Raw genomic sequence first — 275,391 nt, forward strand, 5'->3', positions numbered from 1 at the left:
CGGGGAGGGGGGGTTTACAATTCATGGGTGTTATTTACAGTATTCTTTCGGGGATTGGATGGTATTGAATGTTAGGGGGAGGGTTGGGGTGGACTCTATGGGTCAATGGTGACCATAGGCGATTCCTGATTCCTTTTTCTTTTTTTCCTTTGTTTTTCCCACCGTGGGAGCGTTTGTTTTATTTGATATTGTCAGGTGGGCCGTTGTTTGAGGTGGTGGTAGGATGGGATCGTTGTTGTTGATAAGGTGTTGACTTTGTATTTGTTACTGTTTACTGCTTGTTGGTGGGGTGTAAATTCTGAAGAAAATGTAAAAATGGAGAATAAAAATATTTTACAAAAAAAAAAAGAGGTGTGAATTGTCTCAAGCCAGGACAGTTGGTAGGATTTCGCAAGCACAGGCCAGATGGTGGGGGGTGAATGTAATGCGACATGAATCCAAGGTGCCGGTTGAGGCCGTACTCATGTGTACTATAAGTTTCTGCTCGGCGATGCTGTTGTACTTTAACCTGGTGTTGTAAGACTTCTTACTGTGCTCACCCCAGTCCAATGCCGGCATCGCCACATCATGGCTACCATCGTTGCTGTATCCTGTAAGTTTCAATAAGATCCCCCCTCATCCCTCTAAACTCCAATGAGTACAGACTCGGTGTCCTCAATCGTTCCTCCTACAACAAACTTTTCTTTCCGGGGATCATTATTGCGAACCTCCTCTGGACTCTTTTCAAGGCCAACACATCCTTCCTTAGATACGGGGCCCAAAATTGCTCACAATACTCCAAATAGGGTCTGACCAGAGCCTTATACAGCCTCAGAAATACATCCCTGGTCTTGTATTCTAGCCCTCTTGACATGAATGCTAACATTGCATTTGCCTCCCTAATTGCCGACTGAACTTCACATTAACCTTAAGAGAATCTTGAACAAGAACACCCAAGTCCCATTGTGCTTCTGATTTCCTAAGCATTTCCCCATTTAAAAAATAGACTATGCCTAGTGCATAACTTTTCCATATTGTATTCCATCTGCCGCTCTTCCAGCCTGCCCCCCTACTTCCCTGATATTACCTGTCCCTCTACAGATATTTGTATCATCTGCCTTCAGTTCCTTCTTCCAGATCATTAATGTATATTGTGAAAAGTTGTGATCCCAGCCTGAGGCTGCCATCCTGGAAAAGACCCCTTTATCCCCACTCTCTGCCTTCTGTCAGTCAGCCAATCCTCTATTCCTGGCAGGATCTTACCCTTAACACCATGGGCTTATTTAACAGTCTCCTATGCGCCACCTTGTCAAAGGCCTTCTGGAACTCTAAATAAATCACGTCCATTGGTTCTCCTTTGTTTAACTTCCTTGTTACCTCCTCAAAGAACTCTCAGATTTTTCTGACATGATCTCCGCTTGACAAAGCCGTGATGACTCAGTCCTGTTGCACTTCCAAGTACTCCGCGATCTCATCTTTAATAATACTCTAAAATCTTACCAATGACTGAAGTCAGGCTAACCAGCCTATAATTTCCCGTCTTCTTCTGCCTCCCTCCTTTCTTAAACAGTGGTATTACATTAGCCACCAATCCAGTCCTCTGGGACACTCCCTGCCTTCAGTGATTCCTGAAAGATCACCACCAATGCCTCCACAATCTCCTCAGCTATCTCCTTTAGAACCCTGCAGTGTAGTCCATCCAGTCCAGGTGATTTATCCACCTTCAGACCTTTTATTTCCCCCAAAACCTTCTCCTTTATGATGACCACTACACTCACCGATGCCTCCCCAATTCTCTTGGAGCTCTGGCATCCCATTGGTGTCTTCCACCGTGAAGACTTGCAAAGTAATTGTTAAGTTCCTCTGTCATTTCTTTGCTTCCAATTAGTACTTCTCCACAGTTTCCAGTGGTCCATGCTAGACACCACCTTCAAAAGATGGAGATGAGACGGGGTCACACTGACGGTCAGGGACTTTTACGTAGGGCACAGACTGGCGACACTGGACGAACTGGGAATGCCTCACTTTAGCTCAGGTTAAGTTTGTATCCCGAAAAGATTCCAAACTCTTTCAGGATCTGCAGTATTGCCTTCAGTCCCTCCTGTGGCTTTGAGACATAAAGGATCAGGTCATCCGCATAGAATGAAACTCTATGCTCTCTGTCTCCTCTCCGGATGCCCTTCCAGCTTTTCACTTCCCGCAGGGCTATCGCCAGGGGTTCGATCACTAGCGCGAACGAGAATGAGGACAGTGGACAGCCCTGCCTTTTTCCTCTCTGTAGCTGGAAGTATTCAGAGCTGGTGATTAGTTTGAATGCTCGCCTTGGGGGCGTTGTACAGGAGTCTCACCCAGGGGGTGAATCCCCCTCCGAGCCCAAACCATTCCAGTACCTCGAGTTCAATTCAATTCTGTCGAAGGCCTTTTTTTCATCCACGGAGACTCTCTCCCCGGGGGGGCGGCTCATTATTACATTCAGCAGCCGCCTGATGTTCGCAGTGAGCTGCCTACCCTTGACAAAGCCCATTTGGTCCTCTGCGACCACCTCCGGTACGCAGCCTTTTGGCCAGGACCTTTGCGAGTATTTTCGCAACATTCAGCAGCGAAATGGGTCTTTATGATCCGCATTCCGTCAGGTCTTTATCCCTTTTTGGGTATTAAGATTGTGGCCTGCGCTAGTGTAGGTGGCAGGGTGTCCCTTGCCAGCGAATCCGCAAACATGTCCCTTAGATGTGGGGCCAGGGTTGGCACAAATTTTTAATAGAAGTTCGCGGGGAACCCGTCGGATCCCGGTGCCTTCCCCGCCTGCATGGAGTTGATGCTCTCCATGATTTCTCCCAGATCTATTGGTGCTTCCAGCTCCCCCACATCTGGTCGTTCCAGTCCGTCGAGCAACTGTTTCAACCCCGCATCCCTGTTGGAGGGCTCGGAGGTATACAGTCCCCGGTAACAGGTCTCAAATGCCTGATTGACCTCTTTTGGTTCTGTTACCAGTCTGCCTCTTCTATTCTTTACCTAGGATATTTCCCTCGTGGCTGCCTGCTCTCTCAGCTGGTGAGCCAATAGGCGACCAGCCTTGTCTCCGTGTTCGTAGAAGGGTGGATAGCAGATTGAAGTCCATTTGCAGCTTTTTCCTCTCTGCCAGCAGCTCGACAGTCGGGGCCTCGGAGTATTTTCTTTCGACTTCCAGAATGGCGTCCACTTGCTGCTGCCTGGCCACCCTCTCTTCCCTGTCTCTGCTTGCCTTGTAGGCTATGATTTTTCCTCTAATCACGACCTTCGGTGTCTCCCAAAATGTGAGAACTCCTAGTTTTGGTTGTTACTCACGTATTCACCTATGGCTCGCGATGTTTTTTGGCAGAAGCCATTGTCGGCAGGTGGTCCGAGTCCAGCCTCCATGCGGGGCTATGGGCACGACCCGTCGCCAACCTCACATCCATGTAATGTGGAGCGTGGTCGGAGATAACGATTACGGAGTATTCCGCTCCCGTGATCCCGGGAAGCATTGATTTCCCCACTGCAAAGAAGTCGAACTGGGTGCACATCTTGTGCACTTGTGAGAAGTATGAAAATTCTTTTTCTCCTGGGTGTAGGCACCTCCATGGGTCCACCGCCCCTATCTGCTCCATAATTGCTCCCAGTTTTTGTCCCTGTTCTGGGGTTTGATCGGTCAGTCAGTGGGTCCCGTATACAGTTAAAGTCGCCCCCCATAATCAGACAGCGGCTGTCAATGTCGTGGATTTCCGCCATGGTCTTCTTTATGAATTCTGTGCCGCCCAGTTGGAAGCGTACACATTTACCAGTACTACCAGTGCCCCTTCCAGAACACTGATGATGTACATCATGATGTACCATCTCCCTGGGTCCATAACTGTCTTGGTTTCTGATCCCCTTGTTGATCATTATTACATTCAGCAGCCGCCTGATGTTCGCAGTGAGCTGCCTACCCTTGACAAAGCCCATTTGGTCCTCTGCGACCACCTCCGGTACGCAGCCTTTTGGCCAGGACCTTTGCGAGTATTTTCGCAACATTCAGCAGCGAAATGGGTCTTTATGATCCGCATTCCGTCAGGTCTTTATCCCTTTTTGGGTATTAAGATTGTGGCCTGCGCTAGTGTAGGTGGCAGGGTGTCCCTTGCCAGCGAATCCGCAAACATGTCCCTTAGATGTGGGGCCAGGGTTGGCACAAATTTTTAATAGAAGTTCGCGGGGAACCCGTCGGATCCCGGTGTAGGGGATTATTGTTACTCCCCTAGCCCTCGTCCCGTAACATGAATGGTACGTCTGTCCCACCCAGCCCTTCCTTACCAGTAGTCGGTCTTCTCCCTCAGTTACATCTCTTGCAGGTAGATTATGTTGGCCTTTAGACTTCTTAAGTGGGCGAAGACTCTGGATCTTTTCACCGGGCCGTTAAGTCCCCTATGGTCCAGGTAACAACAGGGGGTTCCTACCTGTTCGACGAGCCCCTGCTCCCTTTGTCCAGGGAGCAGCCAACATGGCCTCCAACTATGTGTACGCCACATGGATGCACCCTTGCACTCTGGGGTCTCCCTCTCTCGAGTGGCTACATCATGATTCCTCGCCCTGTTCCATGCCTACCGAGGCCTGCGCCTGTTCCGTTTCTTGTCCTGATCCTTCCCTTTGTTCCTTTTCTATCCTGCGATTCCCCCAGTCCCCAATCCCCCCTTAACCCCTGTCCCTCTTCCCCACCCCTGTATTCTCTCCCCCCCCTCCCCCCCCTTCTGCCCTGTCCCTCCCGCCTCTTTTCGCCAGACGCTCCCTCTCCCCTGAGAGGTGTGCCGTGGCCTCCTTTGCTTTCTGCCTTCCTGTGCCTCCTCGCTCATACGGTGGCTCCCCTCCCAGTGCTTGTCTAGCCCCTGCCCCGTTTTACCAATCCCCTTCCACCTCTTATTTTGCCCCTTGCCATATCATCACTCCCCTTGGCCTGTTCCCCCTCATCACATTGAGGGAAGAGACAAGCCCAAAAATGAGGCAGCACAGTGCTGTGTAAAAACATAGTTCGTATTCTTGTCCCTGTTTGCGGTCTGACCTCAGTTCTCAGTTTCTTTCCTCTTCTGTCCCTGTCGCTTTCATCGCTGCTGCGTTTGCTCTGCCTCGAGATTGTTCATTTTAAAAAACACATCAGCCTCCGCCGGGGTGCTGAAGTAAAGTTCATTGCCCTTGTATGTCACCCAGAGTCTGGCCGGGAATAGCTCTTTTTTTTGCCAGGTCTTGGCCCTTATTCTATGTACTTCCGACAAGCATGATTATGGCTGGCGGGCCCACCTTAAGATCTTTTCTTGGTCTTGGAACCGGTGTAGCTTCGCGATTTTCGCCCTTGGCTGCTCCCCGGCTTTGGGCCTGGGCCGAAGCGACCTATCCATTTCTGGGGGGTTTGGAAATTCCTCCCTCCCCACTAGCTTGCCCAGCATTTGGGCGAAGCAGCCCGTTGGATCTCTTCCTCCTATACCTTCTGGCAGACCCACTATTCAGACGTTTTGCCACCTGAACCCGTTTTCCTGGTCCTCCACCTCTTTTAGGCTACCCTGGGCTGCCACCAACCTTTTCACCTCGGTTTCCAGAGCTGCAATCCTGTTGCTCTGGTCCGTGGCTGCTTTCTCCAGGTCCAGGATTGTCCCAGGCCTTCTATAGTGGTGTTTGTCGCCTCCGAGATCACCTCCTTCATCACCATGTGGAGCTCCATCCTGATCGCTATTTTCATGCGGTTCAGTTCCTCTTTAATACATTCCTACATTCGTCCCCCTGTGCGGGGGAGAGGGATTGTCATGTCCTGCTCCTGCTCCGCAGTTCGGTTCACCGATCTTTCCCCCTCCTGGTTCGCCTGGGTCTCTGCCTCGCCTCGTGGGGCCACATATCTCTTTGTCCGCTGTTCCTGCCCCTTTCCTTCGCTGCTACTTTTGATTTCTCACCATTCCCTCAGTCTATTGTTGGCAGGCATCTTCTTCTCCAGTGTCCTTTGTATTCAGGTGGGTTTGGCTTTTTAGGCCGACAAAGTCTGAGATAAATTGACTGTTTTGGCCCCAATTGGGAGGAGAGCCAAGTGGATCTTCTTCCACTCAGCACATCGCCGCCACCGGAATGCTTTTCCTTTTGCTTTAATGCTGTCCTTGATTTCCCTCATCATCCATGGATGCCTTGTCTGCCCATTCGCATATTTTCTCCTCCTTGAGATTAATTTCTGTTGCGCCTCGTGAATAACCTCCCAAAACTCCTGCCATTGCTGTTCCACTGTCTTCCCTGCTGGGCTCCTTTTCCGATCAACTCATGTCTTTGTAGTTACCCATATTTGATTGTAATACAGTTACATCTGATTCCAGCTTCTCCCTCTCAAACTGCCGGGTAAATTCTACCATATTGCAGCACGGTAGTACAAGTGGCTAACACTGTGGCTTCACAGTGCCAGGGTCCCAGGTTCGATTCCCCGCTGGGTCACTGTCTGTGCGGAGTCTGCACATTCTCCCCGTTTCTGCGTGGGTTTCCTCCAGATGCTCCGATTTCCTCTCACAGTCCAAAGATGTGCAGGTTAGGTGTATTGGCCATGCTAAATTGCCCTTGGTGTCCAAAAAAGTTAGGAGGGGTTATTGGGTTACGGGGATAGGGTGGAAGTGAGGGCTTAAGTGGGTCGGTGCAGACCCGGTGGGCCGAATGGCCTCCTTCTGCACTGTATGTTCTATGTTGTCACTGCTCCCTAAGGGTTCCTTCACCTAATAATAATAATCTTTATTGTCACAAGTTGGCTTACATTAACGCTGCAATGAAGTTACTGTGAACAACCCCTCGTCACCACATTCTGGCGCCTGTTCGGGTACATGGAGGGAGAATTCAGAATGTCCAAAATACCTAACAGCACGTCTTTCGGGACCTTAAGTTCCCTAATTAAGTCTGCCTCATTACACATCACCAAATCCAGAATTGCCTGTTCCCTAGTAGGCTCTGTCGCAAGCTTCTCCAACAAACCATCTCTTAAACATTCCACAAATTCCTTTCTTGGGATCCACTACCAACCTGATTTTCCCAGTCCACTTGCATATTGAAGTCCCCCATGATTATTGTAATATTGCCTTTTTACATGCCTTATCTATCTCTTGATTTATTTTCTGCCCCACATCCTGACTACTGCTAGGGGGCCTGTACATAACTCCCATCAGGGTCTTTTTACCTTTGCGATTCCTCAACTCTACCCACAGAGTTTCTATGCCTTCTGATCCTATATCGCTCCTAGCTATCGATTTAACTTCATTCCTTACTAACAATGCAACCCCACCCCCTTTGCCCATCTGCCTGTCCTTTCGATAGGACACATATCCTTGGATATTTAGATCTCTGCCCTGATCCTCTTGCAGCCACATCTCTTTGATGCCCCCAACATCGTAGCGGCCAATTTCAACCCTCTCCATGAAGGTGATGTTGTTCTCTTATTTTAGTTCTCTCTTTCCCCTTCAGTTATTAGACCTTCTAAGCTAACGCTCTAGTTCCCACCTCCTTGCCATACTAGTTTAAATTCTCCCGAATGACTCTAGCAAACCTCCCAGCCAGGATATTGGTGCCCCTCGAGTTTAGATGCAACCCGCCCTTCTTGTACAGGTCACACCTGCCCCGGAAGAGATCCCAAAGGTCAGGAAATCTGAAACCCTCCCTCCTACACCACCAGTTTAGCCACGTGTTTTTAGCTTACTGCCTCGCTCCCTGAACTCCTTCTGCAGGAGCTCGTGTGTCTTCCTGCCTATGTTGTTAGTACCTATGTATGCCTATGTCGTTAGTACCTATGTCTACTTCCTCCCTTTCCCCCCACCCGCATGTTCGGCACGCACCCCATTCACACTCCCACAACACATGAATCCCTCAATGGAAGTTCCCCCTTGGCAGTGCCCAGCTTCAGGCCTCAATCCTGGGACCTTCAAGCACTTTCACAGTCCTGGTGTGTTGAGCATGACTGTTTTTGAAAGCAAGTAGTGATTTGCGTCAGCATGACAGTGCACTCCACGGGGCCGAATTCCACTGTGTGGAGCCTTTTAGTGATATTTAAATCAATGCAAATTCAGCAAAATCTGGTTCATACTCTTCACCGGCAAGGAGCAGGGAAGATCTGAAACCAAGATCTCCCTGGCGCAAATCCCATTATAGACCTCGTTTATTGGCCATAATGGGATTTATAATAATAATAATCTTTACTATTGTCAAAAGTAGGCTTACGTTAACACTGAAATGAAGTTACTGTGAAAATCCCCCAGTCGCTACACTCCGGTGCCTATTCGGGGATGCTGAGGGAGAATTCAGAATGTCTAATTACCTAATAGCACATCTTTCGGGACTTGTGGGAGGAATCGGGAGCACTCAAAGGAAACCCACGCAGACATGGGGTGAATGTGCAGACTCCACACAGACAGTGACCCAAGGCGGGAATTGAACCTGGAACCTGAACCACTGTGCTACCATTTATGCCTGAGGCGATCAGATCAGAAACATTGTGCCCGCGGTCTTGTTTGCATTTCCCATTTATTGCGCAGTATGGTGCGTTTGACCACTGCTTGCCTGTTACACATGTACCTCATTTATTCTGAATATTCGAGTATACACTACATATTGTAAATTGTTTCATCTCTCTGACCTTGTATTATAAATTTACTTTTTGCTTGTTTCAAAACTCATGGAATCTTCTCTGAGCTTTGAATCACAAACTTTGTCTACTTTAAATCCAATGTTATTTGTCGCTAACTGGACCTCACCAACGACTTGGGGGTCTGGCCAAGGATCATAACATAGGCTCATTCAGAAAGTTAGGGGGCATGGGATACAGGGAAATTTGGCTGTCTGGATACAGAATTGACTGGCCGAAAGAAGACAGTGAGTGGTAGTGGATGGAAAGTATTCCGCTTGAAGGTCGGTGACCAGTGGTGTCCCGCGGTTTTTATAAATGACTTGGATGAGGAAGTGGAAGGGTGGGTTAGTAAGTTTGCCGATGACACGAAAGTTGGTGGAGTTGTAGATGGTGTCGAGGGCTGTTGCAGGACATTGACAGGATGCAGAACTGGGCTGAGAAGTGGCAGATGAAGTTCAACCTAGATAAATGTGAAGTGATTCATTTTGGAAGGTCGAATTTGAATGCTGAATACAGGGTTAAAGGCAGGATTCTTGGAAGTGTGGAGGAACAGAGGGATCTTGGGATCCATGTACATTAGATCCCTCAAAGTTACCACCCAGGTTGATAGGGTTGTTAAGAAGGCGTATTGTGTGTTGGCTTTCATTAACAGGGGGATTGAGTTTAAGAGCCGTGGGGTTTTGCTGCAGCTTTATAAAACCCTGGTTAGACCACACTTGGAATATTGTGTCCAGGTCTGGTCACCTCATTATAGGAAGGATGTGGATGCTTTGGAGAGAGTGCAGAGGAGATTTACCAGGATGCTGCCTGGACTGAGGGCATGTCTTATGAAGAAAGGTTGAGGGAGCTTGGGCTTTTTTCACTGGAGCGAAGAAGGAAGAGAGGTGTACAAGGTGATGAGAGGCATGGATAGAGTGGATAGCCAGAGACCTTTCCCCAGGGCGGAAATGACTTGTCATGAGGGGACATAACTAAGGTGACTGGACGAAGGTATAGGGGAGATGTCAAAAGAACAAAGAAATGTACAGCACAGGAACAGGCCCTTCGGCCCTCCAAGCCCGTGCCGACCATGCTGCCTGACTAAATTACAATCTTCTACACCCGTATTCCCTCTATTCCCATCCTATTCATGTATTTGTCAAGATGCCCCTTAAATGTCACTATCGTCCCTGCTTCCACCACCTCCTCCGGTACCGAGTTCCAGGCACCCACTACCCTCTACGTAAAAAACTTGCCTCGTACATCTACTCTAAACCTTGCCCCTCTCACCTTAAACCTATGCCCCCTAGTAATTGACCCCTCTACCCCAGGGAAAAGCCTCTGACTATCCACTCTGTCTATGCCCCTCATAATTTTGTAGACCTCTACTAGGTCGCCCCTCAACCTCCTTCGTTCCAGTGAGAACAAACCGAGTTTATTCAACCGCTAATGCCCTCCATACCAGGCAACATTCTGGTAAATCTCTTCTGCACCCTCTCTAAAGCCTCCACATCCTTCTGGTAGTGTGGCAACCAGAATTGAACACTATACTCCAAGTGTGGCCTAACTAAGGTTCTATACAGCTGCAACATGACTTGCCAATTCTTATACTCAATGCCCCGGCCAATGAAGTCAAGCAGGTGGAGAAGGTAGCCTTCTTGACTACCTTCTCCACCTGTGTTGCCCCTTTCAGTGACCTGTGGACCTGTACTCCTAGATCTCTTTGACTTTCAATACTCTTGAGGGTTCTACCATTCACTGTATATTCCCTACCTGCATTAGACCTCCCAAAATGCATTACCTCACATTTGTCCGGATTAAACTCCATCTGCCATCTCTCCGCCCAAGTCTCCAAACAATCTAAATCCTGCTGTATCCTCTGACAGTCCTCATCGCTATCCGCAATTCCACCAACCTTTGTGTTGTCTACAAACTTACTAATCAGACCAGTTACATTTTCCTCCAAATCATTTATATATACTACAAACAGCAAAGGTCCCAGCACTGATCCCTGTGGAACACCACTGGTCACAGCCCTCCAATTAGAAAAGCATCCTTCCATTGCTACTCTCTGCCTTCTATGACCTAGCCAGTTCTGTATCCACCTTGCCAGCTCACCCCTGATCCCGTGTGACTTCACCTTTTGTACTAGTCTACCATGAGGGACCTTGTCAAAGGCCTTACTGAAGTCCATATAGACAACATCCACTGCCCTACCTGCATCAATCATCTTAGTGACCTCCTCGAAAAACTCTATCAAGTTAGTGAGACACGACCTCCCCTTCACAAAACCATGCTGCCTCTCTACGGCCATTTGCTTCCAAATGGGAGTAGATCCTGTCTCGAAGAATTCTCTCCAGTAATTTCCCTACCACTGAAGTAAGGCTCACCGGCCTGTAGTTCCCTGGATTACCCTTGCTACCCTTCTTAAACAGAGGAACAACATTGGCTATTCTCCAGTCCTCCGGGACATCACCTGAAGACAGTGAGGATCCAAAGATTTCTGTCAAGGCCTCAGCAATTTCCTCTCCAGCCTCCTTCAGTATTCTGGGGTAGATCCCATCAGGCCCTGGGGACTTATCTACCTTAATATTTTTTAAGACACCCAACACCTCGTCTTTTTGGATCTCAATGTGACCCAGGCTATCTACACACTCAACATCTACCAATTTCTTCTCTTTGGTGAATACTGATGCAAAGTATTCATTTAGTACCTCGCCCATTTCCTCTGGCTCCACACATAGATTCCCTTGCCTATCCTTCAGTGGGCCAACCCTTTCCCTGGCTACCCTCTTGCTTTTTATGTACGTGTAAAAAGCCTTGGGATTTTCCTTAACCCTATTTCCCAATGACTTTTCGTGACCCCTTCTAGCCCTCTTGACTCCCTGCGTAAGTTCCTTCCTACTTTCCTTATATTCCACACAGGCTTCGTCTGTTCTCAGCCTTTTAGCCCTGACAAATGCCTCCTTTTTCTTTTTGACGAGGCCTACAATATCTCTCGTTATCCAAGGTTCCCGAAAATTGCCGTATTTATCCTTCTTCCTCACAGGAACATGCCGGTCCTGAATTCCTTTCAACTGACACTTGAAAGCCTCCCACATGACAGATGTTGATTTGCTCTCAAACATCTGCCCCCAATCTATGTTCTTCATGTCCCGCCTAATATTGTTATAATTAGCCTGCCCCCAATTTAGCACATTTATCCTAGGACCACTCTTATCCTTGTCCACCAGCACTTTAAAACTTACTGAATTGTGGTCACTGTTCCCAAAATGCTCCCCTACTGAAACATCTACCACCTGGCCGGGCTCATTCCCCAATACCAGGTCCAGTACCGCCCCTTCCCTAGTTGGACTGTCTACATATTGTTTTCAGAAGCCCTCCTGGATGCTCCTTACAAACTGAAGTTGAAGTCTCCCATCACCAACTGTTGTTTTTACTCTTTTCCAAAATCTGTCTACCTATCTGCTCCTCTATCTCCCGCTGGCTGTTGGGAGGCCTGTAGTAAATCCCCAACATTGTGACTGCACCCTTCTTATTCCTGATCTCTACCCATATAGCCTCACTGCCCTCTGAGGTGTCCTCCGGCAGTACAGCTGTGATATTCTCCCTAACCAGTAGCGCAACTCCGCCACATCCCCCTCTATCCTGCCTGAAACATCTAAATCCTGGAACGTTTAGCTGCCAATCCTGCCCTTCCCTCAACCAGGTCTCTAATGGCAACAACATCATAGTTCAAAGTACTAATCCAAGCTCTAAGTTCATCTGCCTTACCCATAATACTTCTTGCATTAAAACATATGCACTTCAGGCCACCAGACCCGCTGTGTTCAGCAACTTCTCCCTGTCTGCTCTGCCTCAGAGCCCCACTGTCCCTATTCCCTAGTTCTCCCTCAATGCGCTCACCTTCTGACCTATTGCTCCCATGCCCACCCCCCTGCCATACTAGTTTAAACCCTCCCGTGTGACACTAGCACCTCGCGGCCAGGATATTTATGCCTCTCCCGTCCTTATATAGGTCGCACCTGCCCCGGAAGAACTCCCAGTGGTCCAAATAACGGAAACCCTCCCTCCTACACCAGCTGTTTAGCCACGTGTTTAGCTGCTCTATCTTCCTATTTCTAGCCTCACTGGCACGTGGCACAGGGAGTAATCCCGAGATTACAACCCTAGAGGTCCTGTCTTTTAATTTTCTGCCTAGCTCCCTGAACTCCTGCTGCAGGACCTCATGCCCCTTCCTGCCTATGTCGTTAGTACCAATATGTACAACGACCTCTGCCTGTTTGCCCTCCCCCTTCAGGATGCCCTCTACCCGTTCGGAGACATCCTGGACCCAGGGAGGCAGGGAGTCTCTTTCACGTCCACAGAAGCGCCTATCTGTGCCCCTGACTATAGAGTCCCCTATTACTATTGCTCTTCTACGCTTTGACCCTCCCTTCTGAACATCAGAGCCAGCCGTGGCGCCACTGCTCTGGCTGCTGCTGTTTTCCCCGGATAGGCTATCCCCCCCGACAGTATCCGGGGTATACCTGTTCGAGAGGGGGACAACCACAGGGGATTCCTGCACCGACTGCCTGCCCGCCCTTTCTGGTGGTCGCCCATTTCTCTGCCTGCACCTTGGGTGTGACCACATTTATATAACTGCGATCTATGACGCTTTCCGCCACCTGCATGCTCCTAAGTGCATCCAATTGCTGCTCCAACCGAACCATGCGGTCTGTGAGGCGCTCCAGTTGGGTGCACTTTCTGCAGATGAAGCCATCCGGGATGCTGCAAGCCTCCCGGACCTGCCACATCTCACAGTCAGAGCACTGCACCCCTCTAACTGACATTGCGTCAATTAATTAAAATTAAAAGTTTAAATTTTTTAAAATATATGTATATTTTTTTTAAAAGTTAACTCTCTGTTTCCTAGCACTAGATTTCTAATATAAATGCGAAAGCTAAATATAGTACTCTCCGATCTCTGGCTTAGATACCGCTCTAAATTATAATTAAATGTTTAATTAGTTACCAATGCTTAATTTTTTAAATTTAGTGTAGATTCCCAACCAGCCACTCAGGTCACAGCTTTTCTGTGATGTCACTTCAGTTTCCCCCCCAACACACACAGTTTGAAAAAGGTATAAAAGTAAAAATGAGTAAAAATCACTTACTTACCTTCTTACCTTCTGAGTGTCTTAGATGTTCTCTCCCTGACAGAGACTGCTCCTCCTCCTCCGAACGGCTCCCGAAACTAGGCCGCGATCTTTTAAAATCTTCGCTCTGACTCGCAGCTCCTGCTCTTTTAAATCTCCCGGCTCTCTCTCCTCTCCCGCGCTTTTTAAATCCCACGGCTCTCTCTCCTCCCGCGCTTTTTAAATCTCCCGGCTTTCTCTTCTCTCGCGCTGTTTTCAATGTCCCGGCTCTCTCTCTCCACTCGCGCTGTTTTCACTGTCCCGGCTTTCTCTATCCACTCGCGCTGTTTTCAATGTCCCGGCTTTCTCTCCTCTCGTGCTGTTTTCAATGTCCCGGCTTTCTGTCCTCCCGCGCTGTTTTCAATGTCCCGGCTTTCTCTCCTCTCGCGCTGTTTTCAATGTCCCGGCTCTCTTTCCTCTCGCGCTGTTTTCAATGTCCCGGCTCTCTCTCTCCTCCCGCGCTGTTTTCGCTCACCCGGCTTTCTCTCCACTCGCGCTGTTTTCAATGTCCCGGCTCACTTTCCACTCGCGCTGTTTTCAATGTCAGAGGTAGGTTCTTTACGTGGTGGGTATGTGGAATGCACTGCCAGCAGAGGTGGTGGAGTCAGAAGCATTAGGGACATTTAAGTGACTCTTGGACAGGCACATGGACAGCAGTAAATTGAAGAGGTGTAGGTTAGGTTGATCTTAGATTTAGGATAAATGGTCGGCACATCATCGTGGGCCGAAGGGCCTTATACTGTGCTGTACTGTTCTATGTTTTACTACACTTTAAAAATACTCAGTTGTCTGTAAAGTGGGCTAGGATGTCCAGAGGCGATGAAAGCTATTATAAATACAACAAACATGCTTCTGATTTTTTTCATAATTTATTGAGGATCATTTTAGCTGACAGTCTACAATTATTGCATACACCATTATCCAACACCTTGCTTTCTAATCTGTAGGATTCACACCCATTAGGAGTCACACCCAAAGCCTCACACTTAGAATCATAAAATGGTTACAGCATAGAGCCATTCAGCCCATTGTCTGTGCTAGCTCTTTGCAAGAGCAACTCACCATGTCCCTGGCCTTTTCCCCATAGCCCACAATTTAGCCACCTGGGGCTGGTTTAGCACAGGGCTAAAGAGGTGGCTTTTAAATCAGACCAAGTCCCTACCAGCCTCCCCGAACAGGCGCCGGAATGTGGCGACTAGGGGCTTTTCACAGTAACTTCATTTGAAGCCTACTTGTGACAATAAGCGATTTTCATTTCATTTTCATTATTTTCTTCAGATAATTAATTTTCTTTTGAAATCTCTTACTTTCCCTTACCCAGAATCTTTTATCAATAGAAGTACATCAGTAAACAAAATATTTATTGCATAGAATAATTTTTAACTACTCCCTCCCCAGCCTTTACAGAGAGGAGCAGAAATTTGTTCAGTGGCATTTGACATTCAAGTGATTTACATGCCAATTATTATAGGGAAATATAATGGTTCATTTTGCATAACTTCCATCTCTTTATACCCCAGCACCTTTATTAGTCTCTTTAATTACTTCTTCATACCTTCCCACTATTTTCAAGTGAGACAAATGCCATGCTTTAATTGAGATCACCCAAATAATTTCAAATTGGTAGCCGAACCTTTACGTGCTGTGTCCTCGGGCTGAGCTCTAAATGGTGGCTTCGCACCCTTTGAGCAGGGGCAATACCACCTCATTCTCCCCATTTTAGGGAGGCTCACTCAAGATTTCAGTACAAGGGTGTGAAACACTGTGCCTACAGATCCCAGGCTACCCGGAGCATCATTTTGTCTGATGAAACAATACAACCCCCACCCCCAACACAACCATTTCAGTAGTTTGTCATAGTAGGTCTGTGATTTTCCGCACTGTGCCCAATTAAAGTGTGAAAAAAGTACCAAATGGCGGGGGTGGGGTGGTGCTGATGAAGAAGGAAGAGATTTCTGGGCACTCCCACAACATGTTTCTCAGCGGCGGGAGATGGTCCACCATTGGCCAAATCTTCTGGTTCCACCGCCGTCACCGGAATTACCATTGAATCCACTCCATGCTGCCAGGAAACCTGTGGTGGGTGTGCACTGAACAGCTGGAAAATCCCCCCATATACTCTGTCCTTCTGAACTGATGTCCACTACTTTGAACACTAGGAGGCAGTATTGATTGGTACAGGTCTGTCACTGGTGGGCTGGCACATGGTAGTAAATTGAGACAAATTAAGAACATCACTTGACATCAGTACAAATACACTAAATAATCCTGCCAATAAGGGTGGAAACGGGAATAGTAAAAAGCTGCTTCCTGGCCAACCTCTGGAGGTAGAGAAAGAGAATAGTGCCCCAGTGGCTTCATGTCAACTCTAATACCTCTGCTCCACTGGATGCAAGAAACAATTCCGATCGCTTGGAAACCATTTTTCTGCTCCTCCATTAAAAATCCCCTTTATTATCCTGTCACATGAGCAGTGATGGCTCCATCATATTTATAAATGTATAGAAGTGCCCCTCTGCTCTTTTATCTCTGGTATTTACACATGCTGCAGGGTGATGGCTCCACCATGTCAGATGCATCCTTGGTTGTAGATGTTCGGTGGTGAATTTGAGGAGTCCACATCTTTCCACAGCACGTTTGGACATCTCTGCAGCATAAGTCAGATCAGATGAGGTAAGTGTACAACAAGGTGACAAAACCAGTTGGTCATCTCTGATATTCTGTCATACGAACCACTCGGTGTGTCGGAACCCTGCAGCTGAAAGATCAGAAAGACAAGGTTTCAACCAAGAATCAGGCCAGCTGCATCTTATTGACATGCAGGGAGGGTGATATTGAGAGCGAACCACAAGCTTACACAATTTATAGATAATCATTTCTGTGCAATTTACAAGCCAGTGAGTTTCAGAGATTGAAATTTCAGGCATGTTCAGGAGGTTACTTTACTGACCTCCTAACACTGGAAGCCATTGAGAAAAAAATTATTTTTTAATGATCTTCATGATTTTTAATTAACCCCCCCCCCCCCCCCACACTCAAATGTAGGCTGACTGGACTGCAGTCGGCGGGTTTACAACCTTTATTAGGTTGTAAACCTCCAGTCCTCTGACACCACCCCAAGGAGGATTGGAAGATTATGCTCACAGCATCCACAATTTCAACATTACTTTCCTCAGCAAACCAGGACCTTTCTGCTTTGAGGACTGCCAATGGGGAACACCACCACCCGGAGTAACCCTCCAAAACACACACATCTTGGGCGGGACTCTCCTTCGGCAGATGCCAAAATTGGGCGGAGAATCGGTCTGATGTCAAAATCGCGTCAGGCGCCAGTTTGACACCATGTTGCAATTCTCCGTCACCTCGACAGCGGTGCCAATGCGTTCTGGAACGCATGTAGACACCGTTTGCATGTCATTAGCGGGCCCGACCCGGTATTCTCCGGGTCTCTGCGATTCTCCGCCTCTGATGGGCCGAGTTCCCAATGGCGTGGTTCACGTGTACTTTTAAACATCGTGAAACCAGCGTAGTGGATGCTGAGGAAGAGAGAGAGGAGGGAACATATACGGTATACGGTAGAGACACCTAGCCACTGACCTGTAGCAGCCTTTTGAATCCCGCGGGCCAGATCTGATTGGACAAGCCATTCGTTTCCCTGACCTGGTGGGCTCTTCCTAAGTTAAGTATTGGCCAGTAGTGATAGGTTTATTATATAGAAAGTAGTATTAGGGTATTAATATTGCTTGTTGTATATAATAAATGACCGTTGTTTTAATCCTTACTAAGCGGTGTGCTGTATTATTAATCATAACCTGAACTTGAACCATGTGGCGGTATCATAAAGATACCTGGCGACTCGTGAGCAAAGGTGACGTAATCAGAGCCAATAGACTAAGGGTAAAAAGGAGGAAGCTGCAGCAGCGGGGTAGGTGGCAGCCGCCCAGGTTGGAGAGCCGGCAACTGAATATGCCAGGGAGGACGTGCTTCTTGTGTACCGGTACCTCCTGTCATTCGAGGACCTGATGGACCAGGCATGCCGTGGAAGACTCTGGCTGAGCAGAGAGACAGTACGGTATATCTGCCAGATGATAGAGCACCCAACATATGGGTATAGGGGAGGACACCTGCTCCCCGGTGGCTGTCAAGGTGACGGTCGCCCTGAACGTTTACGTGATGGGGTCCTTCCAAGCGCCGAGTGGGGACCTGTCCGGGATCTCACAGACGTCGGAGGCTCTATATGTCCAGGCACCTCAATACATCCACTTCAATGTGGACCGAGCCCACTAGGATGCCTGGGCAGTGGGGTTCGCCGCCATCAACGGGAATATCCCCCTACGGGCACCTGTGGATAATAGGCTGCTGTACACAAACCGAAAGGGGTTTCCTCGATGAATGTGCAGCTGATATATGACCATCATACACGTCTGTGCCGGTACCCGGGCAGTGTGCACGAAACCTTCATCCTGGCATACTCGACGATTCCTGACATGTTCGAGAACACCCCCCGCCCCCGGCTGGCTCCTGGATGACAGGGGTTATCCACTGCGGTCATGGCTGATGACGTCTATCTGGAGGCCACAGACCGACGCGAAGATCCGCTACAACAATGCCCATGCAGCGCACCAGCAGAGTGATCGAGCGGTGCATTGGCCTCCTGAGGATGCAGTTCAGGTGCCTGGACTGCTGTGGAGGGGCTCTCCAGTATGATGCTGAGAGGATGGTCTGCATTGTGACGGCCTGCTGCGTCCTGCGATGTGTCAGAGGAGGAGGAGGAACGCCAGGCCTCATCCGATGAAGAGGATGGGCAGGACATAGAGCCCAGGCAGGTACGGTAGGTCGCATGACATGCACGCCATGGGGCGTTGTTGTAGCGGGTCTCCGCGTCGATCTGTGGCCTCCAGATAGGCGTCATCAGCCACGACCGCAGGAGAAGACCCCTGTCACCCAGGAGCCAGCCGGGGGCGGGGGGGGTGTTCTCGAACATGTCAGGAACATGGGGGCCCTGGGTTGGCGGTAACATCGGATCTGGTCCATCGGATGATGACAACCCGCTTTGTGATGAGCTCTGGTGCTCCACATCGTATGCCAATGTCCACAGTAGCACCATCCACCTGAGCCTGGGCTACCCAGAGGGTCCGGCCATACCCCCCTAGCAAGGCCGGCCCCCACCCCCTCCCCGCCCTGCCCAGACCATCCCGCCCCTCACACCGATCTGAAAGAGCTCCGAGATAGGTTGTAACGGTGGCAGCAGGTGTTTAATGTGAACAAATATACACTGAATTATGTCCCAGCCACTATAACGGAACTGTGTCCTGCACCCGTGCCAACTTAACTAGTCTAACTTCTTGGCATTACGGGCCCTAATGCTATTTCTAGGTGGATCCCCAGATGGTACAGCAGGAGTAGAGGCGGCCTGCTGTGATTCCTGCCCTGCGACCTGGGTCCCCGTTGGCGTATGTCTTCTGGGGCGACTGGGCCTGAATGGTGCTCAGGTGGCGCGGTGCCACCCATTGCATACATGAAGATGTTTGGATGAGGGAACAAAATGTAACATCTCAAAGTTTGCAGATGATACCAAGTTAGGTGGAAGGGTGAATTGTGACGAGGATGCAGGGATCCTACATCATGATCTATGTAGAAGATAGGAGCAGGAGAAGACCTTTTGGCCCTTCGGGCCTGCTCTGCCATTCATCACGATCATGGCTGATCATCTAACTTAATCGCCTAATCCTGCTTTCTCCCCGCCTTTGATCCCATTCTCCCCAAGTGCTATATCTAGCTGCCACTTGAATATATTAAAAGTTTTAGCATCAACTACTTCCTGAATTCCACAGGCTCACCACTCGATGTGTGAAGAAATGTCTCCTTATATCTGTCCAAAATGGTTTACCCTGAATCCTCAGGCTGGGTTCCCCTGGTTCTGGGTCCCATCATTGGTAACATCTTCCCTGCATCTACCCTGTCCAGTCCCATTAAAAATTTTATAAGTCTCTATGAGATCCCCCCTCATTCTTCTGAACTCCAGCGAGAACAATCCCAACCTAGTCAATCTCTCCTCACATGACAGTCTCTCCAACCCTGGAATCAGTCTGGTGAACCTTCGCTGCACTCCCTCGAGAGCAAGAACATCTTTCCTCAGAGAAGGAGACCAAAACTGCACACAATATTCCAGGTGCAGCCTCTCCAAGGCCCCCTATAAATGCAGCAACACATCCCTATACTCAAAACCTCTCGCAATGAAGGCCATTAGCCTTCTTTACTGCCTGCTGCACCTGCATGCTTATCTTCAGCAACTGGTGCACAAGGACACCCAGGTCCCGCTGCACACTCCCCTCTCCCAATTTACAACCATTCAGGTAGTAATCTGCCTTCCTGTTTTTGCTTCCAAAGTGAATAACCTCACACTTATCCAAATTATACTGTATCTGCCATTGATTTGCCCACTCGCCCAACCTGTCCAGATCATGATGTAGGATCCCTGCATCCTCGTCACAATTCACCCTTCCACCTAACTTGGTATCATCTGCAAACTTTGAGATGTTACATTTTGTTCCCTCATCCAAATCATCTTTTTTTTTTAGAAAATATTTTATTGAAGCATTTGTAATTTTCACAATTTAACATTTCTAAAACAACCGGGCAGGGGGCATAAAATACCCCCTAAAATAACAAACAATAAACCACATACCCCACTTCTCCCACCCTATCCCCAATTACCCGTTTACTAAATTCCCTGTCCTTATTTAACATTACCATGCCTCCTATTTTCCTACCCCCCCACTTTTTCCCTTTCCCCCCTTACTGCTGACATTCAGTTTTTGTGAAAGAAATCGATGAACAGCTGCCAATTCCAGGCGAATCCCTGTATTGATCCTCTAAGAGCGAACTTGATTTTCTCCAGACTGAGAAACTCTACCATATCGCTGACCCACACTCCTGATTTCGGGGGCTCCGAGTCCCTCCATCTCAGCAAGATCCATCTCCGGGCCACCAGGGAGGAGAAGGCCAGGATATCGGCCTTCCTCCCCCTCTTTGCCCCCGGATCTTCCGACACCCCAAATATTGCAAACCTCCAACCCCTGTTTTTGACAGCACTTTATCCTGTAGTCCCCTCAGGCGAGGAAAGCTTGGGACCTGTCTCCGTACAAAGTCCCGCACTTGAAGATACCGAAACCCGTTCCACCTGGCAAATCAAACTCCTCCTCTAATGTCTCCAAGGTTAGAAAGCCCTCCTGGATGAATAGATCCCCAAACCTCTCAATCCCTGCCCGCTGTCATACCTTAAAGCCCCCATCCAGGAGTGTCCTCTTTACTCTTGGGGTTTTACCCGCCAATTATAAACCTCGACATCGCCACATTCATACTTCTGAAAAAAGCCTTTGGGACAAAAATCGGGAGACACTGAAAAAAGAAAAGCAGTCTCGGAAGGACAGTCACCTTCACCGTCTGAACCCTCCCCGCCAGCGTCAGTGGGAGCACGTCCCATCTACAAAAATCCCTTCTCATTTGATCCACTACTTTGCCCAAATTTAGCTTGTGAAGCTGCCCCCAAACCTGGCCACTTGAATCCCCAGATACCTAAAACTCTTCCTAACCACTTTAAAATATAGCTCCTTCAGCCTCCTTTCCTGCCCCCGTGCCTGAATCACGAATATCTTGCTCTTTCCCATATTTAACTTATACTCTGAAAATAGCCCAAATTCTCCATGATTTTGATCATCCCCCCCCCCCCCCCACCGGGTCCGTGATATAAAGCAATAAATAGAACATAGAACATTAAGCACAGTACAGGCCCTTGCGCCGACCTGTGAAACCACTCTAAAGCCCATCTACACTATTCCCTTATCGTCCATATGTCTATCCAATGACCATTTGAATGCCCTTAGTGTTGGCGAGTCCACTACTGTTGCAGGCAGGGCATTCCACGCCCTTACTACTCTCTGAGTAAAGAACCTACCTCTGTCTTATATCTATTAGGGCAGCACGGTAGCATTGTGGATAGCACAAATGCTTCACAGCTCCAGGGTCCCAGGTTCGATTCCGGCTTGGGTCACTGTCTGTGCGGAGTCTGCACATCCTCCGTGTGTGCGTTGGTTTCCTCCGGGTGCTCCGGTTTCTTCCCACAGTCCAAAGATGTGTGGGTTAGGTGGATTGGCCATGCTAAATTGCCCGTAGTGTCCAAAATTGTTGGGTGGGGTTACTGGGTTATGGGGATAGGGTGGAGGTGTGGACCTTGGGTGGGGTACTCTTTCCAAGAGCCGGTGCAGACTCGATGGGCCGAATGGCCTCCTTCTGCACTGTAAATTCTATGATCTATGATCTATCTCCCCTCAATTTAAAGCTATGTCCCCAAGGTTGGAAATTAGACATCACCATGCGAGGAAAAAGGCTCTCACTGTCCATCCTATCCAATCCTCTGATCATCTTGTATGCCTCAATTAAGTAACCTCTTAACCTTCTCTCTAACGAAAACAGCCTCAAGTCCCTCAGCCTTTCCTCATAAGATCTTCCCTCCATACCAGGCAACATTCTGGTAAATCTCCTCTACACCCTTTCCAATGCTTCCACATCCTTCCTATAATGTGGCGACCAGAATTGCACGCAATACTCCAAATGCGGCCGCAACAGAGTTTTGTACAGCTGCAACATGACCTCATGGCTCCGAAACTCAATCCCTCGACCAATAAAGGCCTTCTTAACAACCCTCTCATGGCAACTTTCAGGGATCTATGGACATGGACACCGAGATCTCTCTGCTCATCCACACTGCCAAGAATCTTACCATTAGCCCAGTACTCTGTCTACCTGTTATTCCTTCCAAAATGAATCACCTCACACTTTTCTGCATTAAATTCCATTTGCCACCTCTCCGCCCAGCGCTGCAACTTATCTATGTCCCTTTGTAACTTGTAACAGCCTTCCGCACTGTCCACAACTCTACCGACTTTAGTGTCATCTGCAAATTTACTCACCCATCCTTCTACCCCCTCCTCCAGGTCATTTATAAAAATGACAAACAGCAGTGGCCCCAAAACAGATCCTTGTGGTAACTGGACTCCAGTCTGAACATTTCCCATCAACCACCACCCTTTGTCTTCTTCCAGCTTGCCAATTTCTGATCCAAACTGAATCCCATGCCTCTGTATTTTCTACCGTGGGGAACCTTATCAAATGCTTTATATATATTCCATATTTACCACATCAACTGCATTACCCTCATCCACCTGTTTGGTCACCTTCTCAAAGATCTCAATAAGGTTTGTGAAGCACGACCTACCCTTCACAAAACCGTGTTGACTATCTCTAATCAAATTATTCCTTTTCAGATGATTATACATCCTATCTCTTGTAAACATTTCCAAGGTTTTTCCCACAACAGAAGTAAGGCTCACTGGTCTATAGTTACCGGGGTTGTTTCTACTCCCCTTCTTGAACAAGGGGACAACATTTTCTATCCTCCAGTCTTCTGGCACTATTCCTGTAGACAAAGATGACTTAAAGATCAAAGCGAAAGGCTCAGCAATCTCCTCCCTAGCATCCCAGAGAATCCTAGGATAAATCCCATACGGCCCAGGGGACGTATCTATTTTCACACTTTCCAGAATTGCGAACACCTCCTCCTTATGAACCTCAAGCCCTTCTAGTCTAGTAGCCTGAATCTCAGTATTCTCCTCGACAACATTGTCTTTTTCCTGTGTGAATACTGCGAAAAATATTCATTTAGCACCTCTCCTCTCTCCTCGGACTCCAAGCACAACTTCCCACTACTGTGCTTGACTGGCCCTACTCTTACCCTAGTCATTCATTTATTCCTGACATATCTATAGAAAGCCTTATCCTTGATCCTACCTGCTTCTCATGTCCCCTGCTGGCTCTTCTCAGCTCTCTCTTTAGGTCCTTCCTAGCTAACTTGTAACTCTCGAGCGCCCTATCTGAACCTTCATGTCTCATCTTTACATAGGCCTCCTTCTTCCTCTTGACAAGTGTTTCGACTGCTTTAGTAAACCACGGTTCCCTTGCTCGACCACTTCCTCCCTGCCTGACGGGTACATACTTATCAAGAACACACAGTAGCTGTTCCTTGAACAAGCTCCACATTTCCATTGTGCCCATCCCCTGCAGTTTTCCTCTCCACCCGATGCATCCTAAGTCTTGCCTCATCGCATCATAATTGCCTTTCCCCCAGATCTAACTCTTGCTCTGCGGTACATACCTATGCCTTTCCATCAGTGAAGTAAACGTAATCGAATTGTGGTCACTATCACCAAAGTGCTCACCTATCTCCAAATCTAACACCTGTCCTGGTTCATTACCCAGTACCAAATCCAATATGGCCTCGCCTCTCGTTGGCCTATCTACATACTGTGTCAGGAAACCCTCCTGCACACATTGGACAAAAACGGACCCATCTAAAGTACTCGAACTATAGCGTTTCCAGTCAATATTTGGAAAGTTAAAGTCCCCCATAACAACTACCCTGTTGCTTTCGCTCCTATCCAGAATCATGTTTGCAATCCTTTCCGCTATATTTCTGGAACTTTTCGGAGGCCTATAGAAAACCCCTAACAGGGTGACCTCTCCTTTCCTGTTTCTAACCTCAGCCCATACTACCTCAGTCGACGAGTCCTCATCAAACGTCCTTTCTGCCACCGTAATGGCACAACATGTGTCGCGACTCAAGAAAATAAACCGACGCACACATGAACATGGCCTCAAGCTAAACAGGTCCAAGTGCTGTTTTGGGACATCCACGCTGAAGTTCCTGGGCGATCAGATTTCGCGACACGGTGTGTGCCCGGACACAGACAAAATGAAAGCCATCGAGGCAATGAAAGTCCCCGAGGACAAGAAGGCAGTACTGCGCTTCCTGGGAATGGTCAATTTCCTTGCCAGGTTCATCCCGAATTTGGTCACACACACCACGGCCCTACGCAACCTGGTGAAAAAATCAACCGCCTTTGAGTGGAAGCAACCGAACAGAGTGGCTGGAGCTGAAAGCCAAGCTCCCACTGCAACCGTCCTTGCATTCTTTGACCCAGACCGAGAGACCACAGATGCAAGTCAGGATGGCATTGGGGCGGTGTTGCTTCAAAGATATGTCATCCTGGGTACCAGGAGGATACACGTCATGGGCAATGACACCCGCTGAGACCAGATATGCGCAGATTGAGAAGGAGTGTTTAGATCTCCTCACCAGCATCCTCAAATTTCATGATTATGCCATTTACTGTTGAGACGGATCATAGGCCTCTGGTCCACATCATCCAAAAGGACCTGAACGACATGACGCCTCGTTTGCAGAGAATTCTGCTCAAACTCCGGAGGTATGATTTCAATTTGGGGTACACACCTGGCAAGGAGCTCATCATCGCCGATTATCATCATAGAATTTACAGTGCAGAAGGAGGCCATTCGGCCCATCGAGTCTGCACCGGCTCTTGGAAAGAGCACCCTACCCAAGGTCAACACCTCCACCCTATCCCCATAACCCAGTAACCCCACCCAACTCTAAGGGCAACTTTGGACACTAAGGGGCAATTTATCATGGCCAATCCACCTAACCTGCACATCTTTGGACTGTGGGAGGAAACCGGAGCACCCGGAGGAAACCCATGCAGACACTGGGAGAACGTGCAGTCTCCGCACAGACAGTGACCCAAGCCGGGAATCAAACCTGGTACCCTGGAGCTGTGAAGCAATTGTGCTATCCACAATGCTACCGTGCTGCCCTATGCCGATGCATTGTCCCACTCCGTCAGCTCACCCAGTGAACCATTGGAGATCATCCAGCACATTGAATTGCAGGTACAACTGTGTGCAAGCACTCTCCCAGCAACAGATGAGAAGATCGTTCTCATCCGAGAAGAGACGGCCAAAGACCCCCTGTTGCAGTGAGTCTTCCACAACCTCTGCAATGGCTGGCAGAAAGGGCATTGCCCTCAATTCTACAACGTCAAGGACGACCTGACGCTAATCGACGGCATCCTGCTCAAGCTGGACAGGATAGTCATCCCGCTACGTCTCCAGACCATTGTGCTGCGGCAGATTCATGAGAGACACCTGGGTGTAGAAAAGTGCAGACGTAGAGCCCGGCAAGCTGTCTACTGGCCCGGCATCAACCAGGACATCACGGACATGGTCCTGAACCTGTCAGAGGTTCCAACCAGCGCAGAGCAAGGAGATGCTCCAACCACATGACCTAGAGACCTCTCCGTGGTTGGCACTGATCTATTCCACGCGAATGGTTGCGACTAAATCTTAATCATTGATTACGTTTCGAATATCCTGAGGTGCAGACCTCACCTCATGGACTGTCATCAAAGCGTGCAAAGAGACATTCTCACCGCATGGCATCCCGAACGACAATGAGCGACAATGGTCCGTACTTCCACAGTCGAGAATGGTCCACGTTTGCCAAGAGCTACAACTTCAGGCATGTCACCTCCAGTCCGCACTATCCGCAGTCCAATGGCGAAGTCGAAAAAGGGGTGCACATTGTCAAGCAGCTCATCCGCAAGGCCTCGGACTCCGCTTCCGACATACATCTTGCACTACTTGCGTACCGGGCGACTCCCTTGTCCACTGGCATGTCGCCAGCTCAACTGCTGATGAACAGGGACCTGCGGACGACGCTTCCAGCCATTCCTTGATCAGCTCCAGGTGCTGCAGAAGACGCAGCAGCTTCGCGACAGCCAGAAGCAGGGCTATGATGCACATGCCACCGACCTGAACGTGCTATCCCTGGCAGACACGGTCAGGATCAAGATTGGTGGCGGTCTGCTCCGGCTGTCGTTGTTCGTCAGGCCGCGCCCAGAACCTAAGTCATACGTATGGCTGATGGCTCCATTGTACGAAGGAATCGAAGGGCACTGCGAAAAGTTGCTTGCGCACAACCACTTTCCTCTATATTTCCACATGTCGAATTGCCACCTCCAGAGACCTTGAACCACGAGGCCACCAGTCGTACCTCCCACTCGTCTGTCGAGACACCGTCATCCCCTCCACCACCTCTCCGGCGGTCGACGAGGATCAGACGCAAGCCTCAGAGACTGCACTTATGAGCATTTGTTTTGTTTGTTCTGTTCTGTATTTCTCAGTCAGTCACATTAGACAGACACATTCACATGTATATAGATCTACAAAAAAGAAAGGGGGAGATGTCATGATATGCAAAGATGCAACCTATGAACACTCAGAATAGGACACAACCAATGGGCAGTCAGGACACTCAGAGGTGGCATCACCACAAGGGGGCATAACATAAACACTATAAAAGGGATGAGGCACTCACACCCTGCCTCTTTCCACAGACAGACATCTAGAGAGTTAGACAGGGTTGATCAGCAGCATCACACCCCAGCACGTGGCTTAGAGCAAGCTGGTACAGTTAGACTGAGTTACTACAGTTAGATTACAGAGAGTCGAACTAATTTGAGGACTGTGAGTTCAATAAACACATTTCAGAGTCTGGAGCATCCTTTAGTTAAGACTGCATCAAGTAGCAGCCTGTGTTATCCGAAGCAGCATAACACAACACTCTGTACGTTATTGATCTCATCTACCCTGTTCTAAACCAGTATCTCTCTACGAAGTGGGACTGAAGTCTGGAGCAACCTGTCCAGGTACTCCACCCCATCCCTGAGTGTCTCCAACTCATGCGCCAGCTCAATGACTTTCGAGCTGGAGGGATTCAAGACAGAAACCTCTACTACAGATGTGTTCACTCGGGACAGTCTCGATAGCCACAAGCTCTCACTTACTGCAGATCACACAACCTGCTCTTAGTCCAAGTTAATAATAGTATTTATAGCTTTAGTTGGTTATATTTTTTCTTTGTCTACAAACTATATTTCACTAAGCAGTAAACACAACATTTAAATATCTACTGTAAAAATTTGAGGTGAAAATAAAAAGCAGGTACTCCTTCCTCCTCTTCCGAATTCCCACTTGAACCAAATTCTCGACATCAGCACCGTTAACACTGCTCCATGTGCATCAAAGGCTGTTTTGCAGTATGTGAAGAATTAAAATTATTTCCTTTTGTTGCTTGCATACAGATCCTGAAAACACTTACCTATTCTCAGGATAATTTCATTTGCCTCCTCAACCAAGTTAGATTCGTACACAAAACAGTCAAAAGATGTTGTCTGTGGTGTTTCTGGGGAATTCCTGAAATAAAGCAACCTCCTCTTAGCACAAAAGCTGACACAAAGATTTCAAATACTGAATTGTAGTCAAGTTCAAGTACAACGTTAATACTGCAATATTAGTTTAATACATTTTGAAATTTTAAAATGTGCCTCGGTTCAATGCATAATATTTTTTGAAATTATTGAATTATATTTAAATTATTCTAGAGTTGTTGCTAAATTGTAAACCTGGATTAAGTGCTCAAGACTCTGGAATGGGGCATCAATGCACACATTTGAGCATCACCCACCTACTGGCTAGTTGCCAGTTGTAGAATCCGCTAAAACAGCACACATGGATCAGCCAGGTAAAAAACAAAGATTCTATTCGTTCACAAAATTACACTCTCCGAAGGGCGTCCTCTCTGACCTGCTCCCAGGCTGTGGTGATACACCACTGTACCTCCCTACCATTGTACATAGTATATAATAGTTGTGCGTAACGTGGCCCTGTAATACTGTGTATTGTACTGTAACTCTGCAGAGGTTCGGTCACTGGTAGGTAACCCGACCTGGCCACGGAGAGCTAGCGCGAACAAGAGTGGGGACAGCCCTGTCTTGTTCCTCTCTGCAGCTGAATGTATTCAGAGCTGGTGGTGTTAGTTCGGACCCTCGCTTTGGGAGTGTTGTACAGGAGCCTCACCCAGGCGGTGAACCCCGCTCCTAGCCCAAACCGGTCCAGTACCTCGAGTGGAAATATCCATTCGACTCTGTCGAAGGCCTTTTCTGCGTCCAAGGAGACAATCACCTCTGGTGTTCTCTCCCCAGAGGGGGTCATTATTCCATTCAGCAGCCACCTGATGTTCGCTGTGAGCTGCCTACCCTTGACAAAGCCCATTTTGTCCTCTGCGACCATCTCTGGTACACAGCCCTCCAGCCTTTTGGCCAGGACCTTTGCGAGTATTTTCGCATCCACATTAAGTCTGTATGATCCACATTTCGTCAGGTCTTTATCTTTTTTGGGTATCAGTGAAATTGTGGCCTGCTCCAGCGTGGGGGGCAGGGTGCCCTTTGCCAGTGAGTCCGCGAACATGTCTCTTAGGTGTGGGGCCAGGACTGGTGCAAATGTTTTGTAGAAGTTCGCGGGGAACCCGTCGGGTCCCGGTGCCTTCCCCACCTGCATGGAGCTGATGCCCTCCATGATTTCTCCCAGGTCTATTGGTGCTTCCAGCTCCCCCTGTCTGTCTTCCCCCACAACTGGTAGTTCGTGTCCGTCTAGGAACTGTTTCATCACCGTGCCCTGTTGTGGGGCTCGGAGGCGTACAGTCCCCGGCAGAAGGTCTCAAATGCCCGATTGACCACCTTTGGCTCTGTTACCAGTCTGCCTCTGCTATTCTTTACCTGCGCTATTTCCCTTGTGGCTGCCTGCTTTCTCAGCTGGTGAGCCAATAGGCGGCCAGCCTTGTCTCCATGTTCGTAGAAGATTCCCCGTGTCTGGCGGAGTTGGTACACTGCTTTCCTAGTGGACAGCAGGTTAAAGTCCATTTGCAGCTTTTTTCTCTCCGGCAGCAGCTCTACAGTCGGGGCTTCGGAGTATTTTCTGTCGACTTCCAGGATGGAGTCCACCAGTTGTTGCCTGGCCACCCTCTCTTCCCTATCTATGCTTGCCTTGTAGGCTATGATCTCTCCTCTAATCACGACCTTCAGTGCCTCCCAGAACGTGGAGGGTGAGGCCTCCCCATTTTGATTGTTACTAACGTAGTCGCCTATGGCCCGCGATGTTTTTTAACAGAAGGCCTTGTCGGTCAGGAGGTCCGTGTCCAGCCTCCACGTGGGGCGCTGGGCCCGGCCTGTCTTCAACCTCACATCCATATAGTGTGGAGTGTGGTCAGATATAACGATCGCGGAGTACTCCGTTCCCGTGATCCCTGGAAGCACCAATTTCCCCACTGCAAATAAATCAATACGGGTACCTTGTGTACTTGTCAGAATTATGAAAATGCACCTAGTTCCCTAGCCATGCCAGTCTTTTTCCCTGCTCTGGGGTTTGATCGGTCGGTCAGTGGGTCCAGCACGCAGTTGAAGTCGCCCCCCATGATCAGTCGGTGTGTGTCAAGGTCGGGGATTTCCGCCATGGTCTTCTTTATGAATTCTGTGTCGTCCCAGTTGGGAGCGTACACATTTACATGTACGACCGGTGCCCCTTCCAGGACACCGCTGACCATGACGTACCGTCCCCTGGGTCCATAACTGTCTTGGTTTCTGTAAACGTCGCCTCTTGCTAATTAATACTGCTACCCCCCTAGCCCTCGTCCCGTAGTATGAGTGGTATGTCTGTCCCACCCAGCCCTTTCTTAGCAGCAGTCGGTCCTTCTCCCTCAGGTGCGCGCAGATTATGTCTGCTTTTAGGCTTCTTAGGTGGGTGAATACGCTGGATCTTTTCACTGGGCCGTTGAGTCCCCTTACGTTCCAGGTAACAATCCTGGAGGGGGGTTTCCGACCCCCCGGTCCTGCGGGATCACCTATACTTACCTGGTGGACACGCCCCTGCACTCCGGGTTTCCCTTCGTTAGGGGGCTGTCCAAAATGACTGCGGTCGTCGCTCTCAACATGAGGTCGAGCCCCAGGGGTTTTGTCCAGGGGTACCCAACATGGGTACCGCCAGCTATGTGTACTCCAGGGTCTATCTTCGCCCTGAAGCCCTCCCGAGTGGCTGTTTGTGGCGCCATCTTGGTTCCTCGCCCTGCTCCATGCCCACCGAGGCCCGTGTTCGTGCTGCTCATCTACCTCACCCTTCTCTTTTGTTCTACGCTCTCCCTCCGACTCTCTCCCCCCCCCCCCATAGTCCCTGTCCCTCTGTCCCCCCCTGTGATCTTCCCCCCCCCCCCCCTTTGTGCCAGGTGCTCCCTCTCCCCTGAGAGGCACACCGCAGCCCTTCTTTCTTCCTGCCCTCCCGTGTTGGCCCTCCTCGCTAGCACGGTGGACCCCCTCCCAGTACTTGCTCTGCTCTGGTCCTGTTTTACCTTCCTTTTGCTAGCCCTTGTCTCGCCCTCCTGTCTGCCTTTCTCACCCTCATTTACCTTGCTTCGCTCCCCCCATTGCATTGAGAGATGGAACGAGCCCGGGAACGAGTCAGCACAGTCCCGCACAGTACACCAAACACGTGTGTACAGTTTGTGATCGTATTGTCTCTGTTTGCGGTCTGCCCGCTGCTCTTTGTTCCGATTCTTCCTTTCTTTTCCATCCCCGTCGCTTTCATGATGGCCGTTGCGGCTGTCCCTCCCCCAGTTTGTTCGCTCTAACGAACTCCTCCACTGCTGCTGGGGTGTTAAAAAACAGCTCCTTCCCCTCAAATGTTACCCAGAGTTTGTCCGGGAATAACATCCCAAATTTCACATTACTTTTGTAGAGTGCTGATTTGGTCCTGTTGAATTCAGCCCTTCTTTTGGCCAGGTCCGCCCCAATGTCCGAGTACACCCTTATGATCTTCCCTTCCCACGTGCCCGATTTTGTCTGCCGAGCCCACTTTAGGCGTTTTTCCCGGTCTTGGAACCTGTGCAGTTTCACGATAATCGCTCTGGGCTGCTCCCGGCTTTGGGCCTGGATCGAAGCGACCTGTGCGTCAATTTCGGGGGGGTTTGGAAATTTCTCCCTTCCCACTTGCTTGCCCAGCATTTGGGTGATGTAGCCTGCTGGGTCTCTGCCCTCCACTCCCTCTGGCAGAACCACTATTTTAACATTCTGCTGTCTGGACCTATTTTCCTGGTCCTCCACTTTCCCTCTTAGGCTCCCCTGGGTCTTTTCCCTTCGGTTTACTGAGTTACCATCCTGTCGCTCTGGTCCAAGGCGGCCCTCTCTAACTCCTGAATTGTTTTCTCCTGCGCCTCCACCTTCCTTTCCAGGCCATCGATGGTTCGCTGCATTTTGTCCATTGTCTCCGCCAGCATTTCCTTCTTTCATTGTGTGGAGCTCCATCCTGAGTGCCTCCCTCATGGCGTTTATCTCCGTTTTTATCTCCTCCTTTATGGCGTTTATTTCTGTTTTCAACACGCTTCTCCATTGCTCCCCGTGCGGAGGGGGGTGGGGGGGGGGGATAGTCGCCGCGTCCTGTTCCTGCTCAGCTGACCAGCTTTTCCGCTTCCTTGTTCGCCTGAACCTCCGTCTCGCCTCATGTGGCCGTCTGCCTGCGCGGCCGCAGATCCTGCTTTTTTCCTTCGCCTTCGCTGCTGCTCCTTCTTACATCTCGCCGTCCCCCCGATTTATTATTATTTGCAGGCATATTTTAGAAAGTATTAAAAAAAGTTTTAAAATTTTCAGGAGGAAAAAAAAAAGTTGAATAAAAAGATTATTCTTTTTTGTCAGTGCTCTGACTTTCAGGCTGTTTCTTGTTGTGATCCCCACTCCTCCTCCACGTGCAGCTGCTTCGCTGACCGGGACCAGTCTCTCCTCTTTTTTTTCTCTTCAGCTCCATGGAACTCTATCAGCGCCTGGGGGGTTGGGCCGATTTTGCGGGAGTTTAATTTTTTTTTTAAACCCGCCAGGAAAACCCCCGACAAAAGCTGCAATTTTGTGGACCTGCGGGAGCCTCTTTCAACTGGAGTTCTTAATGACACAAGCGCTCAGTTTGTGCCCAGATTCCTGGACCTCCTTCAACTTGCAGTGTGGGTCCTTCAGACAACATGCAGACTTCACACCTGATAACATAGGGAGCAGATGAACACCACTGGAGCAACCGTCCCAAAGCCCTGGTTCAAGGTTCAAATCTATCCGTCACCACATTTATACAATATGTTTTACTTACGCCACACAGTAAGCAAAGAGGGTTCGCCTGTTCAATCGGTGTCCCACTGAAGAGATTTCAGGGTAGTGATGATGAAAGAGGACCTGAAAAAGAGGAACATCAGAATTTCAGAAAGTGCCTTGCTAAAATCTTGCTGGAATAAAAGAAAGCAAGTCAAAAGGTGCTGCACACAACAGTTGGGACACAATTGAAATTAGAATAGCAGTCAGCTAGTCAGTATCCAGTGTGTGTGCCTGATGCGTGTGTGTGTGTATGCGCACATGGGTTGAAGTTCATTGTAACAATCTCCCTTCCGCTAATGTCCACATAATTTGGGCAGCACAGTGGTTAGCACTGTCACTTCACAGCTCCAGGGTCCCAGGTTTGATTCCTGGCTTGGGTCACTGCAGTCTGCACCTTCTCCTCGTGTCTGCGTGGGTTTCCTCTGGGAGCTCCGGTTTCCTCCCGGTCCAAAGACGTGCAGATTAGGTAGGTTGGCCATGCTAAACTGCCAGAGCTTGAGCTTGGGCACAAGATGGTGCCGGAGCGTTCTGCCCGACCCAGTTCCCAGAGCTCCCGTCCCGGCCCCCGAGACCTGGCCCAACTCGACCAACTTGGAGAGGCCTGCCCAGTGACCCGACCTGGAATGGCCCGCCCAGCATCCCGACCTACCTGGAGATGGAGGAAAGTGTAATGTCTAAGAGATGTATTTTTGGAGCAGCTTGTGACAGAGCCCACTAGGGAACAGGCAATTTTGGATTTGGTGATGTGTAATGAGGCAGACTTGATTAGGGAACTTAAGGTGAAGGAACCCTTAGGGAGCAGTGACCACTATATGATAGAATTTACCTTGCAGTTTGAGAGGGAGAGGCTGCAATCAGGTGTAACGGTATTACAATTAAATAAGGGTAACTACAAAAAGACATGAGGGAGGAGCTGGCCAGAGTTGATTGGAAAAGGAACCGAGCAGGGAACAGCAATGGCAGGAGTTTTTGGGGGTTATTCGGGAATCACAACAGAAATTCATCCCAAGGAGGAGGAAACATGCTAAGGGGAGGACAAGGCATCCATGGCTGATGAGGGAAGTCAAGGACAGCATAAAAGCTAAAGAAAAAGCAGACAAAGTGGGGAGGATTAGTGGGAAGCCAGAGGATTGGGAAACCTTTAAAAGCGAGCAGAGGACAACTAAAAAAAAGCAATAAGGGGCGAGAAGATGAAATATGAGTGCAAGCTAGCTGGTAATATAAAGTGTCATGTGAGAGTACCTTAAAGAAATGGGTGTTTATAAATGGGTGTGTATATAAATATCTATAGTGAGAGTACCTTTAAGAAATGGGTGCTTATTACTGCAGTGATGTCGGAGAGTGGGTGGAGCTGGGCTGTCAGCTTTTTACTTTCGTTTTTGAGCAGGCTGCAGGGTGTGGTTTAGTTTAGTTTTCAGTGTTGTTAGAGCTGAAGCCAGACCAAGCAGGTGTACTGCTATTCTCTCTGCCATCAAAAGACTATCTCTTGATCATTTGCTGAATTCAGAATTATAAATGTTCTCAGTAGTGAATGCAAACCGAATGTGCTTCTGTTGAAAGGTGTTTCTTCTGTCTTCTGGTTGTTGTTTGGGAAGTTGTTAAGCATTACTTAGTGCTGTATTCTTTGGGGGTTGTATTTGAATTAATAGTTGCTAAGATGTTCACTGTATGTTTCAAAAAGGTTAACTTGAGTTCATAGAATAAACATGGTTTTGCTTTAAAAAATACTTTTCCATTTCTGCTGTACCACACCTGTAGAGAGGGCCGTGTGCTCCCCATACCACAATCTATTAAAAGTTGTGGGTCAGGTGAACTCCATGATATACTTTGGGGTTCTCTAAACCCTGGCCCATAACAAATTGGGGGCTCGAGGGGGATAAAAGTCTATCTATTGGATTGGCTTTGTGAACTTAAAGACAGTGAGGGGTGAGCATATTGTGTGGTATTCAATTTAAGTAGGGAGTGTGTTGTGGACAATCGCACTTTCAGAGGCTGAATTTTTTTTGGGTGGAAACGGTCACACGCAGTACCTTACGGACAGAGACTAAAAGCAGACTGTTAGATTTGGCAAAAATATTGCAGTTAACATTACCTGATAAAATGCGAAAAGATGGTCATTATGGCGGTGGCTAAGCATTTAAAGTTGCCGGAGATACAGTTTGACTCATTGGAAATAGCAAAAATTCAGTTCCGAATTAAACAAATGGAACATGAGAAAGAATTAAAGCAGCTTGAATACGAAAGAGAGAGGAAAAATAAAGAGAGAGAGAGGAAAAAGAGAGAGAAGAAAGGAAAACAACAAGAATAGCCCTAGCAGAACAAAAAGAAAGAGAAAGGGAGATACAGATCAGGGAAAAAGATAAAGAGAGTTTGAACTTCAGAAAATGGCCATGAAACATGACAGTCAGTTAAAATTGGCAGACGTAAAAGGAAACGTACAGTTGGATGACAGTGATGAGGATAGTGAGAAAGAGCGTCACAGTCGAAGGCTTGGTGGGGATCTATTTAAATATGTCCAAGCATTGCCACGGTGTGACGAGAAGGAAGTGGAAGCCTTTTTCATTTCATTTGAGAAGATGGCTAAATAAATGAAATGGCCACAGGACATATTGCTGATTCAAACAAAGCTGGTAGGTAGGGCTAGTGAAGTGTTTGCATCACTACCAGAGGAGGTATCTGGGTCCTATGAGGAGGTGAAAAAATCCATCTTTGGTGCATATGAACTAGTGCCTGAAGCTTACAGACAAAGGTTTAGAAATTTAAGGAAAGAATTTGGTCAAACATACATGAAGTTCGAAAGGAACAAACAGAGTAATTTTGATAGGTGGATAAGGGCTTTGAAAGTAGACCAAACGTATGAAGCTCTCAGAGAAATTATACTTTTGAAGGAGTTTAAAAATTCAATTCCTGATGTAGTGAGAACATCACATCAACAAACTGCGAGATTAGCAGCAGAACTGGCAGATGATTATGAATTAGTTCAGAAAGCAAAGCTTGGTTTCCGACATCAGTTTCAGCCTGTGACGGATAGAAACTGGGGACATGAGAAATACTCAAGTGGTAAAGGTGATCTGATGGGAGATAATAAGGAGAGCGTACCTCAGATTTTAAAAAAATCCAGGAGGGTGGAAGAGGCATGAAAAGTTTCAAATGTTTTCACTGCAATAAACTAGGCCATTGTTATGGGCGAGGCGTTTTCAGAACCCCAAAATGTATCATGGGGTTCAACCAACCTCTCCCTTTAATGGATTTGTTGCTTTTCCAAGCACGCAGCTTGTTCCGCAGGTGTGGGATTGCAATTATGGACACGTGGGTTTTTAAACACAAAACACTGTTTATTCCATGAACTCAACTTAACATCTTAAATAAACATTGGATCTCTTAACACCCCTTACTTCAAAGATAACTCAGAAAATGTTGCAACAGTAAATAACTCCTTAAACTGTTCCTTCAAACTTCCAAGAGACTTAACACCTTTAAACAAAATCACATCAGGTTAAAGGCTTTACTTTAAATCACCCAAATGATCCAGAGATAGTCTTTCACAGCAGAGATCCAGCTCACTGCAAAAACACAGACGCACAAGTAGCTCTTTCCTTCCAAACTGCAAAACCAAACTGCGAAATGGCTGAACTGAGCTGAGCTCCACCCACTCTATGACATCACTGTTTTCTTAAAGGTACATTTCATTTGTAAACATCCAGTTCTTAAAGGCACTCTCGCATGACACCTCCCCCAAGAAAAAAAAAACCCCAACAACTTCAAGATGGTTTCATTTTTCACTTTTGCACCATCCACTAAGAAATACACACAGTAAAAATACTTTTGACATTTCACAAAAACCCCCACACACAAACAGGTATAATAATATCGTCCATTTTTCTTTGTTCTTCTTCCTCCAACCGAAATCCTTCTCGATTGACAATCTCTTTGAACAAAGTCTCTGCACGATCCATCCATTCCTCTGCTCCTTGGCATTTCTCTTTGGAATCAGATACTTTAGTTCAATCTGACCACAGAGTCCCTTGCAATTCTCCAATACAGGAGCATTGGCGATCACAGCTTTCAGGCAGTCAAATGCCTGTTGAAAGTCTGCTGCCCATTGAATTTTTTTATGTTTCTTCAGCAATTCCATCAGTGGAGTAATCACGCCACAAAACTTTTGCACATCAAATCCTCTCATGCTCAGAGATCGCATTATTTCCCTTCATCTTGAAGGTATCGGAAACTCCGCAAGGAAAGTGATTTGGGCTTCTCGAGGTTAACAAGGGCTGCCCCACCCACTCACATAACTGGTTGGCAGTTAAGTGTCAGTCACTTTAAATCTACCTTGATCTAAAAGCAAATGGGGGAGGGGAGTCAACTCAGGCCAATTTAAAAAGAGCAACTTGTAAACTCACTCCCAGTGAGTTCTCCCAGTGAGCCAGAGAAGACACAGCCAGAGTGAGACAGCAGAGTGAGTTTGGGAATTTGAATCTAGGTGGGAATTCAAAGCTGTGTGGGGAGGAAGTGCTTTTTATTCTTGGTAAGTGACGGGTAAGTAGTTTTTCTGTTTTCTGTTACTTTTCATTGGTATATTTATTTATTTTTTTTGGGGGGGGGGGGGAAATTGTAGTTGTTGAAGTTATCCGAGGGTTTAAGACATGGCAGGGGATCTCAGACCCTTGTCATGCTCCTTGTGTGCGATGTGGGAGCTCAGGGACACGTCAACTGACCCTGGCTCCTTCACCTGCAAGAAGTGTGTCCAGTTGCAGCTCCTGTTAGACCGCTTGACGATTCTGGAGCTGCGGATGGACTCACTTTGGGGCATGCGCGATGCTGAGGACGTCGTGGATAGCACGTTTAGCGAGTTGGTCACACCACAGGCGAAAGGTACTGAGGGAGATAGAAAATGGGTGACCAAAAGACAGAGCAAGAGTAAGAAGGCAGTGCAGGTGTCCCCTGCGGTCATCTCCCTGCAAAACAGATATACCGCTTTGGATACTGTTGAGGGAGATGGCTCACCAGGGGACACCTGCACTGCCTTCTTACTCTTGCTCTGTCTTTTGGTCACCGCAGGCGAAAGGTACTGAGGAAGATAGAAAATGGGTGACCAAAAGACAGAGCAAGAGTAAGAAGGCAGTGCAGGTGTCCGCTGCGGTCATCTCCCTGCAAAACAGATATACCGCTTTGGATACTGTTGAGGGAGATGGCTCACCAGGGGAAGGCAGCAACAGCCAGGTTCATGGCACCGTGGCTGGCTCTGCTGTGCAGAAGGGCAGGAAGAAGAATGGCAGGGCTATAGTGATAGGGGACTCAATCGTAAGGGGAATAGACAGGCGATTCTGCGGACGCAATCAAGACTCCAGGCTGAGAGTGGGCAAAGAAGTGGCAGATGGAATACAATGTGGAAAAGTGTGAGGTTATGCACTTTGGAAGGAGAAATGGAGGCACAGACTATTTTCTAAATGGGATCATGCTTTGGAAATCAGACGCACATAGAGCCTTGAAAGTCCTTGTTCACGATTATCTTAAGGTTCATGTGCAGGTTCAGTCGACAGTTAGGAAGGCAAATGCAATGTTAGCATTCATGTCGAGAGGGTTAGAATACAAGACCAGGGATGTACTTCTGAGGCTATACAAGGCTCTGGTCAGACCACATTTGGAGTATTGTGAGCAGTTTTGGGCCACGTATCTAAGGAAGGATGTGCTGGCCTTGGAAAGGGTGAAGAGGAGGTTCACAAGAATGCTCTCTGGAATGAAGAGCTTGTCATATGAGGAGCGGTTGAGGACTCTGGGTCTGTACTCGTTGGAGTTTAGAAGGATGATGGGGGATCTTATTGAAACTATCCAGGATACTGCGTGGCCTGGATAGAGTGGACGTGGATAGGATGTTTCCACTTGTAGGAAAAACAAGAAGCAGAGGACACAATCTCAGACTAAAGGGACGATCCTTTAAAACTGAGGTGAGGAGGAATTTATTCAGTAAGAGGGTGGTGAACCTGTGGAACTCTTTGCCGCAGAACAAAGACTTACCTCTCAGAGAGAAGTAAATGACTGCTGTGTGCTCTGTTTCACAGAGACATGGCGCACCCCGGCCTCACCAGACTGTGTGATACAACCTGAAGGCTTCTCAATTCATCAGGTGGCTAACACCGCGTCATCAGGCAAAGCGAGGTGGAGGGGTTTATCTACATCAACTCCTCCTGGTGCTTGGATGTGGCGACCTTGGCGATCTACTGCTCCCGAGACCTGGAATACCTGACCGTGGAGTGCCGCCCATACTATCGTCCATGTGAGTTCACTTCAGCCATTATCACAGCGGTCTACATCCCACCCCAGGCTGATGTGAACAAGGCGCTGGACGAACTGTACACAGTTATAAACAACTACGAAACAGAACACCCGGGAGGCCTTGTTCATCGTGGGCGGAGACTTCAATAAGGCCAACCTCAAGAGTGTACTGTCAAAATTCCACCAGTACATCTCCTGTCCCACTAGAGGTGACAACACTGTTGAACACTGCAACTCAAAATCAACTGTTCCATCCCCAGACCGCACTTTGGGAAATCTGACCATAAGACGGTGTTCCTTCTCCCGGCATACAAGCAGAAACTCAAGTGGGAGACCATGAAGGTCGTGCAGTGCTGGTCCCAGGAAACAGAAGCACTCCTACGTGACTGCTTAGACAGTGGACTGGTCCATATTTAAGAACTCAGCGACCAACTTAAATGAGTATGCCACCACTGTCACAGGCTCTACTGGGAACCTCTGTATCTCCTTTCCGGCAAAGTATCGAACCTGCATGTATCAAAATATTTCCCCCTGCTCCAGCCCATACTTTGCTCTTAGCTCCTTCAATCCTGCAAACTGACCTCCAAGAAACAAATCTTTTGGTGTCCTAATTCCTTTCTCCTCCCATCTCTGAAAATTTCCACTTCCTTACCAGCTAAGGTAAGCTAGTTGGTCCGAGGAAACTTCTTAGAGACAGTTGCCTGGTCCATATTTAAGAACTCAGCGACCAACTTAAATGAGCATGCCGCCACTGTCACAGACTTCATCAGCAAATGTGTGGACGCCTGCGTGTCCGTTCCCCAATCGGAAATCATGGCTCAATCGCAAGATTGACTCCCTACTGAAGGACAGGTCTGAGGCGTTCAAGTCAGGCGACCCCTACCTGTACAAGAAATCCAGTACGACCTCCGCACAGCCACCCGAGATGTTAAGAGAGAATATCAGACCAAGCTAGAGTCACAGACTAGCATTACAGACCCTTGGCGGTTGTGGCAAGGCCTAAACAACATAACGGGCTACAAAGCGAAGCCGAGCAGTATCTCCAGCAGCAGCGCACCCCTCCTCAATGAACTCAATGCATTCTCTGCTCGGTTCGAGCAGGAAACCAACGATCCGTTATCAAGTGCCCCAGCAGCCCATAACACACCCATACCCATCATCACAGCTTCCGAAATCAGATCGGCTTTCCTGAAAGTGAACCCTCGGAAGACGACAGGTCCGGACGGGATCCCTGGTTGCGCACTCAGAGCCTGAGCGGACCAGCTGGCAGATGTATTCACAGACATATTTAACCTGTCCCTACTCTTCTCCGAGGTCCCAACCTGCTTCAAGAAGACCATCATCATACTGGTGCCAAAGAAGAACCAGGCAACGTGCCTCAACGACTACCGTCTGGTCGCCCTGACTTTAGTCGTAATGAAGTGCTTCGAGAGGTTGGTCATGAAATGCATTACCTCCATACTCCCTGAAGACCTTGATTCACTGCAATTCACAGCAAACACCATCTCCCTGGCCCTACACTCATCCCGAGAGCATCTCGACAACAAGGACTCCTATATCAGACTCTATTTATTGACTACAGTTCCACCTTCAACATCATAATCCCAGCCAAGCTCATATCAAAGGTCCAAAACCCAGGACTTGGCTCCTCATTCTGCAACTGGATCCTCGACGTTCTGACCCACAGACCACAATCAGTACCACAACCAGTAAAAATAAACAACACCTCCTCCACAATAGTCCTAAATACAGGGGCCCCGTAAGGCTGCGTACGTAGCCCCCTACCATACTCCCTGTACACACATGACTGCGTGGCAAAATTTGGTTCCAACTCCATCTACAAGTTTGTTGATGATACGACCATAGGGGGCCGGATCTCGAATAACGACGAGTCAGAATACTGACTCGTCGTTATTCGAGATAGAGAACCTAGTGGAGTGGTGCAGCGACAACAATCTATCCCTCAATGCACGGGACCGAGGTGGAGATGCTTAGCAGTTTCAAATTCCTAGGGGTGCACATCTCCAAAAATCTGTCCTAGTCCACCCATGCCGGCGCTACCACCAGGAAAGTACAACAGCGCCTATACTTCCTCAGGAAACTAAGGAAATCCAGCATGTCCACATTAACTTTGTAACTCTTACCAACTTTTACTGATGTACAATAGAAAGCATCCTAGCTGCCTGCATCACAGCCTGGTATGGCAACTGCTCCTCCACAATCTATCCCTCAATGCACGGGACTGAGGTGGAGATGGTTAGCAGTTTCAAATTCCTCGGGGTGCACATCTCCAAAATTCTGTCCTAGTCCACCCATGCCGACGCTACCACCAGGACGCTGACCGCAAGAAACTTCAGAGAGTCGTGAACACAGCCCAGTCCATCACACGAACATCATTGACTACACCTCCCGCTTTCTGGGGAATCAAAGACCCCTCCCATCCGGCTGACTCACTCTTCCAACTTCTTCCATCGGGCAGGAGGTACAAAAGTCTGAGAACATGCACGAACAGACTCACAAACAGCTTCTTCCCCGTTGTTACCAGATTCCTAAACAACCCTCTTATGGACTGACCTCATGAGCACTCATCCGATGCCGGTGCTTACGCAGCTACATTGTGTACCTTGTGTTGCCTATTATGCATTTTCTTTTATTTCCTTTTCTTTTCATGTACTTAATGATCTGTTGAGCTTCTCGCAGAAAAATACTTTTCACTGTACCTCGGTACACATGATAATAAAAAAATCCAATCCTTAGTGTCCAAAGGGGTTGGGTTGCTTGGTTACGGATATGGGGCGGAGGTGTGGGCATAAGTGGAGTGCTCTTTCCAAGGGCTGGTGCAGACTCGATGGGCCGAATGGCCTCCTTCAGCACTGTTGCTTCTCAGCACCAGGGTCCCAGGTTCGAGTCCTGGCTTGGGTCACTGTCTGTGTGGAGTCTGCACGTTTTCCCCGTGTCTGCGTGAGTTTCCTCCGGGCGCTCCAGTTTCCCCCCCACAAGTCCTGAAAGACGTGCTTGTTGGATGAATTGGACATTCTGAATTCTCTCTGAGTGTACCCGAACAGGCGCTGGAATGTGGCGACTTGGGGATTTTCACAGTAACTTTGTTGCAGTGTGCTTGTGACACTAATAAATAAAGATTCTGTACTGTCTATTTCTACATTTTCTTTTCACAGTCGGGGATTTGAGGAAAGATTTTTTCGCCCAGAGGGAGAATCTGGAATGGACAGCCTGGGAGGGTAGTTGAGGCAGGAAACCTCACAATCTTTAAATATTATTTGGATGAGCATTTGAAATGTCATAACATTCAAGGCTATGGGCCAAGTGCTGCGATTAGTGTAGATTAGAGTAGGGTTTTTTGGTCCGTGCAGGCTTGATGGGTTGAAGGGCCTCATCTGTACTGCATGATTCTATGGATCGTTTTTTGACTCATCTATAGACAGAGCAGCAATTACCTGTGTTGAGTTGTTTTTTATACAGATCACTTCTGTTTCTTTTACATCGAATAACACCTCCTAACAGAGACAAACATGGTGAACAAAGATAAAATTAATAAGCATGAACACATGTTACAAGAAGATACTATTTCTTTGGAAGTTTTGATGATTTCCTAGATTTCTTGAGGTGAAAATTAAATTTGATAGGGAGTAGCTCTTGTTCAAAGGACACTTCTATTGCCTTCTCTAAGAATGTTTTGCTGGTGCAATTATCTGTGTAGACAAGTCTGATTCAATATACCCAAAGGCAGCTATAACCATACTATTTTGATTTGATGGACTGTTAATATAATAACCGATAAACAGAATGCTGTCCAGTCAATCTGTGGGGTTCTCTGTACTGCAGAGCTGAGTGAGATTGGGTTGGATTGAGTTATTTGTATTGGGTTGGATCAAGACACAAGTAGTTTGGATCGAGATGGATCAGTTGGGTTGGGCTGAGTAGCATCAGGTTGGTTGGGACAGGTTAAATTGGGTTGGATTTGGGTATGTTGGACAGGTAGTTGGAGGCTCCAATTACATTGTTGAGTATGGTTGCGGATGCTAAGTCAAGTTTAAGTGTGCGGGCCAAAACTTGGCAGATGGAATATAATGTAGGAAAATGTGAAGTTATGCACTTTGCTAGGAGGAATAAAGGAGATAAATATTATTTAAATGGTGAAAGACTGCAGAAAACAGCAGCACAGAGGGATTTGGGGGTCCTCATGCATAAATCACAAAAAGCTAGCATGCAAGGTAATTGGGAAGGCAAATGGAATGTTGGCCTTTATTTCAAAGGGAACTATATCGTCTTTGACATGGACCAAGCCCAGCAAGGCAGCATGTAGAGGAGGAAGACACCCGCTCCCGGTGGCTGTCAAGGTCACTGCAACCCTGAACCGTTAGATCTCGGGATCATTCCAGGACTCGAGCCAGGACGATATACCTGTATGGTATATCGTCTTTGACATGGACCAAGCCCAGCAAGGTGCCCGGGTGGCAACGCTGGGATACCCCAGGTCCAGATGGTCATAGATGCCACGCATGTTACCCTGCGCTTACCGGGCCATCTCGGGGTTCCCTATATTAACAGAAATGGGACACCCTGAACATACAGCTCGTGTGCGACCATCAGATGAAGATAATGCACGTGAGTGCCCGCTTCTCGGAGAGTGTCCAGGACAGCTACATCCTGGGACAGTTGGTCATCCCCGCCCTCTTTGAGGGCCACCCCAGGATGGGCGGCTGGCCACTGGAGAATAAGGAGGGCTTGGCCCGGAGGTTGGAGACCGAAACAGAGACGAGGTACAACGAGGCCCATGCAGCCATCTGATTGAGCGGTGCATCAGACTTCTCAAGATGCAAAAACGATGCCTCGACCGCTCCGGTGCAACACCTGGAGGGTCGCCCACTTTGTGGTGGTCTGATGTGCCCTCCACAACCTTGCACAGCAGCGGGGCGATGTGCTGGAGGTTGGTGATGTGGTCACCTCCGAGGTGGAGGCGGACGAGGATGAGGTGGGGACTGTGTCAGCACCATCAGCAGGTCACTGTTGAGGGCAGGATGACGATAACCTGCAGAGAGCTGAGCTCTGGTGCTCCCCAATCTATGCCAGAGCCTGACCCATGCCTGTCTGCTGAGTGCTCATTCACACCAATCGCCTGCACGCGTGACTAGTGACAGAGGCATCCTACTGGTTGTGCACAAGGATGTTTACAGGTCCCCACACTCCCGATGGTGCCATCCTCCCACCCTTCCAACCCCCACCCACCGGAGGGCCCCAGCTCATTTGTCGACGGAACATGCGCGCTGCCGTGTGCTGACTCCGAGACATTGCCTCATCAGAGGGGGTGGAGCTCAGGGGAGCCCAGCGCCCCCTCCTCCTGGTTAGTGCCCATAGGGCCCTGGGGTCCATCTTGTGACAGATCTGGTTTGCGCCTCGGCTGCCCCTGCATCATCTGGCTCTGCCAGCCCTAGTGGTTCCCTATGGTCTGCACCATCGTGTTGACGCCCTCGGCGATGCTCCTCAGTGACTGGGGCATGCTCTGCAGTGCCTCAGCAATGTCCATCTGCAACTCGGCCATTCCCATCTGAGAGCGGGACATGCCCCGCAGAACCTCATCAAGGTCAGCCTGGTACTGGGTGACATCCCCCAGCGAGTCAGAAATTCTGCCTAGATCCTCAGCCATGGCCGTCGCTGACTGCGCGATGCCTTGAACGCCTAGTGCCAACATCATGCACCAGGCTGCACTGCAGTCGCCAGCCTAGCAGTGTTGGCCTTGGTGCCACGCATTGCCAGTAGTATCTTGCGCCCGTAGCCTCTGGGACTCCTCCAATCGGCTATGGATCTGCTGGAGTGACACTGACATGTCCCCCAAAGTCCCGGCCGCTCCCCCTCATCTCCATCAGCTCCGGGTAACCATGTTCCACAGGCTCAGCATCAGGCTTATGCCCAGCTGGATCCTGGGATTCAGCAGCTCTCTCACCTGGGGGTTCCTGCTTCCACCTGATGTGCATCATCAGCAGTGCGGTGCTCACCAGATTGTGCCCCAGAACGCTGTCCACTAACATTTCCCACTGTGGTGTGTGTATCCGCGCTGGTGGAGAGTGGGGATGACAGCTGTGCTGCGACTGTAACAGTTGTATCCTCGGAGCTCTCCTCCGAGGTGTTCTCCATGCCGGCTCCGTCGGCTGGAGGACCTGCGGGAGAATGGACATGTGGTCAGTGGGAGTAATAGATCAGTCAATAACTTAGATTTGACAGGTCCTCTGGATGGAGCCAGGTGGTTCCTCACCTCTGCGGCGTCTGCGAGCCTCCATGTGCGTGACTGCTCTACCGTCGGCCACCCCAGTCACTTCCACGTCCTGCTCCTCGAAGGAGCTGAGGATTCTTCAGTACGGCACCCCACCGCCTGTCTGGGAGGTGGGACCTCTGAGAGGTCCCACCGACCGTGGAAGAGCTTTTCCTGCAGAGACACAGAGAGGGCACCGTTAACCACACGCATGGCTCACAGTGGTGGTGGTTTGGGGGGGGGGGAGGGAGTATTGAAGGAGGGGTGGAGGTAGGGTTGAAGGGGGAGAGTTGGGGTTCACCTGGGGCATTGGATGGGGGGTGAATGCTCCCTTGGGTGGGGGTGGTGAGAGCATTGGTGTCTACTCACACGTGCTGCTCGGTGTAGGCCGTTGACCCTTTTCTGGCACTGGAGGCCAGTCCTCCTGGTCATACTCCCCAAGCTGACAGCTGCCGCCACCTCGTCCCAGGCAGCACTGGCTGCTTTGTGGCTCACCCTCCGGGACCTTCGGGGGAACAGGACATCCTGGGTTTTTTGGTGCAGTATGTTGACAATCCAACCAGTGAGGGGGCATACGAGACTTAATATTGGGGGAATGAGCCAGGCCAGGTGATTGATGTTTCACTGGGGGGGGGGGGGGGGGGGACAATTTGGGCTGAGCGACCGTAATTCCTTAAGATTTCGAGTAGTCATGAATAAAGACAAGAGCGGCCAGCGGGCGAGGGTGCTTAATTGGGTGATGGCCAATTACATCCAAATTGGACAGGAATTGGGGAATGGGGATTGGGAGTGACTATTTGAGGGCAAATCCACACCTGACGGACATGTGGGGGCTTTTAAGGCCAGTTGATTGAAGTGCAGGACAGGCAAGTCCCCACAAAAATGAAGGATAGATATGACAGGATTCGGGAACAATGGGTGACAAGGGAAATTGTAAGCTTAGTCAAAAGGAAAAAGGAAGCATGAGATAGGTCTAGGCATCTAAGAACTGGTGAAGACCTTGAGGAGTGTAGTGAATGTAAGAAGGAACTTAAACGTGGAATTAGGAGGGCTAAAAGGGGCCAGGTCTTAAGCAAACATAGTACGAAGTCTTACAACACCAGGTTAAAGTCCAACAGGTTTGTTTCGATGTCACTAGCTTTCAGAGCGCTGCTCCTTCCTCAGGTGAATTCCTCAGGTTAAGCAAACATGGTCAAGGAGAATCCCAAGGCTTTTTGTGCATATATTAGAAGGAAAAGGGCAGCAAGAGAAAGAGTAGGCCCACTTAAGAACAATGGAGAGAAGTTATGCATGGAACCATAGGAAGGGGTGAAATTCTTAACGAGTATTTTGTATCGGTATTCACCAGGGAGAAGGACATGGCGGATGTTGAGGTCAGGGATATGTGTGTGAACTCTCTTAAGAACATCAATATATCAAAGGAGGAAGTGTTGAGTATCCTAAATTGCTTTAAGGTAGACAAGTCCTTGGGGCCAGATGGGCCCAGGTTACTGCAGGAGGCAAGGGTAGAAAAAGCTAGGGCTTTTCTTTGACCACAGACGAGGTTCCAGAGGACTCGAGAATAGCCAATGTTATTCCCTTGTTTAAGAAAGGAAGCAGGGACAATCCAGCAAATTATAGGCCGGTGAGCCTGACATCAGTGATGGGGAAGCTTTTGGAAAAGATACTGAGGGACAGGAGTGTGCACATTTGGAGGAAAATGGACTAGTTAGTGACAGGCAGCATGGTTTTGTACGGGGAAGGTCATGTCTCGTCAACTTAATTGAGTTTTTTGAGAGGTGACAAAGAAAATTGATGAGGGAAGGGCTGTGGATGTAGTTTATATGGCTTTAGTAAGGCCTTTGACAAGGTCCCACAAGGCAGACTGGCAGATAGTGGGTGCCTGGAAAGCGCTGCCGGAGGATGTGGTGGAAACAGGCTCATTAGCAACATTTGAGAGGCATCTGGATGGATACTTGAATAGGGGATACGGACCGAGTAAGGGCAGAAGGTTTTTTTTTTAGTTAGGGCATCATGATCGGCACAGGCTTGGAGGGTCGAAGGGTCTGTTCCTGTGCTGTACTTTTCTTTGTTCTATCCCTCCTGGCCTCCAGCATCCAGCAGCCTCCCCAGTCAGCATCCCCGAATTTTGGGGCTGGTCTCCTCAGTGCAATTGTTGCAAGCTGGTTGTGGTTGGCTGAACAAATACAGTGAGCGGGGGACTGGCGGGCGCGGTGTCGGTGAACCAGCTGAGAGCCTTCATTTGCAGCAAGAAGCCCATGAAGCCTTGTTAAGTGGACCAATTAACGTTGAATAATGCTGCCGGCCTCACTAGGCAGAACACCGGGAAGCTCCCGGCAATTCCCGCTCGCTTAGAAACTTCTCCGGAGAATCGTGCCCCTAGTTTCCCTTATCAGCTCTCTGGCCACAACTAACCTCTTACTGCATAGAAGCTGTACTGGATCATTTTACTTTTAGTATAAAGGATAATATGGTCGAGACTCCTAATTCATAGTATGTTTCATAATGCTTACTCTAGAAATATTACAATCTCAATTATGCCTAAGGTTATACAAAATTAAATCTTAATATAAGTGTGTAGCCATAATCACAAGTTATAAGGGTTATACAGAGCGAATACATGATATAAACGTATGGCATTGGTTACATTGGCACCATACTCTAGTCTTTATGTATTTAGATATATATTGTCAGTTAATAATAGTTGAATAATACTCATAAGCTAAAAACTTGTATCATTGCAAAATCAGTCATGCACTGTTACAAGGTCTCATACAGAGTTGAAAGATAGCCCATTCCTTATATATCTGTCGCCTGCTTCCCAGTGCCAGAGTTTCACTAATTATTACTCACGCTGATAAAAAATGCTGAATCAGTCCCATCACTTGATGAACTGACACTCTGGTGATACTTGTTGATCATTCATTAGCCTGGTCTCAGTGGTTACTTCAAGTAGTATTTTGGTTTCAATGAAGGCCTAATTCAGCATGGCAATTGAGATAACACGTCTCATGCAAACCTTACAAACTCTGTTTATTCTAAGCGGTGTCTCCCTGCCCATAGCCCCCGAGTTATATTGATAGTGATAGTGCCCTGATTAAAAGGGCAAATGTTGCTGAGGCAGAAGTTAATGAAGTTTCTGTTAGAAAGCCATGAATAATTCCTGGGAGTGACCACAGCAGATAAGGGGGGCAGTCTTGGTAATGTCTGGTTTGCTATCTTGCTTGTCCAAGATAGAGTTCAGCTGAATTAACAGTCTGTTCTATTCTGATTAATAATTCAAAATGGAGGAATCCCAAATTCCGAAACCTTCAGACCACACCTGGAATACTGTGAACAGTTTTGGTTCCCTTACCAATGAAAGATATACTGGCATTGGTGGCAGTCCAGAGAAGGTTCACTAGGTTGATCCCAGGTATGGAGGGATTTTCATATGTGAAGAGCTGAAGTAGGTTGGATCTGTACTCATTGGAATTTAGACGAATGAGAATTGACCTTACTGAGACATACAGAGTTCTCTGGGGGCTTGACAGGCTAGATGCTGAGAGGTTGTTTCCTCTTGTGGGAGAGTCTAGGACCAGCGGGCATAATCTCAGAGAAACATTTAAAACAGAAATGCAGAGGAATTTCTTCTCTCAGAGGGTTGTGAATCTGTAGAATTCTTTACTGCAGAAAGTTGTAGAGGCTGGATCATTAAGTATGTTCAAGGCTGAAATAGACAGATTATTAATCAGTAAGGGAATCAAAGGTTATGGAGTAAGGTAGAAAAGTGGAGTTGAGGATTATCATATCAGATCTGTCATGATCTCACTGAGTGGCGGAACAGACTGGATGGGCCAAATGGCCTACTTCTGCTCCTACGTCTTATGGTCTGTTTTCTAAAAACCTATGGCCCATCATTCATTGCCCATCACTTGTTGCCCTGAAAAGATGATGCAGACTTGAATAATAATAATAATAATAATAATAATAATAATAATAATCGCTTATTGTCACAAGTAGGCTTCAATGAAGTTACTGTGAAAAGCCCCGAGTCGCCATATTCCGGCGCCTGTTCGGGGAGGCAATGTTGTTGCAATGTTATGCTGAGAATGTTCCCAATGTGATATTTGAGAAATAAATTGAGGCTATTGACCCAGCAGTGATCAAAGGACATTGATATATATTCAGATTTTTAATGGTATATTAATTATATTGTTAAGATACACAGGTGAAGTGTGTTGTTAAAGTACTTAGAGCATTTACCAAGAAAGAATTCTGGGACACTGCTTTAGTAGGTAGGAGGCAGACATATGTACTGCTGCATTCTGTAAATAAACCAACGATCAAGAAAAATATTTGTGTCTAGTTTCATGCTTCACCATCTGGCTTGGGATCCAATTAATAGAGATCAGTGATTGTATTCCAATGACTGACTTTATGAAGACTGTTCAGTCTGTGATGGTGCCTAATCTCTTGAGTACGGTTGCAGTTGGATCACCTCGGAAAGTTTTCTATCATGCTTTTAATTTTAGCCTTATTGATAGTGAAGAAGCATTCAGAGGTCAGGTGACAACCTCTCACCTCTTTCATGACTACAAATGCAGATCTGCTTTGTCCTTCTAATCTGCTATGCTGAAGATGCTATATAAATTCAACTTATTACAGTTGGGTCTGATAGAGGAAGAATGTGACACGAGCCCCATATTTTGTATCATGGAAACATTAATCTTTGTGTAATTTTACCTGGGGAGACAGATTTTGATGCAGGACCTTTTCGATGCCCTCATCCAGCACTTCCTTTCCACCATACTGCAAGAACAAATTACATTCAGTTATTTCTGCCCCACACCCCTCAAGGTCTTTGATACATAAACAATGAAGGCCAAACCCATGGAGCACTCTCAGTTTTCAGTAATAACTGTGAAGTTAAACTGATACTGTTAGAGCTCAGACAAACTACCACACTTTACAGTAAGAAATACACTTAACACTTGTACTGTACTGCAAGTAGATTACACCGTTAACTCCAGCAGTAGTTAATGTACAGTAATATGCACAGAAGTAAGGCCATATGGGCTTAATTTCCTGTATGTCCTATTTTAGCAAATAGCTTAATGCTTTACGTTAATTTTCTGCCTGTGCATGTACCATCACCATGTAAAAACAAAACACTAAAATAATGCAGACTAAACACATGATACACAAAGGAAAGTGAGTCCTGGCAATAGGTGATATATGGATTATAATATTAACCCATTCAGCACTTAATGGGCATTATGGCACTGTTAACCAATTCCATACAGACTATGAGTTGCATCAAGCTACATTTTGTGAAATATTCTGGGTAAACACTGAATTTTGTCTGCTGCTCTTCTCCCTGTAACCTACATCAGCTATTGATGCCACTGGCAGAAAGAAGGACAAGATTTAGGATGCACCGTAATGATGCAGCTGTGATCTGTGAAAAGACAATCCCAATTTATTTGGTTCATAAAATCCAAGGTGAAAGCTCTCAAAATTTGTGGATCAAAGAAAATGAACAAAAGGAAGTTCAAGGGTACATCCTCTGTCCTTTGCTCAGCAGCATGACCATAATGTTTCCAGTGTGAAGTCTGGATAACTTATTGCTAACTGTGCTTACCATCCCGATGTTCATCTTGCCCAAGTATCGGACTGAATACAGCAATCTGCAGGGAAAAAAAATCCTCAAAACTTCTGCAGTTAATTGTGATCAGTTATGTCAATAATTAAAACACTGTTTCTGTAAAAGATGATTACTAAAATCTCTCTGTGCATCCATTATTCAGCCGCAAAAATAATAAGACAAAAATCAAACTAACAGAGGCAAAACTGTGCTTTTTTTCCAAAATATAGTTGTTTTACAGTTAAACCTAGGCTAGCGCTCATCCTAATTATTTTGAGGACATCCTATTCAATTGCAATCTTTAGCCACAAAACATGTGGTTGAGACAGCTAAGTGGATGATCTCAATCTTTGAGCGGAAACACATAAATCCCCACATTTGGGGCGGAATTCTCCCCCCCCCCACGCCGGGTGAGAGAATCGCGGGGGCGCTGCCCGAGTCCCGCCACGCCGCCCCGACACTCGCACGCGATTCTCCCCCCCCCCCCAACCGGCGTGGCAAGAATCACGGCTGGCCGCTGGGACAATCGCCGCTCGTCGTTTGTAACCGGCGAGCGGCGATTCTCCGGCCCGGATGGGCCGAGCGGCCTGCCCAACACGACAAGCTCCCTCTGGCACTGTCCACACCTGGTCGCTGCCGGCGAGAACAGCGCTGGGGGGGCAGCCTGTGGGGGGGTGGGGTTCCTGCACCGGGTTTGGGGGGGGGGCCTCAAAAGGGGTCTGGCCCGTGATCGGTGCCCACCGATCGGCGGGCCAGCCTCTCTGAAGGAGGACCTCCTTTCCTCCGCCGCCTCGCAAGATCCATCTGACATCTTGCGGGGAGGACAGCAACCGCTCATGGTTGGCGCCGGTCAACCCGCGCATGCGTTCCTAGCCCCCCGGGGGTGGGAGAATAGGGGGCTGGGAGCGGCCTCCGACGCCGGAGTGAAATACTCCGGTTTTCACTCCGGCGGCGGGACTTAGTCTCCCGATGGGAGATTTGCGCCCAAGATATTGGGGGTAAAAATGGGGAGATCTGCTGCTAAGCTAAGGAGATAGGTTTTGTGAGGGCCACGAAGAATCCAGTGTGACTTTGTAGAGTCAAAAAGAAAATAACTTTATTTACAATAATATATACACAGCAGCAGTAGTTCACCACTGCTTCCTACTCTAGCTGGTACCACACTGGGCAGCTCTATTTATACAGGTGAAACTGCTAATGATATCCCCGCCCCCCTCATTGGGGGAGCTCACAGTCCACCTGAGTAGCTCATGCTCTGAGGTGCAGGAGGGGAATCTGTCTCTGAGCTCCTGCTGCCTCTGTCTGTAACCCTTGTTATATTCTTTGTATTTTCCTCCAGAATGACCCGATGTAGTGTTGACAAAGAATATACCAATCAAAAGATTGAAACAAACTAATTTATTATTACACTACTAATTTCATGAAGTTTGCACACTCTAAGTTATAGATGATAAACAAATGATATTGAATCTGTACTACAATATTCAATATTCTATATAACACTATGACTTGACCCCGTGCTATATATCTCGAATCAACTTTCACTCTGCTCTCTCCATGTTCTCTTCAGCTTCTCCCAGAATTCCAAGAGAGACTGTCTTAAATACAGTGAATTACTAATGCTCTCTAGTGTTTGATTTACATATAAATGCAATTATTAACCCTTTACTCTCCTGACTATGTACAAATCATTACATCACTCCCTTTTTTTAGACATTTCTTTTCTATTATTAGAAGGAAAAAATGTATAATATTGATACATAATACATGATATGTATATGAGATTAACAGGTGAGGTAAAAATAATAATCATACAGTGATGATTCACAAACTGAGTCTGTCCGACTTCCTTCTAATTCTGGATGATCTTCTCAAACCAAGAAGAGGAGTGTCAGAAGTTTTGAACGATTTCTGTGAGTCTTCTATTAACTTGGAAGATGTCAAAGTGTTATGAAAGAGGCTTTCATGCATTTGAAGATCAGGAATATATTTTGTTAGATGATTGAATTTTCAAAAGTGCTCGTCGATTTCATCGAACAATTGAATCTTCATTCGTATGAATGATATATGACCGTGGTGCTGCTTGACAAGTTACTTTAGCAATAGCAGACCATCCTCCATCAGGAATGCGAATCCTGACTTGATCACCTGGATTCAGTGGTTTCAGTGTTGTTGCATGTTGATTGTAGTATTTCTCTTGAATGCTTTGTTGACGTTGCATCTTTGTTATGACTGGCTGATGATCTGGATCTGGAAGTCTGATGCATGGAAGAGTTGTTCTTAATTCTCTGTTCATCAATAGTTGAGCATGAGATAAACCGTTGCAAGAGGAGTTCTGTAGTTGAGTAAAGCTAGGTTCATGTCAGTATGGGATCAAAGGATTTATCTAAAAGTTGCTTCACTATATGAACCCCTTTATAACTTTTCCATTTGATTGTGGATAGTGAGGACTTGAAGTTACAGGAGCAAAATTATATGCTTTGGCAAATTCTGTCCATTCATAACTATCAAAACACGGTCCATTATTTGTCATGACTGTGCATGGTATTCCATGTCGAGCAAAAAATATCTTGTAGCCTTGATCATGGATTTAAAAGTTGTCAGACAACTTGATGATTTCAGGATCATTTGAAAAATAGTCAATGATTAATATGTAATCACGACCATAGCAATGAAACAAGTCAATTCCTACTTTTGACCATGAAGTTTTTCTTTGCATTGAGCATGTTTCACACTCAAGAATAATATGTGATGTCCTTGCTGATGCCTGGCCAATATGCTGCCTGTCTCGCTCCTCTTTAGCATTTCTCTGTGCCTAGATGACCTTCATGTATCTGTCGTAGAATCATGGGTCTAAGTGACATAGGAATCACTAAGGGATCGAGACAGAGTAAAAATCCATCAACAACCGTGAGTTCAGCTTGTATGTTTCTGTATTTGGAACAGTGTCCTTTAGGCCAACCATTGTTTATATGGTCTATGACACGTTGTAACATCGGATCTTTGGTGGTCTCATCATGGATGAGTTTCAATTTGTGGTCTGAGGCAGGTAAGGTTTCAGCTCGAAGCTGCACTTGAGCTTCTATATGCTGAATAAACTTTGGTGGTCGTTCTTCTGAATTGACATAACGAGTTAACACATCAGAAATTATCAAATCCTTGAATGCACTTTGCCAGAAAGGAGATACAGAGCTTCCCGGTAGAGTCGGCTTCCACATTGCTGGAGGGGGTGCTGACGACAGGGGGAGAAGGGGGTAGTGTCGGCAGTTTCCTGGGCTTTTGGAAGAGGAGAAGACACCGCTGGAAGGGATCAAGGCAAAGTGAGAGGAAGAGTTGGGAGAGGTTATGGAGGGGGGGGGTTCTGGTGTGATGTGCTCCGAAGGGTGAATGCCTCCATCTCGTGAGCGAGGTTGGGACCGATACAGCTGAAAGTGGTATATAGTGTGAACGTTGCGGATTCGCATTCCTGATGGAGGATGGTCTGCTATTGCTAAAGTAACTTGTCAAGCAGCACCACGGTCATATATCATTCATACGAATGAAGATGCAATTGTTCGATGGAATCGACGAGCACTTTCATATGAGCTGCGAGTCAGAGCGGAGATTTTAAAAGATCGCGGCCTAGTTTCGGGAGCCGTTCGGAGGAGGAGGAGCAGTCTCTGTCAGGGAGAGAACCTGAGAACATCTAAGACACTCAGAAGGTAAGAAGGTAAGTAAGTGATTTTTACTCATTTTTACTTTTATACCTTTTTCAAATTGTGTGTGTCGGGGGGAAACTGAAGTGACATCACAGAAAAGCTGTGACCTGAGTGGCTGGTTGGGAATCAACACCAAATTAAAAAAATTAAGCATTGGTAACTAATTAAACATAATTACTTAATTATAATTTAGAGGGGGATCTAAGCCAGAGATCGGAGAGTACTATATTTAGTTTTCGCATTTATATTAGAAATCTAGTGCTAGGAAACAGATAGTTAACAGTAACTTTAAAAAAATAAAAAAAATATATAAAATGTTTTTAAAAACTTTTAATTTTAATTAATTGATGCAATGTCAGTTAGAGGGGTGCAGTGCTCTGACTGTGAGATGTGGCACGTCCGGAAGGCTTCCAGCGTCCCGGATGGCTTCATCTGCAGAAAGCGCACCCAACTGGAGCTCCTCACAGACCGCATGGTTCGGTTGGAGCAGCAATTGGATGCACTTAGGAGCATGCAGGTGGCGGAAAGCATCATAGATCGCAGTTATATAAATGTGGTCACACCCAAGGTGCAGGCAGAGAAATGGGTGACCACCAGAAAGGGCAGGCAGTCAGTGCAGGAATCCCCTGTGGTTGTCCCCCTCTCGAACAGGTATACCCCTTTGGATACTGTCGGGGGGGATAGCCCATCAGGGGAAAACAGCAGCAGCCGGAGCAGTGGCACCATGGCTGGCTCTGATGTTCAGAAGGGAGGGTCAAAGCGCAGAAGAGCAATAGTAATAGGGGACTCTGTAGTAGTCAGGGGCACAGATAGGCGCTTCTGTGGACGTGAAAGAGACTCCAGGATGGTATGTTGCCTCCCTGGTGCCAGGGTCCAGGATGTCTCCGAATGGGTAGAGGGCATCCTGAAGGAGGAGGGCAAACAGGCAGAGGTCGTTGTACATATTGGTACTAATGACATAGGCAGGAAGGGGCATGAGGTCCTGCAGCAGGAGTTCAGGGAGCTAGGCAGAAAGTTAAAAGACAGGACCTCTAGGGTTGTAATCTCGGGATTACTCCCTGTGCCACGTGCCAGTGAGGCTAGAAATAGGAAGATAGAGCAGCTAAACACGTGGCTAAACAGCTGGTGTAGGAGGGAGGGAGGGTTTCCGTTATCTGGACCACTGGGAGCTCTTCCGGGGCAGGTGTGACCCATACAAGAAGGACGGGTTGCATCTAAACTGGAGAGGCATAAATATCCTGGCCGCGAGGTTTGCTATTGTCACAGGGAGGGTTTAAACTAGTATGGCAGGGGGGTGGGCACGGGAGCAATAGGTCAGAAGGTGAGAGCATTGAGGGAGAACTAGGGAATAGGGACAGTGGGGCTCTGAGGCAGAGCAGACAGGGAGAAGTTGCTGAACACAGCAGGTCTGGTGGCCTGAAGTGCATATGTTTTAATGCAAGAAGTATTACGGGTAAGGCAGATGAACTTAGAGCTTGGATTAGTACTTGGAACTATGATGTTGTTGCCATGACAGAGACAAGGTTGAGGGAAGGGCAGGATTGGCAGCTAAACGTTCCAGGATTTAGATGTTTCAGGCAGGATAGAGGGGGATGTAAAAGGGGTGGCGGAGTTGCGCTACTGGTTAGGGAGAATATCACAGCTGTACTGCGGGAGGACACCTCAGAGGGCAGTGAGGCTATATGGGTAGAGATCAGGAATAAGAAGGGTGCAGTCACGATGTTGGGGGTTTACTACAGGCCTCCCAACAGCCAGCGGGAGATAGAGGAGCAGATAGGTAGACAGATTTTGGAAAAGAGTAAAAACAACAGGGTTGTGATGATGGGAGACTTCAACTTCCCCAATATTGACTGGGACTCACTTAGTGCCAGGGGCTTAGACGGGGCGGAGTTTGTAAGGAGCATCCAGGAGGGCTTCTTAAAACAATATGTAGACAGTCCAATTAGGGAAGGGGCGGTACTGGACCTGGTATTGGGGAATGAGCCCGGCCAGGTGGTAGATGTTTCAGTAGGGGAGCATTTCGGGAACAGTGACCACAATTCAGTAAGTTTTAAAGTGCTGGTGGACAAGGATAAGAGTGGTCCTAGGATGAATGTGCTAAATTGGGGGAAGGCTAATTATAACAATATTAGGCGGGAACTGAAGAACATAGATTGGGGGCGGATGTTTGAGGACAAATCAACATCTGACATGTGGGAGGCTTTCAAGTGTCAGTTGAAAGGAATTCAGGACCGGCATGTTCCTGTGAGGAAGAAGGATAAATACGGCAATTTTCGGGAACCTTGGATATCGAGAGATATTGTAGGTCTCGTCAAAAAGAAAAAGGAGGCATTTGTCAGGGCTAAAAGGCTGGGAACAGACGAAGCCTGTGTGGAATATAAGGAAAGTAGGAAGGAACTTAAGCAAGGAGTCAGGAGGGCTAGAAGGGGTCACGAAAAGTCATTGGCAAATAGGGTTAAGGAAAATCCCAAGGCTTTTTACACGTACATAAAAAGCAAGAGGGTAGCCAGGGAAAGGGTTGGCCCACTGAAGGATAGGCAAGGGAATCTATGTGTGGAGCCAGAGGAAATGGGCGAGGTACTAAATGAATACTTTGCATCAGTATTCACCAAAGAGAAGAAATTGGTAGATGTTGAGTCTGGAGAAGGGTGTGTAGATAGCCTGGGTCACATTGAGATCCAAAAAGACGAGGTGTTGGGTGTCTTAAAAAATATTAAGGTAGATAAGTCCCCAGGGCCTGATGGGATCTACCCCAGAATACTGAAGGAGGCTGGAGAGGAAATTGCTGAGGCCTTGACAGAAATCTTTGGATCCTCACTGTCTTCAGGTGATGTCCCGGAGGACTGGAGAATAGCCAATGTTGTTCCTCTGTTTAAGAAGGGTAGCAAGGATAATCCAGGGAACTACAGGCCGGTACTTCAGTGGTAGGGAAATTACTGGAGAGAATTCTTCGAGACAGGATCTACTCCCATTTGGAAGCAAATGGACGTATTAGTGAGAGGCAGCATGGTTTTGTGAAGGGGAGGTCGTGTCTCACTAACTTGATAGAGTTTTTCGAGGAGGTCACTAAGATGATTGATGCAGGTAGGGCAGTGGATGTTGACTATATGGACTTTAGTAAGGCCTTTGACAAGGTCTTACACGGGATCAGGGGTGAGCTGGCAAGGTGGATACAGAACTGGCTAGGTCATAGAAGGCAGAGAGTAGCAATGGAAGGATGCGTTTCTAATTGGAGGGCTGTGACCAGTAGTTTTCCACAGGGATCAGTGCTGGGACCTTTGCTCTTTGTAGTATATATAAATGATTTGGAGGAAAATGTAACTGGTCTGATTAGTAAGTTTGCAGACGACACAAAGGTTGGTGGAATTGCGGATAGCGATGAAGACGGTCAGAGGATACAGCAGGATTTAGATTGTTTGGAGACTTGGGCGGAGAGATGGCAGATGGAGTTTAATCCAAACAAATGTGAGGTAATGCATTTTGGAAGGTCTAATGCAGGTAGGGAATATACAGTGAATGGTAGAACCCTCAAGAGTATTGAAAGTCAAAGAGATCTAGGAGTACAGGTCCACAGGTCACTGAAAGGGGCAACACAGGTGGAGAAGGTAGTCAAGAAGGCGTACGGCATGCTTGCCTTCATTGGCCGGGGCATTGAGTATAAGAATTGGCAAGTCATGTTGCAGCTGTATAGAACCTTAGTTAGGCCACACTTGGAATATAGTGTTCAATTCTGGTCGCCACACTACCAGAAGGTTGTGGAGGCTTTAGAGAGGGTGCAGAAGAGATTTACCAGAATGTTGCCTGGTATGGAGGGCATTAGCTATGAGGAGCGGTTGAATAAACTCGGTTTGTTCTCACTGGAACGAAGGAGGTTGAGGGGCGACCTGATAGAGGTCTCAAAATTATGAGGGGCATAGACAGAGTGGATAGTCAGAGGCTTTTCCCCGGGGTAGAGGGGTCAATTACTAGGGGGCATAGGTTTAAGGTGAGAGGGGCAAGGTATAGAGTAGATGTACGAGGCAAGTTTTTTACGCAGAGGGTAGTGGGTGCCTGGAACTCGGTACCGGAGGAGGTGGTGGATGCAGGGACGATAGTGACATTTAAGGGGCATCTTGACAAATACATGAATAGGATGGTAATAGAGGGATACGGACCCAGGAAGTGTAGAAGATTGTAGTTTAGTCGGGCAGCATGGGCTTGGAGGGCTGAAGGGCCTGTTCCTGTGCTGTACATTTCTTTGTTCTTTGTTTGTTTTGGTCCTGTCCAAAGTTGGAGGATTACTGGAAGGAGGTTTTTTCGGGTAATCTCGAGAGTGGTGCACATGAAACTGGATCTGTTCCCTCTGGAGGCCATATTCGTGGTGTCGGACCAGCCGGAGTTGGAAACGGGTGCAGAGGCAGGTGTTGTAGCTTTCGCCTCGTTGATCGCCCAAAGGCGGATCCTGTTGGGGTGGAGATCAATCTCTCCACCCTGTGCCCTGGCGTGGCGGCGGCACCTGCTGGAATTCTTGACTCTTGAGAATGTCAAATTTGAACTGAGGGGAAAGATGGAGGGGTTCTACAATTCATGGGCGTTATTCATCATGCACTTTCGAGAATTGGATTACATCGAACATTAGAGGGGAGGGGGACTGTGTGTGTTAATGGTGACTATAGGTGATTCCTGATTCCTTTGTTATTCGTTTATGTTAACATGCTGGCTAATGTTTGGGGGTTTGGTGGGAGGATGGGTTCTTGTTATTGATATGGGGATTGACATTACATTCGTTATTGATTATTGTTTATTGTTGGGTGTAAATTTGGGAGAAAATGTGAAAAAGGAGGAGAATAAAAATATTTTTAAAACAAATCAAATCCTTGCCTGGAGTATAGACAAGTCGAAAGTCGTATCTACATAACTTCATAAGAATACGCTGTAATAGAGGAGTCATGTCATTCAAATCCTTGTGAATGATGTGAACAAGTGGTCGGTGATCAGTCTCAATCGTGAGTGTAGGGAGGCCATGTACATAATCGTGAAACTTGAGAATTCCAGTTAGTAAGCCTAAACATTCCTTTTCTATCTGGGCATACCTTTGTCCAGTAAGTGTCATTGCTCTTGAAGCATTGGCAACTGGTGTCCACAAAGAATTGTCATCACTTTGTAGAACTGCTCCAATTCCACTTTGACTTGCATCCGGTTGAGATTTTTGTTTCTCTGTCGGGGTTAAAGAATGAAAGAACAGGTGCAATAGTCAATTGAGACTTCAGATCCATCCATTCTGTGTGATGAGCATCAGTCCATAAAAATGTAGTAGACTTCTTGAGATGTCGCAAAGCTGTAGTTCTGGAAGAGAGGTTCGGAATGAATTTTCAAAGAAAATTCACAATGCCTAGGAATCTCAACACTGCTTTCTTGTCCTCTGGGACTGTAATTTTCTGTATGGCAACAATCTTGCCGTCGTCAGGTCGCACCACACGATGAAATATCTCCGAGGCTGAAATAATACCAAATGGCATTCTTTTGGACCAATATCGACCAAATGGTATGTTAAACGTACACAATTTCTTGCTTGCGTCATCTAACTGCATTTGCCTAAATCCTCTGGAGGCATCCAGTTTGAAATTTTTTTAGCATTCGCCATCTCGCTGGTGATTTCTTCATCAAATTCTTAGTTCCCCAGACGGTTTCTTTACACACACCATTGCACTGACACAGTCAGTCGGTGCTGTTACCTTGGAAATTATGCCAAGTTTTTGCATACGTTCTTGCTTTAATCTTTCATGAAGCGGGGCTAGGAGGGTGTACCATTTGTTTGGCATCTGGCTTCAATTGAATTTTATATTGAAAGGGAAGAGTACCCATGCCTTCAAAGACGTGAGGAAAGCAATCAAGAATTCCTTGAATGTCTTCTTGAACAGGTGGAAGAGGTGAACTTGCGCTATAAATTCTTTGAATTAGGTGAAGATCCTGACAGGCTTGTGCACCTGAGAGAGAAGATCTGTTTGATTCAACAATCTCAAATCTTAATGATATGGCAGTGTCGTGATTTGTCACCAATAAATAGCACAATCCCAATGAGGTGATTGCGTTGCCATTATAATCACGCAATTGACAATCTGTCTTCTGGATTTTAGAAGGTTGCCTTTGTTGCAAAAGGTCATTTGTGTTGATTCAGTTCGCGGAAGCTCCTGTATCACGTTTAAAAATGATTTCAGAACCATTTACCTGAAGTGGTGTGTACATTTTGGATTCCGTATTAATAGATTGTACTTTTTGAGGAGGAGATAAAATATCTGTAGTAGCATCACACTTTTCAATAATGCCGACAAAGAAGGAACCTTCTAAGCATTACTGCTTCAAGATCATTGGCAAAATGATAATTCTGATAAGCTTCTTCCGTTGTGTCTACACTTCTTACATTCATATGTGCCTTAGGTAGATTTGCAGATTTATATTGTGTTGCTTTAAGTGAAGTTCTGCATTGCACAGCAAAGTGGTTGAGTTTGCAACATTTGTTTTTCCCAGTGCAGGGCATTTTCTGTGTGGGTGGGTGTCCACAGCGTACACACGTCATGATGTTTGTGTCGTCACGCGTACGGTGCCGTCTTCCGTCTTGTGTCTTTTTGCAAAATGTGCATGTGCAGGTCAGGAATGCGCGTGCGCAATATGGCTGCCGTCCGAAATGCGTATTTTTCTGAACTGCGCCACAGCTCCAACGCATACTGCCTCGAGGCTCGTTTACGCGTTTTTCTTTTTGCCGAATCTCAGAATACTGACAATTCATGCATTCAACACATTTCAATAGTGTTTTCAAGCTTGACATCTTTCTGTCTCAGCAAACGTTCCCTGAGCAATTCCAAAGACAATCTGGTCTCTGATCAAAGAATCCGATAAAATGGAGAAATTACATGTTTGAGCTTTGAGTTTTACATTGGTTATGAACCAATCAATCGATTCTCCAATTTTCTGCCTCCTCTTCTTTTTTAAAATAAATTTAGAGTACCCAATTATTTTTTTCCAATTAAGGGGCAATTTAGCATGGCCAATCCACCTACCCTGCACATCTTTGGGTTGCGTGGGTGAAACCCTGCCACGAGGAGAATGTGCAAACTCCACACGGACAGTGACCCAGGGCCGGGATTCAAACCCGGGTCCTCAGCATCACAGTCACAGTGCTAACCACTGCACCACATGCCGCCCTTTGCATCCTTTTCATTAAAGACAAATCTTTCATATGTTTCAATAATTTGTGTCTTGCAGCGCAGATCAAATTTTTCTATGACATCTTCATATTTAGTTTTATCTTCTTCTGTTGCAAATTGAAATGAGTTACACAGTTCTATGGCTTGTGGACCAGCCATCGTTAAGAATAATGCTATTTTCCGATTATCACTTGCATTATTTAAATCAGATGCAGACAGGTATAGCTGAAACTGTTGTTTGAAAACTCGTCAGTTAACATCTAGTTTACCAGATACCCTGACCTGTCGTAGAGATTGAACTTTCTCCATCAGTCCGGGATTCTTCGGTGTTTTGCAGTAACACGTCTGTAAGCAGTCTTTTCTTCGAAGTCTGAGTTGCGTGCTAGTTTTTTTGTTAGCTAGATTCTAACTATTCTATCTAAACAGCTTCAGTAGTAATCTGATACCATGTTATATTACCACGTCTGGTAATATGTTCTTTGTCTTTTCCTCCAGAATGACCCGATGTAGTGTTGACAAAGAATATACCAATCAAAAGGTTGAAACAAACTAGTTTATTACTACACCACTAATTAAATGAAGTTCGCACACTCTACTGAGTTATAGATGGCAAACAAATGATATTGAATCTGTACTACATTATTCAATATTTTATATAACTACTAACTACACTATGACTTGACCTCGTGCTATATATCTCTAATCAACTTTCACTCTGCTCTCTCTTCAGCTTTGATAGAATCTACCTTTTTAGTATATAACAAGTTTAAAGAATAAATTACCCAAGATTTAAAATGGCTTCTTAACATGGTTTGTTAAAAACCAACATTTGAAGCATGACAGTAAAAACTGCTGTATCCCATGAGGAACATCAAGATAACAGTTTTCATGACAACGGATAAGGCTTCATGAGAAAGACCATATTCAATCACCCCATATTAAAATTTGATGGACAGACGTCTCAATCAAATTGAATTAACTGTAATTACTTTAACCCAAGCACAGCCATAAAGGGGAAAGACATTGGTGATAACAATAACCTGAAAAAGTACGTCCCGGTTTTGAACAATTCATTCCGGAATTATCTTAATTTCTGAAGCTACTTTCTGCACTTTCGCTTTGAACCACCCATTTTGCTTATTTTCGACATTTCTGTATTGTGTATTCAATTAGAAGAAATTATCAAGAGCTGTAATTTGTATTGAATTCAACTCAGTACTCTGTATTTGCTTGGACAAAACAAACTTTAAAAAACTCTGTATTTGCAAGCAAACTGGCCTGATCAAGAGACATCTGAATCGAACTGAATAAAAGACGATTTACTTCACGCATGAAGCTCAGTTTCAAGATCTGTCGAGTAATATATGTGTGGTGACACATAAGATATATTAACCAAAGAACAGACCTATCAAGCTTCTCCCAGAATTCCTAAAGAGGCTACCTTAAATACAGTTAATTAGTAACGCCCTCTAATGTTTGATTTACACATGGATGCAATTATTAACCCTTTACTATCCTGACTATATGCATGTCATTACAACTCTGCTTCCGGACCTGGTGCTGTCTTTTCTGAACTATGAAGCCTGGACTACGACAAGGGGAAACGGTGTTACGACCGGTTGAATGGAGGGAAAGGAGAGCCTGTTGCTGTTGCCAGTTGCTTGCAGGGGAGAGAGAGGAGATTTATTTGTCTGCAATTGCCACGCCTGGGATTCATACTTGTCACTGGCTGCCTTTCTGCTTATCGGCTTGAAGTGGAGCAAGGAGCGGATTTCGGTTCGCCTGTTCCGGGCTGAAAGTGGAGTAGAATGGACTTGCTTTTGCAGTTTTAGACTGGATGGTGTCTGGAGACCACATGCCGGAACTGTGAGAGCAGAAGGGCGGTTGCCCAATTGACTATGTGTACTGTTTGTACTGATGTTGGTTGTGTTTTATTGTTGGGGGATTGTATGGTTATTATATTTTTATTGTGTATTGTTATTTTGGGCTTAGCGCTGGGTGCTTGACAGTTGCGGCCTTCCCACTTCTGTGCATTGGGGGTTGAGGGGTCAGTGAGGGGGAGGGGTGGCAGTGAGTTGGTGCTAGTGAGGGGGAGGGGTGGCAGGACGTCTGTGTGTCCGTTTCCAGTGGTCTGTGTTGCTCATTTGGGTGCCTTTCCACTGATAGGGGGCTGCCATTGGGGAGGGTTTGGGGTGAGGAGGAGGAGGAGAAATGGCCGTATGCTGTCTCTGTCTCTCGCTCTCTTTCCAGTGGTTGTGCTGCTCGTTGGAATCCTTTCCGCCGATGTGGGGCTACCGTTGGGGACAGGGGTGGTGCACAGTAGGTGGCTGTGTGTGTGTGCTGGCTTGAAAGCTGGTGGTTTTTGTATCTTGTAAAAGCTTTTGGCATATTACTGTTTTTCGTGACTTGTGTTTTCCTTGCATGTTGCTGACTCTTTTGTATTTTTGAGTTTTCAATAAACGTAAAATATTTATGGGATAACCAATAGTCTCCAGCCAATAGTATTCAGGCAGGTTATAACAATGGGCTTTTCCGTTTCTTCCAGGATGACCCTGGGAAAGTGGAGGATGTGGATGGGGAGAATGCAACATCCAGTGAGATGGTAATATTAATCTTTATTAGTGTCACAAGTAGGGTTACATTAACACTGCAATGAAGTTACTGTGAAAATCCCCTATTCGCCACACTCTGGCGCCTGTTCGGGTACACTGAGGAAGAATTCAGAATGTCCAATTCACCTAACAAGCACGTCTTTTGGGACTTGTGGGGGGAATCCGCGGAGGAAACCCTCGCAGACACAGGGAGAACATGCTGACTCCACACAGATAACGACCCAAGCTGGGAATTGAACCCGGTCCCTGGCGCTGTGAAGCAACAGTGCTAACCACTGTGCTACCGTTCACCCAATATTAAACCAGGTCTCAGTGGGGTTGGGGGTTGGAATTAACCGGCCAGGCTGTACAGTGTGTGTGCCACAACTTACAACCACACAGATTAAAATGTGGCAGGGGTCAAGGGCAGAGGTAAGGGTTTGGGGTTCACAATTTGTCAAGTTTCTTACCTGTCATCCCGCAAACTATCTTCTTTCATCACCTCATCTGATTTGTGATCATGTTGGAGCTGGAAGTTGGGAATCTCTTTTTGAATCAGTTGCAGATGAGGCAGCATGGGTCTATACACTGTTCCATCGTGCCATTTCCAGCGAATCATGTGAAAACTTAATGGTTTTCCTCGAAGTTTCTGTAAAACAGTATGAGCCTGAAGCCAATGACAGAAGAAAAAGCCTATGGTGAGAAAATCTGGATTCTTTCTCGTCACGTTCCAAATTTCCCTCAGAGTTCCTCTCTTTATCCTTCTTTTGTCATCATCTCTTTTGCTCCACAGAGTACCTCTGGTACCTCTCCAAAATTGACCCTTCTTCATAAGTGAACCTGAGCAGTGAGCTAGGAACAGCAGGAGGCCATTTAGTGTCTCAAGCTAATTCTGCCATTCAGTTAGAGCACTGATGATTTGTAATCTGAGTCTTTGCTCCACATCCTTTGATATATTTACCATCATTCTTAGTCTTGAAAGCCTGAATTAACCCACAGCCTTTCAAAGGAGTAGAGCCGTAGGGATGCTGCCTATGGGTATTGCCAGAGATGATGGGTGGGATTCTCCGGTCAGCCAGTCGTGTTTTCCAGCGCGGTGTGCCCCCGCCGACAATGGGATTCTCCATTCCAGCAGCCGGACAATGGGGTTTTCCATTGTGGCCACCCACACTGTTGGGAAATCCAAAGGCGTGGGTGCGCTGCCGGCGGACTGGAGGATCCTGCCAATGGAGAATTCTGCTGGCTGTGTTTTCCCAGCTTTCTCTGTTTTCCCAGGCATATGAATCCTGGGATATATAAATAAAGGCACAAAATACAAAATCTTTATAAAACATTGATTTGACCTCAATTGGACTATTGTCTGCAATTATGGGCAACACACTTCAAGAAGGATGTGAAGGCATTAGAAAAATGAATCATGAGAATTGGTCTGGGGATGAGAAACTTTAGCTACATGGTTAGTGTTGTGAGGACTCCACACCCAGCCAGATAGACAGGAGACAACTAAGTTTATTTTACTGTTATGGGCCAGGGTTTAGAGAACACCAAAGTATATCATGGAGTTCACCTGACCCACATCTTTTATTAAATTTTGGTTATGGGGAGCACAAGGGCCCATTTTACAGGTGTGATGCAACAGAGATCTAAAGTATTTTAAAAACATAACAATGTTTATTCTATGAATCCAGTTAACATGTTATAAACCCACAGTAAACATCTTACCAACTACTGTTGACTTCCTTATTTCTATGTGAACCACAAGCTGTTTCTTATATTGGCCAAATGACCACACAACCAGTATATTAGTTCAAAAGACAGTTTATTAATAAACACAAGACTTATATCTATATGCAAAGATGCATGCGGCTATGCTCTAAACTATACCTCATGACTAAGATGACCTTTACGTAACTTGGGGCGACTAGCTCTGTGCAGGAGATAAGGCCTTTATCTGTGTCCACGTGGGTCAGTTGGAAGTCGTCAGGTTCGTCTTGGCTGGGTTTGTCCTTCAGGTAGCGATCGTGGGTCCTGGAACTTGGTTGGTTGATATGCTGCAATCGGTCGGCACAGAGGCCGGTCCAAAAGAGGTTCATCTCTCGGTTTGCAGTTCTTCTTATTCCCCTGGGTTTTTGCGCCCTTTGGGGCAGTCCTAACTCCAGATCCAATGGATCGATAGGATTTTGATCACCCTCATTGATCCTGGCCAATTAGGGGGCAGATACCTCGATGGCTAGGCGGGTCCTAGCTGTCATTGTCCCAGGCACGTATGCCTTTCCAAATAAGGGGAAGTGGCGCCGGTTAGTCTGCTTGATAGTCTGCTCGAATCATTCCTTGATTCGAGTTCGATTGTCCTGGGGAAATGGTGATTGACCTTTAAAAGGTGCAAGTTTCTGTCAGGTCTGGCCTCTTTGCACAATACACAGAGGCTGTGTACTTGTCTATGTCCTAAGTTGACCACAATTCCCATGGTCCTTTGCAGGTGGCCATTTTAGATGGCTACATAGAACATTACAGCTCAGTACAGGCCCTTCGGCCCTCGATGTTGCCATGAAACCACTCTAAAGCCCATCTACACTATTCCCTTATTGTCCATATGTCTATCCAATGACCATTTGAATGTCCTTACTGTTGGCAAGTCCACTACTGTTGCAGGCAGGGCATTCCACGCCCTTACTACTCTCTGAGTAAAGAACCTACCTCTGACATCTGTCTTATATCTATCTCCCCTCAATTTAAAGGTATATCCCCTCGTGCTAGACATCAACCTCCGAGGAAAAAGGCTCTCACTGTCCACCCTATCCAATCCTCTGATCATCTTGTATGCCTCCATTAAGTCACCTCTTAACCTTCTTCTCTCTAACGAAAACAGCCTCAAGTCCCTCAGCCTTTCCTCATAAGATTTTCCCTCCATACCAGGCAACATTCTGGTAAATCTCCTCTGCACCCTTTCCAATGCTTCCACACCCTTCCTATAATGCGGCGACCAGAATTGCACGCAATACTCCAAATACGGCCGCACCAGAGTGTTGTATAGCTGCAACATGACCTCATGGCTCCTAAACTCAATCCCTCTACCAATAAAAGCTAACACACCGTACGCCTTCTTAACAACCCTCTCAACCTGGGTGGCAACTTTCAGGGATCTATGTACATGGACACCGAGATCTCTCTGCTCATCCACACTGCCAAGAATCTTACCATTAGCCCAGTACTCTGTCTTCCTGTTATTCCTTCCAAAATGAATCACCTCACACTTTTCTGCATTAAACTCCATTTGCCATCTCTCAGCCCAGCGCTGCAGCTTATCTATGTCCCTCTGTAACTTGTAACATCTGTCCGCACTGTCCACAACTCCACCGACTTTAGTGTCATCTGCAAATTTACTCACCCATCCTTCGACGCCCTCCTCCAGGTCATTTATAAAAATGACAAACAGCAGTGGCCCCAAAACAGATCCTTGTGGTACACCACTAGTAACTGGACTCCAGTCTGAACATTTCCCATCAACCACCACCTTTTGTCTTCTTCCAGCTCGCCAATTTGTGATCCAAACTGCTAAATCACCCTGAATCCCATGCCTCCGTATTTTCTGCAGTAGCCTACCTTATCAAACGCTTTACTGAAATCCATATACACCACATCAACTGCTTTACCCTCATCCACCTGTTTGGTCACCTTCTCAAAGAACTCAATAAGGTTCGTGAGGCACGACCTACCCTTCACAAAACCGTGTTGACTATCTCTAATCAAATTATTCCTTTCCAGATGACTAGACATCCTATCTCTTATAAACCTTTCCAAGATTTTTCCCACAACAGAAGTAAGGCTCACTGGCCTATAGTTACCAGGGTTATCTCTACTCCCCTTCTTGAACAAGGGGACATTATTATCTCCCATCAGATCTCCTTTACCTCTACCACGAGTATTTCTCTTTTCCCCAGTTTCTATCCCTCACAGGTTGAAACTAATGTCGGAAACCAAGCTTTGATTTATGAATGAATTCATAATCATCTGCCATTTCTGTTGTGTACCTCGCAGTTTTAACTCTCTGCTCTTCCACATGAGTTCTCACTACATCAGGAATTGAATTTTTAAACTCCTCCAAAAGTATAATTACTCTGAGAGCTTCATACGCCTGGTCTAGTTTCAAAGCCATTATCCACCTATCAAAATTACTCTGATCCTTTCAAACTTACTCCAATTTTAACTGGCTGTCATGTTTCATGGCCATTTTCTGAAGTTCAAACTCTCTCTTTTTCCCTTTCCTCTCTCCCCTTTTCTTTTTCTTCTCTATCTCTATTTCTGTTTTTCTTTTTCCATGGTCTGTACCTCCCTTTCTCTTTCTTTTTGTTCTGCCAGGGCTATTTTTTCTTTACTCCCTTCTTCTCTCTCATTTTCTCTCATTTCGTATTCAAGCTGCTTTAATTCTTTTCCATGTTCAAGTTGCTTGATTTGTAACTGAATTGTTGCCATTTCCAATGAGTCCAACTGTATCTCAGGCAATTTAAAATGCTCAGCTACCACCGTAAGTACCTCATCTTTTCATATTCTGTCAGGTAATGTTAACTGCAATGTTTTTGCCAAATCTAAAAGTCTGTTTTTAGTCTCTGTCCATAAGGTACGACGTGTGACCTTCTCCACCCCAAAAACTTCAGAGCCTCTGAAAGAGCCATTGTCTACAACACACTCCCTAATTAAACTGGAATACCACACCTGAAAAGCAAACACAAATATGCTCACACCTCACTGCCTTTAAGTTCACTAAGCCAACCCAATCACGAAAGATAGACTTATCCCAGGAGCCCCCAATTTGTCATGGGCCAGGGTTTAGAGAACACTAAAGTATATCATGGAGTTCACCTGACCCACAACTTTTAATAGATTTTGGTTATGGAGAGCACAAGGGCCCATTTTACAGGTGTGACGCAACAGAGGTCTAAAGATGTTTTAAAACAAAACCATGTTTATTCTACGAATCCAGTTAACATGTTATAGACCCATAGTAAACATCTTACCAACTACCAACACTGATAACCCCCCAAAAAGATACAGTACACAGTACGATACAGTACGGTAACGCTTAGTAACTTTTCTAACAACATCCATAAGCCAAAACACTTTTTTAACAAAGACAGGAGGTTTAAATTCTCTACAGAGAACAGTTATCACTTTTAAATTATCAAGAGACCTTTTTTAACATACAGAGAGACCAGTATACATCTGCTTGGTTTGAATGCAGCTCTCCAACTGAAAGTGAAACTAAAACACAGAGCCAAAAAGAGCTTACAGCTCAAAACGAAAGTAAACAGCAGAATCACATTCCAGCTCCACCCACACAATGACATCACTGTAGCCATTTGATAAAACACATTTTTCTTAAAGGGACTCTCGCATGACACTCCTCAATACAATGCACTTTCACTCTCTGCTCCCCCTGAGGGTCCTCTTCCCTCACCTGCTCCCAGGCCAGGGTTTATACCCTGCAGGGGATTCTCCAATTAGGAGGAAGCTCCGCCCCCCAGTCACCTGGGGAGTTCGCATTCCAAGCTGGAGGAGGTTCAAGCACCTTTGGGGGTTGTAACAGATTGCCGATGTTGGGGCTGTTCTCCTTAGAGAAGAGAGAGTTGAGAGGAAATCGAATTAAAGTGTTCAATATTATAAGGGGCCTGGACAGAGTTAATAGGGAGCAACACTGCCATTGACAGAATGGTCAGAAACCAGAGAATAAGGAGAATTGCCTCTACACAAAGCCTCTATACAAGAGCTGCCGATTCTTTGCCAATGAGCACACTGGTATTTTATGTAGCCAGTTAAAATGGCTAACTCCAGATTTAGAATGGCTAACTCCCGATTTAAAATGGCGAATGGCAAAGGCTGATGGGAAAGTCAGCCAACAGGACACAAACGAGCAGCTGCAGGTTAAGTGTGTATTTACCTCTGGAAAGGCCAGACAAGATCGATACCAGCAACCATCAGCATAACAAAACACCAGCCATCTGCATATTAATGAGCAATCCCCGGGAACAATGAGCAACATTTAGACATATAAAGCCAAACCAGACTCATTGGCGCCAGCAGAAGTCTACACAATGGGAGGTGAATGACCACCTGAGGACCACCCATCGATCAGGGAACCGCTCCAGCATTGGAGAAAATCGAACCAAGTGATTGGGACAAAGTCCAATCACTTGGAACCAGGTGCAGGGTCCGCCCCCAAAAGGCGGGAAGCCCCTGGGGACTATAAGAATCAAGCCCAAGTTCAAATCGTTCTTCTTGACCGGGTCACTCAGCAATGCGCACCAACCCTTGACAGTGTCCGGTCCAGCCGCCGCTGATATCCAGTAAGTCTTACTTCAACGCTCGCTACGAGATAGGCGCTCCTAGCTACCAATCTGTACCAACTTCGAATCCCGTAGGCTCAGAACCCGAACGAAAGGCCATTCGTTTCCCTGACCTGGTGGGCCAGTTCCAAGTTAAGTATTGGCCTGTTAGTCGTAGCAGTAGCTTAGGCGTAGAATTTGTACATGAGTAATGATTACTGTGTATAATAAATGTGCTTTGATTTAAATCTTACTAAACGGTGTATTGGATTATTGATCATTACTCGGACTTGAACCACGTGGCGGTATCATAAAGATACCTGCCGACTCAAGAGCAAAGGTGATAAAACAGAGCAATTAAACTAAGGCAAAAGTTAGCAACATTTACCTCTCCTCTCTGAGCATTTCTCAAGCAAATCCCATTAATTCCATCAATAATGTCTCCAGTATGAACACACTCATCTGCTTCAGCTTGACTTCCTGGAATCACCTCTGATATAAAAATACGCCTGTCAGTATATCTGAAAGAAAAACAAGCTGTCAGCAAGTTTATAAATTTACTGCTTAACATCTCATCGCACATTGCGGTTGGAATGATCCAGATCATTGGCATAAACTAGTAGTCTAACAGACCAGAATCACCAATCTGCATTTTCTAGCACTGGAACAGGTTGGATCCTGGTGATGACAAAGAGCAGACTGCTGAATTTATTAGCTATGGTAGCAATCCCATCAACTGTCAGAAAGCTGGAGGCATCTCCGCCACAGTGATTTTCCTGAGTCCTCACTGGTTTAACTGTCAATCAGGCAGCTGCCTGGGATCCCATGTCTTTAAATATTAAGATTCCACCCCCCACCCCCCCCACTCCAAGAGCTGCTGGCTGGCCGATCGGCAGCTCTTCAGTCCCAGTGGTGCTACGAGTAGCAGTGGCCACTGCCCACTGCTGGAACAGCAGCAGGTCTTGAAGTAGCGAAGGTGCAGAAGACTCCAAAAGTTAGGTGTGTGGGTAAAGATTGCTGGGGCCAATCAGGCAGACCTGGCAGACTAGGGTTGTGGAGGGGAGATTCATTGTAGAGGGCAAAGGAGGGCTCCTTCGCCGGATTGTCCCCAGAGATATATCTTGTAGCCTCCTCATGTGATGTATGGAGCATGCCCCCACCCTCTCCCTGCAATTCAGCATAAGGCCCTTAATTGGTCATTAATTGGCCACTTATGGGTCTGAATGGCCTCTGGGAAGGGAGGCCATCCTCAGCATTCCTGTTTCAGACTTAACTGCAGGGAGTCAGGAAGGAAGCTGTCCTTTGCCAGTTCCGATGGCAGGAGGTAGGGGCGGGGTGAATAAAATTCCACTCACTGTAAAGAATCATAAGAGAGAACATAAACTTAATTTGGCTGCCACAAGTTAAGTGACCTGCATTTCCTGTAACAGGGCAATGTCAACCCTGATGATGTCTAGCATAGCTACGGCTATCAACTTTTGAACTGCAGAGTGTTTCTCTGAGATACCAATGGAAAGCATTTTTTCAGCAGGTGAATGGGTGTTCATCGTGGGAATGGAACACTTTCCTTATCAGACCCCCTGTCCAATATCCATGTCCAACAAGGAGAGGTAGAATTTCCTGTAACTAAATATTGGGAAGACTGAAGGCACAGTCTTCAGTTCTCACCAAAAATCTGTTCCCATAACACCAAATCCATCCCTCTCCTTGGCATCCATCCAAATATGAAAGTGTTCATAGCCTAATTATCATACTGTCCCTGCCATCAGCTTCCAATTACAATCCACTTCATAACAAAGACCAGTTTTTCTTCCGTATTGTTGGTTGACTCAGTCCTTGCCTCTGCTCCTTTTATTATTCCCAGTCTCGATCATTCCAATACACTCCTGGCTGAACTCCCACATTCTACCCTCCGTAAATTTGAGCTCACCTAAAGCTCTGCTGCCCACGTCATAACTCACACCAATTTCCATTTACCCACTGTGCTTGATGGCTTCCCATTAAACAACGACTAATTTTAAAATGTTCAACCTTGTTTTCAAATCCTTCTGTGATTGCTATCTCTGTACTCCTCCAGCCCATCTGGCCTCTTGAGAATCCCTACACTATTGAAAGCCGTGCCTTCAGCTGCCAGACCCCCAGCTCTGGGATTTCCCCCGGCCCCAAACCTTTCTTTCTCTCTGGCATCCTTTAAGATGTTCCTCTTTGTCCAAGCTTTTGGTCATCGCCCCTAACATCTCCTTATGGAAATTGGTGTGACATTTTGTTTGATAATGCTTCCATGAAGCTTTACCATGTTAAAAGAGCTTTAAGAATATCAATATTTGACATTGGAGGAGGTACGGAAACACAGAACAGCTGGGGCTCTTTTATCTAGAAAAGATTCAGAGGGGTGACCTGAACAAAATCTTAAAATTATGAAGGGATTTAATAGGGTAGATGTAGACCAGATCTCTGGCACGAGGTCCGGCTCTGGGGGTCAGAAGGGAAGGGGGGAGATTAGGAGAGCACTAGTTATAGGGGACTCAATAGTTAGAGGTACAGACAGGCGGTTCTGTGGGCACGGGCGAGACTCTCGGATTGTTTGTTGCCTCGGGTGCCAGGGTCCATGACGTCTCGGATCGTGTCTTCAGGATCCTTAAGGGGAGGCGGAGCAGCCAGAAGTCGTGGTGCGCATTGGTACCAACTACGTAGGTAGGAAAAGGGGTGTGGAGGTAATAAACGTGTTTAGGAAGGTAGGCTGAAAGTTAAAAGCTAGGACAAACAGAGTTGTCATCTCTGGTTTGTTGCCGGTGCTACGTGATAGCGAGGCTAGGAATAGGGAGAGAGTACAGTTGAACACGTGGCTGCAGGTATGGTGTAGGAGGGAGGGCTTCAGGTATTTGGATAATTGGAGCGCATTCTGGGGAAGATAGGACCTGTACAAGCAGGACGGGTTGCATCTGAACCAGAGGGGCACCAATATCCTGGGAGGGAGGGTTTCTAGTACTCTTCGGGAGGGTTTAAACTAATTTGGCAGGGGAATGGGAACCGGATTTGTAGTCCAGCAACTAAGGTAGCCAATGTTCCGGACGCCAAAGCATGTAGTGAGGCAGTGGGGAAGGTAACATTGACAAAGGAGAGTACTTGCAGGCACAGAGATAGGTTGAAGTGTGTATACTTCAACGCAAGAAGCATCAGGAATAAGGTGGGTGAACTTAAGGCATGGATCAGTACTTGGGACTACGATGTGGTGGCCATCACAGAAACTTGGATAGAAGGGCAGAAATGGTTGTTGGAGGTCCCTGGTTATAGATGTTTCAATAAGATTAGGGAGGATGGTAAAAGAGGTGGGGGGGTGGCATTGTGAATTAGAGATAGGATAACAGCTGCAGAAAGGCAGTTCGAGGAGGATCTGCCTACTGAGAAGTCAGAAATAGGAAAGGAGCAGTCACCTTGTTGGGAGTTTTCTATAGGGCCCCCAATAGCAGCAGAGATATGGAGGAACAGATTGGGAAACAGATTTTGGAAAGGTCACAGGGTGGTAGCCATGGGTGACTTCAACTTCCCAAATATTGAGTGGAAACTCTTTAGATCAAATAGTTTGGATGGGGTGGTGTTACAAAGAACAAAGAAATGTACAGCACAGGAACAGGCCCTTCGGCCCTCCAAGCCCGTGCCGACCATGCTGCCCGACTAAACTACAATCTTCTTCACTTCCTGGGTCCGTATCCCTCTATTCCCATCCTATTCATGTATTTGTCAAGATGCCCCTTAAATGTCACTATCGTCCCTGCTTCCACCACCTCCTCCGGTAGCGAGTTCCAGGCACCCACTACCCTCTGCGTAAAAAACTTGCCTCGTACATCTACTCTAAACCTTGCCCCTCTCACCTTAAACCTATGCCCCCTAGTAATTGACCCCTCTACCCTGGGGAAAAGCCTCTGACTATCCACTCTGTCTATGCCCTTCATAATTTTGTAGACCTCTATCAGGTCTCCCCTCAACCTCCTTCGTTACAGTGAGAACAAACCGAGTTTATTCAACCGCTCCTCATAGCTAATGCCCTCCATACCAGGCAACATTCTGGTAAATCTCTTCTGCACTCTCTCTAAAGCCTCCACACCCTTCTGGTAGTGTGGCGACCAGAATTGAACACTATACTCCAAGTGTGGCCTAACTAAGGTTCTATACAGCTGCAACATGACTTGCCAATTCTATTACTCAATGCCCCGGCCAATGAAGGCAAGCATGCCGCATGCCTTCTTGACTACCTTCTCCACCTGTGTTGCCCCTTTCAATGACCTGTGGACCTGTACTCCTAGATCTCTTTGACTTTCAATACTCTTGAGGGTTCTACCATTCACTGTATATTCCCTACCTGCATTAGACCTTCCAAAATGCATTACCTCACATTTGTCCAGATTAAACTCCATCTGCCATCTCTCCTCCCAAGTCTCCAAACAATCTAAATCCTGCTGTATCCTCTGACAGTCCTCATCGCTATCCGCAATTCCACCAACCTTTGTGTCGTCTGCAAACTTACTAATCAGACCAGTTACATTTTCCTCCAAATCATTTATATATACTACAAACAGCAAAGGTCCCAACACTGATCCCTGTGGAAAACTACTGGTCACAGCCCTCCAATTAGAAAAGCATCCTTCCATTGCTACTCTCTGCCTTCTATGACCTAGCCAGTTCTGTATCCACCTTGCCAGCTCACCCCTGATCCCGTGTGACTTCACCTTTTGTACTAGTCTATCATGAGGGACCTTGTCAAAGGCCTCACTGAAGTCCATACAGACAACATCCACTGCCCTACCTGCATCAATCATCTTAGTGACCTCCTCGAAAAACTCTATCAAGTTAGTGAGACACTACCTCCCCTTCACAAAACCATGCTGCCTCTCACTAATACGTCCATTTGCTTCCAAATGGGATTAAATCCTGTCTAGAAGAATTCTCTCCAGTAATTTCCCTACCACTGAAGTAAGGCTCACCGGCCTGTAGTTCCCTGGATTACCCTTGCTACCCTTCTTAAACAGAGGAACAACATTGGCTATTCACCAGTCCTCCGGGACATCCCATGAAGACAGTGAGGATCCAAAGATTTCTGTCAAGGCCTCAGCAATTTCCTCTCCAGCCTCCTTCAGTATTCTGGGGTAGATCCCATCAGGCCCTGGGGACTTATCTACCTTAATATTTTTTAAGACACCCAACACCTCGTCTTTTTGGATCTCAATGTGACCCAGGCTATCTACACACCCTTCTCCAGACTCAACATCTACCAATTTCTTCTCTTTGGTGAATATTCATTTAGTACCTCACCCATTTCCTCTGGCTCCACACATAGATTCCCTTGCCTATCCTTCAGTGGGCCAAACCTTTCCCTGGCTACCCTCTTGCTTTTTATGTACGTGTAAAAAGCCTTGGGATTTTCCTTAACCCTATTTGCCAATGACTTTTCGTGACCCCTTCTAGCCCTCCTGACTCCTTGCTTAAGTTACGTCCTACTTTCCATATATTCCACGCAGGCTTTGTCTGTTCCCAGCCTTTTAGCCCTGACAAATGCCTCCTTTTTCTTTTTGACGAGGCCTACAATATCTCTCGTTATCCAAGGTTTCCGAAAATTGCTGTATTTATCCTTCTTCCTCAAAGGAACATGCCGGTCCTGAATTCCTTTCAACTGGCACTTGAAAGCCTCCCACATGTTAGATGTTGATTTGCCCTCAAACATCCGCCCCCAATATATGTTCTTCAGTTCCCGCCTAATATTGTTATAATTAGCCTTCCCCCAATTTAGCACATTCATCCTAGGACCACTCTTATCCTTGTCCACCAGTACTTTAAAACTTACTGAATTGTGGTCACTGTTACCGAAATGCTCCCCTACTGAAACATCTACCACCTGGCCGGGCTCATTCCCCAATACCAGGTCCAGTGCCAACCCTTCCCTAGTTGGACTGTCTACATATTGTTTTAAGAAGCCCTCCTGGATGCTCCTTACAAACTCCGCCCCGTCTAAACCCCTGGCACTAAGTGAGTCCCAGTCAACATTGGGGAAGTTGAAGTCTCCCATCACCACAACCCTGTTGTTTTTACTCTTTTCCAAAATTTGTCTACCTACCTGCTCCTCTATCTCCCGCTGGCTGTTAGGAGGCCTGTAGTAAACCCCCAACATTGTGACTGCACCCTTCGTATTCCTGATCTCTACCCATATAGCCTCACTGCCCTCTGAGGTGTCCTCCCGCAGTACAGCTGTGATATTCTCCCGAACCAGTAGCGCAACTCCGCCTCCCCTTTTACATCCCCCTCTATCCCGCCTGAAACATCTAAATCCTGAAACGTTTAGCTGCCAATCCTGCCCTTCCCTCAACCAGGTCTCTGTAATGGCAACAACATCATAGTTCCAAGTGCTAATCCAAGCTCTAAGTTCATCTGCCTTACCCGTAATACTTCTTGCATTAAAACATATGCACTTCAGGCCACCAGACCCGCTGTGTTCAGCAACTTCTCCCTGTCTGCTCTGCCTCTGAGCCCCACTGTCCCTATTCCCTAGTTCTCCCTCAATGCTCTCACCTTCTGACCTATTGCTCCCGTGCCCACCCCCCTGCCATACTAGTTTAAACCCTCCCGTGTGACACTAGCAAACCTCGCGGCCAGGATATTTATGCTTCTCCGGTTTAGATGCAACCCGACCTTCTTATATAGGTCACACCTGCCCCGGAAGAGCTCCCAGTGGTCCAGATAACGGAAACCCTCCCTCCTACACCAGCTGTTTAGCCACGTGTTTAGCTGCTCTATCTTCCTATTTCTAGCCTCACTGGCACGTGGCACAGGGAGTAATCCCGAGATTACAACCCTAGAGGTCCTGTCTTTTAACTTTCTGCCTAGCTCCCTGAACTCCTGCTGCAGGACCTCATGCCCCTTCCTGCCTATGTCATTAGTACCAATATGTACAACGACCTCTGCCTGTTTGCCCTCCCCCTTCAGGATGCCCTCTACCCGTTCGGAGACATCCTGGACCCTGGCACCAGGGAGGCAACATACCATCCTGGAGTCTCTTTCACGTCCACAGAAGCGCCTATCTGTGCCCCTGACTATAGAGTCCCCTATTACTATTGCTCTTCTGCGCTTTGACCCTCCCTTCTGAACATCAGAGCCAGCCGTGGTGCCACTGCTGTTTTCCCCTGATAGGCTATCCCCCCCGACAGTATCCAAAGGGGTATACCTGTTCGAGAGGGGGACAACCACAGGGGATTCCTGCACTGACTGCCTTCCCTTTCTGGTGGTCACCCATTTCTCTGCCTACACCTGGTGTGTGACCACATTTACATAACTGCGATCTATGATGCTTTCCGCCACCTGCATGCTCCTAAGTGCATCCAATTGCTGCTCCAACCGAACCATGCGGTCTGTGAGGAGCTCCAGTTGGGTGCACTTTCTGCAGATGAAGCCATCCAGGACGCTGGAAGCCTCCCGGACCTTAGTGTATGTTTGTGCAGTGTGTCCAGGAAGCTTTTCTAATGATTCTCCGCTCCCGCGACTAGGTGCCCACGCCGTCGTGAACGCCGTCGAGGTTCACGACGGCGCGAAATGGGCCCGTTCTAGACCGATTCAGGGCCCGAATATGGGCTAGGATCGGAGCCGCGAGAATATCGGGGGGCGTGTCGCGAAAGCAGCGTCGTCAGCGCGCCGGGCATTGGCGCCGCATAAAAGCGGTGCTGCGTCATCCGCCACTTAACTGACGTCACCTACGCATGTGCAGGTTGGCCGGCGCCAACCCGCGCATGCGTGGTTGCCTTCCTCCCCGAGGCCGCCCCGCAAGAAGATGTCGGATGGATCTTGCGGGGCACGGAGGAAAGGAGGTCCTCCTTCAGAGAGGCCGGCCTGCCGATCGGTGGGCACCGATTGCGGGCCAGACCCCTTTTGAGTCCTACCCCAGTGAAAGAACCCCCTAGCCCTCCCACAGGCCGCCCACCCAGCGTTCCCGCGCTGTTCCCACCGGCAGCGACCAGGTGTGGATGGCGCCGGTGGGAAGCCGTCGTATTGGGAAGGCCGCTCGGCCCATCTGGGAAGGAAATAGCGGGTGTAGCGAAGAATCACTATTCTGGGTGTCCCGGGCGATTCTCCGGCCTGCGCCGCGCAGAAATCGACGGGGCCGTTCTCGCCGCTTGGGTGAATCGCTGGAGGGCGTTGGACCGACGTCGCGGGGAAAAATGGCGCGCTGGGCGATTATCCCAACCAGCGCGGAAGCGGAGAATTGCGCCGAGTATGTATATTGTCCGACCAGAGGGGAGGCCATATTGGATTTGGGACTTGGTAATGAACCAGGGCAAGCGATAGATTTGTTAGTGGGGAGCATTCTGGAGATAGTGACCACAATTCTGTGACTTTCACTTTAGTAATGGAGAGGGATAGGTGCATGCAACAGGGCAAGGTTTACAATTGGGGGAAGGGTAAATACGATGCTGTCAGACAAGAACTGAAGTGCCTAAGTTGGGAACATAGCCTGTCAGGGGAGGACACAATTGAAATGTGGAACTTGTTCAAGGAACAGATACTACGTGTCCTTGATATGTCTGTCCCTGTCAGGCAGGGAAGAGATGGTCGGGTGAGGGAACCATGGTTGACAAGAGGTTGAATGTCGTGTTAAGAGGAAGAAGGATACTTATGTAAGGCTGAGGAAACAAGGTTCAGACAGGGCGCTGGAGGGATACAAGGAGGGAACTGAAGAAAGGGATTAGGAGAGCTAAGAGAGGGCATGAAAAATCTTTGGCGGGTAGGATCAAGGAAAACCCCAAGGCCTTTTACACATATGTGAGAAATATGAGAATGACTAGAGCGAGGGTAGGTCCAATCAAGGACAGTAGCGGGAGATTGTGTATTGAGTCTGAAGAGATAGGAGAGGTCTTGAACGAGTACTTTTCTTCAGTATTAGACATAGAACATTGCAGCGCAGTACAGGCCCTTCGGCCCTCCATGTTGCGCTGACCTGTGAAACGACTCTAAAGGCCCTTATCGTCCATATGTCTATCCAATGACCATTTGAATGTCCTTAGTGTTGGCGAGTCCACTACTGTTGTTGGCAGGGCATTCCACGCCCATACTACTCTCTGAGTAAAGAACCTACCTCTGACATCTGTCCTATATCTATCTCCCCTCAATTTAAAGCTATGTCCCCTCGTGCTAGACATCATCATCCGAGGAAAAAGGCTCACACTGTCCACCCTATCCAATCCTCTGATCTTCTTGTATGTCTCAATTAAGTCACCTCTTAACCTTCTTCTCTCTAACGAAAACAGCCTCAATTCCCTCAGCCTTTCCTCACAAGATCTTCCCTCCAGACCAGGCAACATTCTGGTAAATCTCCTCTGGAAACAATGCGTCCACATCCTTCCTATAATGCGGCGACCAGAATTGCACGCAATACTCCAAATGCGGCCGCACCAGAGTTTTGTACAGCTGCAACATGACCTCATGGTTCCGAAACTCAATCCCTCGACCAATAAAAGCTAACACACCGTACGCCTTCTTAACAACCCTCTCAACCTGGGTGGCAACTTTCAGGGATCTATGTACATGGACACCGAGATCCCTTTGCTCATCCACACTGCCAAGAATCGTACAATTAGCCCAGTACTCTGTCTTCCTGTTATTCCTTCCAAAATGAATCAGCTTGACACATTTCTGCATTAAACTCCATTTGCCACCTCTCAGCCTAGCACTGCAGCTTATCTATATCCCTCTGTAACTTGTAACCTCCTTCCGCACTGTCCACAACTCCACCGACTTTAGTGTCATCTGCAAATTTACTCACCCATCCTTCTACGCCCTCCTCCAGGTCATTTATAAAAATGACAAACAGCAGTGGCCCCAAAATAGATCCTTGTGGTACACCACTAGTAACTGGACTCCAGTCTGAACATTTCCCATCAACCACCACCCTTTGTCTTCTTCCAGCTAGCCAATTTCTGATCCAAACTGCTAAATCACCCTGAATCCCATGCCTCCGTATTTTCTGCAGTAGCCTACCGTGGGGAACTTTATCAAACGCTTTAGTGAAATCCATATACACCACATCAACTGCTTTACCCTCATCCACGTGTTTGGTCACCTTCTCAAAGAACTCAATAAGGTTTGTGAGGCACGACCTACCCTTCACAAAACCGTGTTGACTATCTCCAATCAAATTATTCATTTCCAGATGATTTATACATCCTATCTCTTATAAACCTTGCCAAGATTTTGCCCACAACAGAAGTAAGTCTCACTGGTCTATAGTTACCGGCGTTGTCTCTACTCCCCTTCTTGAACAAGGGGACAACATTTGCTATCCTCCAGTCTTCTGACACTATTCCTGTAGACAAAGATGACTTAAAGATCAAAAACAAAGGCTCAGTAATCTCCTCCCTAGCTTCCCAGAGAATGCTAGGATAAATCCCATCCGGCCCAGGGGACTTTTCTATTTTCACACTTTCCAGAATTGCTAACACCTCCTCCTTATAAACCTCAAGCCCTTCTAGTCTAGTAGCCTGAATCTCTGTATGCTCCTCGACAACATTGTCTTTTTCCTGTGTGAATACTGACGAAAAATATTCATTTAGCACCTCTCCTATCTCCTCGGACTCCAAGCACAACTTCCCACTACTGTCCTTGACTGGCCCTACTCTTACCCTAGTCATTCTTTTATTTCTGACATATCTATAGAAAGCTTTAGGGCTATTCTTGATCCTACCTGCCAAAGACTTCCCATGTCCCCTCCTGGCTCTTCTTAGCTCTCTCTTTAGGTCCTTCCTAGCTAACTTGTAACTCTCGAGCGCCCTAACTGAACCTTCATGTCTCATGATCCAGCAGAGGGCAGTAGAGCGGAGCTGCTGATGGGCTGTTGCGGGAAAAATTTGCATACGTCTGGTGCGGTCACTCTAACGTGAAGGTGTACCTGTGCAAGAGACCCTAGCTGTTCAAGTGAAGACAAGCATCCAGCAGAGGGCAGTAGAGCGGGGATGCTGATTGGCTGTTGCGGGGAAAATGTGCATACGTCCGGTGCGGTCACTCTAATTTGAAGGTGGTTTGTGGAGGAGCTGTTATCAAGTGACACTTAAACCCGAAACACTTCTTCAGTGTTTCCCTCCCTACCTCCTCCTCTAACCAAAAAAAAAAACAACCGCTGTAAAGATCAAGAGGAAGGCTCGAGGGCAGGTAGAAGTAGAAAGAAGTTGAACCGTGACGTCACAGCCTGCAGGTAAGGGATTGGCTGGTGACTGGTAAGTAATTTTTCTTTTATTTTCCCTCAGGTGTTATCGGGCGGGGCGCAGAGGTTGCTGAGTGAGTGCTTGCTGAGAAGGGGAGTGAATAACAGGTAAGCTCTTTCTTTCTTTATCTTTTTTTTATCCAGAGGGGTTGGCAGGGAAGGTAGTGCACTGTTCCTCCTGCAGAATGTTTGATGCGAGGGTCCCTGCTGAATTGCACCCATCTCCAGCTCCTCAGAAACCGCATTAGGGAACTGGAGCTGGAGCTGGTTGAACTTCGGATCATTCGGGAGGCAGAGGTGGTCATAGATAGAAGCTTCAGGGATGTGGTTACTCCGAAGAATAAAGATAGATGGGACACGGTGAGAGGGGCTGGGAGGAAGCAGTCAGTACAGGAATCCCCTGTGGTCGTTCCCCTTAGTAACACGTATACCGCTTTGGATACTGTTGGGGGGGGGGGGGGGGAGGCTTACCAGGGGTAAGCCATGGGGTACAGGTCTCTGGCATAGAGTCTGTCCCTGTTGCTCAGAAGTGGAGGAGGGAGAGGAGCAGAGCATTAGTCATTGGAGACTCCATACTTAGGGGGATAGATAGGAGATTCTGTGCAAACGAGAGAGACTCGCGGTTGGTGTGTTGCCTCCCAGGTGCCAGGGTCCGTGATGTCTCGGATCGTGTTTTCGGGATCCTTAAGGGGGAGGGGGAGCAGCCCCAAGTTGTGGTCCACATAGGTACCAACGACATAGGTAGGAAAAGGGATAAGAATGTAAGGCAGGAATTCAGGGAGCTAGGGTGGAAACTTAGATCTAGGACAAACAGAGTTATTATCTCTGGGTTGTTACCCGTGCCACGTGCTAGCGAGACGAGGAATAGGGAGAGAGAGGAGTTGAACACGTGGCTACAGGGATGGTGCAGGAGGGAGGGTTTCAGATTTCTGGATAATTGGGGCTCATTCTGGGGTCGGTGGGACCTCTACAAACAGGATGGTCTACACCTGGACCAGAGGGGTACCAATATCCTGGGGGGGAAATTTGCTAATGCTCTTCGGGAGTGTTTAAACTAGTTCAGCAGGGGCTTGGGAACCTGAGTTGTAGCTCCAGTATACAGGAGGTTGAGAGTAGTGAGGTCATGAGTAAGGTTTCAAAGTTGCAGGAGTGTACCAGGCAGGAAGGTGGTTTAAAGTGTGTCTTTTTCAATGCCAGGAGCATCCGGAATAAGGTGGGTTGGTACATGGGACTTCGATGTTGTGGCCATTTCGGAGACATGGACAGAGCAGGGACAGGAATGGTTGTTGCAGGTGCCGGGGTTTAGATATTTCAGTAAGCTCAGAGAAGATGGTAAAAGAGGGGGAGGGGTGGCATTGTTAGTCAAGGACAGTATTACGGTGGCACAGAGCTAACTCCATTTGCCACCTCTCAGCTTATCTATGTCCCTCTGTAACTTGTAACATCCTTCCGCACTGTCCGCAACTCCACCGACTTTAGTGTCATCTGCAAACTTACTCACCCATCCTTCGACGCCCTCATACAGGTCATTTATAAAAATGACAAACAGCAGTGGCCCCAGTACACCACTCGTAACTGGACTCCAGTCTGAACATTTCCCATCAACCACCACCCTTTGTCTTCTTCCAGCTAGCCAATTTCTGATCCAAATTGCTAAATCACCCTGAATCCCATGCCTCCGTATTTTCTGCAGTAGCCTACCGTGGGGAACCTTATCAAACTCTTTTCTGAAATCCATATACACCACATCAACTGCTTTACCCTCATCCACCTGTTTGGTCACCTTCTCAAAGAACTCAATAAGGTTTGTGAGGCACGACCTACCCTTCACAAAACCGTGTTGACTATCTCTAATCAAATTATTCCTTTCCAGATGATTATACATCCTATCTCTTGTAAATCTTACCAAGATTTTGCCTACAACAGAAGTAAGGCTCACTGTTCTATAGTTAGCGGGGTTGTCTCTACTTCCCTTCTTGAACAAGGGGACAGCATTTGCGATCCTCCAGTCTTCTGGCACTATTCCTGTAGACAAAGATGACTTAAAGATCAAAGCTCAGCAATCTCCTCCCTAGCTTCCCAGAGAATCCTAGGATAAATCCCATCCGGCTCAGGGGACTTATCTATTTTTACACTTTCCAGAATTGCTAACAAGTACATGGGTATGAAAATAATAGGATATGTTGAAAGCGTCAGATGAAGAGGAGTGAGGGGAGGCACATGTAGGGTATAAACACTGGCACAGACCAGTTGGGCTTAATGGCCGTGGTCTATGCTGTAAATTCTGTTGCACAGAATCTAATTTTTTGGGTAGAATGAGTATACATGGATCTGTATACCTTGCAAAGTGGGTTCGGTGAGTACGCAGGACCCCAAACTTCCCACCCACGCTCACAATAACCAGCGATGTGAGGTACCAAAGGCTGACAGAGCCCATGGAAAAGTATGCCAGCAAAAATTAAAATCTGTACCCCTGCAGCAGAAATGGGAGCGAGGGGGGCAAACATCAATATCATGACAACTCAAACTCAAAGAACAAAGAATACAGCACAGGAACAAAGAACATTTACAGCACAGGAACAGGTCCTTCGGCCCTCCAAGCCTGTACCGGTCATGTTACCAACGTTTGCCAAAACCCTCAGCACTTCCTTGTGCCGTATCCCCTCTATACCCATCCTATCCATGTGTTTGTAAAGATGCCTTTTGAATGCTGTTAATGTATCTGCTTCCACGCCTTCCCTGGCAACACATTCCAGTCACTCACCACCCTCTGCATAAAATAACTGCCTCGCACATCTCCTCTAAACTTTGCCCCACGGATCTTAAACCTCTGGTGACTGTCCCCTCCACCCTGGGAAAGAGTGCCTGTCCATCCACTCTGTCCATGCCCCTCATAATCATAGACCTCGATCACGTCACTCCCCCTCAAACTCAGTCTTTATCATGAAAACAGCCCGAGTCTATTCAGCCTCTCCACATAGCTAACAGGCCCTTTGGCCCTTCAAGGCTGCGCCAACCATTATACCTGCCTAAACTAAAACTGTCTGCACTTACGTAGTCCATATCCTTCCATTCCCACTATATTTGTCCAGCCGATTTAGAGATGTGGATCAGAAATTGGCTAGCTGAAAGAAGACAGAGGGTGGTGGTTGATGCGAAATGTTCAGAATGGAGTTCAGTTACAAGTGGCGTACCACAAGGATCTGTTCTGGGGCCGTTGCTGTTTTGTCATTTTTATAAATGACCTAGAGGAGGGCGCAGAAGGGTGGGTGAGTAAATTTGCAGACGACACTAAAGTCGGTGGTGTTGTCAACAGTGCGGAAGGGTGTTACAGGTTACAGAGAGACATAGATAAGCTGCAGAGCTGGGCTGAGAGGTGGCAGATGGAGTTTAATGTAGAGAAGTGTGAGGTGATTCACTTTGGAAGGAATAACAGGAATGCGGAATATTTGGCTAATGGTAAAATTCTTGGAAGTGTGGATGAGCAGAGGGATCTCAGTGTCCATGTACATAGATCCCTGAAAGTTGCCACCCAGGTTGATAGGGTTGTGAAGAAGGCCTTTATTGGTAGAGGGATTGAGTTCCGGAGTCATGAGGTCATGTTGCAACTGTACAAAACTCTGGTACGGCCGCATTTGGAGTATTGCGTACAGTTCTGGTCACCTCATTATAGGAAGGACGTGGAAGCTTTGGAGCGCGTGCAGAGGAGATTTACCAGGATGTTGCCTGGTATGGAGGGAAAATCTTATGAGGAAAGGCTGATGGACTTGAGGTTGTTTTCGTTAGAGAGAAGAAGGTTAAGAGGAGACTTAATAGAGGCATACAAAATGATCAGGGGGTTAGATAGGGTGGACAGTGGTAGGGTAGCGCCTTCTCCCGCGGATGGAAATGGCTAGCACGAGGAGACATAGCCTTAAACTGAGGGGTAATAGATATAGGACAGAGGTCAGAGGTAGGTTCTTTACGCAAAGAGTGGTGAGGCCGTGGAATGCCCTACCTGCAACAGTAGTGAACTCGCCAACATGGAAGGCATTTAAAAGTTTATTGGATAAGCATATGGATGATAATGGCATAGTGTCGGTTAGATGGCTTTTGTTTTTTGACTTCCCATGTCGGTGCAACATCGTGGGCCGAATGGCCTGTACTGCACTGTATCGTTCTATGTTCTATGTCACTTAAATGCCACTATCGTACTTGCTCCCACCATCTCCCCAGGCAGCATGTTCCAAATATTTACCACCCTCTGTGTAAAAGACCTACCTCACACATCTGTTCTAAACTTTTCCCCATGCACTTTAAACCTATGTCCCCATGTACTTGATTCTCTTACCCCAGGAAAGAGCATCTGACTATCCACGCTGTCCATGCCACTCATAATCTTGTAGACCTCTTGATGCACAATCAATACGCTTGAGTCCACGTGGAGTCATATCGATTCAGCTTTAATCAGATAGAACTGTACCCAGCAGCGAAGTTACAGAAGTGAAGGCTGCTGGGGACAGCACTGGTTCTTATACCCCGCCTCTCAGGGCGGGGCTATGTACATTGCCCAATGGTAGACCCCGCGGTCTAGCCAATGGTTATTCCTCTCTCTGGTACCGCAATACCTGGTATTATCACATTCACCCCCTGTTAAAAAAGATGGCCAGTATTGCTGTCGCCTTTTTCCGGTAGGACCAGGTAATGCAGGTACCATGCTATCGAGGGTTGCGGAGAAAGTTCTTGCGTTGTTAATTCTTCTTCATGGTGCTGCAATCAGACGATCGGGCAGCCTGGTCGTCCTACTGGAGTGTCTAAGTTTCGGCGGCGATCCTGGTGAGGGCCCCGGCAGTAGTGACTCCGGGAACGTGGTGTCTTCCTCCCAGGCAGTTTCGTCACCCCTAGTCGGCGCTGTAAGGTCGAAAGATGGGCAGAAGGAAGGGGTGCCTGAAGGGGGCGTCGGTGCCTGCTCGGCTCCGGGTCGGGGTTCTGGCGGCAGTACGGGGGGGGGGTGTGTGGCAGTGGCTTGGTCCGCATGGTGCTCCGGCGGGCGCCAGGTCCCGGAGGGAGACCGTATCTTGGCGTCCGTCGGGGAATACTATGTAGGCGTACTGGGGGTTGGCATGCAGCAGGTGGACCCTTTCGACCAGCGGGTCCGACTTGTGCGCCCTCGCATGTTTCCGCAGCAGAACAGTTCCAGGTGTTGCTAGCCAGGTTGGGAGCGAGGTCCCCGAGGAGGAACTTCCTGGGGAAATCAAGGAGCCGTTCATGAGGTGTCTGGTTCGTGGTAGTACATAGCAGTGACCGAATGGAGTGCAGGGCCACTGGGAGGACTTCTTGCCAGTGGGAGACTGGGAGGTTCCTGGACCGAAGGTCCAGACCGTTCCGTTCTCCCTTTCTACCTGCCCGTTTCCCCGGGGGTTGTAGCTGGTCGTCCTGCTCAAGGCGATGCCTTTGCTAAGCAGGAACTGGCGCAGCTCGTCGCTCATAATCCCTATCACTGTGGATGGATGCGGGGAAACCGAACAGTGTAAAAATAGTTTGGAGTGCCTTGATGACGGTGGTTGTGGTCATATCCGGGCAGGGGATGGCGAATGGGAACCGGGAGTACTCATCAATCACGTTAAGGAAGTACGTGTTGCGGTTGGTGGAGGGGAGGGGGCCTTTGAAGTCCATGCTGAGGCGTTCAAAGGGACGGGAAGCCTTGATCAGATGCGCCCTCTCTGGTCGGTAGAAGTGCGGTTTGCACTCCGCGCAGATTTGGCAGTCCCTGGTGACAGTCCTGACCTCCTCGATGGAGTAAGGCAGGTTCCGGGACTGAACGAAATGGAAGAATGGACTCCCGGGTGGCAGAGGTCCTCGTGGAGGGCTCAGAGGCAGTCTACTTGCGCGGTGGCACAAGTGCCGCGGGATAGGGCATCAGGAGGCTCGTTCAGCTTCCCGGGACGATACAAGATCTCATAATTGAAGGGGGAGAGTTCGATCCTGCACCGCAAGATCTTGTCGTTCTTGATCTTGCCCCGCTGTGCATTATCGAACATGAAGGCCACCGACTGTTGGTCCGTGAGGAGAGTGAATCTCCTGCCGGCCAGGTAATGCCTCCAGTGACGCACAGCTTCCACTATGGCCTGGGCCTCCTTTTCGACCGAGGAGTGGCGAATTTCGGAAGCATGGAGAGTGCGGGAGAAGAAAGCCACGGGCCTGCCTGCTTGGTTGAGGGTGGCAGCCAGAGCTACGTCAGACGTGTCGCTCTCGACCTGGAAGGGGAGGGACTCGTCGATGGCGCGCATCATGGCATTTGCGATGTCAGCTTTGATGTGGCAGAAGGCATGGCGGGCCTCCGTCGACAGGGGGAAGGTCGTGGATTGGATTGGGGTCGGGCCTTGTCGGCGTAATTAGGGACCCATTGTGCATAGTAGCTAAAAAAGCCGAGGCAGCGCTTTAGGGCCTTGGGGCAGTGAGGGAGTGGGAACTCCATAAGGGGGCGGATGCGTTCGGGGTCGGGGCCTATGACTCCATTTCGCACTACGTAGCCTAGGATGGCTAGACGGTCGGTGCTAAACACGCACTTCTCCTTATTGTAGGTCAGATTCAGGAGGTGAGCGGTCTGGAGAAATTTACGGAGGTTGGTGTCGTGGTCCTGCTGGTCATGGCCGCAGATGGTGATGTTGTCAAGATACGGGAACGTTGCGTGTAAGCCGTACCGGTCAACCATTCGGTCCATCTCACGCTGGAAGACCGAGACCCCGTTTGTGACACCGAAGGGAACTCTTAAAAAGTGGTAGAGCCCATCTGCTTCGAAGGCAGTGTACTGGCAGTCACTAGTACGGAGGGGTAGCTGGTGGTAGGCAGGCTTGAGATCCACCGTGGAGAAGACTTTGTATTGCGCGATCCTGTTCACCAGGTCGGCTATACGGGGGAGGGGGTACGCGTCCAGTTGCGTAAACTGGTTGATGGTCTGGCTATAGTCTATGACCATCCTATGCTTCTCCCCGGTCTTTACCACCACTACTTGAGCCCTCCAGGGGCTGTTGCTCGCTTCGATGACCCCTTCCTTCAGCAGCCTTTGGACCTCGGACCTGATGAAGGTCCGGTCCTGGGCGCTGTACCGTCTGCTCCTGGTGGCGACGGGTTTGCAATCCGGGATGAGGTTCGCAAACAGGGAAGGCGGGGCGACCTTAAGGGTCGCGAGGCCGCAAACAGTAAGGGGGGGTATAGGGCCGCCGAATTTAAAAGTAAGGCTTTGTAGGTGGCACTGGAAATCCAGTCCCAGAAGGGTGGCTGCGCAGAGGTGCGGCAGCACGTATAGGCGGAAATTGCGGAATTCCCTGCCTTGGACGGTGAGGTTCGCGAGGCAGAACCCTTTTATCTGCACCGGGTGTGACCCGGAGGCCAAGGAGATTCTTTGTTGGGTGGGGTAGGTGACCAGAGCCTTACCGTGTTGGGGTGGACAAAACTCTCCGTGCTCCCAGAGTCGATGAGGCATGACGTCACGTGGCCGTTGATGCAGATTGTCGTGGTGGCCTTTGCTAGCATTCGGGGCCGACTCTGGTCCAGGGTGACGGAGGCCAGCTGCAGCAAGGAGTGAAGATCGGGCAGCGCATCGTCAGCCGTGTTGGGGGCTTGAGGCCCCATCCAAGATGATGCCGTCCATGGCTCACACATGGAGTCCGGGGACTCCGAGAATGGCAGCGGGGAGAAACAAAATGGCGGCGGGGAGAAACAAAATGGCGGCGGGGGGGGGACAAAATGGCGGCACATTCTGCTTCCATGAGGCGGAGGCCAGCTGCAACACAGGGTTTTGGTCGGGCGGCGCGTAGCCAGCCGCGCTGGGGGCTTGAGGCCCCATCCAAGATGGCGCCGGCCATGGATCGCACGTGGAGTCCGGGGACTCGGAAGATGGCGGCGGGGTGGAGCAAACTGGCAGAGGTGGGCCTTGGATGGCCGGGACCCGCCAGAAAGACTGCGCCCGTGGGTCGGCCCTGGCCTTAGGGCAGGGGGGTGGAGGTGAGCGCTGGAGCGGGGCGTGCCGCGGCGTTTTGGGCGGTGAGCGCTGGCCGGTCGGGGCCCGGAGCGGGGCGTGCTGCATCGTTCCAGGTGCACAGAAGACCGCGGCCACGGCGCGGGGCGGGGAGAGGTGGGCGGTCGGGGCCTGGAGCTGCGGCGTTTTGGGCGGGGAGGAGTAAACTAGCGCCGCATGCTGCTCCAATGTGACGGAGGCCAGGTGCAGCGAGGGGTTTTGGCCCGGCAGCGCGTAGCCAGCTGCGCTGGGGGCTTGAGGCCCCATCCAGGATGGCGCCGGCCAGGGGTCGCCCATGGAGTTCGGGGACGGAGACCCCGACGATTGGGTCGGCGAGGGACCAAATGGCTGCGCGTACTCCTCCAGCGTGGTTGCCGTGGAGAAGAAAGGCTGTGGCAGCGACGCTGCCTGGCGGGGCAAAAACTGCGGTGCGCGTTGGGCCAGCGGGGCTGGGAAAAGGGAGTGCGGCGGTGGGCCTGGAACGGTCGGGGCGTGGAGGAACGGCTGTGGTTGCGCGGCGGGCGGCTGGAGGAATGGCTGAGGGTAGTCGCTGGACACCGCGTTCACCACGCGGGCGAGGCAGACCACGGCATAGTGGCCTTTCTTGCCGCATCCTTTGCAGGTGACGGTGCGGGCCGGGCAGCGCGCGCGCGGTGATTCGCCTGGCCGCAGAAGCAGCGTTGGCCGGCGGCGCAGGCCTGCGGAGTTTGCGGGTAAGTCTGGGGGTTAGGGGGGTTAAGTCGGGGGGGGCTGCTGCGGCGGGGTGCCACGCAGCCAGGGCGTTTCTGTACGCCACGTCCATAGACCCTGCCGAGGCCCAGCGTCTCCATTTTGAGCAGCCTTCGGCGAATATCGGGGGATATCATACCTGCCACGAAGGCGTCTCGAATTAAAAGTTCGGAGTGCTCGTTCGCCGTCACCGCTGGGCAGCCGCAGTTTTGGCCCAGCACGATCAGCGCCCTGTAGAAATCTTCTAGCGTCTCATCTGGGCTCTGCCGTCTCGTTGCCAGCAGGTGACGGGCGTAGACCTGATTAAGTGGACGAATGTAGTGTCCTTCCAGCAGTTCCATGGCTTTATCATAGTTCGCCGCCCCTTCGATCAGGGGGTAGATTGCCGGGCCGACCCGCGAGCATAGGAGGTGCATTTTCTGCCTTTCCGTGGGGGTGTCGGCAGCCGTCTCGAGGTAGCTCTGGAAGCATGCCAGCAAATGCTTAAAAATCTCGATGGAGTTTTCTGCGTGCGGGCTGAGCTGAAGGCACGCCGGCTTGATGTGGAGATCCATCCTTCAAAAGTACTTATCTGATTAAATTGATGCACAATCAATACGCTTGAGTCCACGTGGAGTCATATCGATTCAGCTTTAATCAGATAGAACTGTACCCAGCAGCGAAGTTACAGAAGTGAAGGCTGCTGGGGACGGCACTGGTTCTTATACCCCGCCTCTCAGGGCGGGGCTATGTACATTGCCCAATGGTAGACCCCGCGGTCTAGCCAATGGTTATTCCTCTCTCTGGTACCTCAATACCTGGTATTACCACATCTCTTTCAGGTCTCCTCTCAACCTCCGTCATTCCAGTGAGAACAGACTGAGTTTTATTTGACCTCTCCTCATAGCTAATGCCCTCCATACCAGGCAACATTCGCTTCTGTACCCTCTCCAAAGGATCCACATCCTTCTGATGTGGCGACCAGAATTGTACACAATAGTCCAAATGAGGCCTAACTAAGGTCCTGTTCAGCTGCAACATGACTTGCCAATTTTTATGTTTAATGCCCCGACTAATGAAGACCAGCATGACGTATGCCTTCTTGACTACCATGAGGTAGATGACCACTTGCGTTGCCACTTTCAGTGATCGATGGACATGCACGCCCAGACCCCTCTGCCTGTCAGTACTCGCAAGAGTTCTACCATTTATTGTGTAATTCCTACATACATTGGACCTTCCAAAGTGCATCACCTCACACTTGTCCGGATTAAACTCCATCTGCCATTTCTCCGCCCAAGACTCCAACCAGTTCATATCTTGCTGTATCCTCTGCTCTATCTGCAACTCCACCAATTTTTGTGTCGTCTGCGAAGTACTAATCAGACCAGCTACATTTTCTTCCAAATCATTTGTATACATCACGAACAACAAAGGCCCCAGAATTGATCCTTGTGGAACGTCCCTAGTCATAGCCTTCAATTCAGGAAAGCATCCTTCTACTGCTACCCTCTGTCTTCTGTGCCCAAACCAGTTCTGTATCCAATTTGCCAGCTCTCCTCTGATCGCATGTGACTTCACCTTTTGTACCAATCTGCCATGAGGTACCTTGTCAAAGGCTTTACTGAAGTCCATGTATACAACATCTACTGCCTTTCCCTCATCGATCACCTTTGTTGAGGGGCTGGTTTATCACACTGGGCTAAATCACTAAGCAGACCACGGCAGGCCAGCCGCACGGTTCAATTCCTGTACCAGCCTCCCCAAACAGGCGCCGGAATGTGGCGACTAGGGGCTTTTCACAGTAACTTCATTTGAAGCCTACTTGTGACAATAAGTGATTTTTTTTTCCCCTCAAAAAACTTGGTCAAATTAGTTAGGCACGACCTCCCCTTCACAAAACCATGCAGTCCATCACTAATAAGTCCATTTGTTTCCAAATGTGAGTAAATCCTATCTCTAAGAATCTTTTCCAATAGTTTCCCTGAACGTAAGGTTCACCGGCCTATAATTTCCTAGATTATCCCTGCTGCCCTTCTTAAACAATGGAACAACAGTAGTTCCTTGGAAAATCTCTCAGCCAAATAATTTAAATTTGTTGTTGATGTTTTTAATGCAAGACAGCTGGACCTTACCTGAGCACCATCCCCAGCTCCCGACAGGGGACTGTATCGTACATCTCACACACCTGTGTAAAAACAAGTATGTGTTAGCAATTTCACTGTGGGAGGTGGACATCAGTGCAGGGCACATTCACTGTTCCCAGCCATGGATCAGAAAGTTATTGCAGTGTAAAGGGGAAACTGATCTGAAGATTTTGAAGTTTTTGTGCATTAGGTCCATTTTGATGAACTACTAAGGATGACAATGAGTTGCCCAATATGATGCTAGGACATCATATAAGAGTCAGTAAAAATGTCTTTTTCAGGACATCATGAATATAAAGAGAAGCATATGGTCCAATCAAACTACATTAAAGTTATAGGAAAAAATAACCTTAAAAGAGTAAGAAAAGAGAAGTTTGTTCCACAAACCTGTTCCCACCTCGTCCTAACCCTCAATCTCTTTACCTAATGACCTAACCCTCAATCTCTTGACCTAATGACCTCCCATACTATCTAATATGTTAATGGTAAAATAAGGTATAGTTTTAAAAAATATTTTTCTTCTTCTCATTTTCCACATTTTCATCAAATATACACCCAACAAAAGATAACTAAGAATAAATACAATAGCAATCCCCCAACCAACATACAAACAACATACATCATCATACAAACCTCCCCCCTTCATCCCAAATACAAAATAATAAAAAGAGAATCCATGGGCATTCCATACATGGTAAACAATAAACCATACACTCAACGACCCCCTCCCCCACCCCGCACCCCCAATGTTTGATGGCACCCAATTCTTAAAAGTGCAGGATAAACAATGCCCTTGAATTGTAGAACCCTTCCATCCTCCCCCTCAGCTCAAACTTCACCTTCTCGAGCTTCAGAAATTCCAGCAGGTGCCCCCGCCACACTGAGGCGCAGGGCGGAGAAACTGACCTCCGCCCCTCCAATCTTCAGGTAATCAGTGAGGCGAAGATGCCTGCCCCCGCTCCCGCCTGCAGCCCAGGCTGCTCCGACACCCTAAATATGGCTTCGAGGGGCCCTGGTTCGAACCTCACATGCACCACCCCAAGACGACCTTAAAGACCTCCCTCCAATACCCCTTCAGTTTCAGACAGGACCAAAACATGCGAGGAGCTCCTCCCATAGCACTCACAAACATACACCACCCCCTCAAAGAGTTGGCTCATCCTCACCCTTGTGAGGTGCGCCCCATATACCACCTTCAACTGTATCAGCCCCAGCCTTGCACACAAGGTTGAAGCATTCAACCTCCGAAGCACCTCACACCACAGCCCTTCCTCCATACCCTCCCCCAAGTCTTCCTCCCACTTCGCTTTAATCCCCTCCAATGATACATTGTCCTCCCCCAGAATCGTCCCATAAATCTCCGACACCCCCATTTCCATTTCCCTTGCTGTCAATACCTCCTTCAACAATCATAGAATTTACAGTGCAGAAGGAGGCCATTCGTCCCATCGAGTCTGCACTGGCCCTTACAAAGAGCACCCTACTGAAGCCCACGTATCTACCCTATCCCCGTAACCCAGTAACCCCCACTTAACATCTTTTGGACACTAAAGGGCAATTTAGCATGGCCAATTCACCTAACCCGCACATCTTTGGACTGTGGGAGGAAACCGGAGCACCCGGAGGAAACCCACGCAGACACGGGTAGAACGTGCAGACTCCGCACAGTGACCCAGCCATGAATCGAACCTGGGACCCTGGAGCAGTGAAGCAACTGTGCTAACCACTATGCTACCGTGCTGCCCATGATGTAGAGGCTGGTGCTATCGGGAAGCTCTGAACCTCCCTCCTGGCAAAATGTCGGACCTGCAGATATCTAAACACCTCCCTCTGCCCCAGCCCAACTCCTCCAGCCTCGCAAATCACCCCCCGCCCCGAAACAAATCCTTTAATACCCTAACTCCCCTCTCCACCCTTCTCCGAAATCTCCCATCCCACTTCTCTGGCTCAAACCTATGGTTCCCCCTAATCGGCATCTATTTTGACCCCGCCCACAACTTAAAGTGCTGCCTCAAACTGCCCCCAGATCTTCAATGTTGCCGCCACCACCGGACTCCCCAAATATTTACCAGGGCCATCGGGAGCAGCGGCGTTGGCAGCGCCCTCAGTCACGAACCCCTGCACAGACTTTCCTCCATTCTAACCCACTGGGACTCTCCACCTCTGACCCAGCTCCTCACCTTTTCAGCATTCGCCACCCAGTAATAATATAACAGATTTGGGAGGCCCAACCCCCTGCTTGCCTTCCTCTCTGCAGAAGCACCTTCCTAATCCTAGTCACCTTCTCCCCCATCCCCCGCCCCCTAAATAAACAAGGTAATGATTTTTTCCACCTCCTTAAAAAATGCCTTTGGTAAAAAGGTTGGCAGGCACTGAAATATAAACAAAAACTGCGGCAACACATTCATTTTAATCGCCTGTACCTGACCGCCAGCGACAGAGGAAGACCATCCCACCTTGCCAAGTCCGCCTTCAACCTTCCCACCAAACTAGTAAGATTGTACCTATGGAGGCCCCCCTCAATCCCGTACCACCTGCACCCCCAGATATCTAAAGTGGGTTGCCGCTCTACACCCCTTGCCCCGCCCCTACCCCCGGCTGGGACACCACAAAGTATTCACATTTGTCCAAATTTAGCTTATACCCCGAAAAGGAGCCAAACACTCGGAGCAGTTCCAGTATACCTCCCATCGATGCACTCGGCTCTGACATGTGCAATAACAAATCATCCACGTATAAAGATATGATGTTCCACCCATCCCCCCCCACCCCGGCACTATTCCCCTCTACACCCCCAAACTCCTCAACGCGATGGCCAAAGGCTCGATCGCTAGCATAAATAACAGAGGACAACCCTGTTTGGTCCCCAAAATACCCCAAACTCATACTGTTTTGTGCGGAACTTGCCCTCGGCTCCCTATACAATACCCGCTCCATAAATCCCGGCCCAATCCCAAGCTGCTCGAACACCGCCATCAAATATCCCCACTCTACCCGATTAAATGCCTGTTCTGCGTCCAGCGCAACCACCACCTCTGTGTCCCTCCCCTGCGTCGGTGCCATAACAATACCCTCCTAATATTCGAAAACAGCTGCCTCCCTTTCACAAACCCAGTCTGGTCCTCCCCTATCACCTTCGGGAGGCACTCCTCCAACCTAACCACCAACACCTTCAGCAATATCTTCGCATCCACATTCAATAGCGATATAGACCTGTACGACCCACACTCTGTCAGATCCTTATCCTTCTTTTACAGCAAGGAGATCGAGGCTTGCCCCAAAGTCTATGACAGCACCCCCTTCCCTATCGCATCCTCAAACATCCCACCATCAGCGGCACCATCGTATCCCTAAATTTCTTATAGCACTCCACCAGGAACCCATCCGGCCCTGCTACCTTCCCCGACTGCATCCTCTCAATTGCCTCCTTTATCTCCTGCTTCCCTACTGCCCCCTCCAATATGGCCCTATCCTCCTCCCCCACCCTCGGGTATTCCAAACCATCCAAGAATTCCTGCATCCCCCGATCCTCCCCCGGTGGCTCCGATGTATACAACTTCTCGTAAAACTCCTCGAACACCCTATTAATCTGGTCCGGGGCCAGCACCAATTTCCCAGTCCTATCCCGCAACAGAACAATTTCCCTCACCTATTAGGTGTTGTATACATGGTATATTTACAGATGTACACATAGAGAAACCCAGAAGAGATAACAAAAAACACTACATGAATTTTAAAAAAACCAAGGGGAAATAAAATAAAAACTGGGGAAGTGTAGAGACATAGAGGCAGTGGAGAAACAGTTAGGTTAAATATGTAATTTTCATTGTTCCACCTCCCCCTTCTTTTCTGTTTTAAAAAAATATATACAGATCAAAGAGCAAAGAACAAAGAAATGTACAGCACAGGAACAGGCCCTTCGGCCCTCCAAGCCCGTGCCGACCATGCTGCCCGTCTAAACTAAAATCTTCTAGACTTCCGGGGTCCATATCCCTCTATTCCCATCCTATTCATGTATTTGTCAAGATGCCCCTTAAATGTCACTATCGTCCCTGCTTCCACCACCTCCTCCGGCAGCGAGTTCCAGGCACCCACTACCCTCTGTGTAAAAAAACTTGTCTCGTACATCTCCTCTAAACCTTGCCCCTCGCACCTTAAACCTATGCCCCCTAGTAATTGACCCCTTTACCCTGGGGAAAAGCCTCTGACTATCCACTCTGTCTATGCCCCTCATAATTTTGTAGACCACTATCAGGTCGCCCCTCAACCTCCGTTGTTCCAGTGAGAACAAACCGAGTTTATTCAACCGCGCCTCATAGCTAATGCCCTCCATACCAGGCAACATCCTGGTAAATCTCTTCTGCGCCCTCTCTAAAGCCTCCACATCCTTCTGGTAGTGTGGCGACCAGAATTAAAAACTATACTCCAAGTGTGGCCTCACTAAGGTTCTATACAGCTGCAACATGACTTGCCAATTCTTATACTCAATGTCCCGGCCAATGAAGGCAAGCATGCCGTATGCCTTCTTGACTACCTTCTCCACCTGTGTTGCCCCTTTCAGTGACCTGTGGACCTCTACACCTAGATCTCTCTGACTTTCAATACTCTTGAGGGTTCTACCATTCACTGTATATTCCCTACCTGCATTAGACCTTCCAAAATGCATTACCTCACATTTGTCCGGATTAAACTCCACCTGCCATCTCTCCGCCCAAGTCTCCAAACGATCTAAATCCTGCTGTATCCTCTGACAGTCCTCTTCGCTATCCGCAATTCCACCAACCTTTGTGTCGTCTGCAAATTTACTAATCAGACCAGTTACATTTTCCTCCAAATCATTTATATATACTACAAACAGCAAAGGTGCCATCACTGATCCCTGCGGAACACCACTAGTCACAGCCCTCCAATTAGAAAAGCACCCTTCCATTGCTACTCTCTGCCTTCTATGGCCTAGCCAGTTCTGTATCCACCTTGCCAGCTCACCCCTGATCCCGTGTGACTTCACCTTTTGTACCAGTCTACCATGAAGGAACTTGTCAAAGGCCTTACTGAAGTCCATATAGACAACATCCACTGCCCTACCTGCATCAATCATCTTTGTGATCTCTTCGAAAAACTCTATCAAGTTAGTGAGACACGACCTCCCGTTCACAAAACTATGCTGCCTCTCACTAATTTGCTTCCAAATGGGAGTAGATCCTGTCTCGAAGAATTCTCTCCAGTAATTTCCCTACCACTGACGTAAGGCTCACCGGCCTGTAGTTCCCTGGATTATCCTTGCTACCCTTCTTAAACAAAGGAACAACATTGGCTATTCTCCAGTCCTCCGGGACATCACCTGAAGACAGTGGGGATCCAAAGAATTCTGTCAAGGCCTCAGCAATTTTCTCTCCAGCCTCCTTCAGTATTCTAGGGTAGATCCCATCAGGCCCTGGGGACTTATCCACCTTAATATTTTTTAAGACACCCAACACCTCGTCTTTTTGGATCTCAATGTGACCCAGGCTATCTACACATCCTTCTCCAGACTCAACATCCACCAATTTCTTCTCTTTGGTGAATACTGATGCAAAGTATTCATTTAGTACGTCGCCCATTTCCTCTGGCTTCACACATAGATTCCCTTGCCTATCTTTCAGTGGGCCAACCCTTTCCCTGGCTACCCTCGTGCTTTTTATGTATGTGTAAGAAGCCTTGGGATTTTCCTTAACCCTATTTGCCAATGACTTTTCGTGACCCCTTCTAGCCCTCCTGACTCCTTGCTTAAGTTCCTTCCTACTTTCCTTATATTTCACACAGGCTTTGTCTGTTCCCAGCCTTCTAGCCCTGACAAATACCTCCTTTTTCTTTTTGACAAGGCCTACAATATCTCTCGTTATCCAAGATTCCCGAAATTTGCCGTATTTAACCTTCTTCCGCACAGAACAAGCAAAACAAAACAAACTGGGTGGGCAGTGCCCCTTGTGTTACTTGCTTCTCCCGGTTGGTTTACGCTGTTGTTGTGTGTTTGCCTCTGCCTCAGTCATCTGTCGTTCCTTTCTCTTGTACTTTCTTACTCTCTGTTGCCCTGTTTTCATTGCAGTCTTTGTTGTTTCCCGTGTTCTCCTTCCAGCTTGTGTTCCCTCCCCTCTGGTCCCCACTATTAATCTTTGCCCCCTGTCCTTCCTTCCTTCTCTGCCCCCCACTTCTCCTCTCTGCAGCTCCCCTTTCTTTTCAGCTGTGTTTGGCTACCCCCTCTTGCACTGTTTCCCTGCCGCCAGCACCCCCCCCCCCCCCCCCTCGGTCTTCTCTTCCATCCCTCTCTTTTCTCATGTCTTGGCTATTTTCCCCTGGCTCTTGGCTACTTGATTATTTATTTGTTTGTTCGTTGGCCACAACCAGGTCCCGGAACAGTTGGGTGAATGGCTCCCATATTCTGAGGAAGCCCCCCGGATGGCGAATTTAATTTTCTTCATTTTGAGAAATTCCAACAGGTCGGACAGCCAGTCTGCAGCTTTAGATGGTGCTGCTGACTGCCAGCCGAGCAGGATTCTACGGCGGGCGATCAGGGAGGCAAAGGCAAAAACAATGGCCCGCATAACAATATAAGCCTCGAATAAAAAACCTCCCTAGGAGAAAAAAAGAAAAAGGAATCAGGAATCGCCTATGGTCACCATTGACATATATAGTCCAACCCCCCGAATATTCAATGCCATCCAATCCCCGAAAGAGTACCGTAAATGACACCCCTGAATTGTAGAACCCCACCACCATACACAAATTCCTCCCCTCTACTTCCTCTCAGTGCTCCCCCAGGAGTTCTCCCAGTGAGCCAGAGAAGACACAGCCAGAGTGAGACAGAACCAAGAGTGAGTTTGGGAATTTGAATCTAGGTGGGAATTGAATCAAATCAGTGAGGCAGCTCCTTTTAAATTTCAGGAGTTTAAATTAATTTAAATTAGGCTAGAATTGTGCAGTGTAGGTTAACAAGGGCTGCCACCCACTCACATAACTGGTTGGCAGTTAAGGGTCAGTCACTTAAATCTACCTTGATCTAAAAGCAGGTGGGGGAGGGGAGTCAATTCAGGATCTTTTAAAGAGAGCAACTTGTAAACTCACTCCCAGTGAGTTCTCCCAGTGAGCCAGAGAAGACACAGCCAGAGTGAGACAGAACCAAGAGTGAGTTTGGGAATTTGAATCTAGGTGGGAATTCAAAGCTTGGGGGGGAGGAGGCGCTTTTTATCCCTGGTAAGTGACTGGTAAGTAGTGTTTCTGTTTTTCTGTTTCTTTTCATTGGTACATTTATTTATTTTTTTCTTCGTTGTTTATTTATTTATTTAAAGTTGGGGGGGGGAATTGGAATTGTTGAAGTTAACCGAAGGTTTAAGACATGGCAGGAGATCTCAGACCCGTCTCCTGTTAGACCGCTTGACGGCTCTGGAGCTGCGGATGGACTCACTGAGGACATCGTGGATAGCACGTTTTGCGAGTTTGTCACACCGCAGGTGAAAGGTACTGAGGGAGATAGAAAATGGGTGACCAAAAGACAGAGCAAGAGTAGGAAGGCAGTGCAGGTGTCCTCTGCGGTCATCTCCCTGCAAAACAGATATACCGCTTTGGATACTGTTGAGGGAGATGGCTCACCAGGGGAAGGCAGCAGCAGCCAGGTTCATGGCACGGTGGTTAGCTCTGCTGCGCAGCTGGGCAGGAAGAAGAATGGCAGGGCTATAGTGACAGGGGACTCAATTGTAAGGGGAATAGACAGGCGGTTCTGCGGACGCAATCGAGACTCCAGGATGGTATGTTGCCTCCCTGGTGCAAGGGTCAAGGATGTCTCGGAGCGGCTGCAGGACATTCTGTGGGGGGAGGGTGAACAGCCAGCTGTCGTGGTGCACATAGGCACCAACGATATAGGTAAAAAACGGGACGAGGTCCTACAAGCTGAATTTAGGGAGTTAGGAGTTAAACTAAAAAGTAGGACCTCAAAGGTAGTAATCTCAGGATTGCTACCAGTGCCACGAGCTAGTCAGAGTAGGAATGTCAGGATAGAGAGGATGAATGCGTGGCTCGAGAGATGGTGCAAGAGGGAGGGATTCAAATTCCTGGGACATTGGAACCGGTTCTGGGGGATGTGGGACCAGTACAAACCGGATGGTCTGCACCTGGGCAGGACTGGAACTGATGTGTTTGCTCGAGCTGTTGGGGACAGTTTAAACTAATGTGGCAGGGGGATAGGAACTGATGCAGGAAGTTGGAAGGTAGTAAAACAGGGACAGAAACAAAAGGCAGTGAGGGGGAAAGTGTAAGGCAGAGAAGCCAGAGTCACAAATCGAAAAGGGCGACAGTACAAGGTACAGTGACTGAGGGGAGCTCAGTGAATAGGACCGGGAATACTAAAAGGAATAAAACGGGAAGTGAAAACATTAATGGTAAGCGACGTGGCAGGTTGTTACATGAAGATATGGGTTCAACGACAAGGAAAATTAGGAGAAAGGTTAAGAGGAAATATAACTTAGGAGAGGTTACAGATCGAGGTGTTAAGATTCAGAACAGAACAAAGAACAAAGAAATGTACAGCACAGGAACAGGCCCTTCGGCCCTCCAAGCCAGTGCCGACCATGACCCCGACTAAACTACAATCTTCTACACTTCCTGGGTCCGTATCCCTCTATTCCCATCCTATTCATGTATTTGTCAAGATGCCCCTTAAATGTCACTATCGTCCCTGCTTCCACCACCTCCTCCGGTAGCGTGTTCTAGGCACCCACTACCCTCTGTGTAAAAAAACTTGCCTCGTACATCTACTCTAAACCTTGCCCCTCTCACCTTAAACCTATGCCCCCTAGTAATTGACACCTCTACCCCGGGAAAAAGCCTCTGACTATCCACTCTGTCTATGCCCCTCATAATTTTGTAGACCTCTATCAGGTCGCCCCTCAACCTCCTTCGTTCCAGTGAGAACAAACCAAGTTTATTCAACCGCTCCTCATAGCTAATGCCCTCCATACCAGGCAACATTCTGGTAAATCTCTTCTGCACCCTCTCTAAAGCCTCCACATCCTTCTGGTAGTGTGGCGACCAGAATTGAACACTATACTCCAAGTGTGGCCTAACTAAGGTTCTGTACAGCTGCAACATGACTTGCCAATTCTTATACTCAGTGCCCCGGCCAATGAAGGCAAGCATGCCGTATGCCTTCTTGACTACCTTCTCCATCTGTGTTGCCCCTTTCAGTGACCTGTGGACCTGTACTCCTAGATCTCTTTGACTTTCAATACTCTTGAGGGTTCTACCATTCACTGTATATTCCCTACCTTCATTAGATCTTCCCAAATGCTTCCTCGCATTTGTCCGGATTAAACTCCATCTGCCATCTCTCCGCCCAAGTCTCCAAACAATCTAAATCCTGCTGTATCCTCTGACAGTCCTCATCGCTATCCGCAATTCCACCAACCTTTGTGTCGTCTGCAAACTTACTAATCAGACCAGTTACATTTTCCTCCAAATCATTTATATATACTACAAAGAGCAAAGGTCCCAGCACTGATCCCTGTGGAACACCACTGGTCACAGCCCTCCAATTAGAAAAGCATCCTTCCATTGCTACTTTCTGCCTTCTATGACCTAGTCAGTTCTGTCTCCACCTTGCCAGCTTACCCCTGATCCCGTGTGACTTCACCTTTTGTACTAGTCTACCATGAGGGACCTTGTCAAAGGCCTTACTGAAGTCCATATAGACAACATCCACTGCCCTACCTGCATCAATCATCTTTGTGACCTCCTCGAAAAACTCTATCAAATTATGACATGACTTCCCCTTCACAAAACCATGCTGCCTCTCACTAATACGTCCATTTGCTTACAAATAGGAGTAGATTCTGTCTCGAAGAATTCTCTCCAGTAATTTCCCTACCACGGCTCACCGGCCTGTAGTTCCCTGGATTATCCTTGCTACCCTTCTTAAACAGAGGAACAACATTGGCTATTCTCCAGTCCTCCGGGACATCACCTGAAGACAGTGAGGATCCAAAGATTTCTGTCAAGGCCTCAGCAACTTCCTCGCCAGCCTCCTTCAGTATTCTGGGGTAGATCCCATCAGGCCCTGGGGACTTATCTACCTTAATATTTTTTAAGACACCCAACACCTCGTCTTTTTGGATCTCAATGTGACCCAGGCTATCTACACACCCTTCTCCAGACTCAACATCTACCAATTTCTTCTCTTTGGTGAATACTGATGCAAAGTATTCATTTAGTACCTCGCCCATTTCCTCTGGCTCCACACATCGATTCCCTTGCCTATCCTTCAGTGGGCCAACCCTTTCCCTGGCTACCCTCTTGCTTTTTATGTACGTGTAAAAAGCCTTGGGATTTTCCTTAACCCTATTTGCCAATGACTTTTCGTGACACCTTCTAGATAAGTCCCCAGGGCCGGATGGGATCTACCCCAGAATACTGAAGGAGGCTGGAGAGGAAATTGCTGAGGCCTTGACAGAAATCTTTGGATCCTCGCTGTCTTCAGGGGATGTCCCGGAGGACTGGAGAATAGCCAATGTTGTACCTCTGTTTAAGAAGGGTGGCAGGGATAATCCCGGGAACTACAGGCCGGTGAGCCTTACTTCAGTGGTAGGGAAATTACTGGAGAGAATTCTTAGAGACAGGATCTACTCCCATTTGGAAGCAAATGGACGTATTAGTGAGAGGCAGCACGGTTTTGTGAAGGGGAGGTCGTGTCTCACTAACTTGATAGAGTTTTTCGAGGAGGTCACTAAGATGATTGATGCAGGTAGGGCAGTAGATGTCTATATGGACTTCAGTAAGGCCTTTGACAAGGTCCCTCATGGTAGACTAGTACAAAAGGTGAAGTCACACGGGATCAGGGGTGAACTGGCAAGGTGGATACAGAACTGGCTAGGCCATAGAAGGCAGAGGGTAGCAATGGAGGGATGCTTTTCTAATTGGAGGGCTGTGACCAGTGGTGTTCCACAGGGATCAGTGCTGGGACCTTTGCTCTTTGTAGTATATATAAATGATTTGGAGGAAAATGTAACTGGTCTGATTAGTAAGTTTGCAGACGACACAAAGGTTGGTGGAATTGCGGATAGCGATGAGGACTGTCTGAGGATACAGCAGGATTTAGATTGTCTGGAGACTTGGGCGGAGAGATGGCAGATGGAGTTTAACCTGGACAAATGTGAGGTAATGCATTTTGGAAGGGCTAATGCAGGTAGGGAATATACAGTGAATGGTAGAACCCTCAAGAGTATTGAAAGTCAAAGAGATCTAGGAGTACAGGTCCACAGGTCATTGAAAGGGGCAACACAGGTGGAGAAGGTAGTCAAGAAGGCATAAGGCATGCTTGCCTTCATTGGCCGGGGCATTGAGTATAAGAATTGGCAAGTCATGTTGCAGCTGTATAGAACCTTAGTTAGGCCACACTTGGAGTATAGTGTTCAATTCTGGTCGCCACACTACCAGAAGGATGTGGAGGCTTTAGAGAGGGTGCAGAAGAGATTTACCAGAATGTTGCCTGGTATGGAGGGCATAAGCTATGAGGAGCGATTGAATAAACTCGGTTTGTTCTCACTGGAACGAAGGAGGTTGAGGGGCGACCTGATAGAGGTATACAAAATTATGAGGGGCATAGACAGAGTGGATAGTCAGAGGCTTTTCCCCAGGGTAGAGGGGTCAATTACTAGGGGGCATAGGTTCAAGGTGAGAGGGGCAAAGTTTAGAGTAGATGTACGAGGCAAGTTTTTTACGCAGAGGGTAGTGGGTGCCTGGAACTCACTACCGGAGGAGGTAGTGGAGGCAGGGACGATAGGGACATTTAAGGGGCATCTTGACAAATATATGAATAGGATGGGAATAGAAGGATACGGACCCAGGAAGTGTAGAAGATTGTAGTTTAGTCGGGCAGTATGGTCGGCACGGGCTTGGAGGGCCGAAGGGCCTGTTCCTGTGCTGTACATTTCTTTGTTCTTTGTTCTTTGTTGACAGGTAGGATCAAGGAAAACCCAAAAGCTTTCTATAGGTATGTCAGGAATAAAAGAATGGCTAGGGTAAGAGTAGGGCCAGTCAAGGACAGGGATGGGAAGTTGTGTGTGGAGTCTGAAGAGATAGGCGAGATACTAAATGAATATTTTTCGTCAGTATTCACTCAGGAAAAAGAGAATGTTGTGGAGGAGAATGCTGAGACCCAGGCTATTAGAATAGATGGCATTGAGGTACGTAGGGAAGAGTTGTTGGCAATTCTGGACAGGCTGAAAATAGATAAGTCCCCGGGGCCTGATGGGATTTATCCTAGGATTCTCTGGGAAGCCAGGGAAGAGATTGCTGAGCCTTTGGCTTTCATTTTTATGTCATCATTGGCTACAGGAATAGTGCCAGAGGACTGGAGGATAGCAAATGTGGTCCCTTTGTTCAAGAAGGGGAGTAGAGACAACCCCGGCAACTATAGACCGGTGAGCCTCACGTCTGTTGTGGGTAAAGTTTTGGAGGGGATTATAAGAGACAAGATTTATAATCATCTAGATAGGAATAATATGATTAGGGATAGTCAGCATGGCTTTGTGAAGGGGAGGTCATACCTCACAAACCTTATCGAGTTCTTTGAGAAGGTGACTGAACAGGTAGACGAGGGTAGAGCAGTTGATGTGGTGTATATGGATTTCAGTAAAGCGTTTGATAAGGTTCCCCACGGTAGGCTATTGCAGAAAATACGGAGGCTGGGGATTGATGGTGATTTAGAGATGTGGATCAGAAATTGGCTAGCTGAAAGAAGACAGAGGGTGGTGGCTGATGGGAAATGTTCAGAATGGAGTTCAGTTACAAGTGGCGTACCACAAGGATCTGTTCTGGGGCCGTTGCTGTTTGTAATTTTTATAAATGACCTAGAAGAGGGCGCAGAAGGATGGGTGAGTAAATTTGCAGACGACACTAAAGTCGGTGGTGTTGTCGACAGTGCGGAAGAATGTTGCAGGTTACAGAGGGATATAGATAAGTTGCAGAGCTGGGCTGAGAGGTGGCAAATGGAGTTTAATGTAGAGAAGTGTGAGGTGATTCACTTCGGAAGGAATAACAGGAATGCGGAATATTTGGCTAATGGTAAAATTCTTGGAAGTGTGGATGAGCAGAGGGATCTCGGTGTCCATGTATATAGATCCCTGAAAGTTGCCACCCAGGTTGATAGGGTTGTGAAGAAGGCCTATGGAGTGTTGGCCTTTATTGGTAGAGGGATTGAGTTCCGGAGTCATGAGGTCATGTTGCAGCTGTACAAAACTCTGGTACGGCCGCATTTGGAGTATTGCGTACAGTTCTGGTCACCTCAATATAGGAAGGACGTGGAAGCTTTGGAACGGGTGCAGAGGAGATTTACCAGGATGTTGCCTGGTATGGAGGGAAAATCTTATGAGGAAAGGCTGATGGACTTGAGGTTGTTTTCGTTAGAGAGAAGAAGGTTAAGAGGAGACTTAATAGAGGCATACAAAATGATCAGAGGGTTAGATAGGGTGGACAGCGAGAGCCTTCTCCCGTGGATGGAAATGGCTAGCACGAGGGGACATAGCCTTAAACTGAGGGGTAATAGATATAGGACAGAGGTCAGAGGTAGGTTCTTTACGCAAAGAGTGGTGAGGCCGTGGAATGCCCTACCTGCAATAGTAGTGAACTCGCAAACATTGAGGGCATTTAAAAGTTTATTGGATAAGCATATGGATGATAATGGCATAGTGTAGGTTAGATGGCTTTTGTTTTTTGACTTCCCATGTCGGTGCAACATCGTGGGCCGAAAGGGCTTGTACTGCGCTGTATCGTTCTATGGTCTATGTTCTATGTAATTACGGACTTGTGCAGCGGGGAGTTAAAATCTCAGTGACAGACGGTTTTTGACTTTACAGTGGGTTTTTTTTCACCTCCCTATCATCATCAGATTCTGCCTCAGCTCATCTGCTGCTGAAAGCCACATTCAGTCCTTTCCGACCTCTCGACTTAACTATTTCAAAGACTGTTTCACAAGGCTTCCCATCTTCCCTTACGTGAACCTGAGGTTATCCAAAACTCTACAGCCAATGTTCTAACTTGCACCAAGTTTCATGAAATGAATTAAAATCGCTTATTGTCACAAGTAGGCTTCAAATGAAGTTACTGTGAAAAGCCCCTAGTCACCACATTCCGGCGCCTGTTCGGGGAGGCTGGTACGGGAATTGAACTGCCTTGGTCTGCTTTCAAAGCCAGCGATTTAGCTCTGTGCTAAACCAGCCCCTATCATTCATTCACCTATCACCCCTGTAATTGCTGACCGACGACAGGAGGAGGTGGTGGAAGCAGGCATGATAGTGATGTTTAAGGGGCGTCTTGACAAATACATGAATAGGATGGGAATAGAGGGATACGGACCCCGGAAGTGTAGAAGGTTTTAGGTTAGATGGACAGCATGGTCGGCGCAGGCTTGGAGGGCCGAAGGGCCTGTTCCTATGCTGTACTTTCCTTTGCTCTTTGTTGACATTAGTTTCTGGTTAAGAAATGACTTGATTTTAGAATCCTCACACTTTTTTCAAATTCTTCCATGACTTGAGCTCCCTCCCAATCTCAATAATCTCCTCCAACTCTATAACCTTCCAAAACACCTGCACCGCTCCAATTCTCGCCCCTTGCACAACATCAATTTTAATAATCATTCCACCACAGGCAGAACTGCTTCCAGCTATCTAGGTCCTATACATCTTGGATTTCCCCCCTTTCTTTTTTTCTTGAAGACACTTCTTAAAATCTACCTCTTTGACCAATCAACGACCTTAGTGTCTCCTTCTATTGTTTGGTGCCAAATTTTGTTTGCTATCTCTGTGAAGAGCCATTGGGCGCTCAAAGGCACTGCATACAGAGTAAATAAAAGTTATTATTCAGCATCACAGTGCAGATGTAGGCAAGAATTGGAAAATGGTCAGCCTCGAGTCAAGACCTATCCACAACATGCTGACACTCAGAGTTAATGTACAACACAGCAATTGAGATTGTTCAGGGAGTTACTGCACATGTGCAAACTAGAAGCACACAGGCTTAATATCTGCTCAATGCAATTAGCTGATCTTTGTTGTGGGGGCAATTGGCCTAGGTCAATCAGCGATGTATCGCGCTCCTACCATTACACAGCAACATTAACTGGAAAGTACATGCGTTAAGACAGTGTCTTAAGACACAATCCAAGTTTGGCTGTGATGCCCTCCATGGTTAAATAGCCTGCCGATACTCACTATCTAAGCTTCTCGATGAAAAATAGCGGCTTGGACTGCACTAGTGATTATGGACAAAGACCAGGCTGTGAACAAGCTGCCGCTCTTTTTTCTAGAAAAGGGAAGATAAGGAGTCTTTAAACTTATGAAGGGATGTAATAGGATAGATGTGAAGAAGACGTTTCCACTTCCAGGTCAGACCAGAACCAGGGGTCACAAATAAAAGGTCGACACTACAAAATCCAATTCAGGAGAAAGTATTTTTTTAACCCAGAGAGTATGTAGTAGAGGTGAATAGCACAGATTTGAGAGAAAGTTAGATAAACACATGAAGGAGAACGGAAAGAAGGATACGTTGATCGGGTTGGGAGGAAGCTCATGCAGAGTATAAATGCAATGATAAACCTATTGGGCTGAATGACCTGTTTCTGTGTTGTACATTCTTTGTAATTCTAAGTAAATAGTCTCTCCTGCAGTGAATGATAGAAGCAAGTATAGAGTTGTTGCCACTCTCTCCAATTACATACCGAAGGCAGAAAATATCAGTACTTACTGGAAGCAGCCAGCTTTCATCCAGAAAACTACTGTTCTGAAAAGTAACCGAGACAGAAACATCATTATATGATTATTACATATACTGTAGCAAAATGCATTAGGCTCCCACATAAAACAAGTTGGTCAGTCGCAATTTGGTTCTTGGTTGACACCATTTAGCAATAAGCCTGCAGTTTTGCTCAGGAAGAACCCCACATGCCTGAATTTGGAAACAAGAGTGGGTGATTTTGAGATTGTCATGTGAGAGTGCCTTTAAGAAATGGATGTGTGAGCAATGTACCTTGAAGAAAACAGTGATGTCAGAGAGTGGGTGGAGCTCAGCTCAGTTCAGCCATTTTGAAGTTTCAATTTTGAAAAGTGCCTGGCTGGTTTTGCTGAGAGCAGTTTAAAAGTGCCTGGCTGTTTTGCTGTGAGCTGATTGAAAGGAGGAAGCCATTTCGCAGTTTAGTTTTGCAGTTGGAAAAAGCAGTTTGTGTGTGTGTGTGTGTGTCCAGAGAGCTGCAGGAAGAAAGCAAGGTGCTGGAGCTGAAGTCAACCAAGCTAATATATCTCTGCCATTCTACAGAAAATATATATATCCTTTAACCTGATGTGATACTGTTTAAAGGTGTTAAATCTCTTGGAAGTTTGAAGGAAAAGTTTAAGGAGCTATTTACTGTTGCAATATTTTCTGAGTTATCTTTGAAGTAAGGGGTGTCAAGAGATCCAATGTTTATTTAAGATGTTAAGTTGAGATCATGGAATAAACAGTGTTTTGTGTTCAAAAACCCACGTGTCCATAATTGTAATCCCACACCTAGGGAAAAGGCCGTGTGCTAGGAAAAGCAACAAATACATTAAAGGGGGAGGTTGGTTGAACTCCATGATACATTTTGGGGTTCTGAAAATGCCTCCCCATAACAATTGGGGGCTCGAGGGGGATACAAGTCTATCTATTGGATTGGCTTTTGTGAACTTAAAGACAGTGAAGGATTGTTGCTTTTCTGGTGTGGTATTTTAGTTTAAGTGTGTAGAGTGTTGTGAACAATGGCTCTTTCAGAGGCTCAGAAGTTTTTGGGGTTGGAGAATGTCACACATAGTACCTTACGGACAGAAATGAAAAGCAGACTGTTAGATTTGGCAAGAAAATTGCAGTTAACATTACCTGACAAAATGCGAAAAGATGAGGTAATTATGGCAGTGGTTAAGCATTTAAAGTTGCCTGAGATAGAGTTTGACTCATTGGAAATGGCAAAAATTCAGTTGCAAATTAAACAAATGGAACATCAGAAAGAATTAAAGCGGCTGGAATACGAGAGTGAGAGAGAGAGGAAAAAGAAAGAGAAAGAGAGAGGAAAAAGAAAGGAGAGAGAAGAAAGGAGAAAAGAAAGAATAGCCCTAGCAGAACAAAAAAGAAAAGAAAGGGAGATACAGATCAGGGAAAAAGATAAAGAGAGGGAGTTTGAACTTCAAAAAATGGCCATGAAACATGACAATCAGTTAAAATTGGCAGACGTAAAGGGACACGTACAGTTGGCGGAGGTGGATGAGGATAATGAGACAGAGCGTCATAGTCAAAGACGTGGTGAGGATCTACTTAAATATGTCCAAGCATTGCCAAGGTTTGACGAGAAGCAAGTGGAAGCCTTTTTCATTTCATTTGAGAAGGTAGCTAAACAAATGAAATGGCCACAGGACATGTGGGTATTACTGATTCAAACAAAGCTGGTAGGTAGAGTTAGTGAAGTGTTCACTACCGGAGGAGGTATCTGGAACGTATGAGGAGGTGAAAAATCCATCTTTAGTGCATATGAGCTAGTGCCTGAAGCTTACAGACAAAGGTTTAGAAATTTAAGGAAAGAATTTGGTCAAACATACATGGAGTTTGAAAGGCTCAAACAGAGTAATTTTGATAGGTGGATAAGGGCTTTGAAAATAGACCAAACGTATGAAGCTCTCAGAGAAATTATACTTTTGGAGGAGTTTAAAAATTCAATTCCTGATGTAGTGAGAAGTCATGTGGAAGAACAGAGGGTTAAAACTGCGAGATTAGCAGCGGAAATGGCAGATGATTATGAATTAGTTCATAAATCAAAGATTGGTTTCCGACATCAGTTTCAGCCAGTGAGGGATAGAAACTGGGGACATGAGAAATACTCAAGCGGTAAAGGTAAAGGTGATCTGATGGGAGATGTGTACCTCAGATAAAGAGAGTGTACCTCAGATTAAAAAAGAAATCCAGGAGGGTGGAAAAGAAATGAAAAGTTTCAGATGTTTTCACTGTAATAAACTAGGCCATGTAAAGTCACAGTGTTGGTGGTTGAAGAAAAGCACTGGGAAGGCTGATGTGGTGAAACAGGATAAGACAGTGGGGTTTGTTAGAGCGGTAAAGGAAAGCCGTCTACTAGATTTCCAGAGGCCATTCCAGTAGGTAATATTACAGCTAAAAGGATTGTGGAGGAGTTACTTAAATTCTTTACTAGATATGGACTAACCACAGAAATTCAATCGGATCAAGGAACGAATTTTACTTCAAAGTTATTCAAAGAAGTTATGGATAGCTTAGGAATAAAACAATTTAAATCAACTGCGTACCATCCAGAATCGCAGGGAGCATTAGAAAGGCAGCATCAGACATTAAAGACAATGTTGAGGAATTGGGAGAAGCCCAAATCACTTTCCTTGCGGAATTTCCGATACCCTCAAGACTATGGGAAATAATGCGATTTCTTAGCATGAATGAATTTGATCGAACAGTTGTGCAAAAGTTTTGTGGCGTGATTACTCCACTGATGGAATTGCTAAAGAAACCAAAAAAAATGTCAATGGACAGCGGACTTTCAACTGCCTGAAAGCTGTGATCACCAATGATCCTGTATCACCAATTGCGAGGGACTCTGTGGTCAGATTGAACTAAATTATCTGATTCTAAAGAAAAATGCCGAAGAGTAAAGGATTCGATGGATCGTGCACAGACTTTGTTCAAAGAGGCTGTCAATCGAGAAGGATTTTGGTTGGAGGAAGAGCAAAGAAAAATGGACTATATTATTATGCCTGTTTGCGTGTGTTTTTTTTTGTGAAACGTAAAAGTATTTTTACTGTGTGTATTTCTTAGTGGATGGTGCAAAAGTGAAAAATGAAACCATCTGGAGTTGATGGTTTTTTTTTTCTTGGGCGGCGGTGTCATGTGAGAGTGCCTTTAGGAAATGGATGTGTCAGCAATGTATCTTTAAGAAAACAGTGATGTCAGAGAGTGGGTGGAGCTCAGCTCAGTTCAGCCATTTTGAAGTTTCAGTTTTGAAAAGTGCCTGGCTGGTTTTGCTGAGAGCAGTTTAAAAGTGCCTGGCTGTTTTGCTGGGAACTGATTAAAAGGAGATAGCCATTTCGCAGTTTAGTTTTGCAGTTGGAAAAAACAGTTTGTGTGTGTGTGTGTGTGTGTCCAGAGAGCTGCAGGAAGAAAGCAAGGTGCTGGAGCTGAAGTCAACCAAGCTAATATATCTCTGCCATTCTACAGAAAATATATATATCCTTTAACCTGATGTGATACTGTTTAAAGGTGTTAAGTCTCTTGGAAGTTTGAAGGAACAGTTTAAGGATTTATTTACTGTTGCAATATTTTTTGAGTTATCTTTGAAGTACGGGGTGTCAAGAGATCCAATGTTTATTTAAGATGTTAAGTTGAGTTCATGGAATAAACAGTGTTTTGTGTTTAAAAACCCACGTGTCCATAATTGTAATCCCACACCTAGGGAAAAAGCCGTGTGCTAGGAAAAGCAACAAATACATTAAAGGGGGAGGTTGGTTGAACTCCATGATACATTTTGGGGTTCTGAAAACGCCTCGCCCATAACAAGACTGACGTACAATATTGGAGTAAAAAACACTTACTTGATCCAGGACACAAATCAGATGCCAGAAATGTTGGAGAATGAAAGGTTTAGTAAGAGGGAAGAATTGAGGGAGATCAACAGTAGTAGAGAAATGGTGCTGGGCAAATTGATGGGATTGAAGGCGGATAAATCTCCAGGGCCTGAGAATCCAGGTGGCTCTGGAAATATATGGTCATCTTCCGGGATTCTATAGACTCTGGAACTGTCTCTGTAGATTGGAGGATAGTTCAAGTCACTCCAATATGTATATAAAAGGGAGGTAGAGAGAAGGCAGGGAATTATAGACCAGTAAGCTTAACATTGGGAGTGGGGAAAATGCTTGAATCCATTATCAAGGACTTTATGGCGGAACATTTAAAAAGCAGTGGTAGGATCAGTCAGTCAGCATGGATTTATGAAGGGAAAATCATGCTTGACAAATCTGTTGGAATTCTTTGAAGATATAACCAGTGCAGTTGACAAGAGGGAGCTAGTCGATGTGGTATATTTGGACTTTCAGAAGGCATTCGACAAAGTCCCGCATAAGAGATTATTGTGCAAAATTAAAGAGCATGGGATTGGGGGAATTGTATTGAGGTGGATAGAAAACTGGTTGGCAGAGAGGAAACAAAGAGTAGGGATTAATGGGTCCTTTTCAAATTGGCAGGCAGTAACTAGTGGGGTACCACAGGGTTAATGATTTGGATGAGGGGACAAAATGTAACATCTCAAAGTTTGCAGATGATACCAAGTTAGGTGGGAGGGTGAATTGTGACGAGGATGCAGGGATCCTACAGCATTTGGCCAGGTTGGGTGAGTGGCTTAATTCATAGAAGATGCAGTATAATTTGGATAAGTGTGAGGTTATTCACTTTGGAAGCAAAAACAGGAAGGCAGATTACCACCTGAATGGTTATAAATTAGTGGAGGGGAGTGTGCAGCAGGACCTGGGTGTCCTTGTGCACCAGTCGCTGAAGGTAATGAAATGAAAATCACTTATTGGCACAAGTAGGCTTCAAGTGAAGTTACTGTGAAAATCCCCTAGTTGCCACATTCCGGCGCCTGTTCGGGGAGGCTGGTACGGGAATTGAACTCGTGCTGCTGGCCTGCCTGGGTCTGCTTTAAAAGCCAGCTATTTAGCCCTGTGCTAAACCATGCCCAAGTACGCATGCAGGTGCAGCAGGCAATAAAGAAGGTTAATGGTATGTTGGCGTTCATTGCGAGAGTTTTGAGTCTAGAAGCAGGGATGTGTTGCTGCAATTATACAGGGCCTTGGTGAGGCCACACCTGGAGTATCGTGTGTAATTTTGGTCTCTTCTCTGAGGAAGGATGTTCTTGCTCTCGAGGGAGTGGAGCGAAGGTTTACCAGACTGATTCCAGGGATGGCGGACTGTCATATGAGGAGAGATTGACTAGGTTGGGATTCTCGCTGGAGTTCAGAAGAATGAGGGGGGGATCTGAGAGAGACATATAACATTTTAACAGGACTAGACAGGGTAGATGCAGGGAAGATGTTACCAATGATAGGTGTGTCCAGAATCAGGGGTCACAGTCTGAGGATTCAGGGTAAATCATTTCGGACAGGTATAAGGAGCCATTTCTTCACCCAACGAGTGGTGAGCCTGTGGAATTCATTACCGCAGGAAGTAGTTGATGCTAAAACATTGAATATATTCAAGAGGTGGCTAGATATAGCACTTGGAGAGAATGGGATCAAAGACTATAGGGAGTAAGCGGGATTAGGCTATTGAGTTGGATGATCAGCCATGATCGTGATGAATGGCGGAGCAGGCTCGAAGGGCCAAAAAGCCTCCTCCTGCTCCTATCTTCTATGTATCTATGTATGTAAGAGCGCTCGATTATGACAGTTGGGGCTGAATTTTCACCATCTAAGTGAGAAGCTTGAGTCAGGAAATCTGACTTGGAAGACCCCTGCACAAATGAATTGTGCTCTGGATGGGTGGGGGGCAGAGTGTGATCAAGTTTGCCTGCAACTATGGAGGTGAGTGAGTACTGGGGGATGCAGAGTTAAAAGTTCACCATGGTTCGATGGGACTTTGTGGCTTCTCGGCCCATTTGTAAAAAAGGCTGTTTGGCCCTCATTTCTAACCCCCGCCCCCCCCCCCCCCGCCCACTCAAACCCCATACATAAGAACAAAAGAACTAGGAGCAGGAGTAGGCCATCTGGCCCCTCGAGCTTGCTCCGCCATTCAATGAGGTCAAGGCTGATCTTTTGTGGACTCAGCTCCACTTTCCCATCTGAACACCATAGCCCTTAATCCCTTTATTCTTCAAAAAACTATCTATCTTTATCTGTAAAACATTTAATGAAGGAGTCTCTACTGCTTCACTGGGCAAGGAATTCCATAGATTCACAACCCTTTGGGTGAAGAAGTTCCTCCTAAACTCAGTCCTAAATATACTTCCCCTTACTTTGAGGCTATGCCCCCTCGTTCTGCTTTCATCCGCCAATGGAAACAACCTGCCCGCATCTATCCTTTCTATTCCCTTCATAATTTTATGTTTCTATAAGATCCCCCGCATCCTTCTAAATTCCAACGAGTACAGTCCCAGTCTACTCAACCTCTCCTCGTAGTCCAACCCCTTCAGCTCTGGGATTAACCGAGTGAATCTCCTCTGCACACCCTCCAGTGCCAGTACGTCCTTTCTCAAGTAAGGAGACCAAAACTGAACACAATACTCCAGGTGTGGCCTCACTAACACCTTATACAATTGCAGCATAACCTCCCTAGTCTTAAATTCCATCCCTCTAGCAATGAAGGACAAAACTCCATTTGCCTTCTTAATCAACCTGTTGCACCTGTAAACCAATTTTTCGCTACTCATGCACGAGCACACCGAGGTCTCTCTGCACTGCAGCATGTTTTAATATTTTAGCCTTTAAATAATAATCCACTTCGCTGTTATTCCTACCAAAATGGATAACCTCACATTTGTCAACATTACATTCCATCTGCCAGACCCGAGCTCATTCACTTAACCTATCCAAATCCCTCTGCAGACTTCCGGTAACCTCTGCACTTTTTGCTTTACCACTCATCTTAGTGTCGTCTGCAAACTTGGACACAATGCACTTGGTCCCCAACTCCAAATCATCTATGTAAATTGTGAACAATTGTGGGCCCAACGCTGATCCCTGAAGGAAACCACTAGCTACTGATTGCCAACCAGAGAAACACCCATTAATTCCCACTCTTTGTTTTCTATTAATTAACCAAGCCTCTATCCATGCTACTACTTTACCCTTAATGCCATGCATCTTTATCTTATGCAGCAACCTTTTGTGTGGCACCTTGTCAAAAGGTTTCTGGAAAGCCAGATATACCACATCCATTGTCTCCCCGTCATCTACCGCACTAGTGATGTCCTCAAAAAATTCCATTAAATTAGTTAGGCACGACCTGCCCTTTATGAACCCATGCTGTGTCTGCCCAAAGGGACAATTTCCATCTAGGTGCCTCGCTATTTCTTCCTCTATTTCTTCCTTGATGATAGATTCCAGCATCTTCCCTACTACCGAAGTTAAGCTAACTGGCCTGAAGCTAACTACTACCAACATGCCCCCATGCTACCTCCAAAGCCACTCACCCAGTATCCACTTTGAAGATCTCAGGAGCCATGTGGAGATGAAATAAAATGACTTCTAACAACCTAAGTGAAATGAAATGAAAATCGCTCGTCACAAGTAGGCTTCAAATGAAGTAATTGTGAAAAGCCCCTAGTCGCCACATTCCGGCACCTGTTCGGGGAGGCTGGTACATGAATTGAACTGTGCTGCTGGCCTGCCTTGGTCTGCTTTAAGCCAGCGATTTATCCCTGTGCTAAACAGCCCATACACACTTGATACTGAGAAAACTCCCATTCAAAAATTTTAAGTTTCTTTAAGTGATCGATCAGTTGTACAAACAAACACATTTTTATTCATTAACCACAGCAAAGACAGCTAACTCTTTAAAGCCTCTTAAAACTGTCAATCCAATTGTGAACTTGGCTCCCTGCTGTGATAAGTGGTTTTAGAGCATTTGAAACTCTGGCAAGCGTTCGTAATGGGTTTACATATAATGAAAATATAATGAAAAGGTTTGCAGACGACACTAAGATGAGTAGTAAAGCAAAAGGTGCAGAGGATACTGGAAGTCTGCAGAGGGATTTGGATAGGTTAAGTGAATGGGCTCGGGTTTGGCAGATGGAATACAATGTTGACAAATGTGAGGTTATCCATCTTGGTAGGAATAACAGCAAAAGGGATTATTATTTAAATGATAAAATATTAAAACATGCTGCTGTGCAGAGGGACCTGGGTGTCCTAGCGCATGAGTCGCAAAAAGTTGGTTTATAGGTGCAACAGGTGATTAAGAATCTGAATGGAGTTTTGTCCTTCATTGCGAGAAGAATGGAGTTTAAGACTAAGGAGGTTATGCTGCAGCTGTATAAGGTGTTAGTGAGACCACCTGGAGTATTGTGTTCAGTTTTGGTCTCCTCACCTGAGAAAGGACGTACTGGCGCTGGAGGGTGTGCAGAGGAAATTCACTAGATTAATCCCAGAGTTGAGGGGGTTGGACGACGAGAGGAGGTTGAGTAAACTGCGACTGTACTTGTTGGAATTTAGAAGGATGCGGCGGGATCTTCTAGAAACATATAAAATTATGAATAGATGCGGGGAGGTTGTTTCCACTGGTGGGTGAAAGCAGAACTAGGGAGCATAGCCTCAAAATAAAGGGAAGGAGATTTAAGACAGAGTTTAGGAGGAACTTCTTCACCCAAAGGGTTGTTAATCTATGGAATTCCTCGCCCAGTGAAGCTCCTTCATTAAATGTTCTCAAGATAAAGATAGATAGTTTTTTAGAACATAAAACATAGAAAAATACAGCACAGAACAGGCCCTTCGGCCAACGATGTTGTGCCGAATCTTTGTCCAAGATTAAACATAGCTTATCATAGAATTTACAGTGCAGAAGGAGGCCACTCGGCCCATCGAGTCTGCACTGGTTCTTGGAAAGAGCACCCTACCCAAGGTCAACACCGCCACCCTATCCCTATAAACCAGTAACCCCACCCAACACTAAGGGCAATTTTGGACACTAATGGCAATTTATCTGAGAGAGGAAACCGGAGCACCCAGAGGAAACCCACGCACACACGGGGAGGATGTGCAGACTCCGCACAGACAGTGACCCATGCGGGAATCGAACCTGGGACCCTGGAGCTGTGAAGCAATTGTCCCTGCCCTGAAGAACAAATGAGTACTGAAATTTTAAAGTAACTTACCTTTACAGGAGCAGATCTTGGGAGTTTCAGCAGGAGCGGAGCGCAGAGGCAGCTGGTGGGTGAGTATTTAAGTAAACACTTACCTGCTCCCGTTTTTCGGTCCCTCTTTGCTGTTTTTTAAAAATTTTAGTGTTTAAGGCGGGAACAGGAAGTTCGACCCACAGACTTCTGGGAAGTGGAGTGCAGGGGTTGCCGGTAAGTATTTAGATTTAAAAGAACTTACCTTGCAGGGGAAATCAGTTGGAGTTTCAGTGGGAGCGGAGTGCAGAGGCTGCTGGTGGGTGAGTACTGACATTTTAAAGTAACTTACCTTTACAGGAGCAGATCTTGGAGTTTCAGCGGGAGCGGAGCGCAGAGGCAGCTGGTGGGTGAGTATTTAAGTAAACACTTACCTGCTCCCGTTTTCGGTCCCTCTTTGCTGTTTTTTTTAAATTTTAGTGTTTAAGGCGGGAACAGGAAGTTCTTCTGGGAAGTACCTCACCAATAAATTCTGGTGGAGAGGAAACCCGAGACACTACACGTGTAGTGTCTCCCACCCGCCCTCCTCCTCTAACCTAATAATAAAACCCATTGGTGTGAGGTAAGTACCATATTTTATTATTATTATTTTTTATTTTTTTTAAATTTAATTTAGTTGTTAGCCAGATCTTGGTAGAAAGTTAGAGGGATGGCAGGGAAGGGAGTGCAATGTTCCTCCTGCAGGATGTTTGAGGTGAGGGATGCCGTTAGTGTCCCTGCTGATTTTACCTGCAGGAAGTGCAGCCATCTCCAGCTCCTCCAAGACCGAGTTAGGGAACTCGAGCTGGAGTTGGATGAACTTCGGATCATTCGGGAGGCAGAGGGGGTCATAGATAGCAGCTTCAGGGAATTAGTTACACCAAAGATTGGAGATAGATGGGTAACTGTAAGAGGGACTGGGAAGAAGCAGTCAGTGCAGGGATCCCCTGCGGTCGTTCCCCTGAGAAACAAGTATACCGCTTTGGATACTTGTGTGGGGGGGGGACTTACCAGGGGTAAGCCATGGGGTACGGGCCTCTGGCACGGAGTCTGTCCCTGTTGCTCAGAAGGGAAGGGGGGAAAGGAGCAGAGCATTAGTAATTGGGGACTCAATAGTCAGGGGCACAGATAGGAGATTTTGTGGGAGCGCGAGAGACTCACGTTTGGTATGTTGCCTCCCAGGTGCAAGGGTACGTGATGTCTCGGATCGTGTTTTCCGGGTCCTTAAGGGGGAGGGGGAGCAGCCCCAAGTCGTGGTCCACATTGGCACTAACGACATAGGTAGGAAAGGGGATAAGGATGTCAGGCAGGCTTTCAGGGAGCTAGGATGGAAGCTCAGAACTAGAACAAACAGAGTTGTTATCTCTGGGTTGTTGCCCGTGCCACGTGATAGTGAGATGAGGAATAGGGAGAGAGAGCAATTAAACACGTGGCTACAGGGATGGTGCAGGCGGGAGGGATTCAGATTTCTGGATAACTGGGGCTCTTTCTGGGGAAGGTGGGACCTCTACAGACAGGATGGTCTACATCTGAACCTGAGGGGCACAAATATCCTGGGGGGGAGATTTGTCAGTGCTCTTTGGGAGGGTTTAAACTAATGCAGCAGGGGCATGGGAACCTGGATTGTAGTTTTAGGGTAAGGGAGAATGAGAGAATAGAGGTCAGGAGCACAGATTTGACGTCGCAGGAGGGGGCCAGTGTTGAGGTAGGTGGTTTGAAATGTGTCTACTTCAATGCCAGGAGTATACGAAATAAGGTAGGGGAACTGGCAGCATGGGTTGGTACCTGGGACTTCGATGTTGTGGCCATTTCGGAGACATGGATAGAGCAGGGACAGGAATGGATGTTGCAGGTTCCGGGGTTTAGGTGTTTTAGTAAGCTCAGAGAAGGAGGCAAAAGAGGGGGAGGTGTGGCGCTGCTAGTCAAGAGCAGTATTACGGTGGCGAAGGTTGCTAGATGGGGACTCATCTTCCGAGGTAGTATGGGCTGAGGTTAGAAACAGGAAAGGAGAGGTCACCCTGTTGGGAGTTTTCTATAGGCCTCCAAATAGTTCTAGGGATGTAGAGGAAAGGATGGCGAGGATGATCCTGGATAAGACCGAAAGTAACAGGGTAGTTATTATGGGAGACTTTAACTTTCCAAATATTGACTGGAAAAGATATAGTTCGAGTACATTAGATGGGTCGTTTTTTGTACAGTGTGTGCAGGAGGATTTCCTGACACAATATGTTGACAGGCCAACAAGAGGCGAGGCCACGTTGGATTTGGTTTTGGGTAATGAACCAGGCCAAGTGTTGGATTTGGAGGTCGGAGAGCACTTTGAGGACAGTGACCACAATTCGGTGACGTTTACGTTAATGATGGAAAGGGATAAGTATACACCGCAGGGCAAGAGTTATAGCTGGGGGAAGGGCAATTATGATGCCATTAGACGTGACTTGGGGGGGGATAAGGTGGAGGGGTAGGCTGCAAGTGTTGGGCACACTGGATAAACATACATAGAACATAGAAAATACAGCACAGAACAGGCCCTTCGGCCCACGATGTTGTGCCGAACCTTTGTCCTAGATTAATCATAGATTATCATTGAATTTACAGTGCAGAAGGAGGCCATTCGGCCCTTTGAGTCTGCACCAGCTCTTGGAAAGAGCACCCTACCCAAACTCAACACCTCCACCCAACACCAAGGGCAATTTGGACATTAAGGGCAATTTATCATTGGCCAATTCACCTAACCCGCACATCTTTGGACTGTGGGAGGAAACCGGAGCACCCGGAGGAAACCCACGCAGACACGGGGAGGACGTGCAGACTCCGCACAGACAATGACCCAAGCCGGAATCGAACCTGGGACCATGGATCTGTGAAGCAATTGTGCTATCCACAATGCTACCGTGCTGCCCTTAAGAACAAATAAATCTACACTATATCATTTTCCCGTAATCCATGTGCCTATCCAACAGCTGCTTGAAGGTCCCTAATGTTTCCGACTCAACTACTTCCACAGGCAGTGCATTCCATGCCCCCACTACTCTCTGGGGAAAGAACCTACCTCTGATATCCCTCCTATATCTTCCACCTTTCACCTTAAATTTATGTCCCCTTGTAATGGTGTGTTCCACCTGGGGAAAAAGTCTCTGACTGTCTACTCTATCTATTCCCCTGATCATCTTATAAACCTCTATCAAGTTGCCCCTCATCCTTCTCCGCTCTAATGAGAAAAGGCCTAGCACCCTCAACCTTTCCTCGTAAGACCTACTCTCCATTCCAGGCAACATCCTGGTAAATCTTCTTTGCACCTTTTCCAGAGCTTCCACATCCTTCCTAAAATGAGGCGACCAGAACTGTACACAGTACTCCAAATGTGGCCTTACCAAAGTTTTGTACAGCTGCATCATCACCTCACGGCTCTTAAATTCAATCCCTCTGTTAATGAACGCGAGCACACCATAGGCCTTCTTCACAGCTCTATCCACTTGAGTGGCAACTTTCAAAGATCTCTCTGCTCCTCCACAATGCCAAGAACTCTACCGTTAACCCTATATTCCGCATTCATATTTGTCCTTCCAAAATGGACAACCTCACACTTTTTTCAGGGTTAAACTCCATCTGCCACTTCTCAGCCCAGCTCTGCATCCTATCTATGTCTCTTTGCAGCCGACAACAGCCCTCCTTACTATCCACAACTCCACCAATCTTCGTATCGTCTGCAAATTTACTGACCCACCCTTCAACTCCCTCATCCAAGTCATTAATGAAAATCACAAACAGCAGAGGACCCAGAACTGATCCCTGCGGTACACCACTGGTAACGGGGATCCAGGCTGAATATTTTCCATCCACCACCACTCTCTGACTTCTATCGGTTAGCCAGTTCGTTATCCAACTGGCCAAATTTCCCACTATCCCATGACTCCTTACTTTCTGCAGAAGCCTACCATGGGGAACTTTATCAAATGCCTTACTAAAATCCATGTACACTACATCCACTGCTTTACCTTCATCCACATGCTTGGTCACCTCCTCAAAGAATTCAATAAGATTTGTAAGGCAAGACCTACCCCTCACAAATCCGTGCTGACTATCCCGAATCAAGCAGTGTCTTTCCAGATGCTCAGAAATCCTATCCTTCAGTACCCTTTCCATTACTTTGCCTACCACCGAAGTAAGACTAACTGGCCTGTAATTCCCAGGGTTATCCCTAGTTCCTTTTTTGAACAGGGGCACGACATTCGCCACTCTCCAATCCCCTGGTACCACCCCTGTTGACAGTGAGGACGAAAAGATAATTGCCAACGGCTCTGCAATTTCATCTCTTGCTTCCCATAGAATCCTTGGATATATCCCGTCAGGCCCGGGGGACTTGTCTATCCTCAAGTTTTTCAAAATGCCCAACACATCTTCCTTCCTAACAAGTATTTCCTCGAGCTTACCAATCTGTTTCACACTGTCCTCTCCAACAATATCGCCCCTCTCATTTGTAAATACAGAAGAAAAGTACTCATTCAAGACCTCTCCTATCTCTTCAGACTCAATACACAATCTCCCGCTACTGTCCTTGATCGGACCTACCCTCGCTCTAGTCATTCTCATATTTCTCACATATGTGTAAAAGGCCTTGGGGTTTTCCTTGATCCTACCCGCCAAAGATTGTTCATGCCCTCTCTTAGCTCTCCTAATCCCTTTCTTCAGTTCCCTCCTGGCTATCTTGTATCCCTCCAATGCCCTGTCTGAACCTTGTTTCTTCAGCCTTACATAAGTCACCTTTTTTCTCTTAACAAGACATTCAACCTCTCTTGTCAACCATGGTTCCCTCACTCGACCATCTCTTCCCTGCCTGACAGGGACATACATATCAAGGACACGTAGCACCTGTTCCTTGAACAAGTTCCACATTTCACTTGTGTCCTTCCCTGCCAGCCTATGTTCCCAACTTATGCACTTCAATTCTTGTCTGACAACATCGTATTTACCCTTCCCCCAATTGTAAACCTTGCCCTGTTGCACGTACCTATCCCTCTCCATTACTAAAGTGAAAGTCACAGAATTGTGGTCACTATCTCCAAAATGCTCCCCCACTAACAAATCTATCACTTGCCCTGGCTCATTACCAAGTACTAAATCCAATATTGCCCCTCCTCTGGTCGGACAATCTACATACTGTGTTAGAAATGCTTCCTGGACACACTGCACAAACACCACCCCATCCAAACTATTTGATCTAAAGAGTTTCCACTCAATATTTGGGAAGTTAAAGTCGCCCATGACTACTACCCTATGACTTCTGCACCTTTCCAAAATCTGTTTCCCAATCTGTTCCTCCACATCTCTGCTACTATTGGGGGGCCTATAGAAAACTCCTAACAAGGTGACTGCTCCTTTCCTATTTCTGACTTCAACCCATACTACCTCAATAGGGTGATACTCCTCGAACTGCTTTCTGCAGCTGTTATACTATCTCTAATTAATAATGCCACCCCCCCACCTCTTTTACCACCCTCCCTAATCTTATTGAAACATCTATAACCAGGGACCTCCAACAACCATTTCTGCCCCTCTTCTATCCAGGTTTCCGTGATGGCCACCACATCGTAGTCCCAAGTACCGATCCATGCCTTAAGTTCACCCACCTTATTCCTGATGCTTCTTGCGTTGAAGTATACACACTTCAACCCATCTCCGTGCCTGCAAATACTCTCCTTTGTCAGTGTTCCCTTCCCCACTGCCTCATTACATGCTTTGGCGTCCTGAATATCGGCTACCTTAGTTGCTGGACTACAAATCCGGTTCCCATTCCCCTGCCAAATTAGTTTAAAGCTGCTTAACCACTTCCTTACCTTGCAGGTCAGCTGTTCGGGAGAGAGAGGGAGCCGGGACCTTGGAAACAGCGCGGGAGTTTCACAAAGCGCGGGAGCTGCGAGGCCAAGGGGACAGTTTAAAAGGGCGCGCCGTGGGTGAGGTAAGTACTGATTAACCACTTCCTTACCTTGCAGGTCAGCTGTTCGGGAGAGAGAGGGAGCCGGGACCTTGGAAACAGCGCGGGAGTTTCAAAAAGCGCGGGAGCTGCGAGGCAGAGGGGACAGTTTAAAAGGGCGCGCCGTGGGTGAGGTAAGTACTGCTTAACCACTTCCTTACCTTGCAGGTCAGCTGTTCAGGAGAGAGAGGGAGCCGGGACCTTGGAAACAGCGCGGGAGTTTCAAAAAGCGCGGGAGCTGCGAGGCAGAGGGGACAGTTTAAAAGGGCGCGCCGTGGGTGAGGTAAGTACTGCTTAACCACTTCCTTACCTTGCAGGTCAGCTGTTCGGGAGAGAGAGGGAGCCGGGACCTTGGAAACAGCGCGGAGTTTCAAAAAGCGCGGGAGCTGCGAGGCAGAGGGGACAGTTTAAAAGGCCGCGCCGTGGGTGAGGTAAGTACTGCTTAACCACTTCCTTACCTTGCAGGTCAGCTGTTCGGGAGAGAGAGGGAGCCGGGACCTTGGAAACAGCGCGGGAGTTTCAAAAAGCGCGGGAGCTGCGAGGCAGAGGGGACAGTTTAAAAGGGCGCGCCGTGGGTGAGGTAAGTACTGATTAACCACTTCCTTACCTTGCAGGTCAGCTGTTCGGGAGAGAGATCAGTTTTGGGAGCAGGCCTATTGGCTGACTGTAAATCAGGAAGGATACAAAAGGTGTGGCTGAAGTGCCTATAGAAACCGAGTGCTGGAGGCAAACAGAGTGTATCTGAGTTTGGGTAAGGCTGAGTTCGGGTAAGAGGGGAGTGACAAAAAAAAAAAAAAAAAAAAAAAAATTAATTAAGTAAATTAATTAACTAGTTAAGGGAATTTGGTGCTCACCTGAAGGAGGTGCAGAGAAGCAGAGCTGTGAGGGAGTCTCTGGAGCAATTACATCACAGCCAGCAGGTAAGTGATTGGCTTGTAACTGGTAAGTGATTTCTCTCTCTTTGACTTTCTCTTAGCTGTGTAGTGTAGTTCAAATTTAACTTCAGGTTTAAGTCATGGCAGGAGAGCTCAGACCCGTGTCATGCTCCTCTTGTGAGATGTGGCAAGTCAGGGACCCTTCTGGTGTCCCTGACTCCTTCATCTGCAAGAAGTGTGTCCAACTGCAGCTCCTGTTAGACCGCTTGACGGCTCTGGAGCTGCGGATGGACTCACTTTGGAGCATCCGCGATGCTGAGGAAGTTGTGGATAGCACATTCAGTGAGTTGGTCACACCGCAGATTAAAATTACTGAGGCAGATAGGGAAAGGGTGACCAACAGACAGAGGAAGAGTAGGAAGGCAGTGCAGGGATCCCCTGCGGTCATCTCCCTCCAAAACAGATTTACCGTTTTGGAAACTGTTGGGGGAGATGGCTCACCAGGGGAAGGTGGCAGCAGCCAGGTTCATGGCACCGTGGCTGGCTCTGCTGCACAGAAGGGCGGGAAAAAGAGTGGCAGAGCTATAGTGATAGGGGATTCAATTGTAAGGTGAATAGACAGGCGTTTCTGCGGACGCAAACGAGAATCCAGGTTGGTATGTTGCCTCCCTGGTGCAAGGGTCAAGGATGTCTCGGAGCGGCTGCAGGGCATTCTGGAGGGGGAGGGTGAACAGCCAGCTGTCGTGGTGCATATAGGCACCAACGATATAGGTAAAAAACGGGATGAGGTCCTACAAGCTGAATTTAGGGAGTTAGGAGTTAAACTAAAAAGTAGGTCCTCAAAGGTAGTAATCTCAGGATTGCTACCAGTGCCACGTGATAGTCAGAGTAGGAATGACAGGATAGCTAGGATGAATACGTGGCTTGAGAGATGGTGCAAGAGGGAGGGTTTCAAATTCCTGGGACATTGGGACCGATTCTGGGGGAGGTGGGACCTGTACAAATCGGACGGTCTGCATCTGGGTGGGACCGGAACCAATGTTCTCGGGGGGGTGTTTGCTAGTGCAGTTGGGGAGGGTTTAAACTAATGTGCCGGGGGATGGGAACCGATGTAGGAAGTCAGTGGGGACAGAAACAAAAGGCAGGGAGAGTGTGTAAAGCATGACCAGAGAAAGCAGGGCAGAGAGCAAGGAAGGTCTACATTAAACTGCATTTATTTCAATGCAAGGGGCCTGACGGGCAAAGCGGATGAACTCAGGGCCTGGATGGGCACATGGGACTGGGATATTATAGCTATGACTGAAACATGGCTAAGGGAGGGGCAGGACTGGCAGCTCAATGTTCCGGGGTACAGATGCTATAGAAAGGATAGAACAGGAGGTAAGAGAGGAGGGGGAGTGGCGTTTTTGATTAGGGAGAACATCACGGCAGTACTTAGAGGGGATATATCCGAGGGTTCGCCCACTGAGTCTATATGGGTGGAACTGAAAAATAAGAAGGGAGAGATCACCTTGGTAGGACTGTACTACAGGCCCCCAAATAGTCAGCGGGAAATTGAGGAGCAAATATGTAAGGAGATTACAGATAGCTGCAAGAATAATAGGGTGGTAGTAGTAAGACTTTAACTTTCCCAACATTGACTGGGACAGCCATAGCATTAGGGGCTTGGATGGAGGGAAATTTGTTGAGTGTATTCAGGAGGAATTTCTCATTCAGTATGTGGATGGACCGACTAGAGAGGGGGCAAAACTTGACCTCGTCTTGGGAAATAAGGAAGGGCAAGTGACAGAAGTGCTAGTGAGGGATCACTTTGGGACAAGTGACCATAATTCCATTAGTTTTAAGATAGCTATGGAGAATGATAGGTCTGTCCAAGAGTTAAAATTCTTAATTGGGGCAAGGCCAATTTTGATGGTATCAGACAGGAACTTGCAGAGGTAGATTGGGGAGACTATTGGCAGGCAAAGGGACGGCTGGTAAATGGGAGGCTTTTAAAAATGTGTTAACCAGGGTGCAGGATAAGCACATTCCCTTTAGAGTGAAGGGCAAGGCTGGTAGAAGTAGGGAACCCTGGATGACTCGAGATATTGAGACTCTGGTCAAAAAGAAGAAGGAGGCATATGACGTACATAAGCAACTGGGATCAAGTAGATCCCTTGAAGAGTATAGAGATTGTCGTAATAGAGTTAAGAGGGAAATCAGGAGGGCAAAAAGGGGACATGAAATTGCTTTGGCAAATAATGCAAGGGAGAATCCAAAGAGATTCTACAAATACATAAAGGGGAAAAGAGTAACTCGGGACAGAGTCGGGCCTCTTAAGGATCAACAAGGACATCTATGTGCAGAGCCACAAGAGTTGGGTGAGATCCTGAATGAATATTTCTCATCGGTATTCACAGTGGAGAAAGGCATGGATGTTAGGAAACTAAGGGAAATAAATAGTGATGTCTTGAGAAGTGTGCATATTACAGAGGAGGAGGTGCTGGAAGTCTTAAAGCGCATCAAGGTAGATAAATCCCCGGGACCTGATGAAATGTATCCCAGGATGTTGTGGGAGGCTAGGGAGGAAATTGCGGGTCCCCTAACCGAGATATTTGAATCATCGGTAGCCACAGATGAGGTGCCTGAAGATTGGAGAGTGGCGAATGTTGTGCCCTTGTTTAAGAAGGGCAGCAGGGAAAAGCCTGGGAACTACAGACCGGTGAGCCTAACGTCTGTAGTAGGTAAGTTGCTAGAAGGTATTCTGAGAGACAGGATCTACAAGCATTTAGAGAGGCAAGGACTGATTCGGGGCAGTCAGCATGGCTTTGTGCGTGGAAAATCATGTCTCACAAATTTGATTGAGTTTTTTGAGGGAGTGACCAAGAAGGTAGATGAGGGCAGTGCAGTAGACGTTGTCTACATGGACTTTAGCAAAGCCTTTGACAAGGTACCGCATGGTAGGTTGTTGCAGAAGGTTAAAGCTCACGGGATCCAGGGTGAGGTTGCCAATTGGATTCAAAATTGGCTGGACGACAGAAGGCAGAGGGTGGTTGTAGAGGGTTGTTTTTCAAACTGGAGGCCTGTGACCAGTGGTGTGCCTCAGGGATCGGTGCTGGGTCCACTGTTATTTGTGATTTATATTAATGATTTGGATGAGAATTTAGGAGGCATGGTTAGTAAGTTTGCAGATGACACCAAGATTGGTGGCACAGTGGATAGTGAAGAAGGTTATCTAGGATTGCAACGGGATCTTGATCAATTAGGCCAGTGGGCCGACGAATGGCAGATGGAGTTTAATTTAGATAAATGTGAGGTGATGCATTTTGGCAGATCGAATCAGGCCAGGACCTACTCAGTTAATGGTATGGCGTTGGGGAGAGTTATAGAACAAAGAGATCTAGGAGTACAGGTTCATAGCTCCTTGAAGGTGGAGTCGCAGGTGGACAGGGTGGTGAAGAAGGCATTCGGCATGCTTGCTTTCATTGGTCAGAACATTGAATACAGGAGTTGGGACGTCTTGTTGAAGTTGTACAAGACATTGGTACGGCCACACTTGGAATACTGTGTGCAGTTCTGGTCACCCTATTATAGAAAGGATATTATTAAACTAGAAAGAGTGCAGAAAAGATTTACTAGGATGTTGCCGGGACTTGATGGTTTAAGTTATAAGGAGAGGCTGGATAGACTGGGACTTTTTCCCCTGGAGCGTAGGAGGCTTAGGGGTGATCTTATAGAGGTCTATAAAATAATGAGGGGCATAGATAAGGTAGATAGTCAACATCTTTTCCCAAAGGTAGGGGAGTCTAAAACTAGAGGGCATAGGTTTAAGGTGAGAGGGGAGAGATTCAGAAGGGCCCAGAGGGGCAATTTCTTCACTCAGAGGGTAGTGAGTGTCTGGAATGGGCTGCCAGAGGTAGTAGTAGAGGCGGGTACAATTGTGTCTTTCAAAAAGCATTTAGATAGTTACATGGGTAAGATGGGTATAGAGGGTTATGGGCCAAGTGCGGGCAACTGGGACTAGCTTAATGGTAAAAACTGGGCGGCATGGACTGGTTGGGCCAAAGGGCCTGTTTCCATGCTGTAAACTTCTATGATTCTATTCTATAACCCTCCCGAAGAGTACTAGCAAACCTCCCTCCCAGGATATTGGTGCCCCTCTGGTTCAGATGCAACCCGTCCTGCTTGTACAGGTCCCACCTTCCCCAGAATGCGCTCCAATTATCCAAATACCTGAAGCCCTCCCTCCTACACCATTCCTGCAGCCACGTGTTCAACTGCACTCTCTCCCTATTCCTAGCCTCGCTATCACGTGGCACCGGCAACAAACCAGAGATGACAACTCTGTCTGTCCTGGCTTTCAGCTTCCAGCCTAACTCCCTAAACTTGTTTATTACCTCCACACCCCTTTTCCTACCTATGTCGTTGGTACCAATGTGCACCACGACTTCTGGCTGCTCACCCTCCCCCTTAAGGATCCTGAAGACACGATCCGAGACATCCCTGGCCCTGGCACCCAGGAGGCAACATACCTTCCGGGAGTCTCGCTCGCGACCACAGAATCTCCTATCTATTCCCCTAACCATTGAATCTCCTACAACTATTGCTTTTCTATTCTCCCCCCTTCCCTTCTGAGCCCCAGAGCCAGACTCAGTGCCAGAGACCTGGCCGCTAGGGCCTTCCCCCGGTAGGTCATCCCCCCCAACAGCATCCAAAACGGTATACTTGTTTTGAAGGGGAACGGCCACGAGGGATCCCTGCACTGTCTGCCTGTTTGTTTTTTTCCCCTTGACTGTAACCCAGCTATTCTTGTCCTGTACCTTGGGTGTGGTTACCTCCCTGTAACTCTTCTCAATCACCCCCTCTGCCTCCCGGATGATCCGAAGTTCATCCAGCTTCAGCTCCAGTTCCCTAACACGGTCTTTGAGGAGCTGAAGTTGGGTGCACTTCCCGCAGGTATAGTCAGTGGGGACACCGGTGGTATCCCTCACCACCCACATCCTACAGGAGGAGCATGTAACTGGCCTAGCCTCCATCCCCTCTTACCTGACAGAATATAGCTGCTGTGTGGACTAACTAGATCTCCGCCCTCCGACTCTGCTCCCAGTCAGCTACACTTCCTGTAAACTCCTGGCTCTCTTCTCACCCTTTGCGGAAATGTCAGAAACAAAATGAAAGGAGCACCTTACTCCCTCCTCACCTAACTCCCTCGGTCACCAAATTCTCACTATCGCACTCAAATGCACCAAATTCAGCACTCCCTCGGTCACCAAACTCTCACTATCGCACTCAAATGCACCAAATTCAGCACTCCCTCGGTCACCAAACTCTCACTATCGCACTCAAATGCACCAAATTCAGCACTCAGTGCAAACAAAGTCTGCACTGTAGGGGATCACTTTTATACTGTGAATCTAGCCTCTGAAAAACTGGCCTAATCCAATTAACTAATTAACAAGCTCCAGCTGCAAGTGCCTAGAAGTAGAAGCCTGTTTAAAGCTGATTGAAAATTCACCTTCTTCTAAACCAAACAGCAACTTTTAATTAATTAACTAAATAAAAGAAAGACTAAACTTTAGATAAAAATGAAGCCTTATACTCCCTCGGTCACCAAACTCTCACTATCGCACTCAAAAAGCACCAAATTCAGCACTCAGTGCAAAACCTGGAGTGGAGCTTGTTCAAGGATCAGCTACTGCGTGTTCTTGATAAGTATGTACCGGTCAGGCAAGGAGGAAGGCGTTGAGCGAGGGAACCGTGGTTTACCAAAGAAGTGGAATCTCTTGTTAAGAGGAAGAAGGAGGCCTATGTGAAGATGAGGTGTGAAGTTTCAGTTGGGGCGATGGATAGTTACAAGGTAGCGAGGAAGGATCTAAAGAGAGAGCTAAGACAAGCAAGGAGGGGACATGAGAAGTATTTGGCAGGTAGGATCAAGGAAAACCCAAAAGCTTTCTATAGGTATGTCAGGAATAAGCGAATGACTAGGGAAAGAGTAGGACCAGTCAAGGACAGGGATGGGAAGTTGTGTGTAGAGTCTGAAGAGATAGGAGAGATACTAAATGAATATTTCTCGTCAGTATTCACTCAGGAAAAAGATAATGTTGTGGAGAATGCTGAGACCCAGGCTATTAGAATAGATGGCATTGAGGTACGTAGGGAAGAGGTGTTGACAATTCTGGACAGGCTGAAAATAGATAAGCCCCAGGGCCTGATGGGATTTATCCTAGGATTCTCTGGGAGGCCAGGGAAGAGATTGCTGGACCTTTGGCTTTGATTTTTATGTCATCATTGGCTACAGGAATAGTGCCAGAGGACTGGAGGATAGCAAATGTGGTCCTTTTGTTCAAAAAGGGGAGCAGAGACAACCCCGGCAACTATAGACCGGTGAGCCTCACGTCTGTGGTGGGTAAAGTCTTGGAGGGGATTATAAGAGACAAGATTTATAATCATCTAGATAGGAATAATATGATCAGGGATAGTCAGCATGGCTTTGTGAAGGGTCACAAACCTTATCGAGTTCTTTGAGAAGGTGACTGAACAGGTAGACGAGGGTAGAGCAGTTGATGTGGTGTATATGGATTTCAGTAAAGCGTTTGATAAGGTTCCCCACGGTAGGCTATTGCAGAAAATACGGAGGCTGGGGATTGATGGTGATTTAGAGATGTGGATCAGAAATTGGCTAGCTGAAAGAAGACAGAGGGTGGTGGCTGATGGGAAATGTTCAGAATGGAGTTCAGTTACAAGTGGCGTACCACAAGGATCTGTTCTGGGGCCGTTGCTGTTTGTTATTTTTATCAATGACCTAGAGGAAGGCGCAGAAGGGTGGGTGAGTAAATTTGCAGACGATACTAAAGTCGGTGGTGTTGTCGACAGTGTGGAAGGATGTAGCAGGTTACAGAGGGATATAGATAAGCTGCAGAGCTGGGCTGAGAGGTGGCAAATGGAGTTTAATGTAGAGAAGTGTGAGGTGATTCACTTTGGAAGGAATAACAGGAATGCGGAAAATTTGGCTAATGGTAAGGTTCTTGGAAGTGCGGATGAGCAGAGGGATCTAGATGTCCATGTACATAGATCCCTGAAAGCTGCCACCCAGGTTGATAGGGTTGTGAAGAAGGCCTATGGAGTGTTGGCCTTTATTGGTAGAGGGATTGAGTTCCGGAGTCAGGAGGTCATGTTGCAGCTGTACAAAACTCTGGTACGGCCGCATTTGGAGTACAGTTCTGGTCACCGCATTATAGGAAGGACGTGGAGGCTTTGGAGCGGGTGCAGAGGAGATTTACCAGGATGTTGCCTGCTATGGAGGGAAAATCTAATGAGGAAAGGCTGATGGACTTGAGGTTGTTTTCGTTGGAGAGAAGAAGGTTAAGAGGAGACTTAATAGAGGCATACAAAATGATCAGGGGGTTAGATCGGGTGGACAGTGAGAACCTTGTCCCGCGGATGGAAATGGCTGGCACGAGGGGACATAGCTTTAAACTGAGGGGTAATAGATATAGGACAGAGGTCAGAGGTAGGTTCTTTACGCAAAGAGTAGTGAGGCCGTAGAATGCCCTACCTGCAACAGTAGTGAACTCGCCAACATTGAGGGCATTTAAAAGTTTATTGGATAAACATATGGATGATAATGGCATAGTGTAGGTTAGATGGCTTTTGTTTCGGTGCAACATCGTGGGCCGAAGTGCCTGTACTGCGCTTGTATCGTTCTATGTTCTAATCTACACTATATCATTCTACCGTAATCCATGTACCTATCCAATAGCCGCTTGAAGGTCCCTAATGTTTCCGACTCAACTACTTCCACAAGCAGTGCATTCCATGCCCCCACTACTCTCTGGGTAAAGAATCTACCTCTGACATCCCCCCTATATCTTCCACCATTCACCTTAAATTTATGTCCCCTTGTAATGGTTTGTTCCACCCGGGGAAAAAGTCTCTGACTGTCTACTCTATCTAGTCCCCTGATCATCTTATAAACCTCTATCAAGTCGCCCCTTATCCTTCTCCGTTCTAATGAGAAAAGGCCTAGCACCCTCAACCTTTCCTCGTAAGACCTACTCTCCAATCCAGGCAACATCCTGGTAAATCTCCTTTGCACCTTTTCCAAAGCTTCCACATCCTTCCTAAAATGAGGCGACCAGAACTGTACACAGTACTCCAAATGTGGCCTTACCGAGGTTTTGTACAGCTGCATCATCACCTCACGGCTCTTAAATTCAATCCCTCTGTTAATGAACGCGAGCACACCATAGGCCTTCTTCACAGCTCTATCCACTTGAGTGGCACCTTTCAAAGATGTATGAACATAGACCCCAAGATCTCTCTGCTCCTCCACATTGCCAAGAACCCTACCGTTAACCCTGTATTCCGCATTCATATTTGTCCTTCCAAAATGGACAACCTCACACTTTTTTCAGGGTTAAACTCCATCTGCCACTTCTCAGCCCAGCTCTGCATCCTATCCATGTCTCTTTGCAGCCGACAACAGCCCTCCTCATTATCCACAACTCCACCAATCTTCGTATCGTCTGCAAATTTACTGACCCACCCTTCAACTCCCTCATCCAAGTCATTAATGAAAATCACAAACAGCAGAGGACCCAGAACTGATCCCTGCGGTACGCCACTGGTAACTGGGATCCAGGCTGAATATTTGCCATCCACCACCACTCTCTGACTTCTATCGGTTAGCCAGTTCGTTATCCAACTGGCCAAATTTCCCACTATCCCATGCCTCCTTACTTTCTGCATAAGCCGGCCATGGGGAACCTTATCAAATGCCTTACTAAAATCCATGTATCGTTCATGTATCCACTGCTTTACCTTCATCCACATGCTTGGTCACCTCCTCAAAGAATTCAATAAGACTTGTAAGGCAAGACCTACCTCTCTCAAATCCGTGCTGACTATCCCTAATCAAGCAGTGTCTTTCCAGATGCTCAGAAATCCTATCCCTCAGTACCCTTTCCATTACTTTGCCTACCACCGAAGTAAGACTAACTGGCCTGTAATTCCCAGGGTTATCCCTAGTCCCTTTTTTGAACAGGGGTACGACATTCGCCACTCTCCAATCCCCTGGTGCTACCTCTGTTGACAGTGAGGACGAAAAGATCATTGCCAACGGCTCTGCAATTCCATCTCTTGCTTCCCATAGAATCCTTGGATATATCCCGTCAGGCCCGGGGGGCTTGTCTATCCTGAAGTTTTTCAAAATGCCCAACACATCTTCCTTCCTAACAAGTATTTCCTCAAGCTTACCAGTCTGTTTCACACTGTCCTCTCCAACAATATGGCCCCATCATTCGTAAATACTGAAGAAAGTACTCGTTCAAGACCTCTCCTATCTCTTCAGACTCAATACACAATCTCCCGCTACTGTCCTTGATCGGACCTACCCTCGCTCTAGTCATTCCCATATTTCTCACATATGTGTAAAAGGCCTTGGGGTTTTCCTTGATCCTACCCGCCAAAGATTTTTCATGCCCTCTCTTAGCTCTCCTAATCCCTTTCTTCAGTTCCCTCCTGGCCATCTTGTATCCCTCCAGCACCCTGTCTGAACCTTGTTTCCTCAGCCTTACATAAGTCTCCTTCTTCTTAACAAGACATTCAACCTCTCTTGTCAACCATGGTTCCCTCACCCGACCATCTCTTCCCTGCCTGACAGGGACATACATATCAAGGACACGTAGTACCCGTTCCTTGAACAAGTTCCACATTTCCCTTGTGTCCTTCCCTGACAGCCTATGTTCCCAACTTGTGCACTTCAATTCTTGTCTGACAACATCATATTTACCCTTCCCCCAATTGTAAACCTTGCCCTGTTGCACGCACCTATCCCTCTCCATTACTAAAGTGAAAGTCACAGAATTGTGGTCACTATCTCCAAAATGCTCCCCACTAACAAATCCATCACTTGCCTTGGTTCATTACCAAGTACCAAATCCAATATGGCCTCCCCTCTGGTCAGACAATCTACATACTGTGTTTGAAAAGCTTCCTGGACACACTGCACAAACACCATCCCATCCAAACTATTTGATCTAAAGAGTTTCCACTCAATGTTTGGGAAGTTGAAGTCACCCATGACTACTACCCTGTGACTTCTGCACCTTTCCAAAATCTGTTTCCCAATCTGTTCCTCCACATCTCTGCTACTATTGGGGGGCCTATAGAAAACTCCCAACAAGGTGACTGCTCCTTTCCTATTTCTGACTTCAACCCACACTACCTCAGTAGGCAGATCCTCCTCGAACTGCCTTTCTGCAGCTGTTATACTATCTCTAATTAACAATGCCACCCCCCACCTCTTTTACCACCCTCTCCCTAATCTTATTGAAACATCTATAACCAGGGACCTAAAACAACCATTTCTGCCCCTCTTCTATCCAAGTTTCCGTGATGGCCACCACATCGTAGTCCCAAGTACCGATCCATGCCTCAAGTTCACCCACCTTATTACTGATGCTTCTTGCATTGAAGTATACACACGTCCAACCCATCTCCGTGCCTGCAAGTACTCTCCTTTGTCAGTGTTCCCTTCCCCACTGCTTTATTACACGCTTTGGCGTCCTGAATATCGGCTACCTTAGTTGCTGAACTACATTTCCCGTTCCCATTCCCCTGCCAAATTAGTTTAAACCCTTCCCCGAAGAGTACTAGAAAATCTCCCTCCCAGGATATTGGTGCCCCTCTGGTTCAGATGCAACCCGTCCTGCTTGTACAGGTCCCACCTTCCCCAGAATGCGCTCCAATTATCCAAATACCTGAAGCCCTCCCTCCTACACCATTCCTGTAGCCACTTGTTCAACTGCACTCTCTCCCTATTCCTAGCCTCGCTATCACGTGGCACTGGCAACAAACCAGAGATGACAACTCTGTCTGTCCTGGCTTTTAACTTCCAGCCTAACTCCCTAAATTTGTTTATTACCTCCACACCCCTTTTCTTACAAAGAACAAAGAAATGTACAGCACAGGAACAGGCCCTTCGGCCCTCCAAGCCCGTGCCGACCATGCTGCCCGACTAAACTACAATCTTCTACACTTCGTGGGTCCGTATCCCTCTATTCCCATCCTATTCATGTATTTGTCAAGATGCCCCTTAAATGTCACTATCGTCCCTGCTTCCACCACCTCCTCCGGTAGCGAGTTCCAGGCACCCACTACCCTCTGCGTAAAAAACTTGCCTCGTACATCTACTCTAAACCTTGCCCTCTCACCTTAAACCTATGCCCCCTAGTAATTGACCCCTCTACCCTGGGGAAAAGCCTCTGACTATCCACTCTGTCTATGCCCCTCATAATTTTGTAGACCTCTATCAGGTCTCCCCTCAACCTCCTTCGTTCCAGTGAGAACAAACCGAGTTTATTCAACCGCTCCTCATAGCTAATGCCCTCCATACCAGGCAACCATTCTGGTAAATCTCTTTTGCACCCTCTCTAAAGCCTCCACATCCTTCTGGTAGTGTGGCGACCAGAATTGAACACTATACTCCAAGTGTGGCCTAACTAAGGTTCTATACAGCTGCAACATGACTTGCCAATTCTTATTCTCAATGCCCCGGCCAATGAAGGCAAGCATGCCGTATGCCTTCTTGACTACCTTCTCCACCTGTGTTGCCCCTTTCAATGACTTGTGGACCTGTACTCCTAGATCTCTTTGATTTTCAATACTCTTGAGGGTTCTACCATTCACTGTATATTCCCTACCTGCATTAGACCTTCCAAAATGCATTACCTCACATTTGTCCGGATTAAACTCCATCTGCCATCTCTCCGCCCAAGTCTCCAAACAATCTAAATCCTGCTGTATCCTCTGACAGTCCTCATCGCTATCCGCAATTCCACCAACCTTTGTGTCGTCTGCAAACTTACTAATCAGACCAGTTACATTTTCCTCCAAATCATTTATATATACTACAAAGAGCAAAGGTCCCAGCACTGATCCCTGTGGAACACCACTGGTCACAGCCCTCCAATTAGAAAAGCATCCTTCCATTGCTACTCTCTGCCTTCTATGACCTAGCCAGTTCTGTATCCACCTTGCCCCTGATCCCGTGTGACTTCACCTTTTGTACTAGTCTACCATGAGGGACCTTGTCAAAGGCCTTACTGAAGTCTATATAGACAACATCCACTGCCCTACCTGCATCAATCATCTTAGTGACCTCCTCGAAAAACTCTATCAAGTTAGTGAGACACGACCTCCCCTTCACAAAACCATGCTGCCTCTCACTAATACGTCCATTTGCTTCCAAATGGGAGTAGATCCTGTCTCGAAGAATTCTCTCCAGTACTTTCCCTACCACTGAAGTAAGGATCACCGGCCTGTAGTTCCCTGGATTATCCTTGCTACCCTTCTTAAACAGAGGGACAACATTGGCTATTCTCCAGTCCTCCGGGACATCCCCTGAAATACCAACGATGTGCACCACGACTTCTGGCTGCTCCGCCTCCCCCTTAAGGATCCTGAAGACACGATCCGAGACATCCCTGGCCCTGGCACCCGGGAGGCAACATACCTTCCGGGAGTCTCACTCGCGACCACAGAATCTCCTATTTATTCCCCGAAACCATTGATTTTCCTATTACTATTGCTTTTCTATTCTCCCCCCTTCTTTCTGAAGAATAAATGAATAAAGGGTTATGGTGTTCGGGCAGGAACGTGGAGCTGAGGCGACAAAAGACCAGCCATGATCTCATTGAATGGCGGAGCAGGCTCGAAGGGCCAGATGGTCTACTCCTGCTCCTTGTTATGTTCTTATGTTATTTTTCAAAGCCACATTCGATGTCCTTTCAATCAATCCACACTAGCAGTGGGTGGCTTCTTTTTCACTCTAACTGAAAGCTGCAGCCTATTTTTGTTTCATTTTTAAAAGTCTGAGGATTTAAATAACTTCAAATTATGACACAGAAACAGATCTTATCCATTCCTTCAAGAGCGTCACGCCTCCTCCATAAATTCGTGACTCCCAAACTGCAGGTATACAATTGCAAAAATGGGGTCTGTTTGAACTGTGCACTAATTGCAAATGGCCTGAGTTCAGGTTTCCCTTCAGTATGGTTCATGCCCCTCCCCCTTTCACTGCCAATAAAAATGGGAAATGCCGGAAATGGGGTTGGGACTTTTGCCTCAGGGTCTTGGCTGTGGTTAAAGGTCTTCGGAGTCGGCCTGACTCAGTGAAAATCTGGCCCATGGTGCCTGAATTGGAAAGTATTCCAATCCCAAGCACTGATCATCTTCAACCTGATTATCACAAAGCTCAAAGCAAATAAGATTCTCTCTGAGCTTTTGGGACTGTCTTTGTGGTAATGAAAGTTTGCAGTCGAATTTCAACAGTTTGTTATGGGTATTCTTCCAAAAGACATTTGATAGAGTGCCGCGCATCAGGGTTGTGAGAAAAGTTAGATCTCATGGAATAAAAGAGACAGTAGCAACATGGATATGAAATTGGCTGACAGGAAACAGAAAATAGAACAGTTGGTTTTCAGATTTGAGGGACGTTTATAATGGAGATCCCCAGGGATTGATGTTCAGACTTCCTGATTTTTTTAAAGACCCGTTGATATTTAAATGTCAAAATTCCCAGATGACTTTTAAAATATAATCTATATTATATAAATGATATTTATAAATACATATAAAATATAATTTCTAGGAATCTCGGTATATATACAGATAAATCATTAAACGTGGCAGGGCATGTTGAGAGAACAGTTAATAAAGCATATAGTATCTGAGGCTTTATTAGTAGGAGTATTGAGGACAAGAGTGAGGAGGTCATGTTGAGCTTGTTGAACTAGTTAGTCCTTATCTGGAGTACCACGTCCAGTTCCGGGTGCCATACTTGAGTAAGGATGTGAAGGTGTTGGAGAGAGTACAGAGGAGACTCACAAGAATGATTCCAGTGATAAAGAACTGTAGTTATGAGGTTGGGACTGTTTACCTTGGAGAAAAGAAGGCTGAGAGGAACCTTGATAGAGGTATTCAAGACCCTGAGGGGTCTCGACAGGGTAAATAATGAGAAACTGTTGTCACTCAAGACAGCATCAAGAACTAGAAGGAACAGATTCTAAATAATTGACATAAAGAGTAAAAGTTATGAAAAGAAAATACATTTTACCCGGAGGATGGTTAGAGTCTGGAACAAACTTCCTGAGAGGGTGATGGAGGCAGGTTCGATCGATGTATTCAAAAGGGAATTGAATTGCTATCCGAAAATAAAGAATGTGCACAGTTATACGGCAGGAGAGTGGGACTTGGTTGAATGCTTCTTCAGAGAGCCAGTGCAGATTTGATGGGCCAAATGGCCTCCTTCTGCACTGGAAAGATTGTGATTCTATGATATGAAAGAGGAAGCATTGTAAATCTCAAGGAAGATAGTGCAGAACTTCAAAAGGTCACAACAGGTTAGTGGAATGGATGGACAAGTAGCAGATCAAATTTAACAGAGATATCTGAAGCAATTGATTTTGGTAGGAAGAACACAGAGAGGCATTAAAGTAAAGGGTACAATTCCAAAGGGGTGCAGGAGCAGAGTGACCTGTTTGTATATGTGTATAATTAATTGAAAGGTTGAGAATGCGGTTTATAAAGCTGACGACATCCTGGGCTTCATCAATAGGGCACAGAGTACAAAAGCAAGAAAGTTCTGTTAAACCTGTATAAAACACCTCAGCCGGAGTGTTATGCCCAGTTTGTGACAGGACACTATAGGAAGGATGTGAAGGCATTAGAGAGGGTGAAGAAAAGAGTCACAAGATTGGTTCCAGAGATGAGGAACTTCAGCTACATAGAAAGATTGGAGAAGTTAGGGCTGTTTTTGTTATATTTGTGGGTTATTGTAGTTGTTTGCAATGGCTCTTTGAGAACAGAGTCATGGGACTTCTGTGACGTCATCGGATACTTTGCATACTTTTTAGGGGGTCTGGTGCCAAACCTTATACAGTGAAGATCTATTCAATAAACCTCTGTTAATCTTGCATCAAACGCACGTGTTTCTGCAATCGTATTTCTTTGTATGATTCGTCTAAAGAAAAAACAGCTTTTCTTAGAGAAGGTTGAAAGGAGATTTGCTAGAGGTATTCAAAATCATGAGGGGTCTAGACAGAACAGCTAGGGAGAAACTGTTTCCTTTGGTGCACAGATCGCGAACACAGGGCACTGATTTAAGGAAATTGACGTGACACCATACCACTCTCCCTAAATCATTTTTAACAAGTCTGAAGGCCAACCATGCCAATAGAGGTTTTATTGTTGCTCCTTCAGATCACACTGTCAGACTGTAAATCAGCTTGAAAATTCTTCCAGTATGAAACAGCAACAAGCACAAGATCCCGAGGACCTTGTATTTGGCTCAGTACAAGCTCAGGCCCTGAGTTGTAAGATCCCAGAAGACGACCATTTGGCCCATTGTGCCTGCACTGGTTCTCCAAACGAGCATCATGACTTAGTACCATTCCCCTGCCTTTTCCCCTGCACTTTGTTCAATCATTCAGATAATCATCCTTCGCCCTCTTGAATCTCTCGATTAAGCCAGCTCCATTACACTTCCATGGAGAGTAATCCTGGAGTAGCTTTGAATTAATTGCTGCATTGATAGTGGAAACAACATAAAAGAATATTATCAGGTAGATCAACACTAACCTGTAAATCAAGGGTCAAATTCATCTGTGACACGACCAGCAGCAGCGACAGGAATGGTTCTGAGTTAAAAGCAACAGACAGAAGGGTGAAAATTGACCTGAACCGGATCTGACCTGATACTGATAAGTCTCTAAAGCAGGGACTGGAGGCATTTGCCATTAGGTAAACTCCCCACTTGCCTGACCTACCAGTGGGAAGTGTACAATGGAAATCCTTACCTTCTTATGTAAGAAGTATTATTCTCAGGCTGGGAAATCATTACAAACAGGATGTTCACTAATTGCTCCATTGGTGATGGCTGAGACCCGAATGCAGTTCAGAGCATTGGTTTCTCATAAAGCACCAATCAAGATTCTGGGAAGCAGTTAATAAATTAGGATGGGTTCTTTGGGCTTTCATTGCTTCTGAAGGAAGATAATTTTATTTCGGGAGACCTTTACTATCATTTTATCTTATAAATTTCTCACTCCATTCATAGAGTGCTCACATATTCCACAAACCTTTCACCTTGTAAACCTTTCATCCCCTCCCCTAAAACTCTCATGATATCCCATAACCCTCACCCCACTTCTGCCATACAAACCCAAACAGACTAAGACCCAGAGAAAATTCCGCTTTCAAAGAAGGCCAGACTGCTGGATTACTTACCTGAAAAACGTTCGTTGGCCAGGACAGAACCCTCAGGGTCATACCACTGCAACAAGAAAAGGGCAGGGATCAACCACAGATTGTTTCAGAGCAGCCATCCACTGACCAATACAATGCAGGCCCAGGGAACTTTAAAAGGTGTGATGAACGGTTACTGCCTTATCATCATGTAAGGTGATGTCCCCTTTAAGACCAGGCTTGGAACCCTGGGGACTCCACCTCTGGCTCCGCCCATCTGGGAGCCATACATAAAGGCCTGCCTCATGGTCTGTATAGCAGTCAGCTCTCATCCAAATCTGTAGCATAGTTATGAGCCTAATAAAGCCTTCTTTACAGTTTAATCTCTAAGCATCATTATTGAGGGTACCTCAATTTATTAGGCTAAACTAGATTCAGGATGGACGCAGGCCTAAAACCAGAGAAGCTCAATCTGGAAGCACGAACGCCGGAGGCAAAGGAAAATTTTAAATACTGGCTGCGGTGCTTCGAGGCCTACCTGGACTCCGCAGAGACTCCCATCCTGGGGCCACGCAAGCTGCGTCTACTCCACGCCCGGGTGAGTCACAGAATCTCCGCCACGCTCGAAAAGGCGACGATTTATGAGGAAGCGGTTGAGTTGCTCCGCAAGCGGTTTGTCAAACCCGTCAATGAGGTGCACGCCCGGCATCTGCTCTCTACCTGCCGGCAGCGCTCGGGGGAAATCGCTCAACGAGTTTGTTGAGAAACTCACCGCGCTGGCCAGGGACTGTGACCATCAGGATGTCACAGGGGAAGTCCATATGAACCTGCACATCAGAAATTCTTTCGTGTCCGGCATCCGCTCGACCTACATCCGGCAGCGACTGCACGAAAACGGGGCAAAAGACCTCCAGGAGACGCTAACGCTCGCCTCCTCGCTGGAGGTGGCCCGACATAACTTGGGTACGTACCCCGCGGACTCTGCCAGCCCCCCCCGGACTTCCTCAGACTCGCCCGTATTACAGGCCTGCGCCACGCGGCGACCCGCTCACCATGGGGGCACACCTTGCTACTTCTGCGGGCAGGGCCAGCACCCACGCCCACGCTGCCCAGCCCACTCCGCGATCTGCAGCGACTGCGGGAAGAAAGGGCACTTAACGAGGGTCTGCCTGGCCAGACCCAGGGGCCAGAAAAACAAAGAACAGCCGGCCCGAAAATCAGGCTCTCAGGCCTCGCAATGCTGCTGCGCACCGACCCGACACGTCCTCTTCTGACGCGTCATCAGCCTCGTGCGAATCATGGGAGCGGCCATCTGGTCGGCGGCCATCTTCTCGACCTGACACGTGCGACCAACGGCAGCGGCCATTTTACGACTCCGACTACCCGCGACTGGGTGCGGTCACCCTCGATCAAACTCGGCCAAAACACCTGCAGAACTCCATGATGCAGGTCCAGGTCAACGGGCACGACACTGCATGCCTCTTCGACTCCGGGAGCACGGAGAGCTTTATCCACCCTGAAACATAGAACATAGAACATAGAACAATACAGCGCAGTACAGGCCCTTCGGCCCACGATGTTGCACCGAAACAAAAGCCATCTAACCTACCATTATCATCCATATGTTTATCCAATAAACTTTTAAATGCCCTCAATGTTGGCGAGTTCACTACTGTAGCAGGTAGGGCACTCCACGGCCTCACTACTCTTTGCGTAAAGAACCTACCCCTGACCTCTGTCCTATATCTATTACCCCTCAGTTTAAGACTATGTCCCCTCGTGCTAGCCATTTCCATCCGCGGGAGAAGGCTCTCACTGTCCACCCTATCTAACCCTCTGATCATTTTGTATGCCTCTATTAAGTCTCCTCTTAACCTTCTTCTCTCGAAAACAACCTCAAGTCCATCAGCCTTTCCTCATAAGATTTTCCCTCCATACCAGGCAACATCCTGGTAAATCTCCTCTGCACCCGTTCCAAAGCCTCCACGTCCTTCCTATAATGCGGTGACCAGAACTGTACGCAATACTCCAAATGCGGCCGTACCAGAGTTCTGTGCAGCTGCAACATGACCTCCTGACTCCGGAACTCAATCCCTCTACCAATAAAGGCCAACACTCCATAGGCCTTCTTCACCACCCTATCAACCTGGGTGGCAACTTTCAGGGATCTATGTACATGGACACCTAGATCCCTCTGCTCATCCACACTTTCAAGAACTTTTCCATTAGCCAAATATTCCACATTCCTGTTTTTCCTTCCAAAGTGAATCACCTCACACTTCTCTACATTAAACTCCATTTGCCACCTCTCAGCCCAGCACTGCAGCTTATCTATATCCCTCTGTAACCTGCTACTTCCTTCCACACTATCGACAACACCACCGACTTTAGTATCGTCTGCAAATTTACTCACCCACCCTTCTGCGCCTTCCTCTAGGTCATTGATAAAAATGACAAACAGCAACGGCCCCAGAACAGATCCTTGTGGTACTCCACTTGTGACAGAACTCCATTCTGAACATTTCCCATCAACCGCCACCCTCTGTCTTCTTTCAGCTAGCCAATTTCTGATCCACATCTCTAAATCACCCTCAATCCCCAGCCTCTGTATTTTCTGCAATAGCCTACCGTGGGGAACCTTATCAAACGCTTTGCTGAAATCCATATACACCACATCAACTGCTCTACCCTCATCTACCTGTTCAGTCACCTTCTCAAAGAACTCGATAAGGTTTGTGAGGCATGACCTACCCTTCACAAAGCCATGCTGGCTATCCCTGATCATATTATTCCTATCTAGATGATTATAAATCTTGTCTCTTATAATCCCCTCCAAGACTTTACCCACTACAGACGTGAGGCTCACCGGTCTATAGTTGCCGGGGTTGTCTCTGCTCCCCTTTTTGAACAAAGGGACCACATTTGCTATCCTCCAGTCCTCTGGCACTATTCCTGTATCCAATGATGCCATAAAAATCAAAGCCAATGGTCCAGCAACCTCTTCCCTGGCCTCCCAGAGAATCCTAGGATAAATCCCATCAGGTCCCGGGGGCTTATCTATTTTCAGCCTGTCCAGAATTGCCAACACCTCTTCCCGACGTACCTCAATGCCATCTAATCTATTTACCTGGAGCTCAGCATTCTCCTCCACAACATTATCTTTTTCCTGAGTGAATACTGACGAAAAATATTCATTTAGTATCTCGCCTATCTCTTCAGACTCTACACACAACTTCCCATCCCTGTCCTTGACTGGTCCTACTCTGTCCCTAGTCATTCGCTTATTCCTGACATACCTATAGAAAGCTTTTGGGTTTTCCTTGATCCTTCCTGCCAAATACTTCTCATGTCCCCTCCTTGCTCGTCTTAGCTCTCTCTTTAGATCCTTCCTCGCTACCTTGTAACTATCCATCGCCCCAAATGAAACTTCACACCTCATCTTCACATAGGCCTCCTTCTTCCTCTTAACAAGAGATTCCACTTCTTTGGTAAGCCACGGTTCCCTCGCTCGGCACCTTCCTCCCCGCCTGACCGGTACATACTTATCAAGAACACGCAGTAGCTGATCCTTGAACAAGCTCCACTTATCCAGTGTGTCCAACACTTGCAGCCTACTTCTCCACCTTATCCCCCCCAAGTCACGTCTAATGGCATCATAATTTCCCTTCCCCCAGCTATAACTCTTGCCCTGCGGTGTATACTTATCCCTTTCCATCCTTAACGTAAACGTCACCGAATTGTGGTCACTGTCCCCAAAGTGCTCACCTACCTCCAAATCCAACACCTGGCCTGGTTCATTACCCAAAACCAAATCCAATGTGGCCTCGCCTCTTGTTGGCCTGTCAACAAACTGTGTCAGGAAACCCTCCTGCACACACTGTACAAAAAACGACCCATCTAATGTACTCGAACTATATCTTTTCCAGTCAATATTTGGAAAGTTAAAGTCTCCCATAATAACTACCCTATTACTTTCGCTCTTATCCAGGATCATCCTCGCCATCCTTTCCTCTACATCCCTAGAACTATTTGGAGGCCTATAGAAAACTCCCAACAGGGTGACCTCTCCTTTCCTGTTTCTAACCTCAGCCCATACTACCTCGGAAGATGAGTCCCCATCTAGTATCCTCTCCGCCACCGTAATACTGCTCTTGACTAGCAGCGCCACACCTCCCCCTCTTTTGCCTCCTTCTCTGAGCTTACTAAAACACCTAAACCCCGGAACCTGCAACATCCATTCCTGTCCCTGCTCTATCCATGTCTCCGAAATGGCCACAACATCGAAGTCCCAGGTACCAACCCATGCTGCCAGTTCCCCTACCTTATTTCGTATACTCCTGGCATTGAAGTAGACACACTTCAAACCACCTACCTGAACACTGGCCCCCTCCTGCGACGTCAAATCTGAGCTCCTGACCTCTATACTCTCATTCTCCCTTACCCTAAAACTACAATCCAGGTTCCCATGCCCCTGCTGCATTAGTTTAAACCCCCCCAAAGAGCACTAACAAATCTCCCCCCCAGGATATTTGTGCACCGCAGGTTCAGATGTAGACCATCCTGTCTGTAGAGGTCCCACCTTCCCCAGAAAGAGCCCCAGTTATCCAGAAATCTGAATCCCTCCCGCCTGCACCATCCCTGTAGCCACGTGTTTAATTGCTCTCTCTCCCTATTCCTCATCTCACTATCACGTGGCATGGGCAACAACCCAGAGATAACAACTCTGTTTGTTCTAGTTCTGAGCTTCCATCCTAGCTCCCTGAAAGCCTGCCTGACATCCTTATCCCCTTTCCTACCTATGTCGTTAGTGCCAATGTGGACCACGACTTGGGGCTGCTCCCCCTCCCCCTTAAGGACCCGGAAAACACGATCCGAGACATCACGTACCCTTGCACCTGGGAGGCAACATACCAAACGTGAGTCTCTCACGCTCCCACAAAATCTCCTATCTGTGCCCCTGACTATAGAGTCCCCAATTACTAATGCTCTGCTCCTCTCCCCCCTTCCCTTCTGAGCAACAGGGACAGACTCTGTGCCAGAGGCCCGTACCCCATGGCTTACCCCTGGTAAGTCGTCCCCCCCACAAGTATCCAAAGCGGTATACTTGTTTCTCAGGGGAACGACCGCAGGGGATCCCTGCACTGACTGTTTTTTCCCCGTCCCTCTTACAGTTACCTATCTATCTCCAATCTTTGGTGTAACTAATTCCCTGAAGCTGCTATCTATGACCCCCTCTGCCTCCCGAATGATCCAAAGTTCTTCCAACTCCAGCTCCAGTTCCCTAACTCGGTCTTGGAGGAGCTGGAGATGGCAGCACTTCCTGCAGGTAAAATCAGCAGGGACACTAACGGCATCCCTCACCTCAAACATCCTGCAGGAGGAACATTGCACTCCCTTCCCTGCCATTCCTCTAACTTTCTACCAAGATCTGGCTAACAACTAAATTAAATTTTTTTATATATAAAAAAAAAAATTATTAATAACAATAATAAAATATGGTACTTACCTCACACCAAAGGGTTTTATTATTAGGTTAGAGGAGGAGGGCGGGTGGGAGACACTACACGTGTAGTGTCTCGGGTTTCCTCTCCACCAGAATTTATTGGTGAGGGTCTTCCCAGAAGTCCGCGGGTCGACTTCCTGTTCCTACCTTAAACACTAGAATTTTAAAAAAAATTTAAAGGAGAAACTTACCTCACAGAAATCACTTCCGCACTGCCCCCGCTGAAATGGACTAGCCTGCTCCGCTCCTGCTGAAATCGACTTGGCCTGCAAGGTAAGTAAGTTGTTAATCTGTACTCACCTCACCACAGACAGCGACCTTTTAAATGGTCCCCTCTGCCTCGCAGCCCCCGCGCTTTTTCAAAATTCCCGCGCTGATTCTAAGGTCCCAGCTCTCACTCCCGAACTCAACAGCTGACCTGCAAGGGAAGTAAGTTAATCTGTACTCACCTCACCACAGACAGCGATGTTTTAAATGGTCCCCTCTGCCTCGCAGCCCCCGCGCTTTTTCAAAATTCCCGCGCTGATTCTAAGGTCCCAGCTCTCACTCCCGAACTCAACAGCTGACCTGCAAGGTAAGTAAGTTAATCTGTACTCACCTCACCACAGACAGCGACCTTTTAAATGGTCCCCTCTGCCTCGCAGCCCCCGCGCTTTTTCAAAATTCCCGCGCTGATTCTAAGGTCCCAGCTCTCACTCCCGAACTCAACAGCTGAACTGCAAGGTAAGTAAGTTAATCTGTACTCACCTCACCACAGACAGCGACCTTTTAAATGGTCCCCTCTGCCTCGCAGCCCCCGCGCTTTTTCAAAATTCCCGCGCTGATTCTAAGGTCCCAGCTCTCACTCCCGAACTCAACAGCTGACCTGCAAGGTAAGTAAGTTAATCTGTACTCACCTCACCACAGACAGCGACCTTTTAAATGGTCCCCTCTGCCTCGCAGCCCCCGCGCTTTTTCAAAATTCCCGCGCTGATTCTAAGGTCCCAGCTCTCACTCCCGAACTCAACAGCTGACCTGCAAGGGAAGTAAGTTAATCTGTACTCACCTCACCACAGACAGCGACCTTTTAAATGGTCCCCTCTGCCTCGCAGCCCCCGCGCTTTTTCAAAATTCCCGCGCTGATTCTAAGGTCCCAGCTCTCACTCCCGAACTCAACAGCTGACCTGCAAGGTAAGTAAGTTAATCTGTACTCACCTCACCACAGACAGCGACCTTTTAAATGGTCCCCTCTGCCTCGCAGCCCCCGCGCTTTTTCAAAATTCCCGCGCTGATTCTAAGGTCCCAGCTCTCACTCCCGAACTCAACAGCTGACCTGCAAGGTAAGTAAGTTAATCTGTACTCACCTCACCACAGACAGCGACCTTTTAAATGGTCCCCTCTGCCTCGCAGCCCCCGCGCTTTTTCAAAATTCCCGCGCTGATTCTAAGGTCCCAGCTCTCACTCCCGAACTCAACAGCTGACCTGCAAGGGAAGTAAGTTAATCTGTACTCACCTCACCACAGACAGCGACCTTTTAAATTGTCCCCTCTGCCTCGCAGCCCCCGCGCTTTTTCAAAATTCCCGCGCTGATTCTAAGGTCCCAGCTCTCGGTAAGGCGCTGCTCCCTACGCACCCATCCCACATCCCAAACCATAGCCCTCGCATCTGGGTCCCACTCGGTTCAAATCACGGGGTACTGTATTGCGGATCTCTCGATCCAGGGTGCCAAATACACCCGTTTCAAATTTTATATCCTCCCTCACCTCTGTGCCCCACTGCTGCTCGGACTGGATTTCCAGTGCAGCCACCGAAGCCTGACACTGAAGTTCGGCGGACCCTTGCCCCCCCTCACGGTGTGCTGCCTTGCGACACTGAAAGTCGCACCCCCTCGCTATTCGCTAACCTCACTCCCGACTGTAAGCCCGTCGCCACCAGGAGCCGGCGCTACAGTGCCCAAGATATGGCTTTTATCAAGTCAGAGGTCCAGCGTTTACTGGGACGGGGTCATCGAGGCTAGCAACAGCCCTTGGAGAGCGCAAGTGGTGGTAGTCTGGTCCGGGGAGAAGAAACCGATGGTCGTGGATTATAGCCAGACCATAAACCGATTCACGCAGCTTGATGCGTACTCCCTTCCTCGCATCGCGGAAATGGTAAATCGGATCGCACAATACCGAGTCTTTTCCACGGTCGACCTCAAATCTTCCTACCACCAGCTCCCTATCCGACCAAAAGACCGCCCCTATACTGCCTTCGAAGCAGCCGGCCGGCTCTTCCACTTCCTCAGGGTCCCCTTTGGTGTCACAAATGGGGTCTCCGTCTTTCAAAGGGCGATGGACCAAATGGTGGACCAGTACGGTTTGCGGGCTACATACCCGTACTTGGACAATGTCACCATCTGCGGCCATGATCAGCAGGACCATGACGCTAACCTCAAAAAGTTCCTCCAGACCGCCCGAGCCCTTAACCTGACCTATAACGAGGGCAAATGCGTTTTCCACACCACCCGGCTGGCCATCCTCGGCTATGTCGTGGAAGACGGGGTCCTAGGTCCCGACCCCGACCGCATGCGCCCCCTTAAGGAACTCCCTCTCCCCCGCAGCCTCAAGGCCCTCAAACGGTGCTTGGGGCTTTTCTCCTATTACGCCCAGTGGGTCCCCAAGTTTGCGGACAAAGCCCGCCCACTCCTAAAGACCACCACTTTTCCCCTCTCGGCTGAGGCTCAATTGGCCTTCAACCGCATCAAGGCCGACATCATCAAGGCCGCCATGCACGCGGTGGACGAAACCATCCCTTTCCAGGTAGAGAGCGATACATCAGACATCGCCCTGGCTGCTACCCTCAATCAAGGAGGCAGACCAGTAGCGTTCTTCTCCCGAACCCTCACCGCCTCCGAGATTCGACACTCTGCAGTCGAAAAGGAGGCACAAGCCATTGTGGAGGCTGTGCGGCGCTGGAGACACTACCTCGCCGGTAGGAGGTTTACCCTCGTCACCGACCAACGGTCGGTCACCTTTATGTTCGATAACACGCAACGGGGCAAAATAAAAAACGATAAAATTTTGAGGTGGAGGATCGAACTCTCCACCTCCTCATACGATATCAAGTATCGTCCAGGGGAGCTCAACGAGCCCCCAGATGCCCTGTCCCGCGGCACATGCGCCAACGCGCAGGAGGACCGCCTGCAAGCCATCCACAATTACCTCTGCCACCCAGGGGTTACCCCGCTCGTCCATTTCATCAAGTCCCGCAACCTACCTTACTCAACCAAGGAGGTCAAGGCCATGGTCTGCCAGTTCTGTGCGGAGTGCAAACCGCACTTCTATCGGCCAGACAAGGTTCGGCTCGTGAAGGCTTCTTTGAGCGACTGAGCGTGGACTTCAAGGGGCCCCTCCCGTCCACCAACCGTTATGCCTATTTCCTCACCGTGATCGATGAGTTCTCCCGTTTCCCATTCGCCATTCCCTGCACCGACATGACCTCAGTAACGGTGATTAAGGCACTGCACAGCATCTTCACCCTGTTCGGTTTCCCTGCTTATATCCACAGCGACCGGGGTACATCGTTCATGAGCGATGAACTGCGTCAGTATCTGCTCAGCAAAGGCATCGCCTCGAGCAGAACGACCAGCTATAACCCACGGGGAAACGGGCAGGTGGAGAGGGAGAACGCGACCGTGTGGAAGGCTGTCCTTCTGGCCCTGCGGTCGAGAAATCTCCCAACCACCCGCTGGCAGGAGGTCCTACCCGATGCCCTACACTCCATTAGGTCACTCCTCTGCACGCCCACAAATGAGACCCCTCATGAACGATTGTTTCTCTTCCCCAGGAAGTATACCTCCGGGATCTCGCTTCCACCTTGGCTGACGGCTCCGGGACCTGTTCTTCTCCGGAGGCACGCGAGGAGCCATAAAACGGACCCCCTAGTTGAAAAGGTCCGACTGCTCCACGCCAACCCCAGTTACGCCTACGTGGAGTACTCCGACGGCAGGCAAGATACGGTTTCCCTCCGGGATCTGGCGCCCGCTGGATCCTCCACCACAGACGCCCCTTCCCGCACCGCTCCCCTGCAGGACCCGTCGCCCCCTACAACACACCCCCTTCCGGCCCTACCACCCGTTGGTGAGCTCCTACCGTGCGCCCCCCCTTTACACACCCCGCCGGCGCCGGCTCCGCTACCCCCGGCCCTGCCTAGTTCCTCTGCCCCGACCCGGACCGAAGCTCCGACCGCTGTGCTCCCGGATGTGCCCTCAACCGGGACGTCCGTGCCCGCCGCACCACCGCCCGAACTGAGGAGATCGAGGAGGACGATCCGGCCGCCGAGACGGATGGACCTATGATGGCACTTCACACCCGCCGGACTCCTTTTTAAACAGGGGGTGAATGTGATGAACGGTTACTACCTTATCATCATGTAAGGTGATGTCCCCTTTAAGACCAGGCTTGGAACCCTGGGGACTCCGCCTCTGGCTCCGCCCATCTGGGAGCCATACATAAAGGCCTGCCTCATGGTCTGTATAGCAGTCAGCTCTCGTCCAAATCTGTAGCATAGTTATTAGCCTAATAAAGCCTTCTTTACAGTTTAATCTCTAAGCATCATTATTGAGGGTACCTCAAAAGGTTCCCATCTGCTCTTTCATATACAAATATTAGGGGCTCTATTTAATGGAAATGAAACAGAATGCCCCTTTGGTTGCATTTAGCACGGTGTTTTCTAGCACTTGCAGCACCAAGAACAACCCCGCTATTAAACAGGCTTCTGCTTCATTTTTGGGACTCGGCAAGGAACGCGCCGCCGGGGCCACACTGAGGCTCATATCCTGCACTAATGAGCTCAGCTCGCTAGTGCAGGAAGAGATCGGGGCACCATTTTTAAACATCGCCCCAATCTCTGGTCCTCCCACCATGGCCTCCAGACCTCCCCCCTCCACCCCATGCCCCAACTTACCAATTACTGGGTGGCAGTGCCAAGATACCAGGCTGGCTGTGCTATGGTGCTCAGGTGGTATTGGAAGTGCCAGGGTTCAACCGTGCCCAGAGTTCAACCACCCGAGGGAACCCGATCGCCTTGGACCCCGATCGCCTTCTCACTAACTTCTGGAGACTTGTGCCAAAGCCAAGAAGAGCTTACTCACTGACTAGTCAAGCAGGAGCCTGACATAGTTACACTTGTTAAATCATAGCTTACAACCAATGTTTCAGCCACCACCCCATCACCATCTCGCTGCCACGTGCAATGAATTAAATTGGGTGAAGACTGGCATGTGATGCAGGAGACCACAGGAAAAGGTTAAGGGCAGCACGGTAGCACAGTGGTTAGAATCATAGAATTTACAGTGCAGAAGGAGGCCATCCGGCCCATCGAATCTGCATGGCCCTTACAAAGAGCACCCTACTCAAGCCCACGTATCTACCCTAACCCGTAACCCCCACTTAACATTTTGGGACACTATGGGCAATTTAGCATGGCCAATCCACCTAAGCCGCACATTTCTGGACTGTGGGAGGAAACCGGAGCACGCCGAGGAAACTCACGCTGACACAGGGAGAACGTACAGACTCCGCACAGACAGTGACCCAGCCGGGAATCAAACCTGGGGCCCTGGAGCTGTGAAGCAACTGTGCTAACCACTATGCTACCGTGCTGTAGAGTTGCTTCACAACTCCAGGGTCCCAGGTTCGATTCCTGGCTAGGGCACTGTCTGTGCGGAGTCTGAACGTTCTCCCCGTCCGTGTCTCTGTGGGTTTCCTCCAGGTGCTCCGGTTTCCTCCCACAGTCCAAAGACATGCAGGTTAGGTGGATTGACTAGGCTAAAAAAAAATGCCCAGAGTGTCCAGAAAGAAGGTTAGGTGGGGTTACGGGGATGGGGTGAAGGTATGGGCTTAGGCTGGCCGGTGCAGACTCTATGGGCCAAATGGCCACCTTCTGCACTGTAAATTCTATGATTAAGATGCATCACTTCTGGCCAGAGCTGGTTGCAAATGCTTCAGCTTTGTGTTTTGCAGCGACGTGTTGGTCTCCTCCATTTTTGTGAATGTGGACATACTGTCATGCCGTAGTGGAATTTAAATTCAGATCTTCAGATTGTTAGTCTAGTCCTCTGGATTACTCGTCCAGTAGCATGGCTGTCATTCCCATACTCATCAGAGAAATAAAACACCGCCTCCTGATGTTTAAATGTTCACCACCATTTGTGACTGGATGTGGCAAGACTGCAGAGCTTTGACCTGATCTGTTTGTTGTGATTGTTTATCTCTATCTATAAAATGTTGCTTCCCCTGTACAGCTTGTTTGTAGTCACGTGTTGTAGCTTCACCATGACAATACTTAAATGTTTTGAAATTCCTGCTGCTGCTCCTGGAATGCTGTCCTACACACGATTGAACCATGGCTGGTTTCCTGGCTTGATAGTACTGGTAGAGTGAGGGATATGTGGGGCCATGAGGTTACAGAATGTGGTAGGATAAAATTCTGCTGTGGTTGATAGCCCACAGCACCTCATGGATGCTCAGTTTTGAGCTACTAGAACTGTTCTCAATCTACCCCATTTAGCGTGGTGATAATGCCACACATGATGGACAGCGTCTTCAGTGTGAACATAGAACATACAGTACAGGAGGCCATTCGGCCCATCGAGTCCGCACCAACCCACTTGAGCCCTCACTTCCACCCTATCCCCGTAACCCAATAAACCCTCCTATCCTTTGTGGTCAGATGGGATTGGCAATTTCCGCACCTAACCTGCACATCTTTGGATTGTGGGAGGAAACCGGAGCACCTGGACGAAACCCACGCAGACACGGGGAGAACGTGCAGGTTCCGCACAGACAGTGACCCAGCGGGGAATCGAAACTGGGACCCTGGCGCTGTGAAGCCATAGTGCTAGCCACTTGTGCTACCCAAAGATCGGACTTTGTTCCAAAACATTTTGTCGGTGGTCATTCCGACAAATACAGTCATGGACAAATACATCTGTGAGAGACTGGTGAGGACGAGGTCAAGTAGATTTCTTCCTTATTGGGCCTTGAACCATCTGCCCCAAGCCCAATTTCACAGATATGTCCATCAGGATGTGGCCATTTGGGTCAGAGTATTGTACTCTTGGTGGTGGGCATTTGAGTCCCTTACCTAGAGTACGTTCTGTTCCCTTGGAACCCTCAGAGCTACCTCCTAGCGGTGTTCAACATGGAGGAGTGCTGATAAATTTGCTGAGGGTGGTAGGTGGTAATCAAACACTTGCCTGTGTTTGACCTGATTCCATGAGAGTTCATGAGGTCCAGAATCAATGTTGTGGGACAGGACATACTTGAGGACGGTGATCCTCGAGTCTGGGACAATGCTGCAAGGTATGATTTGGTGAATATGACTATGCCCGACTATTGTTCTCCCCATTTTGGCACAGGCTCCCAGTTATTAGTGAGGAGGTGGGTGACTGAGTAGGTTTTGCCTTTAACTTTCCAGTGCCTCGGTCAATGCCAAATGGTCCATTCTGTTTCTTCTTGCACTTTTCTGTAGCATTTTGGTACAACTCGAGTGGCTTGCCAGGTCTTTCAGAGGGCAGTTAAGAGTCAACCACGTTGTGTGTCTGGACTCTCATGCAGGGCAGACTGGTTAAGGATGGCAGATTTCTTTTCCTGGGGTACATTAATGAACCAGATGGGTTTTTACAACAATTTGGAAGTCTCATCATCATCATAATGGAGACTGACTTTTATGAAATACTGGATTTATCAATTATATATCCTAGTATTGTGGCATTTTAACTCATGTCTCCGGAGCATTAGTCCTGGCCTCTGTATTCTAAGTCCAGTAACATGATCAGCTGAGCTACTGTCCCCTCATCTAAAAGATGTCACCTCTGACTGTGAAACACTCCCTCAGCATTGCACAGGAGCATTAGCTTTGATTTTTGTGCTCAAATCAACCACCTGACTCAGAGGAGAGAGTACTACCAACTGAGGCATGACTAACACCGGGGGATTGGGGAGATGTGTGAGATAGGATGAAGATATGTTTGAGGAAACAGTGGAATCACACCTGAAGAAAGGACAGGCTATGTGAGGAGGGGATGACACAGAGTAAGGATTAAGAGATATGTGAGAATGTATGCAGTGAGGAATAATGGGTGCAAGTTACCTCTAATAATCTTGGTGTGTGGCGAAGATGTTGTATTATAATTGCCAGGGTTTTTTGATTCAGGGCTTGTCGGATATAATGCCGTCCCCGACCTTGTGCTGTCAGCACCTTTTTGCAGGTGATGGTTTTCTCCAAGGCAACTGAGAGCTGAGACAACCTGAGAAAATAGGAAAGCAGCATAACAATTTATGCAACTACAGGGAGTTTATTTGGTCAGAACATTGAATACAGGAGTTGGGAAGTCTTTTTGAAGTTGTACAAGACATTGGTACGGCCACACTTGGAATACTGTGTGCAGTTCTGGTCACCCTATTATAGAAAGGATATTATTAAACTGGAAAGAGTGCAGAAAAGATTTACTTGGATGTTGCCGGGACTTGATGGGTTGAGTTATAAGGAGAGGCTGGATAGACTGGGACTTTTTTCCCTGGAGCGTAGGAGGCTTAGGGGTGATCTTATAGAGGTCTACAAAATAATGAGGGGCATAGATAAGGTAGATAGTCAACATCTTTTCTCAAAGGTAGGGGAGTCTAAAACTAGAGGGCATAGGTTTAAGGTGAGAGGGGAGAGATTCAGAAGGGCCCAGAGGGGCAATTTCTTCACTCAGAGGGTAGCGAGTGTCTGGAATGGGCTGCCAGAGGTAGTAGTAGAGGCGGGTACAATTGTGTCTTTTAAAAACATTTAGATAGTTACATGGGTAGGATGGGTATGGAGGGTTATGGGTCAAGTGCGGGCAACTGGGACTAGCTTAATGGTAAAAACTGGGCGGCATGGACTGGTTGGGCCGAAGGGCCTGTTTCCATGCTGTTAACTTCTATGATTCTATTCTATGAGTTAAACGCAAATATCCAAAGGTTCGTGTTCGAGTTACGTTGCTTCGCGATAATGCCTTTCGAAAGTGATATCTCACTATTTGCCTCATGACTGAAAAAACATTTGCTTTTAAATATGAACTAAACTCACCGCAGAAAATTAAGGCTTGTTCATTTCTGACTAAGCACCTTTTTAATCAACATGATAAGTGATAGTTACAACCAGTCAACCTCTCTGGCACTGAAAATTAATGGTTACAAAATTGCAGTCTCTTTCCTTCAGACTTTAATTGTTAGAAATTTTCAAATTGTAAATGTAAAATTTTAATGTATATTTCCAAAACATTTTATATATGTTTTCTCTTGATCCCATCTTTTGTTCCTACTCCTCGTTTCTCTGCCTAATTGGACATTGAATTCACTCACTCTAATTTACACTTCCTTCTCCATTCTTCTGCTGTTATTTTCATAATCCTTTAATCTGCTTGGTTAAGGTGATACACAGTCGTTTGCTTTATTAATTTCAGTCCCATTGCCCGGTTTCCCTTGCTGCTCACACTGCTGTTATCAGCTCACACTTCCAGCGTCTTGCCAGACAGAAAATGTACAAACGTAAACATGTGGTCTAACTAGATCAATGTTAGAAGCCTCACAACACCAGGTTGAAGTCCAACAGGTGTATTTGAAATCACAAGCTTTCGGACTGCTGCTCCTACATCAGGTGAAATGGAGACAGATTCACAATCACAGCATATATAGAAGAGACACAATTGCAAGATAATTATAGATTGGAATGTGAAGAATGGTTGGGATGTGAGCTTTTACAAGTAAACAAATCTTTACAGGAACAGACAATGTGAGTGGAGTGAGTGATAATCCCAGGTAATCGAGGTGCGAATTGTCTCAAATCAGGACAGTTACTAGGATTCTGCAAACCCAGACAGTATGGTGGGGGTTACATGTAATGTGACATGAACCCGAGATCCCAGATGAGGCCGTCTTCCTTGCCTCAACCATTGAAATGGGAATTCAGTCTGGTTGACAGAATTTGGTTTTTCTTTTACTCCTTTAGGTCACTCCATAAAACCTCTCTCTTCAGGAAAGGAATTCCAGTTAAAGAACTGGCCACCAATGGTGGAGCAATTAGGCAATTAAAATCAGGGAGGGTCAAGAGGCCAGAACGGGAGGAGTAGAGGTAGCTCGGCGATTTGCCAGGCTTGAGGGGCGAGGCCATGGAGGAATTTTAAAAAAGGATGAGCATTTTAACATTAAGGTGTTGTTTAACTGGGAGCCAATTTAAATCAGTGAGTACAGAGGTAATGGATAAATGGGACTACATGTGGACAGCTGCGCTTTGGATGACACAAGTTTGTGGAGAGTATGGAGGTGAGAGGCCTGGCCAGGAATGCACTGGAATAATCAAATCTAAAGATAAAAAAGGCACGGATGAAGGTCTTGGCAGATGAGCCGAGGCAGCGGCAGGTACTGGAATGTCATGGAGGTAGAAATAGGTGGTCTTGGTAATGGCACAAATTTGTGGATCTAAGCTCATCTCAGGGTGAAATACAACATCAAGGATACAAATATGATTCAGCCTCAGACATTTGCAGGGAGATAGAGTGGGTAGTCAGAGAATTGTGTTTGTGGTGCGAATTGAAGACAATGGCCGCGATATAGCGGCCCTGCTAGCCATGGGCGCAAATCCCATAATGGCCGCTAGATATCGCAAGGGGCCTAAAACGGGTTTTGCGCCGGCGAGACTTCGGATTCTCATCCTCCCCGACCCCTTCTGATGATACAATCAGGTTCACGCTGAGAAACGGTGGGAACATGATTTGCAAACTTAATAATTTGCTTCCACTCTCAACATATGTTCCCACCTAGCTAGCATGACATCACATCGCCGCAAATCACTACTGGTTTTCAAAAACGAAAACCAGTCCTGGTAACCATGTCAGGGGCACACAGGTAATTATAACACACGCGTGGACATGCCCCCTGGCACTGCCAAGGTCAATGCAAGGGTGGCAGTGCCAGGGGTGGGCCATCTAGGGAGATTGTGTGTGGTTGGGCAGGGGCACACCCTGATGCTTTCGGAGTGAGGAGATCCCTGTTGCTTTTAGGGTGATCCTCCTGGTCTGTGGGGGGGGGGGGGGGGAAGATGAGGTCATTTTCTGCACAGATTGAGGTGTTCATTAAAGATGGAGCCCCGGGGTGGGATTTAGCGGGCCTGTATATCGCGGGCGCCAATCCCATCATGGCCGCTGAATCTTGCGAATGGGATTTGCACCGGCGAGATCTCAGTTTGTGATCTTCCCCGCCACCCCCCCCCCCCCCCCCCCCCCCCCCAACAGAAAGGGCATTACTGGATGAATTTGCATTAATTTAAATGTAATTAAACAGCTGAACGCCACAGTGTTCAGCCCTGTGGAATGCTCCTCCCTAGCAATGTGACATCACGCTGGTGAGATTTGCTACTGGTTTTCGGAAAACAAAACAATCGTGATGACCACGCTGTGCGGAGCTGCCTGGTGGCCCTGGGGTTGAGGGCTGATTCTGGGCATTGTCCCTGGCACTAGCCAATGAGGCTCCCCTGATGTCTGATAGGATGGAGTACGAATGGTTCATGGCAACTACACCATGGGGATAAGTGTGCCTCCATTTCTATAGTTGGGGGAGTGGGAGTGGAAGGAGTCCCCCATGCACGTGGGGGCTGGGAGGGAATTTAGATTTTTGGCATTTTGGGGTGCCCTTTAAAGATAGCATCCCCACCTCTGTAGAGCCAGTTTACCGGTTCTTTCAGCACCTCCACATCCCCCCCCCCCCCCCCCCCCGCCCCACCAGTGACGGTACATACAAATTACACCAATCCCCCCACCACCACCACCACCCCGATTTGTTAATTGAGAGTGAGTCAGGATATCTGGAGTGAAAACCTGGCTGTGTTTCTGGAGAGGAACATTTCGGTTTTCAGTCAGAACCTGGTATGTGTCACCATTTTGGAAATTTCTACCTCTGATCTCTGTGGAGCCAGGCTTGCCGGCTCTTTCAGGCCTTGCCCTACCAGAGTGTGGAGTGAAAACTCAACTGTGCAGCTGAAAAGAAACATGCCAGTTTTCAGTCTGAACCTGACGCTGTCACACTTTGGGACGATTCACCCAATGGTTCATCCAAGACAGCAGACTGATAGTTCAGAGACAATGTTGGTGTGGTAATGGTGCACAACACCAAGTTTTACTGAGGGTCATGAAATTCATTTTGGATCTTATTTGAATATTTATTCCCTCAGGCCTCCATAATGACACAGGCTGTCAGAACTCACTTATAGGGCGCGATTCTCCGGCCTGGTTATGCTCACGCTCAAGCGAAACGAGGCCGGTGAATGGCGGGAGAGACCAAAAACGAGATCCGCACTGGGCGCCAAACTGTTTGTGATGCAACCGGCCTGCTCCCATAGGTGAAATGAGGATCTCGCCGTAGCGTGGCGATAAACCAATTATCACCACTTAAGACCTATTTCCATACAATGAACGAGGGCGACCCCATATCTAATGGCCTACCATCATTCAGTGGCTTCCCCAGTAAGTACTAAAGCTGGCGCCGAGTAGTACTCCTTTTGAAAAACGCGAACCTGGCCGAAGGGCTTCTGTGGGGAGCCTAGGAGGAGTAGCCACTTTCCTCACAGGCAAAGAACCCGGGGGCGCTGGGCTTGCCACCCCAGTGACCGCTGGAGGGCGAGGGTCTATCGGCTAGGTGTGGGGGATCCCTCCGCAGAGGTGGGCCCCCATGGGGGGGGGGGTGCTTGTGGGGGGGGGTGAACTGGAAGGCAACCGCTCGCTGCACCAGCATGCCAACCACTGGATTGTGTGTAACCGTTCTGGGGGCAACCATTGTCCCTGCCTGTCTGCCCCACTGATCAGCCATCCCCCCACACCGAATGCTGAGGCTCTGGCAGTGCGACTGAAAGCTATTGCTAATAGGGAATTGGCAACCTTGGTAATGTAATGCAAGTGGATTCTCGTGGTTGGGCGAGCCATGTAGCATGTGGGAGTCATCGCTTAGCATCCCAATCAAACCTTGATGCTTGGACACTGTGCTGGAACAATGTGGGAAGTAACACCACACATGCAATATCCGACCACCCAGAGGATGGGACATAGCTCTGGGGACATGTCCACGGTCGGAGGGTGGGTGAGTGCTATGGGGAGGGAGGAATGCCTGGAGAGATGGACAAAGGGTACGGAGATTCCCGTACCGGCCTCCCCGAACAGGCGCCGGAGTGTGCCGACTAGGGGCTTTTCACAGGAACTTCATTGAAGCCTACTTGTGACAATAAGCGATTATTATTCTTAGATCAGTCCACATTGCGGAAGAAAGTGACAGAGGCATCATAATGGTTGTTCAAAACGGAGTTTAATGTGCTGTACAGTACCCCACTCTCGGTTGTGCTGCCCCCCACCTGTAACCCCCCCGGTGCCCTCGGTGATCCTCAACGTGCTTGGCTCTCCTAGTTCTATCACTAAGTCTAGGTGTTTCCCCAGAATGCACACCTGAGGTGGAGGCTGCCAGCTGACTATCTCTTCCTGTGGCCTTTGATATCTCTGGTAGGTGGCCTCTGGTCCGGAGGGCCCGGCTCACTTGTCGGTGGCACATGCACAGCTGTGCTGCCCTGCCCCGTGTGCTGACCTCAAGACATGGCCTCAACACAGGGGTGGAACTTAGGGAAGCTGGTGCCCACCCTCATCACTCCATGGGATAGGTCCGGGTTGGCACTGAGTGCCCCCTCCTCTCGAACCGTACTCTTAGGACCCTGTGGTCCACCTTGGGATGGAGGGGCAGCTGGTTTGAGCCCTGGCTGCCCCTGCATAATCTGGCTCTGCCAGCCCTGCCGGCTCCCCATGGTTGGCACCATCGTGTCGACGCTCTCGGCGACGATCCTCAGTGACTGGGCCATGTTCTGCAGCGCCTCAGCCAAGCCCACCTGCTACTGGGACAAGCTCTGCAGCGCCTCGGCCATGCCCATATGATGTTAAGTAATGGGTTAAGAGACATTGCAATTAGTTGTCTCATTTATGTTAAATATCCATTAATTGACACTGATATGTAAAAGGGCTTCAGGTGGCCTCTGTCAGGTGGTGTGTTGTTAAGAGTTTTGTGCAGAGGCTGTTGGAAGGAAATGAATGTGTGTTTGTGAAAAAGGAACAGAACTTTAGACTCTTCATATTACAGCAACAAAAACGTCTAACAATTGGTAGCAGAGAATGGTTGCTGTGTAAATGTGAAGGGTTGAAAGATACAACTTTCCAGATCAAACCAAGGAGTGAGTGAGAAAAGAAAAAAAAAGAAGGAGATATATGGCTGAACCGAGGATAGAGATGGCTGGATATGACTATCCTCCCTTATTTTCTGAAAGGGAATCGTACGACCAATGGAGAAGCGCAGTAGTTATGTGGACTTAGGTAACTGCTTTGGGAAAGAGAAAACAAGGTATGGCATTGGCTCTTTCTCTACCATATGGCAGTAAAATCCGAAACAAAGAGCTTTCTGAGCTGGAATTGGAAGAGTTAGACTCAGAAGAAGGTCTGGAGACTTTATTACATTTTATGGATAAGATTTATAAGAAAGATGACTTGTTAAGTGCGTATGAAGCATGGTCGGATTTTGATAAGTTCCGGAAAATGGAGGATATCTCCATGGAAGACTATATAATGGAATTTGGCAGACTATATAAAAGACTGCAGAAACACAACCTGGAATTTCCACAGTCTGTGTTGGCCTTTAAATTACTTGACTGTGCTAGAGTGAGCAACATGGATAGGCTCCTGGTTTTGACAGGAGTTCAGTTCACTGATAAGGATACCTTATTCGAACAGATGACAAAAGCTTTACAAAAGTTTCTGGGGAAACATTCGATTCCGATGGCTCTGATGACCCAAACAGGTCAGCCTGCAATAAGGCAGAATATGGAAGATACACTTCGAAATCGTATGGCTACGAACAGGGCTCAAGACTATAGAAGGAGACCGAAACAAGGAAATTATGAAGACAGAAACCCAGTTAGAACCTACAAGGAAGATGAACCCCAGTAATGCATGGGGCATGATAAATCAATGTTCTCGATGTGACTCTCAATACCATTATGCTTTCAACTGTCCAACTCGTTATGATAGAGTGTTTGAAGGGACACATGACACGGAAGAGACAGAAGAGGAAAAAGATAGTGACCAGAAAGAAGGCATTGTCCTATTGACAAGCAGTTTTACGCCGGTAATGAGGGTGTTGGTTGCAGAATCCTTCAACTGTGCTGTATTGGACAGTGGCTGCACATCTACTGTGTGTGGAAGTGACTGGTTAAAATGTTACCTGGACTCTTTGAATGCTGAAAATCGTAACAAGGTTAAGGAATTTGAAAGTTCCACAAGTTTAGCACAGGGCTAAATCGCTGGCTTTGAAAGCAGACCAAGGCAGGCCAGCAGGACGGTTCCAAGGCAGGCCAGCAGCACGATTCAATTCCCGTACCAGCCTCCCCGAGCAGGCGCCGGAATGTGGCGACTAGGGGCTTTTTTACAGTAACTTCATTTGAAGCCGACTTGTGACAATAAGCGATTTTCATTTCATTTCATTTCATTTCAAGTATCAGGTTTGGGGATGATAATACTCTGAAGTCGCTGAAAAGAGTGGTCATCCCTTCCAATAAAGCCGGAGTGAATCATTTCATTAGCACGGATGTTGTATCAAGTGAGATACCTCTGCTTCTGAGCAGACCGTCGATGAAGAAAGCACACATGAAACTGGATATGGAACAGGATAAGGCAACAGTTTTTGGAAAGACGGTGGACTTACAATTTACACAGTCGGGACACTATTGTATCCCATTACTGACAAATAATTTTTCAAGTAGAGTGGTTAATGGCAGTTGAAAATGGGACTTTAGCTGATAAAAAGCTTGTGGTATTAAAATGCATAGGCAATTTGCACATCCGTCTCCTCGGAGGCTGAAACATTTATTAAAGGATGCAGGGGTAAGGGATGACAACTATACTAAACTGATAGAACAGGTTAGTGACCGCTGTGAAGTTTGTAGGAAGTACAGAAGGACACCAGCACGACCGATAGTAACACTACCTTTGGCCAGGGATTTTAACGACATTGTGGCCATGGACCTTAAGATCTGGGATAAAGCAAATGATATATTTATTTTGCATTTTGTAGATTTAGCAACCAGATTTAGTCAATCAATGATTGTACGAAGTAAAGAAAAGAGAGTAATTCTGGATCAAATCGTGGAAAAATGGATAGGGACAGGAATGGATCCACCGGTAAAATTCCTTACGGACAATGGGGGAGAATTTGCTAATGATGAGTTTAGGGATATGTGTGAAAACATGAGTTATGAATATGGCTGCAGAAAGCCCATTTAGTAATGGTGTCTGTGAAATAAATCATGCTGTCATCGATGACATGCTTCGGAAAATTTTGGCAGATCGACCAAATTGCCAGCTAAATTCAGCTTTAGCATGGGCAGTTCATGCAAAGAATTCATTGCAGATGGTTGGGGGCTATAGTCCATTTCAATTAGTGTTTGGTAGAAATCCTAAAATTCCATCCATTTTGGATGACCAGCCTCCAGCTTGGGAGGGGACTACAATTAGCTCAGGTTTTGCTGAACATTTAAATGCATTACATCGCAGTAGAAAAGCTTTTTTGGAAGCAGAAGTCTCTGAAAGAATTCGCAGAGCTTTAAGACATAACGTACGGCCATCAGATGCCATTTTTCAGCAAGGAGGCATGGTATACTATAAGAGAGACAATTCTAATGAATGGAAAGGCCCAGGGAAGATCATAGGCATTGATGGCAAAACAATTATTTTGCAACATGGTAAATCAAACTGTTAGGGTACATTCACCAAGGATAATGGGTACAGATTACAAATTTTCAAACTTAGAGCAGACAGACATGACGAGGAACCAGAGTCATCTGGTACAGACTATGAGGACCAATTAACTGATATAGACACGGTTTCTGTGGAGGAACACAACACTTCTGATGAATTAGAACAGGCCATTTTTCCGAAAGGGCACCTGCCAAAAGTTGGTACAAAAGTGACATACTTGCCTGAAGGGTCTAGTCAATGGAAGGATGCAACTGTTATTAGAGCAGGGAAGGCCACTGGAAAGTATAAACATTGGTTGAATGTACAGCATTCGGGGGAAGGAGTCAAGACAATGGACTGGGAAAACGAAGTTCAAAAATGGAGGGCACAGAAACGCAGTGCCAGTTCAGATAGTACAACGGATAGTGAACAGGTCCGCAGGAAAAGGTCGAGAACTATTGAAAGGACATCCCACAGGAGAAGTGAAAGATCAAGCCGTAGCAGTACAGAACGAGATACCAGGCGGGAGAGGGGACGTAGTTTATCAAGATCTTGGAACATGATTAAGACTACGAATACTAATACTAATGCACGTGAGATTTTGGTGGCTTCAAATAAATTAGATGAAAAAATTATCAAAGAAGCTAAACAGCAAGAATTGCATAGTTGGAGTGCATTTGGGGTATACACGGAAGTACCGGATAGGGGACAAAGAGCTCTATCCCACAGATGGATTTGCACGGAAAAGGTTCTTCTGGATGGAACTTATAAGGTAAAGGCCAGGCTTGTGGCAAGGGGATTTGAAGAAAACTTAGAAGATCAGGATTTAAGGGTAGATTCACCTACAGCAGGAAAGAGTATTTTAAAGATCTTCTTGGCTCTATTAGCCACAAAGGCATGGGAATGCAAATCTATAGATATAAAAGCTGCCTTTTTGCAGGGGCATCAGCTCCAGAGAGACATTTTTCTCCGTCCACCTAAAGAAGCAGCTAAAACAGAAGGGGTACTCTGGAAGTTGAATAAATGTGTATATGGATTAAATGATGCATCTAGAGTATGGTATTTTTCGGTAAGGTCAGTTTTGTTAAAGTTAGGCTGTTGCCAGTTGAAAGCAGATCCTGCAATGTTTTACTGGCACTATACTGGCATTTTTATGATGCATGTCGATGATTTTCTGTGGGGTGGGACTAGTGATTTTAAAGCTATTGTAATCTCTGGTTTGAGGAAAGAATTCAGGGTTGGAAGGCAGGCTTCCGATGCATTTAAATATATTGGGCTGGAAAATTAGACAGACTAAGTTAGAACATAGAACATAGAACATTACAGCGCAGTACAGGCCCTTCGGCCCTCGATGCTGCGCTGACCTGTGAAACCACTCTAAAGCCCATCTACACTATTCCCTTATCATCCATGTCTATCCAATGACCATTTGAATGCCCTTAGTGTTGGTGAGTCCACTACTGTTGCAGGCAGGGCATTCCACGCCCTTACTACTCTCTGAGTAAAGAACCTACCTCTGACATCTGTCCTATATCTATCTCCCCTCAATTTAAAGCTATGTCCCCTCGTGCTAGACATCACCATCCGAGGAAAAAGGCTCTCACTGTCCACCCTATCCAATCCTCTGATCATCTTGTATGCCTCAATTAAGTCACCTCTATACCTTCCTCTCTCTAACGAAAACAGCCTCAAGTCCCTCAGCCTTTCCTCATAAGATCTTCCCTCCATACCAGGCAACATTCTGGTAAATCTCCTCTGCACCCTTTCCAATGCTTCCACATCCTTCCTATAATGCGGCGACCAGAATTGCACGCAATACTCCAAATGCGGCCGCACCAGAGTTTTGTATAGCTGCAACGTGACTTCATGGCTCCGAAACTCAATCCCTCTACCAATAAAAGCTAACACACCGTACGCCTTAACAACCCTCTCAACCTGGGTGGCAACTTTCAGGGATCTATGTACATGGATACCGAGATCTCTCTGCTCATCTACACTGCCAAGAATCTTACCATTAGCCCAGTACTCTGTCTTCCTGTTATTCCTTCCAAAATGAATCACCTCACACTTTTCTGCATTAAACTCCATTTGCCACCTCTCAGCCCAGCGCTGCAGCTTATCTATGTCCCTCTGTAACTTGTAACATCCTTCCGCACTGTCCACAGCTCCACCGACTTTAGTGTAATCTGCAAATTTACTCACCCATCCTTCTACGCCCTCCTCCAGGTCATTTATAAAAATGACAAACAGCAGTGGCCCCAAAACAGATCCTTGTGGTACACCACTAATAACTGGACTCCAGTCTGAACATTTCCCATCAACCACCACCCTTTGTCTTCTTCCAGCTAGCCAATTTCTGATCCAAACTGCTCAATCACCCTGAATCCCATGCCTCCGTATTTTCTGCAGTAGCCTGCCGTGGGGAACCTTATCAAATGCTTTACTGAAATCCATATACACCACATCAACTGCTTTACCCTCATCCACCTGTTTGGTGACCTTCTCAAAGAACTCAATAAGGTTTGTGAGGCACGACCTACCCTTCACAAAACCGTGTTGACTATCTCTAATCAAATTATTCCTTTCCAGATGATTATACATCCTATCTCTTATAAACCTTTCCAAGCTTTTGCCCACAACAGAAGTAAGGCTCACTGGTCTATAGTTACCGGGGTCGTCTCTACTCCCCTTCTTGAACAAGGGGACATTTGCCAGCCTCCAGTCTTCTGGCACTATTCCTATAGACAAAGATGACTTAAACATCAAAGCCAAAGGCTCAGCAATCTCCTCCCTAGCTTCCCAGAAAATCCTAGGATAAATCCCATCTGGCCCAGGGGACTTATCTATTTTCACACTTTCCAGAATTGCTAACGCCTCCTCCTTAAGAACCTCAAGCCCTTCTAATCTAGTAGCCTGAATCTCAGTATTCTCCTCGACAACATTGTCTTTTTCCTGTGAATACTGTGAATACTGACAAAAAATATTCATTTAGCACCACTACTATCTCCTCGGACTACACGCACAACTTCCCACTACTGTCCTTGACTGGCACTACTCTTACCCTAGTCATTCGTTTATTCCCGACATATCTATAGAAAGCTTTAGGGTTATCCTTGATCCTACCTGCCAAAGACTTCTCATGTCCCCTCCTGGCTCTTCTTAGCTCTCTCTTTAGGTCCTTCCTAGCTAACTTGTAACTCTCGAGCCCCCTAACTGAACCTTCATGTCTCATCTTTACATAAGCCTCCTTCTTCCTCTTGACAAGTGTTTCGACTGCTTTAGTAAACCACGGTTCCCTTGCTCGACCACTTCCTCCCTGCCTGACAGGTACATCCTTATCAAGGACACGCAGTAGCTGTTCCTTGAACAAGCTCCACATTTCCATTGTGCCCATCCCCTGCCATCCGATGCATCCTAAGTCTTGCCTCATCGCATCATAATTGCCTTTCCCCCAGATATAACTCTTGCCCTGCGGTATATACCTATCCCTTTCCATCACTAAAGTAAACTTAATCGAATTGTGGTCACTATCACCAAAGTGCTCACCTACTTCCAAATCTAACACCTGTCCTGGTTCATTTCCCAGTACCAAATCCAATATGGCAACTTTACGTCAGCAATCTTATTTGGAAAGCATCACCCCAATAGCAATTAGTCGTGGCCGAGTTTCACAAAAAGACGCAATGGTTTCAAAGATAGAAAAAGAGCAACTGCGAAGTTTAATTGGGCAACTGAACTGGTTAGGTAGACAGACTAGACCGGACGTGAGTTTTGATGTCTTAAGAGTTGAGTACAAAAATGAATGATCCCAAAGTGGAAGACATAATAAGAGCAAATAAAGCGTTGGCCAAACTGAAAATGCAGGAGTGTGTTTTGAAGTTCCTGGTTTTAGGTGACCTTAGGCACTTGAAACTCATAGTTTATAGTGATGCGTCCTACGCACGTCTTTGGACTGTGGGAGGAAACCAGAGCCCGGAGGAAAGCCACGAAAATGCGAGGAGAATGCTTAGACTCTGCACAGACAATGACCCAAGCCGGGAATCGAACCTCGGGCCCTGGCACTGTGAAGCAACAGTACTAACCACTGTGCCGCCGAGAGACTGATAGCGAAGGTAAGAGCCCATGGGATCCAAAGAAATTCAGCAAACTAGATCCAGAATTGGCTGAGTGGCAGGAAGCAGAGGGTGATGGCTAAGGATTACTTTTCTGACTGGAAACGTGTGTCTAATGGGGTCCCACAGGGATCCCTTGTTGGAGCCCTTGCTGTTTGTGGTTTATATAAATGATTTAGACATGAGTCCAAAGGTGTGCGGGTTAGGTAGATTGGCCATGCTAAATTGCCCTTAGTGTCCAAAAAAAAGGTTAGGTGGGGTTAGTGGGTTACAGGAATAGGGTGGAGGTGTGGGCTTAAGTAGGGTGCTCTTTCCAAGGGCCAGTGCAGACTTGATGGGCTGAATGGCCTCCTTCTGCACTGTAAATTCTATGTTATTATGAATGTAGCAGAGTTGAACAATAAATTTGTGGATGATACCAATATTAGTGGGGTGGTAAACAGTGAGGAGGATAGCCTTAGATTACAGGAGGATGTAGACGGGCTGGTCAGATGGGCTGATCAGTGGCAAATGGAATTCAATCCGGATAAGTGTGAGGTGATGCACTTGGGCAGGACAAATAAGGCAGAACCCTGGGAAGCACCGAGGATCAGAGGGACTTTGATGTGCATGTAAACTGGTCCCTTCAGGTAGCAGGGCGGGTGGATAAAATGGTTAAGAAGGCATATTTTTTACTTGCCTTTATTAGCCAAGGCATAGAGTTGAAGAGCAGGGAGGTTATGCTGGAACTGTATAAAACATTGGTTAGACAATAGCTAGAGTGTTCTGTGCAGTTCTGGAATCCACATTATTGGAGGGATGGGTGCAGAGGAGATTAACCAGGATTTTGCCTGGACTGGAGAGTTTTAGTTATGAAAAGAGATTGTCTAGACTGGGATTGTTTTCCTTGGAGCAGAGGAGATTGAAGAGGACATGATTGAGTTGCATAAAATTAGGAGGACCATAGTTAGGAATAGACAGTAAGAAACCTTTCTTGGAGGGATTAATGGCCAGGGGGCATGGATTTAAGGTAAGGGGCAGGAGGTTTAGAGGGGATGTGAAGAAAAACCTTTTCACATAGAGGGTGGTGGGAGTCTGGAACTCACTGCCTGAATTGAATGGTGGAGGCAGAGACCCACATAACATTTAAGAAGTATTTAGGTGTGCACTTGCGATGCCCAGACATACAGGCAATCGGCCAAGTGCTGGACAGTTCGATTAGAATACTTGGGTGGCTGTTGTTGACCGGCGCAGATGCAATGGACTGAAGGCCTTTCCTGTGCTGTAGACTCTATGACACACACGCTTGCTCTGACTCCCACGCATGCACACTTGCTCCCTCTCTCACACTCCCACACACATTCACTTACATTCATTCTGAATCCCACACACAATCTTTCATAAGAACATAAGAACTAGGAGCAGGAGTAGGCGTCTGGCCCCTCGAGCCTGTTCCGCCTTTCAATGAGATCATGGCTGATCTTTTGTGGACTCAGCTCCACTTTCCGGCCTGAACATCATAACCCTTAATCCCTTTATTCTTCAAAAAACTATCTGTCTTTATCTTAAAAACATTTAATGAAGGAGCCTCAACTGCTTCACTGGGCAAGGAATTCCATAGATTCACAACCCTTTGGGTGAAGAAGTTCCTCCTAAACTCAGTCCTAAATATACTTCCCCTTACTTTGAGGCTATGCCCCCTCATTCTGCTTTCACCCGCCAGTGGAAACAACCTGCCCGCATCTATCCTATCTATTCCCTTCATAATTTTATATGTTACTATAAGGTCCTTCTAAATTGCAACAAGTACAGTCCCAGTCTACTCAACCTCTCCGCGTAATCCAACCCCTTCAGCTCTGGGATTAATTTAGTGAATCTCCTCTGCACACCCTCCAGCGCCAGTACGTCCTTTCTCAGGTAAGGAGACCAAAACTGAACACAATACTCCAGGTGTGGCCTCACTAACACCTTATACAATTGCAGCATAACCTCCCTAGTCTTAAACTCCATCCCTCTAGCAAGGAAGGACAAAATTCCATTCGCCTGTTGCACCTCTAAACCAACGTTTTGCGACTCATGCACGAGCACACCCAGGTCTCTCTGCACAGCAGCATGTTTTAATATTTTATCATTTAAATAATAATCCTTTTTGCTGTTATTCCTACCAAAATGGATAACCTCACATTTGTCAACATTGTATTCCATCTGCCAGACCCTAGCCCATTCACTTAACCTATCCAAATCCCTCACCAGACTTCCGGTATCCTCTACACTTTTTGCTTTACCACTTATCTTAGTGTCGTCGGCAAACTTGGACACTTGGTCCCCAACTCCAAATCATCTATGTAAATTGTGAACAATTGTGGGCCCAACACTGATCCCTGAGCGACACCACTAGCTACTGATTGCCAACCAGAGAAACACTCTCCCCCATACACACACACTCCTCTATATAGCACACTCATACATACACAAACACTCTCTCTCTCGTTCACACACACATTGTAAGGCTCCTTCCTGTTCAATCCTGTCTATTCTCTTATTTCCCCTTTCTTTTATTTTTGGCGTTACATTTTTTATCCAAGGATGATTTAATGACATGTGTCTTCAAGGCCTGTATCTTTGATTCAAGCAACACAAAAAAACAGTGGCCTGTGCCTTTAATTCAAGCAGAGAATTTCAGCAGCAGGCGAGATCACTGTGTTAGTCTGTGCTGGTTCAAACTGGAGTTGTGGACCAGCACCGTGACAGAGATTGGCTTGGACTGTTTCATTTAATTGGCTGATGGACAATGAATTGGCCCAAAGCGCTGTGCTCTGCCTAGTAACGGGCGGATCTTATTTAATCGGAAGACTTATTAGAGTCCCGAGGATGCAGTTCAGTTTTGATTCTGGCAACTTGATGAAGGGATCGAACTAACTCTCTCCAAAAAAGATCCAACTAATTCTCTCCAGAAGGCCACTCATAGAATTTACAGTGCAGAAGGAGGCCATTTGGCCTATCGAGTCTGCACAGGCCCTTGGAAAGAGGACCCTACTTAAGCCCACACCTCTGAGGACTGACTCTCTCTCCAGCAGTCTGGGTGCCGTTTTCGAGACTCCAGAGGCATGAAGTCAAACCACGAGCTATAAGCAAGGGTTGATGAATACGGAAGTGTTGGGCGGTGGTGGTATAGTGGTTAGCATGGCTGCCTCATGGCACCGAGGACTAGGGTTCAAGCCTGGCCCCGGGTCACGGTCCATGTGGAGTTTGTAGTTTCCCCATGTCTGCATGGGTTTCACACCCACATTTCTCCCACACGCGCACTTTCTCTTCCGCACGCACACACTCTCTCTTCCGCACGCACACACTCTCTCCCCTACACACACTCACTTGCTCTCTCCCCTGCACACTCACACGCTTGCTCGCTCCGCGGCACACTCACTCTCCCCCCCCCCCCCCCACCCCCACACACACACACACCCACCACAGCCAGCCTCTCCTCCCCACGCTCCCTTGCACTGGCATTCTTGTGCAGCACCCCTCTTGGCTGACTCCGTTCAACACCCTCGGTACTCTCATTCCCACCCACCCCTGCCCCAACTGCCTCTCCTCCACTGGGTCCTGGCACTCTCGCAATCCCCCACAGGTCCTGCCGCATCCACACCCCAAAAGAAAATCCTTTTCTCCTCAGCAAACGCATGGCCTCTGGTGTTCATTGCTAATCCAATCACAGACTGTTTCTTTCTCACATTTGCTGCTGATAGGTAACCGTAAGAAGAGAGGAACGATGCGTGGTTGAGTTGCAGTTCCTTGCAGAACCTTCTACTTAAATGTCTGACCGACATTTTGAAAACTGGCTTCGGGGGCCACAATCTGGCCAGGGTCCATTGGATAAGCCTGATTTAGACCAACAGCCTAATGTACCCTATTCATGCAGGAGTCCAACAGTCCAATGTACATTATACAAGATGGAGTCCATCTTAATAGGAGTAGGTAAAAAGTGAAGTAGTGAAAGAAGCAGAGATGAAGAGAATTTATTTATTCAGTTTGTTTTTCTGATCAGGAATGTATGCTTGAAAGGGCCGCAGAAACAAATTCAAAAGTAACTATTTGGGGAGAATTGTATAAGTACTTTAATGGGAAAAGGTTGCAAGGCTCTAGGGAAAGAGAAGGGGAGTGAGGCTAATTGGGCTCTTTCAAAGAACTGACATGATGAACTGGTCTCCTCCTATGACCAAAATTCTATGAAAATAATTAATGATATATTACCTGCCGCAGGGATCGAGCTGTGGAAGTTGCTCCATCCAGTGCCAGTAATCTCTCCTTCTCAAGCCTAGGATCGGCTCTGTAACAAGACAATGGATCATCAGAAACAGAAGCCTAATTTGCTCCTTTTCTTCTCTCTTGCTTCTTTATTTCAGCTCCACCTTGCAAAATATTGAACTCATCCAGAACTGCAGTCCCTATCCTACTGATCTCCATCTTATCCCTACATTGATTACCTGTCCCTTGCTTTATTTAGTTCAAAATCTTCCTCATCATCTTCAAATCACTCCTCGGCCTTACTCCAATCAACCTCTGCAACCTCTTTGAGAGAAATGAGAAACACAGTCAGACAGTAAGAGGAAATGTACATAGTTATAAGAGATACAATAACAGACAGAGACTATTTCAGTGCAATGTTCCCAGTGATATTTCTTTCAGTGCATGGCCCCTTTAAATCTTTTGCCGGGACACATATGCATGTTAATTTAAAGAGGCCAACTTATGCACGGTCTGCATTGGGATATTCACGCAGCCTAGAGGGAACATTGTTTGAGTGTGTGACAGAAAACAGGAGAGAGCGAAAGAGAGAAAATGACAGAGCGATAGAGAGAGAGAGAGACAGACAGAGCAGAGGGGTGGATCTCCAATTCTGGGCTATGTCCCCACGCCGGCGTGGGAACGGTGGCGTCTTACGCCAGAAAAGCTGGCGCAAAACAACCACCGATTCTCTGTTTTGCTGGGGGCTAGCATACTGGCAACGTAGAGCACCCGGCTCTAGCTGCCGATATGCCCTGGAGAATTGCCTGCAGCGGCTGCATGGCGCTTCATGGTGGAGGCCGCTCGTGGAAGCGGCCCACAAAATAGTCCCCCCATTCGGCCAGCTCACGTGCCCCCGACCGCCCCACCACAGTGCCCCCAGCCCCAAATAATGTCCCCCACTGCCCGCGGATTGGCTCTCCCCCGACAGTGGGACAGTCCGCAGCCGCCACGCCGGGTTCCCAACAGAATTCTTAGAGACAGGATCTACTCCCATTTGGAAACAAATGGACGTATTAGTGAGAGGCAGCACGGTTTTGTGAAGGGGAGGTCGTGTCTCACTAACTTGATAGAGTTTTTCGAGGAGGTCACTAAGATGATTGATGCAGGTAGGGCAGTAGATGTTGTCTATATGGACTTCAGTAAGGCCTTTGACAAGGTCCCTCATGGTAGACTAGTACAAAAGGTGAAGTCACACGGGATCAGGGGTGAACTGGCAAGGTGGATACAGAACTGGCTAGGCCATAGAAGGCAGAGGGTAGCAATGGAGGGATGCTTTTCTAATTGGAGCGCTGTGACCAGTGGTGTTCCACAGGGATCAGTGCTGGGACCTTTGCTCTTTGTAGTATATATAAATGATTTGGAGGAAAATGTAACTGGTCTGATTAGTAAGTTTGCAGACGACACAAAGGTTGGTGGAATTGCGGATAGCGATGAGGACTGTCTGAGGATACAGCAGGATTTAGATTGTCTGGAGACTTGGGCGGAGAGATGGCAGATGGAGTTTAATCCGGACAAATGTGAGGTAATGCATTTTGGAAGGTCTAATGCAGGTAGGGAATATACAGTGAATGGTAGAACCCTCAAGAGTATTGAAAGTCAAAGAGATCTAGGAGTACAGGTCCACAGGTCATTGAAAGGGGCAACACAGGTGGAGAAGGTAGTCAAGAAGGCATACGGCATGCTTGCCTTCATTGGCCGGGGCATTGAGTATAAGAATTGGCAAGTCATGTTGCAGCTGTATAGAACCTTAGTTAGGCCACACTTGGAGTATAGTGTTCAATTCTGGTCGCCACACTACCAGAAGGATGTGGAGGCTTTAGAGAGGGTGCAGAAGAGATTTACCAGAATGTTGCCTGGTATGGAGGGCATAAGCTATGAGGAGCGGTTGAATAAACTCGGTTTGTTCTCACTGGAACGAAGGAGGTTGAGGGGCGACCTGATAGAGGTATACAAAATTATGAGGGGCATAGACAGAGTGGATAGTCAGAGGCTTTTCCCCAGGGTAGAGGGGTCAATTACTAGGGGGCATAGGTTTAAGGTGAGAGGGGCAAGGTTTAGAGTAGATGTACGAGGCAAGTTTTTTACGCAGAGGGTAGTGGGTACCTGGAACTCGCTACCGGAGGAGGTAGTGGAAGCAGGGACGATAGGGACATTTAAGGGGCATCTTGACAAATATATGAATAGGATGGGAATAGAAGGATACGGACCCAGGAAGTGTAGAAGATTGTAGTTTAGTCGGGCAGTATGGTCGGCACGGGCTTGGAGGGCCGAAGGGCCTGTTCCTGTGCTGTACATTTCTTTGTTGTTCTTTGTTGATGAGACTGTCGGGAACTCGGCCGGTCAGGGGCGGAGCATCAGGGGTGACGGGACTCAGGCAATGGCCTGAGTCCGTGATATGTGGCACTTGTTTTTGAGGGGGCGGAGCATCGTGATTCGATCAGAAAATGTGATTCTCCGGCTGTTCACCGAATGCGATTTTGGCATCGGCAACCAGAGAATCCAGTCCAGAGAGTGCATGACAACAGATATAGCCCTTCCTCCAAAACATTCCCATTTCCAATATGTCAGCCCTTCCCAATAGCGTCATCCAACACCTTTGCTTCTTCTCTACAATTAGGCACCACCCTACCCGAGGTTATATGCAGTGTGATGAATGTAAGAATTTCAGATGTGCTGCATTGTATGTGTTTGGTACAGTGAGGGTTGGTGTGTATATGACTGCTGCAGTGGTGATTTTGAAGGTCCTCGCTTGCAGGACAGCTTGGCTTTTCAGAGATTCATAGAATTTACAATGCAGAAGGAGGCCATTCGGCCCATCGAGTCTGCACCGGCCCTTGGAAAGAGCAGCCTACTTAAGCCCACACATCCGCCCTATCCCCGTAACCACACTTTTTTTTTAAAAATATGTTTGTTCAAAGTTTTTCCAACAAAAAGTTTCAACCAATTAAACCCCACCCCCGTAACAGAAAAGAAAAAGAGAAAAGAACAGAACAGAACATAAACATATCAATCAAACATAATACAGAACTTATACAATGGGTTTCTCCCGCACATATTAACCCTCCCCATATGCGTCCACAGCTGCCACTATCTTCCTGCCTCCAGATCCGGAATCCGCCCCAACATGCGCTTCATAAATCCAGCATCGTCCCAGTTCGGGGCGTATACGTTTACCAATACCACCCACGCCCCCTGCAACCTACCGCTCACCATCACGTATCAACCTCCATTGTCCACTACGATCTTCTTGGCCTCAAACGACACCCTCTTCCCCACCAGTATTGCCACCCCTCTGTTCTTTGCATCCAGCCCCGAATGGAATACCTGTTCTACCCATCCCTTTCTTAACCTGACCTGGTCTGCCACCTTCAAATGGGTCTCCTGAAGCATGACCACGTCTGCCTTCAGTCCCTTTAAGTGTGCGAACACTCGGGCCCTCTTAACCGGCCCATTCAGGCCCCTCGCATTCCAAGTTATCAGCGGGATTGGGGGGCTTCCCACCCCCCCCCCATCCCCCTGCCGACTAGCCATCTCCTTTTCTAGGCCAATCCCGTGCCCGCGCCTCCCGCACTCTCCAGTCCCCCAGACAGGTGACCCCTGTACCGACCACCTCTTCTGTTTCCAGTTCCCCATCGGCCAATGCAGCAGCAACCCTATTTCCCCCCCCCCACCTCACCCCCGCTAGATCCGTATCTAGCTCTTTTGCTCCCCCCATAACACTCCCGCAAGTCAGCTGACCCCAGCCTCCCCCGCCGTCCCATTGACCCCCCACCGGGGGGGTGGGAATCCCCCCTCCCCCTCCTCCCCAGCAATCAGTGTGTGCTCCTCCACCCCCTCCTCCGTCCTTCTCTAGCGCGGGAAAAAGCCCGTGCTTTCCTGAGCCGGCCCCGCCCCCACTGGCGCCGCTCGTGTTGCAACCTTATCCCAATTTCCCCCATCCCCGGGCCTCCCCTCCCTCCAGCACCGGCGCCCACACACTCTCACAGTCTCCCCATCAGATCCCTTCCCCCATCCCCATCCATCACCCAACCCATGGAACATTCCCTACGCATAGTTAAAACCCTGTATACAACCGACATCCCCCCCACAACCACAAACCCTCAGTTTGAGTCCAACTTTTCAGTTTGTATAAAGGTCCAAGCCTCCTCAGGTGTTTTGAAGTCCCACCTGCTGCTCCGCTCTTTCTTGGCCCATCTCAAGACACACTCTCTGTCCACAAAACGGTGAAACATCACCACCACCGCCCTTGGTGGCTCGTTGGCCTTGGGTCTCCTCGCCAGGACCCGATGAGCCCCATCTAGCTCCAGGTGACTCGGAGAGGCCCCCGCCCCCATCAGCGAGTTGAGCATCGTGCTCACATATGCCCCGGCATCGGCCCCCTCCACTCCTTCAGGGAGACCCAGAATTCGAAGATTCTTCCTCCTCGACCTGTTCTCCAGGTCCTCGAATCTTTCCGCCCACCTCTTGTGCAGCGCCTCGTGTGTCTCCATCTTCACCGCCAGGCCCAAGATCTCATCCTCATTCTCCGAGGCTTTTTCCTGCACCTCCTGGATCGCCGCCCCTTGGGCCTTCTGGGTCTCCACTAACCCCTCGATCGCCGTCAGCAGTGGCGCCAGCACCTCTTTCTTCAGCTCCTCAAAGCAGCGCCTGAGAAACACCTGCCGCTCCTGCACCCATGCCGCTTGATCTCCGCCCGCCGCCATCTTGTTTTTTCTCCCTCGCACTTTTCTCTGCTCCAAAAACGCTTTTTTGACCGCTCCACTCCTGGTCCAATCCATATACTATGGAGGGGGGGGGGGGGACCTTGCTCACCTTCCCACACTGGAAGTCGTAGAAAAAATTGCCGTTGGGGCTCCTCCGGAGAGCCCAAAGGTCCGTTTTAGTGGGAGCCGCCGAATGTGCGGCTTAGCTCCGCATAGACGTAACCGGAAGTCCCTGCATCCCCCGCACTCTGTGGTAGTGAATTCCACAGATACACAACCCTTTGGGAGAAGTGGGTTTTCCTCAAATCTGTTTTAAATTTGCTATCTCTTAGTCTAAGATTATGACCACTCATTTTAGAATGCCCCACAATAGGAAGCATCCACTCCACGTCTACTTTATCCATATATTTTACCATCTTGTACACCTCAATGACATCTCCCCTCATTCTTCTAAACTGGAGAGAGTATAGCCCTAAACTGTTCAATCTCTCCTCTTACGACAAACCCCTCATCTCTGGGATCAATCTAATAAACCTCTTCTGAACTGCCTCCAATACATTGGGCAGCACGGTCGCACAAGTGGCTAGCACTGTGGCTTCACAGCACCAGGGTCCCAGGTTCGATTCCCCGCTGGGACACGGTCTATGCGGAGTCTGCACGTTCTCCCCGTGTCTGCGTGGGTTTCCTCCGGGTGCTCCGGTTTCCTCACACGGTCCAAAGACGTGCAGGTTAGGTGGATTGGCCATGCTAAATTGCCCTTAGTATCCAAAAAGGTTTGGAGGGGTCATTGGGTTACAGTGGAAGTATCAGCCTCCCCGAACAGGCGCCGGAATGTGGCGACTAGGGGCTTTTCACAGTAACTTCATTGAAGCCTATTTGTGACAATAAGCGATTTTCATTTTCATTTCATTTCAAGTGAGGGCTTAAGTGGGTCAGTGCAGACTCGATGGACCGAATGGCCTCCTTCTGCACTGTATGTTCTATGTTCTATGTACATATTTCCTCAAATAAGGGGACCAAAACTGTGCGCAATACTCCAGGTGTATTGCAACTAACCTTGGATAGTTGCAACACTTCCTTATCTTCATACTTAATTCCTTTTGCTACAAATGCCAACATTCCATTTGCTTTCCTTATTATCTGCTGCACCTGCATGCTTGTTTTCTGTGACTCATGCACGAGGACACCCAGATCCCTCTGCGTCGGAGCACCCCAAAGTCTCTCCCCATTTAGATAATAAGTTGCCTTTCCATTTTTTCGACCAAAATGCATGACCTTGCACTTATCCACGCTAAACTCCACCTGCCACATTTTGGCCCACTCTCCTAACCTATCTATATCCATTTGTAAGGTTCTTATTTCCTCATTGTAACTTACTATCCCACCTAATTTTGTGTCATCTGAAAATTTGGCTATAGATCCTTCTATTCCTGTTAATATAGATTGTAAATAGCTGGGGCCCAAGGACCGAACTCTGTGGCACCCTACTAGTTACATCTTGTCATCCAGAAAAAGACCCATTTATCCCGACTCTCAGTTTCCTGTCCGTCAGCCAGCGCGGGTTCAATTCCCATACTGGCCTCCCCGAACAGGCGCCGGAATGTGGCGACTAGGGGCTTTTCACAGTAACTTCATTGAAGCCTACTTGTGACAATAAGCGACTATTATTATAATCCCATGAGATCTAACCTTGTAAATTAATCTTCTGTGCGGCAGCTTATCAAACGCCTTCCCAAAGCCCGGATATGCCATTTGGTCGATCGGATCTGCACCGGCCTTTGGGGGGAGCGCCCTGTGCCTCCACCCTGTCCCCGTGGCCCAGCAGCTCTACCTAGCCTTTTTGGACACTGGGGGCAATTTACCATGGTCAATCCATTTGGTGGGTACAAGTAGATGGTGCTGTGTCTTCACATCACCAAGGTCCCAGGTTCCATTCCCGCTGGGTCGCTGTCTATGCGGAGTTTGCGCGTTCTCCCCGTGTCTGCGTAGGTTTTCTCCGGGTGCTCCGGTTTCCTCCCACGGTCCGAAGACGTGCAGGTTGGGTGGATTTGCCATGATGAATTGTTCTTAGAGACCAAAAAGGTTAGGAGGGGTTATTGGTTTGTGGGGATGGGGTGGAGGTGAGGGCTTGCGTGGGTCAGTGCAGACCCGATGGGCCGGGTGGCCTCTTTCTGCACTGTACGTTCGATGTAATCCACCAAACCTGCACGTCTTTGGACTGTGGGGGGGGGATCCGGAGCACCCAGAGGGCACTCCACACAGACAGTGGCCAAGGCTGGGAATTGAACCTGGAAATTGGGACCCTGGAGCTGTGAAGCAGCTGTGCTGGCCACTGTGCTACCGTGCCCCCCCCCCTTTTATTTTGCAGACTGGCCGGTAGCAGTGACAGAGTTGGGACTCGGTTGGATTGATAGGCTGGTGGCCAAGGAATTGGCCCAAAAAGCTGTGCTCTGCCCAGTGACAAGTGGTAATGGGATCCTATTCCACCCGGATTCTTTTCAGAGCTCCAAGGTTTAAGTTTGGTTTCATTTTTGTTCTGGCAGCGTAGTGAAGGAATCCAATAACCTCTCTCTGGAAAAATACAGCTAACTCTCTCCAGAAAGATCCAGCTCGTTCTCTCCAGAAGGTTACTGTGAGGCCTGATTCTCTCTCCAGAAAGCCTGTGGGGGCTGAGTTCCTGAAACTACAGAGGCCTGAAGACAAACCATGAACTGAAATCACAGTTTGATGAGAAATAAAGTGCCTCTCCAGGAAAATCTGTGAGTAATGCATTTTTAAATTACGGAATATCTGAATGAATGAATCTACGTACATAGATCCCTCAAAGTTGCCACCCAGGTTGATAGGGTTGTTAAGAAGGCGTATGGTGTGTTGGCTTTCATTAACAGGGAGATTGAGTTTAAAGGCTGCAATGTTTTGCTGCAGCTTTATAAAACTCTAGTTCGACCACACTTGGAATAGTGTGTCCAGTTCTGGTCGCCTCATTATAGGAAAGATGTGGATGCTTTGAAGAGGGTAGAGGAGATTTACCAGGATGCTGCCTGGACTGGAGGGCATGTCTTATGAAGAAAGGTTGATGGAGCTAGGGCTTTTCTCACTGGAGCGAAGGAAGAAAGAGAGGTGACTTGATACAATGGATTGACCATTTGTACAAGGTGATGAGAGGCATGGATAGAGTGGATAGCCAGAGACTTTTCCCCAGGGCGGAAATGGCTGCCACGAGGGGGACATAATTTTAAGGTGATTGGAGGAAGGTATAGGGGAGATGTCAGAGGTAGGTTCTTTACACAGAGAGTGGTGGGTGTGTGGAATGCATTGCCAGCAGAGGTGGTGGAGTCAGAGTCATTAGGGACATTTAAGTGACTCTTAGACAAGCACATGGACAGCAGTAAATTGAAGGGGTGTAGGTTGGCTTGATCTTAGATGAGGATAAATGGTCGGCACAACATCGTGGGCTGAAGGGCCTGTACTGTGCTGTACTGTTCTATTATGTTCTATGATCTACAGGATCCCCATTATCCCCTTTGCTGGTTACATCTTCGAAGAACTCAAGCAAATTAGTCAAACATGATTTGCCCTTCATAAAACCATGCAGACTCTGCTGGATAGCGCTTTGGCTTTCCAAATGTCCTGATATTACGTCCTTGATAATTTATTCCAACAATTTTCCAACAAGATGTTAAACTAACTGGTCTGTAATTTCCCATATTCTGCCTCCCTCCCTTTTTGAATAAGGGCGTTACATTAGCATTTTTCCAATCCACAACAACCTTACCCGTGTCCATGGAATTTTGGAACATCAGAACCAATGGATCCAATATCTCTGCTGCCACTTCCTTTAACATCCTAGGATGTAGGCCATCAAGCCCTGGGGACATGTCTTCCCTCAATCCCAAGAATTTGTTAAGTACCGTTTCCCTATTGATGCTGATTGTTCCAAGTTCCATCCTTTCTATTACCTCTGAATTGCCCGTTACTATGGGAATGGTACTAGTGCCCTCCACCGTGAAAACTGAAGCAAAGTATTGATTTAGCATTTCTGCCATTTGTGTTTCCCACTATTAACTCACCAGTTTCATCTTGCAAGGGGCCAACATTCAGCTTCGCGACTCTCTTCCCTTTTATATATCTGTAGAAGCTTTTGCTATCTTTTTTGATATTCTGTGGTAGTATTTTTTTGTAATTTACCTTAACTTTTTTAGTATCTCTTTCTTTGTGTTTGAAAGTTTCCCAATCTTCCAGTCTTCCTTTGCAATATGATGTAACTTAGTTTTTGTCTTTATCATGTCCTTGACCTCCTTCTTTAGCCATGGATGTTTTTTACCCCTCTTCCCATCTTTCTTCCTCATTGGGATATATTTTAGTTGTGAGGAATTGAGTATCTCCTGAAACAACTGCCACTGCTCATCAGCTGTCTTACCTTTTAGCCTTCCTGCCGAGTCCATACAGGCCAAATCTGACCTCAAGCCTATGTAATTTCCTTTGTTTCATTCCAGAACACTAGTGGGGGACTCCCACTTTCTCTCCCCCAAACTGAATCATGAATTCTACCATATTATGGTCATTATTCCCTCGTGGACCCTTAACTATGAGGTCATTTATTAATCCCTCATTTCAAAATACCAAATCGAGAGTAGCTTCTTCCCTGATTGGTTCCCCAACATACTGTTCCAGGAAACAATCTCAAATGCATTCAATGAACTCTTCCCCCAGGCTACCCTTGTTAATTTGATTCCTCCAGTCTATGTGCAGATTAAAATCACCCATTATTATTGCCGTGCCTTTCTTCCAAGCCCCCAGTATTTCCTGGTTTATACTGTGACTCACTGTAGAACTACTGTTTGGGGCCTATAGATTACTCTACCAAGGAATTTCTTATTACTACCCAGACTTATTCAACATTTTGATCTCCGGCCCTTCTGTCATTTCCCATTACAGCACTGATCCCTTTCAACACCAGCAAGGCTACTTTTCCTTTCACCCTATCTTTCCGAAATATATCCTTGGATATTCAATTCCCAGACCTGGGGCGGGATTCTCCGAAATCAGCGCGATGGCACGACGCAGGCCTCAAAATCGGCGCGAACCACTCCGCCGTCGGGCCGCCTGGAGTCCTCTGCCCCGGAAGGGGCTAGCAGCGGTGTGATGCCAATCGCGATGGCGTGACCCATCACAGACGCGGCATCACTCCACAAAAAGTGCCACTGCCGGATTCGGCAAAATGGCCACCCACCGCGCAGCGCCGAGGTTCCAGGAGCGGGACATCGAGGCACTCCTGGGCAGAGTGGAGCAGAGGCCCTGCACCCCGGACACGGCCGCAGGGTCGCACCACACGTCAGCCGGTGCCTGTGGAGCGAGGTGGCAGAGGCCGTCAGTGCCGTGGCCATAACAGCCAGGACAGGCAGCTAGTGCCACAAGAAGGTCAATGACCTAGTCAGAGCAGCCAGGGTGAGTACCGCCCTCCCTATCATCAAGGATGGGTGGCACAGCCCAAGCTGAAACCGACATGGCTGTACCCACCCATGCAGGCTGCATTGGCAGGATGGGCTGTGAACCTATGCCAACATACACACAACCAGTGGTCTGCAAGTATATGTCCGCCAGACACTGTTGCCCTTTATCTCTGTCACCCCTCTCCTCTCCCCCCCTCAGGAGAAGCGTGCCCATAACAACCGGGAGCGTGAGAGGACCGGAGAGGGTCAACCTGAATCGCGCCCCCTCACCGTTCATGAGAGGGCCCTGGACCTTGCAGGCGGACCCGAGGACCGGGAAATTGCGGAAGCAGAGGTCGGGGACGCAGCACCCAGTGAGACCCCCCACTGCCTGCCCTCCTTCACCCCCATCCTCCCTTCCCCCCCCCATCCCCCCTTCATCCCCATCCCTCCTTCGCACCCCCGTCTGCGTGTCTAACCATGCATGCTGTATTGTGTATTGGATTGGATTGGATTTGTTTATTGTCACGTGTACCGAGGTACAGTGAAAAGTGTTTTTCTGCAAGCAGCTCAACAGATCATGGAGTACATGGAAAGAAAAGGGAATAAAAGAAAATACATAATAGGGCAACACAAGGTATTCAATGTAACTACATAAACACTGGCATCGGATGAAGCATACAGGGTGTAGTGTTAATGAGGTCAGTGCATAAGAGGTTCATTTAGGAGTCTGGTAACAGCGGGGAAGAAGCTTGTTTTGAGTCTGTTCCTGCGTGTTCTCAGACTTCTGTATCTCCTGCCCGATGGAAAAAGTTGGAAGAGTGAGTAAGTCGGGTGGGCGGGGTCTTTGATTAGGCTGCCCGCTTTCCCCAGGCAGCGGGAGGTGCAGATGGAATTAATAGATGGGAGGCAGGTTCGTGTGATGGACTGGGCGGTGTTCACGACTCTCTGAAGGTTCTTGAGGTCCAGGGCCAAGCAGTTGGCATGGAGCAGATGGACCCTCTCGACCAATGGGTCCGACTTGTGCGCCCGCACGTGTTTTCGGAGCAGGATGGGTCCGGGTGCTGCCAGCCAGGTCGGGAGGGAGGTCCCAGAGGAGGACTTCCTAGGGAAGACAAGGAGACGTTCGTGAGGTGTTTGATTGGTGGTCGTACAAAGCAGTGACTGGATGGAGTAGAGGGTATCCGGGAGGACTTCTTGCCAGCGAGAGACTGGGAGGTTCCTGGACCGTAGGGCCAGTAGGACGGTCTTCCAGACCGTTCCGTTCTCCCTCTCTACCTGTCCATTACCCCGGTGGTTGTAACTGGTCGTCCTGCTCGAGGCGATGCCCTTGCTGAGCAGGAATTGACGCAGTTCGCCGCTCATAAAGGAGGACACCCTATCACTGTGTATGTAAGCGGGGAACCCGAACAGTGCAAAGATGCTATGGAGGTCCTTGATGACGGTGGTTGCGGTCATGTTGGGGCAGGGGATGGCGAATGGGAACCGGGAGTACTCGTCAATCACGTTCAGGAAGTACGTGTTGCGGTCAGTGGAGGGGAGGGGGCCTTTGAAGTCCATGCTGAGGCGTTCAAAGGGACGGGAAGCCTTTATCAGGTGCGCTTTCTCTGGTCGGTAGCAGTGCTGTTTGCACTCCGCGCAGATTTGGCAGTCCCTGGTGGCTGTCCTGACCACCTCGATGGAGTAGGGCATAGAACATAGAACATTACAGCGCTGTACAGGCCCTTCGGCCCTCGATGTTGCGCCGACCTTTGAAACCACTCTAAAGCCCATCTACACTATTCCCTTATCATCCATATGTTTATCTAATGACCATTCAAATGTTGGCGAGTCCACTACTGTTACAGGCAGGGTATTCCTCGCCCTTACTACTCTCTGAGTAAAGAACCTACCTCTGATATCTGTCCTATATCTATCATCCCTCAATTTTAAGCTATGTCGCCTCGTGCTAGACATCACCATCCGAGGAATAAGGCTCTCACTGTCCACCCTATCTAATCCTCTGATCATCTTGTATGCCTCAATTAAGTCACCGCTTAACCTTCTTCTTTCTAAAGAAAATAACCTCAAGTCCCTCAGCCTTCCCTCATAAGATCTTCCCTCAAGACCAGGCAACATCCTGGTAAATCTCCTCTGCACCCTTTCCAATGCTTCCACATCCTTTCTATAATGCGGCGACCAGAACTGCACACAATACTCCAAATGCGGCCGCACCAGAGTTTTGTACAGCTGCAACATGACCTCAGTGCTCCGAAACTCAATCCCTCTACCAATAAAAGCTAACACACCGTATGCCTTCTTAACAACCCTCTCAACCTGGGTGGCAACTTTCAGGGATCTATGTACATGGACACCAAGATCTCTCAGCTCATCCACACTACCAAGAATCTTACAATTTGCCCAATACTCTGTCTCCCTGTTATTCCTTCCAAAATGAATTACCTCACATTTTTCTGCATTAAACTCCATTTGCCACCTCTCAGCCCAGCTCTGCAGCTTATCTACGTGCCTCTGTAACGTGTTACATCCTTCTGCACTGTCCACAACTCCACCGACTTTAGTGTCATCGGCAAATTTACTCACCCATCCTTCTACACCATCCTCCAGGTCATTTATAAAAATGACAAACAGCAGTGGCCCCAAAACAGATCCTTGTGGTACACCAGGCTGAACATTTCCCATCAATCACCACCCTTTGCCTTCTTCCAGCTAGCCAATTTCTGATCCAAACTGCTAAATCACCCTGAATCCCATGCCTCTGTATTTTCTGCAATAGCCCACCGTGGGGAACCTTATCAAAAGCTTTACTGAAATCGATATACACCACATCAACTGCTTTACCCTCGTCCACCTGTTTGGTCACCTTCTCAAAGAACTCAATAAGGTTTGTGAGGCACGACCTACCCTTCACAAAACCGTGTTGACTATCTCTAATCAAATTATTCCTTTCCAGATGATTGTACATCCTATCTCTTATCAACCTTTCCAAGTCTTTGCCCACAACAGAAGTAAGGCTCACTGGTCTATAGTTACCGGGGTTGTCTCTACTCCCCTTCTTGGACAAGGGGACAACATTTGCTATCCTCCAGTCTTCTGGCACTATTCCTGTAGACAAAGATGACTTAAAGATCAAGGCCAAAGGCTCAGCAATCTCCTCCCTAGCTTCCCAGAGAATCCTAGGATAAATCCCATCCGGCCCAGGGGACTTATCTATATTTACACTTTCCAGAATTGCTAACACCTCCTCCTTAAGAACCTCAAGCCCTTCTAGTCTAGTAGCCTGTACCTCAGTATTCTCCTCGACAACATTGTCTTTTTCCTGTGTGAATACTTACGAAAAATATTCATTTAGCACCTCTCCTATCTCCTCGGACTCCACACACAAATTCTCACTACTGTCCTTGACTGGCCCCACTCTTAGCCTAGTCATTCTTTTATTCCTGACATATCTATAGAAAGCTTTAGCGTTATCCTTGATCCTACCTGCCAAAGACTTCTCATGTACCCTCCTGGCTCTTCTAAGCTCTCTCTTTAGGTCCTTCCTAGCTAACTTGTAACTCTCGAGCGCCTTAACTGAACCTTCACGTCTCATTTTTACGTAGCCTCCTTCTTCCTCTTAACAAGTGATTCAACTACTTTAGGAACCCATGGTTCCCTCGCTCCACCACTTCCACCCTGCCTGACAGGGACATACTTATCAAGGACACGCAGTAGCTGTTCCTTGAACCAGCTCCACATTTCAATTGTGCCCATCCCCTGCAGTTTCCCTCCCCATCCTATGCATCCCAAGACTTGCCTTATCGCATCATAATTGCCTTTCCCCCAGCTATAACTCTTGCCCTGCGGTATATACCTATCCTTTTCCATCGCTAAAGTAAACGTAATCGAATTGTGGTCACTATCACCAAAGTGCGAACCTACCTCCAAATCGAACACCTGTCCAGGTTCATTTCCCAGTACCAAATCCAATATGGCCTCGCCTCTCGTTGGCCTATTTACATACTGTGTCAGGATGTAACATCCTGCACACATTGGACAAAAAAGGACCCATCTAACGTGCTCCAACAATAGAGTTTCCAGTTGCGGGTCTTGACAAAATGGAAAAAGCGAGTGACCCCTGGGTGGCAGAGGTCCTCGTGGAGGGCTCGGAGGCTGTCCACTTGTGCGGTGGCACATGTGCCGCGGGACAGGGCATCAGGAGGCTCGTTTAGCTTCCCAGGACGATACAAGATCTCGTAGTTGTAGGTGGAGTGTTCGATCCTCCACCGCAAGATCTTGTCATTTTTTAATCTTGCCCCGCTATGCATTACCAAACATGAAAGCAACCGACCGTTGGTCCGTGAGGAGAGTGAATCTCCTGCCGGCAAGGTAACGCCTCCAATGTCGCACAGCTTGTACTATGGCCTGGGCCTCCGTTTCGACTGAGGAGTGGTGGATTTCGGAAGCATGGAGGGTACGGGAGAAGTGAGCAATATTGCAATGTCTGCTTTAATGCGGCTGAAGGCATGGCGGGCCTCTATCGACAGGGGACAAACTGTGGATTGGATCAGGGGACGAGCCTTGTCCGCGTAGTTGGGGACCCACTGGGCATAGTAGCTAAAAAACCCGAGGCAACGTTTCAGGGCCTTGGGGCAGTGAGGGAGGGGGAACTCCATAAAGGGGCGCATGCGCTCAGGGTCGGGGCCTATAACTCCATTTCGTACTATGTAGCCGAGGATGGCTAGGCGGTCGGTGCTAAACACGCATTTATCCTTGTTGTAGGTAAGGTTAAGGATTTTAGCGGTCTGGAGACATTTTCGGAGATTGGTGTCGTGGTCCTGCTGGTCATGGCCACAGATGGTGACATTATCGAGATACGGGAATGTTGCCCGTAAACCGTACCGGTCAACCATTCGGTCCATCTCGCGCTGGAAGACCGAGACACCGTTGGTGACACCGAAGGGAACTCTAAAGAAGTGATAGAGCCGCCCATCTGCCTCGAAAGCAGTGTATTTGCGGTCACTAGTATGGATGGGGAGCTGGTGGTAGGCGGACTTGAGATCCACCGTGGAGAAGACTTTATAATGCACGATCCTGTTTCCCAGGTCGGATATGTGGGGGAAAGGGTACTCGTCCAGCTGCGTAAACCTGTTGATGGTCTGACTGTAGTCGATGACCACCCTATGCTTCTCCCCGGTCTTTACCACCACTACTTGAGATCGCCAGGGGCTGTTACTGGCTTCAATGACCCCTTCCCTCAGTAGCCTTTGGACCTCTGACCTAATAAAGATCCGGTCCTGGGCACTGTAGCGTCTGCTCCTGGTGGCGACGGGTTTGCAATCCGGGGTGAGGTTCGCAAACAAGGAAGGCGGGTCGACATTAAGGGTCGCGAGGCCGCAGACAGGAAGGGGGGGGTATAGGGCCGCCGAATTTGAAGGTCAGGCTTTGAAGGTTACACTGGAAGTCTAAACCCAGGAGTGTAGCCACCAGAGGTGGGGAAGGAAATTTTTGAACTCCCTTCCCTGGACTGTGAGGTTTGCTACACAAAATCCCTTTATCCCCACTGAGTGTGAACCCGAAGCCAGGGAGATTTTTTGATTAATGGGGTGGATGAGGAGAGAACAGCGCCTTACCGTGTCAGGGTGTATGAAGCTCTCCGTGCTCCCAGAGCCGATTAGGCAAGACTTCTCGTGCCCGTTGATGAATACGGTCATCGTAGCAGTTGAGAGTGTTCGAGGCTGAGACTGATCCAGAGTCACTGAGGTTATCGCTGCTGTTAAGAGTTCTCTTCAGGCAGTGCGTGGTCAGCCGAGCTGGGGTCCTGGGGGTTCATCCAAGATGGCGGCTCCCATTCGTCGCACATGGCTGGGGGTGCACAAAATGGCGGCGCCCATCCCTCCAACGTGGCGTCTGCGGAACAAGATGGCGGTGCCCGGGGTCCGTACGTGGCCCTGGAATATTTAGATGGCGGCGACCGCTGGCCGCACGGGGCCAGTGGAGAGGTTTGTGGTTGCGGTCCGCATTCGCCGCCGGAGACCGCGGCAACCACACGGGCCTGGCATACCCCCACAAAATGGCCCTTTTTTGCCGCATCCCTTGCAGGTGGATGCGCAGGCCGGGCAGTGCTGGCAGGGGTGCTTGGCCTGCCCGCAAAAGCAGCAGCGAGGCCCCTCGGGGTTGCCAGGCCGCCTTGCAGCGCAGGCCTGTGGGGATATGGGGGAAGTCTCGGGGTCGGCCAGGGAGAGGTTCCACGCTGCCCAGGGGGCTGCCGCGCGGTCGGGAACGTAAGCGCGGGCGTTCCTGGAGGCCACGTCCAGGGAGCCTGCAAGGGCCCGTGCCTTCCTGAGACCCAGGGTGTCCTTTTCGAACAGATGCTGGCGGATTTGTGAAGATAGCATACCTGCCACGAAAGCGACCCGGACTAAGAGTTCCGTGTGTTCGCTCGCCAAAACGTGCGGGCAGCTGCAGCTTCTTCCCAACACCAGGAGTGCACGGTAGAATTCCTCCAGCGATTCCCCAGGGGTTTGTCGCCTTGTCGCAAGCAGGTGCCAGGCGTAGACCTGGTTTACCGGGCGAATATAGTGTCCTTTTAGTAGCTCTATTGCTGCATCAAAGTCTTCCGCTTCCTCGATGAGGGTGTAAATCTCCGGGCTCACCCTTGAGTGCAGGACGTGCAGTTTCTGCTCACCCAGGGTGCGTTTTCGGCCGTCCCGAGATACCCTTTAAAGCACGCCAGCCAGTGCTTAAAAGATTGCTCCTGAGTTCGCGCGTGGGGGCTAAGTTGCAGACACTCTGGCTTGATGGCTCCATCCTTTCTTCTTAAAAAAAAAACTAGCTTATTAAATTGATGCACAATCAATGACCACTAAAGCGAGGTTGTAGTCCAACTGAAGGCTTTAATAAGTTAAATGTTTCCCCCAGAAGCTCAGGTACAGAATGAAGGCTGCTGGGGTGGCACTGGTTCTTTTTAAAAAATATATTTATTAAAGTTTTTTAACACAATTTTTCTCCCTTACAAACAATAACACCCCCCCCCCCCCCGTAACAAAAAGAAAAGAGAAATTGCGTAGAGCAAGATATATACATGGCAAAATGATATATTTACACAGCTTTGTACACTGGCCCTCACCCGTACGTGCCAGTTTCCCCAACCCTTCATGTTATCTCTTGCTCATCCACCCTCCCAGGCAGTCCCCCCTTTCCCCCCCCCCCCCTCGCAGGACGTCCCCTCCACCCCCCCCCCCACCCCCAAGGTTGCTGCTGCTGCTGACTGACCTTCCTCTAACACTCCGCGAGATAGTCTAGGAACGGTTGCCAACGCCTGTAGAACCCCTGCGCAGACCCTCTCAAGGCGAACTTAATCCTCTCCAACTTTATGAACCCAGCCATATCATTTATCCAGGCCTCCAGGCTGGGGGGCTTCGCCTCCTTCCACATTAGCAAGATCCTTCGCCGGGCTACTAGGGACGCAAAGGCCAGAATGTCGGCCTCTTTCGCCTCCTGCACTCCCGGTTCGTCCACTACTCCAAATATTGCTAGCCCCCAGCTTGGCTTGACCTGGACTTTCACCACCTGAGATATTGCTCCCGCCACTCCTCTCCAGAACCCCTCCAATGCCGGGCATGACCAAAACATATGGACATGGTTCGCCGGGCTCCCTGAGCACCTTCCACATCTGTCCTCTACCCCAAAGAACCTACTCAACCTCGCCCCCGTCAAGTGCGCTCTGTGGACCACCTTAAATTGTATCAGGCTGAGCCTGGCACACGAGGAGGTGGAATTAACCCTACCTAGGGCATCAGCCCACAGACCTTCCTCGATCTCCTCCCCCAGCTCCTCCTACCATTTACCCTTCAACTCTTCTACCAGCGCTTCCCCCTCTTCTTTCAACTCCTGGTGTATTTCCAACACCTTGCCCTCCCCGACCCATACACCCGAGATCACCCTATCTTGAACTTCTTGTGCCGGGAGCAACGGGAATTCCCTCATCTGTCGCCTCACAAAAGCCCTCACCTGCATATATCTAAAGGCATTTCCCGGAGGTAACTCGAACTTCTCCTCCAGTGCCCCTAGGCTCGCAAACGTCCCGTCGATGAACAGGTCCCCCAACCTTACAATCCCCGCCCGATGCCAGCTCTGGAAACCCCCGTCCATCTTCCCCGGGACAAACCGGTGGCTACCCCTGATCGGGGACCACACCGATGCTCCCATTGCACCCCGGTGCCGTCTCCACTGGCCCCAGATCCTTAGCGTTGCCGCCACCACCGGGTTTGTGGTATACTTTGTCGGCGAGAGCGGCAGCGGTGCCGTCACCAACGCCCTCAGGCTCGTTCCTTTACAGGACGCCATCTCCATCCTCTTCCATGCCGCCCCCTCTCCCTCCATAACCCACTTGCGGATCATCGCCACATTTGCTGCCCAGTAGTAGCTCCCCAGGTTTGGCAGCGCCAACCCTCCTCGGTCCCTACTGCGTTCCAGGAACCCTCTCCTTACTCTCGGGGTCTTATTCGCCCACACAAACCCTACAATACTCCTGCCTACTCTCTTAAAAAAGGCCATAGTGATCACGATGGGAAGGCACTGAAACACAAACAGAAACCTCGGAAGGACCACCATTTTGACCGACTGCACTCTACCCGCCAGCGAGAGCGGTAACATGTCCCATCTTTTGAAATCCTCCTCCATTTGCTCCACCAACCTCGTCAGATTCAGTTTATGTAGGGTCCCCCAACTCCTGGCTATCTGGATCCCCAGATACCGAAAGCTCCCCGCCGCCCTCCTCAGCGGTAGGCCCCCTATCCCTCTTTCTTGGTCCCCCGCCTGTAATACAAAGAGCTCACTCTTCCCTACATTGAGCTTATCGCCCGAAAACTCCCCAAACTCCCTTAGAGTCTGCATGACCTCCACCATCCCCTCCATTGGATCCGCCATGTACAGCAACAGGTCATCCGCATATAGCGACACCCGATGCTCTTCTCCCCCTCGGACCACCCCCCTCCATTTATTAGACTCCCTCAATGACATGGCCAATGGTTCGATCGCCAATGCGAACAACAGGGGGGACAGGGGGCACCCCTGCCTCGTCCCTCGGTGCAGTCGAAAGTACTCCGTCCTCCGCCGGTTCGTCACTACGCTCGCCATCGGGGCTCTGTAAAGGAGCTTAACCCAATTGATAAACCCTACCCCGAACCCAAACCTACGCAGCATCTCCCAGAGGTACTCCCACTCTACTCGGTCAAAGGCCTTCTCCGTGTCCATAGCTGCCACTATCTCCGCCTCTCCCTCCTCCGATGGCATCATTATCACGTTTAAGAGCCACCGCACATTGGTGTTTAGTTGCCTGCCCTTTACAAATCCCGTCTGGTCCTCGTGGATTACCCCCAGGACACAGTCCTCGATCCTCGTGGCCAGCACTTTTGCCAGCAACTTTGCATCCACATTGAGGAGCGAGATCGGCCTGTACGATCCACATTGCAGTGGGTCCTTGTCCCGCTTTAGGATCAAAGAAATTGTCGCTTCCGACACTGTCGGGGGCAGGGTCCCCTCCTCTCTTGCCTCATTAAAGGTCCTCACCAGTAGCGGGGCCAAAAGGTCTGCATACTTCCTGTAGAACTCCACCGGGAATCCGTCCGGTCCCGGGGCCTTCCCCGCATGCATGCTCCCCAAACCCTTGCTCAGCTCCTCCAACCCAATTGGTGCCCCCAAACCAGCCACCTCTTGCTCCTCCACCCTCGGGAATCTCAGCTGATCTAGGAATCGTCTCATCCCCTCTTCCCCCGCTGAGGGCTGGGATCTGTACAGCTCTTCATAAAAGGCTTTGAATACCTCGTTTATTTTCGTCGCACTCCGAACCGTGGCTCCCCTTCCATCTTTGACTCCCCCTATTTCCCTCGCTGCCATCCTCTTACGGAGCTGGTGTGCCTTTTCCCCATACTCGTAGGTCGCCCCCTGCACTTTCCTCCACTGTGCCTCCGCCTTCCCTGTGGTCAACAGGTCAAACTCCGTCTGGAGCCGTCGTCTTTCCCCAAGTAATCTTTCCTCCGGGGCCTCTGCGTATCTCCTGTCCACTCTCAAAATCTCCCCCACTAACCTCTCCCTTTCCATACCCTCTGTCTTCTCCCTATGAGCCCTAATGGAAATTAGCTCTCCCCTGATCACCGCCTTCAACGCCTCCCATACCACCCCCACCCGCACCTCCCCGTTGTCATTGGCCTCCAAGTACCTTTCGATACACCCCCTCACCTTCCCACACACCACCTCGTCCGCCAGCAGTCCCACATCCAGCCGCCACAACGGGCGTTGGTCCCTCTTCTCTCTCAGCTCCAGTTCCACCCAGTGCGGGGTATGGTCCGAAACGGCTATAGCCGAATACTCCGTCCCGTCCACCCTCGGGATGAGCACCCTACCCAGAACAAAGAAATCTATCCGGGAGTAGGCTTTGTGTACATGGGAGAAGAAAGAATATTCTCTGGCTTGCGGCCTTGCAAACCGCCATGGGTCCACTCCCCCCATCTGATCCATAAACCCCCTAAGTACCTTGGCCGCCGCCGGCCTCTTTCCAATCCTTGATTTGGAGCGGTCCACTGCTGGATCCAACACTGTATTGAAGTCCACTCCCATTATCAGTCCTCCTATCTCCAGGTCCGGAATGCGCCCCAACATGCGCTTCATGAATCCTGCATCATCCCAGTTCGGGGCGTATACGTTTACCAACACCACCCACGTCCCTTGCAGCCTACCGCTCACCATTCCATATCGCCCTCCATTGTCCGCTACAATAGTCGTGGCCTCAAATGACACCTGCTTTCCCACCAATATTGCCACCCCTCTATTCTTCGCGTCCAGTCCCGAGTGGAATACCTGTCCTACCCATCCCTTTCTTAGCCTGACCTGGTCCGCCACCTTCAGGTGTGTCTCTTGGAGCATGGCCACGTCCGCCTTCAGTCCCTTTAAGTGCGCGAACACTCGAGCCCTCTTCACCGGCCCATTGAGGCCCCTCACATTCCACGTTATCAGCCGGATTGGAGGGGCTCTCACCAGCCCCCCCCACGCCCCGTCGACTAGCCATCTCCTTTTCTGGGCCAGTCCCGTGTCCACGCCTCCCTCACCCTCCAGTCCCCCAGAGGGGGGACCCCCGTCCCGACCACCTCTTCTTGTGGCACTGGTTCTTATACCCCGCCTAGCAGGGCGGAGCTATCATACATTCTAACCAATAGAAAGCATACAGTTCCACCAATGGTTCTTCAGCCTATCAGGTACCGTAATACCTATAATACCACTGTCAAAAACCCTTTTTTTTAAATACAGACAGCAAGTTTGCATTCCTTACAGAAAACAGGTACTATGTTGAAATCATCAAATGAGCTGAAAACATTCTTTAGATTGCAGAGAGAGATCGATACACATGTGCTTTCATTTACTGCAGCATTCAAACTCACAGCCAAAACTAAAAAAAGAGCTGTCAAATGGCTTCTTGCTCAAACCAGCTCAAACCACAAAATAAAAGACAGAGCAGAGCTCAGCTCCACCCACACTCTGACATCACTGCAGCTATTTGATAAACACCCATTTCTTAAAGGTACGCACACACATGACAGGATAGAGTGGGGGGGTGGGCATAGGTAGGGTGGCCTTTCAGAGGGTCGGTGCAGACTTAATGGTTGAATGGCCTCCTTCTGCTCTGCAGTAATTCTATGGTTCTACCTCTCACTTATGTTACCTCCCAGCTCCGTGCGCTTCGGGCTTTGTAAAGATATGAGGTTAAATTTGCATGCAGAGATAAAAATACTTGTACTAATAATGAAGGTCCCTCACTCACGTGGGTCAATGGACAGAGGTTTAGAAACTGAAGCCCAAGACAACAGTTAAAAAACCCACAATGGCATGTAATAAAATGGGATTAAAGCAACAGTTACTACAGTTCATAATTGTTGCTGCGGTTGAAAGCAACTTCGAATGACCTGCGAATGTGATGAGGCGGATTCTGGATTAAAGTTGTCACAAACCAGGCTGATGGTATCTGCGAGGGTATCCCAACTTGGAACACTGGTATCTCTGTGGTGTATAGTTTTGTTTTTGGAATGTGTGTGAGGAGCCACGTGAAGGCCCAGTGAGAATAACCAGCCTAGTTTTTGTGTAACAATTATTGAAGACAATAGTCTTTATTAAAAAGATTATTATTATTAAATTAAAAAGACAGCTACATACAAACAGGACTACAATACTCTAGGACAATTAAGTACATGAATCACTAAACACAGACATACATAGTTTATGTAAAATGCACCCCTTTTGCCAAAATAAATCCCAAGATCCCTGAACTCCTTAAAACTTTGTCTTTCCCCAAACAACACCCAACTTAAATAAATCTAAAAAGTGAAATCCAGCTTAAAGTTACCACACAATAAAAGGCTGATAATCAAATCTGGGAAACGCCTTTTCCTGGTCCAGAGAAGATACTTAAACTGTGTTTACAAAGGTTTCTGTATGACCTTGGCTCTAAGACTTAGATGTGAAACTGACCTCTCAGGCTCTTAGATGTTAACTGGCCTCCCTGCTTCTGAGGATGTTGGCAATTATATAATTTTCCCCTTTGATTCTTTATTCTATCTATGTGGCTGTCTGCCTCTCTCCAATTCCTTAACTCTAGAAATTAGCTTGTGCATACCCCACTATCTTTCAGCCATTTAGGTAGGTTGTTTCTACTAATGGGGTGATTTACGCCTGATTCTGACTGTGTACAGTGTGAAGGAGAAGGTCCTGAGCTGGGCCAAGCAGAAGCGGGTGGTGCAGTGGGCTGGAGCTGGTATACGTGTATACCAGGACTTTACGGTGGAGCTGGCGAGGAGGCGGGCTGCCTTCAACCGGGTGAAGAGGGCACTGTACATGAGCAAGGTGCAGTGCGGCATTGTATATCCAGCGAAGCTGAGGGTGACTTACAAGCTCAGGGACTTCTATTTTGGAACGGCGGAAGCAGCGGAGGAGTTTGCGAAGGCAGTAGGACTGTGGCAGAACTGACAAATTGAGAAATGGCCATATACCGATGTAACCTCATGACTGTATTTTCTCCTTTTTTGTTTCACTGCGTGCGGGTGTAGGGGTTAAAGGAGCCAATGTTGTAGATATTTGGACAACGGAAGGGATGGGACTTACACTCGAAATGAGGGCTCTTTGGGGTGTAGGTGGATATGCGGGGTGTGTGTGCTAAAAGGGGATCTCTGGGCTTTCCTAGGGCCGGGCAAGGGGGAAAGGGACCCGGGCGGGGGCCTCCACGCTGGCCGGTTTAAGACGGCCAGTGAACGGGAGTGAGGTGGGGGAGGGGCTGCGGCCATCAGAGCCTGGCAGAACAGGGTCCGACTGGTCTAGCCAGGGTGGAAAGTTGGGGGGAAGGAACCGAGGTTGGGAGGAGGAGTTTTAGAAGAGGCAGTGGACGGGAGGAGCTGGAGACTTGGGGGAGTGGGGGGGCTGTAAAACTCTTGGGTATCATGTACGGTACTCTTTCAGAGGCTGGATGGCGTTGAGTGTAGGGGGGAAGGGGGAGTGGACTCTATAGGTCAATGGTGACCATGGGCGGTCCCGGACTCCTTTTTCTTTATCTCCTTTGTTTTTTGTTTCCACCGTGGGAGGGTTTGGTTTATTGGATGCATATATTGACAGGTGGACTGTTGTTTGGGGTGGTGGGAAGATGGGATCATTGGTATTGTTAAGGGGATTGATTTTGTATTTGTTACCATTTACTGTTTGTGGGTGGGGTGTAACTTTTTGAAGGAAAATGTGAAAATGTAGAATAAAAAAATATTTTTAAAAAAAGAATTGGGGGTTGTGACTGGTGTCCTGGCCAATATTTATCCTTCAACCAGCATCACTAATAAAGCATAACTTGACCATTTAACATATTGCTGTTTATGGGGGATTTCTTCTTTATGACAAACAATTTTAATGAGGTATTCTTGGCATTGTAAACAGTAGAATTACAGAACGAGAAAACAAAAGGACTGCACAATAAACAAAGTACATAGTGCAATTGCCGTAACCCGTCCCACCCAGATCTGCCTAATTGACCCCCTATGCTACATACCCCTAACCCCCCCCCCCCGCTGACAATTAATTCTCCGTAAAGAAGTCAATGAATGGCTGTCACCTCCAGGCGAACCCTAACAACGACCCTCTCAAGGCGAACTTAATTTTCTCCAAGCCCAGGAAACTCGCCATGTCTGACAGCCAGGCTTCTGACTTCGGGGGCTTTGAGTGCCTCCAAGCTAGAAGTATCCGTCTCCGGGCTACAACAAAGGCCAAAACATCGGCCTCTTTCTCCACCTGGACTTCCGGGGCCTCTGAAACCCCAAATATCGCTACCTCTGGACTCATTGCCACCTTTATGTTCAATACTCTAGACATGATGGCCCTTGCCAGTATCTCCTAAGTTTTGGACACACCTAAAACATGTGGACGTGGTCTGCCGGTCCTCTCAGACACTTTACATACCTGTCCTCTACGCCAAAGAATCTGCTCATCCGGGACACTGTCATGTGGGCCCGGTGGACGACCTTAAATTGAATCAGGCTGAGCCTGGCACATGTTGCAGTCCTATTAAACCTGCTCAGCGCATCCGCCCACAGGCCTTCCTCAATCTCCCCTCCCAACTCCTCCTCCCATTTATGCCTCAGCTCCTCGGTCTGCATCTCCTCCGCCCCCATGAGCTCCTTGTAAATATCCGAGACATTTCCCTCCCCCACCCATCCTCTACAACACTCCCCTATCTTGGATCCCCCTCAGTGGCAAGAGTGGAAAAGATGGCACCTGCTTGTGCAAAAAGTCCCGCACCTGAATATACCGGAATTCATTCCCCCTCGTCAACCCAAACTTGGCCTCCATCGCCCTCAAGCTAGGGAAGCTCCCTTCCAAGAACAAATCTCCCATCCGCTCAAACCCCGCCCTCCGCCATACCTGAAACTCCCCGTCCAACCTCCCCGGGCAAACCAATGGTTGTCACATATCGGGGACCAGACCGATGCTCCCGTTGCTCCCACTGTCCCCAGATCCGAAGGGCCGCCACCACTACAGGACTGGTGGATAAGCGCGCCGGCGGGAACGGCAGAGGCGCCATCACCAACGCCCCCAGACTGGTACCCCTAAGTGAGGCTGCTTCAACCTGTTCCCAAGCCGACCCCCCCCCCCCCGCCCCCCACACACTTCCTTATCATGGCTATGTTGGCCGCCCAATAATAGTTGCTGAAATTTGGCAGTGCAAGCCCTCCTTCCCCCCGGTTCCGCTCGAGCATCACCCTCATCACTCGTGGGGACTTGCCCGCCCATACAAAGCCCAAAATGATCTTAAAAAAGGGACGTGGAATGAAAATGGGGAGACACTGGAACACGAATAAGAATCTCGGGAGGACCGTCATTTTAACTGTCTGTACTCTCCCAGCTAACGACAGCGGGAGCTCATCCCACCTCCGGAACTCCCCTCGCATCTGATCTACCAGCCAGGACAGGTTCAGCTTGTGCAGTCGACCCTAATCCCGCGCCATTTGTATTCCCAGGTACCTCAAACTGTCCCCAACTAACCGGAACGGCAGCTCCCTGAGCCGGTCCCCTTGGCCCCTCTCCTGAACTACAAACATTTCACTTTTCGTCATAATCAATTTGTACCCTGAAAACCCCCCGAATTTCCCCAGGGTCGCCATGATTCTGTCCATCCCCGCCATCGGGTCCGAAATGTACAAGAGCAGATCATCTGCGTACAATGAGACTCTGTGCTCCATGCCCCCCCTCCGAACCAGCCCCTTCCAACCCTCTGAAGCCCTCAGAGCAATTGCCAGAGGCTCGACAGCTAGTGCAAACAGCAGTGGGGAGAGGGAGCACCCCTGTTTCGTCCCGCGGTGCAGTCTAAAATAGTCGGAAGTCGTCCTGTTTGTCCTCACACTCGCCTCCGGGGCCTGATATAGCAGCCTGACCCAGTCGATGAAACCCACCCCAAATCCAAACCGTCCCAGCACCTCCCATAAGTAGTCCCACTCTACCCGGTCAAATGCCTTCTCCGCATCCATTGCCACCACTACCTCCACCTCCTTTCCCTCTGGGGGCATCATGATTACATTGAGCAATCTTCTTTTATTCGCTACCAGTTGCCTACCTTTAACGAACCCTGTTTGGTCCTCCCTAATAACACTAGGCACACAATCCTCAATCCTAGTGGTCAAAAGCTTTGCCACCAGTTTAGCATCCACGTTAAGAAGGGAGATCGCCTGTAAGACCCACACGACTCCGGGTTCTTGTCCCGTTTTAAAATCAAGGAGATGGTAGCCTGCAGCATCGTCTGGGGCAGCACCCCTCTGTCCCTCGCCTCATTAAAAACCTTGACCAGCAGCGGCCCAATATCCCGGAGAACTTTTTATAAAATTCTACTGGGTACCCATCTGGCCCCGTGGCTTTACATGACTGCATGGCCTTTTAAGCCCTCATATCTCCTCAGCTCTGATCGGGGCGCCCAGCCCTTCTACTAGCTCCCTGCCCACTTTTGGGAATGTCAGGCCGTCTAAGAAGCGTCTCATCCCCTCCGGCCCCGCGGGGGACTCCGTGCTATAGGGTTTGCTATAAAAGTCCTTGAAAGCTCTGTTCACACCCGCCAAATCCCCTACCAAGTTACCGCCTCCATCCACCACTTTACCTATTGCCCTAGCCGCCTCCCTCTTTCTGAGCTGCTGAGCCAGCGTCCTGCTGGCTTTCTCTCCATGTTCATATACCGCACCCCTCGCCTTTCTGAGCTGCTCCACTGCCTTACCCGTGGACACCGCCCCAAACTCCGCCTGCAGTCTCCTCTGTTCTCTCAAGAGCTCCTCACTTGGGACCTCGCATACCTCCTGTCAATCTGCAGAATCTCCGCTAACAGTCGGTTCGCTTCTGCCCTGTCTGTCTGGATCCTGTGAGCCCGGATTGAAATCAGCTCCCCTCTCACCACTGCCTTGAGCGCCTCCCACACCACCGCTGCTGAGACTTCCCCCGTATCGTTGACCTGCAAGCAGTTTTGTACACACTTCCTCACCCTCTCGCACATCCCTTCATCCGCCAGCAGTCCCACATCCAGCCTCCAGTGTGGGCGCTGGAAGCTCTCTTCACTTACCTGTAGCTCGACCCAATGCGGGGCATGGTCGGAAATGGTGATTGCCAAATACTACGCATCCACCACCCCTGTCAGTAGATCCCAACTCAGTATTAAAAAATCGATCCGGGTGTGGACCCTATGGACGTGTGAGAAAAAGGAGAACTCCTTCCCTGTCGGCCTTCTAAACCTCCACGGGTCAACTCCATGAACTCCCTCAGCTCTTTTCCCATTGCTGACACTCTGCCTGCTCTTGAGCACAACCGGTCCAGGCCTGGATCCATAACTGTTTGAAGTCCCCTCCCATAACCAGCTTGTGTGAATCCAGGTCAGGTATCTTCCCCAGCATTTATGGGGGATTTCTGTGAGCAAATTGGCTGTCACGTTTCATAAGTCACAACTGTAAAGCACATGAGCAATTTGGTAAAGAAATTAAGCATTCTGAAATACGAAACACCACGCCATTTTGTTGACTATTACTCACGCCTAATTCCCTTTCGCAGGATAACCTCTAGAATATCACACATGGAGGCAAGATGAGGGTTGCAATCTGTGATGGAATCCTTGTCTGCCTGGATGTTCAGGATGCACGCTGTCGAGGAAACAGAACGACTTCTATTACATTGGTGCAGGTGGTTACATTGGAAAGTAAAGTCAATCTGGGTCCCGAGAACAAAATGCAGCACCTAAGTGGTTCAAATGTGGCAAGGCACAGGTGCTCTCAGGGGTGAGGAAGCCTCAGAAGCCTCCTCCTGCACCTATTTTCTATGTCCGGTGGATGATCATGATTGAACATCATGTCATCTTCTTCCTGTCAAGTAGCTACACAGAGTTTTAGCTGGTCAATCATACCTTAAGTTGACAAGCACATGTCCATGTAAAGAATTCACTTCAAATGGTTTTAGAAAGAAGATTTTAGATAAAGGTACCCTGGCTTAGATGCCTGTAAAAGAGGCAATTTGTGTAAATAGATAGCGTATAAACAATGTGGTTTTATAACCTAAGAATTACTAATATCAGAAAGGACAGACATACAATTAAAAGAAGTTACACAAAATGGCTGTTAGCTGAGTTAGCAATACTAAAGATACCAAATGACCTTTAGCTGAATTAGCCACATTCCTGAACAACGATTAGCTGGGTTGAGTTGCAAACTGGTATAAATAACATCATTTAATTACAGACAGCAGAGTTAATCAGGGAGACAAGAATGATTGATATCAAGGCATTGAATGGGAAACAGACATGGGAGATTCTGGAGAGTACTTCACCAGCGAGTGATAACAGCTCCACAGGACAAGGATCATTGTTCATCCTCGCCAGCCCAGGGTCTCCAGGTGCAGGCAGGAAAGATAATTTTAAACAGTTAGTATGAGTGACTTCTTCATGAAGTTAGGGATTGGTCAGGTACCAACCCACTTTACATAATGTCAAATTTAATTGGATATATAACTAATGTATGTAATCTATAATCAGTATTATTGGACAAGGACAACCCTAAATGGGCTGTGTAGCTGTTTTGAAATATGTTTTAGAATGGATGTTTTCTTTTGTTCGGTGGAGAGACAGTCTGGGACTTTAACAGACACCACCGGCAAAACAAACCGTTTGATGCGAGGACCAGCAGCCCTGGGAGTTGAGAGATTTATTTGAGATCCTCTCCCGCTAACAGTTCCTGTTTATTAGTCCATGGCAAAATCCTAAATTGCCTTCTGTGCTATGCGATAATCCACTTGCTCCAGAAGGTATGACAATTAGTTTAATTATTTGGCACCTTCTGAATGTTTTATGTGCAAGGATATGCTTTTATTAAGGCTCAGATCGCAAGAGAAAATTTGGAAGGCTTTCAGGCATCATATAAAATCATCTGAGGCAGAACTTGTTTTAAGTGACTAGTTATTATAAAATAGGGCAGCATAGGGAATGAAAAGCCCGTTATGGTAATAGGTTGTGATGGTAAGAAATCGTTTATGATGCCATCCTGGGCAAGTGCGCAGTCAATTTCATCCCCATGTGCCCCGGAGTCATAACACAAGTGAATTAACCAATAATTCTACTAAGAATTCCCAACATCTTTGGCCCTTGGCTGTCCAATATTAAGGTCACCAGCTTTGTAAGTTTAAACACAATTACTATTTATTTATAACAAGAACAAATATGAATGTGCAGTAAATACAGCTGCTTATGACACACTAATACCTAACTCTCACTTTAATTGCCCCATCCTCCACACACACACAAGACAGACACATACACAAGGGTGGAAATGCATAACAATAGTAAGGATTAAGCTCAAAATATAGCCCTTGCATCATTGGTGAGTTGTTTATGGCACTTTTTTCACAGTATGAGTGTGGATTAGAATGTCTGGTTGACAGCCCGTAATGATCTTCCTTGCAGTTCGCAATATCCCACTCTAAACTTTTCCAGGAGAGGCCCCTGGCTTCACATCACCCTGTTCTGGAATGAACGTTAATAGATTCTTATCTCTATTTAAAATTGCAGTTTTGCAAATGCCTGATTCTGCTCAACCATTTCATCCAAAGGTCACTTCTACAAAGTCTAACTGCCATGCTTCGTCAGAAATATGCTGGAAGGCTGCAACCAATTTTATGTGCTCACATATCCTGCAAGGGGCAGAGGCCATGCACTAAACGTGAGCATCATCCACTGGATACATTTTGGGCAGTGCAACATTTTAAGTACATCACAGGTCTGCAGTCTGTCACTTCACATTCAACACGCACACAAAACGAACAAAGGTGTTGGAATTCACAGTGGTACTGATAACAACAACAAAAATGACAGCTTTGCTGCCTCAGTTATCAACTTAAAAGAGATCCTCATAATTGTCCACTTCCCCTAATTTACTTTGAATCACATCCAGTTATGAAAGAACCAATTAGGGAAGCTGCGGATGTGATTCTGGATGGCTTCTCTTACCATATTTAAAAATCATCACATTTACAGGCCATGCCACAACCAGGAAGTTAGTACAAGATGATGTACCATAAACACTCTCTCCAGTATGCAAATATTTGGCAACTTCACAGCCATCCGATAAACTTCTAATCAACAGTAAATATTTTGTCTGACAGTGCCATGATCACTCTTCCCCTGTGTCACAGAAGTTCATACTGTACTTCAGAAGGTAAACCTTTAATTCATCGTCTTGGTGGAAATAGATAGCACTTAACAATCGTAGTCAACCCTGTTACATTCATACAGTAGTTTCTAATACACAAAGATAACTCCACAGTGAAGATAATGCCGAAAAAGCAGTCAAGAAGCAATAGTATCAGAAGAGAGTTAGGCACAGAAACCTCAACTGATTTTTCTGAAGCAACTGAAAATTAAACTCCTTCAATAGCTTCAATCACAATGAATGATGCCATAGAGAGTGGTCCTGTAGATTTAGGAACTTTACAACAACAATATAATCTGCATGCCAAAGTCATTGCATGGCATAAGCTAGATAGGTCAACTGCCTAACCAATTCCTTGGGTTGTAGATACCATTTTATCCAAAGTTTCAACTGCAGAATAACTTTGATGCACAAGACAGAAGAGAAAGATGCTACCTTGTGTGTTCCTCTGAAGTGGGACAAGAATTGGTGTACCTGTTACACTCACATCCAAGAGGTAGCCACTTTTCAGCCAATATCGTGAATCGGAACATTCTTGAAATAACATGAAGACCAAATATGTGAGATCTATGTGTGTCATGTTGGCTACCAACAGAATCGTCCTGCTCATCCCAACAAAGCCCTTTTAAAGAGTGAACCACCAACAGAAGGTTCATGGATACATCTACAAATTGATTCATTTGTCTCAAGACAATTATGACTATGCACTGAGCATGATAGATCAATTTACTAAATAGATTGAAGGATTCCCCTGCTAAAATAATACTGCACTCATGCTCACAAATCTTTTATTGAGTGAGGTAACCTTAGATGCGGACTACCACTGCAGGGAGATGACAACAAAGGTTCACATTTTACAGGTGCATTTTAGGATATATTGTACAAAGACTGGTGTCAAACAACATAAGTGTGAGACTTATGCTGTTTGACACCAGTCTTTGGACACTTATATTCTTTCAGTTAAATCTCATGGGATCCAGGGTGAGGTCGTCAATTAGATACAAAATTGGCATGATGACAGAAGACAAAGGGTGGTTGTAGAGGGTTATTTTTCAAACTGGAGGCCTGTGCTGGGTCCACTGTTATTTGTTATTCATATTAATGATTTGAATGAGAATTTAGGAGACAGGTTAGTAAGTTTGCATATTACACCAAGAGTTGTGGCATAGTGGACAGGGAAGAAGGTTATCTAGGATTGCAACAGGATCTTGATCAATTGGGTCAGTGGGCCGATAAATGGCAGATGGAGTTTAATTTAGATAAATGGGAGGTGATGCATTTTGGTCGAATCGGGGAGGACCTACTCAGTTAATGGTAGGGTGTTGGGGTAAGTTACAGAACAAAGAGATCTAGGAGTACAGGTTCATAGCTCCTTGAAAGTGGAGTCACAGGTGGACAGGGTGGTGAAGAAGGCATTCAGCATGCTTGGTTTCATTGGTCAGAACATTGAATACAGGAGTTGGGACGTCTTGTTGAAGTTGCAGGTAGGGAATATGCAGGTAGTTGCAGGTAGGTCTAATGCAGGTAGGGAATATACAGTGAATGGTAGAACCCTCAAGAGTATTGAAAGTCAAAGAGATCTAGGAGTACAGGTCCACAGGTCACTGAAAGGGGCAACACAGGTGGAGAAGGTAGTCAAGAAGGCATACGGCATGCTTGCCTTCATTGGCCGGGGCATTGAGTATAAGAATTGGCAAGTCATGTTGCAGCTGTGTAGAACCTTAGTTAGGCCACACTTGGAGTATAGTGTTCAATTCTGGTCGCCACACTACCAGAAGGATGTGGAGGCTTTAGAGAGGGTGCAGAAGAGATTTACCAGAATGTTGCCTGGTATGGAGGGCATTAGCTATGAAGAGCGGTTGAATAAACTCGGTTTGTTCTCACTGGAACGAAGGAGGTTGAGGGGAGACCTGATAGAGGTCTACAAAATTATGAAGGGCATAGACAGAGTGGATAGTCAGAGGCTTTTCCCCAGGGTAGAGGGGTCAATTACTAGGGGGCATAGGTTTAAGGTGAGAGGGGCAAGGTTTAGAGTAGATGTACGAGGCAAGTTTTTTACGCATGGGGTGGTGGGTGCCTGGAACTCGCTACCGGAGGAGGTGGTGGAAGCAGGGACGATAGTGACATTTAAGGGGCATCTTGACAAGTACATGAATAGGATGGGAATAGAGGGATACGGACCCAGGAAGTGTAGAAGATTGGAGTTTAGTCGGGCAGCATGGTCGGCACGGGCTTGGAGGGCCGAAGGGCCTGTTCCTGTGCTGTACATTTCTTTGTTCTTTGTTCTTTGTACAAGACTAGTAAGGCCACACTTGGAATACTGTATGCAGTTCTGGTCACCCTATTAAAGAGAGGATGTTATTAAACTAGAAAGAGTGCAGAAAAGATTTCCTAGGATGCTACCGGCACTTGACTGTTTAAGTCATAAGTAGAAGCTGGATAGGGGTGATCTTATAGAGGTCTATACAGTAATGAGGGCATTGATAAGGTAGATCAACATCTTTTCCCAAAGCGTCTAAAACTAGAGGGCATAGGTTTATGGTGAGAGGGGAGAGATGCAAAAAGCTCCAGAGAGACAATCTTTTCACACACAGAGTGGTGAGTGTCTGAAATGAGCTGCCAGGGGCAGTAGTAGAGGCGGGTACAATTTTGTCTTTTAAAAAACATTTAGACAGTTTTATGGGTAAGATGGGTATAGAGGGATATGGGCCCAATGCAGGCATTGGGACTAGCTTAATGGTAAAAACTGGGTGGCTTGGACAAGTTGGGCTGAAGGCCTGTTTCCATGCTGTAAACCTCAATGACTAGAACTGTTCAAGGTCACAGAAAGTTAGTTTGCTAGGTGTTCTAATCTGATGTACATTCCATTCAGAAGCTGTCTTCTTGCAGAATTTGCAGTGCAGTGTCATGTATTTTGAGGCATGTTAAAAGAACCTTTAATTATGTTTTGTTTTAAAGCCAAGCCTTTTGAAATAACTAATTATTTAAATGTTCAAGTGTAACCAATTGAGACTTATACCTTTAAATCATGTTGTTGGATGTTATAATTCACCCTCAGTATAATTTAAAAGACACATAACATTGGAGGCTACAGTCAGGAATCCACATGTTGCATTTAAGATGGCAGTTTCCTTTCACTTGTTAATTTATTTCTGGAAATGGTCACATTTGTGATCTTGTCGGATGGCCTCATTTATATTACAAGAACACTTGTAGCTAAAGCTATAAATGATTTATTAGCATTAACTGTGGGTCAACTATATCCAAATCCACAGATGAATAACAGTAAGATCATGCAAAAGCAACCTCTCTCCAGCTTCCTCCAGCCAGTCTGAGTGGTCACCTGACTCTAACATTCACTTATATACTAGTGTGACTCCTAGTGGTCAGCCAGTGAATTACAACACAACCATGATACCACCACATCCCCTTTCCTTTGAAGGAATAAATTAAGACATTACCATTAGTATATGTACATGTGATATGTACACCCTCTTCGTCTAACAGTATTCATTTTTTTCTTTAAAATTGGTTTAACAAGTGTATACATATCACTGTCTGTGTAGAGGCTGCACATTCGCCCCGTGTCTGCATGGTTTTCCTCCAGGTGCTCCGGTTTCCTCCCACAGTCCAAAGATGTGCAGATCAGGTGGATTGACCATGCTAAATTGCCCTTAGTATCCAAAAAAAGATTAGCTGGGCTTACTGGGTTACAAGGATAGGGTGGAGGGTGCTCTTTCCAAGAGCTGGTAAGACTCGATGGGCCGAATGGCCTTCTTCTGCACTGTAAATTCTATGATTCTATACAGGACAACAAGCATAGTATGTACAAATAATCCAAACCTACAAATTGAGTCGATCAGATTTTCCTCTGACTCTGGTTGATCTTTTCAAAGTTTGACCTTGCTGCTCAGAATTTGTAGATTCAATGTTCTCCATGACATTCTCATGGTCAGGAACAGCTGAACTATCTGACACTGCAGCTGACATTGATTCTGACGTAGATTTGTCATCCATCATGTTGTTGTGAAAGAGTGGGCAACGATTTATTCTTAAAACCAACCCTTCCTCTGTAGATTATAGGAACAAGGTGCTACTTCTTCAAGTACAATGGCTTTTCTCGACCAATTACCTGAATCTTCTATTCTCACAATGTCATCACCACTCAGAGGTGGTAAAGTTCCAGACACTCTATTATAGAACTGCTTTTGTTTTGCTTTAATGTTTTGTATTTCCTGCAGTACCACTGCATTCTCTTCCAAGTGTGAAAGTGTGGTACGCAACATTCTATTCATGAGTAACTGCTAGCGATCTACCATGTGACAATGGTGACGCTCTGTAACTCAATAGTGCGAGATATGGATCAGATTGGCAGTCCATTGCTTTCTTCAACAATTGCTTAACAATATGTACACCTTTTTCGGCTTTTCCATTAGCTGGTGGGTACAACGGACTCGACATGACGTGATTGAAATCATATGTGACCGCTAAGTGTTGTCACTCTTTACCACTAAAACAAGGACTGTTGTCGCTCACGACGACTTGAGGAATTCCGTGTCTGGCAAAAATTGAGTTAGTATGCAATATTACACTGCTTGACGTTATGCTTGACTGTAGAGCCATTTCAGTACACTTTGAAAAATAGTCTATGGTTATTAAATAACAGGCCCTTGTAAGTGAAAGAGATCCATAGCTACTTTCTGCCATGGTGCATAGGTAAATCATATATTTGCATAGGTTCTCTTGTTTGCTTTGAAGTGCATAAGGCCTCTGTGAAATAACACCTGAAAGGTAGGCCCATATGCTCCTCATAACCAAAATCTATAAACAGTTGTCGGTCAGATGAACGCCATGATATACTTTGGTGTTCTCTAAACCCTGGCCCATAACAGTCTTCCACATTGCATAACTCTGGAATTCTAGTCTGGAAACCTTGAATAAATTGTTTGTCTTGACCATGGGCCGCTCCTCAACATATGACAGAGTCTGGAACTGCACTTCTTACCAAATCAATATCAGATGACTTCTCACCACAGTTTTCTCTGTAATCTTATTGTTGTTTTTTAAATTCATTTTTACGGGATGTGGGCTTCACTGGTTCGGCCAGCATTTGGGGCTGGTTTAGCACAGTGGGCTAAGACAGCTGGCTTGTAATGCAGAACAAGACCAGCAGCGCGGGTTCAATTCCCGTTCCAGCCTCTCCAAACAGGTGCTGGAATGTGGCGACTAGGAGCTTTTCACAGTAACTTCATTGAAGCCTACTTGTGACAATAAGCGATTATTATTATTTGTTGCCCATCCCTAATTGCCCTTAAGAAGGTGGTGAGCTGCCTTCTTGAACTGCTGCAGTACCTGTGGTATGGTTCACTCCATGACTGCTGGTCGATGTATCGGATGAATATGTGGCTGAAGAGATGGTGTGAGGGGGAGGGTTTCAGATTCCTGGGGCATTGGGAACAGTTCTGAAGGAGGTGGACCTGTACAAACTGGATGGGTTACACCTGGGCATGACCGGGACTGATGTACTTCGGGGGGGTACTTGCCCGAGCGGTTAGGTAAGGATTAAACTAATATGGCAGGCGGATGGGAACCTATGTAAGGATTCAGAGCAGGGGGAATCAAGAACAAGAGAAAACCACAGCAAGGAGAATAAGAAAAGTGATAGGCAGAGTTTTTAAGAAGGACAGACAGAAAAGGTGATTGAGTTGCATTGTTCCATAAAGAAGATAGTGCTAACATATCGAGGAAAGATGATGTGGAATCTGTCTGAGTTGAGTTAAAGAGCATCAAGGGCAAAAAAACATTAGTAGGGGTGGTATACAGACCACCAAACTGCAGTGGTAATGTTGGGAATAGCATTAGGCAGGAAATCAGAGTTGCATGTAATAAAGGAACATCTGTGAAGTTTCAAAAAGATTACCCCTCATCCTTTTCAACTCCGACGAGTACAGACCCAGAGTCCCTGCTCTTGTATTCCAGTCCTCTCGACCTGAATGCTAACTTTGCATTTGCTTTCCTAACTGCCGACAGTAAGCATTAAGAGAATCGTGAACAAAGACTCCCAAGTCCAATTGTGCTTCTGATTTCCTAAGCACATAGAAAATCTCCTATGCCTCTATTCCTCCTTCCAAAGGTCATAATCTCACACTTTTCCACATTATATTTCATCTACAACTTAATTGCCCACTCTCCTAGCCTGTCCAAATCCTTCTGCAGCCCCCCTGCTTCCTCAAGCCGTGTTCAATTCTGGTCGCCACACTACCAGAAGGATGTGGGGGCTTTAGAGAGGGTGCAGAAGAGATTTACCAGGATGGTGCCTGGTATGGAGGGCATTAGCTATGAGAGGTTGAATAAACTTGGTTTGTTCTCACTGGAACGGAGGAGGTTGAGGAGCGACCTGATAGAGGTCTACAAAATCATGAGGGGCATGGACAGAGTGGATAGTCAGAGACTTTTCCCCAGGGTAGAAAGGTCAATTATTAGGGGGCAGAGGTTTAAGGTGCGAGGGGGAAGGTTTGGAGGAGATTTACGAGGTAAGTTTTTTACACAGAGAGTAGTAGGTAGCTGGAACTCGCTGCCAGAGGAGGTGGTGGAAGCAGTGACGATAGTGACGTTTAAGGGGCATCTTGGCAAATACATGAATAGGATGGGACTAGAGGGATACAGACCCTGGAAGTGTGGAAGATTTTAGTTTAGACGGGCAGCTTGGATGGCGCAGGCTTGGAGGGCCAAAGGGCCTGTTCCTGTGCTGTACTTTCTTTGTTCAATATTACCTGTCTCTCTACATATCTTTGTATCATCTGCAAACTTAGCAACATTGCCTTCAGTTGCTTCTTCCAGATCATTAATGTATATTGTGAAAAGTTGTGGTCCCAGGCACACTCCTGAGGCACACCACTAGTCACCGGCTGCCATCCTGAAAAAGACCCATTTACCCCCACTCTCTGCCTTCTGCCAATCAGCCAATCCTCTATCCATGCCAGGATCTTATCCTTGACACCATGGGCTCTTAACGTATTTAACAATCTCCTATGCGGCACCTTGTCAAAGGCCTTCTGGAAATCTAAATAAATCATGTCCATTGGTTCTCCAATGTCTAATATCCTTGTTACCTCCTCAAAGAACTCTAACAGATTTGTCAGACCTGGCCTCCCTTTGACAAAGCCGTGCTGACTCAGTCCTATTTTATCAAGCACTTCCAAGTACTCCACAATCTCATCTTTAATAATGGACTCGGACTCTAAAATCTCACTCTAAAATGACCGAAGTCAAGCTAACCGGCCTATAATTTCCCGCCTTCTGCCTTCCTCTCTTCTTCAACATCAGCCACTATCCAGTCCTGTGGGACTCTTCCTGCTTCAGTGATTCCTGAAAGATCACCACCAATGCCTCCACAATCTCCTCAGCTATCTCTTTTAGAAACCTGGGGCGTAGTCCATCCGGTCCAGGTGATATATCTACCTTCAGACTTTTCAGTTTCCCCAGAACCTTCTCCTTAGTGATGGCCACTGCACTCACCTCTGCCCCCTTATTCTCCTGGAGCTCTTGCATCCCACTGGTATCTTCCACCATGAAGACTGATGCAAAGTAACTATTCAGTTCCTCTGCCATTTCTTTGGTTCCTATTATTACTTCTCAAGCCACATTTTCTAGTGGTCCAATGTCTATTTTTGCCTCTCTCTTACCTTTCATATATTGAAAAAAACTCTTCCTATCTTCTTTTATATTACGAGCTAGCTTGCACTCATATTTCATCTTCTCCCCCCTTATTGCTTTTTTAGTTGTCCTCTGCTCGCTTCCAAAGGATTCCCAATCCTCTGGCTTCCCACTAATCCTCGCCACTTTGTATGCCTTTTCTTTTGCTTTTATGCTGTCCTTGACTTCCCTCGTCAACCATGGATACCTTGTCCTCCACTTAGCATGTTTCCTCCTCCTTGGGATTAATTTCTGTTGTGCCTCCCGAATAACCCCCCAAAACTCCTGCCATTGCTGTTCCACAGTCTTCCCTGCTAGGCTCCTTTTCCAATCAACTCTGGCCAGCTCCTCCCTCAAGTCTTTGTAGTTACCCTTATTTAATTATAATACCGTTATATCTGATTCCAGTTTCTCCCTCTCAAACTGCAGGGTAAATTCCATCATATTGTGGTCACTGCTCCTTCAGGGTTCCTTCACCTTAAGTTCCCTAATCAAGTCTGCCTCATTACACATCACCAAATCCAGAATTGCCTGGTCCCTAGTAGGCTCTGTCACAAGCTGCTCCAAAAAACATCTCTTAAACTTTTCTTGGGATCCACGACCACCCTGATTTTCCCAGTCCAACTGCATATTGAAGTCCCCCAATTATTGTAATATTGCCTTTTTATATGCCTTTTCTATCTACTGATTTATTTTCTGCCCCACATCCTGAGTACTACGAGGGGGCCTGCACATAAATCCCATCAGGGTCTTTTTACCTTTGCGATTCCTCAACTCTATCAGAAGGCACAGTGAAAGCATAAGATCCTGCCATGGATAGAGGATTGGCTGACTGGCAGAAGGCAGAGATAAAGGGGTCTTTTTCAGGATGGCAGCCGGTGACTAGTGGTGTGCCTCAGGGGTCGGTGTTGGGACTCCAACTTTTCATAATATACATTAACGATTTGGAAGAAGGAACTGAAGGCACTGTTGCTAAGTTTGCAGATAATAATAATCTTTATTACTGTCACAAGTAGGCTTACATTAACACTGCAATGGAGTTACTGTGAAAATCCCCTAGTCGCCAGATTCCGTCACCTGTTCAGGTACACAGAGGGAGAATTCAGAATGTACAATTCACCTAACAAGCATGTCTTTCGGGACGTGTAGGAGGAAACCGGAGCACCCGGAGGAAACCCACGCAGACTCGGGGAAAATGTGCAGACTCGTCATAGATAGTGGCCCAAGTGGGAATCGAACCTGGGACCATGGCGCTGTGAAGCAACTGTGCTACCGTGCCACCCAATACAATGACAGGTAGTATTGAGGAAGCAGGGGGACTGCAGCAGAACTTGGACAGACTAGGAGAGTGGGCAAAGAAGTGGCAGATGGAATACAATGTGGAAAGGTGTGAGGTTACGTACTTTGGAAGGAGGAATGGAGGCGTAGACAATTTTCTAAATGGGTAAATGCTCAGGAAATCAGAAGCACAAAGGGACTTGTGAGTACTTGTTCAAGATTCTCTTAAGGTTAATGTGCAGGTTCAGTTGGCAGTTAGGAAGGCAAATGCAATGTTAGCATTCATGTTGAGTGTGCTAGAATACAAGACCAGGGATGTACTTCTGAGGTGTATACGGCCCATTAGGAGCTTTGTGAGCAATTTTGGGCCCCCTATCTAAGGAAGGATGTGCTGACCTTGGAAAGGGTCCGGAAGAGGTTCCAAGAATGATCCCTGGAATGAAGAGCTTGTTGTAGGAGGAATGGTTGAGGGCTCGGGGTCTGTACTCATTGGAATTGAGAAGGATGAGAAGGGATCTTATTGAAACTTACAGGATACTGCTAGGCCTGGATAGAGTGGACATGGAGAGGATGTTTCCACTAGTAGGAAAACCTAGAACTAGAGGGCACAATCTCAGACTAAGGGAACAATCCTTTAAAACTGAGATGAGGAGGAATTTCTTCAGCCGGAGGGTTGTGAATCTGTGGAACACTTTGCCGCAGAAGGCTGTGGAGGCCAAATCACTGAGTTTCTTTAAGACAGAGATAGATAGATTCTTGATTAATAAGGGGATCAGGGGTTATGGGGAGAAGGCAGGAGAATGGGGTTGAGAAAACTATCAGCCATGATTGAATGGCGGAGCAGACCCGATGGGACGAGTGGCCTAATTCTGCTCCTATGTCTTACGGTCTTATGGACCATTCTGCCCTTCGAGCCTGCTCCACCATTTAATAAGATCAAAGGTTGAGGTAGTCATTTCTCAATTTTACTTTGATGTCTCCCTGCCATAACCCTTGACTCCCTTGTCTATCAAAAATCTGTTTCAGTAGTTCAAACAGGAAATCACTTCAGCTATATATCATTTCAGCACTGTGGGTGTCCCTGTACCACTGCACTGCAGTGGTCCAAGAAACCAGCTCATCATTTTAAAGATCAATTACGGATTGACAACAAATGCTGGTTGAGCCAGCGACGCATACGTCCGAAGAATGAATTTACAAATTCTGGACAGTTTTTCTTGACAGAAACAAATATATTTATAAACAACAAAGAACAAAGAAATGTACAGCACAGGAACAGGGCCTTCGGCCCTCCAAGCCTGCAGCGACCATGCTGCCCGACTAAACTACAATCTTCTACACTTCCTGGGTCCGTATCCCTCTATTCCCATCCTATTCATGTACTTGTCAAGATGCCCCTTAAATGTCACTATCGTCCCTGCTTCCACCACCTCCTCCGGTAGCGAGTTCCAGGCACCCACCACCCTCTGTGTAAAAAACTTGCCTCGTAAATCTACTCTAAACCTTGCCCCTCTCACCTTAAACCTATGCCCCCTAGTAATTGACCCCTCTACCCTGGGGAAAAGCCTCTGACTATCCACTCTGTCTATGCCCCTCATTATTTTGTAGACCTCTAACAGGTCGCCCCTCAACCTCCGTCGTTCCAGTGAGAACTGTAGCCACCTAAAATGGCTGATTCCCGATTAGAATGGTCAAACCCCAATCTAAAATGGCGAACGAAAGAGGCTGAAGGGATAGCGCTCTCACTGAGATTGTGAAAGGGAAGTTTCCAGCCTCCTACGAGAGGTTCAGAAATACACTAACCACACATGACAGTGTGGTGTTAAAGGACACCCTTTATGTAGTTCCTGAGCTGGGTAGGAACCAATTAATTTGTTTATTCCATGATAGTCATGGACACCAGGGAATCGATCCCACTACAGCCCACCTCAAACAGCTTTGTTGGTGGCCAAATCTCAAGGAAGATGTAAGCCATTACATTGAGAATTGCCTTATCTGTGTGCAGAACAACCCCGATCGATATGCCAAAAAGGCCCAACTCAGCCACAATCTAACCTCCAGATTGATTTTATAGGTCCATTGCCCCCTTGCAGGAATGGCTATAAATATGTTCTGGTGGTCATAGATACTTTTTACAAAGTGGGTGGGAGCATTTCCAGCCCGCACCAACACCGCGAAAACCACAGCCAAGATCCTAACCCAACACATCTTCACAAGATGGGGACTCCCCCGCAGTATTGAATCGGACCAAGGTGCTCACTTTACGGGACGGGTCATGCAGAAAGGACATCCTCACGATATTTGGCATCACCCAAAAATTCCACATTGCGTACCACCCACAGTCGAGTGGTATCGTGGAGCGCATGAATCGGACCCTAAAAACCACCCTCCGAAAAATGGTCCAGCAGAACAACACCACTTGGGACTCAGTCCTCCCTTTTGCGCTGATGTTTTTGCGTAACACTGTTTCCACCTCCACAGGTTACACCCCACACACTCTCATGACCGGACGCCCCATGAAAGGGACAGAATACTTGTTAGGTTTAGACCTGACCAGCCCTGAAGTAACGACCCTCACCCACGAGAAAGCCGTGGAGCAACTAGTTGCTAATGTCAAAACGGCTCAGTTAGCAGCCGCAGTTAAATTGGGCACCAAAAAGAAACAGAGCAAGGCCTGTTTCGATAAGGCAGTGCATGCAACGGAGTATGATATATGACAGCAAGTGATGTTGTCTGTATATAACCCCAGCACATTCCTGTCTCCAAAATACTCGGGTCCGTACTCCATTTCGGATAAAGTAAGCCCATCAGTATAAAAAATAAAAGACTGCGTGGTTTCATATAAACCAGTTAAAGGCTTTTGGAACACAGTCAAACCACGCCCACCACGTCATGCTTGACGCAGCAGACCACACCCCGCCCACAACCAACGTAACCCGACCAACCCCCACCACGTCCAGCCCAGCCACGGACTCGACCTCGACTCCACCCCCAAACTATACACTCCGCCCCGGAACGCCCACAGACTGCAACAGCAGAGACAGCGACTGTGACTCAGACGATGGCCACAGCACGCCTCCCTACTATCCCCGTACAACCGGACCCACACCCAGCAACTCCGGCTACGATCCCAGTGATCCCTTCCTGATCACTTTCCTAAATAAATCCCACCACTGACCACCGAACCACACGGACGACCCCGACTTTGTCCCCACACAACTCGACACAACTCATTGGCACCGCGACAACTCCTACAGACTCGTCCGCAACGACGAGAGCAACCCCAACTCACACCAAGCAGCCCTTTCAGCCCTAATTCACTCCAGAGTTTGGCACCCGGGAGAAGGGGACGACCTTGAGTCTGACTCCCAAACCGCCAACCCCTTTGCGACCCTGTTCGCAAGAGAACTGAGGTGTCCACATGATGTTTCAAGGAAACGCTTGGGAGAAGTGTTGTCCTTCCTGATGGAACCTGCAGGATGTTTTATGTTGTTTGTATGTTTGTTTTGTGTTGTTCGTCCGTCAGGAGAATTTTTTTTCCAGCCGCTTGTTCAGCAGTACCAACTTATCTGCAGATACCTGGTCAACAGACCAGACGCTTGTTCAACGGAACTAGCTTGTCTATAGACATTGGTCAACAGACCGCACGCTTGTTCAGTGGAACTAGCTTTTCAGCTGATACTTGTTCGGGTATCAGACGCCCGATCGTAACTGCTCTTCTGATTCAAGGATAGAATCACTATAGCAGCCCCACCACAATGACTACATTTTTGCCCGTTCCTGTCAGTTGCTCAGGCAGTGGAGAAACGGCGTGAGACCCGCCCTGCCTGGGGACCCCCCCCCGGCTGGTCACACATGCTCGGGTAGGGGAGATACGGCATTGGTAGCCGTCCTACCCGGGGACTCCATCCAAATCTTACCCGTCGCGGCCCATACGCACCTCATTTGACATGCTTTCATTTCAAAAGGTTTTTATTTGTTTAGGCGACCTTTAGGTTGCTGCCATCTGCTATTTACATCCAGGAACATTTGGATGGTAAATCAGCACTGGTCCGTCATTGGGAAGTGTGCCGTGTCCTAACATTTGTTTTGAAAAAAAAATGAGGGAGTCACACATAGTGACCAATTATAAGGGAATAATTGGCCCAAAAGGACAGACACACTAACACACCGGATATTGAACCAAGGTAGTTACAGATACTATGCTTGTTTTTACAGAACTCCAGAAGCTCCAGGACCGGAGAAAATACAAGAGAGCACACAGAAAGAAAAGGAAAGAGGACAGCCATGAGGACCCCCTTCATTGTGCTCAACATTCTTTTTGTGGACATTTGGTTGCGCGGGAACACGAACCCCATTACTTCAAACCTCCCTGCCGTAAATGTTTCACTGCCCCGCAGTACCCAGAGCCCAGTCACCAGCGACACTGCATCTTCCTGGTGTGCCAGCTTCATAACCTGGTACTCTCTGTCCTACGTGATCGAAGCACTGTTAGCGTTGGCGATACTCTGCGGTGTAGTGCAGACTATGCGCCTACGTAAATGGAGAAGGAGAGCGTACCGCGCTCGAAATCCCCGGTATATCGGATCAGATCCCCTATATTCGGTTACGACCAGATCCCCGACCCCCGCGATCTATAACAAAATAATAAAGAGCATTCACTTGCGTTATTACTGTGAATAAAGAAATGTACAAAAAAAAATACTGTATGATCCTGAGCTTGACTGCCAAGCCAGGAAAGATTATGGAATAATGTGATTTTTGTTGTATGTTTTACGAAGATAGGACAATGAAATGTTTAGTGAGTATACTGTAATAAGGTTAAATTAGAGGTTCCAAGTTTGTTATTTTGTAAATGCATGTCCCTGCCTGACATAGCGCCCTTAGAATTGATAGGTAAAAAAATGTTGTGCATAGCTAGGGTCGGAGCAGAGGCCATGTAGGAGGTGTGTCGTCCCCGCCCCCCCCCCCCACCCCCCGGTCAGGGAATGGAAAGAACAAAATTTATGTGATCCTTCACGCTTCGCGTTAGGATCACAAGGAGAGTCTGTAGCAACCTAAAATGGCTGATTCCTGATTAGAATGGTCAAACCCCGATCTAAAATGACGAACGGAAGAGGCTGATGGGAAAATCAGACAACAGGACTCAAACGGACAGCTGCAGGTAAAACAGTGTATTCACGTCTGGGGAAGTCGGCCCAGACCGATACCTGCAGCCATCAACATCACAACAACCCAGCCATCTGCATATTAAGCAGCCATCCCCGGGAACAATTGCTACACATTAGCAACATAAAGCCGATCCAGACCTTTCGGCGCCAGCAGGGGCTGACACAAAGACAGGTGAACGACCACCCCCCGATCAAGGAATCGCCCCATTATTGGAGCATATCGAACCAAGTGATTGGGACCAAGTCCAATCACTTGGAACCAGGTACGAGGTCCACCCCGAGAGGCGGGAAGCCCCTGGGAACTATAAGAATAGGGGCCAAGTTCAGATCGACCCTTCTCTTCCTGCTCGCAACCTTTGAGACCCTTCGACAAAGAAAACAGTAAGTCTTACTCCAGCGATCGCTACCAGATAGGTGCTCCTGGCTATCGACTTGTACCAGTTTTGAATCCCGCAGGCTCAGACCCAATTAGAAAGTCCATTCGTTTCCTGACCTGGTGGGCCATTTCCAAAGTTAAGTATTGGCCTTTAGTGGTAGGTAGTAGTCTAGAAGTAGGATTATTGTGTAAGTATCCATTGCTGTATATAATAAATGATCGTTGATTTAACTTTTACTAAGCGGTGTGCTGCATTATTAATCATGACTTGAGCTTGAACCACGTGGCAGTATCAGAAAGATACCTGGCAACTCGTGAGCAAAAGTGACAGAATTCGAGCTAATAAAACTAAGGCTAATAAGAGCAACAGAACAAACCGAGTTTATTCAACCGCTCCTCATAGCTAATGCCCTCCATACCAGGCAACATTCTGGTAAATCTCTTCTGCACCCTCTCTAAAGCCTCCACATCCTTCTGGTAGTGTGGCGACCAGAATTGAACACTATACTCCAAGTGTGGCCTAACTAAGGTTCTATACAGCTGCAACATGACTTGCCAATTCTTATACTCAATGCCCCGGCCAATGAAGGCAAGCATGCCGTATGCCTTCTTGACTACTTTCTCCACCTGTGTTGCCCCTTTCAGTGACCTGTGGACCTGTACACCTAGATCTCTCTGACTTTCAATACTCTTGAGGGTTCTACCATTCACTGTATATTCCCTACCTGCATTAGACCTTCCAAAATGCATTACCTCACGTTTGTCCAGTTTAAACTCCATCTGCCATCTCTCCGCCCAAGTCTCCAAACAATCTAAATCCTGCTGTATCCTCTGACAGTCCTCATCGCTATCCGCAATTCCACTAACTTTTGTGTTGTCTGCAAACTTACTAATCAGACCAGTTATATTTTCCTCCAAATCATTTATATATACGACAAACAGCAAAGGTCCCAGCACTGATCCCTGCGGAACACCACTGGTCATAGCCCTCCAATTAGAAAAGCATCCTTCCATTGCTACTCTCTGCCTTCTATGACGTAGCCAGTTCTGTATCCACCTTGCCAGCTCATCCCTGATCTCGTGTGACTTCACCTTTTCTACTGGTCTACCATGAGGGACCTTGTCAAAGGCCTTACTGAAGTCCATATGGACAACATCCACTGCCCTACCTGCATCAATCATCTTTGTGACCTCCTCGAAAAACTCTATCAAGTTAGTGAGACACGACCTCCCTTTCACAAAACCATGCTGCCTCTCACTAATACGTCCATTTGCTTCCAAATGGGAGTAGATCCAGTCTCGAAGAATTGTCTCCAGTAATTTCCCTACCACTGAAGTAAGGCTCACCGGCCTGTAGTTCCCTGGATTATCCTTGCTACCCTTCTTAAAAAGAGGAACAACATTGGCTATTCTCCAGTCCTCTGGGACATCACCTGAAGACAGTGAGGATCCAAAGATTTCTGTCAAGGCCTCAGCAATTTCCTCTCCAGCCTCCTTCAGTATTCTGGGGTAGATCCCATCAGGCCCTGGGAACTTATCTACCATAATATTTTTTAAGACGCCCAACACCTCGTCTTTTTGGATCTCAATGTGACCCAGGCTATCTACACACCCTTCTCCAGACTCAACGTCTACCAATTACTTCTCTTTGGTGAATATTGATGCAAAGTATTCATTTAGTACCTCGCACATTTCCTCTGGCTCCACACACAGATTCCCTTGCCTATCCTTCAGTGGGCCAACCCTTTCCCCGGCTACCCTCTTGCTTTTTATGTACGTGTAAAAAGCATTGGGATTTTCCTTAACCCTATTTGCCAATGACTTTTCGTGACCCCTTCTAGCTCTCCTGACTCCTTGCTTAAGTTCCTTCCTACACAGGCTTCGTCTGTTCCCAGCCTTTTAGCCCTGACAAATGCCTCCTTTTTCTTTTTGATGAGGCCTACAATATCTCTCGTTATCCAAGGTTCCCGAAAATTGCCGTATTTATCCTTCTTCCTCACAGGAACATGCCGGTCCTGAATTCCTTTCAACTGACACTTGAAAGCCTCCCACATGTCAGATGTTGATTTGCCCTCAAACGTCTGCCCCCAATCTAGGTTCTTCAGTTCCCGCCTAATATTGTTATAATTAGCCTTCCCCCAATTTAGCACATTCACCCTAGGACCACTTTTATCCTTGTCCACCAGCACTTTAAAACTTACTGAATTGTGGTCACTGTTCCCGAAATGCTCCCCTACTGAAACTTCTACCACCTGGCCGGGCTCATTGCCCAATACCAGGTCCAGTACCGCCCCTTCCCTAGTTGGACTGTCTACATATTGTTTTAAGAAGCCCTCTTGGATGCTCCTTACAAACTCTGCCCCGTCTAAGCCCCTGGCACTAAGTGAGTCCCAGTCAATATTGGGGAAGTTGAAGTCTCCCATCACCACAACCCTGTTGTTTTTACTCTTTTCCAAAATCGGTCTACCTATCTGCTCCTCTATCTCCCGCTGGCTGTTGGGAGGCCTGTAGTAAACCCCCAACATTGTGACTGCACCCTTCTTATTCCTGACCTCTACCCATATCGCCTCACTGCCCTCTGAGGTGTCCTCCCGTAGTACAGCTGTGATATCCTTCCTAACCAGTAGCGCAACTCCGCCACCCCTTTTACATCCCCCTCTATCCCGCCTGAAACATCTAAATCCTGGAACGTTTAGCTGCCAATCCTGGACTTCCCTCAACCAGGTCTCTGTAATGGCAACAACATCATAGTTCCAAGTACTAATCCAAGCTCTAAGTTCATCTGCCTTACCCGTAATACTTCTTGCATTAAAACATATGCACTTCAGGCCACCAGACCCGCTGTGTTCAGCAACTTCTCCCTGTCTGCTCTGCCTCAGAGCCGCACTGTCCCTATTCCCTAGTTCTCCCTCAATGCTCTCACCTTCTGACCTATTGCTCACGTCCCACCCCCCTGCCATACTAGTTTAAACCCTCCTGTGTGACACTAGCAAACCTCGCGGCCAGGATATTTATGCCTCTCCAGTTTAGATGCAATCCATCCTTCTTATATAGGTCACACCTGCCCTGGAAGAGCTCCCAGTGGTCCAGATAACGGAAACTCTCCCTCCTACACCAGCTGTTTAGCCACGTGTTTAGCTTCTCTATCTTCCTATTTCTAGCCTCACTGGCATGTGGCACAGGGAGTAATCCCGAGATTACAACCCTAGAGGTCCTGTCTTTTAACTTTCTGCCTAGCTCCCTGAACTCCTGCTGCAGGACCTCATGCCCCTTCCTGCCTGTGTCGTTAGTACCAATATGTACAACAACCTCTGCCTGTTTGCCCTCCCCCTTCAGGATGCTCTCTACCCGTTCGGAGACATCCTGGACCCTGGCACCAGGGAGGCAACATACCATCCTGGAGTCTCTTTCACATCCACAGAAGCGCCTATCTGTGCCCCTGACTATAGAGTCCCCTATTACTATTGCTCTTCTGCGCTTTGACCCTCCCTTCTGAACATCAGAGCCAGCCGTGGTGCCACTGCTCTGGCTGCTGCTGTTTTCCCCTGATCGGCTATCCCTCCCGACAGTATCCAAAGGTTCGAGAGGGGGACAACCACAGGGGATTCCTGCACTGACTGCCTGCCCTTTCTGGTGGTCACCCATTTCTCTGCCTGCACCTTGGGTGTGACCACATTTATATAACTGCTATCTATGACGCTTTCCACCACCTGCATGCTCCTAAGTGCATCCAATTGCTGCTCCAACCGAACCATGCGGTCTGTGAGGAGCTCCAGTTGGGTGCACTTTCTGCAGATGAAGCCATCCGGGACGCTGGAAGCCTCCCGGACCTGTCACATCTCACAGTCAGAGCACTGCACCCCTCTAACTGACATTGCGTCAATTAATTAAAATTAAAAGTTTAAATTTTTAAAAATATATATATATTTTTTTTTAAACTTACTGTTAACTAACTGTTTCCCAGCACTCGATTTCTAATATAAATGCGAAAGCTAAATATAGTACTCTCCGATCTCTGGCTTAGATACCCCTCTAAATTATAATTAAGTAATTATGTTTAATTAGTTACCAATGCTTAATTTTTTTAATTTGGTGTAGATTACCACCCAGCCACTCAGGTCACAGCTTTTCTGTGATGTCACTTCAGATTCCCCCACCCCCCACACACACAATTTGAAAAGGTAATAAAAGTAAAAATGAGTAAAAATCACTTACTTACCTTCTGAGGGTCTCAGATGTTCTCAGGTTCTCTCCCTGCTGATTAAAAGTTACAGGCCAGAAGAAAGAGAGAACACAAAACAGTAGGGGAAAAGCACCTTCTCCCACTCTTCACCGAATTACCTCACTGCACCAAATTACCAAGTTTCAAATTCTCACTCAGGCTGTGTCTCTTTGACCTGTGCAACGTTTACTAAGTGCGCTTTCTGTCTGTCTTTTATACAGACTTTAGGATGACTCACACTACTTAAACTTCAAAGAGAAGAATACAATGTGTACCTTTGCGCCCCGAAACAGGCCTTAGGTGACTGCCAGATAACTGCCTCTCAGCAATTAGGGTGGGGGCAGCTTCAGTCAATCAGACACTAATCTACACTGCACTTTTAACTGAAAAACAACAGAATTAGATTTATCACTTACCTTTCCTGGTTACCTCACTGCACCAAATTACCAAGTTTCAAATTCTCACTCTGTCTGTGTCTCACTCACTCAGGCCGTGTCTCTTTGACCTGCGCAATGTTTACTAAGTGCGCTTTCTGTCTGTCTTTTATACAGACTTTAGGATGACTCACACTACTTAAACTTCAAAGAGAAGAATACAACGTGTACCTTTGTGCCCCGAAACAGGCCTCAGGTGACTGCCAGATAACTGCCTCTCAGCAATTAGGGTGGGGGCAGCTTCAGTCAATCAGACACTAATCTACACTGCACTTTTAACTGAAAAACAACAGAATTAGATTTATCACTTACCTTTCCTGGTTACCTCACTGCACCAAATTACCAAGTTTCAAATTCTCACTCTGTCTGTGTCTCACTCACTCAGGCCGTGTCTCTTTGACCTGCGCAATGTTTACTAAGTGCGCTTTCTGTCTGTCTTTTATACAGACTTTAGGATGACTCACACTACTTAAACTTCAAAGAGAAGAATACAACGTGTACCTTTGTGCCCCGAAACAGGCCTCAGGTGACTGCCAGATAACTGCCTCTCAGCAATTAGGGTGGGGGCAGCTTCAGTCAATCAGACACTAATCTACACTGCACTTTTAACTGAAAAACAACAGAATTAGATTTATCACTTACCTTTCCTGGTTACCTCACTGCACCAAATTACCAAGTTTCAAATTCTCACTCTGTCTGTGTCTCACTCACTCAGGCTGTGTCTCTTTGACCTGCGCAAGGATTTCAAAATGTAATCTCTTTCACCTCAACACCTCTTGCTCATAAGACTTGTTGGAGGGGATTTTGTGATACCGGACTATGATATAAATTATAGGTGGCCCTGTAACTACATTTGTGCTCCTATATTACTTTTGAATAGTTCTGATGAGACAAAAGGTACTCATTGGCTTAGATTCCAGTTTAGAAGAGGCAATTTGTAGAAATAGTGCATACACAATCCTTGTTAATATCAGAAAGGACACAAAATGGCTGTTAACTATTTTAGCAATACTAAAGACACAAACTAAAGACAGCACGGTAGCCTTGTGGATAGCACAATTGCTTCACAATTCCGGGGTCACAAATTTGATTCCGGCTTGGGTCACTGTCTGTGCGGAGTCTGCACATCCTCCCCGTGTGTGCGTGGGTTTCCTCCGGATGCTCCGGTTTCCTCCCACAGTCCAAAGGTGTGCAGGTTAGGTGGATTGGCCATAATAAATTGCCCTTAGTGTCCAAAATTGCCCTTAGTGTCGGGTGGGGTTACTGGGTTATGGGGATAGGGTGGAGGTGTTGACCTTGGGTAGAGTGCTCTTTCCAAGAGCCGGTGCAGACTCGATGGGCTGAATGGCCTCCTTCTGCACTGTAAATTCTATGATAATCTATGATAATAACGGGGGTAGAGATGGTCCTGATGATCCCTATCATCACACCGGACTCAGAGCCATACCCTCAAAGCCAACTGGAGGACATTGGAATCGTATGGACTAACACCTCCCTCAGGTACTATCTCATCGAGACCTCTGCTATACGCAGGGATAATATATGGGATCTCCCTCATGTTGCCCCCACCCGGTGGGGCAGGGAGAGTTGGACGAATGTGGGTTCATCAGAACTCATGGTTCTGTCTTAGGTATTACACCTGCCCTCATGCATTTTAAGTTTACGGGGAAAAGGAAATACTGCGTCTCCGCCACCGTAACGTCCTATCGCTATAACATTTGTACCCTTTAGGCCCACCACTATAGGCCTAGCAAAGATCATTTGAGTTCGGAATATAAATAGCCAGAGATAGTCCCACATCTTGCAAAAACTCTGAGGGAACGAAGACTCAAGATGGGTCAATCAGTTCAACTTTACCACCAGTTAATGAAAAATCCATGCTTGACAAAAAAGCACACAGACACACACACAAAGAGGAACTACTTCAGAATGAAAGTTAGTGGTAGAGAGTGTGGAACTGTTAGATGAGCTTACTTGAAAACTGCTATGAATAACATCATTTAATGACAGACAGTAGAGATAGTCAGGGGGGCAGGAATGATTGATATCAAGACATTAAATGTGACATACATGGGTTCGTTTGAGGGGCGATCTTTGAATAACATGCATGGTGTACATACGGAACATCTGGGAGGTTACATACCCCAAAGGCCGTATATCTTTGCTACACACCCTGCAGCCCTCATATCATTTCATTGTGGTCAGTGGGAGTTCTGTAAACATCTTCCATGACCAGAAGGAGGGAGTGTTGGAGGGCATTTTGTGATACTGAACTATGATATAAATTATAGGTGGCCCTGTAACTACATGTGTGCTCCTATATTACTTTTGAATAGTTCTGATAAGACATAAGGTACTCATTGCCTGTTTAGAAGAGGCAATTTGTAGAAATAGTGAATACACAATCCTTGGTAATATCAGAAAGGACACAAAATGGCTGTTAACTAATTTAGCAATACTAAGAACGCAAAATGGCTGAACTAGCCACTTTCCTTTAACAATAAGTTACAACCTGTGTAAACTACCTCATGAGAACCTAGCGAGTATTTCAGCAGCCGCTAATAACAGCTTCCCAGAACAAGAAATGCTATGTGTCCTTGATAAGCTCAAGGACCCAGTTGCAGACAGGACATCATTATGTTAGTTTTGAATGACTTCTGTATGAAGTTAGGGGCGGGTAAGAAATTGATTGACTGCATGTAATGAACTGTGATGCAAATATAGTTGATTGATTGTATGTAAATGAGAATACAACTAATTCCGCCCCTTGAATCTGTATACTAACCCGTGTGAGCCTTAGCTCGAGTGAGAAAAGGTGCTGTCAAAGGCTGCGGAGTCTCAGGCCTTGACGAATGTGATATAAAATAGTTAGTTTAAATATATTAGGTACAGTAATGTAGATGTAGGCCGGTCTAATTCTAATGAGTTCACAGACAAAGGGTTTCAGAAAGCATGGCAAGGAAGGGGGAGGTGTGTCTGGTAGAGGAGGAGAAAAGGATGCTGGGTAACAGGAGGCCAGGGTTAAGGAATGAGAAGTGAGCCAAATAGGATGTATGGCCAGGTCAGGAGAGGTATCGGATGACCTATGGGAATCGTGTATGTGAAACTTGATGCCATTTGAATGTATTTGCAGAGATCCCTTTGTCTCCTTCCTCATTTGTTTCCAAGGGGTCCAGGAGACTGGTTCTGTGTTCTGTGTCCCTGAGAAGCGAGTCAGACTTGCAAGTTGGTTAAAAATAAATAATACTATGCCTACAAATCCATTTCGAGTTTTATTGAGGCCAGACTGACGTGTAAAGAATTCAACATTTGTCATTTGGTGCCGAAACCCGGGATTTCTCCAGGTGGTTATCGACCAACTGCGAAATCAGAATTAGACTGATTTTGGACAAGAAAAGTGGAAACGGGCCCACAATGTGTGTAGCTGGAAAATGACACACATTGGTTTTCCCCTCTTCTTATGGTCTGATTGGTCTGGTCACTCGCGGTTGGTACGGAAAGATCGTCTCGACGAAATCAAAGGTCAGTCTGGGGATTAGAAAATTTAACTGATAAGACATCATAATTGATAGTTCGGTTTTGGGTTAGTTTTGGAATTGATGGGACATCGAAATTGATGGTTTACTTCCATGTGTGAGTGTTTTGATGAACTGATGGGACCTCAGAGGGGAGGATTCAGTTCCAAGAGTGTGTGAGTGTTTTGATGAACTGATGGGACCTCAGAGAGGAGGGTTCAGTTCCAAGAGTGTTTTTAAATCTATAGTTGATTAAGCTAAAATTGTATCCTAGTGGCAAGAAACACAGTCTTGAGGACTAGTTAGAGATTATAGGGAAATGTTTGGATAAATTTCAAAACAAAAGAACATCCATAGAACTGGATGCTGCATGTTAGTTAAAGCAGAAGTCTCTCAAAGGGTTAACAGCAGCAGCCAAAGTTAACGACTAAGACAGTGCTTCTCACACAGGCCTTGAGATAACAGGCACTTGTGGTGTAATTGGATACCTTTCTTTTGAGTCAGTGAAACTCCAGCAAAATTTCAGCTTGTGGTGTAATTGGATACCTTTCTTTCGAGTCAGTGAAACTCCAGCAAAGTTACGTTTTGAATTAATTAAAGGAAACCAGTGGATTTCTCCACCTCTTTGATAAAAGTTAATTATTTTAGCAAGCAATTGATTGAAATTGCCAGAATCTTAAGTTTGAATTACTTGAAATAATGTTTATCTCATTTTATTTGTGAATTAATAGAAACTTAAAGAAACTCACTGACACCATTTTTTAAAAAGTGTAAATCTGGAGATGACAGTTGACTTTGCTCCGGTATAAATCACCGCAGCTAACTGCTCCCTCATTGATAGCAGCCAACATTTTTGTGAATGTAAGAAAAACTTGTTAAAAGAAAATTTGTTAAGATAAAGAATTAATTAAGTTGTAAAAGTTATACAAGTTTGTGTTAAGCAAATCGTAAATTCAGTTCGGAGTTGAGATCAGAGCTAAGCTTGCAGGTTGCAGTAATTCAATTTGAATTTTCAAACATTTTAAGTTTTAAAAGAACACTGTTAAAACCTTTTAAATAATTTTGCCAAGTAGCAAAAATTGCCATTGGTTATAAATAGGCAAATAAAATTGTTTTTTAAAAAAGAGAGCCAAAGTATGAAAGCTAAAGAGTTAATTAGATTATGGAGACAATATTGTCAACATGAGAGGGATAAGATCATGTTATTAAGTTGGCAAGAAAATGCCCTTAAGAATAGGGGATTCCAATTAGTGAAAGGGGGAACCAGAAAACTCTGGAGATCTTGAAAAAGGAGTGTGCATTCAAAAAAACACGCAAGTAAAGAGAGGGTGGACTCGAGTTTTAAAAATGGGCTGCGTAGTTCAATGGCTGGCCTTGCATTGACAGAAGCAGATGAGGACCTAGAAAATTGGACCATATCGGCTAGAGTCCCGACTGCACCAGTAGCATTGTCTGCACTAATTCCGGAACCACCAGGCTATCATAATTTAGATTCAAATCATGCCAGCCTCTCCAGCCCCTTCGGTTGACAGCTTGGGTCCTATTTCAGCATCTTCACTGTCTGTTAGAGAAGGGGAGCTCTGTTCAACTCCGATCTTAGACAATGAGAGAGGGGCCTAATCCTATCCAGAAACAATCACGCATACCACCTAGATCCCTTCAGACCGATATGGTAAGACAGAAAAGTATGAGAAAAAAGAAAGAGGGTGGGAATGGTTCTGAGGAGCTGGAGCTCCCCCTAGTGGAAGGGAAGGACGTCAAAGTCTTTGAAGAGCCAGAGGAATCCGCTAGAGTGCCCCCTAGTGAGACTCTGAGACAGTTGCCGATTAGGAAAATACCAAACCCTGATGCTGTAACATCAGTTTGTGGTGACTACTGGATTGGACTGTAACTTGTTGGCCCGAGATTTACTGTGTATCTTCCAGCTACAGCTAGAGTGCGGAGACGAAGGGGTAGCGGTTCAATCATGGAGGATTAGACAACAGTGCTATATTTCTATCACTCCCCAGTGGTGGCGTTAGACATTGAACATTCACTGCACCACGTTACCCTGGCCTATGACAGAACTGGACAAAACAGGGAGTTGGAGGACAAATACCGGCCGTTAATTGGGACCGAATGGCCAGTCAAGTTAACAGCCACAGTCACAGTCACAGGAAAAGAAGGTACAGCTGATTTTGTTACAATACCACCACATTTATGGCCACAGTCAGCTTCTGTGGGCCCTCATGTTACACGTCAGGTCCACGACCAATACCATGCCAAGGATCTGGGGCCTATGGTGAGGAGGGCAGTGGATCATTCCGATCCAGCAGAGTACGCACTTCAAGTCACGCCAGACGGCACTTCCATAAAATATTTTGAGGTCCCTGAAACGATTAACACTCGACTTCAGCATCACCGGGGACGTGACGTTTTGGAATATGTCAATCCACATGTCTGGGCGGAATACCCATCACAAGTGGGAAAGACAAATGTTACACCCATTAAGGTAATGATTAAGGACCATGTAAAGCTGCCTTCTATTCGGCAATACCCCCTGAAACCCCAAGCTGCCCCGTCTATAGACAAATTAATCCGAGAGCTGTTGCAACAGGGTATTTTGGTCCCTTGCCAATCAGAATGTAACACCCCCATACTTGCTGTGCCTAAACCAGCCAAACCAGACCAGTACCGATTAGTACAGGATTTACGTTCAATCAATGCCATCGCACAGCTGTTACATGCTCTCGTCCCTAATCCTGCCCACATACTGGCTCAAATTCCAGCTCGAGCCCGGGTCTTCGCCATAATTGACCTTCAGCACACCTTCTTTGCCCTGCCACTCGCATCTGAAAGCCAATATTTGTTTGCCTTCACTTACAATGGACAACAGTATACCTGGACCCGACTGCCTCAGGGGTTCGTCAACTCACCTACGCTCTTCTCCAGATGTCTGCAGACCCAACTCCAGGCCTTGACATTGGAGCATGGTTCCACTCTAGTGCAGTATGTAGATGACATATTGGTAGCGAGTCCTGACGAGCCCAGTAATAGGGATGATGTGATCCAGTTATTAAACCACCTATCCTCGTTGGATTATGTTGTTTCACAATCAAAGGTCCTGGTGGCTCAGACAAAGGTCAAATTCTTTGGAGTTTTACTTACAGCCACAGAAAGAAGTCTTGAACCCAGTAGGATTGAACCAATATGCCAATTCCCTGCCCCTACCACAGCCAAGGAGGTCCGTCATTGGCTGGGTATGGTGAATTATTGTAGGCAGTGGATACCAAACATCGCTGTCTATACAAAGCTGCTGACGCCTTACACTAGTGAAGGGGGGAATTTTACTCTCACCACCGAGGCACTTGAAGCCTTCCGTTGCCTGAAGCAGGCCTTGTTACAAGCACCGGCCCTCGGTAGGCCCTTGTACGACCAACCGTTCCAGATATACTGTACTGTTCTGGAAGGATGTTCAACAGCGGTACTCACCCAGCAACATGGGGACAAGCACCGGCCCGTAGCATATTACTCTTCCAAACTTGATCCAGTGGCGTTGGGCCACCCTGTTTGCACCCAGATCTTGGCAGCGATATACAATAGTTTGCAGGCTGCTGCCAATATAACTCTCCAACAGGATATTAAGGTGTATAGCTCCCACTCGATCATCGCACTACTGGGGCAACTGCAGACTCAGCATCTTACCGCAGCTCGTCAGAATAGGTATGAAATATACCTTTTGAACAATCCACGTCTGACATTTAAATATTATCAGTATCAATCCAGCCTGTTTTCTAAGCGGTCCCCCTGTCCATGAAGACGCACCTGGCCACGACTGTTTACCCTTGATTCAGGAAACTGCCACAATAAGGGACGATCTGAGTGATATTCCGTTAGAACAACCTGACATGATTATGTATGTTGATGGCAGTTAATATAAGCCCCACTGGCCGGAGATTGTCCGGTTACACAATCATAGATCAGGATGGTCTGATCCTAGAAGCGGCCGCTTTTCAGACCTCTTATTCAGCCCAACAAGCCAAACTTTTTGCCCTTACCCATGCATGTATACTTGGGGTAGATCGTCGGGTAAATATTTACACTGACCCCCGATACACCTTCGGGATAGTTCATGACTTCGGACAGCTCTGGAAGAATAGGGGATTCCTTACCTCGGCCGGCACGGAAATATCCCACCGGGGTTTAGTTAATGACCTACTGCAGGCCCTCCTTATGCCCGTGCAGATTTCCGTCATTAAATGCCCATACAAACGGTAAGACCCCAGTTGACGTTGGTAATGAACAAGCAGATTGTGCAGCACGGACAGCTGCACAAATTCAGCAAGTGATGGTGCCTAAAATGTTAAGTCAGACTAAACGATCTGCTATAAATAGGTCTGCTTCTGACAAGCCAATGCCAACCATCCAAGACGTCATAAGGTTACAGGAGGATGCTCGTGAGAGTGATAAACAAATGTGGAAACGGTTAGGTTGTACATATAATTCTGTTTCCTCTTTATGGACCACGCCAGCACATCAGACTTGTATGTCTGATGTACTGCTTTATGGGTCATCGAATGTGTACACTTGGCAACTCATTGTGGGGCTCGGGGACTAGTGATTTGTTGCTGGACACTTGGTGGCACCCCAAAATGCAGGGGTTGGCCCAGAGTATCAGTAATCGGTGTTTGATTTGTCAGCAAAATAACACCGGCAAAGGTATCCCTTGTGGTATGAGGCAAACCCCGTTGCCCAGTGGTCCCTTTGAGACGCTCCAAATGGATTACATTGAGTTGGAAAGATGTCAATGTTGTCAATGTTATAAATATGTTTTGGTCATAGTGGATGTGTTCAGCAGATGGGTCGAGGCATATCAGACTACCGATAATAAAGCTGCTGCTGTGGTTAAAGTTCTGATGCGGGAAATCATTCCCCGGTACGGTATACCAGCTCAGTTAAGTTCTGATAACGGGCCTCATTTTATTGGACAGATTAACAAGGAGTTCTGCTCCCAGTTGGGCATATGCCAGCAGTTACACTGTGCGTACAGACCGCAGGCGGCCGGGTTGGTTGAGAGACACAATCAGAGCCTCAAAACTAAATTGGCTAAATTAAGAGCAGACAAAGGACTGACATGGCTGAAGTTGCTCCCCGTTGCCCTCTTCCAGCTGCGGGTTACATCTGCGGGACCGGCCTGGCTCTCTCCTGCCGAGATCCTTTATGGCAGGCCCCTTAGAACTCCCTGGAGCCTGCATGTTCCCAGACTGGTTCAGTTTCACCATATGACTGAAGAGATGACCACCTATGTTCTAGCCCTCACTAAGGTCCTCAAGGAGCTCCATGGTCAGGTCCGCGCAGCTCACGCGCCACCGCCCCCATTACCTAGCTCACTTTCAGTGCAGCCCGGTGTCATGGTCAAAAAATTGGATTTGGAAAGGGTCGGAGCCGCGATGGGAGGGGCCCTTCCAAGTTCTCCTTACCACCCCCACTGCAGTTAAAGTGAAGGGGCGGAGTGCTTGGGTCCACCTCTACCACTGTAAAAAGGTCGGTTACTAGCCTTCCCCAGTGTTGTTTTACAGGTGTGAAGCATGATGGGGTGGCTGCGCATCGCCTGTGTAATCTTCAGCCTCACCTCGCTTGGAGTGACATCGGCGACGGACATGGAAAAGGGAAATATCATCTACATCTGTAACCCCAACCAAACTACAAGGACATTTTGTTTGTGCAGAGGTGATGTTTTTCGCTGCCCCCATATACGAGGACATGGTATCGACTCATGGAAGGTCATCAGGTTAACGGACAATGCAAGACTCATGAAGCAATTGCACCGGTCCCGGCGATGGGAAGGGAACATTACATGGCTATTGCCTTGTTTTTGGAGTACAAGGAAATTTGATTTCGGATGTGTTAAGATTGGTGCCATAAAGGTGAAATCAGACCGTCAGGGGAGGGTAGGAAGAGGTTGTGAGAGAGAGAAGGGGACTAGAGAGAGGACAGGGCGTGTAAGAAGGGGAGTACAACGAGAACGTAGGTTATCAGGAGATACACTGAATTCATTTAGGGCCCTGACTGAGGAAAACCCAGGTAGTATGAATCTCTTCTACCAGATTCACCACCGCTTGTATGGCCAGGGACGGGTTGTCTGCTACCCGAACCCCGTAGCGGTGTCTAGGTTATTTTCTGTTTCACCGCTTTGGGGCACTCCCCAAACGGTGGTTCATTGTCAGCATTCCGAGCCACCGGCCGAGCAAGTCACTCTTCCTTACGATCCAGGTTCAGCACCACCGGCTATCTGCCTTCCCCTTCCTCGGGATAATTCCCACTCACAGTATGATAGGCTGCAACAGTGGAGGGCGTACATACCTAGCCACTTCACTCCAAATAGGGACTCCCGGTCATACGAGAATTGTTTCGGCAGTGACGGGTACGGCTGTTTGCTGGTAGAGGTGGAAACGAATATAACTTTTAATGGCACAGCGACCAATGTTTTGTCACCCCCATTTCCCCGCCAAATTGCTATCGAGACTCTAGTCCCTACCACAGTCCCCTGCCCCTCGGCGTGGATGCTGCATAATCAGTTAGCACGCCTGGCGGTCTTAGCTGAATTCTGCGAGAACTGAAAAAAACCTCAGGTTCTCGCACCCAACCGGGGCCACTCAGCCGGGCGGGGAATTCTGAGCGTCTTGACACTGTGAGGTGTGGGGGTTTCTTGGCGGTTAGCGATAGGAATTATTTTATTTGTGGCCTTACCATCCTGGGAAACGAAACCTTGGGAGCCCTCGGGGCAATAACCATGGAATTGTCTCAGATGCGGTTGTTTGCAATGCAGAACCGGTATGCTGTTGACTATCTTCTGGCCCGTGAGGGTGGGGTATGCGCCATAGTGCAGGGCAAGAGTATCATGGGAGTTCAAGACCTAACCGTTGACATCACTAAATTTATGGACCGCATATGGGATCACCTGGACGGAATGCAGGACCCTGGCTCCTGGGGTAACTGGGGATTTGGAGGTTGGAGGGACTGGTTGATAAATATGGCCATGTATTTAGCAGTGGCACTCAGCTGCAACTTTGTGGGCGTGGCCATCCTTAAATGCGTGATGGGTAGAATGCGGGGTGCACTGTAACAGATAGACGTCCCTAGAATCTTGGCGGTTAGGATCCACGAGGATGAAGGGGGGCTACAACAGGAATTGGAAATGCAGCGACGAATCATTTTAGATGAGGGGCCGTAGCTACGGATTGAATAGATAGGTTATCATGACATGATAAAAGGAGGGAATGACGAATGTGATATAAAATAGTTAGTTTAAATATATTAGTTACAGTAATGTAGATGTAGACCGGTCTAATTCTAGTGAGTTCACAGACAAAGGATTTCAGAAAGCATGGCAAGGAAGGGGGAGGGGTGTCTGCTAGAGGAGGAGAAAAGGATGCTGGGTAACAAGAGGCCAGGGTTAAGGAATGAGAAGTGAGCCAATTAGGATGTAGGCCAGGTCAGGAGGGGTATAGGATGACCTATGGGAATCGTGTATGTGAAACTTGATGCCATTTGAATGTATTTGCAGAGATCCCTTTGTCTCCTTCCTCATTCATTTCCAAAGGGTCCAGGAGACTGGTTCTGTGTCCCTGAGAAGCGAGTCAGACTTGCAAGTTGGTTAAAAGTAAATAATACGGAGACTTCAGGGTGCGGCTATGCAGAGCTAGGTCGCATATTCGGTAGCTCCCGCTTGGAACTGACTTTTGGGCTCTTTTACAGGGCCCCCACGGCATTTGTTTGACATTTCCCGGTGTGGGAAGAAGACTGTAGCATTCCCCTGACAGTGTCCCCCAGGAATGTTATGTCTTTTGGCTACAAGACCCGGCAGAAACAGTAAAAGATTTGGCTTGAGCTGCAGGAATAGACAAAGGCCTCTTCCAGCATGCAGGCGGGGGAAGGGCAAGCTTAAAGCTGCAATCTGACTTGACTCTATCAAAGGTGAATTCTAGCAGCAGAGGGAACAACTGTGAAAAGATCTACCAGGGCCATTGAAGAAGCGAGGCTTCCGGTGGCGGCCATGGAGGAATAGGTCGCGTATTCGGTAGCTCCCGTCTGGAACGGACTCTCAGACCTTTTTCAGGAGTTTCCATAGACTTTTTGGGGCAGACTGGTGAAGCGAACACTGCCAAAAGGATTCCCTCTCGACTTCCGGTTGCGGCTATGGCAGCAGCCAGGGACAAAGGGGAGCTGCAGGAGTTCATCAAGCGCTGCTTCGAGGAGCAGCGCGAGATGATGCGCAAGGAGATGTTGGCGCCTATGCTTTCGGCAATTGAAGGACTCGGGATCACCCAGAAGGCCCACGAAGCTAAGGTCCAGGAGGTACAGAAAAGAGTGAGTCAGGTGGCTGTTGTACATAAGGGGTCAATCACGCGCAGGAAATGTTACATGGGCTGGGAGAGAGAGACAAGGCCGCGACAGGAGCTGCGCCAGAGGGGACGGAGCGGGCTTTGGAAAGCGCGGGGTGTTTTCCCGCGCGTGGGAAGAAAGGCGGGAAGGGGGACGAAGGAATGCATATGGATTGGGAGACTCCCACGCGGGGAGGTCAATGGGACGGCGGGGGAAACCGGAGTCAGCGGGCGTCAGCTGACTTACGGGAGTGACATGGGGGGAGCAAAAAAGCTAGACAGGGGTCTAGCAGGGGGAGGGGAGGGGGGTTGGGGGAGGGGGGGGGGGGAGAAAGGGTTGCTGCTGCACTGGCCGAAAGGGAATGGGACACAGAAGAGGTGGTCGGGACGGGGGTCCCCCCTCTGGGGGACTGGAGGGTGAGGGAGGCATGGACACGGGACTGGCCCAGAAAAGGAGATGGCTAGTCGGCAGTGCGTGGTGGGGGGGGGGGTGAGAGCCCCTCCAATCCGGCTGATAACGTGGAATGTGAGGGGCCTGAATGGGCCGGTGAAGAGGGCTTGAGTTTTCGCGCACTTAAAGGGACTGAAGGCGGACGTGGCCATGCTCCAAGAGACACATCTGAAGGTGGCGGACCAGGTCAGGTTAAGAACATAGAACATAGAACAATACAGCGCAGTACAGGCCCTTCGGCCCACGATGTTGCATCGAAACAAAAGCCATCTAACCTACACTATGCCATTATCATCCATATGTTTATTCAATAAACTTTTAAATGCCCTCAATGTTGGCGAGTTCACTACTGTAGCAGGTAGGGCATTCCACGGCCTCACTACTCTTTGCGTAAAGAACCTACCTCTGACCTCTGTCCTATATCTATTACCCCTCAGTTTAAAGTTATGTCCCCTCGTGCCAGCCATTTCCATCCGCGGGAGAAGGCTCTCACTGTCCACCCTATCCAACCCCCTGATCATTTTGTATGCCTCTATTAAGTCTCCTCTTAACCTTCTTCTCTCCAACGAAAACAACCTCAAGTCCATCAGCCTTTCCTCATAAGATTTTCCCTCCATACCAGGCAACATCCTGGTAAATCTCCTCTGCACCCGCTCCAAAGCCTCCACGTCCTTCCTATAATGCGGTGACCAGAACTGTACGCAATACTCCAAATGCGGCCGTACCAGAGTTCTGTACAGCTGCAACATGACCTCCCGACTCCGGAACTCAATCCCTCTACCAATAAAGGCCAACACTCCATAGGCCTTCTTCACAACCCTATCAACCTGGGTGGCAACTTTCAGGGATCTATGTACATGGACACCTAGATCCCTCTGCTCATCCACACTTTCAAGATCTTTACCATTAGCCAAATATTCCGCATTCCTGTTATTCCTTCCAAAGAGAAACACCTCACACTTCTCTACATTAAACTCCATTTGCCACCTCTCAGCCCAGCTCTGCAGCTTATCTATATCCCTCTGTAACCTGCTACATCCTTCCACACTATCGACAACACCACCGACTTTAGTATTGTCTGCAAATTTACTCACCCACCCTTCTGCGCCTTCCTCTAGGTCATTGATAAAAATGACAAACAGCAACGGCCCCAGAACAGATCCTTGTGGTACTCCACTTGTGACTGTACTCCATTCTGAACATTTCCCATCAACCACCACCCTCTGTCTTCTTTCAGCTAGCCAATTTCTGATCCACATCTCTAAATCACCCTCAATCCCCAGCCTCCGTATTATCTGCAATAGCCTACCGTGGGGAACCTTATCAAACGCTTTGCTGAAATCCATATACACCACATCAACTGCTCTACCCTCATCTACCTGTTCAGTCACCTTCTCAAAGAACTCAATAAGGTTTGTGAGGCATGACCTACCCTTCACAAAGCCATGCTGACTATCCCTGATCATATTATTCCTATCTAGATGATTATAAATCTTGTCTCTTATAATCCCCTCCAAGACTTTACCCACTACAGACGTGAGGCTCACCGGTCTATAGTTGCCGGGGTTGTCTCTGCTCCCCTTTTTGAACAAAGGGACCACATTTGCTGTCCTCCAGTCCTCTGGCACTATTCCTGTAGCCTATGATGACATAAAAATCAAAGCCAAAGGTCCAGCAATCTCTTCCCTGGCCTCCCAGAGAATCCTAGGATAAATCCCATCAGGTCCCGGGGACTTATCTATTTTCAGCCTGTCCAGAATTGCCAACACCTCTTCCCTAACTACCTCAATGCCAGGGATGGGTAGGACAGGTATTCCACTCGGGACTGGACGCGAAGAATAGAGGGGTGGCACTATTGGTGGGAAAGCGGGTGTCATTTGAGGCTAAGACTATCGTAGTGGATAATGGAGGGCGTTATGTGATGGTGAGCGGTAGGCTGCAAGGGACGTGGGTGGTGTTGGTAAACGTATACGCCCCGAACTGGGATGATGCAGGATTCATGAAGCGCATGTTGGGGCGCATTCCGGACCTGGAGATAGGAGGCCTGATAATGGGAGGGGACTTCAATACAGTGTTGGATCCAGCACTGGACCGCTCCAAATCAAGGACTGGAAAGAGGCCGGCGGCGGCCAAGGTACTTAGGGAGTTTATGGATCAGATGGGGGGAGTGGACCCATGGCGGTTTGCAAGGCCACAGGCCAGGGAATTTTCTTTCTTCTCCCATGCACACAAATCCTACTCCCGGATAGATTTCTTTGTTCTGGGTAGGGCGCTCATTCCGAGGGTGGAGGGGACGGAGTATTCGGCTATAGCCATTTCGGACCATGCCCCGCACTGGGTGGAACTGGGAGAGGAGAGGGACCAACGCCCGTTGTGGCGGCTGGATGTGGGACTGCTGGCGGACGAGGTGGTGTGTGGGAAGGTGAGGGGGTGTATCGAAAGATACTTGGAGGCCAACGACAACGGGGAGGTGCGGGTGGGGGTGGTATGGGAGGCGTTGAAGGCGGTGATCAGGGGAGAGCTAATTTCCATTAGGGCTCATAGGGAGAAGACAGAGGGTATGGAAAGGGAGAGGTTAGTGGGGGAGATTTTGAGAGTGGACAGGAGATACGCAGAGGCCCCGGAGGAAAGATTACTTGGGGAAAGACGACGGCTCCAGACGGAGTTTGACCTGTTGACCACAGGGAAAGCGGAGGCACAGTGGAGGAAAGTGCAGGGGGCGACCTACGAGTATGGGGAAAAGGCACACCAGATCCGTAAGAGGATGGCAGCGAGGGAAATAGGGGGAGTCAAAGATGGAAGGGGAGCCACGGTTCGGAGTGCGACGAAAATAAACAAGGTATTCAAGGCCTTTTATGAAGAGCTGTACAGATCCCAGCCCCCAGCGGGGGAAGAGGGGATGAGACGATTCCTAGATCAGCTGAGATTCCCGAGGGTGGAGGAGCAAGAGGTGGCTGGTTTGGGGGCACCAAGTGAGTTGGAGGAGCTGAGCAAGGGTTTGGGGAGCATGCATGCGGGGAAGGCCCCGGGACCGGATGGATTCCCGGTGGAGTTCTACAGGAAGTACGCAGATCTGTTGCCCCCGCTACTGGTGAGGACCTTTAATGAGGCAAGAGAGGAGGGGACCCTGCCCACGGCAATGTCGGAAGCGACAATTTCTTTGATCCTAAAGCGGGACAAGGACCCACTGCAATGTGGATCGTACAGGCCGATCTCACTCCTCAATGTGGATGCAAAGTTGCTGGCAAAAGTGCTGGCCACGAGGATCGAGGACTGTGTCCCGGGGATAATCCACGAGGACCAGACGGGATTTGTAAAGGGCAGGCAACTAAACACCAATGTGCGGTGGCTCTTAAACGTGATAATGATGCCATCGGAGGAGAGAGAGGCGGAGATAGTGGCAGCTATGGACGCGGAGAAGGCCTTTAACCGAGTAGAGTGGGAGTACCTCTGGGAGGTGCTGCGTAGGTTTGGGTTCGGGGTAGGGTAACAATTGATAACAATTGGGTTAAACTCCTTTACAGAGCCCCGATGGCGAGTGTAGTGACGAACCGGCGGAGGTCGGAGTACTTTCGACTGTACCGAGGGACGAGGCAGGGGTGCCCCCTGTCCCCCTTTTGTTCGCATTGGCGATCGAACCACTGGCCATGTCATTGAGGGAGTCTAATAAATGGAGGGGGGTGGTCCGTGGGGGAGAAGAGCATCGGGTGTCGCTATATGCGGATGACCTGTTGCTGTATGTGGCGGATCCAATGGAGGGGATGGTGGAGGTCATGCAGACCCTAAGGGAGTTTGGGGAGTTTTCGGCTATAAGCTCAATGTAGGGAAGAGTGAGCTCTTCGTATTACAGGCGGGGGACCATGAAAGAGGAATAGGGGACCTACCGCTGAGGAGGGCGGAGGGGAGCTTTCGGTATCTGGGGATCCAGATAGCCAGGAGTTGAGGGACCCTACATAAACTGAATCTGACGAGGTTGGTGGAGCAAATGGAGGAGGATTTCAAAAGATGGGACATGTTACCGCTCTCGCTGGCGGGTAGAGTGCAGTCGGTCAAAATGGTGGTCCTTCCGAGGTTTCTGTTTGTGTTTCAGTGCCTTCCCATCGTGATCACTATGGCCTTTTTTAAGAGTATTATGGGGTTTGTGTGGGCGAATAAGACCCCGAGAGTAAGGAGAGGGTTCCTGGAACGCAGTAGGGACTGAGGAGGGTTGGCGCTGCCAAACCTGGGGAGCTACTACTGGGCAGCAAATGTGGCGATGATCTGCAAGTGGGTTATGGAGGGAGAGGGGGCGGCATGGAAGAGGATGGAGATGGCGTCCTGTAAATGAGCGAGCCTGGGGGCGTTGGTGACGGCATCGCTGCCGCTCTCGCCGACAAAGTATACCACGATCCCGGTGGTGGCGGCAACGCTAAGGATCTGGGGCCACTGGAGACGGCACCGGGGTGCAATGGGAGCATCGGTGTGGTCCCCGATCAGGGGTAACCACCGGTTTGTCCCGGGGAAGATGGACGGGGGGTTCCAGAGCTGGCATCGGGCGGGGATTGGAAGAATGGGGGATCTGTTCATCGACGGGACGTTTGCGAGCCTAGGGGCACTGGAGGAGAAGTTCGAGTTACCACCGGGAAATGCCTTCAGATATATGCAGATGAGGGCTTTTGTGAGGCGACAGGTGAGGGAATTCCCGTTGCTCCCGGCACAAGAAGTTCAAGATAGGGTGATCTCGGGTGTATGGGTCGGGGAGGGCAAGGTGTCGGAAATACACCAGGAGTTGAAAGAAGAGGGGGAAGAGTAGGTAGAAGAGTTGAAGGGTAAATGGGAGGAGAAGCTGGGGGAGGAGATCGAGGAAGGTCTGTGGGCTGATGCCCTAGGTAGGGTTAATTCCTCCTCCTCGTGTGCCAGGCTCAGCCTGATACAATTTAAGGAGGTCCACAGAGCGCACTTGATGGGGGCGAGGTTGAGTAGGTTCTTTGGGGTAGAGGACAGATGTGGAAGGTGCTCAGGGAGCCCGGCGAACCATGTCCATATGTTTTGGTCAGGGGGGAGGAAAGGGGGGACTGCCTGGGAGGGTGGATGAGCAAGAGATAACATGAAGGGTTGGGGAAACTGGCACGGACGGGTGAGGGCCAGTGTACCAAGCTGTGTAAATATATCATTTTGCCATGTATATATCTTGCTCTGCGCGATTTCTCGTTTTTTTTTGTTACGGGGTGGGGGGGTTATTGTTTGTAAGGGAGAAAAATTGTGTTAAAAAACTTTAATAAATATATATTTTTTAAAAATAAATAAATAATACTATGCCTACAAATCCATCTCGAGTTTTATTGAGGCCAGACTGACGGGTAAAGAATTCAACATTTGTCAGCCTTTCCTCCCAGAATTCTGAGATAATAAACTGCTTTTTTACTTATACTCAGGCCTTCGTGTGAATATTTTCACCTATAACAGACTGAAATTATTGATAACCTGGTGAGACCAAAGAATGGCTGCACTACATAGCACCTTAAGGAGTATAACGAAGCAGCTTGGGCAAAGAAAATGTTTAGACTACTTAAGAGTTTTTAAAATTTTGATTTTATTTATGAATCTTATTTTTCTCTCCAATTTTTTCAATTCTTTCTTGAAATGTAGGCATTTGTAGAACATGTATTACCCATCCATTGCCCTTCAGAAGGTAGTGGTGGAAGGTAGAGCTGCCTTCCTGAAGCACTGTGAGCATAACGGTATAATACAACTGTAGTGGCTTCCGAGGCCTTTAGGATGGAAAAGTCAAACATTTTGCTGCAGGTTTGGAGTCACCTATAGACCAGACCAGAAAACGATGGTGGATTTTCCCTAAAAGACATTTAGTGAGTCGTTGAGTTTTTGTGAGAATCTTCAAGGCCACCTTTTCATTTGCAGATTTATTTTTTTTTAAAAGCTGAATTCACATTCTCTAGATTACCAGTCCAGATTTCTAATATAACCACCATTCCCCCTGTAATTATGCAAGGCCAGACGGAAAACATAACCTCCACTGCCAAGATGGCAGATACGTCAGTTTATAACTAAGAATTTAAATGTGTTCACTGTTTGTTTAAAGCACAGACTGGTTTTGGGAACCCCACCTTTCTTGATTTAGACTGCACTGTCAGGTTTTTAAAAGCAGAAAGTTGTATCTATTTCCTTTGGTCTCTCTTTGCCCTCTGGCAATGCTGGATTTAGGTTTTGGTTAGCCATTATTTTGTTTACAGTAAATTATCATAGGAACAGGAGGCCATTTCGTCCCTCTAGCCAATTCCGCCATTAAATCAGATCCTGGTGGATCTATGCTTCAACTCCATTTTGTTGCCTTTACATTTGACACCATTACAAAACAAAAATCTATCCATGTCAGACTTCCAGATTTCTACGATCCATTGTGTGATTTCACTCCTAATTGGCATATAGATTCCCCAGCAGAGGAAATAGCTTCCCTGTGCCTAGCATATAAAATCCCCTTTATCATTTTAAAGACCTCAAGTAGCATCAGCAACATTTATCAGCAATGTCTTACAAATCCCCAAAGCAAAGATCATTTGTGCTGGTTTCGCATTTAGGAAAACGACAACAGTGGGGCTCTGACATCAGCCTCATTTCACATGGACTGGCTACTGAAAGTTGGGCTGAGCGACAGGCCACAGTTTGTTTCTACATCCAGGTGGAGGGAATAGAGGGAGGTGTAGAGAGATTTGGTGAGGGGAAACAGGGAAACAAAAATGAAGAGAGACCCTGGGAAGGAAAATAGGGAGGATAGAAAGTAAACACAAATAGAAAGACAGTCTGAAAGAATGGAAACAATGGAAATGGGGAGTGAATGGGAAAGAGAAAAGGAAAGAAGATACAAAGATTCACTGACAGACACTAAAATAAGCAAAATGATGCAGATGCTGGAATCTGAAACAAAAACACCAAATACTGGAAAAATGCAACACGTCTGGCAGCAGTGAAAGAAAGAAAACAAAGTTCTCTCCCCACAGATGCTGCTCGACCTGCTGAGAGTTTCCATCATTCGCTGTTTTTGTTTCAATTTATTACTCCACTGATTTGGCTATGTATTTTTTCCTTACTGAAGGTAATAAGCATACTTACATGCTGAGTCTACTAATATCCCAAAATCAATCTTAATTTTATTTCTCACTATTTTAATAGCATTGACTTCTTTGAATAACAAAATAAAACAAGAGCACAATTAGGATTTTCTTGTAAACACTGGTAAATTCAAGTAAAAGGAGCTGCTTTGCATCATAGAATCATAGAAACCCTACAGTGCAGGAGGCCGCCAGGGCACCACGGTGGCGCAGTGGTTAGCACTGCTGCTTCACGGCACCGAGGTCCCAGGTTCGATCCCGGCTCTGGGTCACTGTCTGTGTGGAGTTTGCACATTGTCCCCATGTTTGCGTGGGTTTTGCCCCACAACCCAAAGATCTGCAGGCTATGTGGATTGGACATGCTAAATTGCTCCTTAATTGGGAAAAATGAATTGGGTACTGTAAATTTTTTTTTTTTAAGTACAGAAGGCTTCCATTTGGCCCATCGAATCTGCACCGACCCTTTGAAAGACCACCCTACGTAGGCTCAATCCCCTGTCCTATTCCTGCAACTCCACCATAAGGGACAATTCAGCATGTCCAATCCACCTCATCTACACATCTTCGGACTGAGGAGGAAACCAGAGCACCCAGAGGTAACCCATGCAGACACGGGAGAATGTGCAAACTCCACACAGTCACCCGAGATCAGATTCAAACCTTGATCCCTGGCGCTGCGTGGCAGCAGGGCTAACCACTGTGCAACATGCTGCCCTTGAGGGAATTCTGCACTGCTTGAGGTGGTGTGTTTCAAATGGGATGTTAAACCGAGGCTCCATCTTCCTCCTCTGGTGCATGCAAGAGATTTCAATTAAGGCACTATTTTGAAGTAGAGCACGGGAGGTATGCCTGGTATCTTGGCCAGTAATTATCCCACACTCAGCATCATTAAAACAGATGATTATTGTCATAGCCCCACAGGGAAGCATAACTGATCTCCCTGTGGAGCTCAGTGGAGTTCAAGCTTCCCAGGTAGGAGGTGGAGACCACGCAGCTGGGGCTTGTTAGAACAAAGCCAGCCCGAGCAGGGACCAGCATGTTGGGTGGCCCAACTGAGATTGTTAAAAAAATAATAAATGTTATCCTTCATACCATGGCTTCCTTAGTCATTGAACATTGCTGTTTGTACGAGATTGTTGAGTGCAAACTGGCTGCAGTTTCCGACATTACAACAGTGGCTATTAACACTTCAAATGGACTTCTTTGGCTGCAAAGTGCTTTGAGAAGTTATAGAGTCTGAGAGGTTTAGAGTATGGAAACAGACCCTTTGGCCAAACTTGTCCATGCAGCCCAGTTTTTACCACTAAGCTAGTCCCAATAGCCCAGATTTGGCCCTTATCCATCTATACCCATCTTATCCATATAACTATCTAAACACTTTTTAAAAGACAAAATTGTACCTGCCTCTACTGCTGCCCCTGACAGCTCGTTCCAGACACTCAACATCCTGTGTGTGAAAAATTTGCCCCTCTGGACGCTTTTATATCTCTCCCCTCTCACCTTAAACCAATGCCCTCTAGATTTAGACTCTCCTACCTTTGGGAAAAGATGTTGACTATCTACCTTATCTCTGCCCCTCATTATTTTATAGACCGCTATACGATCACCCCTAAGCCTCCAGGGAAAAAAGTCCCAGTCTATTCAGCCTCTCCTTATAATTCAAACCATCAACTGCCGGTAGTATCCCAGTAAATCCTTTTGCACTCTTTCTAGTTTAATAATATCCGTTCTATAATTGGGTGACCAGAACTGTACACAGTATTCCAAGTGTGGCCTTAATATTATGTACAACTTCAACAAGACGTCCAACTGCTGTATTCAATGTTCTGACAAATGAAACCAAGCATGCTTCACCACCCTGTCCACCTGTGGCTCCACTTTCAAGGAGTTATGAACCTGTACTCCTAGATTTCTTTGTTCTATAACTCTCCCCAACCCCCTACCATTGACTGAATAGGTCCTGCCCCGATTTGATCTACTAAAAATGCATCACCTCACATTTATCTAAATTAAACTCCATCTGCCAGGGGTCGTGAAAAGTCTTATGTAAATGCAACCTTCTCTTTCCTTATTTTAACTCAATGATGTTCCTGATTACCTTAGCACTGGGACAACGGGGCCCGGGTTCGAATCCCGGCCCTGGGTCACTGTCCGTGTGGAGTTTGCACATTCTCCCCGTGTCTGCGTGGGTTTCACCCCCACAACCCAAAGATGTGCTGGTTAGGTGGATTGGCCACGCTAAATTTCCCCTTAATTGGAAAAAAATGATTGATTACTCTAAAAAAAGTTTTAATGTTCCTGATCACCCATTCCAGCCTGTGTGTATTGCTGCTTGTCTCTCTCTCCCCACACTGAACACTCTGACACTAGTTGTGATTTTAAATGTTCTACCTATTGAGCTATGGATTATTATTATTGTCCAACTGCAAAGGGAAATTCTGTGAAGTGAAGCGACGCCCCCCCCCAATCCAGCCTCTGCCGCAAGACAAACTCGAAGTCAGTCCACCCCACCCCGTTCAAGCCCCTCCCGCAATCGCCCCCTGGCACTCTTGCCGGCCCCTTGCTGGCTCCTGTGACTGGCCACACTCACCCTTCAAGGCGCTGAGCAGCGGCTCCTTCCCCGACATTTTCAGTTCCTAAAAGTGGCCCGATCCACCGGAAGCTGGCACTCCACCCTCCCCAACCAGCCCAGCCCGGGCCCCCTTCCTCATGGGCTCACCACTCTGACACACAGGAGGGAGGAAGAACGTCCAGTTCGCCTGTCAATCAGATCCTGGCTGGTTCCTGTTCAATCTGTCAGTCACTGCACTGGGCGGGGTTAACCATCTCGCTGTCAATCACTGGACTGGGCGGGGTTACCAATCTCCCTGTCAGCCACTGGACTGGACAGGGTTAACAATCTCCCTGTCAATCACTGGACTGGGTGGGGTTAACAATCGCCCTTGTCATGATGTTCAGGTAAACATCATAGTACAAACATACATACATACTGATGGACAGGTCAACGGACCACTCAACACACACACAACACCACAGCCAATCACAGGCAAGAGCATTCACAGTACAAAACAAGGAACACGACACTTCCTGGGCATTCCAGCAGGAGACAGCTCAGGGCATAGAGCTCACAGCAGGCCACTCAGACATCCACCATGTGCTGAGTGCCACTCCAAGATAGTATTAGGAATAGGTCCACAGATTCTAGGGTTATGATCGAACCTCAGTAACCAGTTTACCACTGTAAATAAATGTTAGTAATAAAACTGAATTGTACCATTCGCAACCATGTTGGTTCGTCTGTGTACCAGAGTACCCAACACATCATAATACCAGGAGTAACTGTGGGACCTACCTACGAATCCTCCGGAATCTGCCATCCTGCGCCACAGACACCGTCAGCACGCCACAGCCGCTACAAGTCGCTGGAAACCTCGGCGTCAATTAGAAGCTGTTCAAACAGCGCTTCCAGCTCTTCCTGGAAGCCAACGAAAAGGAGAGCGCTTCGGACACCAGAAAGACCGCTATCCTCCTCTCCACGGCAGGTCAACACGCCATCCATGTCTACAACTCCCTGGTGTTCACGGAAGGTGAGGACAAGACCAAGTACAAGACGGTCCTTCTCAAACTCGACCAACACCTCAACGTTGAGGTCAACGAGAGTTTCGAGAGGTATCTCTTCCAGCAGCGCCTGCAGGGTAAGGGTGAGCCCTTTCAATTCTTCCTTGTGCACCTCCGTATCCTCGCGCAGTGCTGCGGTTACGACACCACCTCCGATTCGATGATTCGGGACCAGATTGTTTTTGAGGTCACCTCGGGCACCCTACACAAGCAGCTCTTAAAAATAAAAGGCCTCACCCTAGCCTCCGCAATCGAAGCCTGTGTCCCGCATGAAAACGCGACTAGCCGCTACTCCCAATTTCAAGCGGCCGAATCAGCGTGGCAGGGGTCCTACGCGCCCGAATCGGCAAGGCAGGCGTCCTACGAGGCCGAGCGGGTCCAGGCGACCGTGTTCCTCCCGGCCCGCGGCCCGGACGAGGGCGGCCATTTCACACGCTTTTCGAGGCCTCCCACGTTTGTGCGCACCAAAAACAACGTCGGCACAGAGGCTCGACGCAAGACCGAACTGTGCATGCGTGGTGGCGCAACGAACACCATGACGTCACGACATGCGGCAACTGCGGAGCTGCACATTTAAAGCGGCAATGTCCGGCAAGAAACCGACAATGCCTCCGCTGTGGCAAGATGGGCCGCTATGCTGCCTGCTGTCGAGCAGCTCAACCTGTCAATGTTCCCCAATTCCGACAACCTCGCACGGACGTGCGGACCATTCAGCCTCCCTACTATGAGTCGTGCCCAGACGATATCCAGACCAGTAACTCAGACGACCGGGACGCCTTCCGTGTTGTGGTCATTGATGGGAAACGGATGTCTCCAGCCAGGACCCACCAGCCGTTGCAAGTAAACACTGTCAATCCGGGTGATGAAAGGTGTGCCACCCTAACGGTCAACCGGTCACCGATAACATTCCGTCTGGACACTGGCGCCTCCGCCAACCTCATAGCATGGTCAGCCTTCTACGCCATGAAGGTCAGACCACCAATTCGGCCATCCCGTTGCAAGATGGTCAACTACAATGGGAACGTTATCCCGGCTATGGGATCCTGCCAGCTCCAGGTGACACACAACACACACACGGCCACACTCTCATTCGAAATAGTCGGATCATTGAAGGACTCCCTGCTAGGCGCACAGGCATGCAAGGTTCTCCATCTCGTGCAACGAGTCCACGCTCTGTCTCCAGAAGGCACATCTGACTTCCCGGATGCAGAATTCAGGGCACAGCTCCAATCGCTCCTCGCCCACAACCAGCAGGCATTCGAGGGCATGGGAACACTGTCCTACACCCACAGAATTCGGCTCAAACCGGACGCCACCCCGGTCATTCACGCACCTCGCAGGGTCCCAGCGCCACTCAAAGACCGCCTCAAGCAGCAGCTGCAGGATCTCCAGGACCAAGGGGTGCTATCCTGGGTCACGGAGCCCACGACATGGGTCAGCTCTATGGTGTGTGTTAAGAAGCACTCCGGCGAGCTCCGGATCTGCATTGATCCAAAAGACTTTTTTTTTAAAAATATATTTTATTCGAGTTTTTTGGCCAAACATAACAATACGTAGTGTTTCTTTTACACAACAATAAAGCAATATAAATAGCCGTGGCCAGTTTTAACAAATAAATAAATAATATATATAAACAAAAACAAAGAAAAACAAAACTAAATGGCAACTGCCTTGTCCAAAATAAATACTCTCCAAAATTACAGTCCAACAGTCCAATATACAATTACATATACCAAATACCTATACATGTACAATAACATCCCTGAGAGTCCGTCCGATTCCACCCCCCCTCCCCCCCCCCCCCTCCCCCCTGGGTTGCTGCTGTTATCTACTTCTTTTCCATTCCCTCTATCTTTCTGTGAGGTAGTCGACGAACGGTTGCCACTGCCTGGTGAACCCCTGAGCCGAACCCCTTAACACGAACTTAATCCGTTCTAACTTTATGAACCCTGCCATATTGTTTATCCAGGTCTCCACCCCCGGGGGCTTAGCTTCCTTCCACATTAACAATATCCTGCGCCGGGCTACAAGGGACGCAAAGGCCAACACGTCAGCCTCTCTCGCCTCCTGCACTCCCGGCTCTTCTGCAACCCCAAATATAGCCAACCCCCAGCTTGGTTCGACCCGGACCCCCACCACCTTTGAAAGCACCTTTGCCACCCCCACCCAGAACCCCTGTAGTACCGGGCATGACCAGAACATGTGGGTGTGATTCGCTGGGCCTCTCGAGCATCTCGCACACCTATCCTCTACCCAAAAAAATTTACTAAGCCGTGCTCCAGTCATATGCGCCCTGTGTAGCACCTTAAATTGTATCAGGCTTAGCCTGGCACACGAGGACGATGAGTTTACCCTACGTAGGGCATCCGCCCACAGCCCCTCCTCAATCTCCTCCCCCAGTTCTTCTTCCCATTTCCCTTTCAGCTCATCTACCATGATCTCCCCCTCGTCCCTCATCTCCCTGTATATGTCCGCTACCTTACCGTCCCCCACCCATGTCTCTGAGATCACTCTATCCTGCACTTCCTGCGTCGGGAGCTGCGGGAATTCCCTCACCTGTTGCCTCACAAAAGCCCTCAATTGCATATACCGAAATGCATTCCCTTGGGGCAACCCATATTTCTCCGTCAGCACTCCCAAACTCGCAAACGTCCCATCTACAAATAGATCTCTTAATTGTACTACCCCAGCTCTTTGCCATGCTCCAAATCCCCCATCCATTATCCCCGGAACGAACCTATGATTGTTTCTTATCAGGGACCGCACCGAAGCTCCCGTCCCTCCCCTATGCCGTCTCCACTGCCCCCAAATTCTCAATGTAGCCACCACCACCGGGCTTGTGGTGTATTTCTTTGGTGAGAACGGCAACGGCGCCGTCACCATTGCTTGCAGGCTAGTCCCCTTGCAGGACGCCCTCTCCATTCTCTTCCACGCCGCTCCCTCCCCTTCTGCCATCCACTTACACACCATTGAAACATTGGCGGCCCAGTAGTACTCACTTAGGCTCGGTAGTGCCAGCCCCCCACTGTCCCTACTACGCTGCAAGAATCCCCGCCTCACTCTCGGGGTCTTCCCAGCCCACACAATACTCATAATGCTCTTCTCAATTCTTTTGAAAAAAGCCTTCGTGATCACCACCGGGAGGCACTGGAACATAAAAAGGAATCTCGGGAGGACCACCATTATAACCGCCTGCACCCTACCTGCCAATGACAAGGACACCATGTCCCATCTCTTGAAATCCTCCTCCATCTGTTCCACCAACCGTGTTAAATTAAGCCTATGTAATGTACCCCATTTCTTGGCTATCTGGATCCCCAGGTACCGGAAGTCCCTTGTTACCTTCCTCAACGGTAAATCCTCTATCTCTCTGCTCTGCTCCCCCGGGTGCACCACAAATAACTCACTTTTCCCCATGTTCAGTTTATACCCTGAAAAATCCCCAAACTCCCCAAATATCCGCATTATCTCTGGCACCCCCTCCGCTGGGTCCGCCACATATAGCAACAAATCGTCCGCATATAGAGATACCCGGTGTTCTTCTCCCCCCCTAAGTACTCCCCTCCACTTCCTGGAGTGCCATGGCCAGGGGTTCAATCGCCAGTGCAAACAATAACGGGGACAGAGGACATCCCTGCCTCGTCCCTCTATGGAACCGAAAATAGTCAGACCCCCGTCCATTCGTGACCACGCTCGCCATCGGGGCCCTATACAGCAACTGTACCCACCTGATATACCCGTCCTCAAAGCCAAATCTCCTCAACACCTCCCACAAATAATCCCACTCCACTCTATCAAATGCTTTCTCGGCATCCATCGCCACCACTATCTCCGCTTCCCCCTCTGGTGGGGGCATCATCATTACCCCTAGCAGCCTCCGTATATTTGTATATAGCTGTCTCCACTTCACAAACCCAGTTTGGTCCTCATGGACCACCCCCGGGACACAATCCTCTATCCTCATTGCCATTACCTTGGCCAGGATCTTAGCATCCACATTCAGGAGGGAAATGGGCCTGTATGACCCGCATTGCAGCGGGTCTTTTTCCTTCTTTAGGAGGAGCGATATCGTTGCCTCTGACATAGTCGGGGGCAGCAGCCCCCTTTCCCTCGCCTCATTAAAGGTTCTCATCAGTAGCGGGGCCAGCAAGTCCAAATATTTCTTATAGAATTCAACTGGGAATCCGTCTGGTCCCGGGGCCTTCCCCGCCTGCATGCTTCCAATCCCTTTCACTACTTCCTCCATCTCAATCTGTGCTCCCAGCCCCACTCTCTCCTGTTCCTCCACCTTAGGGAATTCCAGCTGATCCAGAAAGCACATCATTCTCTCCTTCCCGTCCGGGGGCTGCGCTTCATATAATCTTTCATAAAATGCCTTGAACACTCCATTCACTCTCTCCGCTCCCCGCTCCATCTCCCCCTCCTCATCTCTCACCGCCCCTATCTCCCTCGTTGCTCCCCTTTTCCTCAGTTGGTGGGCCAACAACCTACTCGCCTTCTCCCCATATTCGTACTGTACACCCTGTGCCTTCCTCCATTGTGCCTCTGCCTTACCCGTAGTCAACAAGTCAAACTCTATATGTAGCCTTTGCCTTTCCCTGTATAGTCCCTCCTCCGGTGCCTCCGTGTATTGTCTGTCCACCCTCAGCAGTTCTTTCAACAACCGCTCCCTTTCCCTACCCTCCTGCTTTCCTTTGTGTGCCCTAATAGATATCAGCTCCCCTCTAACCACTGCCTTCAGTGCCTCCCAGACCACTCCCACCTGTACCTCCCCATTATCATTAATTTCCAAGTACCTTTCAATACACCCCCTCACCCTTAAACACCCCCCCTCATCTGCCAATAATCCCATGTCCATTCTCCAGGGTGGAAGCTGTTGTTTTTCTTCCCCTATCTCCAGGTCCACCCAGTGTGGAGCATGATCCGAGATGGCTATAGCCATGTACTCCATCCCTGTCACCTTTGGGATCAGTGCCCTTCCCAAAACAAAAAAATCTATTCGTGAAAATACTTTATGTACATAGGAGAAAAACGAAAACTCCTTACTCCTAGATCTACTAAATCTCCAGGGATCTACTCCTCCCATCTGCACCATAAAATCCTTAAGCACCCTAGCTGCAGCCGGCCTCCTTCCGGTCCTGGACCTCGATCTGTCCAGCCCTGGGTCCAGCACCGTATTAAAGTCTGAACCCATTACCAACTTTCCCGCCTCTAGGTCCGGGATGCGTCCTAACATACGCCTCATAAAATTGGCATCATCCCAGTTCGGGGCACACACGTTCACCAATACCACCGCCTCCCCTTGCAGTTTGCCACTCACCATCACGTATCTGCCCCCACTATCTGCCACTATAGTCTTTGCCTCAAACATTACCCGCTTCCCCACTAGTATGGCCACCCCCTTGTTTTTTGCATCCAGCCCCGAATGAAACACCTGCCCCACCCATCCTTTGCGAAGTCTAACCTGGTCTGCCAGCTTCAGATGCGTCTCCTGAAGCATAACCACATCTGCCTTAAGTTTCTTTAGGTGTGCGAGTACCCGTGCCCTCTTAATCGGCCCGTTCAGCCCTCTCACATTCCACGTGATCAACCGGGTTGGGGGGCTCTTTACCCCCCCCCCTCTTGACGACTAGCCATTTCCTTTTTCAATCCAGCTCCTCACCCGGTTCCCACGTAGCTGTATCCCCCCCAGGCGGCGTCCCCCCGCCCCGAACTCCCCCTCCCATACCAGCTCCCCCTTCTCCCCAGCAGCAGCAACCCAGTTAACCCCCCCCCCCCTAGATCCCAAGCTAGTGTAATTGCACCCCCCATGTTGCTCCCAGAAGTCAGCAAACTCTGGCCGACCTCGCCTTCCCCCCGTGACCTCGGCTCACACTGTGCGAGGCCCCCTCCTTCCTGCTTCCCTGTTCCCGCCATGATTACCATAGCGCGGGAACAAAGCCCGCGCTTCCCCTTTTGGCCCCGCCCCCAATGGCCGGCGTCCACAGCTCCTCATCCTCCCTCACCCCCTCCCCCACGACATGGGGAAGAGAGAGAAGTTACAGGGTCGCAGGTTTAACAATCTGGGAAGTCTTCTCTTCCCCCTTTTCCCCCCTTCATCCCACAAATTCACCCCCCCCCTTTTTGTCCCAAACGTTCTTTTTCTTCTGGCCCGCTCACTCCAGCTACTCCTCGACAATAAATGTCCACGCTTCGTCTGCCGTTTCGAAATAGTGGTGTTTCCCTAGATGTGTGACCCACAGTCTCGCCGGCTGCAACATTCCGAATTTGACCTTCCTTCTATGCAACACCGCCTTGGCCCGATTAAAGCTTGCCCTCCTTCTTGCCACCTCCGCACTCCAATCTTGATACACGCGGATCACCGCATTCTCCCACCTACTGTTCCGAGTTTTCTTGGCCCATCTGAGGACAATCTCTCTGTCCTTGTATCGGAGAAATCTCACAACTATTGCTCGAGGAGTTTCTCCAGCCCTCGGTCTTCGCGCCATAACTCGATAGGCTCCCTCCACCTCCAGCGGACCCGTCGGGGCCTCCGATCCCATTAACGAATGCAGCATCGTGCTCACATATGCCCCGACGTCCGCCCCCTCTGCACCTTCGGGAAGACCAAGAATCCTTAAGTTCTTCCTCCTCGCATTGTTCTCCAGCACCTCCAGCCTTTCCACACATCTTTTGTGTTGTGCCTCTGTTTTCACCACCAGGCCCTGTATGTCATCCTCATTCTCAGCAGCCTTTGCCTTCACGACCCGAAGCTCCTGTTCCTGGGTCTTTTGCTCCTCCTTTAGCCCCTCAATCGCTTGTAATATCGGGGCCAACAGCTCCTTCTTCATCTCCTTTTTGAGTTCATCTACGCAACGCCGCAGGAACTCTTGTTGGTCAGGGCCCCATATTAAACTGCCTTCTTCCGATGCCATCTTGCTTTGTGCCTGCCTTCCTGGCCGCTGCTGTTGAGGATCCACCGCAATCCGGCTACTTTCCTCTCTTTTTTCCATCCGTGTCCGGGGGGGGATTCCCTTCTGGATTACCGCACAGTGTTATTTGCCGTTAAAATTGCCGATGGGGCTCCTATTAAGAGCCCAAAAGTCCGTTCCACCGGGAGCTGCCGAAACGTGCGACTTAGCTGGTCGTCGCCGCACCCGGAGGTCTCCAAAAGACCTTAACAACAACATAATGAGGGAACACTACCCCATACCCAAACGGGAAGAGATAACGAGCGAAATGGCCCGGGCTAAAATCTTCACAAAACTGGATGCCTCGAAAGGTTTTTGGCAGATCCAACTGGATCAGTCCAGCCGAAAGCTATGCACCTTCAACACCCCTTTCGGCAGGTTCTGCTATAACAGAATGCCATTTGGCATCATCTCGGCATCGAAGGTCTTTCACAGGATCATGGAGCAGTTGATGGAGGGCATCGAAGGGATGCACGTCTACGTGGACAACGTCATCATCTGGTCCACCACACCACAGGAGCACATCAATCATCTCCAGCGCGTCTTTGCGCGCATACGGGAAAACGGCCTGCGCCTCAACCGAGCCAAGTGTTTTTTCGGCCAAACCGAGCTGAAGTTCCTGGGGGAACCACATTTCCCGGTCAGGGGTACGTCCGGATGCAGACAAGGTGAGTGCCATCACAGCCATGTTGCAGCCGGCAGACAAGAAAGCAGTGCTACGCTTCCTAGGCATGGTCAACTTCCTGCGGAAGTTAATTCCCAACCTTGTCTCTCACACGACGGCTCTGCGCCACCTCGTCAAGAAGTCCACGGAGTTCCAGTGGCTGCCCACACATCAGAAGGAATGGGAGGAGCTCAAAATTAAGCTCACCACAGCCCCGGTATTGGCGTTTTTCATCACATGTCGTGACACTAAAATTTCGACTGATGCCAGCCAGTCCGGCACCGGGGCGGTACTCCTACAGCGGGATGACACTGCGTCATGGGCCCCGGTCGCCTATGCCTCGCGGGCCATGACCTCCACAGAACAGCGCTACACGCAGATCGAAAAGGACTGCCTGGGTTTACTGACCGGAATAGACAAGTTCCATGACGACGTGTATGGTCTCCCCCAGTTTTCCGTTGAGACTGACCATCGCCCCCTGGTCAGCATCATAAATAAGGATCTGAACGAGATGACCCCTCGCCTCCAGCGCATCCTACTTAAACTCAGGAGGTATGACTTCCAACTGGTCTACACCCCGGGAAAGGACCTTATCATTGCGGATGCCCTAGAGCAGCGAGCACACCGCCCGATTCGGAGGGGTTCGTCTGTCAGGTCGAAGCGCAGGTGGCCTTCACATCTGCAAATCTGCCAGCTGACGACTCCAGTCTGGCCCGTATTCGCCGGGAGACTGCGGCTGACCCCTTCTACAACGGGTGATGCGCCACATGACGGGAGGGTGGCTCAAAGGACAGTGCCCACAGTTCTAAAATGTCCGAGACGATTTGGCCGTCATTGATGGTGTCCTCCTAAAGCTGGACCGGATTGTGATTCCACACATCATGCACAAGCTGGTCCTCGACCAACTACACAAAGGCCATCTGGGGGTCGAGAAGTGCAGACGGAGGGCCCGAGAGGCGGTATACTGGCCGAGCATCAGTGATGACATTGCCAATATGGTGCTCAACTGCCCCACCTGCCAAAGGTTTCAACTGGCACAACCTCCTGAGACACTTCAGCCCCATGAGCTGGTGACGTCCCCCAAGGGTGAAGGTGGGTGTGAACCTTTTTCACGCACTTGGCAGGGACTATGTAATCGTCATTGATTACTTTTCAAACTATCCAGAGTTCATACGCCTGCACGATTTGACATTGTCCGCAGTCATAAGGGCCTGCAAAGACACCTTCGCTCGCAACGGCATTCCGATTACTGTCATGTCAGACAATGGGCCCTGTTTTGCCAGCCAGGAATGGTCGTCCTTTGCTGCTTCGTTACGTCCAACCCTCTGCATCCCCAGTCCAATGGAAAGGCGGAGAAGGGCGTTCACATCGTCAAGCGGCTCCTCTGCAAGGCTGCTGCTGCCGGATCAGATTTCTGCCTAGCCCTGCTGGCCTATCGCTCGGCCCCACTAGCCACTGGCCTCTCACCAGCCCAGCTGTTGATGGGTCGCGCCCTCAGGACCACTGTGCCATCCATTCTGGTACCCACAACTAACCATGCTCCGGTACTACACAGAATGCAACAGCAGCGCGTTCGCCAGAAGAGGGCATATGACACACGGGCAACTGATCGTCCCGCCCTGGCGCCTGGAGACGACGTCCGCATCCACCTACCAGAAGGTGGCTGGTCAGCACCTGCCGAAGTTCTCCGACGCGTGGCTCCCCGCTCGTTCCTGGTTCGCATGCCTGATGGATCCATTCGTAGGTGCAATCGCCGGGCTCTTTGCCTACTTCCACGCTCGCTACGGGAACTTACACCGACACCGTGCCCTCGTGTTGTTCCTGATATCGACTTTGGGAGCTTCCTGCCACCATGCCGCTTCCGTCGTCGCCCGTGGCCTGGCCCATTCCTCAGCTGGTGGATCCAGACCCACCCTTGAGGCAGTCAACCCGAATTCGTCACCTACCTACTAGACTGGACTTATGAGCCTGTTTGTACATTGAACTCATAATACCACTGTGTTAATATGTTTCTGTTCTTCCTTGTCATTACAGGAGTTTGTTTTGTCGTTCAACATTTCCCCATTCTTTGTTTATGGTACAACCTCGTTGTTATGTCGCACCCGACATCGCCCCTTATATTTAGCTTAGTCCCATGTACATGCTGTAGATATTGCACACACACAAATTCAGCTGCACATCTCTATTTATAACCACATAGGCACATGTTCTTGTAAAAAGGGGGGATGTCATGATATTCAGGTAAACATCATAGTACAAACATACATACATGCTGATGGACAGATCAACGGATTAATCAACACACACACAACACCACAGTTAATCACAGGCAAGAGCATACACAGTACAAAACAGGGAACACAACACTCCCTGGGCAGCTCACGGCACAGAGCTCACAGCAGGCCACTCAGACATCCACCATGTGCTGAGTGCCACTCCAAGATAGTATTAGGAATAGGTCCACAGATTCTAGGGTTATGATCGAACCTCAGTAACCAGTTTACCACTGTAAATAAATGTTAGTAATAAAACTGAGTTGCACCATTCGCAACCGTGTTGGTTCGTCTGTGTAGCAGAGTACCCAACACATCAGCCCTGTCAGTCACTGGACTGGACGGGGTTAACAATCTCCCTGTCAATCACTGTACAGGATAGGGTTATCAACCTCCCTGTTAATCACTGGACTTGGCTGGGTTAACAATCTCCCTGTCAATCACTGGACTGGGTTGGGGTTAACAACCACCCTGTCAATCACTGGACTGAGTGGGGTTAACAACCAGCCTGTCAATCACTGGACTGGCTGGGGTTAACAATCTCCCCGTCAGTCACTGGACTGGGCAGGGTTAACAATCTCCCTGTCAATCACTGGACTAGGTGGGGTTCACAACCACCCTGACAATCCCGGACTGGGCGGGGTTAACAATCTCCCTGTCAATCACAGGACTGGGCGGGGTTAACAGTCTCCCTGTCGGCACTTGACTGGGCGGGGTTAGCAACCTCCCTGTCAATCACTGGATTGGGCGGGGTTAACAATCTCCCTATTGACACTGGACTGGGTGGGGTTAATAATCTCCCTGTCAATCACTGGACTGGGCGGGGTTAATAATCCTCCCTGTCAATCCTAGACTAGGCAGGGTTAACAATCTCCCTGTGAATCGCTGGATTGGGTGGGGTTAACAATCTACCCGTGAATCACTGGATTGCGAGGGGTTAACAACCTCCCTGTCAATCACTCGACTGGGCGGGGTTAACAATCTCACTGTCAATCACTGGACTGGGCGGGGTTCACAATCTTCCTGTCAATCACTGGACTAGGTGGGGTTAACAATCTCCCTGTCAGTCACTGGACTGGGCGGGGTTAACAATATCCCTGTCAATCACTGGACTGGGTTGTGGTTAACAACCACACTGTCAATCACTGGACTGGGCAGGGTTAACAATCTCCCTGTCAGTCACTGGACAGGCCGGGGTTAACAATCTCACTGTCAATCATTGGACTGGGCGTGGTTAACAATCTCCCTGTCGACACTTGACTGGACGGAGTTAGCAACCTCCCTGTCAATCACTGGACTGGGCGGGATTAACAATTTCCCTATCGACCCTGGACTGGGTGGGGTTAACAGTCTCCCTGTCGACACTGGACTGGCCAGGGTTAACAATCTACCTGTCAATCACGGGGTTAATAATCCTCCCTTGTCAATGCCGGACTGGGCAGGGTTAACAATCTCCCTGTAAATCACCGGACTGCGCAGAGTTGACAATCTCCCTGTCAATCACCGGACTGGGCGGGGTTAACAATCACCTTGTCAATCACTGAACTGGGCGGTGTTCACAATTTCCCTGTCAATCACTGGACTGGGTGGGGTTAACAATCTCCCTGTAAAGATCACCGGACTGCGCAGAGTTGACAATCTCCCTGTCAATCACCGGACTGGGCGGGGTTAACAATCACCTTGTCAATCACTGAACTGGGTGGTGTTCACAATTTCCCTGTCAATCACTGGACTGGGTGGGGTTAACAATTTCCCTGTAAATCACCGGGCTTCGCGGAGTTGACAATCTCCCTGTCAATCACCGGACTGAGTGGCCTAATTCTGCTCCTATATCTTATTGCTTATGGTCTTCCAGATTCATATTCAGATTGCTTCAGTTTGTAATTCAGGGTGATTCAGATTGACATTCAGTTCAATTCAGATTCACGTTCAGATTGATTCAGATTCACATTCCAATTGATACAGATTCATGTACAGATTTATTCAGATTCACATTCACATTCATTCAAGTGCACATTCACATTTCTATTCAGATTTATTGGGATTATCTTTTCAGATTAGTTCATAATCACATGCAGATTTATTCATAGCCTCATTTAGATTGATTCAAATTCACAGTCAAATTGATTCAGATTCACATTCAGATTGATTCAGATCCAAGTTCAGATTGATTATGATTCAGGTTCAGATTGACCCAGATTCATATTCAGATTGATTCAGTTTCAGGTTCAGATTAATTCAGATTCACTTTCACGTTGATTCTGATTCACATTCACAGTGATTCAAATGCACATTTAGTTGATTCATATTCTAATTCACATCGATTCTGAATCACATTCAGATAATTTCTGATTCACTTTCAGATGAATTCAGATTCATACTCAGATGGATTCAGCGTCACATTCAGATCAGTTCTGATTCATATTCTGTTGAATTCAGTTTCTCATTCAGATTGGTTCATTTTCATATTCAGATTGATTCAGATTAACATTCAGAAAGATTCACAATCACATTCACATTGATACATATGCACATTTAGATTCCCATTCAGATTGACTCAGATTTTCATTCCAGTTCCCATTCAGATCGATTCAGATTCTCATTCAGATTGTGTCAGATTCACATTCAGATTGGTTCTGCACATTTTGTTTAATTCAGATTCTCATTCAGATTGATTCATATTCACATTCAGATTGATTCAGATTCACATTCAGATAGATTCACATTCACATTGATTAAGATGCATATTTAGATTGATTCAGATTCCCATTCAGATTGATTGAGATGCACATTCAGATTGTTTCAGATTCTCATTCAGATTGATTATGATTCAGGGCAGATTGACCCAGATGCACATTCCGATTGATTCAGTTGCAGGTTCAGATGAATTCAGATTGATTCAGATTCACATCCCAATTGATACAGATTCATGTACAGATTGATTCAAATTCACATTCACATTCATTCAAGTGCACATTCAGATTTCTATTCAGATTTATTGGGATTCTCTTTTCAGATTAGTTCATAACCACATGCAGATTTATTCATATCCTCATTTAGATTGATTTAAATTTGCAGATAAGTTGATTCAGATTCACATTCAGATTGATTCAGATCCAAATTCAGATAGATTATGATTCAGGTTCAGATTGACCCAGATTCACATTCAGGTTGATTCTGTTTCAGATTCAGATTAATTCAGATTATCTTTCAGATTCATTCAGATTCACATTCACAGTGATTCAAATGCACATTTAGTTGATTCATATTCTAATTCACATCAATTCTGAATCACATTCAGATCATTTCTGATTCACTTTCAGATTGATTCAGATTCTCACTCTGATGGATTCAGCATCACATTCACGTCGGTTCTGATTCATATTCTATTGAATTCAGATTCTCATTCAGATTGGTTCATTTTCATATTCATATTGATTCAGATTCACATTCAAAAAGATTCACAACCACATTCACATTGCTTCATATGCACATTCAGATTGATTCAGATTCCCATTCAGATAGATTCACATTCACATTCAGATTCATTCAGATTCCCATTCAGAGCGATTCAGATTCACTTTCAGACAGATTCAGTTTCTCATTGAGATAGATTCAGATTCACATTCAGATTGATTAAGATGCACATTTAGATTGATTCAGATTCACATTTAGAATGATTCAGATTCTCATTCAGATCGTTTCAGATTCACTTTCGGATAGATTCAGTTTCTCATTGAGACTGATTCAGATTCACAATCTGGTTGATTAAGATGCACATTTAGATTGATTCAGATTCATATTTAGAATGATTCAGATTCTCATTCAGATCGTTTCAGATTCACCTTCGGATAGATTCAGTTTCTCATTGAGACTGATTCAGATTCACAATCTGGTTGATTCAGATTCACATTCAGATTGTATCATATTCTCATTGAGATCAAATCAGATTCACATTCAGAATTATTTATTTCACCATTCAGACTGATGCAGATTGACGTTAAAATTAATTCAGGTTGACATTCAGATTGATTCAGATGCACATTCAGATTGATTCAGATTCTCATTCGGATGATTCAGATTCACATTCACGGTCATTCAGATTCTCATTCAGATCGATACAGATTCACTTTCAGATAAATTCAGTTTCTCAATGAGATATATTCAGATTCCCATTCAGATTGATTCAGATTCACTTTCTGAAAGATTCAGATTCTCAGATTCTCATTGAGACAGATTCAGATTCAGAATTCAGATCGATTCTGTTTCACATTCAGATTCAATCAGATTCTTATTCAAATTGATTTCCATTCTCATTCAGACTGCTTCAGATTCACATTCAAGTTGAACAAGATTCACACTCAGAGTTATTCAGATTCTCATTCAGGTCGATTCAGATTCACTTTCAGATAGATTCAGATTCTCATTCATATTGATTCAGATTCACATTCAAAAAGATTCACAACCACATTCACATTGCTTCATATGCACATTCAGATTGATTCAGATTCCCATTCAGATCGATTCACATTAACATTCAGATTCATTCAGATTCCCATTCAGAGCGATTCAGATTCACTTTCAGACAGATTCAGTTTCTCATTGAGATAGATTCAGATTCACATTCAGATTGATTAAGATGCACATTTAGATTGATTCAGATTCACATTTAGAATGATTCAGATTCTCATTCAGATCGTTTCAGATTCACTTTCGGATAGATTCAGTTTCTCATTGAGACTGATTCAGATTCACAATCTGGTTGATTAAGATGCACATTTAGATTGATTCAGATTCATATTTAGAATGATTCAGATTCTCATTCAGATCGTTTCAGATTCACCTTCGGATAGATTCAGTTTCTCATTGAGACTGATTCAGATTCACAATCTGGTTGATTCAGATTCACATTCAGATTGTATCATATTCTCATTGAGATCAAATCAGATTCACATTCAGAATTTTTTATTTCACCATTCAGACTGATGCAGATTGACGTTAAAATTAATTCAGGTTGACATTCAGATTGATTCAGATGCACATTCAGATTGATTCAGATTCTCATTCGGATTGATTCAGATTCACATTCACGGTCATTCAGATGCACATTCAGATTGATTCAGATACACATTCAGATAGATTCAGATTGACATTCACGTTGATTCAGATGCATGTTGCGTTTGATTGAGATTCCCATTCAGATTGATTCAGATACACATTCAGATAGATTCAGATTGACATTCACGTTGATTCAGATGCACGTTGCGTTTGATTGAGATTCCCATTCAGATTGATTCATATTCACTTTCAGATAGATTCATATTCATATTCACATTGATTCAGATGCGCATTCAGATTGATTCTGATTCCCATTCGGGCTGATTCAGATTCTCATTCAGATCGATACAGATTCACTTTCAGATAAATTCAGTTTCTCATAGAGATAGATTCAGATTCACATTCAGATTGATTCAGATTCACTTTCTGAAAGATTCAGATTCTCATTGAGACAGATTCAGATTCAGAATTCAGATCGATTCTGTTTCACATTCAGATTCAATCAGATTCTTATTCAGATTGATTTCCATTCTCATTCAGACTGCTTCAGATTCACATTCAAGTTGAACAAGATTCACATTCAAAGTTATTCAGATTCTCATTCAGGTCGATTCAGATTCACTTTCAGATAGATTCAGATTCTCATTCAGATCGATTCAGATTCACATTCAGATAGATTCTGATTCGTATGCAGACTCTATCAAATTCACATTCAGATTGATTTTGATTCAAATTCAGATTGCTTCATATTCTCTTTCAGAGTGATTCAGAATCTCATTCAGAACGATTGAGATTCACATTCAGATTGCTTCATTTTGCTTCAGATTCTCATTCAAATTCACATTCAGATTGGTTCGGATTCACATTTATATTGATTCAGATTCTCATTCAGAATGACTCAGAATCCTTTTCAGATTGAGTCAGATTCTCAATCAGTATGATTCAGATTCTCATTCAGAGTGATTCAGAATTTCATTCAGATTGCTTCATTTTGTCATTCATATTGATTCAGATTTCCTTCAGATAACCTCAGATTCTCATTCAAATTCACATTCAGATCTGTTCAGATTCACATTTAGATTGATTCAGATGCTCTTTCAGAATAACTCAGATTCATTTTCAGATTGAGTCAGATTCTCATTCAGTTTGATTCAGATTCTCAGTCAGATTGATTCAGATTCTCATTCATATTTATTCAGATCCATAGTAAGGTTGAATATGATTCAAATCTAGATTGATTCAGATGCACAACCGGATCGATTCAGATTCACATTCAGAACAATTCAAATTCACTTTCAGTTTAATTCAGATTCTCATTCAGATTGATTCAGATTCCAATTGATACAGATTCATGTACAGATTGATTCAGATTCACATTCACATTCATTCAAGTGCACATTCAGATTTCTATTCAGATTTATTGGGATTCTCTTTTCAGATTAGTTCATAATCACATGCAGATTTATTCATATCCTCATTTAGATTGATTTAAATTTGCAGATAAATTGATTCAGATTCAGGTTCAGATTGACCCAGATTCACATTCAGGTTGATTCTGTTTCAGATTAATTCAGATTATCTTTCAGATTCATTCAGATTCACATTCACAGTGATTCAAATGCACATTTAGTTGATTCATATTCTAATTCACATCGATTCTGAATCACATTCAGATCATTTCTGATTCACTTTCAGATTGATTCAGATTCTCACTCTGATGGATTCAGCATCACATTCACGTCGGTTCTTATTCATATTCTTTTGAATTCAGATTCTCATTCAGATTGGTTCATTTTCATATTCATATTGATTCAGATTCACATTCAAAAAGATTCACAACCACATTCACAATGCTTCATATGCACATTCAGATTGGTTTAGATTCCCATTCAGATTCCCATTCAGATAGATTCACATTCACATTCACATTCATTCAGATTCCCATTCAGAGTGATTCAGATTCATTTTCAGACAGATTCAGTTTCTCATTGAGATAGATTCAGATTCACATTCAGATTGATTAAAATGCACAGTTAGATTGATTCAGATTCACATTTAGAATGATTCAGATTCTCATTCAGATCGTTTCAGATTCACTTTCGGATAGATTCAGTTTCTCATTGAGACTGATTCAGATTCACAATCTGGTTGATTCAGATTCACATTCAGATTGTATCATATTCTCATTGGGATCAAATCAGATTCACATTCAGAATTATTTATTTCACCATTCAGACTGATGCAGATTGACGTTAAAATTAATTCAGGTTGACATTCAGATTGATTCAGATGCACATTCAGATTGATTCAGATTCTCATTCGGATTGATTCGGATTCACATTCACGGTCATTCAGATGCACATTCAGATAGATTCAGATTGACATTCACGTTGATTCAGATGCACGTTGCGTTTGATTGAGATTCCCATTCAGATTGATTCATATTCACATTCAGATAGACTCATATTCATATTGATTCAGATGCGTATTCAGATTGATTCTGATTCCCATTCGGGCTGATTCAGATTCTCATTCAGCTCGATACAGATTCACTTTCAGATAAATTCAGTTTCTCATAGAGATATATTCAGATTCCCATTCAGATTGATTCAGATTCACTTTCTGAAAGATTCAGATTCTCAGATTCTCATTGAGACAGATTCAGATTCAGAATTCAGATCGATTCTGTTTCACATTCAGATTCAATCAGATTCTTATTCAGATTGATTTCCATTCTCATTCAGACTGCTTCAGATTCACATTCAAGTTGAACAAGATTCACATTCAAAGTTATTCAGATTCTCATTCAGGTCGATTCAGATTCACTTTCAGATAGATTCAGATTCTCATTCAGATCGATTCAGATTCACATTCAGATAGATTCTGATTCGTATGCAGACTCTATCAAATTCACATTCAGATTGATTTTGATTCAAATTCAGATTGCTTCATATTCTCTTTCAGAGTGATTCAGAATCTCATTCAGAACGATTGAGATTCACATTCAGATTGCTTCATTTTGCTTCAGATTCTCATTCAAATTCACATTCAGATTGGTTCGGATTCACATTTATATTGATTCAGATTCTCATTCAGAATGACTCAGAATCCTTTTCAGATTGAGTCAGATTCTCAATCAGTATGATTCAGATTCTCATTCAGAGTGATTCAGAATTTCATTCAGATTGCTTCATTTTGTCATTCATATTGATTCAGATTTCCTTCAGATAACCTCAGATTCTCATTCAAATTCACATTCAGATCTGTTCAGATTCACATTTAGATTGATTCAGATGCTCTTTCAGAATAACTCAGATTCATTTTCAGATTGAGTCAGATTCTCATTCAGTTTGATTCAGATTCTCAGTCAGATTGATTCAGATTCTCATTCATATTTATTCAGATCCATAGTAAGGTTGAATATGATTCAAATCTAGATTGATTCAGATGCACAACCGGATCGATTCAGATTCACATTCAGAACAATTCAAATTCACTTTCAGTTTAATTCAGATTCTCATTCAGATTGATTCAGATTCCAATTGATACAGATTCATGTACAGATTGATTCAGATTCACATTCACATTCATTCAAGTGCACATTCAGATTTCTATTCAGATTTATTGGGATTCTCTTTTCAGATTAGTTCATAATCACATGCAGATTTATTCATATCCTCATTTAGATTGATTTAAATTTGCAGATAAATTGATTCAGATTCAGGTTCAGATTGACCCAGATTCACATTCAGGTTGATTCTGTTTCAGATTAATTCAGATTATCTTTCAGATTCATTCAGATTCACATTCACAGTGATTCAAATGCACATTTAGTTGATTCATATTCTAATTCACATCGATTCTGAATCACATTCAGATCATTTCTGATTCACTTTCAGATTGATTCAGATTCTCACTCTGATGGATTCAGCATCACATTCACGTCGGTTCTTATTCATATTCTTTTGAATTCAGATTCTCATTCAGATTGGTTCATTTTCATATTCATATTGATTCAGATTCACATTCAAAAAGATTCACAACCACATTCACAATGCTTCATATGCACATTCAGATTGGTTTAGATTCCCATTCAGATTCCCATTCAGATAGATTCACATTCACATTCACATTCATTCAGATTCCCATTCAGAGTGATTCAGATTCATTTTCAGACAGATTCAGTTTCTCATTGAGATAGATTCAGATTCACATTCAGATTGATTAAAATGCACAGTTAGATTGATTCAGATTCACATTTAGAATGATTCAGATTCTCATTCAGATCGTTTCAGATTCACTTTCAGATAGATTCAGTTTCTCATTGAGACTGATTCAGATTCACAATCTGGTTGATTCAGATTCACATTCAGATTGTATCATATTCTCATTGGGATCAAATCAGATTCACATTCAGAATTATTTATTTCACCATTCAGACTGATGCAGATTGACGTTAAAATTAATTCAGGTTGACATTCAGATTGATTCAGATGCACATTCAGATTGATTCAGATTCTCATTCGGATTGATTCGGATTCACATTCACGGTCATTCAGATGCACATTCAGATAGATTCAGATTGACATTCACGTTGATTCAGATGCACGTTGCGTTTGATTGAGATTCCCATTCAGATTGATTCATATTCACATTCAGATAGACTCATATTCATATTGATTCAGATGCGTATTCAGATTGATTCTGATTCCCATTCGGGCTGATTCAGATTCTCATTCAGCTCGATACAGATTCACTTTCAGATAAATTCAGTTTCTCATAGAGATATATTCAGATTCCCATTCAGATTGATTCAGATTCACTTTCTGAAAGATTCAGATTCTCAGATTCTCATTGAGACAGATTCAGATTCAGAATTCAGATCGATTCTGTTTCACATTCAGATTCAATCAGATTCTTATTCAAATTGATTTCCATTCTCATTCAGACTGCTTCAGATTCACATTCAAGTTGAACAAGATTCACACTCAGAGTTATTCAGATTCTCATTCAGGTCGATTCAGATTCACTTTCAGATAGATTCAGATTCTCATTCATATTGATTCAGACATTCAAAAAGATTCACAACCACATTCACATTGCTTCATATGCACATTCAGATTGATTCAGATTCCCATTCAGATAGATTCACATTAACATTCAGATTCATTCAGATTCCCATTCAGAGCGATTCAGATTCATTTTCAGACAGATTCAGTTTCTCATTGAGATAGATTCAGATTCACATTCAGATTGATTAAGATGCACATTTAGATTGATTCAGATTCACATTTAGAATGATTCAGATTCTCATTCAGATCGTTTCAGATTCACTTTCGGATAGATTCAGTTTCTCATTGAGATAGATTCAGATTCACAATCTGGTTGATTAGGATGCACATTTAGATTGATTCAGATTCATATTTAGAATGATTCAGATTCTCATTCAGATCGTTTCAGATTCACCTTCAGATAGATTCAGTTTCTCATTGAGACTGATTCAGATTCACAATCTGGTTGATTCAGATTCACATTCAGATTGTATCATATTCTCATTGAGATCAAATCAGATTCACATTCAGAATTATTTATTTCACCATTCAGACTGATGCAGATTGACGTTAAAATTAATTCAGGTTGACATTCAGATTGATTCAGATGCACATTCAGATTGATTCAGATTCTCATTCGGATTGATTCAGATTCACATTCACGGTCATTCAGATGCACATTCAGATTGATTCAGATACACATTCAGATAGATTCAGATTGACATTCACGTTGATTCAGATGCATGTTGTGTTTGATTGAGATTCCCATTCAGATTGATTCATATTCACTTTCAGATAGATTCATATTCATATTCACATTGATTCAGATGCGCATTCAGATTGATTCTGATTCCCATTCGGGCTGATTCAGATTCTCATTCAGATCGATACAGATTCACTTTCAGATAAATTCAGTATCTCATAGAGATAGATTCAGATTCACATTCAGATTGATTCAGATTCACTTTCTGAAAGATTCAGATTCTCATTGAGACAGATTCAGATTCAGAATTTAGATCGATTCTGTTTCACATTCAGATTAAATCAGATTCTTATTCAGATTGATTTCCATTTTCATTCAGACTGCTTCAGATTCACATTCAAGTTGAACAAGATTCACATTCAAAGTTATTCAGATTCTCATTCAGGTCGATTCAGATTCACTTTCAGATAGATTCAGATTCTCATTCAGATAGATTCAGATTCACATTCAGATAGATTCTGATTTGTATGCAGACTCTATCAAATTCACATTCAGATTGATTTTGATTCAAATTCAGATTGCTTCAGATTCTCTTTCAGAGTGATTCAGAATCTCATTCAGAACGATTGAGATTCACATTCAGATTGCTTCATTTTGCTTCAGATTCTCATTCAAATTCACATTCAGATTGGTTCGGATTCACATTTATATTGATTCAGATTCTCATTCAGAATGACTCAGAATCCTTTTCAGATTGAGTCAGATTCTCAATCAGTATGATTCAGATTCTCATTCAGAGTGATTCAGAATCTCATTCAGATTGCTTCATTTTGTCATTCATATTGATTCAGATTTCCTTCAGATAACCTCAGATTCTCATTCAAATTCACATTCAGATCTGTTCAGATTCACATTTAGATTGATTCAGATGCTCTTTCAGAATAACTCAGATTCATTTTCAGATTGAGTCAGATTCTCATTCAGTTTGATTCAGATTCTCAGTCAGATTGATTCAGATTCTCATTCATATTTATTCAGATCCATAGTAAGGTTGAATATGATTCAAATCTAGATTGATTCAGATGCACAACCGGATCGATTCAGATTCACATTCAGAACAATTCAAATTCACTTTCAGTTTAATTCAGATTCTCATTCAGATTGATTCAGATTCCAATTGATACAGATTCATGTACAGATTGATTCAGATTCACATTCACATTCATTCAAGTGCACATTCAGATTTCTATTCAGATTTATTGGGATTCTCTTTTCAGATTAGTTCATAATCACATGCAGATTTATTCATATCCTCATTTAGATTGATTTAAATTTGCAGATAAATTGATTCAGATTCACATTCAGATTGATTCAGATCCAAATTCAGATAGATTATGATTCAGGTTCAGATTGACCCAGATTCACATTCAGGTTGATTCTGTTTCAGATTCAGATTAATTCAGATTATCTTTCAGATTCATTCAGATTCACATTCACAGTGATTCAAATGCACATTTAGTTGATTCATATTCTAATTCACATCGATTCTGAATCACATTCAGATCATTTCTGATTCACTTTCAGATTGATTCAGATTCTCACTCTGATGGATTCAGCATCACATTCACGTCGGTTCTTATTCATATTCTTTTGAATTCAGATTCTCATTCAGATTGGTTCATTTTCATATTCATATTGATTCAGATTCACATTCAAAAAGATTCACAACCACATTCACAATGCTTCATATGCACATTCAGATTGGTTTAGATTCCCATTCAGATTCCCATTCAGATAGATTCACATTCACATTCACATTCATTCAGATTCCCATTCAGAGTGATTCAGATTCATTTTCAGACAGATTCAGTTTCTCATTGAGATAGATTCAGATTCACATTCAGATTGATTAAAATGCACAGTTAGATTGATTCAGATTCACATTTAGAATGATTCAGATTCTCATTCAGATCGTTTCAGATTCACTTTCGGATAGATTCAGTTTCTCATTGAGACTGATTCAGATTCACAATCTGGTTGATTCAGATTCACATTCAGATTGATTCAGATTCATATTTAGAATGATTCAGATTCTCATTCAGATCGTTTCAGATTCACCTTCGGATAGATTCAGTTTCTCATTGAGACTGATTCAGATTCACAATCTGGTTGATTCAGATTCACATTCAGATTGTATCATATTCTCATTGAGATCAAATCAGATTCACATTCAGAATTATTTATTTCACCATTCAGACTGATGCAGATTGACGTTAAAATTAATTCAGGTTGACATTCAGATTGATTCAGATGCACATTCAGATTGATTCAGATTCTCATTCGGATTGATTCAGATTCACATTCATGGTCATTCAGATGCACATTCAGATAGATTCAGATTGACATTCACGTTGATTCAGATGCATGTTGCGTTTGATTGAGATTCCCATTCAGATTGATTCATATTCACATTCAGATAGACTCATATTCATATTGATTCAGATGCGCATTCAGATTGATTCCGATTCCCATTCGGGCTGATTCAGATTCTCATTCAGATCGATACAGATTCACTTTCAGATAAATTCAGTTTCTCATAGAGATATATTCAGATTCCCATTCAGATTGATTCAGATTCACTTTCTGAAAGATTCAGATTCTCAGATTCTCATTGAGACAGATTCAGATTCAGAATTCAGATCGATTCTGTTTCACATTCAGATTCAATCAGATTCTTATTCAAATTGATTTCCATTCTCATTCAGACTGCTTCAGATTCACATTCAAGTTGAACAAGATTCACACTCAGAGTTATTCAGATTCTCATTCAGGTCGATTCAGATTCACTTTCAGATAGATTCAGATTCTCATTCAGATAGATTCAGATTCACATTCAGATAGATTCTGATTCGTATGCAGACTCTATCAAATTCCCATTCAGATTGATTTCGATTCTAATTCAGATTGCTTCAGATTCTCTTTCAGAGTGATTCAGAATCTCATTCAGAACGATTGAGATTCACATTCAGATTGCTTCATTTTGCTTCAGATTCTCATTCAAATTCACATTCAGATTGGTTCGGATTCACATTTATATTGATTCAGATTCTCATTCAGAATGACTCAGAATCCTTTTCAGATTGAGTCAGATTCTCAATCAGTTTGATTCAGATTCTCATCAGAGTGATTCAGAATCTCATTCAGATTGCTTCATTTTGTCATTCATATTGATCAGATTTCCTTCAGATAACCTCAGATTCTCATTCAAATTCACATTCAGATTTGTTCAGATTCACATTTAGATTGATTCAGATGCTCTTTCAGAATAACTCAGATTCATTTTCAGATTGAGTCAGATTCTCATTCAGATTGAGTCAGATTCTCATTCAGCTTGATTCAGATTCAGTCAGATTGATTCAGATTCTCATTCATATTTATTCAGATCCATAGTAAGATTGAATATGATTCAAATCTAGATTGTTTAAAGAGCGCGGAGAGACGGGGCAACACTTCATTAAAGAACGGAGAGAGACAGGGGCGAGACTTCATTAAAGAGCGGAGAGAGACAGGGGCGAGACTTCATTAAAGAACGCGGAGAGACGGGGCAAGACTTCATTAAAGAACGCGGAGAGACAGGGGCGAGACTTCAGAAAAGAATGCGGAGAGACGGGGCAAGACTTCATTAAAGAGCAGAGAGAGACAGGGGCGAGACTTCATTAAAGAGCGTGGAGAGATGGGGCAAGACTTCATTAAGGAGCGCGGAGAGACAGGGGCGAGATTTCATTAAAGAACGTGGAGAGTGAGAGCGGCGAGACTTAACTAAAGAACACGGAGCGAGAGGGGCGAGACTTCATTAAAGAACACAGAGAGACAGGGGCGAGACTTCATTAAAGAACGCAGAGAGACGGGGCGAGACTTCATTAAAGAGAGGAGAGACAGAGGCGGGACTTCATTAAAGAGCGCGGAGAGACAGGGGCGAGATTTCATTAAAGAGAGGGGAGAGACAGGGGCGAGACTTCATTAAAGAGCGCGGAGAGACAGGGGCGAGACTCATTAAAGAACGCGAAGAGACAGGGGCGAGTCAGAGCGGAGATTTTAAAAGATCGCGGCCTAGTTTCGGGAGCCGTTTGGAGGAGGAGGAGCAGTCTCTGTCAGGGAGAGAACCTGAGAACATCTAAGACACTCAGAAGGTAAGAAGGTAAGTGATTTTTACTCATTTTTACTTTTGTACCTTTTTCAAATTGTGTGTGTCGGGGGGAAACAGAAAAGCTGTGACCTGAGTGGCTGGTTGGGAATCTACACTCAATAAAAAAAATCAAGCATTGGTAACTAATTAAACATAATTACTTAATTATAATTTAGAGGGGTATCTAAGCCAGAGATCGGAGAGTACTATATTTAGCTTTCGCATTTATATTAGAAATCGAGTGCTGGGAAACAGTTAGTTAACAGTAAGTTTTAAAAAAATATATATATATTTTTAAAAATTTAAACTTTTAATTTTAATTAATTGACGCAATGTCAGTTAGAGGGGTGCAGTGCTCTGACTGTGAGATGTGGCAGGTCCGGGAGGCTTCCAACGTCCCGGATGGCTTCATCTGCAGAAAGTGCACCCATCTGCAGCTCCTCACAGACCACATGGTTCAGTTGGAGCAGCAATTGGATGCACTTAGGAGCATGCAGGTGGCGGAAAGCATCATAGATCGCAGTTATATAAATGTGGTCACACCCAAGGTGCAGGCAGAGAAATGGGTGACCACCAGAAAGGGCAGGCAGTCAGTGCAGGAATCCCCTGTGGTTGTCCCCCTCTCGAACAGGTATACCCCTTTGGATACTGTCGGGGGGGATAGCCGATGAGGGGAAAACAGCAGCAGCCAGAGCAGTGGCACCACGATTGACTCTGATGTTCAGAAGGGAGGGTCAAAGCGCAGAAGAGCAATAGTAATAGGGGAGCCCGGTCAGGGGCACAGATAGGCGCTTCTGTGGATGTGAAAGAGACTCCAGGATGGTATGTTGCCTCCCTGGTGCCAGGGTCCAGGATGTCTCCGAACAGGTAGAGGTCGTTGTACATATTGGTACTAACGACATAGGCAGGAAGGGGCATGAGGTCCTGCAGCAGAGGTTCAGGGAGCTAGACAGAAAGTTAAAAGACAGGACCTCTAGGGTTGTAATCTTGGGATTACTCCCTGTGCCACGTGCCAGTGAGGCTAGAAATAGGAAGATAGAGCAGCTAAACACGTGGCTAAACAGCTGGTGTAGGAGGGAGGGTTTCCGTTATCTGGACCACTGGGAGCTCTTCCGGGGCAGGTGTGGCCTATATAAGAAGGACGGGTTGCATCTAAACTGGAGGGGCATAAATATCCTGGCCGCGAGGTTTGCTAGTGTCACACGGGAGGGTTTAAACTAGTATGGCAGGGGGTTGGGCACGGGAGCAATAGGTCAGAAGGTGAGAGCATTGATGGAGAACTAGGGAATAGGGACAGTGGGGCTCTGAGGCAGAGCAGACAGGGAGAAGTTGCTGAACACAGCGGGTCTGGTGGCCTAAAGTGCATATGTTTTAATGCAAGAAGTATTACGGGTAAGGCAGATGAACTTAGAGTTTGGATTAGTACTTGGAACTATGATTAGTACTTGCCATTACGGAGACCTGGTTGAGGGAAGAGCAGGATTGGCAGCTAAACGTTCCAGGATTTAGATGTTTCAGGCGGGATAGAGGGGGATGTAAAAGGGGTGGCGGAGTTGCGCTACTGGTTAGGGAGAATATCACAGCTGTACTGCGGGAGGACACCTCAGAGGGCAGTGAGGCTATATGGGTAGAGATCAGGAATAAGAAGGGTGCAGTCACAATGTTGGGGGTTTACTACAGGCCTCCCAACAGCCAGCGGGAGATAGAGGAGCAGATAGGTAGACAGATTTTGGAAAAGGGTAAAAACAGCAGGGTTGCGGTGATGGGAGACTTCAACTTCCCCAATATTGACTGGGACTCACTTAGTGCCAGGGGCTTAGACCGGGCGGAGTTTGTAAGGAGCATCCAGGAGGGCTTCTTAAAACAATATGTGGACAGTCCAACTAGGGAAGGGGCGGTACTGGACCTGGTATTGGGGAATGAGCCCGGCCAGGTGGTAGATGTTTCAGTAGGGGAGCATTTCGGGAACAGGTACCACAATTCAGTAAGTTTTAAAGTGCTGGTGGACATGGATGAGAGTGGTCCTAGGATGAATGTGCTAAATTGGGGGAAGGCTAATTATAACAATATTAGGTGGGAACTGAAGAACATAGATTGGGGGCAGATGTTTGAGGGCAAATCAACATCTGACATGTGGGAGGCTTTCAAGTGTCAGTTGAAAGGAATTCAGGACCGGCATGTTCCTGTGAGGAAGAAGGATAAATACAGCAATTTTCGGGAACCTTGGATAACGAGAGATATTGTAGGCCTCGTCAAAAAGAAAAAGGAGGCATTTGTCAGGGCTTAAAGGCTGGGAACAGACAAAGCCTGTGTGGAATATAAGGAAAGTAGGAAGGAACTTAAGCAAGGAGTCAGGAGGGGTTGAAGGGGTCACGAAAAGTCATTGGCAAATAGGGTTTTTTACACGTACATAAAAAGCCTAAGGCTTTTTACACGTACATAAAAAGCAAGAGGGCGCCCATTTCCTCTGGCTCCACACATAGATTCCCTTGCCTATCCTTCAGTGGGCCGAGGTACTAAATGAATACTTTGCATCAGTATTCACCAAAGAGAAGGAATTGGTAGATGTTGAGTCTGGAGAAGGGTGTGTAGATAGACTGGGTCACATTGAGATCCAAAAAGACGAGGTGTCGGGTGTCTTAAAAAATATTAAGGTAGATAAGTCCCCAGGGCCTGATGGGATCTACCCCAGAATACTGAAGGAGGCTGGAGAGGAAATTGCTGAGGCCTTGACAGAAATCTTTGGATCCTCACTGTCTTCAGGTGATGTCCCGGAGGACTGGAGAATAGCCAATGTTGTTCCTCTGTTAAAGAAGGGTAGCAAGGATAATCCAGGGAACTACAGGCCGGTGAGCCTTACTTCAGTGATAGGGAAATTACTGGAGAGAATTCTTCGAGACAGGATCTACTCCCATTTGGAAGCAAATGGACGTATTAGTGAGAGGCAGGATGGTTTTGTGAAGGGGAGGTTGTGTCTCACTAACTTGATAGAGTTTTTCGAGGAGGTCACTAAGATGATTGATGCAGGTAGGGCAGTGGATGTTGTCTATATGGACTTCAGTAAGGCCTTTGACAAGGTCCCTCATGGTAGACTAGTACAAAAGGTGAAGTCACACGGGATCAGGGGTGAGCTGGCAAGTTGGATACAGAACTGGCTAGGTCATAGAAGGCAGAGAGTAGCAATGGAAGGATGCTTTTCTAATTGGAGGGCTGTGACCAGTGGTGTTCCACAGGGATCAGTGCTGGGACCTTTGCTCTTTGTAGTATATATAAATGATTTGGAGGAAAATGTAACTGGTCTGATTAGTAAGTTTGCAGACGACACAAAGGTTGGTGGAATTGCGGATAGCGATGAGGACTGTCAGAGGATACAGCAGGATTTATATTGTTTGGAGACTTGGGCGGAGAGATGGCAGATGGAGTTTAATCCGGACAAATGTGAGGTAATGCATTTTGGAAGGTCTAATGCAGGTAGGGAATATACAGTGAATGGTAGAACCCTCAAGAGTATTGAAAGTCAAAGAGATCTAGGAGTACAGGTCCACAGGTCACTGAAAGGGGCAACACAGGTGGAGAAGGTAGTCAAGAAGGCATACGGCATGCTTGCCTTCATTGGCCGGGGCATTGAGTATAAGAATTGGCAAGTCATGTTGCAGCTGTATAGATCCTTAGTTAGGCCACACTTGGAGTATAGTGTTCAATTCTGGTCGCCACACTACCAGAAGGATGTGGAGGCTTTAGAGAGGGTGCAGAAGAGATTTACCAGAATGTTGCCTGGTATGGAGGGCATTAGCTATGAGGAGCGGTTGAATAAACTCGGTTTGTTCTCACTGGAACGAAGGAGGTTGAGGGGCGACCTCATAGAGGTCTACAAAATTATGAGGGGCATAGACAGAGTGGATAGTCAGAGGCTTTTCCCTGGGGTAGAGGGGTCAATTACTAGGGGGCATAGGTTTAAGGTGAGAGGGAAGGTAGATGTATGAGGCAAGTTTTTTACGCAGAGGGTAGTGGGTGCCTGGAACTTGCTACCGGAAGAGGTGGTGGAAGCAGGGACGATAGTGACATTTAAGGGGCGTCTTGACAAATGCGTGAATAGGATGGGAATAGAGGGATATGGACCCAGGAAGTGTAGAAGATTGTAGTTTAGTCGGGCAGCATGGTCGGCATGGGCTTGGAGGGCCTAAGGGCCTGTTCCTGTGCTGTACATTTCTTTGTTCTTTGTTCTTTGTACATGAGAGGAAAAGGAAATAAAAGAAATAACATAATAACGCAACACAACATATGCAATGTTACTACATAACCACTGGCATCGGATGAAGCATACAGGGTGTAGTGTTAATGAAATCAGTCCATAAGAGGGACATTTAGGAGTCTGGTGACTCCTAATATATATAGATATATAGATAGATAGACAGGCAGATTGATATGCATATAGATAGTAATATAGACTGCTGGATAGACAGATAGAAAAATAGGTAGATAGATAGTTAGACAGATAGATAGATAGACAGATCAAAACATAGGTAGATAGATAGGTTGATAGATAGATAGGTAGGTAGGTAGGTAGACAGATAGAACCATAGATATATAGATAGATAGATAGATAGGTTGATAGATAGATAGATAATTAGATAGATAGATAGAACCAAAAATAGATTGATGGATAGATAGATAGATAGATAGATAATAATATAGATAAAGATAGGTAGATAGATAAATAGATAGATAGATAGATAGATAGATAGATAGATAGATAGATAGATAGATAGATAGATAGATAGATAGATAGATAGATAGGTAGATAGATAGAAACATAGATATATATGTAGATAGATAGATACATAGATAGTTTGCTAGGTAGATAGATTGATAGATAGGTGGATAGGTAGATAGACAGTTAGACAGATAGATAGATAGATAGCTAGATAGGTAGAAAGATAGATAGATAGATAGATAGATACAATGATAGATAGATAGACAGATCAAAACATAGGTAGATAGATAGATAGGTCGATAGATAGATAGATAGGTAGGTAGATAGATAGAACCATAGATATATATATAGATAGATACATAGATAGATAGATAGATAATTAGATAGATAGATCGATAGAACCAAAAATAGAGAGATGGATAGATAGATAGATAGATAGATAGATAATAGTATAGATAAAGATAGGTAGATAGATAGATAGATAGGTAGATAGATAGAAACATAGATATATATGTAGATAGATAGATACAGAGATAACTATGTATAGATAGATATATTGATAGACAGCTGGATAGATAGATAGGTGATAATATAGATAAAGATCTAGGTATGTAATTAGATAAATAGAGAGATATATAGACAAACAGTTATATAGATAAATATATTGATATATAGACAGATAGATAGATAGCTCGATCGATAGATAGATGGATAGATAGATAGATAGATAGATAGATAGATAGATAGTTTGATCGATAGATAGATAGATAAATAGATAGATGAATAGAAAGATATATAGATAGATAGACAGGTAGATAGATAGATAGATTGCTAGATAGAAGGTCGGATAGATAGGGGGATAGATAGATAGATAGATAGATTGATAGATAGATAGATAGATGGATAGACAGATAGATAGCTACAGAGATAGATATATACATAGATAGACAGACAGCTTGCTAACCATATAGATAGATAGAAACATAGATAAATAGATAGATAGATCGGTAGATGGATAGTTAGATCTATCTATCAATCTAATTATCTATCTATCAATATATCTATGTTTATATCTATCTACATGTCTATCTATCTATCTATCTATCTATCTATCTACCTATGTTTCTATCTGTCTATCTATCTATCTAACTATTTATCTATCTATTTTTCTATCTGACTATCCATAAATCTATATTACTATCTACATGTATATCAATCTGTCTGTCTATCTATATATCTATCTATCTATATATATATATAGCTTTCTACCTATCTATCTGCCTGTCTATCTATCTATGTATCTATCTCTCTATCTATCCATCTATCTATCTACCTATCTATCTATCTCTTTATCAGTCTGTCTGTCTATCTATCTATATATCTAAAAATCTATTTCTCTAGCTATCTATCTGCCTTTCTAACTGTCTATCTATCTATCTATCTGTCTATGTATGTATCTATCTATCTATCTGTCTGCATGTTTATCAAACTTTCTGTCTTTCTATCTATCTATCTATCTATCTACGTAGATAGATAGTTAGACAGATAGGTAGATAGATAGATAGATAGATGGACAGATCAAAACATAGGTAGATAGATAGATAGGTGGATAGATAGATAGATAGGTAGGTAGATAGATAGAACCATAGATATATAGACAGATAGATTGATAGATAGATAGATAGATAGATACATAGATAGATAGATAGATAATTAGATAGATAGATAGAACCAAAAATAGATAGATGGATAGATAGATAGATAGATCATAATATAGTTAAAGATAGGTAGATAGATAGAAACATAGCTATATATG

At 47.1% G+C, this 275,391-nt stretch overlaps 1 protein-coding gene across 6 annotated transcripts; it reads right to left on the reverse strand.

Moving 5' to 3' along the window:
- Positions 1 to 14,602: 14,602 nt before the first annotated feature.
- On the reverse strand, positions 14,603 to 243,142 carry LOC140395329 (uncharacterized). Of its 6 annotated transcripts, none has more exons than XM_072482961.1 (17): positions 242,949 to 243,136; positions 215,139 to 215,354; positions 199,087 to 199,194; positions 171,352 to 171,427; positions 154,324 to 154,480; positions 140,751 to 140,796; positions 140,103 to 140,161; positions 108,500 to 108,535; positions 92,723 to 92,775; positions 71,033 to 71,165; positions 64,795 to 64,991; positions 50,849 to 50,894; positions 49,951 to 50,016; positions 42,413 to 42,472; positions 32,683 to 32,765; positions 27,827 to 27,921; positions 14,603 to 16,510 (listed from the first exon to the last, which is right to left on the reverse strand). In XM_072482961.1, exons 3-17 carry the CDS (start codon positions 199,127 to 199,129, stop codon positions 16,476 to 16,478), a joined length of 1,185 nt encoding a protein of 394 aa, XP_072339062.1. In that variant the 5' UTR covers positions 199,130 to 199,194; positions 215,139 to 215,354; positions 242,949 to 243,136; the 3' UTR covers positions 14,603 to 16,475. The 6 variants fall into 6 exon arrangements, with proteins under 6 accessions (XP_072339062.1, XP_072339063.1, XP_072339065.1 ...); XM_072482962.1 differs by lacking the exon at positions 215,139 to 215,354 and adding an exon at positions 230,781 to 230,854; XM_072482964.1 differs by lacking the exon at positions 215,139 to 215,354 and adding an exon at positions 171,585 to 171,669 and having other exon boundaries at positions 242,949 to 242,967.
- Positions 243,143 to 275,391: the final 32,249 nt, after the last annotated feature.

The sequence above is a fragment of the Scyliorhinus torazame genome, chromosome 18, assembly GCF_047496885.1.
Source record: "Scyliorhinus torazame isolate Kashiwa2021f chromosome 18, sScyTor2.1, whole genome shotgun sequence".
Taxonomy (NCBI): domain Eukaryota; kingdom Metazoa; phylum Chordata; class Chondrichthyes; order Carcharhiniformes; family Scyliorhinidae; genus Scyliorhinus; species Scyliorhinus torazame.

What these genes read in the sequence shown, in the direction of transcription:
- LOC140395329 (XM_072482958.1), bottom strand. Translation starts at nt 242,985, where the DNA reads ATGTCGGGGAAGGAGCCGCTGCTCAGCGCCTTGAAGG. An exon ending in CAGCTCGATCCCTGCGGCAG is followed by an intron (nt 154,481 to 171,351) that starts GTAATATATCAT and finishes CTATTTTCTCAG; the next exon opens with GTTGTCTCAGCTCTCAGTTG. An exon ending in ATCAAAATCTGTCTCCCCAG is followed by an intron (nt 42,473 to 49,950) that starts GTAAAATTACAC and finishes TGTCTCTGTTAG; the next exon opens with GAGGTGTTATTCGATGTAAA.